The sequence below is a fragment of the Cyprinodon tularosa genome, unplaced genomic scaffold, assembly GCF_016077235.1.
Source record: "Cyprinodon tularosa strain WSP-4 unplaced genomic scaffold, ASM1607723v1 ctg280, whole genome shotgun sequence".
In the NCBI taxonomy this organism is placed as follows: domain Eukaryota; kingdom Metazoa; phylum Chordata; class Actinopteri; order Cyprinodontiformes; family Cyprinodontidae; genus Cyprinodon; species Cyprinodon tularosa.
In genome coordinates, this window is record NW_024038986.1 from 816217 (window position 1) to 1048064 (window position 231848).

Genomic DNA, 231848 nt, shown 5'->3' on the forward strand with positions numbered 1-231848 from the left:
GACTTCTTTTTAGCTGGACTTTCCTGAAATCTTAATTCAGAACAAAATTAGAATGAGTCTGTATTTTTTATGTTCACTCTATAAACATAGTGAGCAAAAAATAAAGTAAATGTAAATTTTATCCGTGCATAAAGATTTTAAAGCATTCTCATGTCTAAGGCAACAACTTTATTTTAGTTTTGTACTTAAGTACACTGAAGATCCTGTGCTCTTTTACTAGTTTTTAACACATGCATCAGTACTATAACTAAAGGATATAAATACTTTTGACACCTCTGTGTGCATTCTTTATAATCTATCTGTCCAACCTGTGTTCACATCCATGTGCCGACTGAACTGCTGGGGTTTAGGTCACATTCTGACAGTATTTGCATTTAGAAAACATCTGACCAGACAGAAATAGTTGGGATATTTGTTTAAAAAATGTAGTAACTTCTGTATTTGAAACAGACGATGAACTAGTTTCCAGTTTTGTTTCAAGAAATGTCTTGGTTGCATGTGTTTAAGGTTTGGGTGTCTGTGATATGTCAATCATTTATTACTTTATCCAGGACCAACATTAATTGTTAAATTCCTCCTAAGAGGTACATAATTCATGCCCTGTGAGTTTTAGAACCCTATTATATTCACCCAGTTTTTCACAAAATTTTGTCAAAATTCCTCTCTTATCCATCAGGGTCATGATGGGGAGGGCAGTCTATGGGAAAAAAGTCGGGGTACACCTGGACGCCAGTCTTTCACAAAGCACAGCAAACAGCAAAGAAAAAAAAGGAGGTTTATTTGATCAGAACCAAATTAGAGTTCTTCTCCAACATGTTAAATGTTAAAAGGTAATTTACCTGAACACACCATCCTATAATGAGACACGGCAGTGGTTGCTTTTTCTCAGGGTACAGAGATGGGCCAGAGTTGATCGGATTGAGTTAAATGCAGAGTTAAATTCTCTCTGAAAGCTGCAAAAAGGCTTGAGACTAAAGGGAGGTCCACCTTCATTAGAGGATTTGTCCTGGTAAAAACCAAGAGCACAAACTTCCAATTTAGGAGCAGGATTTTGATCTATTTGCACTCAAAGCTTGTAATGCTTCATTAAAACTTCTGGTTTTTCAAAAATCTATTCTCTTATCCATCAGATTTTTGTTTCTGCTCTCAGATCTGATGCTTCTTACAAAGATATTTTCCCGTTTTTTCAGTTTCTTCTCTTTGCTCACAAATCTGTCATAATCACAGCACTGATGCCTGGTCTGATCACCATTTCTCACATTTGATTGGGTCCACCCGGTTCTCATTACTCGCCCATCTTATCCCCCTGCATCATATAACCAGCCTTCCAACCAGTCATCAGTGCCACATTTTTTCAAGCATTTGGTGAGACTTATTCTAGCGTTCCCGTGTTTTGGTTGCTTGATCCTGACCTATTCTGCCTCTTGACCTCTGAGCCTGCCTGTTCCCATCTGATCTGTTTGCCTTACCTGTCTTCTGACTCCTGCCTGATCTCTGCCTGCTTGTGCATCAGAACCGTTTCCCCACCACTGAACCTGCCTTCCATTGTCCAGCCTGCCAGCCACACTGTGTACTGTACCTGGAACTGTCATCCGGCTCCGTCCTGGATTCTTTTTTCGGCACCTCACCGGACCTCTGACCTCCTGGCTCTGACAACCGACCACGTCACTAAGATCAGCTTTGGCTTCGCCCTCTGGATTATCCTTCCTACCTTTATCTGCTCGGTACTGATCTCCTGCCTGTGCTCCGACCACCGGTACATCAGCATCTGGGACTCTCCATGCATGCCGTGTTGGCAGTCAGCTGGCTGGGACCATCCTCTATCTCTGGATTCAGACTGGACTATAAGACCAGAAGTTCCTGCCTTAGGTGCCAATGCAGCTTACTTTCATTCTGTTATCAATAAACTTTCTGAGCCTGACGCAAACCGGCCTTGGCTCGAGTCAGAAGTGCAAAGAGATGGAAGTTAACGAGAGAAGAAAATGTCTTTGCAAGAAGCACTAGATCTGAGAGCAGAAACAAAAATTTGATGGAGGAGAATATCAATTTGAGAGAAAGCAACATTTTTGAAAGTGAACATTATAAGTTTTGAGTGCAAGTAGAGGAAATCCTGTTCTCATATTAAAAATGTTTGTTCTTGGTTTTTGGCAGTAAAGATCCTCCATATCCTTCCACCAAAGAAATATTTACATAGGTAAATTAAGTTTATTTATAACTTGCCCTGTTACATTAAGCAAAAATCTATTAATTGTGCGATAAATTTCATTGATCTCAGTAATACATACAAGATAATAAACATTCAGGCCAGTGGCATGAAGGCCACCCCAGGCAGACCCCGAGGTCCAAAGGCTGGCTGATTAGAGCTGGTGGATGTCAGCAGTGAGGACAACAAGGCTGGTGAGGTAGATCTCCCAAAATACTGTAAGGGGCAGAGCAGAATCTATGGTCTAAGGTAGAGACAAGGAGACTTAAGTCCAGAGTTCTGGGTGGTCGACCCGGGCAAAGACCCTTCAACTTATGCGACTGAAGTGTCTCAAGAGGCTAAGGATCTGGAAATTTGAGCTTTGAGATGACTGAGCCATGGGTGTAGATGAAGATGGTGTATTAAAAAAGTGAAGACAATGACAATGGTCTGTAGATTAAGCCAGAGATGAAGGTGATGCTAGAGATGATGATAACGATGATGATGCTGGTGGAGACTAAACCAGGAATGATAATAATTGTGAAGTTTTGGGCCTCAGAGCTGAGAGGTCAGGTGACTCCGATGCAGAGGCTCCAGACTGACCCTCAGAGGAGACGGAGAAGATGCATCTAACAGACCCCAGAGCAAACTAAACCAAAACAGATTACTAACAGTTAAACAAACATCAGATCGTGACACAAAGATACATTTTTGTAATCTAAAGTTTTATTTTTCTTTATGTTTTATTCTTGATCTTCACCCACTTTCCTTTGTCATATTTGGTTAATAAAAAAAAAAAAAAACATCCATCCATTTTCCGAATCCCTTATCCCTGCTGGGGTGGCGAGACACGGGGTACATCCCGGACAGGTCGCCGGTCCATCGCAGGGACACACAGGACAAACAACTATTCACACACACACTCACACCTAAGGAGAATTTAGAGAAGCCAATTAACCTAACAGTCATGTTTTTGGACTGTAGGAGGAAGCCGGGGTACCCAGAGAGAACCCATGCATGCACAGGGAGAAAATGCAAACTCCATCTTTTTGCTGCAAGGTAGCAGTGCTATCCACTGCTCCGCTGAGCAGCCCAAAAAAAACCCCAAAAAACAGATTAAGTTAAATCCAATCTACCTACAATAGGTTTAGGGAAGCTGGACTGCAATGACTTCAATGGTGTCACAGAGAGTGAAACTTGAGAGCCTCCTTGACACTGATGGCAACACATGATACTTTTCCAAACAGGTCCTTTAAGCAAAATCTGAAAACAGAGCCAAATATAATTTACAGAGAACAATACTCATATCCGGGATGAGGGCAGAGATCATAGGTCGAAGGGCAGAGTATAGGTCGTAGTCCAAAAAAATCCATCTAGGGTAAAGCAACAGAGAAAACCCAGGGGCATGAATAGTGGTCAGTAACAAAGATTCAAAGTAAGAAAGCAGGCTTGATTTCCTCCAGCTAACTGCAGTCCATAATCTGAAAATTATATTTTTACAAGCAAGCAGAGACTGAGGTGATCTTTAATAGTGCAGGGAGACAGTCAGGCGTGGCACAGGTGGACTAAATCAAAGTGATTAGCTCTGAGGGAAAGCAGAGGAGACATGGCGTTAATCCAAAACATAAACATTAGACAGAGAAGCATGAATCACCATGATGCACAAAAAACTGACTACAGTGGACTTAATAGTATTTAATCACACGCCATTAAAAAAAACATTAAACTCACAGGAATGTCTACCTCGTTTGACGGCCCAACATAAGAAAAAACACAAATGTTTGCTTTGCATATTTGCACGCCTCTCTATGAATACACGAGTAAATCCTTGTTACGGAACAAGATTCATCTCATGCATGCACTACTCTGCACCTTTATCACACATGTCAAAATATAAGCCCGTCTAAAGCATTTGGATTTTCACAAATGGCATAAATCTTCTCACATTAAATAGATTAGCCACCTCGGTTATGCCCTGAGCAGAACAGCTTGAGCTGCAGTAAATATACTTTGTGAGTGTGTGCACAGTCTGTCCTGTTTATGTGGAGGTTGTAAAGAGTCAGAGGAGTGTCGCAACAGGTTTGGCTGAGGCTCCCCTAAACAAACAGTCCACACCTGTCTTCCGCTCCTTTCTCAGTATAAACAGTGTTTTTTCTTCTTCTTCTTCTCAAACCAACACATGGGTTCTGTTCAACTGCTACTAAAACAGGAGTTGGCTTGAAACACGACGCTGCTCTTCATATGTCCCTGCAGCTTTGTGTGTGTGTTTTTATTTCTCCCCCCCCCCACTCTGCCCTTCATTTATCCATACTGACTCGCCTCTGAAGCTCTGGTGTGTTTCTCACCTGCCATGGCCTGTCCCTTCAAGCCGTTCATGTTTCACGGCAGGGCGGGTTCCCAGTGAGCTCTTAAAGCAGACTTGTGTCACTTTAACCGTTATGAGCTGTGAGCTGTCAGCTCAGGATACACAGGTCAAAGCCCAGGGCAAGAGTCGGTGTCCGTTATTTCCGAGAGCGGATGAATACCTCCTCTTTAGGTTGTGTTGGAAATTTTGCACGATGGTTCATGGCGTGGATGAACCACACGGAAACCTGGCGTGTTATTTTACGAGTTAGTGAAAGGGCAGGTTCTGTAGCATATTTTCTTTCTTTGATCATACTGTTTTTGTCGCTTTTTCCCCCCCAGCTTTTATTGTCATTACACCGTCACAAGTACATAGCAACGAAATGAACTCTCTGCATTTAACCCATCCCCTTGGGAAGCAGTGGGGTGCCTTCGTAGGGGGCCCGGGGAGCAGTGTGAGGGTCTTGCTCAGAGACCCAAAGTGGCAGTCTGTGGGAGTGGGGCTCGTACTCAGAACCTCAGGATTTCAAGCTCTATGCACGAACCACCAGTGGTGTCAAACGTACACACTTTTGTTACTTAAGTAGAAGTATAGATACTGCAGTTTAAAAACACTAGTAAAAGTTGAAATATCAACTTGACCTCTTTACTCAAATAAAAGTGAAAAAGTATGTGCTCCAAAAACTAGGATAAAAGTTTAAAGTAACCTTTAAACCTTTAAAAAAAACCTTTAGAAAAACAGCCAGATGCCACTATATGAACTGAAAGCTTAATTTTTCGACTATTTCGAAAAATGACTCCGCCAGATTGATTTGCTCCGCATATCCATCTGGAAACCTTCCGTTGAAGTAATTTTGGGAAGGGGCGAAAATACTGGTTAGCTGATTGGCCTATGTTGGTGATAGACGGGCCAAATAAACCAATCAGATCAACGAAGCATATGACGTACTAACAGAGCAACGACAAAAACACAACCACAAGCCAGGCTACTCTTGCCGAAAATAGTCGGGATAAGAGCAAAAACATCTTTTCCTCTGAGAAAATCCTCCAGAGCAGTGTTTTGCTCTTCTTTCAGTGAAAAAATACTCTGTAATTCTGATAAAACTTGCTCGATAGCCACGCTAACGCTAGTTTCATCGGCTGAAGCCGCCATGTTCTTTAGACTGAACTGTCGCGCTTCTCGTTGCGTCACACCTCAACCCGCCTCAAAGCCAACAGTGATTGGACGTTCGTTTGGTGAACGGCTCCAAAGTTTCTTTAACGGAGAGTCTCCAGACTGATCTGCGAGTGAAATCTTGAAAGCTCGCGAGATCAGGACGGTCTCACGAGGCTAGGTTTGCGTTATATGACGCATCGATTACATTAGTTTTCCCTAGATGTGGATGGCACCAATGATCTGCATTGGATGGTGCACATGATGTGAAATAAATATTAATAAACATTAAATCGAAGCCAAGAGTAACGAGTAACATTTGTTTTAAAAATTTAAGGAATAGAAAGTACAGATGCTTCTGTGAAAATGTAATGAGTAGAAGTCAGAAGTAGGAAGAAAAATAAGCAATGGAGTAAAGTATAGATACCTAAAAAGAGTACTTAAGTACCGTAACGAAGTATTTCTACTTTGTTATTTGACACCTCTGGTAACCATTAGGCTGCCACTCCACACAACTTACTTTGTTTTTTAATGCGGCTGTTGAATCTTCTCCTCACATGGACAGATACAGATAGATTTGTCTGGAAAACTTAAGCAATTTGCTAAATTTAAAGGTTTTCTGTCTGTGCAGGCCTCTGTAAGGCTTGCAAACCAATACATGTCTTGCAGTCACGGTAGTAGAGTGGATGGAGAGTTGGAGGGTCATTTGGGATCATCCTGCAGCCATGATGGTTGTCTTGTTGTAATTACCTGTGTCATTGTTTAGTGAATACTGAAATGATAGGATCTGTTGTGTTTTTCTGTAAATGTAAATCTGTCAATGAGGACCAGATTAATTCTATTCTATTCTGAATCCTTTTCTGCAAAAAGGTTTGTTTACCTTCCATAAAATTGCAGATTGGTCAAACTAAATGTGTTGTCTACGCAACATGAACATGCAGTCCTAGACGAGTGGTTGGCTTGCAGGAAACTTTTTAAAGGCTTAAGGTGGATAATACCTTCCCTGCCAGCGCAAATGGCAGCAGCCATACCTCTGTTTAGTTTCCCAATTTGGATAAACAACAATTTAACCACCTTTAATGCCTTTTTACTGAAAGATGTAAGAACCTGAGCTCTTTTATACCTTTGGTAGGGATGAAGGGATCCCCCTAATGGTTGAGAATGTTCTTTTAAGGAAGAGTTCAGAAGTGTGTTAACAGGCTGCAGCAGATAACTCTCTGATTGTTAATCATTCACTGTAAATCCAGAGTAGTTGGTCCTGAAGGACTGGAAAGCTACAGGCTAATCAGAGAGATGTTGAAACCAGTTTTCATCCATTTTAAAGCAACGTTGGTTATAAAAACTTCACAGCGGTAGCTAGTATGTTGCTTTAAATCATTATGTTCACAATAGAGGATTGTTTGCAGAGAGGTTGATGATTATTTACACAGGATATGGAGGTAGGAGGCAGTGCGCCACCCATGGTCTTCCTGTGTGAAGTGTGTACTGAGTGCCGAGCATAGAGGGGATTTCCATTCAACCTAGCTGCCTGACACGAAAATAAAGCTTTGGAAAAGCTTAAATATTTTTACCTCTACTTATTGGCTTCTGCTTTATCTGGGACCGGATTAAATGGGCAGCGGTCTCAGAAAAAACTCCTACATTTTGCTGTCCCCAGAAAAGAAGCCTGAAGCCAACAGAGAGACACCTTCTGCAGGATTCTCAAGGGTTCATTGGAGTTTTCCCAACCAGTCAATATGTGTTCTGTGGACCTGTAGAAGGCATTCGATCATTTCCCATGCGGTGTCTGGAGGCGCTCCTAAAGAACAGATGTGGGGCCCTTTACTAGGGGCCATCCAGCCTCTATACAAGTGGAGCAGGAGTTTGGTCCGCATCACCAGCATTAAGGCCCCGTCCACACGAAGTCAAACCCTGGCCTAAACGCACAAATTTTTCACCAAACCAGCCTCTCATCCATACGAAGCCGGCGTTTCGGGGTCTGTAAACGATCTTTTTTTTATTAAGCCTTCAGAGTGGGAAGATTTTGAAACGCCGTTTTCGCGTTTCCATCTTTAAGCTCTAACCGCATTTTTTTTCTTACACACATGCGTCATAGCGTCGCCTCTAAACACGCATGCGCGACACAGTATCACAACAACAATGGCGCCGTACTGTGTTGAATGGTTGCTGCTCATGCTACTCACCCTGCTGTCGGGCTTACAACAGAATCTTCTTCTTCTGGAATATCTCCAGGAAGAACAGAGCAATATCAACGACATAGTTCAGCACCTGAATTTGACTGAACCACGAAAATGGACCCGCAGGGCAACCATGTATAAATATTAGTGCGCATGCCCAACATTTCGTCGCCTATTTTTTCTTTTGTTACCACAGCCCCACTTACAGGCCTGGCATACATTTTGCAGCGTTTTCATGCATTCGTGTGGACGATCACATTTATTTTACGTCTCCGTCTTTACGACAAACGTTCTGGAAAATATTAGCGTTTCGTGTTCGTTTTGACTTCGTGTGGACGGGGCCTCAGTTAGACCTGTTCTTGTTGCATGTCAGACTCCGACTGGGCTGCCCTCTCTAACTGATCCTGTTCTTAGCATTTATTGGAAGGATTTATAGGCACAGCCAATGGCTATAGGGGGTCTGGTTTGGGGACCAGTTGAATCTGCTTTTTGCAGATGATGTGGTTCTGCTGACACCCTCCTGCCAACACCTACAGCATGCACTGGGGAGGTTCCTCGCTGAGTGTGAAGAGGCTACGTGTCAGGATTTGATATAGATTGCTGACCCAAAAGCAGAGGCAGGAAGGCAGAGGTTAATTTCTTGGTGATTTAACAAAGGTTTACTGAAAACAGAGATAGGTAATCCAAAAAGAAAACAAAGTCCAAACTAACAGGAAACCAGGAGTCCAAAAATCCAAAAATCAAAACAAGAAAACAAGTCAAAATGAACCAGAAAGCATGGAGACATCAGGGGGATAACTATCACATGGTGGAAGGCTCAGAGAGACGAAGTTGGAGGAAGTTTGATCGTGGAACCAGCACTGAAGAACTGCACAGAGTATTTATGGGAGACTGAAACAGAGGGAGAGCTAACGAGCAGATTAGGAGCAGGTGTGAGGAGCAGAAACAAGAAAGGGGCAAGGGAAAAAAGGAGAACTCAAGAGGGCAGCAGAGGGCAAAAAAAACAACAACCTGAGAACTGAAAATAACCAGAAAACACAACAAAATAAGAATTAAACCACTGAGACTATAAAACATGGAGTAAAGCAAAACTGAACACTCAAAAGAAAAACATAACAGAGCCAAGACTAAGACAGAAACTGAGAAAAAAACCAAAGAACACAATAAAATAAGAATTAAACCATAAAAAAATAGAAAACAAGGAGCAAAGCAAAACTGAACATCCAAAATAAAAAAAAACATAAAAGAACCAGAACTCTAACACTACGATGAGAATCCGATCCTCAAAGTAAGAGGCCAACCCCTATGGGTTAAAGGAGGGTTTTTGCATCAATTGGAGTAATTCAATATCTCAGGATCCTGTTTAAGAGTGAGGAGAGAATGGAGCGAGATCTGTCTATAATACGGATGCTGCACTGGTCAGCTGTGTGGAAGAGAGAGCTGAACATGTGTTGTGAATTGGCGCTATATAAATAAACTGAATTCAATTGAACGAAAAGGTAAAGCTCTCGATGTGCTGGTCGGTCTAAATTCCTACTTTCAGCCATGAAATCTGGATCATGACTAAAAGATAGAGGCAGTTGAAATTAGCTTTCCAACTCTGGAGGTGTTCCAGGCATATCGCACTAGGAGGAGTCCCAAGGGAAGACCAAGAAACCACCACTACACCCTCTGCAGCTACAATATTATACTGATTTTCAATAAATGAATGATCTCTTGATTGTTACTATGTGTTACCTTTCTATTACCAGGTATAATGACAGTGATTGCCTTACAAATGTAGGAAACAGTGTCTCTCATGGTTCTTCTGCAGTACTTTGCAAGCATTCCAAGAACTGATTTTAAAACTGAGAAAGGAGAGCCCTGTTTAATGTTGAGTGGCAACCAAAAAGGCAGGGCGTTAAGACTAAGCTTTGCCCTCGGAGCTCTGTGGAAAAGCTGATCAGCTAGACAGAGAAAATGGTAGGGTGTATAAGGGTGAATATAAATATCAGGGGGCCTGATATTGTGCCCTGTGGAATGCCACGCAAAAGAATAACAGAGGAAGCTGCATGTTTCCCAAGGCCTTTTAGATCTCCTTACTCCTATATACTTAGTTAGAATCCAGTAATTAAACTACATAGATATAAATAGAGCCCCAGATCCAAAAAACATTTAATAAATGCCTTATTTTCTTTTAATATTCTTTTATTACAGAATGTATTAGGACACAAGGAAACTTCTGTTGGTGTAATGATATAAAAGGTACAAAAAAAAAATCTGAGGCTTTTCTTTTAAGAGAATCAGTTCTGATCAGAAATTATGTATTGTCTGTAATTTATTTCTGACTAAAAACAATAAATATTGACCAGCTATAGTTTCTAAAATGGTGGTTTAAAGGTTAAAAGGATCATGCACCAACATCTAATACAATTTTTTTGAAATGGGTTGTTTTAGGACACTTTGGACTTTTATTATTATCCTGATTTATATTCATTATCTGTTCAATACAGATGCCTAAAGAGTTATCCGGTGTAGCTGAGATATCAACTGTTGCTAACTTTTTGTTAAACATTCCTTTAATGAAACACTCAGAAATATATTTTTTTAGGTAATAATACAGAATATAAATGTGGGTTTTGAGAGCTCTCATATTAGGTGCATCTGATATTGACATTTTGAGAGCCTGTTTTGATGTCAGCAGCATCTTGGTGACATATTTTGGTCCTATATTTTTATAGATATCGGACACCTGCTGTATTTCCAACAGGTTGTGGATTTTCTTCAAATAATTCTGAGCATCGCTTTGATAAAATCATGAATATTTTTCCTTCCTGGGAACACTCTGTCTGCATGTCCTGTTTTTGTTTTCCATGTCTCGTTCGTGTCTAGAAGCATTTTTATAAAATGGACTGAGGGGAAATTCCTTGGTGTTTTTCACCCCCCCCCCCCCCCCCCCACACACCCCCCCCCCCCCCACACACACACACCCATTCAGCATTAATGTCACATGGACTGGCAGCTGAGCATATTTATTTTACTTTTCACAAAGCAGCAGGTAAGTCTTTGAGAAGAGCATCAAAAATATTACCCCCACCCCCAGCCACCCACCCACACATAAATAAACTAACGCCCTAAAGCCCAGCCTGCATTGGAATGTAGTAATTCAGAATTTTTATGAATGACTGCATTCATGGTTGGCCACGCCCATTTAACAGGAACCCCAGCTTTCCGAGCTGAAACCCTTCAAGGCTCCACCTTTTTACCTTTTAAGGACAGGTGATGCGTACTGATTGGACAAAGGGCATAAGGAGGCGCGGCCACCCATCAAAGCACAGGGGTGATATAAAAACAAGGCTCAAACTGTAAACGATCAACATTTACAAGTGATGGAAGACCCCTGAGGATGAATCTGGAATTTGGATATAATCCATGTGGGCAGAAGTTGGATGTGGGATTAAATCTGTGTGATATTAACTGTTTATAAGATCAACTTGTCTCCTATGAGCATCACCTGACTGAGATCATGGGGATACAGTTATTATTTGCCGCTTTGGGAGTGGCAACAGTGGTGGTGGTGAGTACATGCAGCTTTATCTTTATTTCTGCTGCTGTTTTGCTTCATAGAGACTCTAAAGGCAGAGTCTGTCTGCTCTGGCTGAGCTGCTGTCTCCTGTTACCTTCCAGACAGCTCATTATAGTCTGCTTCTTATGTGACAAAAAAAGAAATGAGGATTTTATTAGGTGGTTGTTTTTAAACGTTCTGTTTAAAATAGGTCTTTTCTGCCGGAATGTTAAAAAAAATCTTTTGCAGAAATAGAAATATTGCTCTTTCAATACATTTAGTTTATTAAGCACCATTATCTTTTATAAATCTGCAAAAACATCACAGAAACACCTATACAATTGTGAAATTTTGTATTATTTTAGCTTGTAGGATCTGTCTACTTTTAGCATAAAACAAAAACAATAAAAGTCAGACTCGCACAGCACATGAGTCTCCTTCCCCATGCAAATACATAAGAGTTTGGGGATATTAAAATTAAATTTTTTTGTTTGTTTACTATTGTTTTCTTTCATATTTTATACATTTCAATTATCAAATTATGAAATACCTAATAAAACATTAAAGTATTCATTAGCTTTGGAGTTTGGGAAAATGCTTTATGGATCTGTGCAGGGCCGGCCCAAAATTTCATGGAGCCTTGGGCCCAATATATCCCTCACAGCCCCTTCAGCCTTGTTGATGTGTGTCATGTCATCTGCTTCTGCCAACCTTGTTCCACTTGCACACCATGTGAAAGATTTTCATGGACCCCAGCATTTTGTGAACATGGTGACCGTGCCCTCTGAGTCACATATAAAAAGTGGTGCAAAACACCTCATAAGTAACAAAAAATGGTGAATCAGAACACAAAACGTAAATGCAGCTGATGGGATAATTTCAATTAAGCTCACTAAAATCCTTCACAAAGTGAATTTAATATTATTTGTTTAGAAAAAAAATCCTTTTTTTTTTTTTTTTTACAAAAACTGAAATTTATTCCAGACTATTATTTTAGCCAATATCCATTATGTAAAACTTTAAGAAAGATATGAAAATTTAGTTTACTTGGCTTTTTTCTGACTTATTTGCGTTATTTGCGTTTGTGTTGAATATTTAAATACAATTAGTTTTAATAGAGTCTGAATAAAATTGAAAATAAAATCTTATTTAAAAAAAATCTATTGATATATGGACAAACCAAATGTCTTAGTTGGAATTTTGAGAGCTCTTTGGGGACACCTGTTGGAAGGAGGACCAAGGTATAACTGTTATACCTTGGGTCAACTCTGAGCGAGTGTGAGAGGTTATATTCTTTAATAAGTATTCTATTTACAGGCTGGTTTCCATCCTACTGTGTATCTGTACTAGAGTATACAGTAGTTCCAAGAGAGGTAAAAATAAACTTCAAGTTCATATGAGCTTGTTGCACTGTGCAAATCCTCACCTGCATTAAATGACTGTTCCCTAAGGGAGTTTTAGGTTGTAAACTGTAGGCATTAGGAGGGAAACCCTTTATCTGTTGATCAATGTAAAAGTCTTAACTGTGAGTTAAGAGTGGGAAAGGATCCCACTGGGACTGACAGCGCCCCCCCAAATGGGAGTTGTTTGTGTGGTTTTTCTGCGTGTTTTATTTCTGAGCATAGACACAGATAGGTTTGGAAACAAAAGATGAAGGGTGGAGGAAAGGGGTCGGAGAACATCCCTTTCATCCCCGCAGGCCGGGTGAATGCCAAGCGGAAGGCGACAGAGGGTTACAGATACCCCTGTGGGGCTCACGACAGTGCTGACTATTCAGGCGCTTTTAAAGCCACACACACTCTCAGGAATTTCTGTGATCTCAGTAACACGAGTCAAGCTTTTCTCCTTCCTCCATGCCTAGTGTGGATAGTTATTCTGACACTATGTGTGTAAAATGAAACGTGTCCTCCTCTTGCAGGTGACTGCTGACTGTCCGGTAGTGTGTGAGTGCCCGGCGGTGCCCCCATCCTGCCCCCCTGGCATAAGTTCAGTCCCGGACGGTTGTGGCTGCTGCAAAGTGTGCGCCGCACAGCTGAACCAAGACTGCCACGAGGGACGACCGTGTGACCACCATAAAGGACTAGAGTGCAACTACGGCAATGATGTGGGTCACACCCATGGCATCTGCAGGGGTACGTTGCACCTATAGGCGGCAGGAAGGTGGAAAAATCAGAGCTTTTCGCTCTATAACATAACTAAGGGTTTAGTAAGGCAATATGTAACTTAAGGGAGGAGAGTCTGGCTTTCAAGCCAGGCGGCTGGGGTCCCTCTTTGATAGGGAGTCAAGGTTTGAGGACTGTGCCACGTTTCAAAAAAACAGAGGCCATTCATGAGCTGTGAGTGAAACCCAGCCAACTCTGGGATTTATATAAGTACTTCGGTGTGTACACAAACACTCCTCGTGAAACGGACAAACAGGCACGCACACACTGGTATTTATATGTGTTTGCTGGGGGTTGGGGGGGGGTATTCTATCTGGGGTTTGTACGGGGAGTCCCACAGAGGGGGGTGGGGGTATGTGCCAGGACAAGACATTATAAACGAGCCAAAACAGCATTCTGCTCTAAGAATAGCGCCTGCTTCATGAATCCTCATGTTACGACCACAAAATGAGGAAAAAGTGAAATGTGGTTTCCAGCATTACTTACAAATAAGAATCCAACCAAGGTGGTGTGCCTTCTTATTCAGTTCCCTGTGCTTTTATAACCTTAAGGTACAAATTCAGTACACCCAACTGCCTTCAACACTCACCTAAATATTAGCCTCCACCTTTGGGTAATTTAATCTCTGCCATAATGCAGCAGTTATGTACTTTTCAGAATATTAGAGAAACAAACATCCCCTTGAAGATCAAGGAACACAGCAAACAGGTCATGGAGAAAGTCATGGTTTCTCATTTCAAAGCAGCAAACATATGCGTACGGCCCCAGCAGATTGGAAGATGGATGGGTCACAACTTAAAAGAAAACCACATAGAGGCAGCTAAAGAAACAGCTCTGCACACACACTGCAAAACCTGATCCTAAATTAGTAGAAATACCTTAAAATACGTGTATTTGCCTTTAGTTTGAGCAGGTTGAGATGATATGCCGACTGAATGAGTATTATAGGCCTTAAAATTAGATCATTACATATTATGTGCTTGTAATTAGATAATTGAGTTATTAAAAAGAAAAAATCTAATCAACTTATGTCATTAGAAAAAATCGTTGAATACCTAAAGTTTTGTTGAATAAAATTTGACATAGCCTTCTTTCATTTATTTTGCAGTGTAGCAAGAGCTACAATGCAAATAGTTTTCATGACTTAGAGTTTCTAAGTCAAAAACAAAGAAGCATGTAGCCTTTTATTTCTACTTTACAGTTTATGTGCTGCTCTGCACTGGTCTATCACATAAAATTTTAGTATAATAAATCAAAGCTACCATACTGATAAATAACGCTTCTGCACACATGCATATTTAATAGATTTAATCACATTGGTGTTTTCTATTTTAGTTCCTGCAAAGTACCAAGTTATATGCTAATACACTTGGATTAATACATTCACCTCCAGAACGGAGGTCTCCAACAGGGGGTCCATGACCCCTAGGGGGGCCACATAGGTACTGCATGGGGGGTCACGAAAGTTTTGGTTGATTAGACTTTTTTTTATATTCCTCCCTGCGATTCTTTCCACTAATTGAAATGTCTGTACTAAACAGATAAATGGAGGCAGAAGATGTCTTTCAGTCATTCGCTGAATGTGTGCATTGGAATCAGAAACACTTTAATAACCCCACGGCGAGATTACTTTGTAACATGACTCCATCTGTAATAGAGTGACTATAGGACCAGTTTGATATAACACAATTTCATACAATATATTGGGGTCGTTAAAGACCATTTCTCTTGAAAAAAGGTTTCTGTGCTGAAAACAGTACTTACTCTTTAAGATCAGCGGGGCTATTTTCTCTTAAAACAAAAGTGTCACGCTGTGGTATGATGTAGGAAAGGAAAGAGAGGCAGACAGATATTTCATGCAGGGATAGAAGTTTATTCAAATTAATGTCAAGAAATTGCTGCGACTAAATACTTTCCATGCTTCGGCTCTTTATGTTGCAAAGAATGTACCTTTTTGACATATTGGAAAGTCCAACAAGACGTAACGCTGTAATGCAGGCAGGAGTCTTAATGTTATTTGGTGATGCTAATAGGAAGCTGGCATGGATAGAAAGCATAACAGCCTGTTTGTTAAACCATTTTCTTTATTTCTTTATCCACTGAATGTCTGGTGTCTGATCCGACAAAGCGTCCAGCATGATTCATATGTGTTTTCTCTATTGTCAGAGCTGATCAGCTCCTGCTTTCTACACTTAGGAAATCCCCGTCTGTACTGCTAATTTCCAACGTTGCAGCTTATTCCTGAAGATTCCAAACAGCAAGACTCTGGATTAATGCAATGAAGGCCTAATCCCTTCTGTTCAAGTCTTTACACTCCTAATATGTTTTTAATTTCATGTTGTTATACCAACGAGCATGAATTCTTTAAAAGATCTAGAAACTGGGTGTCTATTAACAACTAGACAGGTCAGACAGCTCTTAAAATTAGCCAATGAAATAATAATAATTAAAAAAAACTTCTGTTTAAGCTCACATGTATTTCACAAATTTAGGCAAAACATAGAGCTTGTTTGATCCATTTAATTAGCAAAAAACACTTTTAGAAATCAAATATGCGTGGACAGATTTTTACATAGTTGTAAAGACAACATTTTTATTCCAACCAATATTTCCTTATACCTTTTATGCTTAATCCCTTTCCAGGTAAGATAGGGATGAATGAGCTTAAATGGGAATGTTTTTTGGGACCGTGAGAGGAAACCAGAGAACCTAGAGGAAATACAAACATGCACAGGTATAACATGCTTCTAAAGGGTCCTAAATATAGGGCAATAAATGTGTGGTTCGCCTAAATTTGAGCATCAGATCTTCTGTCAGTCTTGGAAATTCTTCCGATTCTCAAACTAGAACATCTTCTTGTATCTTTCCAGCAAAGGCAGAGGGCCGCTCCTGCGAATACAACGGACGGATTTATCAAAACGGCGAGAACTTCCGTGCAGGCTGCAAACACCAGTGCACCTGCATTGACGGAGCTGTCGGCTGCATGTCCCTTTGTCCCAGCCACGTGCCTCTAGCTTCTCCCTCCTGTCCTGCCCCAAAGCTGGTGAAGGTGCCAGGCCAGTGCTGCCTCAGCATCGACTGCCATAAGGGAACCACCGTTGTGCCCCCAGCGCATCGGCGACCCAAACCCCCTACCTACCGCCCTTACCCCTTCATTCCCTACCCTGGCTATCAATATGCCAAGCCCTACCAGAAACCTTACCGGAACCTCTACCCTTACAAACCCAAAAAAGAGAAAGGTACCATGGGCAACGAACTGCTGGAGGTGCAGGGCACATGGGACAAACCACGTGGAAATAAAGACCTGACAGGTACGAAATTTCCTCTCCCCGTCACCTGAGAGTGGCGTCTGCTCCCTCTACCCAGTCATGCATCATGTTTATGTTCTAGCCATATTTGCCTCTTGACGCACTACCAGCCTCAATGTGAGCCTTCTCTGCGTCTGTGCTGGTGTGTTAGCGTTTATGTGAGGGCTGTTTTCCACTGGCCCCTTGCACACCAGAGGTGCACTCCCCCTCTCACACAGCACATACCTCTGTCACGCAGCTCTCCCCTCTCTGTAATCACCTTCTGTATGTGTCAGTGCTGCCTGTAGCCTGAATAAGGCCAGTGTGCCTCATAAGCACGTATTTCTGCTTTCCCTCGCCGCTCCTGATTAGAGCTTTTTCCACCACCATCATTTTTGATGATCCTGTGGCTCTTTCTCTGTCAGTACCCATTGTTATGTGCACTCACTTGTCTTTTCTTCCATCTCTTCTAGTCTGGAGCAAGTTGGGAGATCAATGTGTGGTTCAGACAACCTCCTGGTCCCAGTGTTCCCGAACCTGCGGGATGGGTGTTTCCTCTCGTGTTACTAACGACAACGCCCGGTGTAAGCTGGTCAAGGAGACACGGCTGTGTAACATTCGGCCCTGCAGCTCTATGTCTATTCCTGTGAAGGTGAGGAGTGATTTGGAGCCTTCCCTTAAAGGTCTAAGAGCATGCAGTCAAACTTAAGAAATGGTTTCCCTTATGGGGTCACTGGTGCTAGGATTATGCCCACTACCTTAAAAATCGCAATAGTTGAATCACCAACCTTAATATCAAGAGGAAAAACATATTAGCATCTCTTAAGTCCCATTTCCACTACCGTCTGAAAACCAATCCTTGCAGCTCGATTCCTTATGACCGTTTACGCGCCACGCTAGCACAGTTCCTTGCCTCCTAGTGTGGATCTGCGGTACTACTGCTCTCTAGAGAGAAACGAGCAAACCAATATGGCGGCGCCCGTAACAGTCAATGTTTGCGGAGAGTCAGGCAAAGAAGGCAGTCTTTGGTGAATTTACTCGACAGACTCGGCTTTTGGGAAGTGGATACGACAATCAATAGTCTGATCAGGGTTTACAGACACTGAAAACAATGACAGGAGTTTAAATTGATCAAAGTCAGCGGCGGTTCTAGACCAAATGCATCAGGGGACACAGAAAAGCATGGAATAAAAAAACAGGGTAAGGGATATATATATATATATATATATATATATATATATATATATATATATATATATATATATATATATATATATATATATATATATATATATATATATATATATATATATATATATATATATATATATATATATATTAAGATAGATGCATGAATTGAAATTTCTATTCAATTAGCTTCAATTAAAATTCCGTCTTATTAGGTCAATATACATTCATAATTTAGGTATTTTACATATTTTTGACTTAGTTTAAGTTAAAATTACATTTTTTAAATAAAATTTGAATTAGAACTTAAGAAAAAAATAAATAAAAATAAATTCAGTATTTTTTTATTTGTTTTGAAAAAACATTTAGCAGAAAACTGGGATCCTATCTCAATACCACTGAAGCTATCACCTATTTGATTTTAAACAATTAATAAAACAGAATTTGTAGATCCAAAAGGACCTGTCAGTAACCATGTCTGTTCCAGTGCATATCATCATTAGAATTTCTTTTAGTATTATGCCTTCAGTACAGGGGCCCGAACAGGGGCCAGGACATGATCTACAGGGCCGCTGTCGCTGTCTGCTCATGTGCTCTTTATCTGAGAACTGAGCCAGAACTGAACCGCGCCGAGCCCTACTGATAAACTAGTACCATCTTAGTGCTGTTCGGTTGTGTCTGACTCGGTCCGGTTCAGTTGTGCGTCTCATTTACACGCAACAGTTATCTCGGTTAGCGTGCTCGGACCGATCTATGCACGGTTTCCAAAAAAAGGTAGTGTAAATGGGGCTTATGTCTAGGTTCTCCCTTGATTTTCAGCTCGGGTGTATAAATATATGCATCTATTTGTTAGCAAAGGCTGTGGGAAAGTATAGTTTGTCTTTATTTTTAAAATATGGATGTTTTGCTTGTTAATTTTCCTGTTGGAACAGTGTAGATTGACCCAGAGGTGCTGGCGCCTATCCACTTTCTGCCACCCCTCAGTGTACATTGGTTATTACCTGGCCACCCTTATAGAAATGTTCTGGCTACGTCTCTGCCAGTCATCTCACTGGATTTTAGTGTCTAAATAAAAATCAGACAAACTGGTTTTGATCAGGTGTAGACTTGAGAAGGTCTCGGTCCGAAGACAGGTGCACAATTACGGCTTATTTTAACGTTGGGAAATCTCTGTACCTTTGAAACTAATACAATCCAACAGTTGCCCTCGTAACTCTGACCACGCAGTTTGCCCACTTTGTGTCTCTCCTGGGATTTGTACACAGCACTATTCCAACCATTCTGTCTGCAGCAATGAGCCACTTCTCAGCCTGATGGGGTTTCTGAGCACCTGTTCTTACCTAGCTCTCCATTCCTGGTGGAACTGCCGTGGGAGTTAATGTGTTCCAGTGTCTGCACCCAACCACTGTCGGCATGCTAATCTCTCTTGGCAGTCATCCGATGTTCTGACCTTGATTTTATTTTTTGTTCATCTCTGCAGTCAACTGCCTTAACCTTGTTTTCATGTCTGCAGTGATGACTGAAAGGAATGTGAGGGTATGACGGCTATATCTAGTCTTTTTTGGTGTTAAGCCAATGCTAACACAAAAAAACAGATTTCTTTGCAAGGGTACCTAAGATCACCCAATCTGTCAAGTATATGGTATTTTTTTCACAAGCTTTAATAAAAAAAAATGGCATTGGTTCTGTTGAAGGTGCAGTGTCCTGGTGATCAGGAGGTTACAGACATTTTAGTCACTTCATCCCAAATTGTCTACTGATCTGAGCAGCATGGGTGCAGTTAGCTAAATTACTTTTAGCATAAAAGAGTCTTGAATGCTTGGAATAAAAAGTCTAGTGCTACTCGAGTTCAGGCTGTAGATCAGGGGTAACCAATTAAAAATCAGCAGAGTCTGAATAAAGAAAATCATCAACCAGCAAAGGTCCGGAGACATTTTTTAATCATAATCTGTTCCCTATAAACAGCATTTAACACTGAAATAAAAGGCAGGTATTTTGTATGTTATACATTGAATTTTTGAGTAAAAAAACATATATATATATATATATAAAAATCCATTTAAAAAATTGTTTTAAGCAGAGAACAACAACAATCGTTCAGTTTGGTATATACTGGTGAACTGACCTTATTTGACCGTTTATTTTTTTTTATTAGAGCAGTGGGCTTTATGCTGCCCTGCAAGGCTTTAAACCTGGGTTTGAATGGAGACAAAGCCATTCTCAAGCACATATCAAGGAGTCTTTTTTTGAGCCTGGATCCATATTTATTTTTGATTATGTTCATGGTGGAGAATCAGGTTGAGCCAAACAAACTCAGAATGTTCAGGGTCATCTTTGAGCACGCCATTTCACTTTTCTTTCACCAGTTCACCACAGTTCTTCCAGCAGTCCACACTTTCTCTGCTCTCTTTTTCTCATCATCTTCTCCTTCTTTCTCATCGCCCAGCTTGCCAAAGGTTTGCCTGCTGTGTCTAAAAGTGGCAGCAGCAGCAACCCAGACTGACAGCAGCTCATTGGCTAATTTGTACCATGTGCAGCCTTGTGTCGGACACTTAGGAGGGCTTTACCGTATTAACAGGAGAAGCGGCGCATGTGAAGTTAGACATTGCCGTTGGACAACATGCGTTTTTTATTTATAAATGTTTTAGGTCAGGTTGGGACTGGACTGTCCATCAGGGAGGTCCAGATCCGGTCCGCTAATTCGTGACCTCTGGTATATGCTATACATTTTGCTCTTTCATCAAAGGTACGGGGACGATCATTTATTTCCGGGTGGATCATCTAAATAAGAGGTCCTCCTAACTGTCAATCATTCTGGTGAAATGTTTTCGTAAGGCTGTCCTACGTGCTTGTCCTGTTAGCTATCTTTTTCTCCGCATGTGCACTTTTAGGCGTATATCCTTAGTGAGCTACGGTTGCAGACAGTCATTGAAGCACACCTTTCTCACCGCTGTTCTTTGAAAGTGGCCGAGGGTCGTAGGAGAAGTGGATGAGCAGAAAAGAAAGGTCTCAGAAGAGGCAGATATATCCCAGAATACTTTGCGCGGGGAGCTCTCCTCGCAAAGCACTATGGGATTTGCTGTCACAGCGACCAACTGTTGCAATAGGCTGTCGCTACCCGACAGCGGTGACTAATAACAAAGATGGAGCAGGCAACTTGCGGTGGAGGAGGAGTTATGTGACCAGCGGCCCAAAAAGCAGTCTGAACGAGTTTGCTATAAAGTCCACTATACAGTCTACTGTATGTGGACACAGTCAGCCTGTATGAGCTATGAGAACAGCACATTTTAAACAGGACATGCACAAGGAGAAATGAGCTTGTGCATTCTCTTGCACTCACATCTTTTAAAAAATAAAAACAACTCCACAATACCTTAAAGGTCATTGCTAAATGACTCTGAGTATAATTTACATTTTGTCAAGTGCTGCACTGATGCTAACAGTTCCTTGATGCTAGTGTTTTAATTAGTGTTGCATCGATGTCATTTTTTGGCCCCGATCTTTGCAGTATTGGCCGATACCGATACCATCTGTTTGAAATTGATGTGTGTGTATATGAAGAACTGCATACTACTTGGATGTAAAATAATTGCCATCATGGCTTTGTCAAGCTGCTGCATACCTCTGTGAAGCAGGAAAAGACTAATACAAAGTGAATCCAGTTTTTATTGCCCACCTGGAATGGGTGACAATAGTTGAATAAACTTTTGGCTCTCAAAATGGTATCGGTGCGCTATTTGTTGGTACTGGCCGATGCCTATACCACGATTTTAGTGCTGGATCGGGCATCCTCATTTCCTCCTAAATTTTCAAGTTATGATACATGTTTACATTATTTATTGGCTGCATCTAAAAATATCAAAGTTTTTTTAAATTTAAACATAGATATGAAACGATACAATATAACCAGCAATAACCAGTGATCTCATTGTACTTGGTCATCAAATCAATTCAGTTTAGTCTGTAAAATAATGTCCAGCAGGTGTCAGTATTCTGCGAGACAGTATCAATACAGTTTTGCAGTGTGTTGAAACGCTTCAATGATAACTAATGATGCCTCATTAATTTTCATTATTCTACCTCATTTTTAATTAATCACTACTGTTACCGACTGTGCAGAGATGCTAACAGTTAGTTGAGGCCAGTGTTGCAATTAGCTGCGTTTAATTACTAGTATTCTTGTCTATTTCCAGTCATCTTTTTTTTCTCTCACTAGACACAAAATATTACATATTTGACTTTATTAGCACTGGTACAGACAAAAATATCTGTTTTTCATTATATTTCATGGCATTATGCTTATAATGAACCTCAAATATTCATGGCTGGAGAAACATAATTTTGTAAATTTGTTTGCCTTGTGAGTCTTTTAATTTTGTCGTCTTTATCAACAGAGAGGAAGGAAGTGCTCTCGTACACACAAGGCCCCGGAGCCCCATCGTTTGTCCTACGCCGGCTGCAGAAGCACTCGCCTTTACAGGCCCAACTACTGCGGGGTGTGCAGAGACGGCCGTTGCTGCTCCCCTCGTCGCACGCGTACCGCCAACGTGACCTTTGCCTGCCCTGACGGGGACCTGTTCAGTAGATCCGTGATGTTCATCCAGTCCTGCAAATGCAGCGATGAGTGCAACCATCTGAACGAAGCTGTGATGCCCCCACAACTGTGGCTCTTTGGAGACGTTCACAAATTCAAGGACTAGTTGTGTTACCCTCGCCCTGCCTGCATTCCTCTTTAAAAGCATAAATTGCCACCCATTAGTGATACTTTTTATAGAGCAGCTGTTCCTAGTATAGCTATGAGTAGACGTCAGCAGTGTTCTCATATCGGGAAATCTTTCTGAGAAGGATTTTCTACCATGCTCCAAATGTTCCCTGAACTGTGCCACATGAGCCAAGGAAAAAGGAGCAAGACCGGAGACAAACTCTTGAGGATGACCATTTCTTGCATTATGCTAATCTTATTCTCTTGCAGCGGATTAGACGTAATGAGCTGGTAGAAAGACATTTTATATTTAAAATGAAACATAAGTTAATGTAAGGACTTAAGTAGAGAATTTGAAAAGACTTCAATGGCGATTGCAAGAGGTTGCGTCTTATATTTATTCCTTGATATTTATTCTACAGACAGACATGTTGACACAATGGCAAGCCACTGGGATAAGAGATTTTTTCTTGGAACCTCAACAAACGGCTGTCAGTCACAAGCTGGAGAGGGAGATCGGTCCAGGACAGCGTCAAAGAATGCAGGTGAAGAAGTGCGAAAAACAGACAGTTAAACCCGATGCGTTTAGGGTTTGTAAACAGGAGGAAATATGTCAAAGGTTGTTTATACAGCTGGACCCGTCTCCTGCCTCGCCTTCACAAGAAACTGAGACATTTAGCGAGAACCAGAAGAACAAGCCTGGGATTCTGGCGTCGAGCAGTCGACCACCAAATTCTGTGCAAATTACAATCTCCGAGGAGAAAATCAGCTCCTCTCTGGTTTTGCTATAAAAATAAAAATCTGAAAGCTGCGTGTGTGACGAGGTAAACATACAATTTGTGACTTGCGGGTCGACCGCACTACTGCCTAATATGGCCTGTAATTGAGCGGCACTCTATGTCACAAACAAAAAAAGAACTTGTGTCTTTTCCTGTTAAAAAGGTGTCTGTTTCTGAACATTGCTGACTCAACTGTTGAGTCAGAAATAAACTTTCCAATGGGGGCTACACCTTGGAACCTCTTTTAGAGACTGATTCTAGATAGGGGCTGTATAGTCTTTGATTTCTGTAGTGTAGAACTGGAAAACAAAAGCATCCTCTTAAACTCGTTTTGGATTAGTTTGTGCACCTTATGTCAACTTTTATTCAATATCTCTGTCAATGAACGCTAGAAAGACATGTCCAAGTTTTTCTGTTGCAACACTACAGATGTCGTCTTATATCCTCTATTTGCTCGTGTAGATACTGTGGTTTTGTCTTGTTTTCGGGGACGCAGTGGAGCTGCTGTGTCCAGATGAATTTGTAACGTTGTAGATCTGCTGTATGTGGGCCCCTCATCCTGTTCAGTCGCTTCGTGTGCAGTTTGAAATTAATGAGAATAATGCACCAGTTTGGAGGATATGAGAATTTTTTATCTCATGGAAGGACAGTTTCCCTTTTGGTTGTAAAGTAATAACTTTTTTTATTTTATTTTTTTGAATAAATAAAGTTTTACCCTTATTGTGTCAAAGCTTCAAATATATGTGTAGTTAGCTAATAAAGGGTTCAACTGTCAACTTCTGGATGTAAAATGCTAGCTGTGTTGAATATCTATAGTTTTATTATTTTTTGGACATTACACTCAGGCTTTATTACAAAATATACATATTACAAATATAATTGAAAACTGCATTAGATGTTAATAAAATAATGTTTTAGTCAGAAATGTCATGATGGTAAAAGGTATTTTCAGGTGGTCAGCAGGGATCTTCTGCATTACTTATTTTCTATCTAAAGAAATACTACAGGGTTGATATTTTGGGGAGTTTTCAGGCCAATCAAGCATACAAACATCAGTCCATGGAGCAGCTTTGATAACTTTGGCAGGTACCAAGTCCTTCTGGAGAATGAAGTCAGCACCTACACATAGTGTGTCAGCACAGAGTGCTCCAAAAAGTCTTTAATTGGCTTTGCCAACATTTGGACTTTAGGAAATGTGGACAAAAAGCAGACGGAAGGAACTACAAATCACTTGGGATTATGTGCTGCAGCTCTGAATTTTGCTTGAAACTTTTTTACTAAATATTTTTTGCACATTGAAATTTGTGAAAACAAGGCAACCCAGAAAGGAAACTTAACTCAGAAGAAAAGCTACTCTCAAAGCTACATCTAAAAAAAAGCTTGAAAAATGTCTATTGAATTCAGAAAATAACTTCTGCATCTAAAATTTCTGATAATTTGTACCATTAGTTGTGCTTCCAGAATTATTGTTTTAAATGATAGCTAAACCATGTTTTATTACATATCCTTGTATCTTGTTAGTATGAGCACTGATACATTTGCTTTTGCAAAAAAAAAAAAAAAGTTGAAAATATCAGAAAGTGCTTTCATACCACCATAATACACATCACCATTGTGGTGCTAGCTAGCATGTGTTTCTTATGGATAGCCAGTTATAACATTACCAATCCTAACAGAGCTGCACATCCCATACTTGTTGCTCTGCACTGCTGATCAGCTGTCTGAAAGGAAGCGTTTTTAATCAAACTAAAACAGCTTGACCTATATTTGAAAAAAAAAGGTGTTTTTTTTTTCTTAAGTGCAGGATTTGGTAGAGCCAAAGTAATTACCTACTTAGCATTAGCATACTATAATTTAGAACAACAAATGGGTATAAAATGCAAATATACCGTATGCTTTTTGTGCATCTATATATATATATTCAGCAGAAATCTTACATTGTTATAAATATTTAAAAAAAGTTTTAAATCTATAATGAAAAGTTTGGTGCTAGCATTGTTTATAGGTGAATTAAAATTAGTCACTGCGGTCATATCTCATTTGTTTGGTTCCGGTTTATTTTCAGTTTTACACACCAAAACATACATAGTGAGAATCAATTTTTTTGGTACAGTGCCTCAATAGGATACTCTGCTCAAAAGGGGCCATTTCTTCACTAGGACTCAACTTGTTGACTTAATTTATCGAAGGCATTCCATTAGAAACTCAGAACAACAGCTGCCGTGTGAGTCAGTCTGTTTACTCAAATCTTAAGACCAACAGATTACTTTAAACTTTAGAGAAAAATATAAAACCCTACAATACAACTCTAACTAGGGGTAAAGAAAACAAAACGGCTCCAAGTGATTCCTCCAGTCTATTAACGTTTATCTCCACACTCAAAACAACCCAGAGACAGTTTCATGAGACAAGGATAAAAATGGCATTTTATAAAAAAAATTTTAATCAGGAAAAACAAAAACCAAACCATAAAAGACAAATTAAAATCACAACCCCGCCCCTTCCCGATGAATGACGACAAAAAAAAAAAAAGAGCGAACAAACGTGCAGAGCTTCCAAATCAGTGAAGTACAGCTACTTCAAAATAAAAGACTGGATCCAGGAGGAGGAGGAGACTTCGCTTAGGGCCGAGGAACTCATCTGGACTGTTCAACTAGAAGAGAGAAAAAGGGAACACAGTCAGCAGAGAGTAACTGAACAACAGCTGAGGTCTAAAGTGAGATTTAACAGGAGATCCAGTTACACGACCCCTCGGACTGTTCCCGTAATTATTATCCAAATGGAGACCCTTTTAACGCTCTCACATTGGCTACTTTAAACAACTTAAATCTGTGTTTGGCAGGTATTCGTCATGTAAGAACAACTTACTGTAAGACGAGATGTCGATCTCATCCGGCAGCTCAGCCACGTTGACCTCAAAGCGGTCCTGCACGTCGTTCAGGGTCTTGGCGTCGGTCTCGTCAGACACAAAGGTGATCGCCAGGCCTTTGGTTCCGAACCGACCAGCACGGGCAACCTAAACAGTTCAACACGTTAAAAACATTAACAGAAGCTAAAAATAAAACAAAAAAAAAACATCCTGAAATATTCAAGACAAAGATTACTCACCCTGTGCAAATAGGTGTCAGAATCTTCCGGCATGTCATAGTTGAACACGATGTTGACTCTCTCGATATCCATCCCTCTGCCAAAGAGGTTGGTCGCCACCAAGATCCGCCTCTGGAAGTCCTTGAACTGCTGGTAGCGTGAGAGCCTGTGAAGACGGTCAATAAAGAGCACAGATCAACGCGGCTGCTAAAAGGAGCGCTGGCGCCATCCTGCTCTGAAGGCAACAACGTGTCGCGGTAGATTTAGGAGCATAAACGCTCTCAGCAAGCCGCGATTCACAGAGCATGTGTTTATTAGAGCGCTGCAGTGGAATGATGAGCTTCATGATGGTCTCACCTTTCCTCCTGAACCATTCCTCTGTGGATGGCGATGGCCGGGAAATTCTGCTCCACCAGAAGCTGAGACAGAGCGATGCATCGCTGCACAGACTTGACGAAGATCACCACCTAGAGGCAGAGCACAGGAACTTACAGACAAGCCACCAGCTTACATACAGTTAAACATAAGCCATCCATTTTGATCAAAGCTTAAACATTTTAGAATATTAAAACAGATCCAAATGGAAAATTAAATTATCGGGCCTATTCTTTGAGTACATTATTAGTTCTTTTCAGAAGGCTGCATTGCATTGCTGTCGAGTAATGACGTCTAAGGCTGGCCTGATTCAGAAGAGCAGCATGGAGCTCCTTCAGACATCTGTAGACACAATGCAAGGAGGAGGAAAAGGAGCTCGAATCTGCCTGATTCAGAGACAGGATATCTAAATTTAACTGGTCAGTAGATGGAAGCATGACCTCCACTAAAACGTGCTGCTGGCTGTGTTGATTCTTTAGGAAACGGAGTCGACAAGAACCAGCAGATAAAATAGATCCAAAGATCAAACTCTGAAATCTTCACACTGCATTTCAATCAACGAGGAGTTTGTTTAACTGCTCCGTCCCTCATCTCTGGATTCCCGATTTCTAAATAAAAGGCAGAATTTAATTTTATATGTCATCCTTCTTCAAGTTAGAGACTTATGGTATTAAATTCTGTTCACAAGTGACCAAGTAACACAAGGAAAGCAACATCTGGAGGTTAAATGAAGGATCCACCAGAGTTTTTCTTAATAAGCTTTTCAAAGCTGCAGTTGTCAATCCTGAACATTTTCCTAACTTCTATAACTTCTAAGGAACATTCTGGGGACTAACCAGCTTATTCAGCAATGATCTTAGTGGTGCCCAGTTAATTATAAGTCCCTCTATCAGCTTCCAAATTTAAACCTTTGCACTATTCCATTTTGTTAAGTTACATCTTTGAATTTCATTAACTGCAAGTCAAACATCAAAGTAAAATAAAATCACACCATGTGTAATGAATACAACTTAAAATAAATTACCAAAACATTATTTTTCTTAATGTGATTATTTTTATATCTGTACCCATATTTGTTTTAGCATTAAACACCAGGAAAAGAAACATCCAGGAGTGTTTGGTTGGTAGATTTACCTGATTAAACTCCAGGACATCAAGAAGGTCGAAGAGCTTGCGGTTTTTCTCGCTGTCCTTCAGCTTGCAGTAGTACTGCTGCAGGCCATGGAGTGTGAGTTTGGTTTCATCGTCAACAAACACCTCCATCGGCTGCAAGGAAAACACAAAACTTTAATACATTAATGTATTTGGGATGTTATTTGTCAGACAGAGTACAGGCAGCGCAAGACTGCTTGGATGCCCCTCTATAAACTGAACTTTTCAGGTAAAATGGTCCAATAAGATGGAGAGCATTAGTAAATATTAAATCCCAAAACTTGCTATTTGTCAAACAGATTTAGCTCTTTTTTTAAGCATTCTGTTAAACCAGCAACATCTTTTATCCTTTTCATTCTGGTTTCCTTTAGTATTACCATGTATGCAGCTCTAGCTTTCTACAGTCAAACGTTAAAAAAACAAAAAATAATAATAATTTTCCCTTGTTAGAGCTCGCCGTCAGTTAGACCTGCTGTTAGGTTTAGTTTTCTACCATTTTATGCTTTACTGAATTAGCCAATTGAATTAGCTGGCACCATCAGTCTGCTATTCTGGTTTATAACTGCAATGTCTATTGAAATAGAAATGGTCATATAATACCTCTAACTTGGTCACTGCATTGCAATGTTTATTTGTGCTTCTTTGTGCTGGTAACCAAACCCAATATGATGTCACTGACTGTTTCTGAATGCTTGAATGATTGTTGACTTTATTATGTTATACGGCATTCTGGGAGATGCAGGCAGAGGAAAGGCTTTAGTCAACCTCACAGCCAAGCTGAGCAAAGGTGGTCGTGAGGCCGATCATGTTTACATGATACATTCTGAGTCCAATTACTTATGTCCATATAAACAACAGAATCAGATTTGTTTTTTCTACTTTCATTTGAACTAGATGGTTTAATTTAGTGAAACTAAACACAGTTGATTATATTAGATCAGTTAAAATCTGAATCTTTATAAGAACTCCTGGATCCAGAGTCTAAATAAAACCCTGATAGGGCAGGTTTCTGGATATTTTTTGTGTGAAACTCAGCCAAAATTATAGAATGCCAAATGGTTTGAACAATTCTGCTGTGAACTATTACACCCAATTTATTAAAGAGATCAGAAAAAAAAAAAAATGAGTTTTTACTTACATCCTGCATGAATTTGCGGCAGACCGGTCGGATCTCCTTACTCAAGGTTGCGCTGAACATCATGACCTGCTTCTCGTGGGGCGTGATCCTGAAGATGTCCTGCACGTCACGCCTCATGTCTGCGGACATAAAAAAAAAATCATGTAGTCAAACATTAAACACGCACAAACTCCACATCAGTTCTCTGGGCTCTAAAGTCTTGGCTTACCCAGCTGGTCCAACATCTTGTCGCACTCATCCAGGACGAAATGTTTAACATTTTTCAGACTTAGGGTCTTGTTGCGGATGAGAGCGAGGATGCGACCGGGCGTTCCCACGACGATGTGAGGGCAGTTCTTCTTTAGGGTTTCCTCGTCCTTCTTGATGGGCATGCCTCCAAAGAACACGGCACACTTCACAGTGGGCATGTACTTGGAGAAACGCTCGTACTCTTTGCTGATCTGGAAGGCCAGCTCTCTTATGTGGCACATGACTAATACAGATACCTGGGGATAGATTGGGGAAAAAAAAGAAAAAAGACAAAGGTCAAAAACAAGATGCAATCAAAATGCCTCCCCAAAGGGAAAAAGAAAACTTAAGTGGCACAGAAGCCACCTAAGCTGCTTTAAATCGAGCATAAAACAATCATTTAATTCCAGTTCTGGTCAGCTACAACATATACACCCACCTGCCCATCAACAGGTTCAATCTGCTGCAGCGTGGCCAAGACAAACACAGCCGTCTTGCCCATACCAGACTTAGCTTGGCACAGGATGTCCATGCCGAGGATGGCCTGCGGGATGCATTCATGCTGGACTGAAAGCAGAAAGATCAAAAATAATTAACCAGAAACCCCAAAAGCCTATAATAAAAAATAAAAAAAAGACACTAAATAGTTAAAAAGACTGAAGAAAATGTTTGTATCTCCTGAAGAATTACCACTACTAATCATTTGAAAATTTTATATTTATCTCAGGTGTGACAAACAAGCTTGGCGAGAATCACCGCTCCTATGAAATGCGAGGGTGTGTAATTTTAAATATGCTGTAGAGCTCTGCGACATGAGTCACAGCCATTAGATGGCCATCCTTTACCGACTGAAGCAGAGCTAAACAGGCCATCTGTGAACCCTTTCCAATAAACACTGTGGGTGACCCACTGGGTTTGTTAGCAACATGATCTTCCATTACATCCATTTCAATCTTTATGTACGGCTAATTAGACATGACAAAAGTCTAAACAAGTGAAAGCCCATTCATCAGTCCACCTGCCTTGTTTCTGGAAAATAATCATTAGGCCACAAGAGCCTGTTGAAAGTGTTTGCAGGGGGATTGTAGTTCTTTTTGTCTCACTTGTTTTCCCTACTAGTTTTGAAACTGTATATTATTCGCCATCAAGGACACAGCAAGATTAATTTCTCTTCTTATCACAAACTACCCCATAGTCTTCTAACTCAAGGTCAGCACTTTTTAATGCTTCCCTCCCATGTACGTTTGTTGTGTTGTATCTCTTGAATGGTTCGTTCTGGAACAAACTCTGATTAGCTTATTCTGATTCTTCTTAATCGACCAGGGAATAAGTCACCAAGTTCTTATCAAATACAGCATCACACATGGGTTAAAAGTAGAATTGATATGAATATGAACGCTTAGAAAACAGCAGAATTACGTTTCTGGCACCATATTGTCAGTCTATTGCAGGGTTTTAATGCTTTTTAATGATCTTAGAAATAATTTTAATGCCATCAGCAAATTCCCAGAACACTCTCTGAAATATATAACCATGTCCCGAATTCCCTTTTCCAGTCACTTTTGTTGAAATGTGCCATTTCCCATTATCTAGCCTTTTCTCTGCCTCCAGCCTCTTTTCCGAACATACCGGAAGCAGTTCCACGCAAACATATTGCGATATAACATATCTAACAAAATTGTTTTTAGAAACCTTTTTTTAAACTGTAACATTTTAGATGCCACAAGAATCACATTTCATGAATTTTAAGGCAAATTAATGCCTTAATTTAAAACATGTTTTTATTACTTATGACATGCGGAAAGCCTTTATTGAGCACCTACTGTATACTCCTGACTGCCGTAAAGACGCTATTCAACCAGACACCAACACCTAGACTTACTTAGACAGACGTGGTCGTTTTGTATACACAGATTGTACATAGAAACTAATTTCAGGTAGTACCTCATGAGGAGATTAATACAGTGGAGATGTGTGTGTGTATATATATATATATATATATATACTATAGTATTTATCAAGTAATTGTGTGAACATTTTCAAGCAGTTTGGAAACTATACCTTTCTCCCCTGATTGTTCATCAATAAACAGATTTCTGTGACTGTATGAGCCTCACCTTCAGATGGATGCTCAAAACCACAGTCTATGATGGCGCGAAGCAGTTCTGGTTTCAGAAGAAAATCCCTGAAGCCGGAGCTGTGGATGGAAACGTAGGATCCCTTCACCTCCTTCTTCCCTGTGGGAGCTGCACTCTCAGGGGCTCCTTGTGGCTCCTCATCCTCTTCATAATCGAGCAGCTCATTTTCGTCATTCTCAGCCATTATAGATGTGTTTACGAGTTTCTCTATAAAAAAAAGGAAATAAATGTATTAGTGATAGAAAGTTTAACAGCTTTATATGAAATATATAAATGTTATGATCCAATCAAGGTCTATATTCCCCAGTGATTAAGGAGAAACAAACTATACAGTTTTTTTGTTGTACTGTCTAAGATACACTGATAAAAACACACTGGATCAAACTCACCAGCCATATGATATTTAACTAACAGCATGTAGACAAAAAAGGCACAAAAAGCCTACTTCAGACTGTATCAGCACATAAACAGATAGACAAAATAGGTCATGCAGAGCGTCGATTTGGTAAAACCTGCTAGCTTAGGAGAGCTAACCGCTACTGAAAGCCCATTGTGTTGCATAAGCGCTACAAACGTTTAGTTTCTTACCTTTTAGATAAAACTTCGTCTCACTATTAACTGATAACTAAAAAAATAATCAAATTATCCAAATCTAACAGTAAGCACGTACTAGATTAGCAAATAAAGCAACATAAATGACAAAATACCAGGGAAGCTACGCTAAGACGCTAAGCTACAACTATCTAGCTTCAACGTCCGGGTTACGGCAACAACAGTTTCGAATTAAACACGGGCTGCTTTCTGTCGAAATATAAACAAATACTTAAAACTAAACTTTGAAATTAAACTACCACATTTAACAAAACAAAATGTAACATTTTTTGCTCAAAATGAAGCTCGTACCTGCACGACGTTAGCTCTCAAACTGCCGGATCCAAACCGCATGGAGAGGCCTCGCTCGGTTTATACAGGGAACCGGAAGTTCCGCCTACAGTGATGAAAAGCTTAATACCATTGGTTGGTTTATCTAAATGCGAGCAGTGATTGGAGGAAAGGTGCCTCGCTGTCTGAAAAAGCGGGATCGAGCTGCAATATTATCTTCGTTGTAAGGAAGCTTGTAAGGGTGAACCCAAAACGGGTGGGAATTTACACCCAGGAAGGATTGCATGTGGATGGTCGTTTGGTGCATGGCGCGTGTTTTGAAGCTGCTTATGGAGAAATGTCTTGGGCCGTGAGTAGTGAGGAAACAGGAAGCGATTCTTGTGGGATGGAAGAGGGAAATAGTGACAATGAAGGTTGGAAGATAGCAACATCAAAAAATGAGAAAAAGCGGAAAAAACAGAGATCAGTTCAAGGGGAATCTAGTTCAGAACAATCCAGTGATGATCATTCCATACATTCCACAGCACAACAAAATGAATTCAAAGTCATATTCAAAGTCGTTAATCAGGCAGACTCTTTTACAAATTGGAATCCGGTTCACTTAACAAAAACCATCAATAAACTTGTCGGAGAAGTCAGAGGTGCCAGAATTCTGTACAGTGGAGACCTGCTAATTAACTGCAGAGACAGCGCCCAGCAAGGCAAAGCAATACGGATCAACAAAATTGACGGGATAAGAGTTCAGTGCAGCCTAATGGAGAACAAAAAGATCAGCAGGGGAGTCATTGGAGGAGTTCCTCTAAAAATTTCTGAAAAAGAGATTCTGGAAAACATAAGCGGTGCAAAAGTAAAAGAAGTAAAACGGTTAAAAACAACAAGAAACGGAGAAAGATCTGACAGTTTATCAGTGCTAATTAAATTTGAGGAAGAGCAATTACCAAGCAAAGTATTCATCGGTTACATAAGCTATAATGTCAAAATCTACAATCCTCCACCATTGAGATGTTTCAAATGCCAAAAATTCGGTCACATTGCAGCAGTTTGTAAAGGGAAACAGAGGTGTGGAAGGTGTGCAGGAGAACATGAGTACGGAAAATGTGGAAAAGAAGCTATAATAAAATGCTGTAATTGTGGTGGAGAACATACTGCTGCCTATCGCGGCTGTGAAGCAAGCAAAAGGTCTGAGGAAATTAAAAAAATGAAATTTGAGCTCGGAATAACCTACGCTGAAGCTGCAAAAAGGATCCCATCTCAGTCAGAAAAACCCAAACCTACAGTTCAACACACGGCAAATTCCAAACCTCTAGAGAATCAAAAAATTGATGAAGACTCACTTATTGTTAAAAAGACAAATTTTGTTCTTTTCATGGTAGAAGTAATTAATTGTACTGCACAGACAACAAAAAAAACGGAAAAAATCAAAATAATAGTGAAGGCTGCAGAAAAATACCTGGACATTAAAGATTTGAACTGGGAGATGGTTGGAAGTATGATGGGAGGACCGATGGGACCATCAGAAACTGGCAGAGTTAAGATGACCTAGAGTAAATTAAAATTATATGGGCAAATGTGATTTAGTATTATGTTGGTTTAAGTTACACAGGTTTTTTTTTTTTTTTTTTTTTTTTTTTTTTTTTTTTTTTTTTTTTTTTTTTTTTTTTTTTTTTTTGGGTGAATCGTTTTCTGTTTTCTTGCTTTACTCCATATCAGTTGGTGGCGGTAATGCACAATTCACAAGCCTGCCAACCGCCATAAAACCCCATAAGAAGAAGAAGAAGAAGCTTGTAAGGGTCGGATTAGGGACTGGAGCCTGTCGAGAACCAGTGAGGTGGGAAGGGGAGTCGGTCGGATGTGGATGGTCGTTTGGTGCATGGCGCGTGTTTTGAAGCTGCTTATGGAGAAATGTCTTGGGCCGTGAGTAGTGAGGAAACAGGAAGCGATTCTTGTGGGATGGAAGAGGGAAATAGTGACAATGAAGGGTGGAAGATAGCAACATCAAAAAATGAGAAAAAGCGGAAAAAACAGAGATCAGTTCAAGGGGAATCTAGTTCAGAACAATCCAGTGATGATCATTCCATACATTCCACAGCACAACAAAATGAATTCAAAGTCATATTCAAAGTCGTTAATCAGGCAGACTCTTTTACAAATTGGAATCCGGTTCACTTAACAAAAACCATCAATAAACTTGTCGGAGAAGTCAGAGGTGCCAGAATTCTGTACAGTGGAGACCTGCTAATTAACTGCAGAGACAGCGCCCAGCAAGGCAAAGCAATACGGATCAACAAAATTGACGGGATAAGAGTTCAGTGCAGCCTAATGGAGAACAAAAAGATCAGCAGGGGAGTCATTGGAGGAGTTCCTCTAAAAATTTCTGAAAAAGAGATTCTGGAAAACATAAGCGGTGCAAAAGTAAAAGAAGTAAAACGGTTAAAAACAACAAGAAACGGAGAAAGATCTGACAGTTTATCAGTGCTAATTAAATTTGAGGAAGAGCAATTACCAAGCAAAGTATTCATCGGTTACATAAGCTATAATGTCAAAATCTACAATCCTCCACCATTGAGATGTTTCAAATGCCAAAAATTCGGTCACATTGCAGCAGTTTGTAAAGGGAAACAGAGGTGTGGAAGGTGTGCAGGAGAACACGAATATGGTAAATGTGGAAAAGAAGCTATAATAAAATGCTGTAATTGTGGTGGAGAACATACTGCTGCTTATCGCGGCTGTGAAGCAAGCAAAAGGTCTGAGGAAATTAAAAAAATGAAATTTGAGCTCGGAATAACCTACGCTGAAGCTGCAAAAAGGATCCCATCTCAGTCAGAAAAACCCAAACCTACAGTTCAACACACGGCAAATTCCAAACCTCTAGAGAATCAAAAAATTGATGAAGACTCACTTATTGTTAAAAAGACAAATTTTGTTCTTTTCATGGTAGAAGTAATTAATTGTACTGCACAGACAACAAAAAAAACGGAAAAAATCAAAATAATAGTGAAGGCTGCAGAAAAATATCTGGACATTAAAGATTTGAACTGGGAGATGGTTGGAAGTATGATGGGAGGACCGATGGGACCATCAGAAACTGGCAGAGTTAAGATGACCTAGAGTAAATTAAAAATTATATGGGCAAATGTGATTTAGTATTATGTTGGTTTAAGTTACACAGGTTTTTTTTTTTTTTTTTTTTTTTTTTTTTTTTTTTTTTTTTTTTTTTTGGGGGGGGGGGGGGTGAATCGTTTTCTGTTTTCTTGCTTTACTCCATATCAGTTGGTGGCGGTAATGCACAATTCACAAGTCTGCCAACCGCCATAAAACCCCATAAGAAGAAGAAGAAGCTTGTAAGGGTCAAAAAGATTAATTACAGTAATTCGAACTAGAAACGTTAATGCTTCAGATATAAATATTGTGAAGGGAATTATTTATCCTGGAAAACTGAAAAATTCAAGTAAACGGTTTTCACTTATGATTAAAAAGATTTAAATCTACCTCTATTCCCAATTCTTGTGTTGGCTCGGTTTATATTTAAGCATGAAAAAAGATGTAAGCTAAAATCTTCATAGCAACAGCATACTTAGTGGCATGGCTTTTAGTTTCATGCTTGGTACTTTTTTTTACTCTGATGGATGTTGCATCTTTCTGTAAAAATCAGAATCAGCTTTATTTGTACAAATACAACTAATTTGACCTTGGATTGTGCAATGTTCACTTATACAATTGTATGATAATACAGTAATAATGATTAAACTACAGAATTCAGAGCATATACATACTATAAACATATGGGGCGGATTAAAACAATAAAGCAGTAGGTCAACAAGCATAGAGCAAAGTATGCAGAATTAAATGATCAAATAATAAACAAATAACTGAGTTAACAAAAGCTGAATATAGGTAGAGTTACTGGGCAGTTGCACAAGGGTTCTATCTGCCACAGTGAGTCAAAGTCAGCTGGTCTTTAGACTGATGGCTTGTGGGAAATAGAAAAAACTTTTCCTGAATCAAGCGGTGTTTGCGTACCGAGCCCTACAGCGCCTTCAAGAGGGAAGAAGATTGAAAAGGTTTTGACCTTGGGGAGATGCTCTGTATTGATTTTAAGTGTCTTAACAGATGATTTGTTCTGCAGCCCTGTTATCGTTGACAGACAGTGATAAATGGCTGTTTAGAACTGGATCAGCTGCTGAAACGCTTGGAAGGTTTGTCAAATAATACCTAGTTCAGTAATAAATATAGAAATTCACACGATTTCCAATCAACCAATGTTTTAAATGTAATGTTCTGAACACCAAATGTAATAAAACGGCCTCTTTGAGATGCTGTTCATCCAGACCACCTGCAGTCTCACTTAGGTCTCCTTTTGCAGGCATGGGCGTAGGTTTGCATAGGGACCATAGGGGCATACCAAAATTTTGGACCGACCTTCTTGTCCCTACCAACAATTAAATGTGAATAGCATGTTTATAATTTACAATACAGCTTTGTTGCTGCAGTAGAGGAGTTCTGGATGGAGAATATTGACAGACGAAAACATGTTTAATCTAAAATGGAAAATGTTTATCGATTTTTTTTTACAATTTTGGTATAATTCTTGCTCTATGTTGGTCGCTCTATGAGCTAAAGATGTCTTTTAGAGTCTCGATACTCCATAATGATTAATCGATTACTAAATTTGTTGACATTATTTCAACGATTGATTAATCCAATGAATTGTTTCAGCCCTAAATAAAATACATGAAAATGGTTAAACAGAGTATCTACAGCATAGATGTAGAACTTGTAGAGTGAAGTTAATATATTAAATGCTCAGTGTCAGTTCCTCTTCTAGTTCCAGTGCTCATGTAAATACAATACATTTATTTAGCGTCCCTTGAATCTATTATTTCGCTTTGTTTTAATGATACAAAGAGAAAATTTAAAAGATAAAATGCGGTTTTACCTCTGTTTACCTCTGCACAATACTATATCTTCAAAATAAAAACAAGATAAATCCACATATAACAGACATATTTAGACTATATTCTGTTAAATAGGCACAGATTTACCTACTGTCTTAGTCGCTGGTAATTTCAAATGCAAACCTTTTCAAAGTGGAAAAGAAATCCTAATTCCTCATTCATCAGAGCCAGTTAGAATTCAGTCATTGATAAACAGCATCTAATGTGTGTAGTGCTTATAAAATTTGTATAAATGTAGCAAGAAATTCTGCTTTTCACCCTGATTTTCACGTCAAGCATTAAAAAAACAAGCATGCATATTTTTTATATAGGACCAATGACATCAGACCAACCGTGTCCCTACCAAAGTTGAAATCAAATCTACACCCTTGTTTGCAGGTTAGAGGTATCATGTTACCTCTCAGATCCTCTTCCAAGTTGATCTCAAAGAAGCAAATTTTTGTCTAAATTTGCTGAAAATATTCACTGATGTTTAGAAGGAATTGTTTTACCCCCCTTTACCTGTAAGAAGCAAATATATATTGTAAGTACACTGGGCACGTATATATATAAATTTGCATGTTGCCGCTGAAACTGTTCTACTTAAGGGACACATTGTGTTCCTGCTTTTTTACTAGGGCATGGCACTATTACCTACTAATCTGTGCTGATAAAGATTCTCAGTCATCCAGGTCATAGTCATTACGTAAAAGTTTAAAAAACAGTCCACTGGACTTGGTTTCCTAGGTTTGATGACATTTCACTTTCCCTCCAGGAAGCTTTCTCAATTCAAAAGTCTGGATCTGCAGTGAGTTTGAGTCTTTATATAGACAAGGCCTTGTATTGCTAGGAAACATGCAAATGGTAACCGATAAGTGGGTCATTTGGTTCCATTGTTAGCCTGTAATATCTGAAACCTGTCTATGATTCTGAATGTTGTCGTTAAGTAGGTATTGTTCACAGGCTGAAGAGGGTTGTGATGGGGTGGGGGGTGTGGTGATATCTGGAAGGGATCATGTCTATGATTGAATTGTACGTTTTTGGAAGCTGGAATCTGAGTCCACCACCTCTGTTTAAAGTTTTTTTTTCTCTCTTAACACAGATGGCTTCTTTCACGCCCCTCTCAAACCACCTATTTTCTTTATCTAGAATATGGACATTCTGGTCTTCAAAATAATGTCCTTTGTCCACAAGGTGTAGATGTACTGCGGAGTCTTTTCCAGAGGAGGCCGCTCTTCTGTGTTGGGCCATGCATTTGTGGAGAGGTTGTCTGGTTTCTCCAATTTAAAGTTCAGAGCATTCCTTGCTGCACTGAACAGCATATACCACTCCGCTCATATTCGGTCTGGGGGTTTTATCTTTAGGATGCATTAGGCTCTGTTTAAGGGTTTTGTTTGGCTTGAAATGTGGGATTTTGTGTTTGGAGAAAATCCTTGAGTTTTTCAGACACACCAGCAACATAAGGGTCTGTGATGTCTTTTTGTTTAATTTTCTCACCGCTATCTTCTGTTGCGTGTCTTTTGCAAGGAAATCCAAAAAAGTTCTCAAAAACATGAGCTCTACTGATGCTGTTGATTGTAATAAATCATTATTTAAACCACTGTTACCTCTACCGTCACACAACCTCACAGTTTTGGGTCCAGGAACACAAAACTACTTATTAAAAAAAAAATATTTTTCTGTAAAGTCGAGAGCTTTTTGGTATTTTAGAAACCCAAGCAGATTTTGAAATACAGAGACCAATTTATGACACCATTAATTAAGGTCGAAGTCATATAAATCCCTTTTATTTTCTTATCTCACGTCATGTTTAAAGTTAAACAATCTGTCTTTGCTACGTCTAGATGCTTAAATGCACTGCTCCTGCTATAACAATGGCTGAATCACTAACAGGAAATTGAACATACGTACCTAATAAAGCAGTTAATGAGTATAAAAGTAAACAGTTTGAGCTCTTTGCACAATCAAACCTATGTTATTCATTGCTATTCAATCCATACACTCCTACCTTATATCAAAATAGTATATATTCCTTTTTTAATAGCTGACAATAAATATATCTAAACAATACGATTTACTTAAATGATCAAAATATACACAATTTTTGAGGTAAGTTAGAAAATGACCACTTTAAAAAAAAATCCTTTAAATCTGTTTCATTTTCTCACATCATTGACTTATTGTTTTATTGTTAAAGTAGAAACAAAAACAAAAACAAAAAAAGTCAAAGAAAATTAAGAAGCAGCCAAATTGGTAAGGAGAGTTTATAAATTTATTTGACATATTTTCACTTTACTCATATTTCCCCAGTCTCTTCCATATGATCCTTCTTCTAATCTAATATCTTTATGTTGTGAATTTCTTCTATAATTTTTCTCCATCTATCTTGTGTTGGTATATGTATTTAAAGCCAATATCTAGCATTGTTTGTTTAGGCAGCAGCATAGAAGATTAATTCTTGTTCTTCTTTAAATACCTTTCCTTGTAGATGTGTCACTTGGCTGTTAATTGAATCATGTGTTCCAGGACATTACAGAAAAATATGTTTTATATTTATATTCAGAATGGTTGAATTTTTCTGTAATTCCATAATACCGATCAGCTTTAACTGTCCAATATGGCTGTCCATTGTTCATATATTAACTTGTACCTTTGGGTGTTATTGTCAAATTTGAAGAAGGACGCAATATGTAGAGGCTGGTTTTTGCAGATTTATTGAGGTTATGGGAGCAGATGCATAAATCGAGTGGTAAATAAACAAGGAACACAGGAACGAGAGCAGAGGAAGAGAATGGAAATAACTTAAAATACGATGGATAAAGATAATCTTAAGATAAACAAAATTTGAACTAAGATATAATTTAGAACCAGATTAAACTTAACAGCAAACAGAGAAAGACAAAAATCCCAAACTAAGACCATAAATGTAGCAAACATCCAAACAGAGCAACTAGATAATAAGACTCTAAGCAGGATAAATGGAAACACATAACATAAATCTAAGAGTAACTGAAAACCTAAAGTAAAAACTTGAACAGAATCAAAGATCCAAAGCAGCCATGACTCTAAAGAATCATATTTGTTTCTTCTAAGAAATTTCCTCCATCTATACAAGTTGGTTTGATTAAAGGTATAGTGAAGGGTGTTCTTTTTCCAGGTGGATCATCTAAATAATTGATGCTCCTCCTAATTGTCAATCATTCTGGTGATATGTTAAGGCCGTCCTACGTGCTCTTCCCAATTTACACTTACCAGTGGTGAGTCTGACATAGTGGAAACATTGCAAATCTTCTTTTGCAAAGTAAGCTTGTATGAGTGATGCAAAAAGAAAATTTTAAACAGAGCCTGCAAGAGGATAAATGGGCTTGTGCATGCTCTCACACGCATTTAATAGGAGTTCCTATTGCAGGAATGTGCATGTGCTTTTTTTTTTTTTAAGTGGAGAGGGATATTTTAAAACATTCGTTCGTTCATTGTCTCCCGCTTTATCCGGAACCGGGTCGCGGGGGCAGCAGACTAAGCAGAGACTCCCAGACTTCCCTCTCAGCTGACACCTCCTCCAGCTCTGTTGGGGGAAGCCCTAGGCGCTCCCAGGCCAGCCGAGAGACATAGTCTCTCCAGCGTGTCCTGGGTCGTCCCCTGGGCCTCCTCCCGGTGGGACGTGCCTGGAACACCTCCCGAGGGAGGCGTCCAGGGGGCATCCGAAGAATCCAAGAATTGTATCCGGGATCTCGTTCTTTCGGTCATGATCCAGATTTCATGACCATAGGTGAGGGTAGGAACGTAGACCGACCAGTAAATTGAGAGCTTTGCCTTTTCGCTCAGCTCTCTCTTCAGCACGACAGACCGGTGCAGCGTCCGCATTATTGCAGCAGCCGCACCGATCCGTCTATCGATCTCCCGCTCCATTCTTCCCTCACTCGTGAACAGGACCCCAAGATACTCGAACTCCTCCCCTTGAGGCAAGGACTCTCCTCCAACCTGAATGGGACAAGCCACCTTTTTCCGATCGAGAACCATGGCCTCGGACTTGGAGGAGCTGATTCTCATCCCGGCCGCTTCACACTCGGCTGCGAACCGCCCCAGCGCACGCTGTAGGTCTTGGCAGGAGGGAGTCAGCAGAACTACGTCATCCACAAATAGCAGGGACGAGATCCGGTGGTCCCCAAACCGTTCCTGTTCATATTTTAAAACATTTGAAAATATTTTTTTTTTCCCATCTCATATCATAAAAACGACCAATATTTAAAGCATAATCTGCCTTTTCATTTTTTTAATGCAAGTTTCCATGACTCATTTATCAAAGATGCAAAGAAAAGTTAAAGTGTGCCTCTATTTAACAAGGTGTTGCAAAAAAACTAAAGCTGAGAATGCCTTTGTGAAACTGTGGGACAATTGTCAACTATAAACCTTATATTTGTGATTCTAGAGCTGAAGAGAAGCTCCACTGATTGGGAGAGTATGGGAACGTGTCCGATTTGGGCCGGGAGTAATCCTCGAAGTATACCTCACTGGTAGCATAAGAGCTGCTCAGTAAGTCCCTAACTTGAGAAGGTAAGGAAATAAAGAGCCACCTTTCAACAAGGAGCCCACCGCCACAGAGCCCCAAACAGCAGCCAAGCTCAGCAGGCAACTCCTCCAGATTATTGCCTCGCAAATCCAACCTGGACAGGTGGCTTAAAGCTTTAACTCCCCGGGGCAGCGAAAGGAGAGAGTTGCGAGACACATTTAGGATGCGGAGCTCCAAGCAGCTGCTGAAGAGGTCAGAGGGTAGACTCTCTAACCTGTTCCCACTCAGATCTAGTTCTGTGAGGAGCTCCAAAGCCTTAACCTCAGAGGGCAGCTCGCAAAGCAGGTTACCAGCCAACAGGAGCCGACGAAGTCGATGGAGAGCAAAGAGGGCAGGTGGAAGAGTCTTCAGCTGGTTGTTGCACAGATCCAGAAGCTCTAAGCTTCGAAGGACTCCAACACTAGGAGGCAGCACCAACACACGATTGTAGGCGAGTTTGAGGCAAGAAAGGCGTCGCAAGTGAACCAGGCTGAGAAGTTCCTCTAGGGTTCTCAAATTGTTATGCTGCAAGTCGAGCGTCCGAAGGTTAGTGAGAGCAAGCAGGGCAGAGGGCAAGCGGTCCAGCTGGCAGTCCTGCAGCTGGAGTTCTGTCAGGTCAACCAGTCGCTTCAGGCCTGTCAGCACCAGTAGCCTTGTCCCCTCGTTATGTATCTCTAGTTTGACCAAACTTCCTGCCACCTCACAGAGCTCCGCAGGAACCTTCTGTAACATGCCCTGAATTACAAGAATACGCAGGTGGCGGAGCTGACGTAGGCTGCCCAGAGCCCAGCCACGACCAACGCCACCCTCACTGCTTAAACGGCCGGAAAGATGGAGCTGGTGTAAGTTACGGAGGGAGAGGACCCAGCTGGGGATCTGAGAAGCCTGAGAGAAAGTGATATGAAGAATCTCTAGACGTTCCTGGAGGACCGCAAGTGCACTGGGATCTACAGCCGGGGTACAGTGGTAAAGATGGAGCTCCCTGGGGATGAGAAAAAAATTTAAATAAGGGAATATGAAGAACACATGAATATAACTACAATGCTGATCTGTGCATCTCACCTAAGTGAAGTCATGTTTGCCAGCTGGGAAGTAAATCTGGCATCAGTGATGAGCTCCAGTTTGAGGGCCTGGAGCTGGCTCAGGGTGAAAAGAGCCGGGGGAAGGCGGGGCAGGGCGACGAGCTGCAGGCTGGTACAGCCATCCGCATCCGTACTGGTCATAGCATGTAGCCTTTCTTCCCCCCACTGCCTCTCCAGGCTTTGTTCCAGCAGTCTGCTCTCGCTGACCGGGGACAGAAACACGGACAGACGCTGGACCAGCAGCGGGTCATACTGGTCCACCATGTGCATGAGAAAGGCCAGGTCATTCATCACATCGGGGATGTCGTTCAGGGAGAACAGCTCCTTTGACGATTGGAAGGAATATTTCCGAAGACAGCTGATTAGAGGCATATAGAAAAAACAAAAACATTTGAAATTAAAGGCAAATCTAAAATAGACCAAAAAAACGTCATGAATCAAATACGGTGAAATGTCTTGCAAACAAAATAAATGAGCTCAAATTGCTAAGAAGGATTCAACCAGAGTATTATGAATTCTTTATTACTTAGATGCAACTACAAGATCATGAAGCAGACTCCAGGTTTTCACTGATGTTATACAGTTTACTTCACTTCTACAAGTCCAGGCTTTTGATAGCATGGCAGCTGCTCCACTGGGAAAAATTATGCTATTAAATTTCAATGCAAACAGTGAAGGATTCAACTCTACTGCACTACCTGCTCCTGATAAAACCCAGTCGGTCTCTATTCTGTCTGCAAACCAATGGTTCAGAGACCATTTATCCATAAAAGAACCGTGTTTACAGGGAGCTGAAGCCACATGAAGCGTGTCTGACCATCTATTAGAGGTCTTTACTATCTATATATATATTTTTTATGTCTATATTTTTTTACTTATCTATACAAAATTATAGATAAGCTAAAAAAGCTAAAAAAGACAGCTAAAAGTAAAGGAACCATTTAAGCTCCTTTATTTGAGTAAAAGTAAAAAAGTACAAGTTTCATATTGTAAGAACAAAAGTGAAGTCAAGTTTTTGCTTTAAAATATAAAAAATAATTGTATTTATTTTATTAGCAACAATACTTCTGTGCACAGTCATGAGATTATTTTTTCTCGTTTGTTCCCTGTGTTCCTAGAAAGAACATAAAAGCGTACTCTGTCTGGTTTTGTTCTAAATTTCAGACAGGATAATGTAGATCGAACTGTATAGAAGTCCTGCATAAGCAGTTGAATAATTTTTAAGCTTTGGTTCAAATTGGCCTTAAAGTTAATCCAGAACTTGAAACATATAAAGTATAAACAGATTTACAATCGGATATGAGGGCGGAGGTTAGGGTGGATGTCTTTTGTCTTCGAATCTGTTCCATCATATTTATAGTTTCCCAGCCCTGTCTCTTCATCCAGGTCGCTTTCAATGTCTTTTTATTAACTAACAGATACTATTCGTCCTTTTTTTTGTCCCTGTTAGATTATGTCATCAGAAGTAAAGATTAACTAGTCACATTTACTTAGTTGCATTTACCTGAGTAACAATTCGAAAAAAAAGCTTTTACTAAAGTATTATTCTGGTGAGAGTGTTGCTACTCTTGAGTAAAATTTCTGGTTACTACTCCTACCACTAGTAAATTGAGGTTTTTTACACATACGCATATCTTATCATCATAATCATGCTGCCACAATAAGACAACAGCTTTATATGGCAGCTAAATCCTTCCAAAGGGTTAAAGAACAGCAGCTAATTTATGTGATGCATTTACGGGTGTTTTTAGCGTGGCTCGTTAACAGGTTAATAAATGCATGATCAGATTACTACCAAAAAGTTACGTTTTCATGCTGAGCATAGGCAGGTAGCATTGTACTTAAATACAATAACAGATGTTGAAACAAATAAAAATTAGGAATTTATTTCATCATAATCCTGTCACTTGATATTTAATGGGTGTAGATGCAAATTAAGTTTATTTAGTTGCTTCCTGTGATTGGGACTTGTTCTATTTAACTGTTTTATGTTTTCTGATTAATATTAAAATGTTTATTTATATGTTAAACATTGGCAGGTTTTGTTCCATTTAAACACCAAGTGATTTTCAGCCAACTAAAAATAACAATCCATCCATCCATCCTTCCATCCATCCATCCATCCATCCATCCATCCATCCATCCTGGGTCGCGGTAGGGCCGGTGCCTATCTGTGGCAGCCTATGGGCAAGAGACCAATCTGTTGCAGGGCAATACAGAGACAAACAAAGACACATAACCATGCACACCCACTAACATCTAGGTACAATTAAGAAGAGCCAATTAACTGTGATGTTTTTGGACTGTGGGAGGAAGCCAGAGTACCCATGCAAAAAGACAGCCGAGCTGGGAAATGAACCCAGAAAACAACCAAAATAATTAAGTATAAATCAACGGAACAATATTAAGACAAATGTGTATTTCCGGTAACAGTTAATGGTAAAAGACTTCCTGTTATTTCCCAGGATGAATACCATTATGTTTTTATTTCCTCTATTCCACCATGAGTGAGATGAAATTGGACCATTAATGTTAGAATCTTGTCAATTCTGGAGTCATTTTAGATCCTAACTTGCTGCACACCCCCTAAATTTGGCTTGATGATAAAATTGATTAGATAAATCTGTTTAATTTATTTAGTTGATGGAAAGTAATGTAATTACTTAGTCAGGTAATTGGATCTGGATCAACTAAACTAGATCGTTATAACTGCAACCCGAGTAATATAAATCAAAAAACATTATTGCTAATCAATAATATTAATTAAACTGAGCTGATATGTTAATTCTAACATTGCAGCACTAAGTTATACTTACAAGGCTGGATTTAGTGATATTTACTGTCTTTAGTTCTTATTTACAGTAGGCAACCAGTAAATATAACTTGGTTAAGGAAATTCAAGATTCAATTTTTTAGGGTGTAAAGCGATTAATGAAAATCAGAGTTGACCTTTGGCTGTGTGCATCAATAGCAATGTGTCTGTCTGCTTGATGTGAGTCCAAACCTTTGAAAAATCCAGCCGAGGGTGTGAAAATTAAGGAGATCATAAAGCCCCAGAAGGATTAGGTAGGCAACGAGCAGTTTGTGCAGAAGTGATGAGAGCACATGGACACAATCAAAGGTTGCGTAGCCCACTAGTGTTCCCTCCCCAGGGTGACAAACATGGCTGAAGGAGAGGGAGCTGAGGAATGGGACGGTGTAAGTCATGACCACCGCTGCCATCAGCAGCTTGAATATCGTCTGAGCCAAGTAAACCTGAAAATAAAAGGCAAAACCAGAAGTAAGATTCATTGGGAACATTTATGGTGCATTATAAGCATTTCAATTGATGATTTTTCCCAAATAAACCAATGGATAGAATAGAATAGAAAATCTCTTAATTTTACCACAATTGGGAAATTCTGGTGTTTTACAACAGCAAAAATATTATAGAAAAAGAAGACTTTAGATGTTCCAATACCTTGTAAATGACAGCAGAGCTTTCGCAGTGAGACCGAAATTTCCTGACTCTTTCAAATAGGGCCCTGGCCTGTTCTCCATCACTTTTACCTAGACTCATTACCTGCCCCGGGCGTGGAACCTTCACTGAGGGCATGAAAGAACTGAAGTGGACCTCAGAGCCAAGGGATACAGAAGACATTGTTGAGTTAGAGGAACCGGTGGAAGGAGAAGGAGATGGAGGAGAGACAGATCTCTTTAAAAGAGGGCTTTCTGTGCCGGAGTCTATGCTGGAACGTCCTGCACGGATCGCTGGAATGGAAAAGCAAGCAGAAGTCACTGGGGTACAGCGAGGCCGTCTCTGCAAATCTTGGATGGTTTCATGGCGCGCAGCTTGGGACAGAGCCTGGGATGTCCAGGGAGACTCGCTGCATTTTGCCAAGATGGACAGGAATTGTTCAATGCGAGAAGACGTGTGAGGGAAATGGAGCCAGAAGGAGCCGCTGGCTACCAGCACCAGAGTATGCAGCAACGCCATGTAGGGGAAGAAGCGAGAACACACAGGCAAAGCTTCATGGTAGCACACCTAGACAGACATGCACATAAAACACAAAGATTAATGATTACAACTGTAACCATAATGAGCACACTTTTAAAGAAATCCTGATGCCAATTCATTTCAAACATGCATGGATCCATTTCTGGTATCGAGATTTAAAAAACCAATACAAAGTGAGGTACAGTGAGGTAAAGTGTTTGCTTCAAAATCAAGATAAGGATGTCACAGTCTTGTTTCTGTTATGTTTTCTTTTTCAGTATTCAGTTTAACTTTGCTCCATGTTTTCTAGTTTTATTGGTTTATTTAATTCTTATTTTGTTGTATTTTCTGGTTATATCTCAGTTCTCAGGTTTTTATTTGTTGCCCTCTTGTGTTGGTCTCCTTTTTCCTTCACACCTGCTTCCAATCAGCTCGTTAGTCCTCTCTTTGTTCAGTTATCCATAAATACTCTCCTTGTGCACTTCCTCAGTGCTGGTTCCTCGTCTAACTTCCTCCAACTCCGTCTTACTGTGTCTTTCTCGCTGCGATTGTTTTCCCCTGTAGTCTCCATGGTTTCTGGTTTGTTTGACTTTTTTCATGTTCGATTTGTGGATTCCTGCCTCAGCTGTCTGTTAACCTTTCATTAAATCTACAAGAAACTCAACCTCTACCTCCCTGCCTCTGCATTTGGGTCCTCAAACCACAACCAAATCCTGACAAAGGAAAATGTATACATAACCGAAACTTTCTGTTCTCCACGATACGATATCAAAATAAAAACAGAAGAAAATATTTTTGCATAACATTTCTTCACAAAAGACAAAGTCAAGAACTAAACTAGTAATGTCAACCTCAAACTCCAAAATAGCTGCCAACCATTTGGTCCTATTGTAAGGTTTGTTTTTGTTTCTGTTGATTTGTTTTTTAGTTAATGAGTAGTACACATACAACATTAATATTTCTGTGTAGGGATGTAGATGTGAGGTCTTTGGATTTACAAAAGGATGAGAATTTAATTGTTTTGAACTGGTGTTGCTAACTCTAGGTAGCTTGATCACTCAGCAGCAACAAAGAGCAACTAACAAGGATTTTAGTTTCAGTTCTTTATGGCTCCTGTCACTTTTACATGGTTGGGTTTGCAAAGGATCCCATTTTAAACTCCCAAGGTACATTAAAATTAGTGGGAACATGGGGGACACCTGCCGTAGCCAATAGATGCACCCAGGCTGGGACTGGTAATCTGTTATACCCCGTCCTAATTGCGTGCGAGGGCCGGCCCTTGCTAAATTATACCGGCCCCAACACTCCAGTGTGATAGTAAATAACTCAAGGAGCTCAAGAAGTAATCCAATATTAATTACCTAAATGATGGATGCAGTATATATAGCCCTTCCTTGTCATGCAAGTCCCTTTGACGGTTGGCATATGGGGCAATTTTCTATTTCTTCAAACTGTAAAATCCTTGCAACGAACTAAATTATAATAAAACTAAAATGCTGTCTTTAAACCAAACTACGATGTTCCTCTTATATTTGGTGAATTTATGTTTGAATATTTAGCAAAAAATATGTTGCGGTGCATGATGGGGTTTTGCAATAAAGGCTAATGTTTCCCGTCTTACGTGCATGGTTGCCAGGTTGGGATGTTTCCCAATCTAGCAGTTTAGGATGGCCATCTATGGGTAATTTTGTATTTTTTTTTTCTAGATTCATGGCCTATGAGATCAACTTTGGTTTAAATTGGGCGAGGTTTTGTATATCCAGGCGGTTTGTGAACCCTTTTTGGGCTGAAAAACGTGAGTCGGTGACATCTGGCAACCCTGCTGATGTGGTGAGTGTGGACGTTATGCAGCAGCAGTCGCTGTCGCGTCCGTGTTATTAACCAAAACCAATAAAAACCCACTATAGAAGTCTTGGTGATGGTTGTCGTGTGATGCTTGAAGATAGATTGGTTAATCCACAATATGTATTTGTATTCTTTTTCATATATGCAGGCTCCATAAGTGGGCCGGTGTGGATGGAAAAATGCCAGGGCTGGAAATTGTTCCCAGTCCGAGCCTGGGTGCACCCTTGAATATCATGAGACGGCATAGGGTAAGCTTCTTGCCTATTGTCTGTTTTTGCCATTAGACCCGCGGTTCTCAAAGTGTGTGGCGCGACCCACTGGTGGGGAATTGAGACGTGACAGGTGGGGCGCGCCAAGTTCCGGTGTGTGTGTGTGTGACTATAAATGTAGAATGTGTGAGAGCAAACTGTCCTTATAGCTGTATGTTGCCGCTTTTTAGACCAATCAAACCCACAAAGTAATCATTACTAGCCTACATGCAGTCTAATTAAAAGAACATTAGATATGAGAAAAATTTCACCTGGAACTGAAGTGCCAAAATAATGATTGACGTGACGTCGGCATATTATTTGTAACGGAATAAACTTTCGCGCCCCAGTGTTGCCAACTCAGCGACTTTGTTGCTATATTTTAGACCCCTCCAGCGACTCTTTTTTTAAAAAGCGACAAATCTAGCGACTTTTGGAGACTCTTACGTGAAAGCACGTATCGTTCCTTTTCTTGTCCTCCAGCGGCAGGTGCTGCCGTGGGGCGCCTCCCCCGTCCCAACCCCGTTCTCCCCCGCTATCGCAGGAGTCCCTATCAGCGCTGCAGAGACACAGCATGTTTACCCTCAGCGTCCAGACTGCAAATAAAGCGCACATGCGCCGGGATTGGCGGCGCAGGTTGATCATAAATAACTGAATTTGAAATATTTTATCTTAAATAAATAGGACCAGTTTATTGAAATGACGTCTGACTCCACCCTGAGGCTCAGGTTTAATGCTCAGACTAATAGTGAATTCTGGTTTGGAGTGGAGAGGGAGTTTCCACTCATCGGGCAGAGAGCTGTGTGCATTCTTCTTCCCTTTGCCACATCATATCTCTGTGAGATGGGCTTTTCAACTGTTGCTTCACTGAAAACAAAATACAGATCTCAGCTGAACATTGAGCATGACTTGAGAGTGGCAGTATCAAGCCTGCAACCCCGTTTTGAGAAACTGTGCAATGCAAAACAGGCTCATTGCAGCCACTAATGCAGGGATAAATAGACCTGTATTGCCAGATGGATTTCACTTCTTTTCTTTTATTAACAGATTGCAGAGTGGCACTTTAATTTTTTCTATCTTTGAGCTTGATACAAATTTTGACACAGCTGCATTTTTATTTTCTTTATTTTTGAGCTTGCTGTTATTTGATGTAGATAGTTTGTATTTAGATACTACTTGTTACTTCAATAAAATTGGAAAATTTTAAGATTGTTGCATATTTCATTAGCATTGTGTTGGGGCGATGGGGACAGGCGGGGCTTGAAAATTCCCCCTTGTCCAAAGTGGGGAATGACAGAAAAAGTTTGAGAACCACTGCATTAGACCAAGATGGGTTAGATATAAAGCAATGCGAAATATAAAATAAAGTTAAGAAGGATTAAACTATTACTTCTAAACAGATAAGATTTGCTAGATATGAGCTGTTCTAGGCAAGAGCCCGACATATTTTACCCTACTGACACTTTTCTGAGATGAGAACAGTATTGTCTCGAGATGCAGGATTTCCTGAAAAGTAGCCAATCACAGGTAGTCTAGTTTCTCACGATGGTTCCACCCTCAAAGGGACAAAATCTGACCTGACCGCACGTTACAGATGGGTGACACCCTGAAAATACATAAAGTTTATTTCAAAAAATTATATATTTATTTTTGAAATAAATAAATAAATGTATTTTTTATTCTTTTTTTTTTCATTTTTTCAAATGTAATTTTGATTATATTATTGGACATTTAATTATTTATTATATTTATAATTTAATTGTATATATATATATATATATATATATATATATATATATATATATATATATATATATATATATATATATATATATATATATATATATATATACATATAGATATAAATTGAATAATGTATTTGATGTATATAAATAAATGCTACTCCTGCTTATTTCATGGCGCATTCACATTCATTTATTACATGATGTATTTTGGACCTCCATTCACTTCAGAGATCCCATTAAAAGGATTGTGAACATTATTAGGCCCGAGCAGCAAAGCGCTGCGAAGGCCTATTGTAATTTTAATTGGATCCCGACCCACCCATTAGGAACCCTGAATTACATTTTTTGAAGATTTAAGGTAAAAATCTCTACAAACTGCCTAAATGTAGCAAAATTCAATAAATGTAGCATCTGAAAACCATTTTAGACCATATTACACTTGTAGTGATCCAAAGGCAAAGGACAATACCTGGCTAACATAAATATATTGCTGGTAGACGAGATGTGTGCGTCGTCCCTGAGCAGGAGAGTTGATATTTGGGCTGACGATGTTAGAAACCTGTTGAGTGGTGAAGCCTGCATCGCTGCCAGCTGATGGACTCTGGTGAACACTGGTGCTTGCATTGAGAGAGAGCTCAGAAGGAATGCATACAACTCTGTCCCTTGAAAGCTGCACAGTGCAAGCCAGGACGGATACCATCAGCATCAGGACCACCAGATAGTCCATGAAGACCTCCCACCAGGGCTTCAGCAGTTTACATGTGTTCTGGTGTTGATCCAGGGGTGCTAGTTCCGACAGGGAGAACATGGTCCAGCTTACGATATCTGTAAAAAATGTATTTAAAGCACATATTCAACTAGTAAATGTGACTAAAAACTGTTGAAATTGTCTTCAAAGCAGAAGTGTGACATCTTGCATTTAATAATTCTGAAAAAAAACCAATAAATCTAAGAAGCACAACTTCTTTTTTTTTTGCCTACCTGATTGAAAACTTGTTCCACCAACTTTTCTCCCGTTTTTCCACCACTTTAATCAGAGTTCAGGCTGGTGAGTTCTGGTTCTGTGGGGAAAACAAACTCCTCCTCAGCTGGACGAACACATAGCTTTTGAAGCGTTGCCATGGCTACTGAGAATATGCTGCTGAGAATCCCAATTCAATCCTGGGACCTTATGGCCTGCTGAAGCTCTGCCTACAGCCTTTAACTCCTTGGAAACTAAACTACACAGAAGACTCCTATTCACAATATATTAAAGAATGTTTTGTTTTTAAAAAAGTTTGACATTTTCGCTCCACAGAAATGTCTCCGATGTTGCAAAAACGGAACTTCTGTGCTCATTTACAATGAATGTGACATTTTATGTTTGTGTTTATGGAAACAGCACTGCGCCTTTTCTATACAAAACTTACTCAATAAGTGTAAACAAGAGTTACAAGACGCAGTTCTATTGATACAAACCTGATTAAGCCTGGAGTAGTTTGAAAAAGTTGTTTTAAATAGAGTATTGACTTAATTGTTTTAAATCACTTGTAAAATCCATATCTATCAGGGGAAGGTGCTGCAGCCTTTTAAAAATAAAAAATGTCAGGAATAAGGAATCAACTCTGTTCTCGACCAATTTTTATAATTTGAGACCCTAAAGATGCTATGTTTACTCCAGGATGGGACTTTTCATCTTCCAAGAGATTTTACTATTGTTTGAAAAGATAATTTTGGACAATCAGAGACAAATTCACTCTATCGCTAGCTTCAATACTCCTCAACAGCATTTCACTGAGGATAGGTGGCCATGTTTAAGAATATAAAGGCACACTCTTTTGAAAATGATAGACCTCAAAATATGGGACGTACAATGGCATGGTAATATAAATTGAGATGCAATGTGAATTCTAAGAAAAATGCTAAAACAATCTAGAAATAAGTAAAAATGTCTTAAATTAAGAGTATTTGAGTAGATAAATAAGATGAACTGCCAATGGAATGAGCATCTTTACTCTTAAAATAAGATAATTGGATAATATGCACTTGAAATAAGACAATGCAATTGTTTTTTCTTGTTTTAATGTAAATTGTCTTGTTCCATTGGCAAAGTCTAACCTCCTAAATTCAAGAAAAATTGACCTTAGTTTAAGAAAAATCGACTTATCTAGATTTAGATTTTTTTCCAGTGAATATATTATTAATTTGGAAGACACTGCCAAGTCTTATCTGCTCATCTACGTCATCCGGATCTATCTTCTCCTGCAGCCTCCTCAAAGGCCAAGTCTCTCCTGCATAAGCTACTACATCAGGGTCCATTTCCCTTCTACCTCCTGCTCAATTCAGCTCCTTTCCTTTTTTCATTTTCCAGTCTACCACCCGTTTTCAGGCCCCAGGCAGCTGAAACATGATGTCTGGGACTTTTACTAGATTAAATTTTCTTTTTATGGTGGCCAGGAATGTATCTGTGATTAAAGTGGTGGGCGATCAACCCCCCTTCAAATAAATGAATAAATAGACCAAGGCTTTGTCTCAATTGACAATATTATTTGTTCAAGACTGCGACAGACTGACGACCTGTCCATCATAGACTGCCAGAGATAGGCCCCCGGCCCCACCGCGACCCTGACAAGGACTAAACGGTAGAAAATGGATGCATGGATTTGTTCAAGAAAAAGTTTTATATAGTTTAGCAAATTCAGTGCAAATCATACTGACATTAGAGATTATAATATATAAAGACTTTATGGATGATGCTGTAATTGGCATTGATATTTGATCTGTAATCTCACAGTGTGTGTATATCCTGGACTGCTGGTGTAAAACAATTTTTAATAAGGAATAAAGAAAGAGTTTAATAACTGTATAGAAATGTTTTTTTTTTATTTGTTTTTTACCAGCAACATTTGCAAACTAGTATAGAGTTATTACTAAAAGAGCAGTTAAAGCCTTTAGTGAATAATCTGGACTGTATCTAGATCATTCATGTGAACTACAGTCCAGTTTAAAGAAGGATGGCATATTAATCATTTCAAAATGTAAATAAAGTTCCCCAATCCTCCAGCAGAGGGTGCCAAACATCATTTATCAGCTCATTCTATGCTAGATTTCTCCCAGACAGAGATAGTTCTGAAATTGACCTATTTCCCTGTTCATGTAAGTATTAACGTCTGTTCATTCTGAAGGATTACATCCTCTGCTTCTTCATATGGTATTTCCTTCTGTTTTTAGACCACTAAGAATCTTAAGCAGAGATACAAACTGACAATAAACCACAATGAGATCTTCTCCACACAGCAGGTGTTTGTGTGTTCTATGCATCTGCCACACGTGAACAAACATGAAAATGTGAGTCTATGAACAGCTCGGAGTTAGAAAACAAGAGCTGGGGAGGCTGCAGCAGTGGCTGCAAACGACACAACACAATATGCATGTGGTATGAGATTTGCATGTATCAATGACTTGGAGGAAATTGATGTTTATATAAAATAAATGGCCTGCTAAAGTTTATGATTCTTCAGAATTCTGAACTGTTTTCAACTAAATGAAATAATTACATCCGTTTCCCTTATTGCTACAGTTCCTTAAAGCATGAAGATGTGTATGTGTTAATATGATCCTCATGAGGCCCTTTGAATTCCACTAAAATATAAGACATGAGCTTCCCTTTTAAAATTTGATACAGATTAAAATATTTATAGCAAAATGTTACCAATCTATAAAACATCTATGATATATAGTTATAGTTATCTATATATTTTATTCATCTATTTGTAAGATTCTGTTTATAATGGTATTCATCTCTATACTTATCCTGTATTAATGGAACCATTATTTATTCTGCACTTGCTGCTATTGTACTTCTGGTTAGACCTAAACTGCATTTCGTTGCCTTGTACCTGTACCTGTGCAATGACAATAAAGTTGAATCTAATCTAATCTAATCTAATCTAATCTAATCTTATTTGTGTGGACACATGCAGGACAATTACTCCATATGGCACTTTTTGATGTTTAGATCATAATTATAGGCTCAATTCAAAAATGGGTGTAATTTCATGTGCCCCTATAATGTATTCTTCAAATTTGCAATAATTTAGACATCCCGAGGAAGAAAAGGACCATTAACTACGACCAAGCATCTCTGGAGTGATTTACAAAGTCATTAGAAGTGATCAGCTTTTTTGGATTTTTAGCTAAAAAGCTCAATTTCAGACATCACCAGTAGTGGTAAATGGTTTGTGTCATACATTATCTACATAAAATTACATGTTTCTTACAGAATTGAGTCATTCATTTTAAAAGGTTACACACTAATTACTGCCATGTGGCTAATAAGGAGCTAACTACAGTCAAGCTGGTTTTAATGTGCCGGTGTTGTTATAAAGTAAGGATATTTCACTGTTCTCATTAACTTTTTTGGTAACAGGTTTAGGGCTGTGGTTTGAATTGGGTTTATTCCAGGGTTAGGGTGAGGTATGCATTAGTAATAGGGGTTGGATTATTATCAGTTAGGGAATAAAAAAGGGTTGAAAATTAGTGAAAATAAATTGAAGTTAATGGGAGTCGACACATGGTCGTTGTTTGATGAGATGAGTAAATAAATATAAGAACTGCAATACCAATAGCTTTTACTTTACACCGTAGGAAAATCTGTTGCACTGATAGAGCAAATAAAATAAACAAAAAATGAAAATTTCAATGTGAAAGCCGACTGAACACATCTATTTAAACAGTTAAGATGCTTAGAAATACAAAAAGAAAATTTCATCAACAACATATCAGAAATGAACGTTTTATTCGTGGCTTATTTATCCTCCTAAACTTGTGCAAAATATGCTCATTTCATGATGTGCTTCTGTTTTTAGTTTGAACAATTCCAAAATAATGTTTATTATGCAACCCCCTCCCCAAGATTCAATTAGATTATCTTCATGAATAAAAGAAAATGACAAATAAATAAAATGAATCCTATTCAGAGTCAGGTGTTGGTCTTGACATATTACCATCACTAACATTTATAGAAATCATATAGCAGCTTTAAGAGGCCCTTGAATTTACATGTAGGGCCTAGCTAGCATATTAGCATAATGAGCTCAATTCAGTCCAGCAATAAACCACATCCACAATTTTTTTTCACTTTTTTGTTTACTTAAATAAAAAGAACTGACCAAATAATTGTTTTATTATTTAAAAAAAGTGTTATTATTAAAATAAATCGCATTTTGTCTTCTAATTATAATTTATCATCAAATTTGGCATGTTAGCATGCTAACATCTTCTAGCTGTGCTCTTAGATAAGAGCAAAACGAAGCAGCATAACTTAAATGTACAAAGATTAACGTGACTTGCTTTAATACACTCCCTAATTGTTGTACTGCAATAAATAATTAAGTATCTGGTTAAGTTCATGGTGAAGTTAACTTGCTGATGAAATGTATTTTCAATTTTAGCTGCTAAACAAGCTAGGTATTACCAAAATTCTCCATTAGCTGGGATTTCATGCACAAATATCGATTTGTTTCACGGAATATTTTTCAGAAAATAGAAATTATCCACTGGGTGCTATGGGAGGAAAATTAGCCAGGTTGGTTTGAGTTGAAAAAAAGACAATAGTTGCTTAAATAATGGTGAGGGACAGAGCTGGAATCACAGGCAATATTAGAACAATCATTTAAAAAATATTTTAACCCAAAAAGTTAGATTTAAAGTCAAACACTGAGCGCAGATAAACAGAATTTCCCTTAGCAAAAAGTAGTATATTTGAAGTAAATTCTATTAAGAATACTTAAGTAAGTACTTAAGTATAAATATACGTTTAGAAAGTAAACCGAACAATGTACTTTTAGTGTACTTGAAGTATTGCTAAAGTAACACTACTTCAAACTACATTGGGACATTTTTAAGTTTACTAAAGTATACTTAAAGTATACTTTAGTAAACAATAAAGTAAACAATAGTATAGTCAAGTACACTGGACCATACTATCGTTAAGTATATGAAATATAGTTTAGAATAAGTAAACTCTAAGTGCACTGCCTGATTTTAAGTATGAAACTAGAGCACTTTTAGTATACTTAAATAAACTACTTTTTGCTAAGGGTTTGCTCACATAAGGCTAAATAATAACCAAAATACAAAAAAAAACATCCGACTTTAAAAAACAAAATCATGAGTTAAACACAAAAGCGAGATAAAAATGATGAAAACTTAAGAATTCCCCCTCTGGGGCGGGTGGTTCATTCCAATTAGTGCCAATTCAGGTGCTCTGAGTCCTGGCTGCCATCTTGGGGAGGGCAAACTCCCAGAGATCTCAGAAACAAAGACTGGTAAAAACAGAAAAGATATTTAATAATGGTCAAACAAACACAAAAATTGAGTGGGTCAAATACAGAATTTAACTAAGTACATGTGTGCTTACAAACAGAACAAATATATTTATATCAATAAAAAAACTTTTTTGGAAATTAATTTACCGTTACTAGATAAGTAAAGAAATTCAATTTCACAAGAACTACGCACTTTAACATAAAGGGTTGCAAGAAAAGATCATACCAGCTGCCACTTCTACCAGCTAAAAACGGGAAACTGAGGCTACATTTCACACAGGCTCATTGAAATTGCACAACAGCAGATGGTGAAAAGATCATCTGGTCTGATAAGTATGCATTCACATCATGGGGCCATTTGTTCTAATAAAACCTCAGAAAATATGGATCCAACCTTTCATCTATCAACATTCCAGGTGTGTGGATGCAGCATAATGGGCAGGATGGATCATTTATAATGACTAAGCATAATTTAAAGAGTAAATAACGAGTTTTGTTGCCAACTATATCAATCATTTTATGCCCAAATCATACCTTTAAAATTCTGCATTTAAAAATGTATTATGGTAGTTTGAAGCATTGCCCAGCAAACTTCAAATGAGTTCCTGCTTAATAAAAAGATGTATTCAACAAGTTATTCTGAACTCCAACCACTGAACCACTAAAACTGTAATATATGATCAAAAACACACACTTTCCACAAGCCAGACTAGAGTGTTTCCCTTCTTCGTGTTTCAATGGAAATATAGCTCAGGAAAAGCACCGGTAAAACTTTTTTTTCTACATTTTGTTAAGAGAACAGTGTTTTCTTCTTTCTTTTTTCATTTGTTTCAGAGAAACGTTGCTGTAAAATTAGAATACGGAGCTTTGGTGTGACAAGATGAACATTAGAAGCGGACCATATCCTACTAACACCCTCAGTTTTTAAAGTTCTGCTGAGAGGAGCTTGCGGCTTGACACCTTTTTATTTGCAATCTATGCCTATACACAGAGATGCTCTCACACACCCTACCCATGGGCAGAAGTGCTTTGGGTGGGGTTGTGTTATGCGACACGATTCACAGGTCCAAAACATGAGAAAACATTGGCAGCTTGTCGCAGAACTCTCTCATAAACGCCTTAAAAATGTATTCATGAGGAAACAGCAAACAATGTACCTCAGTTGTATTGTTGCCTCTCTAGCTCTGTATTATTAAACATTAAACATTTAAAGATGCTCAGTAGATTCATGCAGCAGCAGATTTTTCCAGCATCCACTTGAGATTCTATCAAACTCTATGGATTGTCTTGAATCATATGTCTCTAGTATGTTAATGTAGCTTTTTAATTCTTATTTTTTGACAGAATATTGAAATGCCTTGAAATGTTTGCCCTATTGTTTGAGTTTTGCCATGATTGAAGGATAAAGTCCCTGATTTAAACCCAACTCAACCCTCTTCCACTTCCGTGCCTTATTGAGGAATATGCCAGTACCTAAACAAAACCTTCAGGGTTAGGTGGTAAAAAACAACAACCTTTTAGTTGTTATAATGTGTTTATGACCCCTGTTTGTAAGTTATAATAAACTGATTCGTGACTGTTCGTAGTGTCATTTTAAGGGAAAAGTTGCCATTGCCATGACTACAGCCACCGTTGCTCTAGATCCGGTCGGAACTGCTACAAAGCTGCAGTCCTGCCGAATATTGTATGTTTTCATATGTAGGCAGCGGCTGTACTGTGTACCATGTCATTGTAGAGTTCCCACACCCCCTTACCTTTCTGTAACCCTGCATTACCAAGGTGAATCAGTTCTCACTTGGTTTAATGTGTCGGAGTGGGGAAGCCCATAAGTCAGCTAAATTTGAGAGCTTTTGGGATGATCATTACTTTGTTTAACCACCGTGACCACAATCAGCATTTCGTTTAAGCTTTTCTCTTTATGTACCTTTGAAAGCTTTCGACTTAAATGTTTGGATTTTTTGAGATGAACAGGATTAACTTGTATTTTACACTTTTTGGCAAATAAAAAAACAAAAAAACTAGACAATGTATATGGTTACGAACTAAATCTGTGATGTTATCAATCTGACAGCAATTGATTGAAAAGAGTGGGAGGATGCGATAAGCTGTAACACAGAAAGAAAAATACCTCAGCAAAATATTTGTTTCCTGTTCAGTGGGTGGCAAAGGCCTACTTGAGAGCGTTGTGGCTTTACTTTAGTGCATGACTCTGTAATACATTACAATATTGTGGGTCGAGTCCAATGTTCCCATGGCTGTAGTAAAAATAGAAATACTATTTAGACGGCACATACAACAAGGCAGGGTTTTTTTGTGCGTTAAAACCCTTGCAACACTTCAACACTCCTCACATGTAACGCATTCAGCCATCAAAATCTCAAGAGGTTTAGAAGATTTGATTTCCATTCTCTGATCTGCAAAGAAGATGAGAGAAACAAGCCGTACACTGACCCTAACCTTTGCACTTTTAACTTACATAGCTAGAGAATGTTGAAGAGTTGCAGGGAAATGAGTGTTAGATGGGTAGGTGGGGGTGAACAAGGGACATAGGAGAAGCTGCTGGCCGTGAGAAAGTGGCACAGCACTTTGTTTCGCAAGCCCCATGACTGAAACCTCTGTAAGCCACCAGCCACAGTAGCTAGAGATAAACACCAAAGAGCAGAGAATGCGGTCTGACCTGTCACCAACCCAAAGAGTGACGTTTGTCCTGCTGTGATCATTTATAATGATTCATTTTCAGTTGTGATGTCATTAAAAAAAGAGAAGCTATACCAGAACATATCAGAAACTAGCAGAATTCGACATGCAGTCTACAGATGTTATCTTTAGTATAAATGGAAATGAATACTGGTTCTTAGTGGAGATAATGAGAAGCTGTTGTATTATCTGCTGTGGAAATCCAATCCTTATCCCCTAATCTTAAACAATTCAAGTTTAAATGTTGCATTTGATGCAAACCTAATGATAGTTTTAGGTGTAAATTATGTTTACATTACAGCTGCATTTCAACATAGAGGGCTGTACAAATTGAAAATACTTTAAAACTAGTTCCTTCAGTCACAGTCTTGGTTCTGTTAAGTTTTCTTTGAGTTTTCAGTTGATTCATGTTTTTCTTTGTTTTCTAATTTTATTGGTTTAATTTTTATTTTGATGTGTTTTTCGGTGGTATTTGAGTTAGGTTTTTCTTTCCTGCCCTCTGTTGCACGCTCGTGTTGGTCTCCTTTTCCCTAGCTCCTTCTAGAAGCCTCTGTTCACACCTGCTCCCAATCAGCTCATTAGTCCTCTCTTTGTTCAGTCAGCCATAAATACTCTCCCTGTGGCGTTCCTCAGTGCTGGTTCCTGGTCTTTTCCCAGCTCCTAGTGCAGGTCTTCCCTGATGTCTCCATGGTTCTGGTTTGTCTTGCATTTTTTTGTTGGATTTTAGATTCCTGCCTCTGTTACCTGTGAACACTCCATTAAAACTACAAGAACTCACATCTGCCTCTGCATTTGGGTCCTCAAAACCTCAACCAAACCCTGACACCTTCCTATTTAAAACGCATAATAGAAAATAAAAAAAGCTGTAAGCAAAGGCCTAAAACTTTCCTTACAGTAAAGATCTTTTATTTATTTCTTTTTTCTTTTAGACTAAGAGTGAATCCCTGAGTGGCATCAACTCTTTTTCATGCAATTAAATGATTAAAAATGCTCTTTTTTTGCATGATTAGCTTGAAGTGATGGCTGCTTTCCCTGGTTACTTTTTAACTATTTGAACAGAGCAGAAGCAAACAGATGATATAAGATGTCAGATGGATTATTTGTTCCTGGTGCTGGTCATATCTGACTGGAGTAATACAATGACTGAGAAGTAAATAAAGCTCCAAACACAGAGGCAGCTACACCATCTACACTATCTTGGAACATTCACTACTATATATCAGCACCTGGACTTCCCAGGAACCAACACCAGGATCCTTTCTGTGAGCCGCACCTCTGCTTTCCATACTATCTACTAAACCCTGCGGCAAAAAGAAGCTCTCCCAGCTGATCTTCCTGACAGGGAGGAAGCAGCACATGAAGAAGCAAAACATCTCTTATTTCATCAGCACCATTTACCCTCTGTTGTTCTCCTTTACTCCAACAGCTGCACCGCAAGTAAAGTGTCCATCAAGCCAGAACAGTATGGAGATGGTTGTGGACTTTAGAGAGAGCACAAACTGCTCCAGAGTCTCCTCTGAAGGGATGCAGCGATCAATCGAGACCGAAACCTTCCACCACAAAAACAGCTCCTTCCCATCTGCTACCAGCCTCATCAACAAGGTCCAGGTCCCCAAATGACACTCGCTGGAGGTGGAAAAAAGAATGTGTATATCCATACTCTGCATTCCTACATCATACATTTTTTTTTATATCTACCATGATGCTCTTCCTTCTTGTTTTTTTTTTTCTTCAAATTTTATATTACCATATTTTTTTATGTCAGCCGTAAGTTTCTTTGTCCATGCTATATAAATGGAGCAGGAAACTGAGAAAAAAAAATAAGAGACAACAAAATTAAAGTGTACACACAAAAAAAATCCATTTAACAATAAGAATATAGCTAAAATGTCAGAATATTAAATAAATAGGTAATTATAAGTGAGTGAAGAAGGTGATCAAAGTATATGTTTTAATGTTTTAATTTATTTATTTGATATTTTTTCTGCTTATATATTGTACTCCTATTTATTTAACATTTTCTAATTTATTTAAATAACAGCCAAGTAAAACATGCCCAATAAATAAATTGACATAAATTTCACTGCATGAATATTTATTTACTGAGCAATTTTTTTGTTTCTGTATTTACATGTAATTATGACAGAGTTGGTCCTCTATATCTACGTATGAACGTGTCACCAACAGGGGCGGAGCTAGATGGAGGGCCAGAGGTGGCCATGTCCACCCTTAGTCAATCATTGGCCTCCCTGACCATTTTTTTCCGGCACTGTAATACAGATGGCAGCACTAATACTCTCAAAGGGAATTTTCAAACTTATTAAACGTTTAAATTTTTTCATATATTAACAATTACTTGACAACTTAAACAACATGCACATCAAAATACTAACCTTAAAGTTTATATATACAGAATTCATTTACAAAAAATTTTGTCTTTTAGTCATCTAGGAGTCTTCAGTGAAATCATAGATTAATAACCACTTTAATAATAACTTAAACATCCACTTAATGTAGATGTTTAAATGTATGCATCTATTTGTTAGCAAAGGCTGTAGGAAAGGTTAGTTTGTTGTTATTTAGAAAATATGGAAGTTGTTCTCATTCCTGTTGGAACTGTGTTGATTGACTGTGAGGTTTTGGCACCTCTCTGCTTTTGGCCACCCCTCAGAGTACATTGGTTTTTAACTGGCCACCCCTATTCAAAAAATTTCTGGCTACGCCTCTGGTCACCAAACCAAATTCCCTGTACATATAAAACAATACTTGCTTGAATAGCTTGAATTGCTATCAACTGAAAGCAATGTATCTGTAAATATTAGCAAATATTTAAAAAAAATCCAATGGATTCTTAAACAAGAGCATGCATATGGTGACATATTACTTGGATGTTATTTATTTCTAGATTCAACTTTTGATTAACATTTACATCAAATTGCTGACTATATAAGCAAACCAAAGTATTTTTTCTGTAAAAACTCAAATAGGCGGACCACATTAATTTTAGATACCACTTAAATATGGGGCACCTCAAAGCTCTTCCTTTGTTTCTATTTTATTTTCATGGTACCGATTTGTGTTTTAGAAAAAACAATATGATGTTTCATTGTATGTTTCATTCTTATCGACAGGATACCACAGTGCTGATAGACCATTGGACTCTGTTAGCTGTAAGTCTATCAGGAATCTTGGACTGGTCCTTGAGCCTAATTAGATTCATCTAACAGGCCACTACCTGTGGTTACCTCATAGTTTTATAACTAAAGTGATAAAATAACCTCCCTATAATTTCCTTAAAGGGTTATTTACGATGTTATTACGCCTAGACTTGATTACTGCAATTTCATCTGGAATAGGACTGACGCATCACTTCTTTGCCATTTTCTGCAGAATAATCAAATTAAGTTAGATCTACTGTGATGTTGCAGATCCAGGTTGAATCCCAAACCGCTCCCTGACCACTAACACTTAACTGTCAAGAGTCACTCCAAATGACGTCTCACGCCAAATTGTGGAAGATGCCTTGATTGAAGGTGGAGGGGTATAAACGAGAATGGGACGGCTTCTTCACTCCTATGGAAAAGGAAAGCAGTTGTTGCTATGGAAACACATTGACACCCATGTGCGTGGCTGTATCTCTGTGGCGTAGATTAACATAACATTTGCCCTTTTCTTAAAACTAAAACTATTTAATAAAAATTTTTTTATAGACTAACTTGTGATTTTCTGTGAGTGTGACGAAGATGCAAACCAGTAGAATTTACATTTGGCAGAACGTGTTTCTCCTGCCAACAGGAGGCCGTTAAACCTGCTGCCGAAAAGTGACCCTGCACTGATGCATCTAAATGGCGCTTACAATGAGGAAGGACCTAGGACCAGGAAGCAAAATGGTTCCCTCTGGCAATGTATTTAGCATAGGTCCATTCTGACATCCCAATCCACTACTAGTAGATATACGTTTGCCCACAATCCTTTGCATTACAAACCATAGAGGCACATTCCACCTCATAGTCAAAAGATAAATACATCATTTTCTGACATGCACTGTATGTGAAAGATGCAAATGTCCTCTCCTTCATACATGTTGGGTTTTATGATGGAGAGCCTCAGCTGTTTACTAAATTTGTGAAAGTTTTGTTTTTTTATTAGTTCTTTCCTGAAAGACTGTAGTCCCAATAATAATTATTTAACAAATGTTTCCACGGAAAGTTTCAGAGAAAGTACAGGTCATATAAATAACATTTGGGTTTAACCGCGTCTCTACCATCTACCACATAGACCAGAGCACGGGGGAAAAAAGCAAAACATATATATGCATGTATGTAGGAATAAATAAATATGTTATTTGAAAATAAAAATAATGATATTCATAAAATAAAAACAAAAGTAATAATAAAAAGAAATTGGCTGGGATTTCTACCTACTTTAGGAAACCACACATCCAGAAGCGTGTGGAGAAGGGATCCTATTTCAGTCTTACACCTTTGACAGGAATCAGAGTGGTTGCCATATATCTTTTGAAGATAGTAGAAAGTCAAGTAAACCCTATGGATAAAATTAAATGGCAATAATTTGTGTCGGCTATTATAGGAGACTGACAGCTCGTGCTAATCTCCTTTTATATGGAGTCCTCAAAGATAGATTCTGTATCTATTTCTCATTAAAATTTTGCATTAAGAGTCATATTTTCTGCAAGGCTCATTGGTCTGTTACATGCATTTGATAAAAAGCCTTTAGAGTTTGACAAGAGTTAGGTTTGTCTAGTACCATACTGTCTAGCAAAATCCTCTGAGGGGATAAGTTTTCCACCTTGCTGCATCCTAATGAAATCTCTGACTTGCAGATATTGCCTAGCATCATCCTTGTTTATGTCCTTCTCCTAATGATGTCTGTAAGGTTGAAGGTTGTCTGGATTCAGCACAACAGTCCAGATGTTCCTTCCTACCTTGGATAGTGTTTTTGTCCCCCCGAAAGGTGAAGGAATAGGAGCTGGCAAAGTGAGGTAGGCCCTACAATTTGAAGGATTTTGATCAAACCAATGTTGTAAAAGTCTGTCAACACCACTGGTTCTTTTCCCCTTCTATTATATTTATCATTTAAATTCATATTCCTCCTTCCTCTTCATCTTTACTCCATTTATGCATTTACTTTTAGTAGAACTGGTTACTGCAATAGTGTCTTCAGTTTGCCTAAAAAGTCCGTCAGACAGCAGAAGGTGATCCACAATTCTGCTGCTCACGTTCTCACTAGAACTAAGAAAGTAGAGCACATCAGCCCTGTTCCGAAGTCTTTCCACTGGTTCCCTGTAGCTCAGAGAATATACTTTAAAATCCTTCTGTTAGTATATAACTCACTGAATGGATCAGCAACTCAATACATAACAGATTTGTTGTCAGTGTATCAACCTCCCAGACCACTCAGGTCTTCTATTTCCATCCTTCTCTGTACACCCAGAACTAGAACCAAACATGGAGAAGCAGCATTTAGTTCCTATAATAAACAACAGACACCCAGGCAAAACAGGCCCCAAAGAAACAGATGTGGTTCTACAGTTAGAGGCCCCCACCATGAAAACAGGAGACAGAATACAAATGGAGGCTTCAATGCAAACCCAAGCGTCTACATAAATGCTGGCCATCATCTGCATACAAGCCACCATGGAGACGCAGGGCTGTTCATGAACCAAGGCCTCCCCAGACATGGAAACCACCTTCCAAACAGAGGCCTGAAGGCAAACAGAAGATTTCCTCCCTACAGTGGCTATTAGACAAACACAGGCCTCCAGCTTGAATGTGTTTTCTGGCCTAAATAAAGGCAACAGCTTTTAATATGCACATTAAAAAAAGACATAAAAAAAATTAATTTTATCCCCTCCTTCAATGCCCCTGGTAGGGTCTCCCTGTTGGGAGCTGGAGAAATTCCACCTTTCTCCAGCAGAGTCCGCCGTGGATCCTCTGAGGGAGCCTCCTGCACAGCTGCAGCTCGTCAAGATCATCAGAGGATCCACTACTTAAGCTGTCTTCAGACCTTGCCTCAAAGCCGCAGTGTTGTTCCAGTTGGTCAGCGCTTAAGCCTAGATCCTCAGAGTAATTCTATGACTCTTGAATCCAGCTTGGATTCTAACCCTTGTATCTGTTTTCCAGGAAACCTGTGCCCCCTCTGTGAAAGCTCAGGAAGAGCTAACCTGCCGAGCCGACCCTCAAAGCCAAACCTGAAGATTCACAGAGAACCTCCAAGTAGCTCTGGACTAGAGCTGGAAAACCCAAAGCCAAGGTCTGTTCAAATTAGACGTGAGACGCTGAAGCAGTAAACGGACTCTGCTGATGAACTCTTCTCCAGAACCAACAGTGACTCTCCCAAAGCTAACCTCAAGAACCCTCAAGGTACAATCAGTAAACTTCTGGAAATCAAACCTCTGTTGGCAACACTAACTGAACTGTCTCTCACGCAGACTACGGTGAACCAGAACCCAGGCCCCGAACCTGAACCAGTATATTCTATTTGCTTGTCCATAAATAAACTGTTGAACTTTCATCCTTGTGTCCGTCAGTGGTGTTCTGCATTCTTGGGTCGCTTTTAGTGAACCAATCATGACAGAACACTGCGGCCAAACTCAAGGCCCAGCAGATCACTACATCCGTCGACTAGAGGAACAGGCTGCCCAAATTCATGGACACGGCCTGGCTCTACGTGAGTTAAACACCCACATTGAAAGACAGAATCAAGCTATTCAAGGCTATGCTAACTACGTGAACAGCGCTAATGCTGCGCCAGTACAGCAACCATTTCCGGGTCCAGTCCCTCCTCCGAGGTCACCAGCTGTGACGTCATCAGAGTTCCGTCCTAGTCTCCCAGAAAGATTTTCTGGTAACATGAAAGATTGCAAAGGATTTTTATTTCAATGTCGGTTGATTTTTCAGAACTCCCCTGGCTGTTTTTCCACGGATCACAAGAAGATAACTTTCATTCTCTCGCAGTTAACAGGAAGAGCCTTAGAATGGGCTCAGGCAAGATTTGCCGCTGACGATATCTTAAACTGCTACTACTCTGATTTCATTTCTGAATTTACCCAGGTATTCAACCAAGAAACTGACCAAACTATTGATTCTAGAGCTCTTTTCAACCTTAAACAGGGAAACTCTTCGGTGGCAGAATTTTCCATTAACTTCCGGGTTAAAGCGGCAGCTTCCGGATGGAACCAATGCGCCTTAAAGGGAGCCTTTTTCATGGCTTTAAACGAGCACATTAAAGATGAGCTCGCAACCCTCGACGAACCTGCTACCCTCGAAGATTTAATTCGCCTCTCCATTAGATTGGATAATAGAATCCGTGCCTGAAACAGTTCTAAGAAGCAGGGTACACTTTTTTCTGCCTCACATAACGTGACTGTTTGTTCTCCCTCTACAGAGCAGCTGCCCATTCAGAGGCCTAAGTCCCAGACTCTACCGTTGCCTGTTCAGGCCTCTCATTCGGGCGAAAAGGGATGTCGAACCCATGCAGGTGGGACACACCAGGCTCACTCCAGAGGAGAGACAAAGGTGTTTTCTAAGCAAACTATGTATCTCCTGTGGTGAGAGTGGACACTTCATTGCTTCCTGCCCGGCTAAATCAAAAGCCTGGGCCCGCCAGAGGATCTGAGGAGTCTGGCGGGCCAAATAAACACTAAGAAATCTCGCTTTTCTCAACGCTTTTCTGTGCTAATCAAAGCCTCACTTTCTCTGCATTCATCGACTCAGGTTGTGAACGTAACCTAATCGATTCAAACCTCGTCCAGCAACTCCAAATTGAAACCATTCTGCTGACTCAACCTCTCAGTGTATCCGCTATTGACGGAAAAAGACTCCATCAAGTTACCCACCAAACTCAGCCCCTCGAGCTACTTCTGTCAGGTAACCACCGAGAGACAATAACATTTTTTGTTTTTCCCTCTGCATGTTCCCCGCTGGTGCTTGGTTTCGAATGGTTGGAGAAGCATAATCCTCACATTAACTGGACTGAACGTCACCTGGAATCATGGTCCATCTCATGCCACGAGACATGCCTTCGTTCTGCTGCCCCCTTGGTGGGGTCTCCTAGAGGTGGGGGGGAGATGGACTCTCCTGACCTTTCTTCAGTTCCTTCTGAGTACCATGACCTAGCCCCTGTCTTCAGTAAGGTCAGTGCGACGTCCCTACCTCCACACAGACCATACGATTGCGCCATCGAACTTTTACCTGGTGCTCCTCTACCTAGCAGCAGACTGTATAATATTTCCAAGCCCGAGAGAGAAACAATGGAAAAATACATCAACGAGTCATTAGCTGCTGGAATAATTCGCCCATCATCCTCTCCGTTGGGCGCCGGGTTCTTCTTCGTATGAAAGAAGGATGGTTCCCTGAGACCATGTATTGACTATCGAGGTTTGAACCAGATTACTATTAAAAACAAATACCCACTGCCTCTTCTTGCCTCTGCTTTTGAACCCGTACAGGGAGCAACTGTGTTTTCTAAACTGGATCTACGAAACGCTTATCATCTCCTTAGGATCTGTGAAGGCGACGAATGGAAAACTGCCTTCAAAACACCCTTGGGCCAATTCGAATATCTAGTCATGCCCTTTGGCTAACTAACGCTCCTGCCTGCTTCCAGGCCCTCGTAAATGATGTTCTCAGAGACTTTCTCAATGTGTTTGTTTTCGTGTACATTGACGACATACTCATCTACTCCAAAAACTTCGATGAACACAAGAAACATGTCCGCCTTGTCTTACAGAGACTGCTGGAAAACAAGCTGTTTGTGAAAGCCGAGAAGTGCGAATTTCATCAACCTTCAGTCACCTTTTTGGGGTTTGTGCTCGAGGGCGGCCAGGTAAAACCTTCTGAGGACAAAATTAAGGCAGTTTTAGACTGGCCAGTTCCAGAGAACCGCAAACAGCTACAAAGGTTTTTGGGTTTTGCTAACTTCTATCGACGGTTTATCAGAAACTACAGCCAGACAGCCCTTCCATTAACTTCTCTGACTTCTGTCAAACGCAGTTTTCAGTGGACTCCCGAGGCTCAAGCAGCGTTTGAAAAACTAAAATCATTGTTTTCCAGAGCACCAGTCCTTATTCAACCTGATCCAGCTAAGCAGTTTATCCTTGAGGTGGATGCTTCAGATTCCGGTGTTGGAGCAGTCCTATCCCAGAGACTCGACTCTGATCAAAAAATACACCCTTGTGCTTTCTTCTCCCGTAGACTTTCTTCTGCAGAGCAAAATTATGATGTGGGTGACCGGGAGCTTCTGGCCATCAAACTGGCGTTGTTGGAATGGAGGCATTGGCTGGAAGGAGCTGAGCACCCGGTTCTTGTATGGACAGACCACAAGAACCTGGCTTACATCCAGTCAACCAAACAAGCTAATCCCCGCCAATCCAGGTGGTCAATCTTCTTTTCTCGGTTCAATCTCATCATCTCCTACAGACCCGGATCCAAGAACGTTAAGCCCGATTCTCTCTCTCGTCTCTACTCCGTCGATCATTCCGAGACACCTGAACCTGTTCTTCCGGCTTCCTGTACAGTGGGAGTGGTCAACTGGGAAATAACTGACCTCATCAACTCAGCTCTGGCCACTGAACCCGATCCAGGTAACGGTCCTTCTAACCGAACCTATGTTCCATCTTCCGTCAGGTCCCGTCTCATCCAGTGGATGCATGCCGCCAAATTCTCTGCTCACCCAGGAGTCAGTAGGACTATAGCTCTCATCTCCAGACGCTTCTGGTGGCCCACTCTCCACAGGGACGTTAAGGAGTATGTGTTGGCTTGCCCCACATGTGCCCGTAACAAAGCCTCACACCAACCTCCTTCTGGCCTGCTTCAACCACTTCCTGTTCCCTTGCGTCCTTGGTCCCATATCGCCATTGATTTCATCACCGGTCTCCCTGTCTCACGAGGTATGTCCACCATATTCACTATTGTTGACCGTTTCTCGAAGTCTTGCCATCTAATTCCCCTCAGAAAACTTCCCACGGCCTTCCAGACAGCCCAGCTTCTCATCAAACATATTTTCCGGTTACACGGCATTCCCCAAGAGATCCTCTCGGACAGAGGTCCACAGTTCATCTCCCAGGTCTGGAAGGCTTTCTGTTCTGCTCTCGGCTGCAAACCCTCTCCCACCTCTGATTATCACCCCCAATCTAATGGTCAGACTGAGCGTATGAATCAGCAATTGGAATCCACCCTTCGCTGCCTCACGTCAAACAACCCCGTGGACTGGAGCCAATTTCTTCCTTGGATAGAATACGCTCATAACTCCCTCAAATCTGCATCTACTGGACAGTCCCCTTTTCAGGTCAGTCTCGGCTATCAACCACCTCTTTTTCCCGCTGACGAGAGAGAGATTTCGGTGCAGTCCGTCAACCAACACATCCGCCGTTGTCAAAAGATCTGGAGGGAAACCATCGCCACTCTCAACCGGTCATCTGAGTCAACAAAACGCTTCGCCGACGCCAGGAGACGTCCCGCCCCCGAGTACTCCGAGGGCCAGGAGGTATGGCTGTCCACTCGAGACATTCCCCTCAAGGGGATGTCTCGAAAATTCTCCCCTAGATTCATCGGACCCTACAGGATCACTCGAGTCATCAACCCCTCAGCCGTCCGTCTTCAACTACCTCAGTCCCTCCGAATCCACCCTACCTTCCACGTGTCTCAGATCAAGCCTGTCTCCTCGAGCCCTCTGTACCCACCGTCCGACTCCCCACCACCCGCCCTGGAGGTCGATGGTCATCCGGCCTTCACGGTTCGCCGCATCGTGGACTCCCGTCGACGAGGTCGCGGTTGGCAGTACCTCGTCGACTGGGAGGGCTACGGACCGGAGGATCGCCAGTGGGTTCCAGGCTCGTACATCCTCGATCCAGCCCTTATCGAGGAGTACGAGCGTTCCTGCCCATCAACCTCTTCCGGACCGCCAAGGGGCGGTCGTTGAGGGGGGGGTACTTTTGGGAGCTGGAGAAATTCCACCTTTCTCCAGCAGAGTCTGCCGTGGATCCTCTGAGGGAGCCTCCTGCACAGCTGCAGCTCGTCAAGATCATCAGAGGATCCACTACTTAAGCTGTCTTCAGACCTTGCCTCAACGCCGCAGTGTTGTTCCAGTTGGTCAGCGCTTAAGCCTAGATCCTCAGAGTAATTCTATGACTCTTGAATCCAGCTTGGATTCTAACCCTTGTATCTGTTTTCCAGGAAACCTGTGCCCCCTCTGTGAAAGCTCAGGAAGAGCTAACCTGCCGAGCCGACCCTCAGAGCCAAACCTGAAGATTCACAGAGAACCTCCAAGTAGCTCTGGACTAGAGCTGGAAAACCCAAAGCCAAGGTCTGTTCAAATTAGACGTGAGACGCTGAAGCAGCAAACGGACTCTGCTGATGAACTCTTCTCCAGAACCAACAGTGACTCTCCCAAAGCTAACCTCAAGAACCCTCAAGGTACAATCAGTAAACTTCTGGAAATCAAACCTCTGTTGGCAACACTAACTGAACTGTCTCTCACGCAGACTCCGGTGAACCAGAACCCAGGCCCCGAACCTGAACCAGTATATTCTATTTGCTTGTCCATAAATAAACTGTTGAACTTTCATCCTTGTGTCCGTCAGTGGTGTTCTGCATTCTTGGGTCGCTTTTAGTGAACCAATCATGGCAAACAGGTTCTGGGTGACGGGCCAGAGAAGAGCGGTTCAAAAGGTTCTCAATTAACTTACCAGAACAAAATCATAATTGGGATAAAACTGTGAAATTCACTTTTTGAATATTTTAAAAGTTGTAACAAAATGTATCAATTCATATATATGTGTAAACACATTTTATTAAGCCAGTATAAATGTTACAAGGTGTATTGTTCATCTGATATGACGGATATGAATTGATATTTTCAGAAAAATATGTTTATTACTTTAATTGAACACAGATGTTTGTTATTTCATTGCTTTGTTTCTACTATAATTAGCTTTGCAAAGGTTATTCAGCTTTTCAACTGGGGCAGACAAAACATGATCTGATTTTCTTTCTGCTCCCCTTTGCTTATGGTAAATGTATGCCAAAGTGTCTGTTTTTTCTAGTGATTTTTACCATGGAGCAATAAATGAAGACATTGCACCCCTGCACCTTCAGATAGGGTGGAGGTCTCTGTTTTCAGAGGTAAAGAGGTGGGAAGAAGTGCCAGACCTACTTTGTATCCCTGTGAGGAGGTTTTGTAAAGCACCCCTTTAGGGATTTTATCATTCTGCTTGGGAATCTTAATTCCCATGTGGAAAATAACAGTAATACCTGGAGCGGTGTGATCAGGAGCTGGGACGTGCAGAGGGGGGGCTGAGGGTGCTTGAGCACCTGCCGCTAAGCTCCTTTATACCCAAAGTGCCCTTTTGCCTTTTTATTTATTTATTCTGTGCTTGTATCTATGTGCATGTGTGTGTTTGTGTGTGTGTGCGTGCCCAAAATAATAATAATTTAGATCTACCATGCCACGGTAACCGTGGCTAGTCACATGATTAACTCAAAGTGCCCTCCCTCACTCTGCCTTCACTGAACTGATGTGCCCTTCTGCAAATAACCAAGCGCTGCTTCAGAAAAACACTATGGGCCGGATTTATCAAGATCCAATTTTGCGTGCAGTAATTTGCGCTCGCAAACTGGAATTTTGCGCGAGGGGCTGAACCATGGTTTGCGGGTGATTTAACAAAAGTGATTGCGTAACTGGTGGCAGGTGCAAAACTGTTGGAGACGCCCTATTTAAATTATGGTTTTGCGTGTTTTGTGGTTTGCGGCATGGTGAGTTTGGACAGCAGAAAGCGCAAAAGGAAATTCGACCCCATGGAAATGGAGGTGTTGGTGGATGAAGCCAACAAACATTTAAGTGAGCTACAGCAAAGAAGTGTGACTGTCACACAGAGGAAAGCTATATGTGAACAAATCTGTAATAAAGTAAACGCTGTCGGTGAAACCTTGCGAACAGTGGATGAAGTAAAAAGAAGATACCAGGATATTAGAAGGCGAACCAAAGAAAAACAGGCATATAACAAAACATCTGCGAACAAAACAGGAGGGGGCACAGTAGATGAGATGCCTCTGACCAGCATTGAGGAACAAGTACAGCTGACGCTCTGTGAGGAGCAAATCACTAGAATTGCAGCTTCAAAATGGCAATGCTGGATAAACGATATGTTTTGATGATCGTTTCCTCCTTCATTCCAAAAATATTTACACGGAGTGAAAAAATGCGTTCTCTGCGTCTCCTTGCTTCATTTCGATGTCTCCTTCTTGCGACAATAACCGCTGCCATGTGTGCGCAATTACGCATACAGACCATTTGCACCTTCTTTTGAAACGTGTTAAATATAGAGTCAGATACCGTTAGCAAAATTGCTTTCAGGTTTAATAAATCACTTTGCGAGTGCTAAATTAATATATTTACATGTTCTCCTCCCACAAAACGCACTTTTGCGTGTAAACGCCCCATATTGCATATTCATAGCAGAAAAAGTACTAAATGGATAAGAGGCGCTATTTAGCACGTTTTAAAGACCAAATCCTTTAAGCACGCTGTTGATAGATCAGTTTGTACATTTTTTAGCGTGCGCAGTGAAATAGCTCACGTTTTAATACACGCAAACCTTTGATAGATCCGGCCCTATGACTCCCAATTCCAGAAAAAGTACACATCTGATCCTGTAACTACGTTCTGCGGCGGTGTTAGTTTGTGCACGGTGTATTGTTGCAAGATGAGTAGAGTAGACTGACCAAGTAAAGTGAGCAATCAGCATCCTCTGTGCTTTCCAAATTTGCACACACCGCCTCTCTCAAGTTATAGCAGCTTGTCAGCGGCGCAAAAGTGGGTATGCACTATAATACGCCGGCCTGGCTGAACTGGAGAGAGAGCAGATCCAATCGCAGTAAAATTATTTATATTACGATTGTCGTAAGCTAGCAGGTTGACATGCAAAGCGTGTTATGGGGAAGAATAACGTCCGGTTTTTACTGTCTGTTTCTCCTGCCATGAGCAAAGTGCATTAGCGCTAGAAATCCTGGAGAATTTCAGTTTTCCTGCAAGCCCCCCTTTCCCTCTACAGGTTTGTGTATTCACTCTACCTTGCTAACTGTCCTTGTTGTAATGCAAATAACCTGTGATATGACCAGCCTTTCTACATGAGACTGGCTGAAACAAAGGCTGAAACAAACTGGCATCAGAGCAAGAGCATGCTCCAAGCACTTTTAATTACCTTCCCCTGCAACATCAGACCTTTTTGCAGGAATATCTTGATAAGTAATTTCTTAATCTTTTATTTAGGCAAACTTATTGAACAACTAGATATCATACGGGTCCTAGTTCCTGAGCTGAGAACAGGTCATAACCATGCTTTTCCAACAAGGCAAGGCAGAGCCTATTTATATTGTCCATTCACCAATAGACTGATTTATATTGCAAAGCTCACTATGTGAAAGAAAGAACAACTTAGAGAATAATTGTATTTTGTCTTGTCTCGCCTTTTCACGTTACTCAACATTTCAGCTTAGAGAATGACAAACAGTAGGACTTCAGTATTTGAGTAACATTTATTTCACCCAAGGAAAAGCACTACATATGAAGCTACAATTGTCCCATTTAGCAGTTTTCACAAACCCAAGGTGAGTCCTTCCTGTTGCAGAGATTGCGCACCTGGCTTACTTATAAAAACAATTAAGAAATCTCAAAAAATAGAGTTTAGCACATATTCCAAAAGCCCCGTCTTTTACTACTCAAATGCACTTTTCTTACATCACATCCTCTCTTCCTGCACTGGATTGGAAACCAAGTCACAATGCAAGGAAAAGGATCCAGATAAATTGACAGAGATAGGCAGATGTAAGGATCCAGTTGTCTGGTTGAGTCTTGGACTGGTTTCACTCCCTCTTGAAACTAGAATCAAACTGAATTCCTTTGGTGTGAAAGCACTAAATGAAAATGCTTCCCTTTGCTGTGATAGAAAACTGAAAAATGGTCCAGTCCTGTTAAAAATGTTTAAACACAGCAAACACTGTTTTGCAGATATATTTGATATCTATCTATCTATCTATCTATCTATCTATCTATCTATCTATCTATCTATCTATCTATCTATCTATCTATCTATCTATCTATCTATCTATCTATCTATCTATCTATATATATATATATATATATATATATATATAGATATATATATATATATATATATATATATATATATATATATATATATATATATATATATATATATATATATATATAGATAGATACACTACTGTTCAAAAGTTTGGGGTCATATTGAAATGTCCTTATTTTTGAAGGAAAAGCACTGTACTTTTCAATGAAGATAACTTTAAACTAGTCTTAACTTTAAAGAAATACACTCTATTCATTGCTAATGTGGTAAATGACTATTCTAGCTGCAAATATCTGGGTTTTGGTACATTATCTACATAGGTGTATAGAGGCCCATTTCCAGCAACTATAATTCCAGTGTTCAAATGGTACAATGTGTTTGCTCATTGGCTCAGAAGGCTAATTGATGATTAGAAAACCCTTGAGCAATCATGTTCAAACATCTGAAAACAGTTTAGCTCGTTACAGAAGCTACAAAACTGACCTTCCTTTGAGCAGATTGAGTTTCTGGAGCATCACATTTGTGGGGTCAATTAAACGCTCAAAATGGCCAGAAAAAGAGAACTTTCATCTAAAACTCGACAGTCTATTCTTGTTCTTAGAGATGAAGGCTATTCCATGCGAGAAATTGCAAAGAAATTGAAGATTTCCTACAACGGTGTGTACTACTCCCTTCAGAGAGCACAAACAGGCTCTAACCAGAATAGAAAAAGAAGTAGGAGGCCGCGTTGCACAACTGAGCAAGAAGATAAGTACATTAGAGTCTCTAGTTTGAGAAACAGATGCCTCACAGGTCCCCAACTGGCATCTTTATTAAATAGAGACGGCTGCGGGATTCTGGGCTTCAGGGCAGAGTAGCAAAGAAAAAGCCATATCTGAGACTGGCCAATAAAAGAAAAAGATTAAGATGGGCAAAAGAACACAGACATCGGACAGAGGAAGACTGGAAAAAAGTGTTGTGGACAGATGAATCCAAGTTTGAGGTGTTTGGATCACAAAGAAGAATGTTTGTGAGGCGCAGAACAAATGAAAAGATGCTGGAAGAATGCCTGACACCATCTGTTAAGCATGGTGGAGGTAATGTGATGGTCTGGGGTTGCTTTGGTACTGGTAAGCTGGGAGATTTGTACAGGGTAAAAGGGATTCTGGATAACGAAGGCTATCACTCCATTTTGCGGTGCCATGCCATACCCAGTGGTCAGCGCTTGATTGGAGCCAATTTCATCCTACAACAGGACAATGACCCTAAACACACCTCCAAATTGTGCAAGAACTATTTAGAGCAGAAGCAGGCAGCTGGTATTCTATCAGTAATGGTGTGGCCAGCGCAGTCACCAGATCTGAACCCCATTGAGCTGTTGTAGGAAGCAGCTTGACCGTATGGTACGCAAGAAGTGCCCATCCAACCAATCCAACTTGTGGGAGCTGCTTCTGGAAGCGTGGGGTGCAATTTCTCCAGATTACCTCAACAAATTAACAGCTAGCATGCCAAAGGTCTGCAATGCTGGAATTGCTGCAAATGGAGGATTCTTTGACTAAAGCAAAGTCTGATGTTAAAAAAAATCTTATTTCAAATACAAATCATTATTTCTAACCTTGTCAATGTCTTGACATTTCACAACATATGGTGGTGAATAAGTGTGACTTCTTAGGAAAACCCAAAATTGTTTGGGTGACCTCAAACTTTTGAACGGTGGTGTGTATATATAGATAAAGATATTCATGATAATATCAATAATAATATCATAAAACATATATTATATATATTTGTTATACTTTTGCTATTATTTACTAAATATATCCCCCTCATGCAGAAAACTGACAAGAAAATCATTTTCTTTGCTGTGATAGAACACTGAAAAATGGTCCAGCAAAGCACTGTTTTCCAGATACATTTTTTACATATATTTATATACATTATATATATATATATTAGTGCTGTCAAAATTATCGCGTTATTATCGCGTTAACGCGAGGCCATTTTAACGGCGATAATTTTTTTAACGTGAGATTAACGCTATGTGGTTTTATGGTACAATTTTCCAAGTACATCCCGCTGCAGCCTGCGGGAAGGCGGGGCTATTTTCCCCCAGTGTATGCAATTCTCATAGGCTTCTAGAGCGGAGCTCCTCAAGGGAAAAAGACGCTCATACACTGGGTGACGCTAGTGCCTTTTCTTTAAGCCCCACCACCAACAAACAAGTTGAGTGTCTGGTAACTAGTAGCAACCTGAAATACGCTGAGAAAACAGATTACTGAGGTGAAATGGAATCTGCTACGGCACTATTGCTGTCTGTGTACGCCACAGGTCGGTATCGTGTGTGTGTGTGTGTGTGGGTGGGTGGGTGTGTGTGTGTTCTCATTTTTGTTAAGAGGCTGAAAAGTAACTTTCTAGAGCATAGACTACCTCCATCTAGTGATGTCGGTCTATTGATTTTGATGTATTGATTGAAAATTGTTCATTATTATCTTGGTTAATTAACATCTAATGTTAACTGTACTACATTTTATAGCAGTAGGGTAAAATGCTTGTCTTTGTTCAAAAGACTGTATTAACTGTAAAGACTGTCTTTTACATCAGCCTGTTTTCAGGGCCTTTTTTTTGGCTACATATTTGTTATTTTTTGCTACATGCCTCCCCATCTTCTTGCCATATGTTTCTATGGCATAAATCATTGTCTGTGACCTGTTTTCATTTTAAAAAAAGAACATTGGCACAAACCTAGCCTGTATGTATTTTTTGTATGTCATCGAGAGTATTTAAATGATTTTCAATCAGAAAAAAAAATTACGATTAAAATGCGATTAATCGCGAGTTAACTCAGGCATTGATGCGATTTATCGATTGACAGCACTAATATATATATATATATATATATATATATATATATATATATATATATATATATATATATATATATATAGATATATAGATATATATATATACATATATATAGATATTCATAATAATATAAATAATAATATCATAATAGACATATTCAGTTATATTTTAAGCAAATCCGTTTTTTTATTTACTAAATATATCACCCTCATGCAGAAAGCTGGCAAGGATGTATTTTTATTAGCATTTTAGCATTTTAATGTAGCCGTATTTAGCTCCACTGCTAGCGGTTTACAACAAAGCTATATAGGGAGTTATGCCAAACCTCAAATGTGCTTTAATATCTACACGATATTTCAATTTTTTGTTTTTTAAAAGTCAACGAAACATTTTATACCGCCTTTATTTATTCTATGCCATGTTATTGTTATATACCTGTCATGTAGTTTGACATTTGGTAGAATTACAAAAATCTCTAAAACGAAGCAAAGGAAAAAAACTGACTAATTTCACACATCTATGTTGTTTCTTTCTTTTCTTCCTCCTCTTCTGGTTTCAGGTTCCTAGAAAGGCAGTTTTATGCCACCATCAGGGGAACAAGAAGCCCCTTAACCCCCTCCTCAACTCAAGTTAGGCAGAAACCCACCGAACCCACCAGCTCGTCTTGGCTCCCAGCACTCCTCTCGTCTGCTCTTTCAGACAACCCCTGGGAGAAGGTTCCAAGCCCCCCACCACATGAACCACACTGCTCTGCCATGCCTGTCTTTGTGCACATCAAGGGGAGCTCAGCTCAACTTTACGCCACTCATATCAGAAGTAAAATGACATGCATGCAAAAATACAGCCCTACTAAAAAAAGTGTGGTTTCAGTTTATATGTGGTCTCTGAAGACAGTATTCAATCTGAGGACAGATTCAGGCTTTGTTACTTGAAACAAACACACATTTTAAAAACTCTATGGGGCAAATAAAAAAGAAAAAAGGTTTATAACTTAATACTCTTTGTCAGGGAGGAAAGCATTTCTGTCCCTAATTTTCAGACTTTCACCAGCTTAAAATGCACATATTGAGTTTCATATGAGTATTTTTAATGTCATTGAGGCAGTTATCTTTTAAGGCTGCTTTTTTAAGGTTGTCAGAAAATTTGAATTCTAGTTTATGAATTTGTGAGATTAGGCGAAATTCAAAAAATGGGGTTATCTAGAGTTTAAGAGTTGTGGAATCATTGGTGTGTTCTCAGAATGAACATGAAAGAGTAGCTTTCTTTTTCATACCAGCTCATTTTAAATGCCAACCGGCAGTGCTAACCTCGATCTTGGGCCAAATTTAGTCAGTGTTGTTCTCAGTCCATGTATCTTCTAAGTCAGATGTTTTTTATCTCCCAGTTTTAGAAGTATAAACAGTCCTTGAGTTGTGGGGAGATAGCATCCACCTTCTTAAATGACCATCCTCTGTGACATTTTATTACTGAATGTGCAAAATGTCTACTATATATTAACCTTAATGGCAATAATATTGCCCTTTCAATTAAAGGTAATTTAATTATCGATTGAACAGTTTACTGCATTTTTTTATGCATGTTAGCTATATTGAATATTGATTTGCACAGCCGACTGTTTATTCGCAGTACCAATTGTTTACATATACATTTGCAATAACGTACTATAACTGTAATATGCAGTTACCTTCTACTGCACTTTAATTTAGATAGCTTCTGTCCAAACTTTATTTATTCATTTTAAAGTAACATCCACCTCTATATTATATTCGGTAATTATCCAGCTCTAAATTTAGTTCATAACACTAGTTATCTATATATTTGTCAGGACTCCTGTCTTTGTGTTTGTGTTTCTGTGTTTGTCTCCCTTCATCCACCAGGAGGCGCCTGGTTCTGGTCCGCCTCCTCACACACCTGCTGATGGTTTCCTCGTTAAACGGAGTATTCTTAAGCTGCTGACTGCCACTACCTCGACGCCAGAGTGTTTGCCAGTTTTGGGTACTCTAGCCAAGCTGAGTTTTGCTGAGTCAAGCTGAGTTCTTGTCAACCCGAGTTTTAACATTGTTTTGTCTTTGCCTCTCGGCAGGAAGTCATCCTGCAAACTGGATTTCTCGGACCTTCTCTCCCTGGAAGGATCAACTGAGCTTCAAACTGAGCTGGGGTTCAAACAGGAGGTTTGGATCCACTTTCCCCAAGAGATCGTTTGAGCTTCTCACTGAGAAAGGGATTATTCTCCACTACGAGCCGTTCAAGTACAGCAGGAAATCTGAGTGGCAGTCAGTTTCTCCGCTCACCAACTAACAACTGCATTCTGGGTAACCCTGTTCCGCCCTCCACCGAATCAGACAAACACGAAACCACGGCACACAGACAGGAGTCAAGGATTCAACAACCTCTATGGAAACGTGAGTCGGCAACCAAATCCTCTTCTCCAAGTTCACGAGTCAAATTCCGCATTGAGCCTGAACTAACCGCTGTGTCTTCCCCTCACTTTACAGTTCCGGTTGAGCAGTGTTCAGAGCAACACTTCTCCCTCTGTTTAACTTCTTCAATAAAACCCGTTAAACCTTTTACATGGTCTCTCTGTTCGGTTTTCTGCATTTGGGTCTGAACTTTGTAACATCATGACAATATTATATTCATCTATTAGTAAGATTCTGCTTACAATGGTATTCATCTCCATACTTATTCAGTAGAAACCCATGTCCTTTATTTAGGGAACCAATATTTATCCTGCACTTGCTGCTATTGCACTTCTGGTTAGACCTAAACTGCATTTTGTTGCCTTGTACCTGTACCTGTGTAATGACAATATAGTTTAATCTAATATAATCTATTCTAATCTAATCTATTGAAATTGCAGCTCTCCGTCAACGCAAAAGCGACCTAACACATTGTGATATAACACATCAGTCGTCGCTTTTAACAAACGCTGGATGCGACAAGCTGGAGTGTAACAAAACTTAAGGCATTTCTGGGTAGTTTATCAGAATCAGTGATGCTTCTAAATATAAAAGGTTTAAACACCATAGCTGCGCAGTCCAAAGGTAGGCCTCCCAACAGACAGTAAAGAAAATGAAATTTGCATATTTTTTTATTCCCTTTAGCAAAGTAGAATTCTGATTTTAGGTGGAGATGTTTTTTTTTATTTCTTATTATCTGACTTTGCTGCATTATATTATCACATTGAAGAGCTGTAGTGAAGTCTGAACATCAGAATATTCTGTTCAAAATGGTGGTGTATGCTGTGCACCCTGCTAACTGGTGAAAAGAAGGAAGATGAGTTGTCAATGAGTCAGCAAATGAATCTGCAATTTCATTATTGCAGTGTCACACGACCATAGTAAAAAAAAAAAAAAGAGAAAAAAAATTTCTATTATCTACATACTTTATTTGCTGCAGTTCAGGAACTTGCTTTGTTTTGTGACTATTTTTATTTGCACTGGCCCTGTCAAATAAATATAAAAGTTAAAATGTAAAATATTCAGTCTTGGTTCTCTGCCAAACAGCTTTTTGGCCCAAAAGGTCATTTTTGCTGCTTCTTGCAGATGCTTGCTTTGTTTCCAACATGGCTTTTAGCAAACAGCAAATTGGACTTTTTATGGTTTTCTTTAAATAACAGCTTTCTTTTTGCCACTCTTAGTTCCTAGGAACCACTCTTAATAGTGGTTCCTAGAAATTCTAAAAGTAGAATGGGAGGCAGATCTTTTAGTTATCAGGCTCCTCTCCTGTGAAACCAACTACCAGTTTGAGTCCATGAGGCAGACACCCTGTCTACTTTTAAGGCTAGGCTTAAAACTTTCCTTTTTGACAAAGCTTATGGTTAGAGTGGCTCAGGTTATTCTGAGCTATCTATATAGTTATGCTGCTATAGGCATAGACTGATGGAAGATATAAGGTAACCTGACTCCACCAGATGGATTTGCTCCACATATCCATCTGGAAACCTTCCGTAGAAGTAATTTTGGGAAGGGGCGAAAATACTGGTTGGCTGATTGGCCTATGTTGGTGATAGACGGGCCAAATAAACCAATCAGATCAACGAAGCATATGACCTAACAGAGCTACGACGAAGAGGAGCCAATTGATAGATCAAACTCTTGCCGAAACCAGTCGGGAGAAGAGCAAAAACATATTTTCCTCTGAGAAAAGCCTCCAGAGCAGTGTTTTGCTCTTCTTTCAGTGAAGAAATACCGTGTAATTCCGATAAAACTTGCTCGATAGCCACGCTAACGGTAGTTTCATCAGCTGAAGCCGCCATGTTCTTTAGACTGAACTGTCGCGCCACACCTCAACCCGCCTCAAAGCCAACGCTGATTGGATGTTCGTTTGGTGAACGGCTCCAAATTTTCTTCAACGGAGAGTCTTCTCGAGTGAAATCTTGAAAGCTCGCGAGATCAGGATGGTCTCACGAGGCTAGATATAAGGACCCCTGTTTCATCCTTCTGCTTCATTCTATCTATATTCTCCACTCTGCAGAATCTGTTAGTTCAATCTCTAACATTATGCTCTTTCTGCTTTTCTCATATTAGTTTTGCCTCATCTTTTCCTGTTTGGCTGTGACCCCATGTTGGAGAGAAATATCAGCTGTGCTGCTGCCATCAACAGATTTTAGAGATCGGCCTGTTTTTCAGTGTAGTCCTGTTTCTCTGACTGTGACTGACTGGATGTGCTCTGTTCATCCTCTGACATGGGAGCTGGTCAGAGCTCGTCTGCCTGGTTGTGTGTTTCCTGTTAAAAGGGAGTTTTTCCTCTCCACTGTCACTACAAGCATTCTTAGTGTGAGGGACTACCTTCGAGTCAATGAGTCAATCAACTGGTTTTCCTTAGATAGAAAACTTTGAAACAATTTGACTGTATGATCTGGTGAACTTGAATATAAACTGAATTGAATTACATGACTAAAAGTTGTCCTGTGAACAGGGCCTCTTGGCTGCTTCTCCACCTGCACACCTTGTCTTGTCTGTACATTCAGAAGGACGGCCTTGCCTTGGTAAGCTTACAGTTGTGCCTCACTCTTTATTTCAGATGATGTGTTGAACAGAGCTCCATGAAATATTTAAGGCTTTGGGATTTTTTATAGCCTAATTTTGCTTTAAATGTCACCATTACTTTACCCCTGACCTGTCTGCTTCATTCCTTGGTCTTCATGATGCTGTATTCTCCTCAGCATTCTGTACACTGACCTCTGAGGCGTCACAGAGCAGCTGTATTAGATAAGATTAAACACAGGTGCTCTTCGTGGTCATTAGCAGCCATCAGGAAAACCTCTGAAAGCAATTGGTTGCACTCAGAGAAAATTGCACTGTGCACTTTTGCACTTTCTTTTCGTTTCTACAGTAATTGTGAAAATATGTTATAATTGGCTCTACATTTCACTGTTATATATAATATATACAACTATGTAAAGTATATGTGGCAACAAACCATAAAGTTTCTCCTTTATTAGGGTGTTATTATTTGATTACCAACACAGCCTTAAATCTCTGTGACAGAGACGTTTCACAGGGGGAAGTAGGAATAACTGCAAAGCCCAGAAAGTTGGATAACTCTTTATTTAAAAAAAAAAGAAATAAGTCCACTCATCTCGTCACCTCTTTACCACACCGTAGGAAGGTCCTACATCATTTCTAAGAAAGTCTTTATCATTTTTATGTAGAAAACAGGAAAAAGGAAGGGCATGGTGATCTGAATTTATATTCATGATTTGATCTTCCTTATTCTAGAAAGCCTGTTTTTTTATGTTCTGTTGTCCAAATGGTTGAAGACCAAAAAACTAAAAGAAATAAAGAGAATCATGACTTTTTGTAACTGCTGTCTATAAAAAAGACGCATAACCTTTAAATTATGGAAGATTAAAATCATATAAATACAACAATCGGCAGAGGAATCGTGGTTTTATGAGCAGTTTTACTCTTCGTTGTTCTCAAAGTGTTATTTTTATTTGGAAATGTATTTTAGAGTGAACCTTGTATTTATATGACTTCGATTTGCGTCTGTGCTTGTCATACTTTCGATTATGCGTGTAGCTGTTTGTATTCTCTCACCCAAAGACACAAAAGGTGTGAAATATGCAAGTAACGATCACAAAGGTTGTTTTACTGCAAAGTGCAGGATCAGGTGATAAAGCGTTGCAGTCCAAGCTCAAGCTTGGTCATTCTGGGAGCCACAAACCTGCAGCATGACCACCAAACGCCCCGCCAATAGCTAGCATAGTCACCGACCTTTGGCGCTTCCATGCCCATTCCCAACAAAGAGGCCCTGTTCACGGGACAACTTTTAGTCACATGTGGTAAGAGTGGCAAAAAGGATTTTTGGTCCTAGACTTTAAAGTTATGCAGCTCATATTTTGGACTTTTAAAAATGACATATTTAAAGGTATAGGGGAGGGTTTTCAGAGAATTTTTGAAAAGACCCGCCCCTCAACTTAAAAAAAAAAAAGCACATGCACAACCCCGTACCCTCTCTGGATAGGGAACAGCTTTTAAATGCGTGTGAGAGTGTGCACAAGCCCATTTCTCCTCGTGCATGCTCTGTTTAAAAGTTGCTGTTTGCATTTTTCATACAAGCTACTTTACACAAGAAGATTTACAATGTTTTCACTTTATCAGACTCACCACTGGCTGTGAAAATGGGGACCAGCATGTAGGACGGCCTAACATAAACATATCACCAGATCGATTGATAATTAGAAGGACCACTTATTTTGATGATCCACCCAGAAACTCACCAAACCACACCTCAACATACAACAATGCTTATAGGTAAAAATTAAATTAATCTGCTGTTTTGCTTTCTGTGGTAACAAGCCACACTTTCCAGTTAAACCAAATGGAAAACTTTATCTTTAAGCTTATCTATTAGCTCCTTCCACTTGAAGAGGGGTAGCCCGACGTTCATCCACCTCTTTAAATGTCTCTGGTTTCATTTTCCTTTAAGTAATGTTTTTACACTTTCTTGGAGATGTGGAAACAATTTCTTGCGGTGCTGGTGCATATGCATGACCCTGCATTGTGCTGCAGTAGTGCAGACTTTCAGTTGTTGGGTTATCGTTTTCAAATGATCTTCACCTCCGCCTCTCAATCCCGCTGAACTGCCAGCAAGGGGAATACATGCATTAGTTCATGTTACCCTCTGCTGGTGTCTGTACTTTCAAGATGGCAGACTGCCATGGTGCTTTGCACCAGGGAACAAGCCTTATGTATGAACTAATATAAAATTCTTATGAAAATTGATCCGATTTTATAATTAATATATAATTAATTTATGTTTGTGCTCCATCTGTTTTGTTTTACTCATGTTTTTATCTCTACTTGCTTTTATGCTTCTATATTTCCCTTCTGTTTTATTGTTTAATTAAGCACTTTGAAATTTCTTTGTACTGAATTGTGCTATAAAAATAATTTGCCTTTCCTATTAGTGGAGGTAATAACACACCAATAATAACACAAATGCAAATGCTGTCATCGATTTCAGGCAGTTATAAAGAGAAACTGTTTCTCAACGTTTCTTTAAGACAAGCTCAGGAAATAAACTATCAGGTCTTAGAGGAAAAAAGTTTTCCTTCTCAGGTCTCTTGATCTGCATTTATTTCTAAGAGTCAGGGTGGGAAAAAAAGCTTTTTTCTAAGACCTGATGATGTGCAAAAATGTGAAATATTAATCGTAGTTGCGTAGAAGATCCTTAAAATAGTTTGTACTTAGTTTCCCAGTTACATCAGAACTACTTTTTAAATCACAACAGCTTTATTTTCAACTAGGGACAACTTTCTGTTTTGAGGATTTCCTTTAAGCTCAGATTTATGTGATTTCAATTGATGTTAAAAACTATTGTAGAAGCATGCTTTCTCTCTATTAAAACCATCTCAATACATCTAATCTGAAGAACCATAACATTAAAACAATAGTGGATCATTCTCAGATCTCACCAGATACCAATATGAATTGATTTTATATAACAAAATATCTTTAACCCACAGTCCTTAGCTCCCTATGAACAGAGCTGCATACATTCCAGAACCAGAAGCCCAGTGTGTCTCATTTTGCAACTTTTCTGTTGTTTGAAATATGTGTGAAAATAAACAAAAGGCGTTAATAACCAGAAGACAAGAGAAATGTAAATGTGAAAAGTTTTTTAGTATAAAACTCCCCTCCAGCCCCTCCCCAAACCTATCTGAGAATGAGCTCAGGGCAAATCCCCAAACTGAGAAACTGAAAACATTATCTTTCAGATCTGACGGGTGCAGAGGGTTGTGCTATGGTGCTTTCTCTTACTTTGCAAATGACATCATATGCTTTAGATAGTATGAACTCTGACAGCATGTTTAACAGTGGAAAATCAGTTAGCATTAGGAACCGAGTTTAACTAAAGCTTTGAATAAGGCTCAGTTTGAAATACTAGTTGAAGAAAAAATTCAAGTGTTTAAGTGACCTTGAATGCAAAAGTGCTACAGCTCTTTATTTTACTAAGTTATTTGTCCAAAGCATAGATCCATACATGTGAGATTTACCCTGTAATCCTTAAAAGAAGAGATCTGTCCAACTGAAACTGTGGATGGAAATTAAATTTTTCTTTTCATGTGTGAGTTTTCTGCGAATAAGTTATTTTAATTAAGATTTTGTTCTTTTTTTTGGACATCTTAGCTTTAATTTTAAATACTGACTCATGGCTTCATCATTCAGACTTTCTCATGTAGAGTTTTGAGCACATTTCTTGTACTTGAGCTTTAATTTTCCCACCAATAATGTGTGTGTTGGGGGAGGGGCTTACTGCATCACTTGGCTTTTATTTTCTTTAATTAAATTCAGCCAGACAACTTTTAAATCTTAAATAAATTGAATAAAATTATAATTATATCTCTTTGATTTGCCTCTCAGTCAGCAAACTTGTACCGAGTGACACCATCACAAATTATTATTTTAGGAACAAGGATAGAGATTTGAAATAGTCATAATGATTATTATAATGATTATAAATTTATTGGATATCTTTGACTGTTTTCAGATTTTTTCATTTTAGAACCAAAAAATATATACTGATGAAGATTTTCAGTCATCCAGGTCATAGTCATTCCGTAAAAGTTCAAAAAAATCCACTGGACTTGGTTTCCAAGATTTGAAGACGTTTCGCCACCTCTCCAGGAAGCTTTCTCAATTCAAATGTCTGGACATTTGAAATGCCCAGTGGATTTTTTTGAACTTTTATGGAACCAAAAATATATATCTAAGAATAATTATTGATGTTAGCTAATTTTAAAAATTCATCCTGAAATTGAACCTTTTGGTTTTTCTCTCTAAACTATTTTAGTACACGTCATTCCATGAAAACATAAATAAATGTTGTGTTTGTTTCATTTTACGACTGTAGTCTTTATTGCAAGTTATTTAGCAACACAAATGTGCTGTCTTTATTCATTTTGATAATGGAGAACATTTTGTTTTTCAGTTTTTTTTTTTTCTCTAACAAGCCTTAACATGACGTGTCATGAGGATTCAAATACATTTTCAAACTTAAAAAGAAAAAAAAAGGTAATAATTAATGTGTTTAAATTTCCTTTTTTTTACTATTACTTTAAGAAAAAAACGCACATTTTTATATCAATGGAATCGCATTTTTAATAAAAATTTTAGGTTTTAGTGTTTGGAATAAAAAATATGACACCTGTGTCCTCAGAAAAAAACTAATTTTTGACCTTTAATAACTAAAAACTGCTCACCAGTACAACAAACTGGACTGTTCAGTAAAAAATAAAAGTAAAATCATTACCTTTATATGGACACCAGGCTTTTGCATCAAGTCCAAACGCTTAAAGAACAATGAAAGAAATAGGCTAAACTTTCTTTTAGGCTTTTGATTTGTTTGGGTGTTCTCTGGTCTATGAGGAAATATTGTCTTTTGTACTTTAGACCAATTGAATGAGTTCTTTGCAACAAATATAAAAAAAAAACAAAAAGCAAACTTTAAAAGTATGTCATTCATCCATAACTAGAATCAGCTGAATTTTCTTGCCACTGAAAGAAGGAGGGCTTGATCTGGAAGTTGACTCACATGTGGCAAAAAAAACCTCCTATACAGGTGAACAAAGGGTATTTCCACTAATTGCACTTGACAACCCTTAAGATATCCCACCTGTGGTTGTAAAGGTTCACGTGTTCACATGAGAATGATGAGATATTTAAACTTTCCAAACATTGCTTGGTGTGTTTGTAAGTCCACCCACGTGAACAGTCATTGCAACACGAATCCATTAGTGACAAACTGGTGCCACATTTAAAAAACAATACAAAAAAAAGCATCTTCTTGGTTTTACTCCCTGCACACTCTAACTTTTGCAATCATTGAAAAAGTTTGCAGAAGACGAAAACAGCTGCTCGGTTTTTCAACAGTCTGGCAAGAAGAAAAAGTGTGAGAAGAGCTAATTAATAGATAAGATTCATTTGCCTCGGAGGAACTATTCCTTTTATATTCTTTTAACTCCTCTGAGCTTCTTCTGTGGTTTCACTTCCTTTACCTTCAGTAAAACAATCCTCAGAACCCTTCTCAAAATCAAATCAAATCTCTTAGCGACATGTCATCGGTGGATGGGTGTGAGAAAAAAAAATTAGGATGTTGCAAGCGATGAGGACTGTTGAAGCAGTCAACATTCAGCTCCGCGGTGCTGAGGTAAGATCGACCACTTCTTGCTTTCTTTCATACTAAAAACGCGAAAACATATTTTCAATTTCCAATCATTTGTCATAATATTTATGCAACAAGCATCTGCTTGATGTAAAATTTGAGTAATGCAATAGCCAGAATTATATATATAGATAGATTACTAATCCATGCTATTTCATGGGATTTTAAGTTATTTTTACAAAAATGCATCAATTTGAAAGATGTAATTTTATGTCAGAGCTGTAATTTTTACAATAATCTCTTTCTTTCTTCCCTCTATTCCATTTCCTTCACTGTTAACAAAACAGACAGCTATGTGAAACACATGCAAGTTATTGTTTAGATATTTTTCTATATATATGTGGAAATCAATTTGCAGAACTCTCATATTAGCTGGTTTTTAACATCCTGAATCTATTTGAATTTGGGGGAATATATCTGTACAGCATGTTTATGTAAAAGCAGCGACAGAATCAGTTTCAAAGCTGCCTTCCAGCATAGCAGGGTTATCCTTAGTAAAAGCCCTCAAAACCTTTGTGCAGGTGGCAGGCTGTATTTGTTAAGAAAACCTCAAACCTTGGCATTGTAACTGAAGATGAACCAACAGGTGTTCGAGATCTGAGCGTGTGCGAGGCTCTAAAAGTGACATGAAAGAGTTGGCTTCTCAGACTCCTGCAGATTTATAGCGCAACACTTTTACTCCCTCAGACGCCTACTTCTGCAATGCCGCGCTCGTTCCTCGTCAAGACCAAACGGACGCATCTCTACAGCCCACCAAGGGATGACTACTTCAGACAGCAGGCTGAGACTGATGCCAAGGAGGCTACGACTGGCCACCTTGAAGATGCTCCGAAACCTTTATCCCCCGGGATCAGAGACCTTCTGGCTGATCCCTGCTCACCCAAAGAAGGGTTGGAAAACTGCTCCTACAGAACAGCAAAACACAAGCTCTGGCCTTCAGGTATAATCAATTACAGTAGAAATACGGTTATGATTTTTTTTGCTTTGACTCACATCAAATGGCATTCTGTTATTGAAAGCGAGAAAGGTAATAGTCCAACTGCTGCTCTTGTTTTCTCTACGCCAATGTCCAAGTGACTTAGTAGTAATGCATCTAATAGTTGGTGTCATCTATCTCTCCAACTGTTATTAACAGTTTTTTTTTTTATTCTTTTTTATTTTTGACCAAAGCCTCTGTGGAGAAAGAAGTCTATCCTCCACCAGCCTCTTCATGGTCATCGGACCAACAACAATCCAACAGAGAAAGAGAACTCGAGAGACTCGTCCTCTTGTTGCTCAACCACACATCGCACACTGACCTCAAATCGCCCGTCAGAGATTGTCCTCTCTGTGAGAAGGTAAGAATAACCAGATCCTGACGAAGTAAAGAATATAATATTATCACGTTAAATATAAATTACCTATTTCGTAATCCAAGTTAAACCGTATGCTGATGATATGCTGATATAACTCCATAAGACCAAATACTGAATATTGAAGGAGAAAAAAATAGCCACGACTCTATAGAGGTTTTAGAAGTATTAATTCATAAAACATGGCTTATTTCATTATTGATCAGATTTAGTTTTGAGGGCGAACTGGCAGCAATAAAATTACATTGTTAGGAATAGATTCTCATAGTCTGCAATCATAATATTACCCCTAATGAAATAATAATGGCAACATTATGTCAGATATTATAAACTATGTTTGCTGACCATATATTATCTCTATCGATAGTTATTGTTATTACAGACTTAACATTAGTTTTGTAATAGTTTTCTTTTTTAATGAGAAACACTCTGAAACAAGACATTGTTTGTTGCTTTTCTTTAAAAAATATGACCATGATGTAAAATATAAATAAATATATATATATTATATATATATATATATATATATATATATATATATATATATATATATATATATATATATATATATATATATATTATATTATATAGAGTGCAGCAAAAGCATTCAAGTTATCTGTTAGTTGCACCACAAAAAAGCTTTTTATTGCTAATTTGGAATTCTAGTTGATGGGAAATGGACCCAAAAGTGAGGAAAATAACCTTCCAACGATGGACTAAAATTCATATCTCAATATATATATCAAAATAGAGTTGCAATTTCACTTTTTTTTATTTAACCTGGAATCTTTCATTTTGCTGGTGAAGATTCTCAGTCATCCAGGTCATTGTCATTCAAAAAAAAGTTAAAAAAAAAAAAAAAAACACTGGACTTTTTTTTCAAGTTTAAAGACATTTCGCTTCCCATCCAGGAAGCTTTTTCAATTCAAAATGTCAGAAATAGCGTTACGTTCGAGGCTTTATATAGTGGAACAAAACAAAGTATATTTTTGGCTTAGAAATAATGCAAATTGAACCGAACAAATGGGTCCGCCCCTTTGGAATGGGGTTCGTTTGGGTTCTTTGTTAAAATGCAATACCCAATACTGGTATATGGCTCTGAAAAGGGGGTCGTTAGAGGGAATTGTTGGCCTGGCTGAAGAGGCGAGGTGTTTTTTTTCTCACCTGTAAGGGAGTGGGTGCTGCCATGATAGCGGGAAGGAATCAACTCAATTGTTGCATTGTAAAGCAAGGTTCCTGGAAGGCAAGCTAAACATCTTCAAACTTGGAAACAAAATCCAGTGGATTGTTTTTTTTTTTTGTTTTTTTTTTTACATTTTTTGGAAAGAATCTTTCATCTAGATTATTTAGTTTGAAATCCAAAATACATGAACTGATCAAACCTGCTCTGGAATATTTTACACTCTTCATAGATTGTTTAATTGATTCATTAAAGGAGATTAAAAGATACATACTAAAATAAAAGCAGCTATATATATAAACATATATCTATATATATTTCCCTTGTTTTTTGTATTTGTGTTTCTGTTGCTTAGGTGTAAAATTTTACTATAATATTAATCTTCCAGTGATTCTTTATGGTTTTATCTCACCTATTTCAGCTCTAACAGAGGGTTACTGAACCCAATATGAATTTATCTTATTTGTTTGTTCCTCTTTCAGCAGTCTGTGTCAGATATCCTAATATCCGGCAGTCATCCTCAGGATCAGGTGTACAACAACCTCTCAATCCCTTTGACAAGGTCACTGACTTCTACAGACATGTCCCACATGCCCTTTGGTTTCCGAGAAGCTGGCAGCTACAGTAGAGCAAAGGTCTTCACTCATTAACCTTTTTTTGTTGTTTAAAAAAAAATCCTGTTCAGGCCCAGACTAATAATAAGCTCTGTCTCTGCATCCAGGACCGCAGTTTTGGTTGCAAAGTGTGCGGGAAGGTCTTTAAGCGCTCGTCCACCCTGTCCACTCACCTCCTCATCCACTCTGACACACGACCTTACCCCTGCCAGTACTGTGGCAAAAGGTTCCACCAGAAGTCTGACATGAAGAAACACACTTTCATACACACAGGTGAGGCACAAGACACAATGTACTATTCATGAGTGAAATGTTTGCATGAAGCATGATGGCCTTTTCTTGTTCCTGCTCCCTGCTCAGGTGAGAAACCACACGTGTGCAAGGTGTGCGGTAAAGGATTCAGCCAGAGCTCCAACCTCATCACCCACAGCCGAAAGCACAGCAGCTACCGGCCTTTCAGCTGCTCTCGCTGTCAGCACACTTTCCAGCGAAGGGTGGACCTGCAGCGCCACCAAGAGACTCAATGTGGCTATGGAGAAGCTTACGCCCAAAGATGAGGCAATAAACAAGAAGTGTTGGAATAGGTGTAACTTTTCTTGTAAATAGGCCTTTGTTTAAAGGTAGGCGCAGTATATGTTTTGTTTACATGAATAAAGATCAATTTGATCATTCCATCACCGTTTATTCTTTTTTTAGTTCTTATAATGAACTATTTTCATTGATTATTGGATTATTTATAAGTAAAAAAGCATTAAAATATCATTTTCAGTTGTTATTCTCAGGAAATTTGACTTTTATAAAATGGGTTAATTGGACTTGTGTCTTTATTACACCTACAAAGATCAGTCATCCAGAAATTTTATTGTAAAAACAGCACATAATAAAAAAAAAAATACCACTAGAAAAAAACCTAAGCTAATAGCACCACATCTCCTCCCATCTCTTTTTCCTGTTTAATTAATTTCGACTTGCTAACATAGTTTGCAGTTGCAAGTAAGACATCAACTTCTGAATTAGAATAAGGGTTAATCTTTGGCTTCTTTGCCCAATTAGGTTTATAAAACCGTGTTCTCATAAACTGCAATAAATATGTTTTTAAGTTGGTATAATTTAATGATTGAACAAGTGCTCTTTGAGCTCCAGTCTTTACTGATTGGATTTTATCTGGATTTAATCTGGATCTATGCTTCATGAAATGGTTAAGCTTTTTCCGATGCAGGTTAGAGATTAGCTTCTTTTTACCTTTAAAGTGAACCTTGCAAGGGCGTAGGTTTAAATTTAAACTTTGGTACGGACACTGCTGGTCTGATGTCATTGGTCCTATGCAAAAATATGCATGCTCGTTATTTTATGCTTACGGTGAAAATCAGGGTGTATTTCATTTGAAGAGAAAAGCAGCATTTCTTGCAACATTTATACAAATTTTATAAGCACTACGACACACTAGATGCTGTTTGTCAATGTTTGAAGCATCAACGGCTCTGATGAATGTGGAATTAGAACTATTTTCCACTCCAAATTACCAGCAACTAAGACAGTAGGTAAATCTGTGCCTATTTAACGAAAAATAGAGTCTAAATATGTCTGTTATATGTGGATTTATCCTGCTTTTTTCTTTTAAAGATATATAAATCTGCAGAGGCAAACAGAGGTAAAACCCACTCTTATCTTTTAAATGTTCTCTTTGTATCATTAAATAAAGCAAAATAATAGATTCAATGGACGCCAAATACATTTATTTTATTTACATGAGCACTGGAACTGACACTGAGCATTTAAAACATTAATTTCACTCTAGAAGTTGTACATCTAGGCTGTAGTTACTCTGTTTAACCCATTTCATGTGTTTTATTTAGGGCTGAAACAATTCATCAGATTAATCGATTATTGAAATAATGTCAACAAATTTAGTAATCGATTAATCGTTAGCTGGAGTATAGAGACTCTAAAACATGTCTTTAGCTCACAGTGTGACCCACTTACAGCAGAAATTATACAAAAAATATATATGAACATTTTGCATTTTAGATAAAAAATGTTTTCGTCTTTCAATATTCTCCATACAAAAGTCCTCTACTGCTGCAACAAAGCTGTATTGTAAATTATAAACATGTTATTCACATCTGATTGTTGGTAGGGATAAGTAGGTCAGTCCATAATTTTGGTAGGGACATGTCCCTATGGTCCCTATGCAAACCTACGCCCATGGAACCTTGTGTCAAAAATCTCCTGCTATACCAATAAAAATTCAACAGAATAAATTCAGAAAGAAAAAAGCCGACTATGCATTTATTTTGAGTTTACATGATGGCTTCAAATTTCTAATTAAACTCTCAAACTTTAGAGCTGCAAAATAGTTTATTTCTGCATCTTGTCTACCATGCAAGCCAGAAGATGACGATGATCTGCTCTCTGTTTGAGTCACCGTAACCATCTTTAGGCCTCGTTGAATCCAGATGAAGGTCTCTTCAGAGGCTTAAAGTTGAGTGGCCCACATCATCAAACAAGTGACTTATCGCTTTGAATCTAAAACGTGTCCGTTTAAAGAACGCTGCGCATGATTAAGATCTACTGTATTCACTGTTTTCAGGCCTCCTCTCAGCAGCACATGACACGACTAGAGGTGCAAAAAACGGCTCTGCACACCAGAGAAGCAGCTGTGTTCTCACACACATACAGAAAAAAACACACAGAAGCTGTTGCAACCCCTGTCCCAGTTCTTCTCTCTCAGATTTGCAGGAGGAAATCCTGAGAAAGAGATAAAAGAATACAACTGTTTAAACTTATCTGCAACATCAAAGCAAAAAAATCTGCAGGTGCTTTGCCTAATGCTGATAAATTTTCTGGAACTGACTGAGCATTTAACCGCTGCAGCTTATTTTAAATACGCAGCTTTGAATTTGGGCTCAGTCCCCTCCCCCCCCCTCCCCCCCCCCCCCCCCCCCCCCCCAGCTGGTCTGCACCTCCAATTTCTTTAATATGAAAAGAGGGCAAAGTGGTAGATTGACTTCCGACTATGTTGATTAGCTATTATTAGAAAATGTTTGGTATCATTTGGTAGGTTTCATGTGTCGGGAAAAAGATTTGCCTAGTGAAACTCTGACAACACAAACAAAGAAAAAACATGAATGACTCCACCCATCCAGTTATTATTTAGCTCATATACTAAAATATCCATCAAAAACTTTCTTTTTTACATTGAAAAAGTGAAGAGAAAAAAAAAAGTTGTAAAAAATTTGCTTACAAAGATTAAAATGAGGTAAAATATGTTTAATTATGGCATAAGTTTAGAACGAACAGACTGATATATGTTATGAGAACCGCAGGGCGGATATGTCTGTTTTCCCCTTCTTTTTCTTTTCTAAAATTAAATACAAAATTATTTATTTTAAAAAAATAGTTCCGAAAGCAGGATGTGGAAAAAGAGAAAAAGAAGAGAGCCAAGGATTGTTCCCTGAGTAACACCAAGAGATCAGACCAACAGCAGAGCTACTGATTCAGGTAGTCAGTGCTTATTTCAAATCCATGACTGCACTAAACTACATTTAGTCAATAGCAGCTTTGGTAAATACATGCACTGCATTAGCAGACATATTTATAGCCAATGTTTTAAAAGTTCAGATCAGGATATCTGTTCTTGTCCTTAAGGTTTACCTCTACTACGAATCCACTAGTGCAAGGTCATTTTAAAACAGCCACATTTTTAACTGAAATGAAATTTAGATTAAACACTTTTAAAATAGAAAGTTATGTTCCCCTGAAGGCGATTAAACCTCTGAGCAAGCTACTTGGTGTAATTATGCTTAACTCAAAACTTGGTAAAACTATATAAAAATTAGTAAAAATTAACAGTTTATTCCAGTTCAGATCGTTACTGGACAGAAATTGGGGAGAGTTGGCACAGCTGTGGGCTCAAGAAGTCAGCATGCGTTGGCATCTGCAAAAGGAGCCTCGAACAAGATGATCTCCTGCCTCTTATACCTCATGAATCTGTGTTGCATCAGGTGGACGCTTAGCTATTTGTGTCAGAAACTGACACGCCATCCATGCCCTGACCTTTGTGCCTTTTGCCTCTACACCTCAGGATTACAGATAGCTCTCCTTTTGGCTCCAGGGCAAGGCAAATTTAATTGTATAGCACAATTCAGTACAAAGACAATGCAAAGTGCTTTACATGATTAAAATATAGGAAAATAAAACAGAATCAAAGCAAGTAGGAAAATAAAATAAAAAAATGCAGAAACAAAAAAGAATATTAAAAACAGTTGGACTAAAGAAAATAAAAAAGTTGAACTAATGATGTTTCAGTTGAACTGTTTAACTAGAACAGTCGAAGGCAATCCTAAACAAATGTGTTTTTAGTCTTGATTTAAAGGAACTCAGGCTTTCCGCACTTTTCCAGTTTTCTGGAAGTTTGTTCCAGATACACTATATTGCCAAAAGTATTTGCTCACCCATCCAAATTATTGGAATCAGGTGTTCCAATCACTTCCATGGCCACAGGTGTATAAATTCAAGCACCTAGGCATGCAGACTGTTTTTACAAACATTTGTGAAAGAATGGGTCGCTCTCAGGAGCTCAGTGAATTCCAGCGTGGAACTGTGATAGGATGCCACCTGTGCAACAAATCCAGTCGTGAAATTTCCTCGCTCCTAAATATTCCACAGTCAACTGTCAGCTGTATTATAAGAAAATGGAAGTGTTTGGGAACGACAGCAACTCAGCCACGAAGTGGTAGGCCACGTAAACTGACGGAGCGGGGTCAGCGGATGCTGACGCGCATAGTGCGAAGAGGTCGCCAACTTTCTGCAGAGTCAATCACTACAGACCTCCAAACTTCATGTGGCCTTCAGATTAGCTCAAGAACAGTGCGCAGAGAGCTTCATGGAATGGGTTTCCATGGTCGAGCAGCTGCATCCAAGCCATACATCACCAAGTGCAATGCAAAGCGTCGGATGCGGTGGTGTAAAGCACGCCGCCACTGGACTCTAGAGCAGTGGAGACGCGTTCTCTGGAGTGACGAATCGCGCTTCTCCATCTGGCAATCTGATGGACGGGTCTGGGTTTGGCGGTTGCCAGGAGAACGGTACTTGTCTGACTGCATTGTGCCAAGTGTAAAGTTTGGTGGAGGGGGGATTATGGTGTGGGGTTGTTTTTCAGGAGCTGGGCTTGGCCCCTTAGTTCCAGTGAAAGGAACTCTGAATGCTTCAGCATCCCAAGACATTTTGGACAATTCCATGCTCCCAACTTTGTGGGAACAGTTTGGAGCTGGCCCCTTCCTCTTCCAACATGACTGTGCACCAGTGCACAAAGCAAGGTCCATAAAGACATGGATGACAGAGTCTGGTGTGGATGAACTTGACTGGCCTGCACAGAGTCCTGACCTCAACCCGATAGAACACCTTTGGGATGAATTAGAGCGGAGACTGAGAGCCAGGCCTTCTCGTCCAACATCAGTGTGCAACCTCACAAATGCGCTTCTGGAAGAATGGTCAAAAATTCCCATAAACACACTCCTAAACCTTGTGGACAGCCTTCCCAGAAGAGTTGAAGCTGTTCTAGCTGCAAAGGGTGGACCGACGTCATATTGAACCCTATGGATTAGGAACGGGATGTCACTTAAGCTCATATGTGAGTCAAGGCAGGTGAGCAAATACTTTTGGCAATATAGTGTAAGTGGAACATAGGAACTAAATGCTGCTTCTCCATGTTTAGTTCTGGTTCTAGGTATGCAGAGCAGGCTGGAGCCAGAAGACCTGAGTGGTCTGGAGGATTGATACACTGATAGCACGTCTGTGATGTATTTAGGTGCTAAGCCATTCAGAGATTTATAGACTAACAGAAGTATTTTAAAGTCTATTCTCTGAGATACAGGGAGCCAGTGGAAGGACTTTAGAACCGGGGTGATGCGCTCTACTTTCTTAGTCTTAGTGAGGACACGGGCAGCAGCGTTCTGGATCAGCTGCAGCTGTCTGATCCACTTTTTAGGCAGACCTGTGAAAACACCGTTGCAGTAATCAATTCGACTAAAAATAAACGCATGGATTAGTTTTTCCAAATCATGCTGAGACATTATTCCTTTTTTCCTGGAAATGATTTTCAAGTCTGAATCCAGCACTACACCTACTGTAGATTTCGGGCCTGATCAGTGGTTACTAGCTGAAGCGACTAATTTTAGATCTCTCCTCTATTGGTCCAAAGATTACTTCGGTTTTGTTGTTATTAAGAAAAACAATTCCAGGCTGTATCCTCATCCTGTGTTTGATGTACAGACAAAAAGTCCTCACTGTCCTCATTAGACGGCTTCTGTCCACATCTCATGACATGGCCCATAAATGTCACTGCATCAACACATTGTGAGAAACTCTTAAAAAAACGGTTTGACGAGTTGATAATCCTCTTAGTGTTCCTCTTGGATGAAACACAGACAGTTTAAAAATGTTGAAAACACCTGTGTTTTATAACTCAATGTATTGTGTAGTGTTGTAGGTTTTCGCGGCACACGCCCACCTAGAGTCGGCCAGATTATTTTGGAAAAAGCTGCACAGAGAATAAAAGCTGCTGTTGTGCCTGTTCATTCATCAAGCACAACTGAGCTCTAACAGAGATTAGCAGGTAGAATTCATACATGTCCAATAAGAAGAATACCAGGTCATCATCCTTGTTGTGTTTGAGGTCTCACTAGTGTGGCCAGATGTCCAGCTTTAGGGCGGACAGTCCGGATTTTCATAGCACTGTCCGGCGTTTGGCACCGCATGCAGCCGGACATATATTTGTCCTCCTTTATGAGGCACTAGGCTCGTAGAGCAGATTTAATTTTTTTTTTTTTTTTTGCTGGGCTGCAGCACAATATCCAATCATCAACAATGCATCACTATCTGATCTAACAGTTGATTGGCTAAGAGTGGCAGCATGTCAGATAAAGATCTGCATGTCATTGGTCACAAAAGTAAACAAGGATCAGAATTACTGATGCTAAGTATTAAAGTTAGCATCCTGTCAAAACCAGGACGTCGTTTAACCCAGAATGGACAAAAGAGCGTGAATTTATGACGAAAGGTACTGAAAATTCTTTCCATGGTTTCTGCCACTTGGTCGATGCGATGTGTAAGCAGTGGAAGAAAAGCTGCAATTGAACGGCGTGCGAGTACGGATTAACGTAAAAGTAATAAACGTGCAGCAAACTCTTTAATGTACATTAAGTTTTGTCGCCCCTGGATGCTAAAATAACTTGTGCCGAGCTGCAAGGTGGATTATACTATAAAACATCACTAGTCCTATGGAAGTGTAGACTGTGACGTGAAAGTGGATTTCAGTGATTGGCCCATAGCTAAAGGGATGACCATAAAGACAGGTCTGCTGCACACACAGACACTTAAGATAAGTTCCCAAAAGACTGAGGCTCTTAAAAATAAAGCTATACTTTTAGAGCAGTTGAATGTGTTTTCTACAATCTCTTTTGTTGTTTAAAAAAATATTAGGCTATTTTATTATGAATGTTTCTTGTTAAAAAGATTTTTTTAACGTTTAAGTCCACACATCTTATGCTTTGTGGTATTCTGCACTTTAAAGATTCATCTCGGTGGTCACTTTTTAAACACCACAATGTATTAAATAAATACAAATGCTGGGAACCAATTCTTTTTTACACTTCTTTAATATTTTGTAATATTCAGCTACACAAGCATCCTCTTTAAACTAAGAAACTAAAACTAAACTAAACTAAGAATTGTACTATAAATGTGACTTTACCCGATTCTTATGTACACCTTAGTAATTTATTGATATGCCGCACAATGTCCTCCTTTTTGGTGCTATAGATATGGCCACCCTTGCTCTTATTCTCATTTCCATTCCTTCCCCCCACTAATAAAGATATTTGTATTGAACCTACAGATAAAAAAAGCTCAGTAATCACCTATGGGTAGCGCTGCACGAGGCGTAGAGCTACACTGTCATAAAGCTGTTTAACTGACTGGTTGAAAGAGAACAGAGCCATGAGACTGCTGCCAGATAAAGTCCCCTAACTAACCAGTGGTTTTTTTCTGAGCAGAGCCAGTAGGGGGGAGATAACAGACATCTCAATCATCTCATAAACACTTAGATTAGCATCTATATTAAGGTAAAAGTATTACTCAATGCTGCTTTAATAAATTCTTTAAATATAAGACAGTTGTTGATTGGATTTCTGGTTAACTGGTCATTGTGTCATACCGCTAAACCGAGCTGGACGACTGATCAGATGGGAAAGATGGAGTCGTCACTTTGCAACCCTCTGGAGTCTGGTTTGTTAAAGGACCATCTCTAAACGGCTCCAAGCGTCGCCCTGAAAAACACAAAAACATACAATACCATATTGAAACAGGAAGTGCCATCAGTTCACTGGAACCCATTTTTTGTCTCATGCTTCCATCATCAAAGCTATGGCTGGAGTTCACACATATTCTCGGCGTCCCAGATTAAATCAGCGTCTGCCCTGCAGTCTGTGTTTTTCTTTTTGTTATGCTTACTGTTAAAACTGTACAGTGTGTCCTGAGATGCAGGGTGACATAGTTTCATTTCTGTGGTTGCAAACTGAAAGTGCAGATCATGCATTTGGCAAACTGTTGCATATCTTTGGATAACCATAGCTTACAGACACACAAACACAAAAACCCAGAAATATGTTTTGAAAACAGAGCACTAAACTGTTTGTCTCTGAGTACAAAACAGTGCAATTTTATGTAAATTGAACAAAAATATAGAAAATAAAAGTTCAATTTTTTTCCTACAGGAAATTGCTTGTACCTTCATTATTTATCAAATATTTCCTTTTTGTTTTTATCAATCACAAGCATGTTGAATGATTTTCATTTTTAAACACTACTTTCAATTTCAACTGCAGGTTCTAATCTAATGGTTATTAAAAAGCATCCAGACCAAATTGTTCCTATGAAAGATTAACTGAACCTAATAACTGGTTGCAACCTGATTGCTGGCAACAGCTGCAGGGAGATCTTCTTTATGAACGTGATGAAATGTTTTTATTGACTAAGCTATATCAGAATTATATGGGAATAACAGGCCTATTTCAGGTTATGCCAGGGCATGTTAATAACATCTCTAATAAGTGCTTAGAAATTTCCCAACTTCCAACTTAGAAAGAACTTCTGCTGAAACACATCTAAAAGTCAAAACTAATCTCAGCAGTCAAGATGGTTGACCCATTCATCAAAGGTAGTGAAACTTACCTACTTTGAGTGTTTGTGTTCATTCTTTATGTGTTAAGTTAATTCAGATGTTCATATACTGTTTATATGTTACAATGTTGGATGTCACAAATTCTTAATATACCTGTAATATACCTAATATACCTATTTATTTTTAGAATAATTAAATTTTGTCAACTACTTGAACTATATATATATATATATATATATATATATATATATATATATATATATATATATATATATATATATATATATATATATATTAACGATGCACGATATAATCGGCCCCCTATCGGTATCGGCCTGTATCGGCCTTAAAACTGAATATCGGACATCGGCCACCCCACCGATATTTAACCCGATATTTGATCAGCTTCTGAGTTTCTAAAGTCAAAAAAAAAAAATTATAATAAAATACTAGTTCTTCTTCTTCCTCAAAAACTTCTTTTTTTACAGACTTAAAAACTTCTAAAGATGAGGAAAAAAATATTGATACATTAAAATATCACAATATCTTCATATGCTGATATATTGCCATTTAAAAACACCATATCAATCTCTTTTACTAATGAAATATTGCTATATGTCATCGTTATGCTACGAAATCCCCCGAAAATTCACTAAATGTTGCCATATTTTTATATGTTGATATATTGACGCGGTATCGACCTATTTTACTAACAAAATCTCACAAGAATTTACAAAATATCACGAGAGTTTGTAACAGAACGATGAAATTTTACAAGATTTTGAAAGTAAAATATATCGATACCACGTTTTTAAAAATCAATTTGATATCAGCATATGAAAATATAGTTGAGTATATTATTTTTCAAAGTGTTCAGATGCATTGCGGGAGTGCTTTTTAATTTTTAATTAAGCTGAATTATCCTCACACAAAACTAATTCCATACAGGTAGAGCTTTAGTTAGAAAATCCAACTTATGTCACTTGGGAATTGTAACATAGAGACCTAACCTAACTGCTAACAACCATTGTGGCGCACTTAAGGTACCTTTGTTTTAATAAAATCATCGTTACATACAGAAAGCCCATATTCTTATCTTCAGCTACCGCAGTATACATGTCAGATTAAATAATACTACTTATAATCAAGGTGTTACTTTATTGTATCCCTTATACTATTTCCATTGCTTGTACTGTTATTTTTACATTTCTTTGCAGGTGATGAAGCAGACCGAAGATGTTTTATCATTATCTCCCTTTTATCTCCCTCATTTCTCCTTTTTCCTTTTTTATCCTGTTCTAGTTTCCCAAAACAGTGTCCATATATTCTGTAATACTCCCAGCATGAATTATAATAAAGCTATTAAAAGCATAAATCAAGCGGAACTCTATAGCGATAGCCGTACTGCTCCATTTGTGAAAGCAAAATCTGTTGGGCACCTTTAAAAATAATAAAAATAATAAAAATAAAATCACCTTTAGAAATTTTTTTTTTTAAATTAACTTAGGTCAAGTGATTTCATGATCTGAAATATGAAATGAAATTAAATGCCACAAAAAGCCAAAACAGAAGAAATCTTCTAATAGGGAGATTCTTTTGATCAGTTACAGGGAAAAACTTAACCAGACTAACAATAGATGTACCTGTATATGTATAGATGCACCACAGTCCCCCCATTAAACTGACTCCAACCAAAAAAGCTGCAAAGACGATTCCCATCAACGGTCCTTCCTGCAACATGAAACCTGCAGACAAATGATGACATAAGCTAAAGTGCAGTAGAGAAAAATCCTCTAGCAGTGGAAACTCACCGGAGCTTTGTGTCCGGTTTGTTCTTGGACCTGCAGAGGGTTTTGTTTTGGTTACCAGTGAACTAATAGGCCGGGTAACCACCATGGGTCTGGAGAGGTTTCTGATAACACACTGACACGGGAAGAAAGGAAAACGTCATTTAGGATTTGATAGAAATCTATTTCTTTGTCTTTCTTTAGGGTTTTTAAATGCTAAATCTGATCTAAAGTATTAGTTTTTACAGCATGTTAACTCTGATCAGCTTTAAATATGTCTAACATATTCCACTTATATGGGGGAACTTTATTCTGCATTTGTTTATAAAGTGTTTTTTTACCTGATGTCTGGATGACCCTGACACTAGTGGAGGGATCTGTGTCCCACTCTGGCAGCTATCGCCTGCTTCTTCCTTCCAGGGTTTCCCATCTGCTGAGTCAGAGAGACAAAGAAGGAGGCTGCAGTGGACAAACTGCATGGGCTCATTATAAACTGGCCGCAGGATAAAACTAAATCTCAACCGTCGTATTTGACCCAAATCTCCTATGTTTAGTGTGCTGTTCAACTCTGGGAATCTTCTCTCCTTGTGATCGTATCCTCCTCCTTCATGTCCATCTGTTTCATCAGGATCTTCCTCATCCTCACTGTCACCGTTTGTCTTTGTGTCGAGGTTAAAAGAGGAGTCTGACGAGCAGCCATTTTGTATTACAGTCCAAAAGGGAGATTTTTTAGGGTCAGACTGAGGAGATACAAAACATGACTTCACTTGCACCACATCTGCGAGGGAGGCTCTGGCAGATATCTGCAGAGAAAGAAATAAAAAATTCAGAAATCCTCATTGCACATGAAATAGGCGTTTATATGGAAGGCGATTAGGGCCACTGGAAAAAATAAAGTTAAATTATAGTTTAGAAATGTTTTATTGTATTTTAGTTTAATATCGGAAAAAAAGTGAGAATTCTGACATTGATCTCAGAAATATGAGATTAATTCAGACTTTTTTCCCATATTAATTAACAGCCACCTCATTTTGGGTAATCCTTGCCTATTTTGCATACCCAAAAGGAAAAGCAAATAACTTAGGAACTGTAAGCCCAAATTACATGTGCATCACATTATTTGAAAGCTAGCACCTTCTAGTTTCTGAATATATAAATGAAAATTGGGTGACTAGAACACAGCCCAAGCTGCATCAATTCACACATGACTCAAAGTTGTTTTTTACATTCTTGAAAACAATAGGTCTTTTTTGAACAGCAGTAATAAAGACATGCTTGAGAATAGGCATGTCTCATTGTATTACATTTATTCTACATCATGTCAACCACAATTGTCATGGTTTTGGTTCTGTTGTGCTTTACTTTGCTCCTTGTTTCCTAGTTTTATTGGTTTAATTCCTGTTTTGTTGTAGTTTCTAGATTTATGTTAGTTCTCAGGTTTTTCTATTGTCCACTGTTGCCCTCTTGTGTATGTTCCTTTCCCCTTGGCTCCCTCGTTGTCTCCTCTCACACCTGCTATTTATCAGCTCGTTTGCCCTGCCTTTGTCTCAGTCAGCTATATATTCTCTCCCTCTGCTGTCACTCCTTGTTGGTTCCTTGTCATTGCTGCTTTCTCAATGCTGTTTTCTTCCTACCTCGTCTCTCCCTGGCTCCTCGTGATTATTTTTCCCTGGTGTCTTCATGGTTCTGGTTTGTGTTATATATTAAGTTGATTTTTAATTAAATCTACAAGAACTCACCTCTGCCTCCCTGCCTCTGCATTTGGGTCCACAAACACCAACCAAAATGTGACAACAATAACATAAAAATCTATACAAAATAGTGGAAATGCTGCTTTTCAAGCTAAAATAAGCCCCAGTTCTTTTTCTGAGCTGTATTTTGTTGTTTTTTTCCCCAGCCGGCATTGTAATAAAACAAAATCAGCGTCCAAACTTAAACAAAATAGGACCGTTGTTATTACTCATCTTGGAGCTGCGCTCATTGATCTAGCCGCAGCTGTGTGTTTCATTCTTACACAAACCAGCAAAACTGCCCCCCTTTATATAAGCCAGTTATGTGTATGCTTGTTTGAAACCGTGTTTCATTGGCTAAAAAGCCAAACAGCCCATGTGGTCTTAACCAATAACAGCAGAACTCTATGAGGCGTAATATTGCGCTTCTCGATGCGTCACTGGCTGACAGGAAATGACTGGAAATGAGATTTTAACGACTGTATCTGGCTTAAATCACATTATAAAAAGATCCGTAAGGAGACGATGTAAAGAACCATACCGAACATTGCGAGCTAACAACAGAGGAAATTAGAATTAGGGAATATAACATTAGCAAGAGGCTAAGCATTAGCTATGACCAGCTAACTTTTCTGATATCAAAAACTGGGAGTTATGTGGCGATTTTCTCATCATAGAATATTTTTATTAGTAATATCCTGGATTACTTTTAATCTGTGGTCCCTTATGGATGAATGGAGTATAAACAGTTGAAGGTTGGATCTATAAAATGGCTTCTGGACGCCTTCAAAGCTTATTGTGGCTGCTTTGTCATGTTTACATTGTGACATGTTGCTATATCTGTGTTAGTTGTGCTTTGATGCTCTGTCCATAAAATGAACCTGGTGGTTGAATAATGGAAAAACTAAGCTTTCCAATGATGTCTAACATGTCTATATGGGTATACATTTTACGGGTGTTATTTTCATGCAGTTATTAGTTGTAAAAGTTTTAAAACGTTTCGCCAGCGATCCAGTGGGTTTAAAGAGCAATGAAAAAATCAGTAAATTTTTTTTTTAAGTGTCCCTAATCCTCTTCCATACATTTTAGATGAGACCTGTTGACTGTCAACATGTTGGAAATATGATTAGAGTTGAAATGTCCAATGAGAACAGAGACCTCTGCAAAGATGCGGTGTTCAGCGGTGATGACACAGGGCCCAGTCCACGTCTGCTCATAGCTGTCAGTTACAAAGAGCCTCAAATGCAGAGCAGGCCCCGATCTGAGTATGGCAGGTGGTAAATGGCGGAGAGGTGGAACTGAATGGAGATGCTGTCGTACCCCCCGGGTAAACCGTCCTATTAGAGGAAGGGTCACATTATCAGCAGCAGCAGTAGATTTTGAGTGGCTTTTGGCAAAGCAGCTGATCTGTAAGAAATAAATAAAAATAAAGTAAAGATACAGTTTCTGGGGAAGATACAGGTGTGCTTTAAAGTTTTTAAACGTTTCTTTTCAAATTTTAACAACCAAATCAAATGTTTTCATAATACTTTCCCTCAAAAGTTGTTTAATCTGTAAACAAGTCAATTTTTTTTTTTGGTAATCTAAATTCAGTTTAAATCTAACAAAATGTACCAACAGCATTACTCATACGGGTTGTCTAATTCAAGCTGCTAGGAACCAAAGACATTTAAATCAGTAATTCATCAAACTTTCCCCTCAGAATGAGCTCTTCATCAGCTGGAAGTTTATTCTGGGTGAGAAAATTAGATAACAATAAAACAAATTGAGTTTCATTAAAGGAATACTACACCCAAAACATGATTAGCCTTCATTTTCTACTCACCCCCATGCTGAACAACACTCTGGAGTACTTTTTTGATATCTCAAATGCATCTGGAGATCTGGGAGGCTTCTTGCTGTCTGCTGACATTGAAATAATGGAGGTCTATGGCGCCCGAGGCAGAAAGGTCCATAAAAGTCCACAAAAAACGTGTCAATATTCCTCCATACTGCTCGTCCAATGTATTCCAAGTGTCCTCAGTGAGTAGCATCCAGAATTTACTCGAAACGAAGTCATTTAGAATGTTTTTAGAGCATAAACAGTAGTGTATAGGATTTCCTGAAAGCGCGCACATGCACGCTCACGACGCTACGGAAGCCGGCAGACCAAACCAGCGCATTCAGCTCGGCAAAGAACTCATGCTCTTCCTCAACACTGAAGTCCTCAGACATTTTTCTTTCGTTGTTTCTTTCTTTGCACAGGTAAACAGCACATTTCTTCTTCTACGCTTGCATTATTGGCAGAGCAGACGCTGAATGCGCACTTTCATCTGGTTTGGTCTGCCGGCTTCCGTAGTGTAGTGAGCGCGCATGTGCGCGCTTTCAGGAAATCCTATACACTACTGTTTATGCTCTAAAAACATTCTAAATGACTTCGTTTTGAGTAAATTCTGGATGCTACCCACTCAGGACACTTGGAATACATTGGACGAGCAGTATGGAGGAATATTGACACGTTTTTTGTGGACTTTTATGGACCTTTCTGTCTCGGTCACCATAGACCTCCATTATTTGAATGTCAGCAGACAGCAAGAAGCCTCCCAGATCTCCAGATGCATTTGAGATATCAAAAAAGTACTCCAGAGTGTTGTTCAGAATGGGGGTGAGTAGAAAATGAAGGCTAATCATGTTTTGGGTGTACTATTCCTTTAACGTCAGTGTGTTTTGATGCTTAAACTGAGCTGAATGAGACTGTTGCCGTCTGTGACCCAAACTTGCCATAGTTATGGTTCTGTTTAGTTTGGATTTGGACTTATAGACTTTTTCTGTTCAGCCTGTCACTATTCAGCCACCAGCAATTATCACAACAGCCAATTCTGCCTCAGGCCACCACCCCACTCTAGATTACCTGTTCCCACTAATTAGTACTCAGCTCACCTGTTCACCAGCGTACTTATACCTGCCTCTGTCTACTCATCTCCGTCAGAACGTCTCACTCTCTCCTGCTAAGGCTGCCTGTGTCTGTATGCTGCACTTATGCCTGTTTCCGTCACTACTGGTTCCTATGTGCCCTGCCAGCTGAACTCTTCTAGCTGAGGTTGCCTTTCTCTCTATGCTCCTGTGCTACCTGTTCCGCGGTGAATCTAAGCTGCCCACTTGTCTAGTCTGGTGGTTCTCCTTTTGGATCCCTGCTCACCCCTGCGCAGTCAACCTCTGCCAAGTCAGTAACTGTTTTGCCTGCTTCATCTGCCATTATTCACTCCTTCAGTAAATTCTTCATACGTAACTCTGTGTCTGGCTGAATATCGGGTTCACCTATGGGAAATTGTGACAAAACTATCTCAATGAGTGGTTCGAACCAGAAGGGTCAGTTCCATTTTTTTCCTCACCTCTCTTCCCATTAACCATTCAAAATGAAGACCATCAGGTGTGTTAAAAGCAAAACTAGGCAATAAATCTAGTTACGTGATGTCTTACTTCTGATGCATAGCCTCTGCAACTGTCAATTCTGTCTCTGTCTTCCTCAAGTGCAGGCAAAAAGCAGCTGTGATTGGTCCTTGGTATGCCTTTCCGACTGTCTGTGTGGTCGTCCTTCTCGATTCTATGCCGGGGCGCGGCATTTTTAAAAATCGAGGAACAACAACAATGGACAACTACGACGAACGGTTAATCGAGGAGGTTCAGAAGAACAATGCGCTGAAGTTCTCGAATAGGCTCCCCCTTGCGCTTTAGCGGGAAACTGCTGTGCGTCTCTAGGAATTCCAGAAAGACGGTGCAGAAGCAAACCAGCAAAATTGGTTCGCGACCAGACCTGAGCGACATTAGATGTGTGCGTTTGCAGAAGTATAATCTGCCCTTTAAACTAATAGCAGCTCAGGTGGTGTGCATCTAAAAATAGATGCACACCACCTTTCAAATTGTCTACTTTAAAAACATTAAAAAACTGTTTACATTAGAATTTGTGTCTGTTCATAAAAAAAATACCAAAGAAAGACACAAAATGCAGAAAAGCTCTAGTGGTGTAAAAACGTTGGCAGGGCAGAACAATGGATGAGATCTCACATGCAAACTGAAGGGAGGTCTGAGCTTCCCATTCTTTCCATGTGCAGAGATGCTCTGAGGCCTGTCCCTCCACAGTAACAGCTAACACACAGAAAACAGGAGAATACACAGCATCACAACACAAAGATTTAAAGTTTAAGTCTATTTATTTTCAGAATTACTATTTTGGTCAATAGTCACACTATGCATATCTATAGCATCACTTCAAAGGGTTCAAACTAGTGTTGCGCAGATGCCATTTTTTGGCCCCAATACCGATACCAATACCTGGCTGTGCAGTATTTGCCGATACCGATACCATCTGTTATATCTGTTAGGTTTATTCAATGATGATTATAAAATTAATGTGTGTTTATATGAAACATTGTAGAAATTTGATACTTCACTCTGTCTCATGATTCAATCAGGAGACCACTCTATCTTGTGATTCAGTCAAGAGGAGAGCTCTGCCTTGTGATTACAGCCAGTAGAGCATCCTGTCTTTATGAACTGATCAATTGTTCTGTCAGAACAATACTCTATTTGTAACCATGTGTTATGTTCTGTTATTAAAACGCTCTGCAGAGGAGGTCTGGGTAGAGACAGAGTGTTTGAGTCTGGGGTGCAACTGTCTCTCCTCCTGCAGGAGCTGTATGAAAATCCCTTACTTTGTATTTCAGTTCTTCTTTTACAAACCTACATTTTTGAACCCAACAATATCTACCAATGTTATTCAGTTTGTGCAGATTTGATGTGATAAACCAAAACAGATGAATGGTATTCATAAAGAGGAAGAAAAAAATTGCTTTTTAAAATAATTTTTACAAATTTAAATCACAAAAGTGAAGTACCCTTTCTGGTTATGTCTTAACCAGCTTTGCCTATATAAAAAATAAAGTCTTACATTTTTTTACCAAATAGAAGCGTCTAGGATAACAAATGTCTATAAATTTATTTCTCTTCATGTTTAGCGCTGTGTTAGAAATTCTCACCATATTTTTGTACAGCACTCCTCTGGGCTCTTTCTGCAGCTCACCCTCGGTTCCACAGAAAATGACGGGTAGTGCCAACAGGAAATGACTCCCGTTGGACACAGCCTGGCATGCCTGATCCCGCAGCGTCATGGCAGCAGCTGGCAAAGACAAGCTCTGAAGAAGAGAACCCATGTTTATCCAAATCATTATAAAATTGTCTGATGATTTCCATACATACAAACATTTTGAACATACATTTTAGCTTTGAATTTTTATTTGATCTTTCTGATTTATCAATAGTTTATGTGATTATGTAATGGCAAATACTAATACTTGGTGCCTCCATGGACCGAATAAAGCCAAGTCAATTAATGGTGATTTTTAGAGAATTGAAGTAAGGAAGAATGGGCCCTACTAAAATACCTGCATCTTAAATATACTATAAACTAGGAATTCTATGCAGTTCAATAAAATAACCAATGGGGAACTAATCAGTTACTACTGGATTACGGAAACGAAAACTGGGACTAAATCAGGTGGCTTAATTAGAGTAAACAAGGGGTTAAGTGTGCTAAAAAAGCAGAAAAAAAATGATAGTTTAGGCTAGCTGCTGTATATTTTCTTCATATTTACTCAAGTACTAGATTGCTTAAAATCTTAATTAATTTACAAGGGGAATTCTCTTAGTCCAGATAAAATAAAGAAAAAAACTGCTCAGAAATACGGGTATTTTTTTAATATCTGATACAGTGAATAGGTGGGCTGGTGCAAAAATATGGACTGGGTGTAAACCTGGCATGTCCTCGGGTGTTAGCACTAAAGCTGTGTTGAAAACCCGGACTGGATTTTTATCACCATCGTATTTTTACACATAGATAAGTGGAATGGAGCTGAGTTTTAATGTTCGTCAGGAAAGTTGGGGATATGGAGTAAGTAAATTTGACCTAATTTCACACTATGCCAAATAAACTTTGGTTCTTCAGCTTTATATCAGTGCTGAAAAGTAATATCATTGCATCATTTTACTGATTATGCTTTTCAACCATTTTCATTTGGCTCTCCGTCTATGTTAACATCAAAGCTGATTAGTTTATTAGTTTTGTCAATAGTCTTAACTTACATTTTTTTTTACCTGAAGTTAAATGATTTTTGGTCATAAATCATTGTTGAACTGGATGTCGTGAATTTATTCTATATGTGTGCAGATTGAACTGTTTGACCATGAAAATCATGAAGTCATAACATCTAAATAGAACAGACGTCCTCTCGTTATTAATATCTAACATTCCTTGGAATAATCAAAAAATCTTTTGGTTTGAAGACCTTTAGTTTTTGTAGATCCACGGTGACACTGAGCAGACCGCCCTCACAGTTCACCACAGGTAATCTCTCTTGGCCTGAAGCAGAGGGAAGACATCAAGTAAATTTCTCCACTGTGAGATCAATAAAGTAAATCAATCAATCAATCAATCAATCAATCAATCAAGAAAAAAGGCCGTTCAAACATCCATCTCTAATAATAAATGTACTGAAACGCCCATACGCCCACATTTTTGCCCATATGCGACCTAGATCTAATCTTTTCATGACAGTCTGAACAACACAGATCCGATTTTTTCCAGTCCGACCCAGGCCACTTGGCTATGTGGTCCTGAATCTGATCCGAATCTGATCTTTTCAAGTACGACCTGTGTGTGAACGGCCAGGTCGGATGAATCCGATCTGAATGTCATTAATACCCGACAAAGGTCACTATTCTGCGTCTTGCTATGCAGAAGCGGCAAGAAAAACAACAACCATGGCAGGTGAGCAGTATTTATGTTTAAACTTATTGAAAAGAATGTTTTTATGGTTGGAAAAGACCGCTAGAAGCGCGCCGGCACTAGCATCCATGTTTACTTCCATAAACATGGAGCATGCTGGCCTGTGACGTTATCGCGTCCTCTACTGTGCATGCGGGACACTTGTGTTGTATGACTACAATTCACACAGGAAAAATATACATATATATACAGACACATAAATGTCGCATATATTTGGAAATTTCAAAGGCAACACAAAAACATCGCATTTCACAAAAAAAATCGGAATTGAGCATCAAGGCCTGCAGTGTGAACGCAGCCTTTGTTTCTCTCTCCCATATATCCGCCTCCTGTTCAGTCACTCTTTGCTGGTTTGTTGTCATTTCTTTTTTTTGTTGTGAGTATTCCTGGTTTTCAGCATTTCGATTTTTGTGGATTTATGGTTTTGGATTTTTGCTTCTGTTTAATTTTTTTGGTTAAATAAATATTCACAAAACCACCTCAGCTTTTTGTGTCTGCATTCGGGTCCTGTCAAACCTCCACCCCTCACTTGACAGAAAATAGTTGGAATAGTTACATATAATTACATTTTAGTTCCCTTTAGTTTCTATAATGTGTGACCTTCTTTTAGATGTAGATTAAGCTTTGTTTGAGAAAGAAGCAAAACTGGTCAAGTCTCCTTAACTGCAAAGCAACTTGAGGGAAATTTCCACGTTGCATGGAAGGATGACAGCAGTCTGGTCCTGACATCCAGGAGTCTCAAAAACGTTCTGAACTAAATGGAGGCCAAAGCAAATTTTAGAGTGATTACTGCGGAGGTGGTCAAAAAGAAAAACTCAACAGTCTCTAATTTGCAGATATACATGCTAGGAATGCATCTGCTTCTCTCAATAACTCACCCTGTTATCTAAGAGGTGGAGAATATCAGGAAAAAAAGAAACCTTAAACAACTCTAAAGTTTGCTTTTAGTTTCTGTTTTATTTTCACCAACTCTGTGGTTCTTTTCCAGTTAACCTTTCTTCTCCGGTGGATTAAACTCCAGACCTAGAGCTTCTCAGTACAGTTTATACAGAGCTGGGTAGTAACCAAATTGGTCACCTAAGCAAAATGTTATTTTTGCCTCCCCCAACCCACAACCTCACACCTCTCCCCGTCCTAACTGTATCATATACACAATACGACTATATAACAACAGGCTATTTATATATATATATATATATATATATATATATATATATATATATATATATATATATATATATCTTGTTTCCAAAGAAATCAGCACAAAACTAGACAGGATACTATTTGATTATAGATAGAAGAAAAAAGGTTAATCTTATCAAAAAACCAAAATTATTCCCTCCTTTAAAATTAATTTGGAACTTTATTGAATAATAAGTCGGGTTAGTCTTTATTTTAAGGATTAATTAGAGTATTGAAATAATTCGAATTATGCTCTCTAATTTTGACTGTGATTATTAATCCGATAAACATAACTTCTCTCCACACATAAACGCCTTATAAGGAATAACAAAGATATCTGGTTTAAACACAAATCCGTCTCTCTTAAAAAATTGTTCTAAAAAGGCATTATTTAAGTACATCAGCTCTTCAACATAGAAGGTAATACTAGTATAACTTTCCAGTATTGCCTAAAGAATATCTAACCCTAACCCTATGTTGGATGCCATTCTTTCAGGTGTAAAAATTTAAATGTCGACCTCTGATCAACAACATATCGACCACTTAACAGAACAGTTACTTTCACAAATTTTTAAGTAAAAAAACGGACAAAAAAACTATTAGGATACTTATAATAAGAGACCACATAAGTAAACAAGTTTCTACTTTCTTCTGGGATACTTAGTGACTTCTGCTGGAAAACATGTTTGGTTATTGCCAAAAAAACTTAAGAACTGATAAATCCAGATAAATACCTCCATGGTTTGTTTTGCCACATCTCTGAGGAAACCATCCATCATGTGTTTCTGGGAGTGTTCATATACTGAAATATTTTTGGTAAGATACATTTTTGTGTTTGAAAAAAAAACTTTAGAAGCATATTATGTGGCTTTTGCTGTTTGAACACCCCTAAAAGGAAAGTCTTTGCCATAAACCTAGTTTTATTCATAGCAAAATTACATATTCGCACCTTTTCTAAGTTAAAACTCAGGTTTAATGTATTTTTTACCAAAATTTTTACATGTCTTCCTTGAACTACTGAACCTATATAAGTGTTTAAGACTGTTTATCTGTAATAAGTTTATAATGTACTCTGCCCAAGAAGTTGTAGGTCTTTCCCTTTCTATTGGTCCTTGTGTGTTCTTGTCTGTCTTAAGCCTGAACGTATTCCTATTTCTTGATCTGTAATTTGATATAGATTTTTTGAATAATTTGTAAGTACTAATAAAAAAAGAAAAATAAATTTCATGTAGCTCTGCAAGAGAGAGTCTGCCTGCACCCTCACCCACCATCTGACTGATTAGATGTCGAGTGCTGACAATTATTGCACGGTGAGATTACAGCTGGTCTCTTTTTTCTCTCACCCTATAGCGCATATGCGCTAAAATTTGTCCCTGGGCACAACAAGAGCTCTGCGCTTAGAGAGGGTCAGCCCTGGAAATAACTAGTTATATTTACTCAGTTAAATTTACTTGAGTAAAGAATACAAAAACAAATGATGGTTATAGAGCAATTCCAGTTCCTGAAGGTCGGTAACCTACAGCTTTGTGTCTTTGGTCCAACACACCTGATTCACTAACTGTACATTGAAGAGGTAAATCAGCTATTTGATTCAGGTGTGTTGGACTAAAGATTAATATAAAAGTTGCAAGATATCGGCCCTCAGGAACCGGAACTGCCTACCCCTGTTTTAGAGCCTCGTACTTTTAACTTTTCCTTGAGTACTAAAATGATAAAGCATTACTACTCAGGAAAAACGTCTGACTACTTTATCTATTGTGGGTCACTTCACTTTATAAAAACAAGTTTGTTTTAAAAAGATGTTAACCAGGCTGAGAGACAGAGACTCTTCTTTTTGAATCTTCGGAGGTGAGTGGAAATGCAACGGTTTTTGGCATCTATTGAATTATATTTAGTTACTTTAACATATTTAACAAAAATAGTTGCATTCCAACATACTGCAGCAATTGATTTTGTACATTTATAACTCAAAACATTTTGAAAAGTTTTCATCCCACCTCAATTTGTTATTGTGTATTTATAAGTGTATAGGTGTGACCAGTAGAGGAGGTAGATCTTTTTAGGCAAGACGCACCAGAGCACGGAGTAGTCTCCAATGATTTATTAACAAATTTCATTAAAACATTTTCCTTTTAAAACATGGCCTCGGGCCCACTACTCAGCCCCTAGAAGGAAAAGGCATCAAAAAAAGAGGACAATTTAAATTATTCCCAAAAAAAGTGAATGAACAAACAAATCATGCAATGCAAAAGAAAACAAATTAGTAAATCAAAACAAAGGAAAGCAAACAAATTAGTAATTTAAATAATAAGCAAACAAACGGCAAAGAAAAGAACACAACCACTGCAAACGATGGGACAAACTGTCGTTGTCCGACTTCTAATGTCTTTTCACGGGGCCAGAGGAGTCGTGCCCCGCTCGTTCCACCAGCCCAAGCGTCAGCAGGCTCCGCCGAGAGCGGCCCAAACAAAACCGGCAAGACAGACAAGACAGCAGGAGCGTCCAAGCGCTGCAACTCCGGAAGAATCCTAAATTAGAAAACTCGTTAACGGTGGATTCAGGTAAGAGTAAATTAAATTCTAAACCGGTAGCTTACCCAGATGTGGTGACACAGCCGACCAGGGAGGGAGCGGATCAGCAGGCGAGGGCCGGACGGAAGCCGCTCGCCGCACCAACCTCCAACTGCAGCCGCCAATGCCAGCCGCGCAACGCTGCAGAAATGCACGGCAGGTATTGCACCAGAACCCGACAACAATCCCCAGCCCAGATGGCAAAATGGCACTTACTATTTTGGATGAGTGGATCGAGCACACCAGCCACTTGGGCAGCCGACACACGGTAAGGAAACAAAGCACACGCACCTCTTCTTCTTCTTCTTCTTATGAGATTTTATGGCGGTTGGCAAACTTGTGAAATGTGCATTACCGCCACCAACTGATATGGAGTAAAGCAAGGAAACAGGAAACGATTCACCCCCCCCAAAAAAAAAAAAAAAAAAAAAAAAAAAAAAAAAAAAAATACAATAAAATAACCTGTGTAACTTAAACCCACATAATACTAAATTATACTAAATTACATTTGCCCGTATAATTTTAATTTACTCTAGGTCATCGTACCTCTGCCAGTTTCTGATGGTCCCATTGGTCTTTCCATCATGCTTCCAACCATCTCCCAGTTCATATCTTTAACATCCAGATATTTTTCTGCAGCCTTCACTATTATTTTGATTTTTTCTGTTTTTTTTGTCGTCTGAGCAGTACAATTAATCACTTCCACCATGAAAAGAACAAAATTTGTCTTTTTAACAATTAGTGAGTCTTCATCAATTTTTGGAGATTTCTCTAGAGGTTTGAAATTTGCCGTGTGTTGAACTGTAGGTTTGGGTTTTTCTGACTGAGATGGGATCCTTTTTGCAGCTTCAGCATAAGTTATTCCAAGCTCAAATTTCATTTTTTTTATTTCTTCAGACCTTTTGCTTGCTTCACAGCCGCGATAAGCAGCAGTATGTTCTCCACCACAATTACAGCATTTTATTTTAGCTTCTTTTCCACATTTACCATATTCATGTTCTCCTGCACACCTTCCACACCTCTGTTTCCCTTTACAAACTGCTGCAATGTGTCCGAATTTTTGACATTTGAAACATCTCAATGGTGGTGGATTGTAGATTTTGACATTGTAACTGATGTAACCGATGAATACTTTGCTTGGTAATTGCTCTTCCTCGAATTTAATTAGTACAGATAAACTGTCAGATCTTTCTCCGTTTCTTGTTGTTTTTAACCGTTTTACTTCTTTTACTTTTGCACCGCTTATGTTTTCCAGAATCTCTTTTTCAGAAATTTTCAGAGGAACTCCTCCAATGACTCCCCTGCTGATCTTTTTGTTCTCCATTAGGCTGCACTGAACTCTTATCCCGTCAATTTTGTTAATACGTATTGCTTTGCCTTGCTGGGCGCTGTCTCTGCAGTTAATTAGCAGGTCTCCACTGTACAGAATTCTGGCACCTCTGACTTCTCCAACAAGTTTATTGATGGTTTTTGTTAAGTGAACCGGATTCCAGTTTGTAAAAGAGTCTGCCTGATTAACGACTTTGAATATGACTTTGAATTCATTTTGTTGTGCTGTGGAATGTATGGATTGATCATCACTGGATTGTTCTGAACTAGATTCCCCTTTAACTGATCTCTGTTTTTTCCGCTTTTTCTCATTTTTTGATGCTGCTATCTTCCAACCTTCATTGTCACTATTTCCCTCTTCCATCCCACAAGAATCGCTTCCTGTTTCCTCACTACTCACGGCCCAGGACATTTCTCCACAAGCAGAGCAGCTTCAAAACACGCGCCATGCACCAAACGACCAACGTTCCTCCCACGACCTCCGCCTGAGCACACGCACCTCGCAGCGGACTGCTCAGCTTTAAAGCTATCTGCCCCGCCCCCCAATCAGTCACTACACCTGGTGTGTGTAGTTGGGAGGGTGGAACACCATCCCACCACATAGGCAAGATCCTTCATGCTAATGCCTGCTTTGGGGAGTGGAGGCCTAGTGTTTAGAGCATTGTGCTTGGAATCCAGAGGTTCTGAGTTTGACCCCGACTCCTACGGACTGCCACTCTGGGTCCCTGAGCAAGACCCTTAACCCTGCACTGCTCCCTGGGTGCCACACAGTCGCAGCCCACTGCTCTCTAAGGGGGTTGGGTTAAATGCAAAGTGTTCATTTCGTCAAACCTGGGTTAAAAATGCATGAAAAAGTCTTAAGTGTTAAATGATAATATAAGATTTTAGTATCTTCAACAGTAACTTGAGAGGTGGAAAAGTTTTACCTGTCCCATCTTTTGCCAGCTGGATCACAAAGCGATTGGCCAGGTCAGCCTCGGTGTAAGACCTAGTGTAGCCGCTCTCAGAGGCCCACATCAGAGGATTAGAGACTGTGGACAGGTCAGACACAAGCCTGCTGGACAGGGTTAGGTTAGGCTCCGGTGGAAATGGTGGAGAGACGCTGTTGGAGGACTGGAAAGAAGGAAAGATTTGGAATTTAAGGGTTACATAATAAACACATTAGACTGGAAAACACTGTATTTTGATTATTTTTAAAGAGAGGTCGATTATTAGTAGTTTATTTAATTTAGTTCAATGTTTTAAATAGTGTCATTGTTACAACTAATGTCATCTTAGATTTTATTTCAAGTAATAATAATAATTGAACTTTATTGATCTCACGCTAAAGAAAGTCACTTTCTGCATTTAACCCGTCCCTAAGGGGTAAATGCCATCGTGGGGTGCCTGGGGAGCTGTATGGGGTTAAGGGCCTTTGCTCACGGACCCAGAGTGGCAGTCTATAGGAGTGGGGTTGAACTCAGAACCTCAGGATTCCAAGGTCTATGCCCTAACCACTAGGCCACCACTCACCTAAGTAGTCCATTTAATTCATGTAGAAAAACTGACTTTTTAGGCAAACCTATGAGACTCTTGCAGTAATCAATTCTACTAAAGATAAATGCATGAACGAGTTTTCCTACTTGGACATTAGTCCTTTAATGCTGGAAATGTTCTTCAGGTGATCAAAGGCTGACTTAGTAACGCCTTTATGAGCATCTGAAGGTTCTGGTCTGAGTCCATCATGACACCATGATTTAGGCCATAATCAATGGTTTCTAGCTGTAATAACTGAAGCTCAGCTAACTCTGTATCTCTCCTCCTTTGGTCCGAAAATTATTACCTCAGTTCTGTTGGTGCCTCCTCATATTGATCTGTTCTAAGGATGTAGAAAATGCTCTGATGGGTTCATAGTCACCTGGTGAAATTATGTAAAGCTGTGTGTCGTCTGCATAGCTATGGTATGTAGATTTTTAACAGGAAGGACCCCAAAATGGAGCCTTGTGGAACCCCACATGTGATTTTTCTGGTCTCTGATTTTAAGTTCCTTACTTACGCATAGAGGTCCCTTATCTTTCAAGAAGGACTTAAACCAGTCCAGTGCAGTACCAGAAAGGCCAAAGTTTTCCAGATTCTCCATTTAAAATCAAGTGATCAACAGTTTAAAACGCTGCACTGAGATCCATGAATAGCAGCACTGCAGGTCTTCCACTCTGCGTTTAAGCAATTAGATGATTGGCAGGATTCTGGAGAAATTCACTACATGCGGAGAAGGTCATTCGGCCATTTAATTAGGTGTGTTGGACCTAGGATACATGGTAACTGATTAGAAATATAATTTTCTGTGTTCAACAATAAACAAGAGGTAATTCAAGCCTAAACTGCAGCCTAAATATAAACATTAGCTAAGCACATGCAAAGCTCCAAACGTAACATTTCTTATTGTACAGCATATTGTTGCTGCTTTCAGAAAATATTCATGACAGTATTAAACTAAGTATTTTAAGGATGACTTCAATTGACCGATTCTTAACTCTTTATGAAACAATGATTAGGCTAAAGATGCTTTGCTAATGTAACTCGCCACAAATGGGAGGAAACCTGTGGTGTCTCAAAAGGAGAATTACCTGAAAAGTAGCCAATCACAGGCAATCTTTGGTTGGTTACACCCTGAAAGTGACTAAATGCATGTGCAGAGCAGTTTGCATGCATGTGTTTTAAATAAAACTGCTCGTATAAGTTCTTGTTGTGCCTAATGCACTTTTGGCAGAGTCCTGATTTCATACTGAAGCTTGGTGTTACAAGATGATGTATTTCGAATCAGCAGCAAGCCTTATTTCTGAACAGGCAAAAGGAACAGCAAAGAAATACAATTTGCCATTAGTTTCACACACCTAAAGAAGATAATTGATCCTTACATGAACAGTGATGTGACCCCAAACAGCAGGAGCTGTAATCTCCCAGTTGACCGGGACCAAGCTGCTAAGAATCAGAACAACCTGGTGCGGTTCTGAAGGGGCCGCCGGAGGCAAAAGAGTGACCTTTACCTCCACCTGCAGAGAGCTGAGGGAGATCATAAAAGAGATGTATAATGTCTCCTTTTCTAAGCGGTACACTGTCTAACCTTAAATCAGGGCCTGCAGAGGAATCACTGTCTCACCCACTTAGCGCTGAGCCTGCTGAATGGAGCTTTATCACATGGACTTCAGGGGTAGCCTCTCTTCCTCTGGGATGGGTGCAGCCCTTCACTTTTTGTGGCTGCAAGTCAGAGGTCATGTAATTAGGAAAGAGGGATAAGGACTGAAGCTGGCACACATCAGGAAGGGACGGATCTGTGAAAAGAAGAGATGATTTTAAATGGAGGATAATTTCACTGTGTTTCTCAACCTCTCTCTGGCCTCCAGCTACAGCAGAGTTTAATCTTTTCTTGAAAAAGAGAGGAAATGACGGCAAAGCCAAAGCTCTCGCATGAACTTTAATGAATTTTCATTCTACATAAGCTTTAATGTTGACCCACTGCTTAAGAGCCTTGTGGCTCTTTGTGTTCACTCTACTGCATCCCATACTTAGCATCATGCTTGGTGATACAGCCATTCAAACCCATTCCATGAAGCTCTGCATGTTTTATAATTAAGCTCGTCTCTCTAAGCCTGAGGTTTGAAGGTCTGCAGCTATTGATTCTGCAGAAAGTAGGTGGAATCTGCACAGTGGGCTTCTCTGTCTCCTATTTCCCACATTTTCGCCTGAGTTGCTGTTGTTTCCAGTCACTTTTACTTCGGCATTAAAAGGTAACAGATTTTGGATTTATTTCATCCCATTGGTGGTTAGGTTTCTGTTGTTTTTTGCATTATGGATCGGTTAAGGGTTTATTCACATTCAGGTTATTATTGTTTTACTTATTTGTTCCTTTTTCATTTAATTTTCATTCTCCTGCCAGTTTTTTGTTAGTTTTTTTTCTCCCCTCTTTCCAAACAACTCAAACGTTTAAGCTCAGCATTCACCAATTTAGGACAATTATAATCCTCTCTTTAACTTAGAAATTAAGATTGATCAGGTGTAGCACTCTTGGTTTAGTTCTACACGCTATAAATCTGGGTCGGCTCTCATAAAATCCATTTGGGGAGAGGAGGGACATTCAGCAGAACTTTCTGTGCTGATTGGTCAAAGTACAAATGGTAGATCCAAAGTCTTTGCTCATTGAGAGGGAAGAGAAAGTAACCAAGAAAAGAAAAAGAAGCAATAACCAGGAGAAGACAAGAGTCTACTTCAGTGTAGTTTTTACTAGGTGGGGTTTCTAAAAGGATGCTGAGATGCAGGATTTCTGCTGGACATGTCATTCAATTCAGAATAAGAGTGAAGTTTTATATTTGCATTATGTTAGACACAGGACTGTGCCATCAGGTAACTACTCTGTCCTCCCGGTAGAGACAACTAGATTGTTTGTTAGCCTAAAAAGCATGAGCAGCTATCATTTGCTGTTGTTCTTCATAGGAGCCATAGCAGGTGATGGTACATTTCTCTCATCTGTCATTTCTGGGAGATTTTCCATGCTTTTCATTTAGTCAAGAACAATAGACCAAAGTAATGCTGTGACTCAAGCATTAGAGCCGTAAACATTTTAGAAAACATATCTCTGATAATGATGTCTAAACACTATATTGCCCACCTCTCTTGATAAGTCAGCTGGAATTAATTAATATTAGAAAGCTGACTTCTCAGATTTTAAGTTTAGCCAACAATTAAAAAAACAGAACTATGCGTCATTTTGTTTCTCATCACCTGATGGACAATTGAACTTATGCAGGAGGTTGACATTGTCACATTTATGACACTACTAGCTTCAGTTTCAGTTATAATAGAAGGGCTCCACGGCCCGATTTTCGCACATTTTTAATCAATTATCCAGTCACTAGACGGAATATGTCTTTATATTTGCTAATGTTTGCCCTTCAGACCTTCCTTGTGGACACTGTATTACCTAAGCAGCCACTCCCATTAGGCCAGGACAGCTGACGTATTCTTTGTTATTCATCCATTTTGTTTTATATGTAACCTTTAGTGTCAGACAATAAATTAGTTTCATTTTTCTGCCATCTTGCCTGTTTTAGGGTTCTACACATCAAGAACAAAAAGCTTACATAGTGATTAAATGAATTTGCTGAACTCTATAAAGTAACTCATTCCTTAAAAAATGCTTATTTAAGTGATCTGCATGGCTATAAAGTATATTAGGATTTAAACACCCATGACTATGGAAGTAAAAACAACACCTAAGTTCAACAATCTTTCTGTAGTGTTGTTTCTCAGAGGCTCACCTTCCCCCAGTTGGATATAGACCCGATTGGCTTGCGTCGTATGGATCAGTGAGGAGAGGTTACCGTGGTGCTTCAGAGCCCAGTGATACAGTTTGCGGAGGCGAAAAGGTAATGAAGGAACCGTTTGAGCACACAAGTGTAGAGTCTGTGACCGGACACTGGATTTTGGAGACACCTAGCAGATCAAAGATGGCACTTTTAAACAAGGACTTTCTGTCCACAATCTCTCTACTACACACTCTGACTGACCTGCACAAATACTGGGAGGTTTTGGGGCAGCAGCTCAGCCTTCAGCGACCATGTGATTGGATGCATGGAGCTGAGCACCAGATGGAGCGCCCTGAGAGGAACGCTGGAGGGGGGTTTAAGGAACACCAGCACCTACGGACAGGAAAAAAAGATGTGGATGATTGACAAAACAATGCTCTAATGTGTTTATAAAGTTTTGGAAGAGTCTTTAATACTGCTTGAACTTAGACTTAGCCACTTTGTCATGAGGAATTCCTCAGGGGTCTGATTTAGGCCCAGTCCTCTTGTTATTGTATCTCTAGATTTACCTAGAATCTTTATATGCTTTAAAAATGTGGCAGGTCTGTCAGTTTATTAAAAGTTAAACTGTGGGTCATCAAAGAGTGTCTGCAGATTAACGACAAGAAGACATGCAAAACATTACCTATTGTCACTTGTGCAATATTCTTCTCTCTCACTGTGGAATAACACATGCCAACTACTGTGTAGCCTGTGTAATTTTTTATTTATTTATAAGGTCAGTACATCTCTGCAGTACAAGTGCAATAATCCAAGTCAACTTCTGTGTAGTCTTTCCTTAACTCTCTACTGGGCAGAATTTTTTTTTATACCAAAGTGAAACATATTCCAGGACATTACAGCTTTTTTCTTTTTTTTTTATATTGTCTGTTGAATTTTAATTTTTATCTTTAATTGCATCTTGCTTTAACTCTTTGTACTCTATATAAGCTACTGGAACCAGAATTTCCCTGAAGGAGTGATCCCAAGGGATAAATAAAATTGAGTCTATGTCGTAAGACAAAGACGATGATGATTTCTCCCATTAAAAACATTTCTAGTTGTTAGGTAGCATGTAACCTTTTTATCTACTTTTGTCAAAACTTTGGATTAGACAACGCTTTATCTCTTGAGGCTCACTGTATGCACATTTTTGGAAACTGTTTTTATCACCTAAGAAACACAAAGAATAATTTTTTTCTTCTTTTACCAAAGTAGTAGCTTCTAAAGGTTCTAAAAACAGAACGGGAGGCAGATCTTTTTGTTATCAGACCTCTTTTCCAGGGATCCAATTATACAGCTTTATACTCCCTGCCTACTTTTAAGACTAGGCTTAAAATGTTCCTTTTTGATAAAACTGATAGAGTGGCTCATGTTACCCTAAGCTATAGCTTCAGTTAGGCTGCTATGAGCTTAATCTGATCGAGGGCATAGGGATCACTTTCCATCATTCCACTTAATTCAAATTCCATTATCCAGTTTTGCAACATTTGTTAGTTCAACCCATACCTTTATGTTCTCTCTGCTTTTCCCCGATATATTGATCTTTGCTAATCTGGCCTGGAACTCAGTTTAGCTGATGCAATTCTGTATTGAGACATTACACTTTTTCGGTGTTTAGTCCTTTTTCTCTCCTACATTGCCAGGAAAACTGCCTTAGAGCTGGTCTGCTTAACTGGTTCTTTCTTAGACAGAATCCTGCAATGTTGATGACATAATGCAATCAGCAGGGTCTCCTCAGAAAACTTGTAACTCATCTGACTGTATGATTTGATTTAATTTATTTTATACATTGCCTTTAGATGACACGTGTTGTAAATTGGTGCTATATACATGAGATAAGGCCCTGTTTTTTCCTGGTTTCTTAGATTGTCCAATCTGAGGCTGCAGATGGTTCCCTGGGCTCGTTTAAAGACGTGTAGCTGAAGCTTCAAGCTTCCTTCCATTTTCTCTTCACTCCATAGCATCTACTGACTCTTAAAAACAGACAACAAACCTCAAAACATACTTATTTAGACAGGCGTTTTCTTAATTAGATGTTAACATAGTTAATTTTATCAATTATTGTGATGGTTGTATCTGTGGAAGGTGCTATGAAGATAATACAAAAACCTTAGAGTTTCACTAATTTACAAATCATGGCTCACATTCATATTAGGTAGCCTTTACTCAGGTGCCCCTAAATATATTTCAGATTCTCCAATTGGCTTCAAATGGCCATAAAATGTAAATGTAGTTCACTTGTGTTAAATTCCCCAGTGTAAATGTTTCTATATAAGTAATAATTTAAGGCTGTTTTTAAGGAAATGCTGACAAAGCATATTCATAGAATGAACATCGGCTAGTTTTTTTTTTACATGTTTCTCCCATTTTTATTATTTATTTCTTCTTTTTTTTCATAAATAGAATTTTTTTTAGTACTGTTACAATTTCTCCTCAACATATCTATAGTTTTTAGGGGCTGGAGTTCGCTGAATTTCTCCCACAATGTGAAATAACGTCATAACACAATAACCTTTGACCACAATAGTTTGTCAAAATATTAATTCGCTCGTTGAGTAAAAACATAATATTATTTCCAATGATTTGGCTATTTCAACCGTGAAATGTAAGTTCCCAGAGTCTGTTTTTTTCATTCCCACTGAACATAACATGCATGTTTTAGCTGAGGAAGGAGAAGATCCAAACTTCATTAAAATGGGGTCCAGCCTAGAAACCAAATAAGGTTTATCCTAGTATGAGAAGAAGTGCTAAATACTCTTTGCAATAAGATTTTATAAAATTATCAAGATATACGTTAGTTAGATCATTAGCTTATTTAGCACCTCCAGTTCAAACACTATCAAGGCCAGTGCAGGATTCTTATGTGTTTAACATAATTGTTAAGCAGTTACCACATTGCCAGGGCTGCTGGATGCTTGCTGCAAAGCGATGACATGAGTTTCCTTGTTCCCCTGCTCTCTTGCAGCGCAGCCTTGGCTCACCTGAAACCTCTCCAGCAGACCCTGAACAGGGTGCTCCGCTGCAACCGGATCAGCAGGAGAACACTGCAGCTCTGCACCTTCAGCCAACATGAAAAACCATGATGGGATTCAGACAAATGTGCAAAATGATCACTCAGAGCGTCAGGAAAAAATAATTCCCTCCTACACATTTATGTTTATTATTTTAATTTTTTTATCATGGCAAAACCAGATAATTACTTATTATGTGATGTACAAACAGTAATCAAAAATCCCAAACTAACATGAAACATGGTTCTTATAGAGTGACATGAATTAGTATTCAGACAGCTTCAAATAGCAGAAAATAAGGCTTTGGGTCATAGAGAAAAAAATTTCAAAGCATCTCACAGATTATTATTTAACCCATCTTGTGGAAATGTCAATGTCCCTCTGACAGTTCAGGCAGGAGCAGTAATCAAAGCATAATGGAGGCATATTGTCACTCTACCGTCTATAAATCTGGTTTTCATTTGGTCATGGAGAAAGCAAAGCTGAATGAAAGCCAAAGGAAGTCAATCCTGCAGTTTGAGACAAAGCGAACGTGAATCAGCTGGTTTCCCTTAGATAGAAAACTTTTTACCAATCTGTGTGTATAACATAGAGGTAGCAGTATGATGCTGTGGGGAAGCTTTTCATTGGCAGGGAAAGTGAAGCTGTTATAGTTAATGAGAGGGTAGGTAAAGCCAAATAGGAAGGAAATCTGACTGCATTAAAACAATAAAATGATTCAGATTATCCTATTGTCATAATGTCTTACTAAAAGTTAAAACCCATATTATTTATTAAAAACAACTGTGCCGTGTAGGTACATATGTTTGTCTTTAGATGTGCAAAGCATCTGAATCATCCTCTGAGATGCCTGCAGGCTGTATTTGCGGAAATTGTTGGTTCTTCTTATAAATGACCCAGAAAGACTGAACTAAATAGAGATTTACGGTTTTAACATGACAAAAAATGTAAAAGACATGGATACCTTTGGAAAATGATGTATGTTCAATCCGCGCTGATGTGACCTAATTATAATGACCTCTGATGAGAGTCATTTTACCCCATCGGGTACATCATTCTTACCTTTTATTGTTTCCCAGAGGAGAAGAAAGCAGAAAAAACACCATCCAGCCTTCAGTAGAGATGCCATACTGGATCCAGCTTCTGGCAACAACCTATAAAATCACATTAAGGAAAATCAGCTTTATTTTAGACAGGCTTCTAATCAAACACAGAAATGCATAAAAATATCACCCTAAGTTGAAAATATCCCCATTATTCTCAATTATTTTCAACCTTTGTTCATCAGTTATTTGTAGATTAAGGAAATATGACTGATTACTCTATAAATGTCACCTTCTCATGTTGATATGAACAGATCTCTGTATGATTTTAGTTGAGTTAAATGAAGTAAAAAAACAACAACCTTTGTTTCAAGAGTTTTTATGTTTTTAGTCGACATTTTCTTTCATAAATAAAGAGTAAACAGCACAAAACAAACCAAACCATGCCTACTGTACCCCAATCAAAGCCTATATATGTTAATAAACTATAATCTAATTTGCAAAATGAAATTGATATTTAGGCAAGTTTCAATGTTTTAATCTTTAATTTTTCCAATCTATTATAGTGAAGCTCTACCCTCATGATAACAGGTAATTTATATGAAAACAAAGACTCACCTGTGGTGCTTCTTAGAGGAAAAAGCTGACTGATGATCTGAGTGCTGAAGCTGTGAGGACACCAATCCCAGATCTACACACGCCCCCTCATTTACTAAACACACAACCACACACACGTTTCACTTCCTAAACCTGGAAGTAAGATATTCTCCATCCTCAGCTGTGCTTTTCTGCTGAATAAAACGTACTGAACTGATTAAAAACACTCTGAAGGAGTATGGAGGATGTAAAGACAAATTTATAGAGGTAATGGGAGGGCTCAGGGCATGGTGTGACTCAGTGGAGAGAGAAATAGTAAGGAGAGGTATGAAAGGCTTTGGAAAAGTCTCCAAACACAGCGAGCAACGGGAGGGAGGAGCGGAGAAGAAGAGAGGAGGAGTTAGACTGAGGGAGTAAACAGACAAACACATAAAACATCCAAATGTCTAAAGCTGTGTTTACAGCAAACCTCCCTTCAATGATGGACTTCTAGCAAATTATTCATTGTTTTTACCAGGAAGACAAAAAAAAAATATACTTTCTGCTTCTTTTTAGAGAAAAATCTAGTCTAGTAGTTTGATAGGAAGTGAACTGTAAAGTTAATTTGAGTTATTTCTCTACCACCAGGCAGGGCAGCGATTTTAATAATGGGTCTTTAAAACAGAAACACTGATAAAATTCAGTTGGCTATAAGATGTTTAAAGACATCATCCTGAATTGATCAATAGGGGTAACATTTTCCATCACGCTTGTCCCAGCTGGTCGCTAGGACTGCTGGTGTCTATCTCCAGCTGTCTACGGGCGAGAGGCGGGGTTCACCCTGGACGGGTCGCCAGTCACCAACACAGAGACAAACAGGACAAACAACCATTCACTCACACCTAAGGAGAATTTAGAGAATCCAATCAACCTAAAAGTCATGTTTTTGGATTGTGATAGGAAGCCAGAGTATCCGGAGAGAACCCACATATGCTCAGGGAGAACATGCAAACTCCATGCAGAAAGACCCCGGGTCAAGGAATCAAACCCAGAACCTTCTTGCTCGAAGGCAGCAGTACCACTCCTCCACTGTCCAGCCCTAAATAGAAATCCCTGAACCACATATAGAGAATGTGGTAAAATGTGCCAGGAATGTTACATTAATAGCACATCAAAGGCTCATCCAGGAGGTGGATTATCTAAAGCCCTGAAGGCCTCACCTTCCTCAGTAGAGGTCAGAGTTCATGGTTCAACATAGAGAAAGAAACTGGGGAGATTGGTATCAAGGCTCAGACTGATTGGCCGGTCCTAATTTCAGCGTGTGAGGGCTGGCTTTCCTTAAATCATACTGGCCCCAACATTTACTCTCCGACTGAAGCTCCTACGTGTGACAGTAAATAACTCAAGGATCTCGAGAAGTAACATCCTTGTGACGGTTGGCATATGGTGTAATTTTTTATTTCTTCAAATTGTAAAACCCTATTTCTTAAAAATGTAAAATCCTTGCACCAAGCTAAATTATAATAAAACTAAAATGCTTTCTTTAAAGCAAACTACAATGTTCCTGTTATATTTGGTGAACTTATGTTCAAATATTTTGCAAAAATATGTTGCAGTGCATGATGGGGGTTTTGCATCTAAAGGTTAACGTTTTCCATCTTATGTGCTTAGGTTACCAAAGCCAGTAAAACCCCATTATAGAAGTCTTGGTGATGTTTTTCATATGATGCTTGAGATTAGATCGGTTAATCCACAATGTGTATTTGTATTGTGTTTCAAATTTAAGTTGCACGCGTTTGACTTTGCTTCTTTTTTTTTTGGCGGGGGTCATACGTTTATGGAGAGGCTGTGACAAAGCCTGTACGTAAATAGGATTGAGAAGCTGTAGCCTCACCTTCTGGCGGCCATTTGAGGTGAGACGTTTTATAATGTTGTTTACATAAAACACAAAAATATTAGGTGATAACTTCTCCTCTGTGATGTGAAAGACTTATTGCCTGTATTTTCTGTCTGTAGGTTTACATTAGGATAAATGTAAATCAGTCGCTGCATTCAATGTCGTTCTCCTTCGGTGTGAACACACCTTTAAGACTTCAGCGCACAGACAGTTTGACCACCTTCACCTTCGTTAGTCTGTTGTACCAGTTGTACCAGTGCAGTCTTCACTTTAACCCATCTGACCACTATGGAGATGAATGAGAGCCTTTTCATCTAATCAGTACCCGACCTGACAAATGCTCCTTGGAAGGATTGTTGGAATGTTCCCATATTCCCACCGAGGAATAATCTGACAAATTGGGAATAGGGATGGGATTTCTCTCAAGTTCAAGAGTGTCTTAAAAGGAGACATCATCCAGAATCAGACTTTTTCCTATTATAACATGGTTGTTGGTATTTGGCTTAAGATGATTAAGATTAAGAGGATTTCTGCAATCAAATAAAAATAAATTCAGCGTGTGTGAGCTGTGATTGACACTCCATCAGACGCTCCTCTGGCTGTGATTGGTTGTTTTGACTCATCCCGAATTATTCTTTCCAGATTGAAATACAGGCAGTATGCGGGACCAATTGAAGCAGTTTTTTTCACAGGTTACATATCACATGTACTGCTGTCTGGGCATAGGGACAGTTTTAGCCAATATGACAAAAAAGTGATTTTTAAAAACTTACAGACTTCAGCTTTAATGCTCTTACCCATGACTACTATATATATATATATATATATATATATATATATATATATATATATATATATATATATATATATATATATATATATATATATATATATATATATATATATATATATATATATACCCAAACAATTTTGTGTTTTCCTGAAAAGTCACACTTATTCACCACCATACGTTGTGAAATGAATGGAAAATAGAGTCAAGACATTGACAAGGTTAGAAATAATGATTTGTATTTGAAATAAGATTTTTTTTTTACATCAAACTTTGCTTTTGTCAAAGAATCCTCAATTTGCAACAATTACAGCATTGCAGACCTTTGGCATTCTAGCTGTTAATTTGTTGAGGTAATCTGGAGAAATTGCACCCCACGCTTCCAGAAGCAGCTCCCACAAGTTGGACTGGTTGGATGGGCACTTCTTGCGTACCATACGATCAAGCTGCTCCCACAACAGTTCAATGGGGTTCAGATTTGATTAACCTTTATTTAACCAGGAAGTCCCATTGAGATTCAGAATCTCTTTTTCAAGAGAGACCTGGCCAAGGTAGCAGCCAAACCACAGGAAGTTCATACATATTTACAACATATTACATTTTTCGTAATAAAAAATAAAAAAATAATTAAAAAAAAAATTTAAAAATAAAAAATAAAATCAGAGCAGTATGTTAAAACACATTGAGCATCTCAAGAAAAACAGGCACATATCTCCATCTCTACATTCTTCATGGTTGCTTTAAATTCATTAATGGACACGAGAGTTTCTAATTTGAGCTCTTTCTGGAGGTTATTCCATCCCCAAGGTGCAGAGTAGGAGAATGCAGTTTTTCCCAACTCAGTTGAAGCTCGGGGTACATTAAAAAGTAACCACTGAGAGGAGCGCAACTGATAACTACCAGAACTCACAGAGAGGAGGTTACAGAGGTACAGTGGGAGTTTACCAAGTATTGCTTTATACTGTAGATAAAGATATACCAGTGCTGTTTTCTACGAATTGTAAGTGATGTCCAACCAACTAGATCATAAAGAATGCAGTGATGAGTAAGGGACTTAGAATTTGTAATGAATTGTAATGATGCATGGTACACTGAGTCAATATGACGCAAGATGGAGGATGCAGCATGCATGTACAATATATCTCCATAATCAATCACAGACAAGTTTCTTCTTAGCACTGAAGGTAAAACAAGATTTATTTCTGAAGTAAAAACCAAGCTTTACTTTAAGCTTCTTCACTAATGTATTGGTACTTTAAAAGAAAGCTTATCATCTATCCATATTCCCAAGTACTTGTATGAAGACACTTTCTCAATGGATTTCCCATCTAAGGACACAATACTACAATTGTCAAGTAGCTGTGATTGAGCTTTTGAGAAAACCATAAACTTTGTTTTCTGTGTATTTAAAACCAATTTAAAACTTAACAATGTCTTTTGTAATTCCTGAAATGCAACCTGAAGTTCCTGTAGAGCCCCTGAAGTGGTGAGGGCGTGAGTGTAAACCACTGTATCATCAGCATATAAATCTGGTGACTGCGCTGGCCACTCCATTACCGATAGAATACCAGCTGTCTGCTTCTGCTCTAAATAGTTCTTGCACAATTTGGAGGTCTGTTTAGGGTCATTGTCCTGTTGTAGGATGAAATTGGCTCCAACCAAGCGCTGTCCACTGGGTATGGCATGGCGTTGCAAAATGGAGTGAAAGCCTTCCTTATTCAGAATCCCTTTTACCCTGTACAAATCTCCTACCTTACCAGCACCAAAGCAACCCCAGACCATCACATTACCTCCACCATGCTTAACAGATGGCGTCAGGCATTCTTCCAGCATCTTTTCATTTGTTCTGCGTCTCACAAACATTCTTCTTTGTGATCCAAACACCTCAAACTTGGATTCATCCGTCCACAACACTTTTTTCCAGTCTTCCTCTGTCCAATGTCTGTATTCTTTTGCCCATCTTAATCTTTTTCTTTTATTGGCCAGTCTCAGATATGGCTTTTTCTTTGCCACTCTGCCCTGAAGCCCAGAATCCCTCAGCCACCTCTTCACTGTAGATGTTGACACTGGTGTTTTGCTGTTACTATTTAATGAAGATGCCAGATGGGGACCTGTGAGGCGGCTGTTTCTCAAACTAGAGACTCTAATGTACTTATCTTCTTGCTCAGTTGTGCAACATTGCCTCCCACTTCTTTTTCTACTCTGGTTAGAGCCTGTTTGTGCTGTCCTCTGAAGGGAGTAGTACACACCGTTGTAGGAAATCTTCAATTTCTTAGCAATTTCTCGCATGGAATAGCCTTCATCTCTAAGAACAAGAATAGACTGTCGAGTTTTAGATGAAAGTTCTCTTTTTCTGACCATTTTGAGCGTTTAATTGACCCCACAAATGTGATGCTCCAGAAACTCAATCTGCTCAAAGGAAGGTCAGTTTTGTAGCTTCTGTAACGAGCTAAACTGTTTTCAGATGTGTGAACGTGATTGCACAAGAGTTTTCTAATCATCAATTAGCCTTCTGAGCCAATGAGCAAACACATTGTACCATTAGAACACTGGAGTGATAGTTGCTGGAAATGGGCCTCTATACACCTATGTAGATATTGCACCAAAAACCAGACATTTGCAGCTAGAATAGTCATTTACCACATTAGCAATGTATAGAGTGTATTTCTTTAAAGTTTAAAGTTATCTTCATTGAAAAGATCAGTGCTTTTCCTTCAAAAATAAGGACATTTCAATGTGACCCCAAACTTTTGAACGGTAGTGTATATATATATAATATATATATGAGCTAGAGCCATGTCCGAATTCCTCGTTTTCCAGCCACTTTTGTTGAAATTTGTTTTATAATTAAGCAGAAGCAGTTCCGCGCAAACACATTGCGGAATAATTGAAATTGTTTTTGTTTTTTTCTTTTTTTTTAATGAAGCATTTAAAATGCAATGATAATCACATTTAATGAATTTTAATGCTAATTAATGCCTTAATTTCAAAAATAATAATTCAATGAGTTTTAATGATTTAATGATGGAACCCTGAGGGGGTCCAAAACAGGGGGGCGTCTGGTCACCGTAGTTTGGCTTCAATTAAAACCTGCTGGAAAACCCAGAGTGAGAAACTGGCTTTGTTTGTTTCATGTTGTGTAAAAACCTGAAACTCCTCAAAGTGTGATTTTGATCTTCCTCCTCTCAGTTTTTAAAGGACTATATAAGTAAAACGCCAGGTTAGCGATCCTTTCATGGGAAGTGATCTGATGTTTTTGGGAATATAAAACCTCAGATTAATTTGATTTCAGTGGAGAGTATTTAATGTCAGAACTCTGATGTCTTATTTTACTCTAATATGTTTAACAAAATAAGTTTATATGTTATATTACAAATATAATGTAGCAGAACAGCAAAATGATAATTCAGCATCGCTAGCTTGCTGAACCATTACCTAATTTATCTTTGGGATTATTTGACCTTGTTTCTTCTGTGCCCATTTTCAATTTCTAATACACTGAGAAATATTCTGGTTCATGTTCTTTTCAGCAAACCCCATTACTAACGACAGCTGGGACCCTCGGCTGCTGCATATTTCTTAGACATTATTGCGTTTTACCCTTTTATTATATCTATGAAATTCATTTTGAGTATTTGGGAGTTCGGAGAAATGGTCGAGATGACAAAACATTTGCAATGTCAGTGGGAGCAGAGGAACATCTATATCATATACAGAGCACCTAACAAAAGCGATTAAATTCCCTGAACTTCGTTTTTTCTTTGTAACGTTTCTCTGGAAGTTAAATGATAAAACCAAATACTATTCTGCAGAACTCTGAGGTGGGAGATTAAAACCCTCTTTTATATATTTATAAATTAAGATATAAAGGGTTTATAAAGAGATGCAGTTGGAGTCTTAATCACATTCACCACTAGGTTTAGATCTGGACTTTAACTAGGCCATTTTTTTTATTAATGATTATAATTTGATCTAAACAAATAAGGTGCAGCTGCACCCCCATGATTGCTGTAAAACCTGCGGGGAAGGGAAAAAAGGATAAACAGTCAAGCTTCTCTAAAGGAAAGATTTAAACATTTAAAATGCGATAAAAAAAACTGTGTATTATTTCCAATGTTTGGAAAATGAATTAAAACTGAAGCCATCCAAAGAAAGTATATGTTAGGATTCCAGTTTGTGTGGGTTGCTTTGTGTTTTCTTTTGTTCTCCCTTTCCACCACTAGATGGTGCCCTCTCCTCGTTTGTGCCTCCTCTCACTCTTGAGGCTTGTTGGGTCATCACCAGAGGAGTATATGAGCAGCGGGCTGCCACTACTTTGACGCCAGAGTGTTTGCCAGTATTGGGTACTCTAGCCAAACTGAGATTAGCTGAGTCTAATTTATGCCTTGTCTCTCTGAGTCTTAGCTTTGCCACTGTCTTTGTTCTCCGGTAGGAAGCCTTCCTGATCCACTGGATATTATTGGAAGTATTTGAGTCAAACCGAGAAAGGGAAAACCTCTACCAGATTCGTTCAAGTCAACTTCAGGAAAACCCGGTGACAGCCTGCTCCATTACTCCTCTGGACCCAACGCCAGTCTGCCTGTCTGCCCTCCAACGAGTTCTTTCATCTCTGGATTAAACCCCACAAACTAGATCCAAGGGATAACCTAGAACCCCCCAAACGTGAGTCCCATTCCCACAAATCTCAAGTATCAGTCATATTTCCTACGGGCCCTGAACTGATCATTGTGATCTCCCCTTCAGAGTTTCCGGTTCCGGTTCACCAGTCCTCTGAGGTCCAACTGAGTTTGCCCAGAAGTATTATCTCACACTCTGTTTTTTGTAAACCTTCAAATAAACCAGTTAACTTTTTCTCTTGCTTCTCTGAGTGTTTCTCTGCATGTGGGTGAGATCCTTAAAGCCCACCATGACAGTATATGATTTCCAGCCTACAATAGGGGAAAAACGATCAGGAAAAACGATTTTGCATCCCTAGAGTTAACCCATTTAGCACCTTTTGATGATACATTGCATGGGAACAGATAAACAAGCCACCCTACTGCAGTTATAATGATAAAAAAATGTGTTTTTTCTGAGAGTTTGGTCCATATTGACATGACAGAATCACACAGAGGCTGCAGATTTGTCGGCTGCACGTCCATGATGCGAATCTGCCATTCCTTTGCAACCCAAAGATGCTCTAATGGATTGAGATCTGGTGACTTATGAGGCCATTTGAGTACAATTAACTCATCGTCACGTTCAAGAATCCAGTCTGAGATGATTCCTGCTTTATGACACGGCGTGTTATCCTGCTGGAAGTAGAAGATGGGTTCACTGTGGCCATAAAGGGATGAATATGGTGTTCACACAATGCTTAGTTGGTACTAAGAGGGGCCAAAGTGTGCCAAGAAAATATTCCCCACACCATTACACCACCAGCAGCCTGAACTGTTGATACAAGGCAGGATGGATCCATGTTTTCATGTTTTTTACTCTAAATTTCAACCCAACCATCTAAATGTCGCCGCAGAAAATCGAGCCCCTAACAGACCAGTAACATATTTCCGATCTACTATTGTCTTATTTTAGTAAGCCTGTAGAGCCGTTTCATGTTCTTAGCTGACCGGAGTGGCACCCAGGGTGGTTTTCTGCTGCTGTAGTTCAGTTCAAGCGCCAATTCACAACACATGTCATCTCAAGGCCCTTTACAGTTCACCAGATTATCCAGTCAAATTGATTCAAAGTTTTCTATCTAAGGAAAACCAGTTGATTGCATCAACTCATTGACTCGAAGGCAATCCCTCACACTAAGCATGCTGGTAGCGACAGTGGAGAGGAAAAACTCCCTTTTAACTGGAAGAAACCTCCAGCAGAACCAGGCTGTAGCCAAGATGCTCTTCTGCATACCTCTGTTTTAACGAGTATTTATTTAACTGTTACCTTTATATCAGCCCAAACCAGTCTGGCTGTTCTCCTCTAAACTCTGGCATTAAGAAGGCATTTGCTCCCTCAGAACAGCTGCTCACTAGATATTTACTGGTATTTCTTTTTCCAACCTTCTCTGTTAATCCGAGAAGATCAGCAGGTTCTGAAATATTACGATTAGCAAATCTGGCACCACCAACTATGTTAACTTCAAAGTCATTTAAATCATCTTTCTTCTGCTTTCTGATGCTCAGTTTGAGCTGCAGCAGATTTTATTTATCGCTTTCTTGTCATCTTTAAAACAAGGGGAATAACTTTATATCATGGTCTGACTGATTACATTATTAACAAAATCTTTACCGTTTACTTTTACTTAAGTCATTTCTTGGACTTCGACTTTTAATTTTTCTTTAAAGGAAATATATGAAAGTAGGGCTACTTCTACTTGAATGCAAACTTTTGGTGCTCTACCCGCCCCTCTGGTCTGGAGCACCTTGGTACATAAAGTAGCCAAACATTTTACTAGAGTAACAGTAGATATATTTTATAAGAAGGTTACTCTAGTAAAAGTATTGAGCAAAACACCACAATATTATATATCCCCAAATTTATGTCACTGGTGTTTTTTTTTTCTTTGTTTAGCTCGTTCTCATCAAAGCCAATTCCTTGTATGGTTAAAACTAGTGTTGCACTGATGCCATTTTTTGGCCCCGATACCCGGTACCTGGCTGTGCAGTATTGCCGGTACCGATACCATATTGATATCACCTGTTTGAAATTAATGTGTGTGTATACAAATGAAAAACTGCATACTTGGATTAAAATCATTTCCACCATGGCTTTGTCAAGCTGCTGCCTTACCTTTGCGAAGCAGGAAAAAGACCAATACCAAGTGAATCCAGTTTTTATTGCCTACCTGGAATGGGTGACAATAGTTGAATAAACTTATGGCTCTCAAAATGGTATTAGTTTCCATGTTAGTGCTGGATCGGGGCCCTGCCCGATACTGGAATCGGTGCAACACTAACTAAACCCCTTTTTTTCGCTGATATTAATATCAGTAGTGGTCATAGTTAGCAGGGTCCAGTGAAAAGGCCTCAGGTTGCAGACCTCTGATCTAAACCTTGTTAAAGGTCCTTGTCCTGCTGGAAGACGAACCTCTGCTACAGATTTGCAAGAACATTGTTGTTTTTTAATCCTGTGGTTTATTAGCGGATAATGTTAGTAATTGAGCTCTGGGTGTCTGCAGTTTTCCCAGATTCACCATGTGCCTCTTGTATAGAGTGATTTTTTCCCCCATTATTGCTAAGAGCAAAAACACAATGAGATTTTAAAAAACGCTATTAAGAAATTAAACTCTGTAAAATGTTTAAATCAAAAACAGGTTGTGAGAGTTCATGTTTTTCTTCCTCTGACTGAGTTATCTCAAGTTAGTTTTCTCAAATGTGTTTTTCCTAATTTTATATTTCAAAAACGTTTTATCATTTTATATTATAGTTAAAACAAATCACTGGACTTGTTTCCAAATTGGAAGACGTTTCACTTCACATCCAGGAAGCTTTTTAAAATCAAAATGGCAGGAATAGCATTGAGTTCGAGATTTTATTCGCCTTCAAACATGGAAACAAGTCCAGTGGTTTGTTTTAACATTTTTTGGAATGACAATGACCTAGATGACTCAGAATCTTCACCAACATTTTTATTATATTTTAAAATTATAAATGCAACATCTCAGCACACCTGAAGGCACAGGTGTGTGGGGACAAGGCGTGGCCCAAAACATGGATACAAAGAGCGATCCAGAGAGTGGAAATATATCTTTGAATTTCTGGACAACATTTTTTATTTCAGATTTCTGTTTTTCAGGTGGAGTTTTATGAATTACCTTCTTTTCAAATCTGGTTTTAAGGATCAGGTTCTCTTTACTTCTGGGGGTGACTTTCCTTCTGATTGAAGAGCAAAGATGCGCTTCTATCTGTCTACATGGACGTTAGCAACAACATTTAAATCAGTGAAGAGTGAACGCTTGCATTAGGCTTAAAGTGAAGAAAATGTGACCTTTGAAAAGAATGCAATTTGTTAAACTCAATCTGAATAGAAGAAAAATCTCAAACATAATAGAAATATGTAAAAAATGTTTTAAAAATTATTTAAAAAATGTTGAAAAAACAGAAAAGTTACTCTCAAAAACTTGTTTATTGATTAAAAGTTTTTCAACGTTTCTGGATTGCATTTTATTTTTCATTTACAAAGTATTTTTTTCACATATCTATTTTATCTATCTTTCATCAATAATGGAACAAAATTCACTTCCATTTCATTGACTTTTTTTTTCCCACTTTGATGTTACACAAACAATAATTGCTTCAATTATTTTATCCAAACAGTTTCCTTTAGAAAACTGGGATAAACAATAAAGGCTGCAACTTAAACGCTGTACTAAGCTTAATTTAATCCTATTAGTTTCTATCCAGAGTTGGAAAATTATTTACTTTTCCAGACTCCCTTAATGGTGGATAGATGTGATCTAAAAAAAATTAGGGAACATTCTAACCTTCTGTTCTCTGCCTAATTTTCCATGTAGGAAAACACCTAAAAAGAAAAAGTGACATTAGGAAAAAAGAGGAATTCCTTCACACTTGGTTTCACATCTTTACTGGATCACGGCTGCTACAATATCAGTGAACGACAGAGGAATAAAAAAAACAAAAAAACAACTGAGATAAAAGGTTTCTCGCCAAAATAAAAAAAAAACATCTGAAGATTTTTAATACTCTACAAAAAAATCTGCAATGTACCGAAAAACAGCAGGAGACAGTGATGGAGAAGGAGGGAGATGAAGCAAACAGCAGCTGTTCCTCCATAAAAGCTTCCACTTGTGGTGCCTTTCTTTGGCAGAAATAAAACACAAACAAAACCTGAAAAAAAAAACAAAAAAACTGCACTTTCTCCTTCTACGTCACCCTCTGGCGCCCACAAGTGGTAGATTCTAGGTGCTGCATGAATTAAGCTGAGGAGTGGTGGGCCACAATTCACATTTAAACACAGTTAGAAGCAACAGACATGAGGAATGCGTCGGGCGAGTTCAGATTAAAGAGAAGGAAAGGACTTCCTGTCGCATCAGGATCCGTTACATCATCGGGAGAGTCTTCTGTTGTCATGGCAGCTTCGCTCCTCTGTGGGAGTCCAGAAATGGTGTGTGACACGCAGTCCGGTTGCTGTTCACACACTTTTAGTTCAGCTGTCCTTTCTGTCTCCCACAAAGAAAGTAGAAGGTGGGAGTAAAAGGTTCTCATTCCACCGTCTTCTGTGCAGCACAGCAGTCGGTTCCCCCATCAGAGCCTGTGGCTGACGGAGGGCAGGTGACCCCCTCCATGACTCCAGGCCCTAGCAGAGGTCGGAGACGTAATCGAAATCCTTAAAGTAGTCCTGCTCCTTCCACGAGAGGGAGCGGCGCTCGCGGGGAGGCGTGAGGGCGGGCGCCTCGGCGGTGAACTCCGTGTCGAAGTTGCTGACGTCTTCTTTGCCGGCGATGGTCGGGATGAAGGGAGGCGTGACTTTCCTCTGGAGAAGTGCGTCCCAGTCCATGCCCTAAGGGGGGGTGTTCATCTGTTAGCGTCTTTTATACAGGCAGGACTTTTTAAGGCCTTTTTAAGAATTGTCCTTTCATTCATCAAACACTTTGTATCTAAATAAAGGGTTTACAGTGTAAAGTCGTATGTTTTAACGTAGTTCATTATTTATTAATGTTTTTTAAATGAGGGGCTTACCCTGAAAAATGGCTGCTTCTTGATGTCTTCGGCGTCCTTCTCTCCGGAGCCCAGACGCCTCTCTGGATTTCTTCTCAGGAGCTGGAGAGGGAACCCAGCAGAACTCTTAGTGACAACATTAAAAAGCCTTGAAAAAGGGATTTGAACTCCTTAAACTTCCATGTCTGCTGTATTCTTTTCAGCTCCACTCATCAGGTCCAGATCCGGACTTTGACTAGGCCACTAAAACATAGATGTGCTTAAACTATTAATCCTACTGGATGTTTAGGGTCTTTTTTTGCTGCAGAGGGAACCTTTTACTCCATTCTTCCTTACTGTTACCAAATAAAAGCCTTCCCGCAGCACTATGCTGCCACTTCCGTGTTTTAAAGTAGAAGTGGTTTGTTTAGGGTTCTATACTGTGTCAGTTTCCTTCCAGATATAGAAGTACTTTCTGATGTGTTCTGACCAGAACCATCTAGTTCTTTACTCTGACTGTACAGTCCAGTAAAAAAGCGTCTTATGACGACGATTTCTTTAGGCCTCTTTTCCATAAAGTCAAGATATTTGAAAAGTAATGTGCATTTTTTCCCAGATTTAGTTTTTGTAAAAAAGATGCTGCCAGAGGTCAGGAAAGTAAAAAAATCCTGTCCAGTTTTTCTTCTGGTCAAATTATTAGCCCCTAGGCTGTATTGTGAAATTGGAAATACAGGATTTTCACTTTCTGGATCTGGATTAACCATGTCTGGATGGAGCCAAACATACATTAAAATGACATTTAAAAAGCACAACATCCACATTTTTCCAACAGAATCCCTACAGACTAGATTTATAACAGCTCACAGTTATAAAAAAAATACTAAAACCGACATATCAAGCATTTTAAAGTCGGGTTATTGGCCTAAAATCTACACATTTTTACACATCAATTATGTCTAATGTGATAATTTATGGTTCTGCATAATAAACACTGAATGTGTTTAATTATATAGAAGACTCCTATATGACTACAGAGATATACAATATTAACTGTCCCTTCTCCCCTATAATGTACAAAACTACCTTAGAAAAGAGCATATATTCATTTTTCAGTATCAGTTTACTGATATTAATATCAATTCCTTAATTTTTCTTGTCAGTTTATAATATACTAACAATTGAAATAATAACATTCCACTAGAGTATGACCTAGGGCCTAATGTATAAACATGTGGCACAACGTTTAGCGTTAGTCAGGATGTCTGAAAATGAGAGTTGTGTTTACAAAGTGTGCGGCAGCCATTTAGAATTGTTAAACCCATATAAACAAGCTGAAAAGCACTGAAAAATACTCAATCAAATGAAATGTGAATCTGTTCTTTTAATTTAACCTGCTGGAATATCAAACTTGATCTTTTTTTTTATGAGTTTCAGCTGTTAAGATATAAAGTCGGATGATGAAATCGATTTCGATTTATCCCGAAACACTGTAACATATCTAAAAATGATGGAAACAGCCTCAGTCGGATAAACTGTAAATATTCTCTGTTTACGTTATGGAATTGTGCATCAATTTGTTTGCTGGGGAGCATCAAATTCATGTTTTTTTTTCCCTCAATGTGACACTTTAATTTTAACAGAAAAAAAGGGTCAATAATAAGCAGAACAATGTGCCTCTGTGCCAGTTTAATATCTAACTACCTTCTGTGCTCCCAAAGTTCACATATCAGTATATAGGTTGGCACTGGATGTTCAAAGTAGTTCCTCCACCTGGGTTTGATCTTAGGGATATGTAAAGCAAAGGTGTGCAGCAGCAACCTTATGCATGGTTTAATACATCTGCTTTTTGTTTTTCTACCAAACGTTTTGAAAGTTCTCCATAATGCTTTCATTCTACATTTAAGTATGGTAGCTACATACTCTTCTGTGCATGAGGCCTCTGATGGTGGTTGCACAGTGGTTCCAGTCCATAAACTAGTTATCATTTGACTTCAGGTTCCCAAATATGTGCTACAATAATTAAAAAAATCATACATGGATAAGGAACATGAGTATACTATTACTATACTAATACTATTGCGAAGCACTGTTTCTAAAATGTACATTTTATTCTAAGACTATAAAGACAGTAAAGTAAAGAAGCAGCAGGAAGTGATGCAGTCTAACCCGTCTCATGATGCCGATGGCGTCAGTGGAGAGGAAACGCGGGTAGCGCACCTCGTCGTTCACTATACTGTCAAACACCTCCTCTTCATCGTCACCTGGAAAGGGAGACTGAAACAGACGTGGAGAAAAAATTACGGCATTTTTATTTAGCTGCTGAGCGAAGGTGCTCTGTTCCAAAAGATATGTTTATTTATTTGTTAAAATGTTAATCAGTTCTCTTCATTCACTCTGGGGCAGATAAAAATCCATATTTGTTCATATTGACCAATTATGCATCTTAGGAAAAAAAAAATTAAATACTAAATTAGTTTGAGGTTGACATAGGGACTCCTATTTCATCATTCTGCTTTATTTTCTTTCAATTCTCCAACTCTGCAGAATGTTTGTTCAATCTCTAACGTTCTGCTCTCTCTGCTTTTTCTCATAGTAGCTTTGCCTCGTCTGTTCCTGTTTGGCTGTGACCCCATCCTGAAAAGAAATATCAGCTTTGCTGCTGCCATCAACACCTTTGTTATAGATGTTTGAGATTGGCCTGTTTTTCAGTGTAGTCCTGTTTCTCTGACTGTGACTGGCTGGATGTGCTCTCTTCATCCTCTGACATGGGAGCTGGCTTGTATCTCGTCTGCCTGGCTGTGTGTTTCCTGGGCGAGGCCTTTTGTAACTCTGCTTCTGTTCCCTTGAACCTCAGTCGGCCTCGGCAGATGGCCGCTCACACTGAGCCTGGTTCTGCTGGAGGTTTCTTCCTGTTCAAAGGGAGTTTTTCCTCTCCACTGTCGCTACAAGCATGCTTAGTGTGAGGGATTGCATTCAAGTCAATGAGTCGATGCAATCAACTGGTTTTCCTTAGATAGAAAACTTTGAAGATGACATGTGTTGTGAATTGGCTGTATATAAATAAATAAATTGAATTGCATTTCATAACATTACATTTTCTAGGTTTATTTATTTGTTGTCGGTTGACTAAGGGTTGTTACAGCCAGACATTGTAATTGCACAATCAGACCAGCAGAGGGCAACATAAACAAACTATTGCAGAAATGCTGACAGCTGTATGCTGATATCTTTATCTCTACCCACAAAATAACTGTCAAAACTCAGAGGAGAGCAAGCAGCATTAGTTAAGTAATTATAAAGGACATTACAAGCTAATTTTGATCGTAAACATACTTTGTATTGACTGCAGGGAAACTTTGTTTCTTGTATCAGTTGTTATTAAATAAACTTCTGTAAAATCCTGTTTACTGCAACATTTTCACTGGATTGAATTATGTTTTCTCATTTATATAGCCAACTATTTATATATATATTTCTGTGTGTGTTCAGCTCCTAAATGCTTAAATTCATCTGAGTTCCTCCAGACAGCATCCCTTTGTTTGGCTTTAATAATTCATCACCTCCTAAGAGAAACATTAAAACCTACCCCCTGTAAAGGCTGGATTTTAAAGGTTTATATAAATATTAAACAATAAGAAAATAAAATGTATTTGTGGGTTTTCAATGTTTTACCAGAACCTTGTTTCAATGGTAGAATCAGAACATAACTTTTGATAACGATTCATAGGTCCACAAGGTTGATTTTAGCATTGTGTGACTTTTCGGAAATAAAGTGAGAACTAAAGACTCTTCAAAATATCTCCACTGATACACGGATTAAAATGCCCGTACAGAGAGAGCATAGGCTTAGTAGCATTCAAGATTCAAGAGTTCCTACAATCAAAGTTTCAACCATCTTATAGATCTATTATTAAAGTCGTAGGGAAGCGGCTGTTCCAACCGTTGCATTTCCGAATTCCCCCGAGTGGTGCCCAACTTTAAACGAGTGAATAAAGTGAATGTGATTGGTCGTTTATCAAGGGGGCGGAATTGTTGTGGAGGAAGGTTCACAAGCAAGTTTAATTCTGGCCAGTTTGTTGGGAGCATCTTGCTAACAAGTTAGCAACTTAGTGCTAGTAGGTTCCCAATGGGAAATTCCATTGGGACCAATGAGCACTAAATTGGTGACTTAGAAACGACACTGTCAATGAACGCTATGGACAGAGGAAACATGCAAGAGGAGGAGAGATTAGTGTCGGAGGTCATGGATGAGGAAAGCGGGGACGAAGATGTTGTGGAAGAGGATGCCAGGGCGGCAGAAACTTGGTTTGGTGTAGAAGGCTTACAGCCGTACATGTTTGAGCCCTTGCCAGTTCTGTTAGCTCTACGCCTGCTGAAGACACAGACGTCCATCCCCATTAACACTGGGACGGAACTCTGTGGTAAAGTAAATTAATCTTTTTTCTTATTTCAACCATTGCGTATGTTAGCTGCGACATATGAATCAAGATGCCATGACCGAAATAATTTGATTGACAGATGACCGTTGATATATTATTGGTCAATTTAGGTGTACAAGCTGATGTATAACTAACTGGCCTGCATAAGATAACCAAAAAAAAGAAACAACACAGATTAAACAACAGGATTTAAAAAAAAATAGAAATATAATATCAATATCGTCTGATATAGAGTACATCTATATACATGTTTAAGCCAAAAGCCTTGCTTCTCCCTATTCAGTTTAATCTAAGCAGTAGTATCCCTGGGAGAGAAACAGGCCCACAGCATAACTTGCAAGTAACTTTTAACACAACTTGTGTCTTTTCAGCAGCAGAAATATGAGAGTACGATGAAGGATAACAGGAATTTAGTCTCATTCATGAGGACTAAGACATCATTCTTGATTTTTAAATTACTCTCATAGAGAGGAGTTTAAACTTACACATTCTTAGTTCTAGTGCCACAAGCGTTTGGGTCAGCTTGTCAGAAGATAGCATATGAAAAGAGAAGCTAAACTTTAGCCTAGCCTAGCATCTAGTCCGAACGTATCCAGTGGAACAGTTAAAGTTTGTCTGGAGAAAAACTCTGATAGAGCTTTGATTTTAGCAGCTGAACCAAAGCAGGTCCAGTTTCCTGTTCTGACTCGGTTCTGGTAGGAAGGTTTCCACATGATGCGCCGTTTCCCCCATATGCTCACCTCGCCCACCAACATCTCATAGACGAGAATGCCGAGGCCCCACCAGTCGACTGCTCTGGTGTACGACGTGTCCGTCAGCACCTCAGGGGCCAGAAACTCAGGAGTGCCACAAAAAGTACTGGTTCTGTCTCCATAACCCATGCCTTGAAAAAAAAATAACAATCATTAAAGAAGAAGATTAAACCAAACAGAACGACAACAGCAGCATCAGATTAGAGGCTTTAAACAAGAACAGCTCACTAGTTAAGATTTTTGTTTTGTTTTAATCTGTTAAGGCACACATTAACTGAGATCATTATAATTTTTTTTTACTCAGATTATTATTATAATTTTTTTGTATGGGGTGGGGGGGTCTTCCACATCACATGGGTGACTCTGGAGTAGAGACTGACATTTTTTCGGGAATCCCATGGGTCACGGGATTCCCGTGGGATTCCCGTGGGATGGGAGTCAGTATTAGTAACAATCACGGGATTGGGACAGTACAGGATTAAACATTAACGGGAGCAGGAGCAAACCAATAGTAACTTCCGCTCTGAGTTTTTCACCAGCGCTCAAAAACAACAAGAATGGGAGTGGTGCAGGAGCGGGAGTCATTCTGAATGGGAGCGGGATGGGAGTGGGAGGAATTTCACCAGGAGTGGGACGGGACAGGATTTAGATTCCTACCCTGGCCCAGGATCGGGATGGGACACCATTTTTTTCTGGGGGAGTGGGACGGGACAGGAGTGAAAATCCACTCCCGTGTCAGTCTCTACTCTGGAGCCACAAGCTACTCAATGGACTTTTAACTGATGACTAAAAATGAAAACTTTTTAATATAAATATAATAATGCATGTTTGAAATTCAATTAGATTTCCACCTTAGAATACTAAAAGTAGCAGTAACACTTTTTAGAAATCTGTTTTTCTTGTCTTTAGCTTGAAAACTGTCCTTCTTCCATTCTTTCTTCCAAAATATAAAAATTTTTCTCTTTAGCCCCTTTCACACCTTGACCATTTAGCCAGCGTATGCCTGATGTCCCAGAATCTAAAATGCTGGCATACGTTGAACTTTCTATGTATTTTTTCAAATTTGGGCGTATACATAGCATATCCATAACGAGTTCAGAACTTATGTCCAATTACAGCCTAACTAATGCATGACTCACGGCAGCGTAATGCCCATGAAATGATGCACAAGCCAGTGTTCTGTGGGGGAGGGGGGGGGGGTATGTCAACGTATGTCAACAATCAAATAACTTACCTCTTGGCCCACGTATGAGCATACGCTGGTCTAAATCGTCAAGGTGTGACTGGAGCTTTTGCAGAGATGTTTTCTATATTGTTTTAAAGCTACAAATAATAACATTATGGTGCTTAGAAATGACAGATACCTTTAGGCCAAAGTGCCTCTTTAGAATGCAGACTTCTGCTCTAGGATTTGTTTGTGGAAAAAGATCCAAGGCAAGTGATAAAATGTGGAAGGGCCTACCCTCTTTACAGAGCCCGAAGTCAGCTATCTTCACAAAACCCTCCGTATCCAGGAGCAGGTTATCCAGTTTCAGATCCCTGATAAAGAAAGCAGGATTATATCTAGTGTAAGGTCATCCCCCATGCATGCAGTGTGTCATCCAAGTACTCACCGGTATACAATCTTATGGTCATGGAGGAACTGCAGACCCAGGACTACGCAGGCTGAGTAGAACCTGTTCATTACACCAAAGGAAGCAGACATTCTCGTAAATCATCTCTACTTTATTCCAATTCTTCCGTTAATCCTGGAAGAAGCACTCACACAGCCCGCGGCTCGGCGAACACGTCAGCATGTATGTGCATCATCAGGTCTCCTCCCGCCGTGTACTCCATGACGAAGCACACGTGTTCCGGCGTCTGGAAACACGCAAACAGGTTGACCAGGAAAGGGTGGTGGGAGCTGTTGACAGTCTCGAAGATCCGCTTCTCACACATCAGACTGGAGGTGGAGGGGAGGGGCCAGAGAGCCAGGTGAATAGGGGGCTTTGATGCAGCAGAAGTGTGGCGTTAATCATCATTAAACATAGTTACCTTTCTACCTCGTCCCTTGCTACAATATCTCCTTTCTTCAGGGCTTTGATGGCGTACTGGCTGCCGGTTTTTTTATACTCTGACAGCAACACCTGAAGAGAGCAGGTCAAGATAAGTAGAATGAAACTCCAATGAGACGATGTGATGCAGACTTTAAAGGAAGATGCGTGAGACTGGGGCCCATACCTTCCCAAAGTGGCCCCTGCCAAGAACAGCAATCAGCTTGAAGTCCTGTAGACACAGACACAGAGGGCCTCTGCTGGTTCTGGGAGAAAGACATGAAACAGATTTCTATTAATATGTCCATCACGTTTTTTGTAAGAGACTGTAAGCAGCGTTCACACATTCATTACATTAAATATCTATACTGGATCACAGCAGTCATTCGCTTTAACTATAGAAGCAGCAGAGGTGAACAATCCAGGTTAAACTTTAAAAAGCCTGTTAATACATTGGTTCCAACTATTCGCATTTCCAGCCTCATAACAGGAAGAAAAATGAACAAGACAAAGGAAAAGAACATCAATGGATGGATGGATGGATGGATGGATGGATGATTAATGGTTGGATGAATGGTTGGTTGGATGAATGGTTGGTTGGATGGATGAATGATGGAAAGCTAGATGGATGGATAGATGATTGATGATGCATAAATGGTTGGATGAATGGTTGGATGGATGGATGGATGGATGGATGATGCTTGGTTGGTTGGATGGATGGATGATGGATGGATGATGCTTGGTTGGTTGGATGCATGGATGGATGGATGATGCTTGGTTGGTTGGATGGATGGATGGATGGATGGATGATGCTTGGTTGGCTGGATGGATGGATGGATGATGGATTATGAAATGATAGTTGGATGGATGGATGATGGATGGATGATTGATGGATGCATGAATGGTTGGATAGATGGATGGATGGATGATGGAAAGCTAGATGGATGGATGGATAGATGGATGGATGGATGGAAGCATAAATGGTTGGATGGATGGATGGATGGATGGAAGCATAAATGGTTGGATGGATGGATGGATGGATGGATGATGGAAAGCTAGATGGATGGATGGATGATGGAAAGCTAGATGGATGGATGGATGATGGATGGATGGATGGATGATGCTTGGTTGGTTAGATGGATGGATGGATGGATGGATGGATGATGGATGGATGATTGATGGATGCATACATGGTTGGATAGATGGATGGATGGATGATGGAAAGCTAGATGGATGGATGGATAGATGGATGGATGATGGAAAGCTAGATGGATGGATGGATAGATGGATGGATGTAAGCATAAATGGTTGGATGGATGGATGGATGGATGGAAGCATAAATGGTTGGATGGATGGATGGATGGATGATGGAAAGCTAGATGGATGGATGGATGATGGATGGATGGATGATGCTTGGTTGGTTGGATGGATTGATGGATGATGCTTGGTTGGTTGGATGGATGGATGGATGGATGGATGGATGATGGATTATGAAATGATAGTTGGATGGATGGATGATGGATGGATGATTGATGGATGCATACATGGTTGGATAGATGGATGGATGGATGATGGAAAGCTAGATGGATGGATGGATAGATGGATGGATGTAAGCATAAATGGTTGGATGGATGGATGGATGGATGGAAGCATAAATGGTTGGATGGATGGATGGATGGATGGAAGCATAAATGGTTGGATGGATGGATGGAAGCATAAATGGTTGGATGGATGGATGGATGGATGGAAGCATAAATGGTTGGATGGATGGATGGAAGCATAAATGGTTGGATAGATGGATGGATGGATGGATGGAAAGCTAGATGGATGGATGGATAGATGGATGGATGGATAGATGGATGGAAGCATAAATGGTTGGATGGATGGATGGATGGATAGATGGATGGATGGAAGCATAAATGGTTGGATGGATGGATGGATGGATAGATGGATGGATGGAAAGCTAGATGGATGGATGGATAGATGGATGGATGGATGGAAGCATAAATGGTTGGATGGATGGATGGATGGATGGAAGCATAAATGGTTGGATGGATGGATGGATGGATGGATGGAAGCATAAATGGTTGGATGGATGGATGGATGGATGGATGGAAGCATAAATGGTTGGATGGATGGATGGAAGCATAAATGGTTGGATGGATGGATGGATGGATGGAAGCATAAATGGTTGGATGGATGGATGGATGGAAGCATAAATGGTTGGATGGATGGATGGATGGATGGATGGAAAGCTAGATGGATGGATGGATAGATGGATGGAAGCATAAATGGTTGGATGGATGGATGGATGGATGGAAGCATAAATGGTTGGATGGATGGATGGATGGATGGATGGAAGCATAAATGGTTGGATGGATGGATGGATGGATGGAAGCATAAATGGTTGGATGGATGGATGGATGGAAGCATAAATGGTTGGATGGATGGATGGATGGAAAGCTAGATGGATGGATGGATGGATAGATGGATGGATGGATGGATGGATGGATGGAAGCATAAATGGTTGGATGGATGGATGGTTGGATGGATGGATGGATGGAAAGCTAGATGGATGGATGGATGGATAGATGGATGGATGGATGGAAGCATAAATGGTTGGATGGATGGATGGATAGCTAGATGGATGGATGGATAGATGGATGGATAGATGGATGGATGGAAGCATAAATGGTTGAATGGATGGATGGATGGATGATGCAAAGCTAGATGGATGGATACATAAATGGTTGGATGAATGTTTGGATGGATGCATGATGGATTGGAAATCTAAACACCAAATACATTTTTTAAATCCATACTTTTTACATTCTGTATTTAAAACTAAAATCCATCACTGAACTGTTTGCTAAAATGACTTGATTACAGATTTAAAACCTCATTGCTTAATTTAAAAGTGTTCCAGGGGGACATTTATTGCAGTCGCACAACCGCCAACAGTGCGCATGCCATAAAGAAAAGGCAGGAGAAATAATTCGAAAATCACCAGACTGTGAAAATTTAAAACAGAAGAGAAGCTCTACAGTAACCTGAGCCTATTTGCAGAGTAGCACACATTACTCTGCTGACTGGCTAAAAACACCTCGGTAATATAGGAATAATAAAGTGTGGCATCCTCTTTACAGTCAACAGACAGAAAATATCTCTACAAAAATAAAATGGTGTGGATGATGTATGAGTTTCACTTTTAAAATGAAATAAATTAGATCATTATTCATTCAGCTTCCTTATTTTTTGGGACAACATGTGCAATTATTCCCATAACAGATGACAGGGGCTTATTGGTGCCGCAGCCCAATGCAGCTTCACACTGCGTGAGTGGGCGTTCTCCTGATCTCACACTGTGGCGGCCATATTGCAAAGTGTCATGTTCAGGAGCGTGTTTTCATCACATGTGGGCGTGAGTAAGAAAGTCAGAGGAGGAGGGGACATGTCTCTGCACCTGCGTAAGGAGTTCTGGGAGTGGGATCTGGTCGGCTGCTCCTGTGTGGGGACATCAGGTGATGGCGGGGGCTCGATGATGGCCGTCTGTTCCTGCTCAGATGAAGAAATGAAACAGGGTGAAAGTGAAAAGCAGGTAAAAAAAGGAACACAAAGGTTGAATAGAGGATACCGCAGCGTTCCCTCCTCAATCCTTCCCCTTGGTTAATTAGTTGTCTAAAAATCATCAGAGTAATTAATCCAACAATGCTTCAGCTCCACTGAACGCACCATCTGCTTCAGACCCTACAGACTCTGCTTGACCCCCTGTTTCAAATTAAAATACAGTTTATTCACTAGCAGAGGTCTGGCTGTGCTGGTTGTCCAGACACGTTGCTAAGACAATGCTAGAAATTAGGAAGAAAAGTTGCCAAGAAAATAAAAAGAAAAGAAATCAATGCAAAAATTTGGACTGTTACTGAAAGGCTGGTAAAAGCTAAAATACAAAGGTTTGATTTTCTCTGATCTTTACAGGATAATGTCATGATCTTGGCGCTGATGGTTTGGTTTTTTCCTTTGCTCGTCGCTCCCCTGTCTAATTGGTTCTGCGGCTGATTATCGCCGATCATTTTCACCTGATTTCTCTACTATTTAGGTTGTGTGTTTGCCTCCCATCAGCGCCAGGTTATTCGAGTGTTTTGGTGAGACGTTTCCTAGCATTCTTTAGTCTGTCTGTTTTCCTGATTTTGACCAGTTTCTGCCCTGAGGATCTCGAGTTTTGCCTTTTCCCTGTCTGCTCTGTTTGTCGCATCTGACGCTGGATTCTACCGGCTTCTGAACCTGGAACTGTCTTCTGACTTCGGCCTTGGATTTCCCTTCTGGACTCTGTTGCTGCTCGGCGTCGTCTGGCGCCCGCTCCGCTCACTCTCTAGGAACTCTGGGGGTGTCGCCCGCAGCAACTGCGGTCAAACCTCCCTACTGGATTCTGCTGTGTTCTCCGCAAACAGACTGAACTTTAAATCAGGTCAGTGACCAGCTCCAAGTCGTATTCAGCTCCACATCCAGTCACTGACCTGTATTCTCCTATCCCTGCAGAGATCCGCTCCGCAGCAGACGAGCAGCCCCGCGCACCTGTTTGTTAAATAAACGCTTTGAACTTTCCCACTGCCTGTCTTGCCCCGAATTCTGGGTCCAACATTCTGAGATCATTACAGATCAAATATATCTGAATATTTGGAACCAACAAGCTACTTGACTTGGTGGATTTCTTCTAAATCCGTTTGCTTCCTGGCAGGCACTTCACTGCTAACCAACTTTCAGCAGGATAAAAGCCGAGGCCGTTCCAGAGGATCATTCTAGACTGACTGATACGTTTGGTTTAGAGCCTGTTTTTTTTCCAACCATCCGCTGCAGACCGGAAGTTGCAGAAATCAGAGATGCGACAGAAGAGCAGGCAACCAAACAGAGCCTCAGCATGATGCAGCCACCACCATGCCTTTAAGCTGACACAGTTCTGAACTCTACTATAAAGAGCTCCTATTAAACCTTTATCTATTCAGCAATAAATTATTTTTACAAATAAAAACAAAAAAAAAGTGTAAAAAGCCGGCAATTCATTGGGATATTGGCACAAATTTAAGCCATACATATATTTAGTGTGCTTGTAAATCCGAATGTGCAGCAGAGAATAAATTTTTCTGACATAAATAACCAAAATATCTAATGAATGTATTATTTGTGCATCTATAGATAAGGATTATTTCTACCATGACTATAAATGTAGGTCATTGAACTTTTGTTCCTTTTTCTAATGGTAAATCAGATGTGTCATCTGTGACAGTACAAGTTTAGAAGTTATAAATACAGATTAGGAAACATGTGAATGCAATTAGGAGCAGTAAGATATTGGGTGCATTGCCTTTTTTTTCCTCCTTTATTTCTTTTTTCCCCAAAAATTTTTTATTATTGTAAAATAATAATTCTTCCTAAAATCATACGTTGTATTACAACAGTATTACAATATGTATTATAACAGTAGCCAACTTTTTATCTGTTGTCAATGTAAATTAGCTTTGGAGGTTGAGCATTATAAGCTTCTAGCTTCTGCCAATACACCCTTTTTTCATACAGTTTTATGTTATATTTATGTTATATGGAAATATACTGTCTTTATTATATACTTGTATGTCTGAAATAAATAAATCTAGAAGTTATAAATACAGATGATAAAGGTACTGCTTCGCAACAATGAAATAATCAAATCCCTATAAGTAAAATTACATATTTAAAAGTATAAATAACAGATTTACAAGTAATAATAACATATTTATGAGTAGGAATAACAAAAGTACGGGTAAAGATCCCCAATGGAAATAATTACATACGAGTACAAATCACAGATTTACAAGTAGGAATTAAAAATGTGTGAATCCCATCTGTAAATCTGTGATTCTTAGAGCAACATTTGCGATTAATACTGATATAGAATAACTTCTAAACTGGTATTCTTTTAACTAAAACATCTGCTGTATGTATGTATAACAACAAGGAGCAATTATAATCCTAAATGTATACATTTAATATACACTTTTATTGACTTACATTTACAAACTCAGACACTTATGGAAACATTGTCAATCAACAGTTATTTTACCCCATATAAAACACTGGCAATGATATTAACCAATCAGCAGAGGTAAGAAACACTGAGGGAAGTTTAGTGCAGATTTTTGCTTTGTATCTCTAAACAGACCTTATGGACAAAAAAAAATTAACTTATGTGAAAATGTTGTTGCTTGTTAAAAGAATTGGTAACTAAAACAACTATTTTCTTTTTTTTTTTAAACACTAAGTATCTATAAAAGAGACTAGAGAATAAAAGTAACGGTGAATCAGACAGTAGCCCTGGTGTTTCCTCTTCATGGCAGCCTTGGTTGGTATTTGCTCAATCTAAATCTAACTAAATCCCTTGAATCTTTTTGAAACCTATTTGGGTTTCACACTAACAAACCAAAGAGATCATTCCCCTAAAGTGGATTAAAAAAATAAAAAAGATAAATGATGCCAAACTTTGCTAACCTAAAATATAAACTTTATGTTACTGAAATTAAATCTTAACTTTGCAGACTAGCAGCCCGCTTTTTTAACTTAAACCTTGAAACGTTTAGACTCTCTCCTGCTTCCTTCACTGAAATAAAAATAATGCAGCCGTTTGTGGCATTTAATTAATCATATTTAGTTACTTTAATGCAATACTTTTATGTCCTATCCTGATAACATAAAACAATTGTGTTAAAGTAAAATATGAAAATGCCAAAAAGGTTGCTTTTTTCCCAGTGTTTCATCTCTTTGCGCTTCTCTTTCTCCCATTGAGGAAAACACCTGGATTTATTTAATAGAATTAAACCTGCATCTAATCAGATTAAGCTCGGCTAATTAAGGCTGTCTAAGATCCCGCCTCAGATATTCATCCTCTCTGGTCTCTTCCCTCTCTGGGAATCAGCTGTGCCTTTCTCAGGTCCCCTGCAGCCTCAATGGCCGCAGCGCTGATCAGCCAAGTAAGACGATACCCTTTAAGATGTTGCAAGGCGGAAAATCCCCAGCCTGCCTCCTTTTTTTTTTTTTTCACACCTGTGGACCATTTGTCTTACTCACCGAGGGTGCGGGGGAGTCCACCACATCTTTCCGGGTCTCAGCTTTCGAAGGAGAATCGCTGTCCAGACTCAACTTCTCCACTGATATTTCTCTGAACATAAACAAACACAGGAAATATATCTAGTGTGGCGTTTCAACAGAGCAACTAAAAGCAGTCAAAACAACGAAACGGTTACTGCTAATAGTTGAAGGTCCTTTGATTTCCTTAAAGGTTCATAACTCTGTTGACTTTAGCCTAAAGATCTTCATTAGATTAACAAATCGACTCTCAGGTCAGTGACCTCATACCCCGAAGTGTGCGACAGCGTGTTGCTGGAGAAGCTAGGTGTGTATGCAGGTGTGTTGCTTCCAGTGGGGATGGCGTTCCTCAGCAGACGGACCCAGGTGGCGATGTCCACGTTCATCTGACGGGCACGCAGGAAAGCTTTGCCTGAAACGCAAAAAAACCACAGCCACAAACAGGCAAACGTCATCAGGGTACGATAAGTTCGGCTTATTTCAGCTCGTATCCTCGAGGCTGTCGTGTTTCCCACATTTTTTGAATTTCAAAACTATTTCTTAAAGAGAAAGACAAAAAAACAAACATTTTATTTATTAGTTTAAGTTTTTGAAAACGTATTTATTTGAGACTAGAAAGCATAGTAAAAATAAAAAAGAGCCAGGTTCAAAGTGCAGGCCTCTGGATTTACAGACATCTCCTTTTTTGAATAACATGTTTTAATGCTAAACTCACAAAATTAAACCTGAAAATACTATTAAGTTTGATATTAATGTGCATTATTCATCATTTGTGTTACAAACAACTTCAATAAAGTAACATTTAAAGAATAACTAGATATGCTATAGTGGTCTAAGCTGAATCAGTTGCATGTTTGGACTAAATTTCCCAGTGGTTTCCATGTCTAAAAGTGGCTTTAGCTGATAATTAGACGTCTACATTTGTAGCCGAGACTGGCAAGGGGAAAATAAAACTTTAAAAAAAAGTGTGAACAAGCTGATTTCTAATTTAGTGATTTACCATCTGAGCTGTACATCAGCAGCTTCCTCTTTGCAAACCAAATATGAGACCAGAACATTTTGCATGTACTGTTCATACAGATATTATAACAGAACTTAATCATTTTTGTAATATTTCTGATGTTATCGAGGTCGGGTCCTGATAACCTGAACTATTTACTATAAATAAAATCACTCTTGCCATCTGGATTAATCTATTTTTTCCTCAAACTAATCCTAATATTGTAATTGCAATACTTGCAATAACAAAAGATGAAATGTTGAAGATTTTCTCCAATGACTTTTGAGTTTGAAGTCATGCTTTTGCAGCATTTCCTACCTCCAGACTTTCTTTGTTGACCTTGTGAGTTTCTAATCCTGTCTCAGCTAAGGCAGCTTACAGACTAGGAAGTTTTTCTTAAGCTAAACTTCAACATGGGTCTAGATGACAATTATAAATAGAGAGAGCAGGAAATCCTGTCCCAATCAGGTGTGTTTTGCAGTTAAAAACAGATCGATTCCCTCTGACTGTTTTAGACTAGTGCCAAAATGCACACCATAAATGGAAAAATCCTGTTAATTTCTCTGTAGTTCCTCTTTTAAACTATCCCTAAATGAGAAAGTTGTGGTTTGGACGTGAGGCCTTGAACCCACCATGCTGTTTAGAGAAGACCTTCTTCTGCCGCTGCAGCCGTCGGCCTCGCTCTATGACCGGGTTGAAGAACGTCACCTGGAGAACAGACGTTTTTACGCATCAGAACTTAAACCCAAAGCTTTTCTGACCGTATTGTGTCGTATGATGCAGAGTCGGGCCAAACCTCAGCCAGGAGCAGCCCCTGCGGTTCCAGTTCCAGCTGAACCTGGTGTCTCTGGTTGTCCAGGAACTCCTCCAGCTTCAGGTACTTCAAGGCGCATAGGGAGCGGTAATCTCTCCAGTACACGGCGATCTCCATCTCCCGGGACTAAAAGCAGGACAGACGGTACTTCTAACCCCGTAGGTGCAGCTTTAAATCATCATATCTACGACAATCGTCTACCAAACTGTACTCAAAGCCCTTCAGGTGTGAGGAACGTCTTACTCTCTCCAGTTCTACGGTGAAGGTGTGGTCCCAGGCCTGCTCTCCCACCGTTCTCCAAGGCGTCTGTCCCACCACCGTGTTCTCCAGCTTCAGCACTGCGCTCACCTCCGCTGTGAATAAAGACACCAAAAAACTGAATAAAAGACGATTTTAAAGCTTATGCAAGCATCAGAGTTTGATTTAATCCATCAAACATGTCCAAATTATTATTTTTAATGTAATACTACCTTTATTGTAAAATTCTAGGAGGTTATCTGACATTTTATTAATAAAATGTTTTAGTTAAGGAACTGAGTACGGCTACCTTCGGGATAAAAAGCTGTTAAAAACTAATTTCATCGCATAAAGTAAGTAATGTTTATTTTTATAGCAGCTTTTACAGAGATCACAAAGTGCTTCACAAAATGAAAATACATTTACAGTCCCAAAAGACATGGTCATAAAACAACCTTTAATCTACTAGAATTAAAATGCTTTCTTAAACAAATAGGTTTTCAGTTCACTGTTAAAAACATAAAGAGAATCAAGTAAGCGCAATGAAAGTGGTGCGACCGCCGGAAAGGAGTGATCTCTCCTGGTCCCGTAACGAGTACGAGGGACCATGACGGGATCTGGCCCTGAGACCTCAGCCTCCGAGAGGGGGAATAAGGACGCAACAGGTCTGTAATGTAGGAGGGAGCCTGACCGTGAAAGGCCCTGAAGGTCAGCATCAGGATTTTAAACTGGAACCGAAAAGAGTTTTTAGAATCTGCGTAATATGAGCCCTTCTGATTGTACGAGTCAGTGACCTCGAAGCAGAGTTCTGAACCTGCTGAAGACGAGACAACCTTTTTGTTTAGACATGAGAAAAGACTGTTACAGTAGTCTAAACGGGAAGACACAAAGGCGTGCTAAAACTTTAGAGAAAAAAGTTTAGAGATTTTCCTCAGTTGGTAAAAACAGTTCCTTGTCAGTAGTTTTGAGTGGTGCTTTAAGGAAAATTTTTTTTTTTCAAAAATACATAGGTTTGCCTAGGTTTCTAAGGCTCGGTTTAGCAGACAAACTTAAGTCGCCCTGTTACGGCTACTCTTGCATCAAAAATAGTTTCCCAAAAAATCAAAAATTGCCAGAGTAGTCTTAGGAGGAGGTTTTTCGACTCACAAAAAAAAAGCACTCGTGGAGAAATTTCTTGTTTCAAAAAGAGTTGACTTACAAAAATTCAAATATAAACGTTAAGTGATGTGAGTGAAAAAACTGTTGCACTCCTTCAAACAAACAATCAGATCCACCTCATCAGCTGCTTTTACTTGTTAATCTCAGCAGGAGGCGGACTGACAAGGAGGAGAGTCAAAGCAAAACCAATACATAAACAAATAAACAATAGCTCTACCATTCACACAACCATAGATCTTCAACATTAACAATTTAGCAAAAAATAAATGAATTAATCTAATTCTTAATAGGCTCCAACACGCCCAGATACTAGATAGAGTGTGATAGGGTTAACATAAGGAAAAAATGGAGGAAGAAAGCTGATATGAAAGAATATTTGGTGCTTCTAGGATGTTCTAATAAAGTCATCATAACCCTGTTTCTCTGGGGACCTAACATTATGTGACAAACAGGTTGTGTTTGTTTTGGCTGTAACCTGTATTTATATCCAGAGCGGTAAGGAAGTGATGTCAGGAAGCATAAACATGTGAAGTTTACTGAACTCTGGGATTTTAGAGGAACTGTGTGCTTTGGTGACATGTGAGTAAATGGAAAAGTTTACATCAAACACTGCAGGAAGGTTTATGGTGAAACCATTCAGAAAAATTAATCATGGTTCCAGTTAAATACGGAGGAAGATCTGTGATGGTCTGGATCCTGAAAACACTTTTCAGGAATTTCTTAAACTGAGTATTTTAATAATTAAAAGTCATTTTTTTTATTTTTCCCCTGTAAATAATTAAATAGAAACATTTATAATGAAAAATCATGGCTTAATCTGCTAAATTTAGTTTTTTTTGTTTCACTCCATGAATTTTATTTTGAAATTAGTAAAAATATTTTAGTTTTTTTGGGGAATATAAATAAAAATATCTTGCTAAATGTGTCTGGTTACACTTACTCTTTTTCACTGTACCGCAAACAGCTTATCATTTAATATTCCTTAAATTATTTTTCTGACAATATTTGGGAAAAAATACGTTTAATTGTAAGGTTTTAATAAATTAACCTTTTATAGGACCCTCAGTGAAATACTTCGAAAAAATCAACATTTCAAGCCAATAGCTGTATTTGAATCCAGAATAAGAACCCTTATATTTGTAACATTGAAAAATATGGATATTTTGATGGCAAATTGAAAATGTCAATGTCATAACAAGAAACACCAACTTGCCCGAATATATTAAGAAAAATAACAAAAGTGCTTCTATGAAAAAACACTCTGAGAGTGAAAGAAACAAATTTTTTTTGGTAAAACATAACCTTAGAGGCATTAATGCTAATACCAGCACTTATCATTTTTAAGTTTATAAACCTAAATATAATTGTTCACTAGGCTTAGAAACTTTTTAACTTTACTTTTTAACTTTTCAATTAGTTTTTTACCTTTTTTTCTTAACTTGGGTGGTTTTTTACCTTTTTTTAAACTAGGGATGTACATAAATAGTCCGGTTTTTCTACAAGGCTATAAGGTGTTTTAATTAATTAGGTTTCAGATACAGTTTCTTCTGCACTTCGTCACCAGGTGTTCATAGGGACACCAGTCTGCCTGATCTGAAGCGGATCTGACAGTAAAGGTTGGGGTTCTTACAGGAGTGCTCGTCGTTCTTGCTGGGCATCTTGAGGCTCATGCTGCTGGTGCTGCGGTTGTAAAGGCTGATCAGTTTAAACGAGGAGCGCCCGTCGGTCTGCGAGAAAGAAGGAAGGACCACCTGGCTCCCCTTGCTCCGTCCCGGAACGACGTCCAGCAGCCCCACGCAGCCCAGGAGGTGAACCTGGAGAGTTCCTGGAAAGAGACGAGCATCTAGTGAACAAATCCGCTTGCAGAGCAGAGAAGGCGACGCGTCTGGCGGCTGCTGCTGCGTCTACCTGTTAGCGGCGACGGTTTGCAAAGCGTGCTGTACTGGTTGTGCACATATGGGGTGCTTTGCTGGGAGCTGAAGGCGGAGGAGGAGGCCAGCACCAGCTCCTCCTTGATTAGGCAGGCCTTGGGATGATCCTCAGGGAGCTCCTGGAGACGCTGCTCTAGGGAGCAACGGAGGAGGTCCAGACGCTGCAACGACTCACTCAGACCACACTGGGCCTGCAGTGAAGAAGAAGAGTAGAGCCAAGAAACACGACTGTGAGCATCAGTGTCTGCTTCCAGTGCATCGTTAGGAGGATGAAGCCCAAACCATCATACCACCCCCACCTAGTTCCTCATTCTATGTTCAGGAACTGAGGGGCCCAGTAAAGAGCTTTAGATTTACTCTTACGTCTTAAGTATTCACACCCCTTTTTCAGCATTTCTTTAGTAGGTTAAAGAGCTCAAACTGAGTCCAATTAGAAGCTGTGTTTTATACTGGTGGGCTTTAACTAGGCCACTTTTAGATATCATGGGGCAACTGCGGGGTCAGACAAGGTGAAAAAGGGGCCGTCTGAGCAATTTTTCCACGTTTGTAGTAATCCATCATTCTTTATGTTCACCATTTTAAACACATGTGCAGCGATACAGTTTCTTTCATGTTTGCAGAAATTTACCAGCTTCTACAAGCTTTGAGGTTTGCAGCAATATTACCATTTCCCACACATTCCTAGTGTCAGGACTGCTGTCTGTCTGTTTGTGTTTCTGTGTTTGTCTCCCTTCCTCCACCAGGAGGCGCCTGGTTCTAGTCCGCCTCCTCACACACCTGCTGATGGTTTCCTCGTTAACGGAGTGTTCTTAAGCTTCTGACTGCCACTACCTCGACGCCAGAGTGTTTGCCAGTTTGGGAAGTCATCCTGCAAACTGGTTTTCTCTGACCTTCTCTCCCTGGAAGGATCAACTGAGCTACAAACTGAGCTGGAGTTCAAACAGGAGGTTTGGATCCACTTTCCCCAAGAGGTCGTTTGAGCTTCTCACTGAGAAAGGGATTGTTCTCCACTACGACTGGTTCAAGTACCACAGGAAATCTGAGTGGCAGTCAGTTTCTCCGTTCACCAACTAACAACCGCATTCTGGGTAAACCCTGTTCCGCCCTCCACCGAATCAGACAAACACTGGAACCACGGCATACAGACAGGAGTCAAGGATTCAACAACTTCTCTGGGAACGTGAGTCGGCAACCAAATCCACTTCTCCAAGTTCACAAATCTATTTTCCCACTGAGCCTGAACTAAACGCTGTGCCTTCCCCTCACTTTTCAGTTCCGGTTGAGCAGTGTTCAGAGCAACACTTCTCTCTGCATTATCTCTTCAATAAAACCTGTTAAACTTTTTCCCCTGGTCTCCCTGTTTGGTCTTCTCCATTTGGGTCTGAACTTTAGTAAAATCATGACCCCTAGCAATACACCTTAAAATGGCAGCATTAATCCTCCATCTACCACACTTTTGCATAACTCTACAAACTTCTAATAGCTTTTGATAGGGTTAAATAATAATAACTCTTTATTGTCCTAGAAATGAAAACCAAACAAAGCAAGTTGCTTTTCTGCAGAAAAGGAGAGAGTGAAGAGAAAGAGGATGAGACGCCTTAAAAAGTCTTTTGTGCTGCTTTTATTATTGGACTTCAAAGGAATAACAGGAGGGGTCAGAGGTTTACACATGATAAAGCATGACAGTTCCTTGTGCAGTTTTATTGCAGGCGATGACCAGTCGGCTGCAACCACACACGGCTGGATAGAGCATTACTTTTTCTATTCTGGGAGAACCATTTATCCTCCCTGTTGAAGTTGGAACAACAGAAAAAACATCAGAACATTCCTAACAGGTCAAATGCCTGTAACTTAAAATAAAATGATACCATGTACACTTTTCTAACAGCTTTATTCTGGCCATTGGACCATTCAGACCTGTGAGTTCAGTTGGACAACACGTCTTTTCCTCCATTTTAAGTCCAGGACTAACTTTAAACTTCAGACAACCTGACCAGTCTGCTGAGTTCCTAGATGTTCTCCAGTGTTCTCTAACTAACCGCTGAGGCCTTCACAGAGCAGATGGTTTCATTCTAAGAGCAAATCACACACAGATGGAGTCTGGCAGCTAATTAGGTGACCTCCTAAGGCAAAAGGTTTACACTGCATTAATTAAATGCTATGAGAGCAATGGAGACTAAAGACAAGCACACTGTTTAGAAAAAATGTGAATCAATCTAAGGGGTATGAATACTGATGATTTTGAGTTTTCTGTGATAGAAAATTAGTTTTTTGTCAATTCTGCAAAAAGCTGCTCATATAATTTAACCCAAACAGTTTGTTATAGGATGATGGGGCTGCTTTCATCAATGCGTCATCCATAAAATCACAGGAGTTAGTTTTTTTTTTACTGCTGCATAAATACACCAAATACACCAAGACTGTGCTCTGACCTCAGCGATGGCCTTCTTATCCTGGACCTTTCCGGCACCCAGCAGCCTCATCATGTTTTTGGCTCCCTCAGCCATGGCGTGCTCCACGCGGTAGTGATGCCAAAGCTCCTCCACGCGCAGCTCCACTCCACACAGGTCCGGCTTACCTGGGACACATTCAGCACATTACACACAGATACAACCAAAGGGGGATTTGCGTCAGCGAAAATTAAAAAATAATCAAATATTGAAAGTTTATAAAGAAAAATCACAAAATGTATTAACTTGGGTACAGTTTGTACTTTTGCAGCTAGATGTCAGTAAATCCATCAGAGATCAAATCATGAGGAGAGGCTTTTTACAAGCAATTCGTCTGAGTTTTTAAGCAATCAGCATAGATCTGCATTGATTGAAATAAAAACACTGATAAATATCCAACTCCAACGTGATTTAAAGCAGGAACAACCCTGATTTGTTAAAACAATAATAAACCAAAGTCAGCCAGTTAGAAGCTGTACAAAAACGATCTGGAACATTTCTTAAATTAACTGTATTTACTCTTAATTTAAGTCGACAAATAAGCGCTTTTGCTAATGGAATGAGTATTTTTACTCTTAGAATAAGATAATTAGATAATACACACTTGATATAAGACAATTCATTTATTATTTCTTATTTGAAATATAAATTGTCTTTTTCCGTTAGCGGTGTCTGACCTACCTCCTCAATTCAAGGAAAAATGTATATATTTTAAGAAACAATGACTCATTTAAATTTAAATACTTTGCAGTGTATGCAGATCAGCTTTACAATTTATCAAGCAAAAACTAAAAGAAGCATGTTAACTGTTGATCAAATATTTTGTGCCTGAATGGACCAGAAATCTATAAAAGAATAGAAACGTCATCAGATCTTTGAAGTTTGTTTAATGTTGAGGGGAAGTTAAGATCAGGCTGTCAGGAAAACCAGCGATTGTCTTCTCGTTTTTAAATTCTAAATGATGGTATCAGTCAATTAAAAGGCTTCTTCCTATCAGAGCTTCTAGATTTTTATCACTTTAATCCAAACTGTAGTTAAAAGCCGCTGGATGATCCAAAATGCTGCAACCAGAGTTCTGATGAAAATTAAAAAGAAAATCTTATTTCTCCGATCTTAGTCTCTCTTCATTTCTCTTCATAACAGAGACAAAGACATGGACAGCAATATTCTTTATATGGATAGTAAAGAAATACAATAGTCCAGCTTTGAAGTAACAAACGCATCACCTCTGGACAACATATTTTTTATTTTTTTGCATTATTCCAGGTACAAAAAGAATAACCACCTCTCCATTACCCACCTCTGGATTAAAGTCACAAAAATCTAGAAGCTCTAATAGGAATATAAAAGAAGCCTTTTTGATAAAGACTCAGGTTATCCTGAACTATCTTTATAGTTATGCTGCTATAGGCTTAGACTGCTGGAGGACATAGTGACCACTTCTTCATTCTGCTGCTGGGCCTGTTTTTCAGTGTTTTGTCCTTTTTCTCGACTAGAAATAGCTATGGGCTCTGCGTCTACTGTGACTAAAAATATGTGCTTATGCTTTTTCATCCCGTGTGATATAAAAACCAGCTCAGAGCTTGTCTGCTTAACTGTTTCTTTACTATAGAGCTAGTTTACCTTTACCTTTTCTAACATAGAAAGTATTTCTGGATCAGTGCCACCATGTTCCTGTGTCTGCTTCTGTCTCGTATTGTCATATAGTCGTGCAAAGTCAATGACTGAATACAATTAGCCTGACTGGATGACTATACTTAGCTCTCTGTAAAGTGTATTAAGACGAGGAATTGTGAATTGCTGCTATAGAAATACACAGAATTGATAGTATTTGGCAAAAATGCCACTAAGGTAATTAGTAAATGATCATAACATCAATTTTATTATTTAGAAATGATCAAGTGGTCAAAAAGATTTAATTATGTGCAAACTCCGGTATTTTTATTACTAAATTAAATAAAAGAAATACATAAATTACAAAAATAGAGACACTACTTCTAATCTATTTTGCCCTATACTTGATTTTTACTCACTTACCAAAAACATGAAAAATGTTTAAGTTAAAACGTTTGAATGCGCACTTTAAAGTTAATCCTTAACTGTCTGCTACATATTTTGATTAAAAAGTGTTTGTTCTCCTTTCGGTAAAGTTAATTAAAAGCAAGAGTCTTGATTTTTTTTTATATTAGTAATAGTCCAGGTAAAGAAAAAATAAAGGAAAATGTTTAGTTTAGAAATACTCAAAAAGTTACTGATGTTTCTATGCATCTCTGCTTTAAATGATCTTGACTACGGTAAACAACTCTATTAATGAGCACATATATTTCAAGGATAAGTCGATTCTTTGTAATTTATGAAACATTAAGTAACCGGGGAGCATAATAGAATGCTTATTTAGTTAGATCAGTTCTTAGCAGGTCAGCTGGAAACTCAAACATCCCATTTCTGTTTCTTCCCATCAATGAACGCACTCTGACTGTTGGGGAAACAAACAAACTAGAAATCTTTTGTATAAAAGCTGAAAGAAGTAATTTAGTTTTGAAAGGAAACTACATCTACATTTCCTGTTCTTTAATGCTTTAGCAGTTTTGGTTCTTTCTTATATGAACTGTTTCAGTGGCAAACACAGTCCTTTATACCGGCCTGGGGGGTAAATATTTAAAGAGGTAAAGTGAACCTCCTTCAACAGACTCTAGACGGACTTAAAGGTTTCTAAAAGTCAGTTTCATCTAATGCTTAAAGCTCTGCATTCTCTTTGGAAAACACACAGAGGTTGTTGTTGATGATTCAGTGCTGCTAACCACACCATTAGCACGCCATAATTATTGCCTCCCTGTTTCAAAACATTGCAGCCATGTTTTACAGCAGCCGCTCCTTTGGTGCTATTATAGATAATGAATGAAGACCCACAGCAGAGAGCCCAGCAAACTGTTCTAACCAACGTTAATTGGAGTTTTTAAAGCAGAACCGCCTTTAACTGGGATCAGAAGGTCGTTGCTTTCAAGAAAATATGACTATTTCTTCTCTTCCTTTGAAGGATTTCCTAATTCCTGTTTGCATGTTGATTCCCCTTCGACCCATCGACAAGCTGTATTTCCTCTTAACTAGGGCTGCAACTAACGATTATTTTAAAAATCGATGAATCGGACGATTATTTTTTCGATTAATCGATGAATCGGACAAAAAATATTTTTTATATTAACCTCTTTATTCCAAAATAAACATTTTAGACAGAACAAACAAGCACACAAGTACAGGTTGCTCATTAACTGTACTGGTGCAATATGAAAAATAAATGTTTCTGTTAAAACTACGCAAACTTACATGAGAAATGTAGCTGTACATCCACAAAATATAGGCTACTTTGTTTCATAAAGCGCAAAAAAAGACATTTTTGTTTTTAAAAGCTCCTAAGGGGTTCAAACAATAGGTCCCCCCATTTCCACAAATGAGTTTTTTTAGACTAGAAGAGTTCTGCCTTTTAAGACAGGAAAGTATAGCAGTTAAAGTTGCTACTTGAGAAAATACTGAACCATAGAGATAAAAATAGCCCTGTGATTCAAATTATAAATTGTATTTGGAATCAAAATGAGAGAACTAGGGGTGCTAAAAAACACATCCTCCAAAGACAGATATTTACATGGGAATGTGGCATATAATTAATTGACATATTACTGATCTTGCTGGATTTTATTCTGCTTTACTTCCATAAATTGCAGGATCTTCTTTACTTTATCTTTGCCAGAAGATTTAAACTTTAAAAGCCTTGCCCTCATAATTTGCAAGTTAATTTATTTATAAAGTAAATGTAAACGCTGCTTAAGCTAATTCAAATGAAATTAAAGGTAAAATAAGTAGCCAACCTTATCACTGTCTGTAACCTACTAACAAGGTAAGGAAAGCATCAGATGAGCTACCTGAGAAACTAACGTAACGTTTCCCCACTTTAAAACCAAACAAACATGGTGGTTCCGTGCCATGTTAATTTCTTTTGAAAAAAGTTGCATGTTATCACTTTTTTCGCTTTACAAAGCGCAGGCTATTTTAATTATTGTGATCAATTTGCGCCGTCAATCCCGGTTAGTGAGGGTAAACTCCTCACTAACATCCTGCGGCTCTGACTGCAGCGCTGAGAGGGACTCCTGCAGGAGCGGGGGGAGGCGCCCCACGGCAGAGTAGGAACGATACATGCTTTCACGTAAGAGTCTCCAAAAGCCGCCAGTGACACCGAAAAAAGTCGCCAGATTTGTCGCTAATCGCTTTTCGCTGAGTTGGCAACACTGCACCTGCGGCGCTGACTCGCTCTGCCGTATTTTTTTTTTCTTCCTCTTTCAGTCAAGAGGCAGTGATGACAGCGCGGCGGATGACGCAATAATCGCGCGACACAACTAATCGATGATGAAATTCGTTGACAACGCTTTTAAAAGTCGATTTTTATCGATTTTATCGATTCGTTGTTGCAGCCCTACTCTTAACCTTCCCGTTTAGTCTAGAGCTGCTTTCATTCGGAAAGCCAGTTCTGCACGCTACACTATCCTCCTTTTTTTCTTGCTTCAGCTCACAGGTTCCTTCAACTGTTGGCTGCATTTCTTGCAAGTCAACCAGCTGCAACGACTCGTAAAAGTCTGCAAACGCTGACTCATCAGCAGCTTTGGAACAATTTTAAGAACTTATTCTGGGAATGCAAAACACAGAGCCTCGTCATTAGAGTGTACTCCACATGACCAGAACCTAATGTGATATCTATTCAAATGCTGGCCACTTTCAGGAGCTAAAAAGATGATAAAGATTCAAATATGTCCGTTCTACTACCATCTGTGAGTCAGTCTGCCTTCCAGGCCTCCTGCTTCTGCCCTGCCTCCTCCCTAACCTCAGCTAAATGAGGAATGGCTTTTAGTCGTTGGGCAGCATCAAGGGGATGGAGGAACGTCAATAAGGCCCAAACAGAAGAGAGCTGTAATGGATGATGTGACTCTATATAAATAAATATATATATCTATGAATGTGTGTGTATGCTGGAAGATCTGAAGCCAGAACTGATCGATTAGCCCTCGGGTTATAAAATATGCAGCGTTTCCGAGTCCAAAGGTTGACAGGTGGGATGAAAGGGGGGCTAAAGCTTAAAAGAGAGTAAAATAAATAAAGGAGTGGGTACTTTGGTTGTCGTCGGACTGCTCTGTGGCCTGCATGGCCTTTCTGATCTGCATGCGGATGATGTCGATCTTTGTCTTGCTGTCCTGCAGCATCTGTTGAGCTGACTGGAGAAGCTTCTTGTCCTGCAAAGGATCAGAAAAACAACAATCAGGTTTTAAGGAGCCGAGGGGATTCTGATTAACAGAACTGCGAAAATAAGTATTGGCACCCATACAGATTTCTTCTTTTCTTGTTAATCATTTTGCACTGGATCGTCAAAAACAAGTTTCCGGATAATGTTATTTAATTTAATTTCAAAAGGGCGTTCAATTCAAGAAGCATGGCTGAGTTTTTTGACATCACATGATTTTTTTCCATGTCACACTGACTGCGTATAGAAAGGCTCTGGCTAGGCAGGGTGAGCAGATCTGTGCAGATTTTTTTTCCACCTCTGACTCTGTGCCACACAACTTTAAAACAATTTGCCATGTTTGACTTATGCAGATTATGAAAAGTTATAAAATTCCTGCTATAAAGCAATGCCCTACTTAACAAGTCTGTGCAGGATCTGGAACAAGAAGAGATAAAGAGTTTTTATAGGCCTTTATTAAAACATAATGGAAATTACCTTTAAAGAAAAAGAAAACGCAGCAATAAATGCTGTGGGACGGTTTCTATGGATACTTGGTGAGGCAGTGGGAGCTGATTCTAAGAGAAAGATCTGAAGTTTTTTTCTTTTTTTCCATAAAGAGTGGAGAATGATGTGCTTCCTTAACCTGCTCTGTCTGCACCTCGTTATTTTGTTTTTTGTGAGGCACAAAGTGGATCTCCACTTAATCCGTTTTCTGTCCTCCTAACTTCCTATCATGGGTAAGTAATCTTTTTTTTTTATGTTTTATTGATTGTTTCTTTAGGAGTATGCTGATGAAGGTTCTCAGTCATCCAGGTCATAGTCATTCCATAAAAATTCAAAAAATATCCACTGGACTTGGTTTTCAAGATTTGAAGACGTTTCGCCACCTTTCTTTAGGAGTCTGTCCCTCTTACCATATATGCTCTATGCGACTCAAAAAGTGACATTTTCCCAGTGCAATCAACTGATTTTACTTCCTATTTTCCCAAAGCAGATGTGTTTTACTTGTAACCACCTCTCTCTTCCTGACAGACGTGGAATTGCAGCTGAATTACTGCGTAGTCCAACTAAAATAGACCTGGGGTCTGTCACAGTCGGACCTACTCAGCCCCCTTGAGTAAAATCGTGTCAGGTGTGATCATCTCCATTGATTTTCAATGTGCGCTAAACGCCACCAGCTCATCCGACACGATTTTCTGTTGGATCGGACCCAAATTCGGATACGGAGTGTTCAGGCCATTAAAGGTTATTGTTGAAGATTTTCATGAAATTTTTAAAGGACCCATCCTCTCCACTTTGAAAAACAATATGCGTACGAGAGCGTGCAGGATAGGCTCTGTTTAAAAGTTCATTAGAAAGTGCTTTGTTTTCTAATAGCTTATACATGCCTACAGTGCCCGAACGTCCGCCCTAACCCTTAAATCCCTAAATCACTATATAGAACGGGGACTATTTAGTGAACTTTATAGCAAACTCAGTTTACTGACACTTCGGAGAGAAGATCATTGATTTTTGCTTTGTAAGATGAACTGGCACTATATGAATAACATTTCATCAATTGAACATCTCCAAATCCTCTTTTTTATCTATTTAGAGTTGGACATAATAATGCACACATGCTTTTGTGTTCCCCAAGGATTACCATTCTCTGGTTTGAATTTTTAAACTCGTAGCACGGCACATTATACCGCTCTCTCCACTTGCCTTCTCCTAGCCCTGTCTCTGTTTGCCTGAAACCCTTTGCCTCTAAAAACTAGTGCTGTATTACATGCGATCAGTTTTCCTCTTGACCTCTAAATGTCTAGGCATGTCTCGGTCTCTGTAATGTCTTGGTGTCGGTAGGTGCAATCATGATTACAGCACCAGTAAAAATATGCCAGGTGGCTCATCCTCCTTAGAAACTCCCCTGTCCACCCCCCTAGGTTTCAGCTCTCAAAAACCTACAACACAGCAATAGTTTATTCCTTTCCGCTCTCATCTCAATCCTCATCCCCATGCAGGGGACCAAGACCTGGTCAGCCAGGCCAACAATGAGCATAAAGGCCTGGTTATCCTCCCACAGCAGTGTGTCACAGTGAGATTGTCGCAGATATTTTTGATTTATGCTCAATATTGAAGCGTGGTCTGCGCTATGTTATTCCACGCCAAAACGCAAGAGGGATAATCAGGAACTAGCTGTGGGTCTAGATTCGGCCGAGGCGGTGAGGAAGTGGGGGCAAGTTTGTGCGACAATGGAGGGAAATGAAGGCGAAAAAGAGCGGGGATCCAGGTGGAAAAAGGGTCCCAGCATTTTCCACAATGGCGGTCATACAAACAAACAAGCCGGTAAGATAAAAAACAGGAAATATCCATAGTGTAGAGCGGAAGTAGATTTGACCAATCAGAGGCCTCCTGTCTGCGGTCACCTACAATCTTGGAGAGGTGCAGTAGAGTGTCTGCAGAAGGGTCAGAGCCATATTTGTGTTAACTGCGACGCACACGCAGACGACCTGGTTTCTGAGAATAAATCAGCCTTAATAACTTCCCTTTTAGAGGCATAGGCCAGTATCGGGTATTGCAGGCTAACACAGACCTCAACGACTCCCCATTACCAAGGCATTGGCCTGTTTCTTCTGTTCAAATTGCATGTTTTCTAAGCCAAAACAAGGATTTCTTTTACTTTTTATATATATTTATATTTTTTCTTTGTAGATCTAATACTTTTATTAAAATATTTTTTTCACATTTGTCTTTTTTGGATTTAGTTTATATGTATTTTATTGTTTTTAAATTGTGTTTTACATAACCCATTTTCTTGGCTTATGGGGTCAGGCTTTCCTCTGGAGTGAGGAGCAAAGGCGTGTTTCTATTGCTATAGCTTGAAGTGAAATTCTGAAAAAAAATTACATTTGTGAAAAATATTTCTGAACACATAAAAATGCAAAATACAAAATAAGTAAAAATATATTAAAAATATAAAAAAAAAATAAATCTAAGAAAAAAGCAAAGGTACTAAATAATCTTTTTTTTTTTTTAAGTTTCATCTCTGGATTGCAATTTCATCAAATTTCCATTTACAAAATGCTTTCCTTATTTGCAAACACAACACAGAAAATATATTATAAATATCAGAATCTGTTAATGTCGTCAAAGTCTCAGTATCATGTTGAAATAAAAAACTTTTTGATATGTAATCTTGGTCTTTCTCACCACGGTTCTGTTTTCTCCAAGGCTTTCTAACTCTTCATCTACTTATCTTTGATCAAGCCTTCCACTGCTGCTTTTATATAAACTTTAACCTACTTCATGCTGTCAGACAGGTACTACATGAGTGACTTTCAATGTGTGGTAAAAGAAATTATCATTGAAATCATTGAAAACAGCTTTTATTTTTTTATTCAGGTCATTTTTGTCTGGTATAAAATCGGAAACATAAGTGTGATGAGAAAAAAACGTAACGACAGAATCTGTGAGGAGCTAAAAACTAGACAGGAGTGAGTCCAGACGTTTACCTTAGTTCCCCCACTGGAGTATATCGGGATCATATTCTCTGCTCCCTGCTTGACCTTTAGCTCGATGTTGAGCTGACGCTCCAAAGCTGCAATCCGGTGCTGATTGGCCGACGTCCGACTGAGGGAGCCCGGAGACTTGATGGTGTCTGGGAAGAAGAACAGACATGGAGGTCAGGTTATCTCTATGTGTTCATCAACACATACAGTGATCCAGTTTCTGTTCTGCTACAGAAACTGGTTTTAAAGAAAAGGACCCATTTGTACTAATTATAACCATAACTAGAGAAAAAATAAAAGCATTTCAATTGGACTTTATACACAGAGCCAAAACCACAGGTAATTGTCCTTTAATGGTAGTACCAGGAATGACCAGCAGAGGCTAGTTTGGGAAAAATCTGAATTTCCTAAGAAAAGTAAAGTAAAGCAGTTTAATCAAGTTACTGTCGGCACATTTAATCAGTGACCAAAAATGGAAACATAGAAATGACAAAATTTCATAAACCGACTAATAGAGACCAACCACCAATCAAATAGAGAGAATAATAATTAAAACCTCTGATTTGGTTTGTGTGTTGTTTTAAATGTCTAATCTAAATGTAATCGTTGTTGGATTTCTACTGGCTTTAGGGTAGGAGTCCCTTAAAATAGCTTTTTAATCTCAATGGGACTTTCCTGATTAAAAAAAAAGATTAAATAAAGAAATAAATAGTTTAGCTTTCGACTTAAACCAAAGAAAAAAAACTTGCATGTTGACTTCAAAGCACTGCTGTTTAACTTTGAGCCACTAGGGGCACTAGGTCTGTAACATTTAGGTTTAGCACCCCTAAAGGCCATTGGCAGCACTGCACTGTCATAAAAATAACCAGCCTCCCCCGGCGACCAGCCTGGACCAACAGATTGAGAAGTCATGGAGTTACTGGTAAAGTCGAGGCCACGTTCACCCCTCTAGATTAAATCCTACATCAGAGAACCAAAACATAACACACACAAGAAATACTTATCATTTCCAAAAACACACTAAGTTGTGAGCACAGAGTACTTTATGTGGCCATTATGGGAGCAATTAGCTGTGGTAAAAACATTACCGGATGTAGCCTTTCCTCCATTTTTTTCTAATTCAAGCTTGAAAATGCCCTTTACAGCAGGGTTTGTTATAATATATATAATATAATATAAATTGTGTTATATCCAACTGGTCCTATAGTCCATCTATTACAGAAGGACTCGAACGAAAGTAATTTCTCCCTGGGATTATTAAAGTACTTCTGACTCTGGTTCTTTGTTGATGGGACAGGTGTTGTGAATGAAACGGTGCCCAGCTTGAAAGAGCTCCTGTGTGTCGCTGAATGTGAGCATTGATGACTGAAAGACATCTTCTGCCTCCATTTATCTGTTTACTACAGTCTGTTGAATTCATGTTAATGTGGATTTAAAGAGATTTCCAGTCTCCCTTTACGTTCACCCTTGGTTCAGCACAGCAACGACCACACTGGAAAAAATTATCTAGAAATAAGTAAAAATGTCTTAAATTAAGTGTATTTACACTTAATTTGAGTAGGTAAATGAGATAGTTTGCCAATGGAATGAGTATTTTTATTCTTAAAATAAGATAATTAGATAATATGCCCTTGGAATAAGACAATGCAATTGTGTTTTCTTATTTTAAGTGTAAATTGTCTCGTACCATTGGCAAAAGGTCTCTTTTACCTCCTCAATCCAAAAACAAACGCACTTCTTTTAAGAAAAAATGAGTTATCTAGATTGAGATTTTTTCCAGTGTATATTTTATTCCACAAACACCTGCCCATCATGGACTCCTGGTACTAGAGGATGTTCATCACCCTTTTTTTTAAAACTAGGAACCAATGAGGACCAGAACTTTGAAAGGATAAGTCCATAGAGCTCAGCCTTAGAGCCTATAGCTGGCAGAGCAGAATGGAGTCTATATACAGCAGCACTCATTTAAAATGGCCCTTCCCAGTCAAATGTCAATTGACCCCCGCCTTGCTTGTTTTTTCACTGAATTACAGGGTCTGACCAGGAGAAGGCGCGTTTCTTTAGATCTTAATGTCCACAAATAATGAGAGAAAGAACATTTTAGTACAAAGATTGATGTTTAAAAGGAATTGGAAAGTGGGGAAATTTTGAATGGCTACTATTGTACTTCCATCTGCATCTGCCCACAGCTTTCAGCATGTGTAAATGTACTCTATGGGGAGAAATTATCTGTAGTTAGTCCAGAGCCAGAGATACTGCTGCTGTGGGTGGTGGAGACAAAGTTATAAAGTGTAACAGTACAGTGGAGTAAGAGAAGAGAAACTAACGGATAAATAGCAGGATCAGCGTAATGACGCGGCACAAGCCATGCGTGTGTAAAGAGCCGCTGCAGATGGAAAAAAACTCTGACCACTTCAGGTTTGATGAAACTCAGCTCCAGTTAATGATGTAGACGTCACTCTGTGGTATCTGAGGCTCCAAGTCATCTTAGGTGACTAGTCATAGTCATTTTATAGTCATTTTAAGAAGAAGTTTCTCTCTCTTCTCTTGCTCCTCCACCTGCTCCACATAATGATCATCTCTGCTGCAGCTGCCTATAAGATCCATATAATACTTTGAGAAAATAGTGAATGCACTAATTTGCTGCTTAATTGGATCGCTGCATTTATCAGATATTTATCCTTTCCTCCTTCCATTGGAACTTGAGCTGAAGCGTGAAATGTTGGAGACAAACATCAGGTGGACAGCAGCAGGTGTTATTTTACAGCACAGTCCAGCACGCATCTGAGCATGTGGTCATCATTCATACCTGGCTGTCAAGATTTTATTTAAATGCCTCAGTAATGACAAATCAGAATCTATTTATAGTTTATCCTACATCTAATATAAAGCTCCATCAGACTATCCCTGTCTATCATGATGGTTTGTTCCTCTACTCTTACAGAAGGTGCGCTGTAGGAGGATAATGTTTTACAATTTTATGCTCACCTTATACTTTATGGAGGACCAACTCTGCCATATAAAAAAAAAAAAACATGTTCAATGTTCAACAAATGTTCAATAAATAAATAAGCATACAATTAATTGCCCCCAAAAATACAATATCTCAAAAAGTTGTCCTCTAAGACACCCCCCCTCTTCATTTACATGAGGCAGCAGAATTGCAGACAGAAATGTAAAAACGACAGGCAGAAATCTGTGATTTTTTTGCAATTGTTTTTCTTTTCCGATTTAAGTTATTTTGTAATTGTTAATGATCGGTGTGTATAATAAAATCTTTTGTACGTTTTTTTTTCTAGTGTAAAATGTCTTAGATGAGAACAATCATTTAAGGTGCACCTTTTTCCTGCCATTGTAGTGAAATCAGCTCAAGCAGACAGTGAAACTGTGCAAATTGGGCAATTATGAGCAAAATAAAAGGTGTTAGTCATTTATATTCAAACATAATAGTTTTTCCACCTATTTTGGTTTTAACTCTGTAATGCCAAAAATATATCATATTTGATGCATACGGTTTCTGAAATGTTTTGCGTCTGACACCTTTTGCATAATCTAATGGTAAAAACTTTGCTCAAAATCCTATTGTACACAATCAGATATACCTGATAACAGCCAGTAGAAGACTACACAAAAAATAATCTTGACTTATCGCATAGTAATAAATTATTAATATCAAAAATGTATTTCTGTTTTTTCTTTTTACATATTTTGTTAAAAGGCCAAATAAGGACTTCAAACCAAACAAAAGTAATTTTCTGTTTTCTTCTATTCTTGGATCGGGCTTTAAAGGGTTAATTGGGTTGGACGTTATGTGTTCAACCAATATTTTGGCTAAACCAACCAATCTAATTTGGCAGTGTTTTTACCCAATCTGTATTTTTCCAAGGGGGAACCAATACAAATTAGTCACATTAGCCAAAATACTTGTTAAAGGTGCTGTAGAAGTTCTTTTCTGACGCATTTTTTTACCATGTGGCTTGAAGATCTCCCCACAGCCCCGTAGCGAGCAGTGAAATAGAAGGTCTGGAAGGGAAACGAAAATAAATGGTGCCCGTATAGTGAGATATCAATGAGTAACGTCCACCAATCACAAAACATGGTCCGTGGTCCACTATTGGTTCCTGACACGTCAATCAGAGTCGTCTGCTTGACCCTCCCCCCTGTGCGGGTACCCTGACACATGAACGAATCAACCCCCCAATGCTCATGCAGACGCGAATACCAGTGACGTTGCATGAACTCCATCACATTACCTAGTTCAAAGCCATGTATGTCGTGCATCTAAACATTTAGATTGGCTCTATACGGTGCAAATTGTGATTCTCGTGTGTTTTTTGTTAGTTATACCAGCAACCACCCAGCTCGACGCCTACAAAGCAAGGACTTTTTAAGCCCCCTCCACCTCCACCCCTGTCCGCTATTCAAGCTTCACTCTCCGGCTCTGATAAGTGAGTACTGTATGTTGAAGTAAACATGGCTTTGACCATCTAAGCACATGCTGTCAATGTAATGCTTTAGCCACTGTTATGTTGCTGTTAGCTCATGTCACGAGTAGGGTTGTCAAAAGTATCGATACTCAAAAAAGTATCAATACTGAAATGTTGTATCCGGATACAATACTCGTTTTTAAAAGTATCGATACAGTGCCACCACCAGTGGCACCTAAGCAGTCATTCATCTAAAGTGCAGAATAGAGGACAATGCACTTTCAGAACACTGTGTGAATGAATAATTCTGTGCACTTTTCAGTTTCAGACTTTTTTTTGTAAGAGGTGCAGCTGCTGAGAATTATTTTTGTTTCTTAACCGGTTTGGCTAGTGTCACTGTTATGTGTGCCCGATTCACACTCCATTCCAGTAGATGGCGGTAATGCCCCTCCGGAAGTTGCTTGCCAACCAACACAAAACAGAAGAAGAAGAACAACAACTATAAACAACAATCGAAATCTTCTCCATGCAACATTTTAAATAATGGCTTCAAACTGGTGCATAACTAAGCATAACTTTCTGACTGTGACGGGCGCCGCCATTTTGATTTGCTTGATTCCCTCCTTCTTCATCTTCTTTTTCTTGTGTTTTATGGCAATTGGCAAACAACTTTTGGTGCATTAACGCCACCAACTGCTTGATTTCTTTCTTCAATACTGGCAGTAATACCGCAGATCGTCACTAGGAGGTGAGGAGTCGAGGAACCGAGATAGCGTGATGTGTAAACGGTCGTCAGAACCGAGCTCGGCCTGGTTAACTGATCCGAGCTCGGACCGGTCTCAGCATGGATCGGTTTTTTCAAGCGTAGTGTAAATGGGGTACATGTTCAAAAATATAGATTCCTGGAACCGTTTTTCCAAGATCTCCTACTGCACCTTTAAGTATCTACGCAACTTTCAAAAGTGGAAGTCAATTATAGCTGACCTCACTAACACTGGTTACTGCTCCCTAGACAACAATACTACTTAAGACTTAAGTTACAACTGTGTCCAGCGGCTTGCTCAGATTTTGATCATTACATTCGATGATCGAACAAAAATAGTTTTAACCAACTAGGTAGGTTGTTTTTCTTTTTTTTTATAATCTGTCCAAACTCTATCTAATTGACCAATACTCTCCTATAAACTCCCACATCTTAACTGAGTAGTGAGGCTGTTTAAATGCCTGCCCAAGTTCTTGCGCTGTTAAACCACTTCTCGAAGGGGTCACGTGGTGTCAGGGTAGCGAGGCTTCGGACGTCATCAATTTTGGCCCCTCCACTAAATGAATCATGCCAATCAATCACACGCTTTGGGGAAACGCCCCTTCCATTACTCGACTTGTCCTTTGTGTGTGTGGATTTTTTTGTGCTTGCATGAATGGTGCTGTGCATTGGTGGATCTTGTCCTGTGCATGTATGAATCACATGTGCGTAATTGTGAAAAATGAGACCGATCTAGCTGCATAGCTGGAAGCATATTGGAGCAGAGGAGCAGGACAAAGTGTAAAATTGGAGTCAAGCTGTCCTAAAACGACACTCTAAGTCTAATCGTTTGTAGCGACAGATCCGACCCAGAGCTTAGAGAGGCAGGTTTTTCTGAGCAGTGGAGCCCACAGAGCATTGATACACACTGAACGCTTTGTCATGACCTGAAAAATAATTTAATATAACCTATATTACATTAATATTTGGGTAACTTATGCAGTGTTAAGGATGTCACTGTAGAGCTGGACTCCCGAACATAGTGGTCAAAGCTTTAACAAAAGCTGCTTCCACAGGCGTGACAGGGACATGTTCCCACCAATACCCTTAGCTTTTTCTTCTTTCCGCTCATTTTCTGTAGCCAAAGGTAACGGAGGTTGGGTGCGGCTAACTGTGTTAAGAGCATTTTGAGTCAGTGTTTTTATTTTCCTCTCTCGATCTGTTCCCACGTCCCACCTCTCTGTAAAACATCATCGGATCTGTCGCTTTGAGACATCTGATCGGTGGTCGCATTTCATTGTGTACAAAGTAGATATGTGGTTGAAGGAGAGACACACGGCGGCATTAATCGGCAGCTACTTCGATGCATGTTTAAGTGAAAGTTAGGAGACATGCTTGTTAAAGAAATTAGAGATGCCACTGAAAAATCTGTTTGATAGAGACACTGAGCTTTTTCAGCTAAAACTGGAAACAGATTGTAAGTTTATACAAGTTAGTATTATAATGCATGAAATGTGAGAAAACAGTTTAAATTTTGTTTTCTTCTTTACTGGATAAAAAAATCTTGGCTTCTCAGAGGACCATGACTCTCAGTTACAGCTTAAAATCAACATGTTTTCTTATTGATCAGACAGAATCAGACTGCAGAGCTTCTACATATCTGGGAATTTAGTTTCTGGCATCATTATATTAGTAAAGAGGTTCATAAATGTTTTTAAACAGCTTAGAGAGAAGTAGGGAGAGCTGCAGATTTAAAGGGGAAACAGATTTACTGGGATATGCAACATGCAATAAAATATATCTCCAAGTTTAGCAAGAAGTTTACAAGAAAAAAAAATGGCTATGTTTATATTGCAGAATATCCATATTTTTCTGGATGGGTGGATGGAATTGAAATTGTACTCGTAGGGATGCATGATATATCGATTTTGGCATCTGAATCGGCTGTTATTCATTATTTTTTTATACTTTAATATTTTTTGGCCCTATTTATATATATATATATATATATATATATATATATATATATATATATATATATATATATATATATATATATATATATATATATATATATATATATATATATATATATATATATATAAAGCATAAGGAATATCTAACTACCTATAAATTTAAATATCAGTGTATTATGGTTCTCTCGTGTTCTCAACAATAAGAAATAATTTAATAAATATATGTTTGAGCTTTTTTTTTGGAAAAAACAAAAACCTAATAAAAGCGTTCAGGTGGAGTAACTGTAGATCCATCAGCCCCCACCCTTAGAGCGCCCCCACCAACTTTCATCTCTAAGCTACACCCTTGGCTGCATCCAATATATGAGGCAGTTTAACCTGTTGGGATTATTAACTGTAGAAAACAGACTTTAAAAGGTACCATTTGTTGAAGTAATTAAAAACAAAACTGTACAAAAATATACGTACATTATGCATCTTAAATGTAAAACCTTCTTTATCTGTAAATATATTTAACTTTCTCTGTAGTCTCTCTGGAATCATGTGTTAATTTAATAAGAGTATTGTTATTTTAGTTTAATAAAAAATAGTAATCATTAATCTATTACTTATATAAATTAATAGCTGCAGCACAAAGTGGAAACAGTGCAAATATCCACAGAAAGTTTCCAGAATGACTCACTAACAGGAGGAAGTAAAAAGAAAAAAGCCTAATTGCTGTTTAAACTTTGGCAAAAAGGAAAAACTAATTAAAATAAAGTAAAATAAAACTTTTGAGCTTATAGTGAGACTAAACCAGAAATGTAGATGGATTTTTTTGTATTTTAGTGACGCTGAAGTGATTCAGTTGTTGTTTTGCTCCACAGTGGATCTCCCTGGTGTTTTACCGCACCTTTGTTATCATCTGGGCCCTTGACAACGATGTGTGCATCCAGCTCCTGCAGCTGAGCCTGGAGGGTCTCCAGCTTGCGCTTGGAGCTGCGGAGCTGCGAGTCCACCTGCTGGGCTTTCTTCTTGTCCGTGATGGCCCTGCGCAGGTTCTCTGCGCCCTCCTTGATCTTCAGCTCCTTGCGGATCTCCCTGCGGATCTTCTCCCGGTGCTCATCCAGGTGCTGCTGCACGCTGCTGTCGGAGAAGTCCGAGGTTTGGTCCAAGCCGAGCTGCTGGAGCACCGACAGGCCATCAGGGTCGGTCTGAGGAAGAATAAAAACAACAGCAATGTTGAATAGGATGCCATTTATTAAGCCTCTATGTTTCAGTTTGAGGGAGAACATGGGATTGAGCTGAAAGGAAAAGGGAACAACCGAAACTCAGAGAGCGCCTCTGCATCCTGTGAACCCTCTGCAGCTGAACCTTTGGGGCAGGATCAAAGCTGAGGTTCGGTTTAAGTGCATAAAGAGCTGAGTGCTCTAATCAACTCTTCTGCTGATCACTTCTAACAAGATTACAGCAGATTAGAACAGCATTAATACAGAGCAGAATCAATTAAGTTCCACGTTTGATTGGTCATATAGGAAGAATGTATGTGAAACAGGCTGAATCAAAAGGAGAGAACCATATCTAGATTTTGTCTTTTTTCTGCTTTCATCCAACTAACTACCTAAATATGTCTCTATGAGGTAAAAAGCATACAGAGGGCAGAATATTTTTGCATTAACATTGGCATCAAACCCAGGAGTAAATCTTTTTTTATATTGTACCTGTCAAAATTAGGGGTGCAAATAATAATCGTTTTGTATCGATGCATCGATCCAACAGCCGACGATCCGATGCATCGATACGTCCGCAAGAGAATCTATTCTTGTTTTTTTTTTCCTCCGGTCTATTTTTATGCATTTGCTCCTGGGCGTAATTCTCCCTCCCGTGCTGCGGTGGCGCTAAACCTATTTGCCCTCCTACCTCGCTTCCTGGTTATACTCTTACAGCAGTGTGTCGCAGTGAGCTTGACACAGACATTTTGATTTATGCTCAATATTGAAGCGTGGTCTGCGCTACACGCTATGGGTCTAGATACAGCCGAGGCGGTAAGGAAGTGGGGGCGAGTTTAGTCCGATGGCGGAGGGACATGAGGGCCAAAAAGAGCGGAGGTCCAGGTGGAAAAAGGGTCCCAGCGTTCTCGCGCACCTCGCTCTTCTAGCGGGTCAAACTTCACGAGTTGTTTTCTGCAATTTAGGTCATAAAAACAAAACAAGCCGTCTGTCTGCGGTCAGCTACAATTTGGGAGAGGAGCAGCGGAGCGTCTGTGGAGGGGGCGGGGACATCTGGAGCCGAGGTGTTGCATTGCACTCATTGCACTGATTATGTGCAGTATTTTTTGATGCAAGGCCTTTCAGAATCCACAATGCAGGGGTATTATTATTTTTCACTGAATGAGGTTTTAATAGGAATAGGTGGAGTAAAACTTTTCTACTTCTGTTATTTGCTGTTGTTTCTCAAAAAAAAAAGCATAACGATATTACAGCTTTCACTGATTGATTTCAAATTTGAAACATTGTCTAGCCTATAAGGTAGAAAAAAAAATGAACCAATTAATCGATTCGAATCGAATCGCATCGTGATGTATTCTTGAGTATCGAAAACGTTGGGTCAGGAAATCGATACTGAATCGAATCGCCATGATGGATGGGATGTACACCCCTAGTCAAAATGTCTAAAAACATTTTTAATGCATTTGTTTCAGTAAAATCAATACTTTTTTTTTCTTCTGAAATTATTGCTTTGGTAAAAATGCTGTAGCTAGGACTTTTATAAAAGTTCAACACATTTGAATAATCAATATAAACCAATTTTCACTGTTTTTATTAGTGTTGCACCGATATGGATACCAGTATGGGGCGGGGCCCCGATCCAGCACTAAAATGGTATCGATATCGGTGAGTACCAACAAATAGAACACCGATACCATTTAAAGAACCAAAAGTTTATTCAACTATTGTCACCCATTCCAGGTAGGCAACAAAAAGTTCTACTGGATTCACTTTGTTTTAGTCTTTTTTCCTGCTTCACAAAGGTAGGCAGCAGCTTGACAAAGCCATGATGGCAATTATTTTACATCCAAGTAGTTTGCAGTTCTTCATATATACACACACATCAACTTTTAACAGATGGTATCGGTATGCGCCAATACTGCACAGCCAGGTATCGGATACGGTATCAGGCCAAAAAAAAAAACCGGCAACAGCGCAACACTTTTTTTTATTAAGTGAAATCAAACTCCAATTTGATGATTTTGACCTTCATGGCAGAGAAGTTGAGACAACGCGGCCTTATGAAGCTCTATTTAAGTCATTTATTTACATGCAGTGGAACATTGGCATTTTTAATGATAAACATATGGTGAAAAAAAAATAAATCTTATAAAAATCAAAAATAAAAACTGAATGTTCTTGTCATCAAATTTCAGAGACCTTTAACAACCCAGGTAGTTCAGCATTCTTCCACCTCTGCATGTTCAGATATTGGCCGCCCCCCTCCCCTCTGCTACAGAATAATGGCAGGGTGCTCACTGCTTTTCGCTGTGCAGCCAGCCGTCCACCTCGTGGGACCTGATTACAACTCTTTGGCTCTCTGTGACCATCCAGCTACATGCAGGCCGTGGCCATGGCTCTCTGCTCATTAAATCTGTAATCCATCTGCTTGCACAATTCACTTCAACCGTCAGGCGCAGGCCATGGCGGTTAGCATCAACCACAAAGTGCTTACAGGATTTTCAACTGCAGCTTTAATGCACGACTCAAAGACACGCAACTAAGTATGTTTCACAAACTTGCAGCCGAGAGAGATTATCAGGGGAGGGTATTGCTGCAGAAATGTGTTGTTTTCTATTATGGTTGGTGAAAAATAAAATTTAAATAGTTATGTTAAGAACCAGTGACTGGAATTGTACAGGTTTTTTTTAGCTCAGCTAATCCGAGCTGCAGACCGCATGCAAAAATCTCTCTCTGATAATAAATGCATCATATCGGATCACTATCAGAGCGTCTCAACATGAACAGGATGACTTAGATGGAGCCATTTTAGTATAAATAACATGTTTGGCATGAAGTTGCATATTTTAAGAAGGAAACAAATTTCTGTCACCATTTTTTTTTTGCAAATTAAAGAGCAAGACTTCTGACCTCTGTCAGGATTTTTTAAACACTGTCTGCCTTTTGTAAATGTCAGAGTAAAGATAAAGATTCACAAGCTGCACTTTCTGCACTCGGTAATAAAATATGATGCTACAGACAGTTTAAAACGTCACTTCTAATTATACTGTCTTTGTGTTTTAATAAAAATATGAAAGGACAAGCCGGTTTAGATGGATGGATGTTTTACAATCAGTGTTCAAACTGTGACTTTGCTTTTAACATTTCAATTTTTAAAAAAAAGGAAACGTTCTTTTTGTTCTTATCTTATTTGTTTCATACATTGAAAAAGAAATGTAAGTTCTGGTTAAAAAAACTAAAATAAACATTGTTTAGGTCTTTAGAAAAAGAGGAATTAAGTTTCTTGTTTACAATAAAGTTAGGACAACCTTTTAATGACAGCTACAGTCTTCCTGTATTTCCTGTGCCGTTTTGTCAGATTCCTGTTTTCCACGCAAACATTGTCCTTATAAATATACCTTAATGATACAGCATGTCGTTTTCTGTCTCTCTGTGGTCACCTCTGCTTTCTATGAAGGTTAGAGCGCCATAATGATGCGCACACCTGTTTACATACACACACAGGTTACCAGCCTAAAGGTTTAACATTATTTTCGAAGTTTATATCAATAAACTTAATAATAATCCCTTTAATAAGATTATAAAAGGCCAGATAACTTTCCTCTATAGCTGATTTTAATATTTAACCGCCAGATGATCTTCAAACGAAAAATTCACCAATCAACTAGCTTAAAGCTGTAACTAAATTTACATAACTAGTTGTAGCCTGACTGCTACTTTTTCTAAATATATCGAACAAAAGAAAAAAAACTGTACATCACAGTCAAGAGCATAGAATTAGCCGATTCTCATTTTAAATAGAGTGTGCTCCCTTAAAGCTTGTTGATACGCAGAAACCAGGTCGTCTGTGTGTGTCGCAGTAAACGCAAATGTGCCCCCGCCCCTTTCAGCAGATACTTTGGTGAACCTCTCCAAAATTTTAGGTGACCACAGACAGTGCAGCAGACAGGAGGCCTCTGATTGGTCAAATCTACATCCACTCTACACTATGGGCCGGATTTATCAAGATCCAATTTTGCGTGCAGTAATTTGCGCTCGCAAACTGGAATTTTGCGCGAGGGGCTGAACCATGGTTTGCGGGTGATTTAACAAGAGCGATTGCGTAACTGGTGGCAGGTGCAAAACTGTTGGAGACACCCTACTTAAATGATGGTTTTGCGCATTTTGTGGTTTGCGGCAAAGTAGTTTGTAGTTTGTGCAAATTAGTGCATTAAGAAATTTTAATCTTACTGTGACACCCCCACCCCCTTTAAAAAAAAAAGAAAATAATATATATATATATAAACTTTGGCAACCTTTATTCCCTAAGGTGATATGTGGCTGAATGTCTACTTCACTGCAGTAAAAAAAAAAAAAAAAAAAAAAAACAGGTGTTTTGTATTGCCTGTAGAAAAATGCACATACCAAATGGCTCACAAGAAGTGACTGTGGATGAGATTACTGCGCGTACGCATCCCCGCAGCTTTGGCATGTTGCTCCACAGGCACAGGGGGGAGGTCGGGGTTCTCCGGTAGGGCGTCAGGGCGACATGGTATTTAGAACGTCGGACAGCACTTCTGAAAAACCAGATTGGGAGATCCCAGCTCTCGCTGCAACCGTACGCTGGAATGACCCAGATGCAAAAAAGTGCAATGTTGCAAGGAGTTTTGTGATATCTGGTATTGCGTGGGTCCTCCTTGTGGCTGGCTCCAAATCCATTCGGAGTTCCCCCAACAGCTCCAAAATGGCAATGCTGGATAAACGATATGTTTTGATGATCGTTTCCTCGTTCATTCCAAAAATATTCACACGGAGGGAAAAAATGCGTTCTCTGCGTCTCCTTGCTTCATTTCGATGTCTCCTTCTTGCGGCAATAACCGCTGCCATGTGTGCGCAATTACGCATACAGACCATTTGCACCTTCTTTTGAAACGTGTTAAATATAGAGTCAGATACCGTTAGCAAAATTGCTTTCAGGTTTAATAAATCACTTCGCGAGTGCTAAATTAATATATTTACATGTTCTCCTCCCACAAGACGCACTTTTGCGTGTAAACGCCCCATATTGCATATTCATTGCAGAAAAAGTACTAAATGGATAAGAGGCGCAATTTAGCATGTTTTAAAGACCAAATCCTTTAAGCACGCTGTTGATAGATCAGTTTGTACATTTTTTAGCGTGCGCAGTGAAATAGCTCACGTTTTTATACACGCAAACCTTTGATAGATCCGGCCCTATGTGTATTTCCTGTTTAGTACCTTACTGGCTTGTTTTGTTTGTTTGACCACCATTGTGAAAAACAATCCGTGAAGATGGACCAGCTAGAAGAGCGAGGTGCGTGAGAACGCTGGGACCCTTTTTCCACCTGGATCCACGCTCTTTTTCGCCCTCATGTCCGTCCATTGTCGCACAAACTTGTCCCCACTTCCTCACCGCCTCGGCCGCATCTATATCCACAGCTAGTTTGTAATTGTCCCTCTTGCATTGTGGCGTGGAATAACAGACCACGCTTCACTATTGGTCATAAAGGGCGGATTATACTTCTGCAACCGCACACATCAAATGTTGCTTGGTTCTGGTCGTGAACCAGTTTTGCTGGTATGCTTCTGCATCGTCGGTCTGGAATTTCTAGGGACGCACAGCAGTTTCCCGCCAAAGCACAAGGGGGAGCCTATTCCAGAACTTGCGAGAACTTTGGTGGATGGTCACGAGAACCTCTTCTACGTCGCCTCCGGGAGTGTTTATTTTCCAAAACAACATGTCTGAGGCATTGTACAAGTGGTTGTACTTCCGAACCTCCTCGATCAACCTTTCATTGTGGTTATTACTCCTCGGTTTTTAAAAAGGGCGCGCCCCGGCACAGAATCGAGGACGACCAGACAGACCGTCGGCAAGGCATACCAAGGACCAATCACAGCTGATTTTTGTCTGCGCACTTCCACTTGAGGTCTGCGCGGGTTTGCGACCGTCTGAGGTGTAGTCAGGATTTTTTTGAGGTGTGCAACGACGGTGCGCGGGAGGCGTGGTCGCGCACAGAGACAGATTTGATGGGTGCAGTGACCATGCGTCAGAAGCATAAATCAGCCTTTAATCAAAAATGTCTGCAACAAGCTCACTGCCACACACTGCTGCAGGGAGTACAGCCAGTCCTTTACTCTACAGCTAATTCAACAGAATTTAATGAACAATGTGGGTTTATTTTTCAGTAAAAGTAACCATTTTATGTTAGTTTTCTGAAAACATTTACTTTCTTTCAGCTAAACCATGACTCCTCCACCTCCATGCTTAACAGATGGTATGAGGTTCTTTTCCTGGAATGCTTAATTTATTTTAAACCAAACACATCCATGTTCTGCTTTCCCTCTAGTTATATTTTCAAACCAGCAGCTTTAAATCCATTACTACAGGGTCACAGCAATGGTGCAGGGGTAAAGGGTGTGAAGAATTGTGCAGAGAACTTAGCCCTCAATATGTCTGTCATAGATTTGAGTCCCAGCCTGTTGACCTTTGCTGATTATCTACTTCCCTTTAAACCACATTTCCTCTCAGTCTACTTTCATGAAAAGGCCACTAGTGCAAAAAAAAAAAGAAGAAAATCTTAAAAATAGAAAATTACTCTGGAAGTCCGCCCAGCTGCCGCCCAGAACTTCCATGGAAAACCTGAACTTGGCTCTCATCTTTTTTTCCAGAGAGCAAAGCTTTTCACCTCAAACACCTCAAGATGCCCTTGTGCATAACATTAACATTTCTGGTTGCACATGAATATTAATATCAACAGAAGCAGGAGCCGGCAGTCTCTGTCTGTGACGACCTTTTCAGGGCTTTTGAAGACTTCTTTTAGCATCTTAGTGTCCCTTTCGAGGAAGCTTTCCTGGACAACCGGGCCTAAATATGTTGGCAGATGCTCTGACTGGAGATATAAACGAGGAATCAACTAACTAGTAATTAATGAGGGTTGGTTTATTAGATTTAAATTTGTTCCTTGTAATTAATAGCTAACATTCGCTTTCAATTAATTCCTTTAAGTGTTGAATTGCTACTGCCGCTCACTAGAGGGCGCTGCTGTTTTTAAGTAATGCCAGAGAAAAGGATCCGGAGTACAGTTTGGGATTATTTACACTGTTTAATGGCAACGAGAATGCCAGATTGACTTTATGGATTTCTGTTTGTCAATACAAACACAGGATGAAATCCATAATTTATCACCTTATTAGTGCCCATTTACCCTGTGCTGCATGACGGAGCAGCGTTACAGGCTTTTGAGAGTTAATGCACTTCAAAGAGCCACTTTTTAATATTCCAAGGAGAGGACCAGCTGTTTAAAAGTGCTGATTGATCTCTCCCAGCACTGCTGGGTACAGTAAAAACAGAGAGCTATATCACAGCTAGCGTGCACTTCATTTAAAACAAAGTGAGAAATACCCGGACATATTCTGTCGGTTGATTATAGTTTTATCTCTCCGTTCATTAGAAACTATAAATGTTTCACAGATTTTAGTCTTTTTATGCATTCATCGTTTTTTTCATGTAATTTTTCATCTCATGTAATTTTTCTTGTTCACTCTGTCACTATTCCAAAACGAGTTAAAAACAATCCACCGGACTTAGTTTCCAAGTTTCAAGATGTTTCGCTTCCCATCCAGGAAGCTTTTTCAATTCAAAATGTCAGGAATAGCGTTGAGTTCCAGGTTTTATACAGTAGCCCAACAAAGTCTTGTTTTTGCTTTGAAAACATGCAAATTGAAAGACGAAGGGGTCCATCTATTTTGGAATTGGGGTCGTTTGGCTTCTTTTCTTAGATATCAATACCCCTTACCCTTCTAAGTGTCTGAAAGGTTGGTCGTTAAAGGGGATTGTTGGCCTGGCTGAATCAACAAGGTCCTCCGCTCTCCTGTACAGGGGGCGGGGCTACTGTATAAAACCTCAAACTTAACGCTATTCCTGACATTTTGAATAAAAAAAAAATCCTGGATGGGAAGAGAAACATCTTCAAACTTGGAAACTAGGTCCAGTGGATTGTTTTTAATTATTTTTGGATTGACTATGACCTGGATGACTGAGAACCTTCACCAACATTCTGTCACCATTCAATACACCTAGCAAAATAAATTGTTAAAATGTTTTTTTTTATTCTACATGGCACAATGTCAACAATATATTTGGCCCTTTATGTTATGGGAAGATCCTCTAAATATAGGAGAAAACTCCTTGTAATTAAATGTCTTGTCAATAGATAAGATCAATCAACTTTATATTAGTTAGACAATCCTCCACACAGTCAAAAAGGGGATTTCAAATTCTTTTGAGACCACTTTAAATCCCTTACCCGACTCTTAAGCTGCCAGAGTCTACCAAAGACCCCAGAAAGCTGCTCTGATCCCATCATGGTGTTCACTCTTACTCCAACAGTCAGGAGCAACAAACTAAACAGCATAGTAGTGTCACATGTAATCTTTCGCCTGTGTGTGTAAGAGGAACAGTTTTAAGCAGGAATAAAAGTTTTTTTTGTCACAGTTTTTGCTACTGATCATAATACTGTTCTTTAAAATTCATTATTAAAAAGTAAATATCCAGGTTAAAGAAAGATTCAGGTAGTAATACTTTTATCTATAACTGTAAATGCAGTTTTCTTATGGTTCTCAGAGAGAAGCTAAAATGGGAAACAGTTGGTATTGAAACGGTGAGATTTTGGCAAAAACCTGAGATCTGTCACAGATATCTCTAATTTCATAATGTGTAATTTTGGCACATTAAAGTCGTGAGGTAGGCATGAAATAGCTCAGCGTGAGCAGGCAGGCGGTTCATGGCAGCAGACTAAGCAAAGCCAGCATTAGAACACTAACAACAGGAAGGGAGAGTATTTGTTGCTCTGACGCAATTCTGCCCTGCACAATGCAACTTAATCCTGGTGTTTTCCAACAAAAAAGTTCTGGAGCGAGCCAGGAGACGGCTCACCCATCAAAGGCATGAAACATCACAATCGATTTGCAGTGGGAGAGCAGATGTTTTGACAGGAAGTGAACGAGGAAGCTGACAGAAAAGACGGCCATAGCTACGGATGGAAAGAAGGCACAGAGCAGGTGGCTGCAGTGAGTCCCCCGCTCTGGCCGCAGTGGCCTACCGAAGACTCTGCTTCATTCTGCTCGCCGGGTACCAAGAAGTCAGTCAGCTGATCCTGTGCGAGGTCCTCTAATAAGGCCTCGCTGGCCATCGTTGGCCTACCACAGGCCTCAATGTGCACGCACTCACACAGTAAGCGCTGACAGCAACGCCAATCAGGCAAACCTAGAGTGCTACACCTGCTTCTTCAAACGCCAGGATGTCCTTCCCGCCATGAATAAAAAAAAAAAGCAAGGCTAAATCTGGAGCGAGGGACTGAGATGGAGAAGAGGAAGAAAGAACGGCAGAGACAGCGCCCCACTTCACTGCTTCCTGTTCTGCTCTTTGCCAGAATGAAAGCGAGGAGTCGTGCACTCTGTGCACACTCACCCGCCTGGGTTTTGTAAGTGAGAGAGATCACAGTCACTCTGCTTCCTGCTACCGAGTCTCTGAAGCTGAGAGACAGCCTGTTGTGACAGAACGTGGCTGTATTGCACTGACCATCAGGGGCCATGTTGACGTTGGATTTGAGAGACAGAGAAGTACAGATAATTTACATCAAGTCAGTACCTGTGTACTTTAGAGTCAAACAGACACAAAACCCCGGCAGGTTTTAACTTTAAAAGGCACAAGATGAAAATAACAACATTGAAATATTTCTACCATTTATGGCCTTGTTTAAACCTTGGGCAAAAATGCAATTGTTTTATTAAAATCGAACCCAAAAATGTCAAAGATGATCTTCTTTCTTTATTCAAAACAACTTTTATTCCGTCTGCTGCATTTTTTACATACCTGCCTGGGCCTACGAACATGGGCCCCTGACCTTGCAGACAAAATCTTTGTCCTTATGCTTTTACAATTCAAAAACTGATCTGAAAGTAAGTCAAATCCTCTTAAACTATGTGTATTTCCCCTAATTTGAGCAGAAAAATAAGATAACTAGCAAAAAGAATGGGTATTTTCCCCCTTTAAATAAGATACTTGGATAAAAATACGTTTTTTTTAATTTTATTGTAAATATTTCTTAATCTATTAGCAAATTGTCGTACTTCCCTGCTCAAAAACAATTATTTAAAGAAAATTAACCAACTTATGCTTTCGTTTTTGTCGTGTAGCGCCGATGAAAACAGTAGGGGTGCTCTAAATGGACTAATAATAATATCTTGATATTTTCAAGCTGAGTAGCGATATACGTTAATCCACTCATGTACAATAAGTGATATACTCAACTCTTATATTTCATCTGACAAAACTATCAATATTTTTTTTTACAAAAGCCTCCTTCTGGGATATAAATAACTGGTATAAAAAAAAAAAACAGAATGAGAAGAATAGTTCAAATCAAAGTAATGAACGAAACGAACGAAAATATATTTTCGTCTTTTTGCTCACGATCTGACCTTTCTTTTTCTTAATGTGCTGTTTTTATGGCGCCACCTTCCGACTGGGAGTGTCAAAAGCAATTCAGATCAACATAAAAAAAAACATACTATTCTCTGTAAACAACTAACATATCCAGAGTCTGGTTGGTGGACGGCCATCCCAGCTATTGAGCATTTTAAAACCTGTCCTGTTCAAAGGCATCTAAACCTCTTAAAGGCTGATGGGCATGGCCATAGACTGGCAGACAGAGGGAATGACTGATTAAAGGCCTGCAGGCCGCCTTTTCTCTCTGATTTCTGTCCACTTCCTGTCAGCGAGAGACGAGCAGATCAAGGGTTCATCTGAATCAGCAGTGCAGGGTCGCAGCCCCTTCAATCCCACGCTGAATATTGTACATTAAATAATGCAAACTAACACAGTGAGACAAAGAGGGAAAAAAAACACATCAAGTTCGTTGCTGTTCTGCTATAAGGGGAAAAGGAAGTGAAGTCATATGAAGTTGAGCCAACATACTCAAAACACAGACAGTGCCTCGGGCATTTTATCTACTGGATCTCTCAGATCAACACTCCTTGCCGCAGATATACACTATATTGCCAAAAGTATTTGCTCACCCATCCAAATTATTGGAATCAGGTGTTCCAATCACTTCCATGGCCACAGGTGTATAAATTCAAGCACCTAGGCATGCAGACTGTTTTTACAAACATTTGTGAAAGAATGGGTCGCTCTCAGGAGCTCAGTGAATTCCAGCGTGGAACTGTGATAGGATGCCACCTGTGCAACAAATCCAGTCGTGAAATTTCCTCGCTCCTAAATATTCCACAGTCAACTGTCAGCTGTATTATAAGAAAATGGAAGTGTTTGGGAACGACAGCAACTCAGCCACGAAGTGGTAGGCCACGTAAACTGACGGAGCGGGGTCAGCGGATGCTGACGCGCATAGTGCGAAGAGGTCGCCAACTTTCTGCAGAGTCAATCACTACAGACCTCCAAACTTCATGTGGCCTTCAGATTAGCTCAAGAACAGTGCGCAGAGAGCTTCATGGAATGGGTTTCCATGGTCGAGCAGCTGCATCCAAGCCATACATCACCAAGTGCAATGCAAAGCGTCGGATGCGGTGGTGTAAAGCACGCCGCCACTGGACTCTAGAGCAGTGGAGACGCGTTCTCTGGAGTGACGAATCGCGCTTCTCCATCTGGCAATCTGATGGACGGGTCTGGGTTTGGCGGTTGCCAGGAGAACGGTACTTGTCTGACTGCATTGTGCCAAGTGTAAAGTTTGGTGGAGGGGGGATTATGGTGTGGGGTTGTTTTTCAGGAGCTGGGCTTGGCCCCTTAGTTCCAGTGAAAGGAACTCTGAATGCTTCAGCATACCAAGACATTTTGGACAATTCCATGCTCCCAACTTTGTGGGAACAGTTTGGAGCTGGCCCCTTCCTCTTCCAACATGACTGTGCACCAGTGCACAAAGCAAGGTCCATAAAGACATGGATGACAGAGTCTGGTGTGGATGAACTTGACTGGCCTGCACAGAGTCCTGACCTCAACCCGATAGAACACCTTTGGGATGAATTAGAGCGGAGACTGAGAGCCAGGCCTTCTCGTCCAACATCAGTGTGCGACCTCACAAATGCGCTTCTGGAAGAATGGTCAAAAATTCCCATAAACACACTCCTAAACCTTGTGGACAGCCTTCCCAGAAGAGTTGAAGCTGTTCTAGCTGCAAAGGGTGGACCGACGTCATATTGAACCCTATGGATTAGGAACGGGATGTCACTTAAGCTCATATGTGAGTCAAGGCAGGTGAGCAAATACTTTTGGCAATATAGTGTATCAGCAGGTATTAAATTAACATCCTTACCGTGCAGCTGGGACTCCTGCAGCCTGCTGTGTACCTTGGACTGGTGGCTGCAGAGATAGCAGCCCCCATGCATCCATACTGCCCCTCACTCCTTACACAAACATCTCAGCTCCCCTTATCACCACCACAACACTCACACTAGATAGTTCAACCTCTCTAACTGTCCTAGAGCTGTCGTGATGCCCGTAGTCACAAAGGGAAATGGAGGCAGAAGCTAAAAAGTGTGCTGACCACAGTACCAGGAACTAAGATCACATCAGTTTAGAGTCTCTGCTCTTAAAGTTACAGTCTAACAGATGTTACCTGTTTATTAGCTAATCAAACCATGCAAATATCTGACAGTTTTCATATCAGATAAAATACTTCTCCTTTAATTAGGCATGCTTAAATGTTCAGATCTAACAATTTAAAGTTTCAAATGCTGTTAAACTCAAACCTGATGCTTAAAAACATTCAAGACTATGGCCCTTAAAGTCAAAATATGATGGTAAATTTTGTTTGGTTTCATTTTTTGTCTGCCGCTTAGACAGCCATGACCCACAGGGAACAAACAGAAAAGACCTTATATCTTTGAGCCCTGAAGTAGGTTGAGATTCAAATGCAAGACCTCTTAGGAGTGGGAGGGGAGTGGCAGCTTAGTGGTTAGGGCATAGGGCTTGGAATCCTGAGGTTGTGAGTTCAAAATCCATTCCCAGAGACTGCTACTCTGGCTCTCTGATGGCAGGCCACTGCTCCCCAAGGAGCATGTTGATCATGGGGGAAATAGAAACTTGATAGACAGACCCAAAAGAATTTCCCTACTCTGGGCCCTAGGTAGTTCCTCAACCCAAATTAAGCCATTAACCATAAGACAGATTCCTTGAAGGGAATGTCTTGTCTCAAACCTCAAACTTGCCCTAAGAGGCAAGGAGGTACCAAAGATAAAAAATTGAAGGATGGAAGAAAATGTAATTTTCTGTCTAAGTTTTATGTAGGCGGTCTTGATGATTTTCATAATTTGTGAAAATCATCAGGACTTTTGTAGAAGCTATGCACAGTATTCTTTAAAACAGACAGATAGGAGTGACTACAAGTGGCTTTAAATGCATATCTTCTTGGGGGTGGCCTAGTGGTTAGGGCATTGCACTTGGGTCCCAGAGGTCAAGCCCCCCTTCCACAGACTGCAACTCTGGGTTCCTGAGCAAGACCCTTAACCCTACACAGCTCCCCGGGAGCCGCACAATGGCAGCCCACTGATCCCCAAGGGGATAGGTTAAATGCAAAGAGTGAATTTCATTGCATTGTATTTGTGACTGTTTAATACAATAAAGTTCAATTATATTATATCTTTCCACGATCATGCATTTTTAATGAGCAGGCATTATTAATTAAGTTTAGATTCCCTTAGTGGGGGGAAAAAAGGTTTAAAACCTATGAAATTAGGTAAGTACAGTGGAGAGAGGAATGTGTCTTTCTTGTTCCCTAAAAAGCAGTTGTGTCCCCTTTACAAAAACCTTTAAATGCCAAAATATGGGGTAACTATGTGGTTTCATACTCAGGCAATTGACTGGTCCATGTTCTAGCTTTTGGATTTCCTATATATTGCCCACCACTTCATCCAGTTCCCTTTTAAGAAAAGTTAGTACCCTTTAAATATACAGAAAACACCAACAATCAAATAAAGGCACAAGTTGTCTCAGTGTATCCGCGACCAGGTTATGGGGGCAACAGTCTCAGCAAAGACTGCCAGAATTCCCTCTCTGCAGACACCTCCCTGAGCTCTTCTGGTGGGAGCCTGAGGATGTTTCAGGGTCAGACGAGATAAATACATTACTCCCTCCAGTGTGACATGGTCTCCTCCTGGTGGGATGTTCATGGGACACCTACCTGAGGTGTCCAATGGGCACCAGGTAGAGATGTCCGAACCTTCTCAAATATCTCATCTCGATGTGAAGGAGAACGGGGACAAAGGTTAAATAGGTGTTAGAATTAAACTTTCTACTGTAACATTTGTTAAACTGAAAAGAGAATATATTGCAGTATGCCCGATCTGTCTCTAAAACATACCCAACAATCTAATCTCTTCAGTCTGTGGCTGGTAACTAAAGGTAGACACAGACTTTGCCACCAATTAATCATTCTAGATTTTGGCCTTTATTTGACTAGGCTCAAGAAATCAAGGGTTCCGGTTTGTACTACACTGTCTTTGACCAAGTCTTCTCCTATATATTGCAGAGGACACCCCTGTCTAATGGTCGATGTTTCTACAAGTCAGGAAAGCAGTTGGTCATTCTTAATCCTACAGATTTTGCTAAGGTTTTGCAGCCTCTCTTTCCGGACTAGCTCTCTTGCTATGATACCAAGTCAATGGCCTTATTCTTAGTTGTTTTCCTGGTAATTTGACCATTGAGGATGAATTCCATTAAGGAATGCTCTGGATTTCATACAGAAGGATAATATCCTATTATAGTTTGGTAGAAAGTGGCTTCATAAACTCAGTAATGTGATAGATCACCACATTTGTCAATTTTCTCTAATTAACATATTCAGACTTAAAATAATGTAGCCCGTCAAACTATTTGTAGTCGGGATACTGTATTTCTCTTGTTAAAAGTCATAAGGCCTTGTAGAGCAGACAATACTGTAAAAGATTCTCTGTCGCTATCAGAAGGGTCAGTTGAGGTGGTTTGGGTTTCTGATCAGGAAGCCTGCTGGGTTGATCCCATTGAGATGAAATCTCATTAGTATCCATAATAGATCCATAACATCCTGGAGGGACCTTATTCTTTTTCTTGTCTGGGAACCTTGGCACTTCCCATAATAATCCAAAGAGTGCTGTGGAATAAACGACTAGGTTTCCCTTCTGGACCTGTTACTACCCCATGACCAAATCTCCAAGTGGAAAACAGTGGATGATTGTTACCCTCTGGACCATTAACAGCCCAAAGAGTGATGTTCTCTGCAAACATGAGATGAGTCACATCATGGTTTGTGTCCTAATATACCAATGTCGCATTCCTCTAACAGACAATGTCTGCAGCACCTTACCAAGTCTATAGAGTAAACAAATGAGATTGTTGCTTCAAAGTCATACACGCGCCGCTTCATTTTTAAAAGATAAAAAAAAATATATATAACCACGGATGTCTGGGGGACAGTGATTCGCCTACTGTACATGTTATGAATGCTGGCATACCATAAATGATAAATTATGAACAGTTTAGTTTGTGCTTTCAAGTCGTTTGCCCATAGGAAGACGTTACTTGGATATAACCTAACCTAATATCTTCAGAACAGCTCCAAATTACGCAAAACTCATATGGGTGAGTAAAACATGATGTAATATGAAAATCAAGGGCCAAATGTAAAACAAACGGCGTTTTCCTTTAACTAACCAGCAACCGGGTCTGACCAGTCGTAGGAGGCAACTTACCTTGCCTTGCCTTTAGAGTCATCTCTGCTCAAACACACTTGAATCAGAGAAATACCAAACTTAATAAAATCCTGAAGAGATAATTCAATCATATGAGCCAATTGTGTCAAAGCAGGGATGTATCTAAAAAGCTTCAGGACAGTAGCTGTCGAGGTTTGGGGGTGGAGACCCCTGCCATAAACGATTGAAGGCTTTTGTCCAGAGGAAGAACAGACATTTGTGCAATACAGATGACCCTGAAGGATGCTGTCAAAGCAACCTGGGCTTCATTATACATCACAAAGACCAAAGCCAAAATGAAATGCTGTACTGTTCTGATGTAGCAATTTATAAATAAGGAGCCTCTGCCTCCTTTATAAGAGTAGGTGGGGCTTCTGGAGGCCTGTCGTTACTTTTTAAACCATCATTTTTTACATTCTTTAAATACCTAACTTCAGGTTTACTACATCTGTAGGCCTTAATTCAAAACAATACAAGGAATGTGTTAAAACCTTTACTTTTGTGTAATAAATTAATATTATTATCAGTTTTAGTTTATGAAAAAAGCAAGAAAATATATTAGAGATTATAATCTTGCGAGATGTACAAACAATATGATAAATGCATGCTGAGCTGGTTGCTGCATAGAGATGTGCGAGTGGAATTAGAGTTTTGTAGACATGTCATAAAACTGCTTTATTACCAGGAGGATATTAAAACTTAAAGGGAATTATGTTTTAAAGGTCTGCAGAGGGCATTTCCCTTGTTCTTACTGGCTGTTGTTACTGAACAAATAAAATGGGACTTTAATTCATCCTCAAATGTGGATGTCTGGACACAACCTTCTTCACGGATTTGGGTTAAGAGGGGTGAGGGGATTTGTTTGGAGGTTGATGATGGCAAGTGGTGGGAGGGGTCAGATAATCTCTGCACCCAAACTCAGATAGGCAGACGTCTCATGAAGAAAAGTGACAGCTACTACAGAGCAAGCATAAATAATACATTAAGGGGAGGAAGAGTTTGAATGTTGATCACTAACACGCTTCTTCATGTGACTCCCACAAACACAGCAGCCTAATGCAGAGAAACAGGCAGGTAATGAATAAAACAGCATTTAGAGGCAGCCTGAGCTTCGGGTGGGGAGCACCAACAGGAAGAAATGCTGCCGTTCATTATGTCAACAGAGCAGCTCAAACTACACTTTGGGAGGATGGGCTTCTATACTGTAGGTGGGTTAGCTCCAATGCTGAACAGCAAACCATCTCCCCATGTTTACTCTATAAAATACTGGGGTAAAATAAAAAATTTACAAATTTTCTTTAAACCTCTGCAAAAGCAGCAGTTTGGACTCAGGGGAAACACCTCAATTGTTTTCTTGTTTAACCTTCAGTCCTGCTCATACAGTCCATTTTATTGCAACTACTGCAGCAACTACTGTTGGGGGTACATCGCCCAAGCCGTTGAATGTATTTCCACTGTAGCTCTGAATGTATTTCTGGTCATTGTCTTGCCTGAAGGTGAACCTCCACCTCTGTCTCCAGTCATTCTCTGCTTCTAACAGCCCTATTTATTTCCAAGATTAGCCAGGATTCAAACTCTGACCACCTTCCCTCTTTTTTGTTGAAGGAAAACATCCACCCAGCATGACGGTGCCATTACCATGACTCATGGTGGAGATACTGTGTTCAGACTGATGTCTGGTATCCATTTGTAGAACTTTATGTACAGGCTGAATTTCCCTCTATATAACTAATAGTAAACTGCGAATAGGACACTTTGTATGCCTTTCATTCAACAGCTCCACTAAAGCTACGTTTGTACAGTACTCAACCAAAAGGGAATCTGTGGACTCATCTTACCTCACCTCATCTTAGCTGTGGATTTTTTCTTGCTCTTCCACAGCTAGACAGTGGCGTTGGATGTAGCTTGCCCCCATCAGTGTGTGAGTGTGTGTGTGAATGGGTGAATGAATGTAGTGTAAAGCGCTTTGGTCAAGTCTCCTAACTTGAATAAAGGCGCTATATAAGTACATGCCATTTACCATTTTACCATTTAACACTGGGCTTCATGGGTTCTTTAATTAAAGCCTCTCTCTTTGGTTTGTCTCTTTAAGCCGGGCATACACTGCACGATTTTTTCCATCGTTGCACGCAGCCACAGCTCACACTGTATGATGAAACCGCAGGGTTTAGGGTTTCTCACACCTTCCGGCACGACGCTCTGATGCAATCTTTCGTCGGACAGTGTGAGTTCACAGCTCATGATGTATGTTCTCACACTGTGTGGCACGACGCTCTGATGCAATCTACCTGCTCACTGTACGTGTAAAAACCATGTTGGAGTCAGCTCCGCAGTGAGATGGCGCTACTCGGGACTCGTTTATCCGGAAGCCAAACGAGTAGAAGAGAAATATGAAACTCATAGAGTGAACCACACTGCATTGGCAATTAGAGAAAAAAAGCCCTAAAAAGAAAAGGCGATGTATTTGTACAAAGACATGGCTGAGCAAACGTGGCTACTACGGTCTGTCAATTATACAGAAAGAACTCTGTTTCACTCACACCCCCTCCATGCTTCTATGTGTTCATCTGAAAGGAAGAAGAAGAAGAATCCTTGTTTGCGTACCGAGCGTTTTGCGCACCACCACCTGACAAGGGCCGACTGAACTTCAAACATGTTTGATTTTCTCCCAACCTCACGATTCCTGATCAGGAGGTGGTCGTGAGAGGCTGATGGCCCCTCACTACCCCCTGTTATCTACACAATGCCCAGTCGAAAAAATCTCGCACGACCAGAAAGTCGGCCCCAAAGGGCAAAAAATATCGCCCTCAGTTAATAGTAATAGTTTTAAGTTGATCGCTTGGTAGATAAAAAGAAAAAGTTTTGGGGCTAACTTAAAGCAGTTTTTAACTTCCTCAGTTTTATTCCTTTACTTGTCTGCACTTTGTTAATGTTCTCTACAAATTATATTACACCCAGTTACAGCTGGGACAATAGCGATTCAATTTAAATTAATATCAATTATTTGACTTTTAAACACTTTTTATTTATATTTCAACAAATATTACAGTCTATAAGTCAAGGTTAGCTGAGATGATCTCTTGCAAAATTTCCGTCCTCAGGAACCACAAACTAGGGAGAAATAACTAAAGGAATGAAGAGAACCCAGAATACAGTAACTGCAGAGGAGTATAAATGTCAAACAGCACAATGAAGGGAGTAATCAACTGATTGGGAGCAGGTGTGGACAGAAGGATCTAGAAGGGAGCTAGCAGCAGGAGACTGACACAAGGGGACAACAGAGAGTACACAAGAAAGGCAAAATTGTGCTAAGATATAACTAGAAAATAAGTTGGATGACATCAAATGGTAATTAAACTAATGACACTGAACTACATAAATTTAAGTGTAACTGAAAGCCAAAACAAAAAAAATTCAACTGAACCAAAAAGTCCAGAAAGGCAGAATTATGACACTGTGGCGGACCACTAGGGGGCTCCACTGTAACTCAGTGGAGAGGTTGTAGTAATGTTTGTTCGGATGAGTATATATATGGGTTTTCTGTACAGTTGCTCTCAGTTGGAGTAAAGAACTGTTTAAACCTGCCTGCTTTTTGTCGTCATCTTCACTCCTCCACGACACTATAATTACTGATGTTCTGGATTTTTAGTTTTCTGTTTTTATTTCAAAATGATATCTTAGAGGAGTTTTATAAAAATGTTAAAATAACTGTCATAACTTTATAAATCGCTTTTTTGTGGGCCTTCTTGGCAAGTTTAGTGTCACCTTTTTTCTTTCTAATACTATAATTAGATTTTACTGTCTGGAATTAGGAAATGTATCTACAACCTGAGCCTCAGCCTGGGGCTGGTCCACACTCTCTGTAAGACCTCCTGTGTGGTACCGGTTCCCAAAATGCTGCATGCCAAGAAACTGGCTCAACAGTCACCCTAACCTCCCCCCTGATGAAGACCTGGCCATCATAGCCCATCTGCGCACTGTTGTAAGCCCCACTCTGGACCCACCTGGAGACCAACGGGAGCGCAGTTAGAGTCATGTTCTTTGACTTTTCCAGCGATTTCAACACCATCAGCCCAGAGCTGCTGAGGGGGAAGCTGGAGGGCGCTGGAGTGGACAAACATCTAGCTGACTGGACAATCAACTCCCTCACTGAACGCCCTCAGTACATACGGTTGCACGGCTGTCAGTCAAGAGTTGGCAGTCTGCAGTACCGGGGCCCCCCAGGGCACCTTTCTGTCTCCCTTCCTCTTCACATTTTACACCTTGGACTTCACCTACAACACTGACAGCTTCCATCTCCAGGACTTCTCTGTTCACTCGGCCATTTTAGGCTGTGTTTCTAAGGGGAAACACATGAGCTGGACTACCAATTGGTCAATATGAACTTTGTGGACTGGTGTGAGAAGAACCACCTGCGTCTTAACACCAGTAAGACCAAAGAGATGGTGATCAACTTCAGAAGAAGACCCCTACCTCACTCCCCCATGAACATCTAGGGGCAGGACATAGAAACTGTGGAGAGTTTCAAATACCTGGGTAACAAACTGGACTGGACTCAAAAACACATACACCCTGTATAAGAATTGCCAGAGGCGCCTCCACCTCCTGAGGAGGCTGAGGTCCTTTGGAGTGAGCAAAACCATCTCTGACTCTGCGGTGGCATTAGCCCTCCTCTACGCTGTCGTTTGCTGGGCCCCTGGGAGTGGGACAGAAAGAGACTGACATACCGGTGAGAAATGCCAGTTCTGTCCTAGGCTGCTCTCTGGACACAGTGGAGGAAGTGGCTGAGAAGAGGATGCTTTCCAAGCTTACATCCATCATGGACAACACCTTCCACCCTCTGTACCAGCTCGTAGAGGAGCTAAGCAGCTCCTTTAGTGAAATACTTTTAAAAAGGAGCATTTCATTTATCCCTGCTGCAACCGGACTCCCCAATGCGACACTACAACGGCCACAACTTGTGCAATGTATAGTGTTCAATTACTCTTTGATACCCTGTGCAATAACCTTTCTCTAAATCTGACAACCACTGCAATAAGTATATATATATATTGATGTAAACACCTTGTGCAATAACCCTGTATAATGATCCTACTATAAAAATAAAGAAAAATGTCCTATGTGGATGCACTGTATATATCCTATGCACTTTTTTCTTCTTTTGGCATTTTCTTCTCCTTTGACTATTTAAGCTGTTGTAACGAGTAAATTTCTCTACTGTGAGATCAATAAAGTCAATCAATCAATCTAAGTTTTGGCCATATTGTCCAGCTTTACACACATTTGACCATTTTGGTTCGTTTCTAAGGCAGCTGGGTGCACTGGATTTTATATTGAATGTGGGCTACCATTTACTTTTTTGGTCTACGGCATCTAATCCAAACATAATAGACTAAATTATAAGGTTGCAATAGAAGAGATGTGAAAAACCCTATGAACAGTGTTACTATATCCTTGAATCTCAATAGAAAATGTAAATGAACATTACGGACTAATAGACCCTGAAGTGAGAGAACTTGGCTAATGCAGTGTTAATAAGTGCATCAATGTTGAGTACTTTCTCAGCAACCTCACTCTAAGACAGGAAAAAGATGGAAAAAAGGACATCTTTTTCATCCATTATTGTGATAAAACCATCCTCTCAGTGAATGAGTTAACAGTTTACACAATCTACCTTGGTATGTGTGCCTGCTGCCTGTTAATCTCCTAAATCCCTCATATTCCAGATAAATTCTGACGCCACATCTCCTTCTGCTGTTTTACAACGTGCCGCTCTGCCCCAAAGAAAGACGTCACACGATCCCAGTCAGAAGGGTGTCAAAGGTTTGGTTTAGAAAGAGGTTTTTGAGACTCAGAGCGAACATCTGTCTGCCGCTTCAGTGCGAACACGTGGCGCCCAGCGTCCTGCTCCACAGCTGGACATGAATGGTCTCTTTTGTGATGGACTCCATCTTCTCAGGCGGCCTCAGTAAGCAGCCGCATGTTTGTGTTCCCAGCTTTGTCCATTGTGATCTCCTGCAACAAACGGGCGCTTTGTTGTGGAGTCCGAGGAGTAAGACAGCATAAAGCCTCAATGAGAAAAGCTCTGTCGTATACAAACTTCATCTGCTTCTTTCAGGCATGTGAAGACGGAAATAGCTTTTAGAGAAAGAAACAAGTGACAGATTAACTCCAAATGATATATTTGATTGGACTTAAATGCAAAATGTTCAAGCAGTACTTCATGACTGTTTCAATGGGAGCTGCTTGCTTGGATTAAAAACAAAATAAGGCTAAAGGAAAAAAATATTAAAAGTCATAGCTACATACTATGAACTAGATACTTTTTTAATCAAAATTATTATTTAAAAAACATAATAGTGCATCTACAGAACGTCAAAGTGACACAAATAAAAGCCACATTTTAACTTTTTTTTCCAGCTTTGTCATTACACAGTCACAAGTACAGAGCAATGAAATAAATTATCTGTATTTAACCCATCTCTTTGGGAGCAGTGGGCTGCCATTGTGCGGCGCCCGGGGAGCGGTGTGGGGTTAAGGGTGTTTGCTCAGGGACCCAGAGTGGCAGTCTGTGGGAGTGGGGCTTGAACTCAGAACCTCAGGATTCTAAGCTCTATGCCCTAACTACTAGGCCGCCACTCCTCCTCCAACAACAGGGGTTGACGTCAAGGATTTTTACCACTTGCCCAAAGGGCAAGTGACTTTCACATTTCATTTGCCCAAAAACAATTTTTACTTGCCCAGTTTAATGTTTGATAAATATAGTTCCTAATATTCATTTTTGTATATATATCAATGAAACATGTTTGTTTTTTAAATGTTTTTTGTAATTCAGTATTTTTTAAGTTTCCATGTTCCTGGTGTGTATATGCATGCGTCAGATAATGAACTCAAGCCTACATTACCGTGTTAACATGCTTTTCAATCCTTCCTGCACATTTAAACCTTAATCCTATTTATACTGATATACTGTATATATATTGTTTATTCTTAATGCACCTTTTTCCTCCTTGTTTGCACCTTCTTTTATTATTATGCCAATATGTGACACGCGAATTTCTCCGCTGTGAGATCAATAAAGCGCATCTAATCTAATCTAATCTAATCTAATTCTTTTCAAACTAAACTTTGCTTTAAACTGTTGTGTGCTTGGAGGTATCTTAAGGTTAAAAACTTAAGATAAATCAGAAGACAGAAGTCAATGTCACAAATGAATAACTTTTATTTTAGAGTCACGGTATGTTTATACAAGATAATACTATTAATATAATGTGACTTTTCTAGAGAATCATTATACATAGTTATTTTATACAGGGTTTCCATAGTCTTACATAATTTCAGAATTCCCTGACTTTTAACTGACTCAGGATTAGTTTTCCCTGACAAAATAAATGCAGCCATTTGTCGTTTTGGTAACTACATCAAAATTACTGCTAGGGGGACAAAAATCACGCCATCTGGCGGAAAATCACGCGAGAATGTGTACAAAACAACAAAAATGGCGCCAGCAACGCTTGTGGGTCGTTTTCATCGAATGTCGGTGATTTTAAAGTTATTTTGAGTGATAAATAATTTTTTTTTGCAATCATTGCACTTGCCCGGCGGGCAAATGCAGTGAAATTCCCAACAATAAAAACTACTTGCCCCGGGCGATAGGGCAATGGTTAACATCAAGCCCTGATACAGTATATAAATAATTATTATACATTTTTACAGGTCCAAAAGACCAGATGCCAAAACCTCCATGATGGAGCTGAGAAATGACTTATTGAATAAAAATGAAAAAAAAAAATCGAAAAAGTTTGAGGATTGTTTAACCTTTAAGCTTTGGTGGCAATGTTAAAAAAACTATTTGCAGGTTACATTTTTAACAAAACACAAACTAAGTCTTAATTTGTCATATTTGAAAAGTTTATTGATGTTTTAAAGTGCTTTGGCCACCATTACAAAGTAAATTTACCAATCAACGTGACATTTCTTGGACGTAACTGTTTTTTAATTTTTTATTTACAAATTAACAGAGCTGCTTTAGCTCTATGTAGAGAGAGGATAGTTATCTCGTAGAGTGAACCTATAATCGAGTTTGCTAGGTTTGATATTGTGTTTATTGATCATAAGCATGATCAAACATTGCGTTTGTAGGAGCTCCATAAACTCTGCTGAATGATGCTGAAATGAATGAAACTTTCTTCAGAGAGACTGGGATACCAGTGGTGTTTCAGTCCTGATGAAAATCGGCTCAGCAAACAGGAGACCCTGCAAGCACCTGCTGGGTGGCTGATTGGAATCAATATGAAGGCTGGAGGAACTTTGAATAAAGGGAAGAAAATGGCATTTATTCTCTCTGGCAGGGCAGTAAAAGCAGCAGTTGGTATTTCTCACTCAATTTTTCCCCTTTGGCAGTTAATTTTCCCCACACTGGAAAACTGATCTTGAAATAAGTAAAAATGTCTTAAATTAAGTGTATTTATCCTTAATTTGAGTTGGTAAATGAGATAGTTTGCCAATGGAATGAGTATTTTTACCCTTAAAATAAGATAATTAGATAATATGCACTTGGAATAAGACAATGCAATTGTGTTTTCTTACTTTAAGTGTAAATTGTCTTGTTCCATTGGCAAAATGTCTCTTTTATCTCCTCAATCCAAAACAAATGCACTTATCTTAAGAAAAAATTTTCCAGTGCAGTCTCTCTCTGCTCTCCTGGGCGAGCAACATCCTAATTATATGGTTTTGGTCCATCATATGTGTAGCTGTAAACATTTAAAGTCTCTTTCCTGTCTGAATTAGCATTAAGCTAAGTAAACTTGCCTTCATTAGGTCACTTCCAGTGTGTGTTTTATATACAGAAGTAAAATGTTTTACACAAAAATAACATCAAAATGCCTAAATAGTTCATTTATAAGTACATTTTGATTCAAAATCTTTTTTTTAAGAAAGCAAAAGTAGGCAGAGATTAGCTTATATTCTTAAACTAGCAAGTCAATGCTTGTGTCACTACTCGATCCGTACAGGCAGCACGATCTGTACCATCAGCTCACGTGAAAGCAGATATTCATCCAGGTCGCCATCCATCCATCCATTTTTTGTCACACTTATCCCAGCTGGGGTCATGAGGGGTGCTGGTGCCTATCTCCAGCTGTCAATGGGCGAGAGGCAGGGTACACCCTGGACAGGTCGCCATAAATAATGTATTTATGGTACTTAAAGTACTTATAGCTAAAGAATGCTAATACACATCTTTGAAAAAGTTTTTTTTTATGACTTTTCTGAGATAATTTGATGCTTTTTACATTTTCTCAGTTAAACTGCTTCTTTGAAATCATCATCAGGCATGCTCAGAGTAGTCTGGCAAAATATGATTAAAGCAGGTTTAGCTTTTTTAAATTGGTTGTTTATTTCCTTAGGTTACACACTATATACCATAAGGTTCACATGAAAGGAAAAAATAAAACCCAAAAAGACTTACAGGTGCTGGTCATAAAATTAGAATATCATGAAAAAGTAGATTGATTTCAGTAATTCCATTTAAAAAGTGAAACTTGTATATTATATTCATACATTACATACAAACTCATATATTTCAGATGTTTATTTTGTTTAATTTTGATGATTACAAATGACAACAAATGAAAATCTCAAATTCATCATATCAGAAAATTAGAATATTACTGAAGACCAATAAAAACAAAGGATTTATAGAAATGTTGGCCAACTGAAAAGTATGAACATGAAAAGTATGAGCATGTACAGCACTCAGTATTTAGTTGGGCCTCCTTTGGCCTGTATTACTGCAGCAATGCGGCGTGGCATGGAGTCGATCAGTCTGTGGCACTGCTCAGGTGTTATGATAGCCCAGGTTGCTCTAATAGTGGCTTTTAGCTCTTCTGAATTGTTGGGTCTGGTGTATTGCATCTTCTTCTTCACAATACCCCATAGATTTTCTATGGGGTTAAGGTCAGGAGAGTTTGCTGGCCAATTAAGAACAGGGATACCATGGTCCTTCAACCAGGTACTGGTAGCTTTGGCACTGTGTGCAGGTGCCAAGTCCTGTTGGAAAATGAAATCTGCATCTCCAAAAAGTTGGTCAGCTGCAGGAAGCATGAAGTGCTCTAAAACTTCCTGGTATGTGGCTGCGTTGACCCTGGACCTCAGAAAACACAATGGACCAACACCAGCAGATGACATGGCACCCCAAACCATCACTGACTGTGGAAACTTTACACTGGACTTCAAGCAACGTGGATGAAGTGCCTCTCTTCTTTTCCTCCAGACTCTGGGACCTTGATTTCCAAAGGAAATGCAAAATTTACTTTCATCAGAGAACATGACTTTGGACCACTCACCAGCAGTCCAGTCCTGTTTCTCTTTAGCCCAGGCAAGACGCTTCTGACGCTGTCTGTGGTTCAAGAGTGGCTTGACACAAGGAATGCGACAGCAGAAACCCATGTCTTTCATACGTCTGTGTGTGGTGGTTCTTGAAGCACTCACTCCAGCTGCAGTCCACTCTTTGTGAATCTCCCCCACATTTTTGAATGGGTTTTGTTTCACAATCCTCTCCAGGGTGCGGTTATCTCTCTTGCTTGTACACTTTTTTCGACCACATCTTTTCCTTCCCTTCGCCTCTCTATTAATGTGCTTGGACACTGAGCTCTGTGAACAGCCAGCCTCTTTAGCGATGACCTTTTGTGTCTTGCCCTCCTTGTGCAAGGTGTCGATGGTCGTCTTTTGGACAACTGTCAAGTCAGCAGTCTTCCCCATGATTGTGTAGCCTATAGAACTAGACTGAAAGACCATTTAAAGGCTTTTGCAGGTGGTTTGAGTTAATTAGCTGATTAGAGTGTGGCACCAGGGGCCATCAATTTTGAACCTTTTCACAATATTCGAATTTTCTGATATGATGAATTTGAGATTTTCATTTGTTGTCATTTGTAATCATCAAAATTAAACAAAATAAACATCTGAAATATATGAGTTTGTATGTAATGTATGAATATAATATACAAGTTTCACTTTTTAAATGGAATTACTGAAATCAATCTACTTTTTCATGATATTCTAATTTTATGACCAGCACCTGTATGTTCAAATACATAGCTGAATGAGTGAGCTGACAGAAGTAGTATAGGATCCCATTTCTGGTACAGATGGAGCACAGACCACTGATAAAACAGAAAGGATTTTAAGGCATTTATTTTCTCAGGAAATAAATTATTTACCTTTAACACATTATAGTGAAAAACCTTATTTAGGTCTATTTAATAAGGTAAAATTGAGTACGGATCAGATAATGACAGCTTGGTTTGGTTAGCATTAACATTAGCCCACCAGATAATAGGCTATGTGCACAATATGGCGCTCGCTAACTTCCGGGTTAGCGTGGTGATGGCATTCACTTCCGGTGGAAATAGCATTGTTGTTGTCAGGAGAGAAGAGAAATGAGTTTGTCTGGAGTCCAGAGGAAGAAACCCTGTTACCAGTTGGTTAGTGGATCGTCACTGCACTGCTGTGTGCCTAGATGTACATGTTCATCACGGTACAACAGTAAAGTAAGTTTTCATCGCTTCCCTGTGGATATTGTAGTGCGCCAGCAGTGGCTAACCAAAATTCGGAGGCAAGATTTCAGTCCCCGTAGAGAGACACGGGTATGCAGTCGACATTTCCTGCCTGATGATCTGTTAGAGACACCAAGGAGAAAGAGGTGCTTAAAAAAGGGTGCTATTCCCATTTTATTTGAATGGAATAACTACTCTTTGCCCGTGCCAAGACCCAGTGTGTGGGAACGTAGACCCAGGGAGGAAGAGGCGACAAGCCCCGCTGCTGCAGCGCCGACTGTGGACTGTTCGGAGATGGTGTTTGTGGCTCCTGAACACGATTACTGTGTTTCACCTGCAAGTGGAGTTAGGATCAACGAGCTAGTGATGCAAAACGAGGCCCTGCAAAAACAAGTTCAGATGTTGCAGCATGAAGTTCAGCGGCTGCAACTGCGGACCCGTTTCTGTCTGGAACGTTTTAAATGCTCAGACGACGACATTCGGCATTATACCAGGTTAGTGTGTGTTATTATTATTGTTCCTCTTTATGCTACATGCACTGTATAAACTATAATTTCTTTATTGCTTTTGCCGGCAAAAAGTGCAAAAGGAGAGCAGGCGAGTTTGAGTGTGCCACCTAGTGGCCAGGAGGGTTATACATCTTCTATATGCCTTTAATAAAGTATGTAAAAGAAATTTCTAATTTTTATACTGAGTGTAGTATTGATCAATTTATACTTTCACACAAGGGTGTAACTTTGTGTTGAAAGTTGGTGGGGACGGCTCATAAGGAAAGGGAGCTACCTGCGCGACGCCTTTTTTTTTTGTTGGAAAGGATAAAGCCAAAAAAATTTGAATAACATTTATCAATTTAATGCTTACAGTTGAAAACATAACTGTTACAATATTCACTTATATATTTTGTGCAAAAAATATCACATAAATCTAAACAGACAGTACAAATCAAAGAAATATATCAATTTTGTAGAACATTTATTGACAGTCAATTTTAGGTCACTTTTTAAAAATAATTTACTTTTAAACCAGGACTCGGACAAGATCTTATGGGGCCTTAAGCAGAATATGATTAAGCAACTCCGTCTTTCTGTCAAGAACATCCACCAGCAGGGTCTCCAGGGGGGGATTTACCATTAGGCAATACTAGGCAGTTGCCTAGGGCCCCAAGTTCCTGGGGGCCCCATAAAACTCTGTTTCCATGTATGGTTAATACAACTAATCCTTATTTGTGCACATTAATTATGTTTTTGATAAAAATCCTTTGGCTAAAATGCCATCAGAACGCTGATAAATAGAGAGGAAAAAGGGACAAGGAGAGAGGGACAAAACCTAGAACAAATAATAGATGTCTATTCTATTAACATTTCTCTATCTGTAGAATGGGTCTGTTTTATGGGTTTTCTTCTCAGGGGGCCCCCTGCCTGTCTTTGCCTAGGGCCCCAAATTTCCTAAATCCGCCCCTGAGGGTATCAATACTGATTTGATAGAATCTGGGAGAGCGGACTATGTTCAACCATCCATTTTCTTTAAACTTATCCCGCAGTGGGATCAGGAGGTGCTGGTGCATATCTCCAGCCAGGTTCTGGGTGAGAGGTGGGATCACCCTGGACAGGTCACCAGTCTGTCGCAGTATGTTCAACCAGCCTAAAAGTAATCAGTAATCAGATTTATTATTTGCACTTTTACTAAGTAAACTTTCTAACTCTCTTAAAGCTGAAGTCTGTAAGTTTTTAAAAACCACTTTTTTGTCATATTGGCTAAAACTGTCCCTATGCACAGACAGCAGTACATGTGAAAAAAACTGCTTCAATTGGTCCCGCCTACTGCCTGTATTTCAATCTGGAAAGAATAATTCGGGACGAGTCAAAACAACCAATCACAGCCAGAGGAGCGTCTGATGGAGTGTCAATCACAGCTCACACACGCTGAATCCCGCCCCCCCCCCTTCTGGTCGCATGCGGTAGCCGCGCAGATGCTGTGAGAGGGGTGGAGCTTGGAGGTGGGGCATGAGTGAAGCAGAGAGGGTGGGGGAGTGGCGTGAAACCTGTTTTTCTTCAAATTTTCAGTCGAAGTCTGCTCTCTCCTCAATGTTACAGACTGCAGCTTTAAATCTGAAATTCCAATGCCAAAATTGTTTAAATCTTTTATCTTTGGACCCCCTGCAGAGTGACGTCACACCTGCAAGATCCTTTTCTTACCTTCCTGCTAGATTGCAAAAAGCAGCTTGCTCATGAGTTGTCAACTTAACACGCTAAATCTTAAATGTACGTGTACATATAAAAGAAAAAGGGGCGCAGTGCTTGCTACTGAATGGCAACACTATCAAAGTCAGGAAAAAGTTTTAAGTAAAGCCGGGATTAAAACAGTAGCTACAAGAAGCTTCAAATAAAAGGTGTTCTTTATGTTCAACCTAAACACCAACTCCGATAGACCATCAGTAGAGCAGGTGTTTAAATTAATCAATCACTGCTGTGAAAGCTTATAGCAGTGAAAGCTAATATACCACAGCCATCACTTAATAAACGCAAAATAAACAACCCTCTAAAAATGGAAAACTGTAATGGACTGAAAGTCCTGTTTTTTATGTGGGAAATTATTTGCGTGTGTTTTAGTATAATTCTGATATATTGGCGCTGTTGTCTGTTTCTATGGCAACGATACTGAATGTAGTGTAGCTTAGAGACCTGCATGGGTCGAGTTTTACCAACCCGCACCCGCCCGAACCCGTTAGGATCACTACCGAACCCGACCCGTCACCCGCGGATATCTTCAATTCAAATCCGAACCCGACCCGACCCGTTGATATTTAACCCGCAACCCGACCCGTTAACACATCATAGGCTATTGTACGCTGCGCTGCACCCAGTGCCTGATTAATATAACATTTCTGATGTCTATAACAACACACACGCATAAAAAAAAAACAAAAAAAATATACGCCCGACCCGTTTAATTTTTTTTATGTATTTTTCGCGGGTACCCGACCCGTTGCAGGACTCTAGTGTAGCTGACATAACAGGGCCGGAAAAGAGTGGTCTGAGGTTTTTTTCCAACGGTTCAGTTATATTTTAAATACGGTATTAACTTATTTTTACACTATTCTCTATTCTTTTACTACTTTAAGTCTCTCCTGAATAAAATTAGGTCTTAATATTTCCACAAGTCCCTCTCACCTGCAAGTCTGAGTCCACTTCTGTCCCTGAATGGTTTAGCATTCTTGGAGGGAAGCGACAGGTGTTATGGGGAGAGGGCGGAGGGGGTGATGGGGAGAAAGCGAGAGGCAACAGATTCTTTTTTCTGAGTTTTTTTGTCGGAGTTTGTGGACGGTGAGCAGCGGGGAGAACTTTTTTTATTTTCTTTCTGAGGAGCGGCATGAATGGGGTTTTAATCAGATATACACAGCACCGAAAGCAAAATACGTGTACAAAATATTGGTGGGTACTGTCCCCCTACCGGTCAAGATTGGTGGGGACATGTCCACACCAGTCCTTAAGGAAGTTACGCCTATGCTTTCACAGATCTTGGACAAAATATAGTGTTCAGTCCAGATCAAAGAAAACTAAAGTAAAATAGCTTTTTAGTTTAGCATTTACTAAGAAAATAAAAAACTAAATGTAAACTGATCATAGTAACAGTTTGGGTTATGTTCAGAATATCATCCTTTTATCTCCAGTTTGAGCCAGTCAAAGTTTTGATCTTCACAAAATAAAAGCAAAGAGTCCTTGTCAGGATCGTGGTGAGGCCACAGTCTACCTCTGACAATCTATGAGCAAGAGGTGGGGTACAAACTGGACTGGTCACCAGTCTGTCGCAGGGCAACACAGAGACTCACAACCATTCATACACACACAGTCAGACCTAAGGACAAATAGAGAAGCCAAATAACCTAACAGTCATGTTTTTGGACTGAGGGAGGAAGCCGGGGTACCTGGAGAGAACCCACACATGCCCGGGTAGAACATGCACACTCCATGCAGAAAGACCCCAGCTGGGAATCGAACCCAGAACCTTCTTGCTGCAAAGAAACATTGCTATGCACTGCACCTCCCTGAAGCCCCACAGCACTTTAATTGTTTTATGTGTATTTCTAGCAATTATGGGTCTGATGCTTTTTATTATGCCTGAAATTATTCCTCACATAGTTTAGGTAACTTGATCAGTGAAATTCCTGGATGCAAAATCCCCTGTTTTATGTTGCATCAACTTTGAGGCCCTGCTGCAATGAGTCTCCATCTTTGATTTGCTCTAGCTGAAGAGGCGCAACCCAAACTGTGATAAAAACCAGGGCCACATGCAAAGCACCCCCAAGGCAGTTTAAAAATATATGCCACATTTTTATAGGCTTATTAGATCAACTGAGACACGGTAAAAATTTGTAATAAGGAGCAAGTGATGATAAGTACTAACTGATAATGGACTTAACATGATGGTATATAGTGCATAACTTAAAGAAAGAAACTACAAAAAATGCAGATAAACATGATTTAATCATATTTTGCTGAACTACTCTGAGAATGTCCGATGATGACATCAGACAAGGAGTTAAACAGAGAAAATGTAAAAAGTGTAAGGTGTGTATTGGTGAGTTAAGAATAGAAGTAAGTAATTTTAGTACCATAATTATATTATTTATGGAAACCTGGATTTATCTGGTTGCGCAAATAAGCTGAGGGTACGGATTGGGTAGTCACAGCCAAGCTAACGCTAGGCTAATGTTTAGCAGGATCTTAGTTAATGCTAAGCTAGCACTGGGCTCATGTTCTCCATACTGTGACTTAAGGGGGCGCTTTAAGTATTTCCTTTAACAAGTATTTCCACAAATTTCTTTATGTTTAGATCTGTAGGTACCAGATCTGCTTGGCTCATACGCATGTCAGTAACATTAAGCTACATGATTGACTGAACGTTGCCACATGTCGTTGATGACCAGACAACGATAATAATATCACACAGCGTCCATTTGCTGAGTCGGGAGCATCTGTAGTGGTAGCGTGTCTAATGACCAATGAAGTTTTACCTGATTGATAACAAAACTGAAAAATAAAATCTGTTTCTGTCTCAAGACCGGGCTATAAAGGGGAGAGCTGGGTAGCGCTGTCACTAGCTGTGCTCAGTAGCTAACAGGTTAGCCTCTTGTAGCTCGGTCAGTTAGCCATATTAAGCTACACTACCTTTCAATTTTGGGCTGTTCAGTGGAACAGTAGGGAGCAATGCTGCCTTGCAGCAAGAAGGTCCTAGGTTCGATTCCTGGCCCGGGGTCTTTCTGCATGGAGTTTGTATGTTCTCCCTGAGCATGTGTGGGTTCTCTCCGGGTACTCCAGCTTCCTCCCACAGTCCAAAAACATGACTGTTAGGTTAATTGACGTGTCTAAATTCTCCTTAGGTGTGAGTGTGAATGGTGGATTGTCTCTGTGTTGCCCTGAAATGGACTGGCGACCTGTCCAGGGTGGACCCCGCCTCTCGCCCCATTGACTGTTGGAGATAGGTACCAGCATCCCTCGTGACCCCACTCGGGACAAGCGTGTCAGATAATAGATGGATACTTTAAAATTTGTGTCAACAACAAACGTTTGTTTTCTACAAGTAGAAGAACTGTTTTATTTGTCTAAAATCTCTATGAAAGTCATTTTTAAGAAGTCCCATTTGTCCTTTCCTGCCCTCAGGTCTTAATAAAAAGAATAAAAAAGAGATTAGACTTTTTTCTTTTTCTTAAATTGAATGTTTTTGAAGCAAATACACCAATGTTTTTTTTTTTTTTTTGTATTTTAAATTGTAAAATACAATATTAAATAAGACAAGAATCTGGCATTAAGGGGTTTTAACGGTGGCGTCTGACACTGAGCCATGATGCTTTATGACTTTCTTACTTGTCTATTTTTAGTAAGTGGCACACACATTGTTCCCGGCAACATGGAGGAACTTCCCTGCAAAGTGGTTAAATGAGTTTCAGAGTAATGTTCCTCCATGAATGTTCCATAAATCGCCATCTCTCAACCCTGAAATCTCAGTGCTGGAAGTGAGAATAAGCTTCCTCTGGGCCTGATCCATTACTACATCCCTAACTCCTTGGGATGAATCCAAACTCAGATGTTGTGTAAATCACTCAGGATGTCCGGTGGAAGATCAAACTGTGGTTATCAAAATGTCGACCCCGTTCTTTCTGCGGTCTCTGATGAGACAGGGACATGCTTTACAATGCTCTTAATACAACGGCATAACTCTGGCAAGTCACAGGAGGTGGTTAGTGCTGGAGACGGGGAGCTGAAAGTGCCCAGATGTGTAATGCAACGGCGTCGCGGACACGATGGTAATGGACATGGAAGATTAAAACTGATTCTGGCAGCTGGGTTGAGGTGGATAAGAGGTCCATTCTGTAATGCAGATCATTTTTAGACTTTACTGATGCTGTTGATTACAAGACAGCAAAAAGACACAGTCTGTAGTAGATTTAACTAAAATAGATACATAATAAAGATGCTTTAGGGGTTTTATTTGTTCCTGTTTTATTTATGTAATTTTTTGAAAGGCTTACTGAAGGAAAAACATACAGGAGGTGTAAAGGATCTTTGTGTGATCTAGTTCAGTGGGTCAGAGTAAACATCAGCTCTCTTTTTAAGATGTTATCAGGTAAGTTCATCTGCTGCCGGAAGCTCTCAGCATTTTCTGTATGATATAAAAAGCAGCAAATCGCAAAGTTTGAGCAAATTATTATCAGCATCAAAATATGTGGTTTGCAGTGAAATACAAAAATACTGAAACACCTTTTTCCGATCACAGCAGGAAACTTCAATGATTTTTACTGGGATTTCATTTAATAGATCAACAAAGAGCTTAATTTAATATATATATTAAATGGCTTTTTGGCAAACATACAGAACTTGTTGAGTAAGTTTGGGATAAAAACGTACCTGGCAAAAAGCGTTTTTCTTTAAAATAAATAAAAAAAAAGCTTTACTTTTAATCATTAGTATCTGAATATCTCGGGATTCTTGTATTGACATCGACAGGAGAGCAATGCAATAAATGTTCTATCCTATATTTGTTTTATGACGGCGGTGTTGCCAGTTGCTTTCAGGGAACTGCAAGGTACAAGTCTAGCGCCCCTAGTGGCTAAATGTGACGCATTGTTGTTTTAAGTCGGGCAAACACTGTACGATTTTTTGCCCTTTTCGGGCCGATTCTCCTGTCGTGCAAGAATTTTCCATCGGACTGAGTTTCATCCTTGTCGTACATCCTGTGTCGTGTACTATGCAGTGGGTAACGAGGGGCGAAATAGCCTCTCACGACAACCTCCCGATCAGAAATCGTAAGGTCGGGAGAAAAACAAACATGTTTGAAATGCAGTCGGCCGACGTAAGATCGCATCAGAGCGTCAGGCCGCACAGTGTGAGAAACCGTAAACCCTGCGGTTTCGTGGTACAGTTTGAGAAGTAGCTGTGTGCAACGATTGAAAATATCGTACAGTTAATGCCCGGCTTTATAGAGATAAATGAGCAAAGGTTTTAGCTTGTAGCTATGAAGGCTTCTAAAGGCTTCTAAAAAATACAGAAATTCACCCTTAAATTTGATATTTTTCAAATTTCTCTGCGTTTGTCAGGCACCTAAAACCTGAGTTTGAGGTGGAAATATAACCACACATGAAACGGTTTGAGGAGTTTGAACGCTTTTTAAGGCTTTTTAAAAATTCTTCACTCTTTAAAGTGCAACAGAAGCCGTTTTTCTTTATCAGCCTGTTGCGCTTTTATGGCCTCAGGACTGTTGGGACAGAAGGGGAACTGGCAGCATCATAGACCAGCACACTTCAGTTCCCATAAAGGCTCAGTTCTGCACTCTGCTTAACCCCAAACTACCTTTGAAGCCACAGTCCAAACAAATAAAATAAAACTCTGGAGGCTGGTGTGCTTTTAGAATCACCTTTTGATGCAACATTTTGGGAATGTGTCAACCAGCTTCACGCATCGAGTACAGATGCAAAGATCCACCAATATGTTCAAACACCAGAGCTATGTTTGCTTTTATGTCATTCAACAGGGGGTCCGTGATGCCAGGGGTCCAAGGAGGTACTGCATGGGGGTCACTATGCATGGGGGTTAATTAAATTTTTTTAAATATTCCCCCCTGCATTTTTTTCCACTAATTAAAATGTCTTTTAATCCACATTAGCATGAATTCAACACACTGTAGTAAACAGATAAATGGAGGCAGAAGATGTCTTTCAGTCATCAATGCTCACATTCAGAGACACACAGGAGCTCTTTCAAGCTGGGCACCGTTTCATTCACAACACCTGTCCCATCAACCAGGAATCAGAACTACTTTAATAATCCCAGGGAGAAATTACTTTCATTACATGACTCCATTTGTAATAGTAACTATAGGATCAGTTTGATATAACACAATTTCATACAATATATATAAAATTAGGGGGTCCCCGCTCCACCTCAACATCAGATTGGGGGTCCTTGTCCTGGAAAACATTGACGACCCCTGATCTAAAGTAATGTACACGTTCTCTCTTAAAGTAAAAAATTCAGCTGTGAAGTTTCAAATTGATTGTATTTATTCAATCAAAGGCTACGTTCAAAGGCGACCTGTATCTGATCTTTTCTTGACAGTCTGAACAACACAGATCCGATGTTTTTCCGATGCGACCCAGGCCACTTAGCTATGTGGTCCTGAATCCAATTAGAATCTGATCTTTTCAAATGCGACTTGCGTCTGAGCGGCCAGGTCGCATTCTGACTTTTACGCCAATGATACCTGACAAATGTCACTATTCTGCCTTCTGCCTCAAGAAAATAACAACCATGGTGGACGATGATGCAGAGAGTAGTATTTATGTTTAACCATATTAAGAAAAGATTGTGTTTTTTAAGGTTGAGACAGGTCGCTAGATGCGCTCCAGCACTACCATCTATGTTTACTTCTTTTAAAGGAATAGTACACCCAAAACATGATTAGCCTTCATTTTCTACTCACCCTCATGCTGAACAACACTCTGGAGTACTTTTTTGATATCTCAAATGCATCTGGAGATCTGGGAGGCTTCTTGCTGACATTCAAATAATGGAGGTCTATGGTGCCCGAGGCAGAAAGGTCCATAAAAGTCCACAAAAAAAGTGTCAATATTCCTCCATACTGCTCGTCCAATGTATTCCAAGTGTCCTGAGTGGGTAGCGTCCATAATTTACTCGAAACTAAGTAATTTAGAATGTTTTTAGAGCATAAACAGTAGTGTATAGGATTTCCTAAAAGCGCGTTCACGGCGCTACGGAAACCGCGGCACACCAAACCAGATGAAAGTGCGCATTCAGCTCGGCAAAGAACTCATGCTCTTCCTCAACACTGAAGTCCTCAGACATTTTTCTTTCGTTGTTTCTTTCTTTGCACAGGTACACAGCACATTTCTTCTTCTACGCTTGCATTATCGGCAGAGCAGACGCTGAATGCGCACTTTCTTCTGGTTTGGTCTGCCGCGGTTTCCGTAGACTCGTGAACGCGCTTTTAGGAATCCTATACACTACTGTTTATGCTCTAAAAACATTCTAAATGACTTCGTTTCGAGTAAATTATGGACGCTACCCACTCAGGACACTTGGAATACATTGGACGAGCAGTATGGAGGAATATTGACACGTTTTTTGTGGACTTTTATGGACCTTTCTGCCTCGGGCGCCATAGACCTCCATTATTTGAATGTCAGCAGACAGCAAGAAGCCTCCCAGATCTCCAGATGCATTTGAGATATCAAAAAAGTACTCCAGAGTGTTGTTCAGCATGGGGGTGAGTAGAAAATGAAGGCTAATCATGTTTTGGGTGTACTATTCCTTTAACACAGAGCACGCTGGCTTGTGACATCATTGCAGGACACTTGCAATGTATGACTGGAGTTTACACAGGAGATCACATACAGATGAAGACAGATAAAGATGGAAATGTATCTGCTTCTAAAGAGATTTCTAAATTCACTGAAATGAATTATAGAAATAGACTGAATAGATCTGCCCATATGAACTGGGCCCATTTTCACCGGTACTCAATCTATAGTTTTCTTGAATATTGGGAGCAATAACTATATTAATACAGGTAAATCTCTAATCAAGGGACTGAGACTGTTGTTCATTCCTCCATGTGAAACTCCAACTCCAGTTATTGCATGATATTCCAATAACAGTCTGGACTTTGACTAGGCCGTTCTGGTTAGATCTACTGCTGTTTGGTACTTTCCTTTTCCTTCTACTGTAAATCCCTTTGAATTATCGTGCTACAGAAATGATCTTTAGAGATAGAGACTGAGGGGTTAGTCCTGCTTCAGCAGCGTCTTTATATGATTTATGTTTTCCTCCTTCTTTCATCTTTGCTTCTGTGAGCTAATCCAGTCTGAAAGGCTGCTTGATGTAACGGCTGCTGTCTGGACGGGTCAGCTGGACACAACTGGACCTGAGCGACCGAGGTGCTGCCTGAACAGACGCTGGACAACTGCAACATTTCAGGTTTCTTCTAAACTTTCCAGTGTTCTCTGTCCTTCGTTAAAAGGTCCAATATTATATTAAACAAATCAACAATGACAACCCCAGAAAAAACTACCGAAAAACTCCATTTCTAAACAAGCTGTTTTGGCTTTTCATGCCCCAACCTCCCATAGGCCACGCCCCCGCAACCATGACAACCAGTCAGAGTCCGCAGAGTTAGCGGAATACATTAGATGGACATCTTAGCTTGAGCAACGGGCTGCTACAGAATGCCCTCCACTACTTATTTCCCCTTATGATGTCATAATGGGATTTTGAGCTAAGAGGTGGTGAAAGGTTTTTTTTTCTTTTGTGAATCTCATACACTGCTTCAGAACTTTGAAAAAGGAAGGAAGGAAGGAAGGAAGGAAGGAAGGAAGGAAGGAAGGAAGGAAGGAAGGAAGGAAGGAAGGAAGGAAGGAAGGAAGGAAGGAAGGAAGGAAGGAAGGAAGGAAGGAAGGAAGGAAGGAAGGATGGGCAGCAGGAAAAAGGCATTTGAAGAAAAGTAAGACAGGACTGAATAGAGGACATAAGAAAGGAAGGAAAGAAGGAGACAACGAGGGAAGGTAAGATACAGAAAGGAAGGAACCTTACTCCAGGCAGGCAGCCGTTTCCCCCCCAGTATAATTAAAATTGTTTTGGGAAAATCTCCACTATAGGAGCTCTGTAGTTTTATTTCGAGCCACTGGTTAACTCTGGATTTGAGTAATAAAAAAAGATATCCAAAAGCTTTAAAAAGAGGGATGCACCCATTTTCTGCAACAGGATGCTGATAGTTAGAATAAATAAATAAGTAAAGTTTCATACTGATGATAAATGATCTAGATCTATAAAAAATGACCTGTATGACCAGTTTAGTTTATTAATTTGTTTATTAATTGTCAGTTTATTAAATTAAGCAGTTAGCTGATAAAACAACAAAAAAAGTATTAAAAGGTCAAAGTATCTCGCAGATTCCGGGGCCAGAGGAATCCACCCATCATTTTCACAGATGAAAACTCTCGGACCTAATCACAGACTTTTCCAGATCATGTATGAACCCTGACATTCCCTTCATCATTCCGCTTTGTTATCATTAGCAACGGGACGTCTGGAGTCCTAGACTGAAGCAGACAAATCAGCTTGTTGCTCAGACGAGCGCCACGGCCGCAGTGCAGCAGCCATAAGCTCGTCTCCGGGGGTCTCTGGGAGACAGACAGATTTGTGCACACGCTTGGTAATCCTGGAGCGGGACAGGAGGCAGAGGCTGGGATGTTTGAGCGCAGGCCCTAATGCTACCCGTCAGGCACGGACTGAGGTCCACAGTCTTCTAATCCTATTAGCCAAAGCAGTGGCAGCTGGAGACAGCAGCGTGTATTTTCTAACACACGTGACCCTGAGACCATCAGGTTGCCTCCGCTGCGAGGATCGATAGAAAAGTAATTTGGAGCCTCCGCTTCTCAAAACACACCAGAGAAGAAGCATCAGCAAGTCGTCTAACTCGCCTCTTCCAGACATTAACTGCAGGAAACCAGCAGGGATAAAGAATTCATGAGAGGATGTGAGGAGGAGAGCATCTTCTCAGAGCCACCCCCCCCCACCCCCAGCCTTGATTTACACCCCCCTCACAGCCGGCCAAAACATAAACAGGCTGCCAATCGATGGACGGCGGAGTGCTGAAGAGATGGCAGAGATACGCGGGCACTCCAGCTGCGTTTCTCACTGATGGTCTGAGGGATAATAGGTTTCTAACAGATGGGGAGGAGGGAGAGGGAGGAGAAGTGGGTCATTTCACTCATTTTGCTTCAAACCAACAATAGTGGTGACCTGCAGGAAGAATTGGGCTGGAGTCAAAGTGGAGGAGAGCACAATTGAGCAGGTGTGATCGTCAGAAGACCAGCTTCAGCCGATGGTCATTACAGAGGCGGCCCCTTGATCCCAATCAGCCCGTCTGCAGGCTGACGGAGGACAAATTGGTCATTTTCAAGCAGAAACTGCTCGATTTCAGCTCAAGCTACCATCAAATGACCTTTATATAGATCCCCCTCCTCAGGAGGAAACCTCATCACTATGAATCAACGGTTTATTTCCCCGTCATCCTGTGTTTTAGTTGTTTCTCTGCGACAGTAAAACAAAAGATCAACCAATTTAGGTTTTTTAAGCTGATTTTTTGACAGCAGTCTAACTAACCCCTGGTCTGGGAACGTCAGTTAGGTGCAACTCTACTGTAGCTTTTGCATGCATTCCTTCTCTCACACACCTGAAACCAATGAATGGTTAATGGCCAGACCTCTGCTAAACTCCCCAGCATGCTCAGGAGGCTCTAAGTCTTTTATTTCAGGTATGTTGGAGCAGGGACGCATGCAAAAGCTGCAGGTATGCGTCACTGGAGGATTGATCGAACCGATCCCCAATATGTGACGCCAATATTTTTGTGGGGCTTTAAGAACTGATATTGCTTTTCTTTCCTGTGTGTAGAGAAGTACTGATTTACAAGATAAAAATGAGACAAGACTTTAAAAAGTTACACTGTCGTGATATTGGCGCTGATGACTGGCTGGATTACTGATTTATTTCACCTGCTTAGCTCTGCCCGTTTTCTCATTACCGTTCAGCGTATCCACCTGCTCCTGCTTTATTTAACCAGCTGGCTAACCATTCATAAGTGCTAGATTTTTCTTGAGCCAGGGGTAAGAGTGTTTCAGCGTTACCTTAGTATTTCTGGTTACCTGATCCTGACCTGTTCTGCCTCTCAACCACTGAGCCAGCATGTTACTGTCTGATCTGTTTGCCTTACCCGTCTATGGACTGCTGCTGGATTCTGCCTGTTACTGACCTGGATTTCCCTTCGGAACCTCTCTGGACTTCTGATCTGGTTCTGAATCCTGAGCACGTCCTCGACACTCCTCGGCTTTGGCTTCACCCTCTGGATTATCCTGCCTTTCTTCGTCTGTCCAAATCTGGTTTCCTGCTTGTTCTCTGTCCTCGGGGCTGCGGCATCTATGACACTCTGGGCGGCGCCCGCAGCATCTTGTCTGTCGACCAGCTGGATCCTACTTTGTTCTCTGGCCACGGATTAAGCTATTAAACCAGAAGTTCCTGCCTTAGACGACCTCGCTGTAGCTGAAGATCTGCAGTTTTTAAATCAACGCTTTTGAATTTTTTGACTATCTGTCTTCCTTGAATACTGAGTCCCTTTTTCTGAGCCTTGACACTCAGAAAAGGAAAGTACCTTGACATAAACAAATAAAAAACAAACATTGAGTGACAAACCAAACTAAACATTCATAGCAAACGTAGAGAGCAGTGATCCTGAATGCAACCAAACGTTTGCTTGCAGCACCCGCCCACGTTGTTTGGAAGAAAGTTTCCACGGCGTCTCAAACACTTTCGTGAAAAACAGTCAATTCAATATTGCAATAAAATAAACAATAACTGACTTTAAATTGCTAAAACTACCACCTTTAAACTAAAAATATTTTAAATGTATTTTTTTTCTACTGTGTAAAAGAATTTAACATTGAATGAATGAATAAATTAATAAAAAACTTAAACTGGGTCAATTATTAATACTAATGAATTAACAATTATTTTGCTGATCAATTAATCCACTGATTATTTTTGCGAATAATCGATAATTAATCGATTAATTGAAAAACGTTCATTTAAAATGGAAATTGAAAAGGTTGCTAAAAGAAATATTTTTTACAGAAATAAACCAGGCGAAACTAAAACTTTTCCACTTGAGGATTTCAGCATATGGACAGACAAAAACATTTTTTTAATCTTAAAGGCAAAATATTTATATATTTTCTGGTAAGTTTGGTATAATCGCTGCTTTAAGTGGGTCTTTCTGTCAGCTAAAGGCATGTTTTACTGTCTCTATATAGTTAACAATGAATCAATTACTTTAATAATCAATCAACCACGATTAATGTAATGAATTGTTTCAGCCCTAAATAAAGCATCTAAAAACCTGGAAGGAAGCGCGTTGCCAGATATGATACTAGCAGGAAAGGGTTACATAATAGAAAGGGGCGACACAGGGACCAAGAAAAGGTTCAAGGAATTTAAAGAAGTGAAATGATGGTTGCTGAATTAAGGCTCTGCCTGCAATTCCTAGAAATGTCAGTCAGTTGATCTATTCACTGAACCTTTTAATGTGTTGTAATCCATCCGCCTTCATCAAAGTCTCCAGATTTACTCATGGCTGTTCTTGTTGTTGTTCCGTTGTTTTCTGTTTGAGTAAAATCACCTGATCAGGCTTTTTCTAGCACCTCACATTACAAAAGAGGCGATAAAGTGTGAATCATTGGTGCTGGGATCGTATCGGGTCAGAATCAGTATTGGTCGACACACAAAGTTGCGATATCGGTATCGCATTGAACTGAAAAAGCAGTATGGGGACCTCCTGAATAAAAACTTTACAAAAAGGAAAGAAATCTTTATTAACAAATCAAACAAAACATTAACAATGAAGGCAACGGCCATTCATGAGCTTCACATCATGTTAAAGTCGCAGGGAAACGGCTGTTCCAACCGTTGCATTTTCGAATTCTCCCTAGTGGTGCACGACTTTACACGAGTGAATGAAGTGAACTTGATTGGTCGTTTATCAAGGGGGCGGGGTTGTTGTGGAGGAAGGTTCACAAGCATGTTTAATGGTGGCCTGTTTGTCGGAAGCATCTTGCTAACCAGTTAGCAACTTAGTGCTAGTAGGTTCCCAATGAGAAACTCCATTGGGACCAAGTAGCACTAAATTGGTGACTTAGAATCGACACTGTCAAGGAAAGCTATGGACAGAGGAAACATGCAACAGGAGGAGAGTTTAGTGTCGGAGGTCGTGGATGAGCCTCCTCCGTCATCCATTTTTTATTTAGAGGAGGAAAGCGGGGACAAAGATGTTGTGGAAGAGGACGCCAGGGCGGCAGAAGCTTGGTTTGGTGTAGAAGGCTTACAGCCGTACATGTTAGAGTCCTTGCCTCGCAACGCTGCCAGTTCTGTTAGCTCTACGCCTGCTGAAGACACAGACGTCCATCCCCGTGAACACTGGGAGGGAACTCAATGGGAGACGAAATTATTCTTATTTCAACCGTTGCGTATAGTAGCTGCGACATATGAATCAAGATGCTATGACCGAAAAAATGTGATTGACAGATGACTGTTGATATATGATTGGCCAAAATTAGGTGTTAAGGCTGATGTATAACTAACTGGCCTGCATAAATAATGAAAACAAACACAGATTTTAAGGCATGAGGTTTTTCAAATTGAAATGTTCTAACTTTTGAGACAATATCGTCTGACAAAGAGTATATTTATATACATGTTCAAGCCAGAATGAATTGACATTTAAAAATGAAATCCCTACGACTTTAAGGCCAGGCTAATCCACTGAATGCTAACAGAGAAAACTCGGATGGAATCGCAGAATTGAACAAATAAAATGGAATCTAGCACAAAACTCGGACGTAGTAGTCTATGAGGTATTTTGTCCACTGCCAACTCCTGTATCCACCATTCCCTGGTCAGCCAAGAAAAAAAGGCAAGTAGAAACACTAAAGTCCTCCAGACATTTTTTAAACCTTTATAACTTGGAGCGGTTTAGGGCAGAAAAACTCCAGCCATATTTAATAATTTGGAGAGCAACGTTTATGTCATCAATCGATGGACCTAATGCGTAAGAAGCGACCGCTAAAAGTCGGAGTGACATCAGTAACAGGCAGAAGAAGCTAGCTAACTAGACTCTATAGCGTTTACTGACATGGATAGCGTAACCCCTTGCTCACACTGGCTCCGGTGCAGTTACCGAGCCGACGGAGACCGCAACTCCCGCACACCCCCTCTCACACCGCCCTTTTGACTACGGTGCGGTGCGGCTCTGCGGCTCCGGCAACAGGTCCGGAGATTTAACAGAAGTTCACTTGAGTTCACGTAACTTCACGCGATAACACGGCCTAAATAAGGATATTTGCGAGAGCTTGTTGCGGAGGGCTCCGGCACGCCGCAAGGATAGCTTTCTTGCGGAATTTTCTGCAGCGCCGGAGTGTCTCTGTAACATTAACGGATAATTATTGTTTAAATATTTCTGATGGTCGGAAAAAGTAACAATAAGCATGTTAGCTAGAAAAAGTGTAAGTTTGTGTTTATTTATGAGACATTTTTATGTTTAAATCACTTTTACAAACATAATAATGTGAGATTATATGTCTAACACATAAAGAAAGTTTTTTTTTCTTAAATGACGGGTAAATAACGCGCAAAAGTATCGAATGTTCTGCTGCACAGCAATTTGTTCCCATTGTCTGTTGGTCACTTTTCAGGTTAAGGAATATGATTACCGTAATTTTTTCGGACTATAAGCCGCGACTTTTTCCCCATTTTTCGACCTAGCGGCTCATATAACAATGCGGCTTCTCTATGGACTTTTACAGCTAACGGCCACTAGGGTAATACCTAAATCTATGGATTTTACCATCCACCATGTTGATGTCACATTTGCTTCAACACACAAATACGGTAGCCGCGAGCACAGGAATGTGGAGGTCCTCCGGAAGCAGACTTCTACCGCGAGTGGTACGAGACAGAACGACAGCGAGAAAGACGGAGATTAAGCATAAAAAACCTGCAGCTTATAGTCCTGCAGCTTGTATATGTACAAATCATGCAATTTAGCTTCTGCGGCTAATATTCAGGTGCAGCTAATAGTCCAGAAATTACGGTAGAATGAAAAATTTAGAATAAAAAATAAAATAAAAAACAGATGTCATAGGGTCGTAGAATCGCTGAATGCATGCATGCTTCATTCACAGATAAAAAATGCTAATATCAGCCTCTTAATATCAGTGGCCAATGTATCCTGAACCTTTCACCCAGAATGAGCCCTGTTGACTGAACCAATATGGCGGCACATTCATTAGTATTACTGTAAGCTGATATTCCTGCTGGACAGAAATGACACTTCAGGTCTTGAAGGCTCACTGCAGCCCACATCAGCTGTTACTGTTAATATTCACCCACACATCTACATCCTCATACAGTAGAGCAGCTTTCAATGAAACTCTGGAAAAAGAAACCACCTCCTCCATTTAGGGGAGAATCTCTCTGCCACTCAAATTCACCCCAGACCAGTCTGAGTGGTGCAAACAATTCGCCAAGCTCACGCTGATTTGCAGAATCACAGGGTGAAGAGAGAGAAAGCAAACACATCCAGAAGGAAATATGAGAGATCTGACGTGTGGTTGTGATATTTTACAGTCTGACAGCAATCACAGGCAGCTCCTGTCAAAGCGGACTAAAGGAACCGCTGTTAATTTTTAAACATTCCTCCCCCTGTGCCTCCTGAGTTGATCTGACACCAGAGTAACAGGACACCACTACCGTGCCTCAAAGGACACCACCTGAGGACGAGCGGCGTGTCTCAGGTAGGTCGGATCAATCGGACAAATCTGATCCGTCTGCAGGCTGGTGGAAACAAAAACAAGGTTTAGTTTCCTGGTGGCACAGGTCTGCTGAGGATTCACTGTCAGTTTCCTCTTTTTAAATAACTAGTTGTTGGTTTATACGCCGATGACACTCGGATACTAAATGCATCACGCCGCATAAACAAAAAAAACATTTCCATGACATCTTACCTTCACTTTCACGTACTTGAACTCCTCCTCATTCCCTCTGGTTAAAACCACAAACTGATGTATTTTACTGGGATTTTATGAAGCAGAAACCAACATAAAGAAGAGAATATTTGTAAAGAAAAGACAGAATAAAATAAATGTCTTTAGGAATCACCTGTTATAGTGATCTCTGAAGGCTTCAGAGGTCTATAGGAGAACATTTGAGCCAAAAAAGCATCATGAAAACCAGAGAACATTAGAAAGACATATAGGGATGAAACAATTAATCCTATTAATCGATTATTTAAATAATAATCAACTAATTTAGTAGTTGGTTAATCATTAAATTGAGTATAGAGACTGCAAAACTTGCCTTTAGCTGAAAGAGTGACCCACTTAGAGCAGTAAATATAACAAAATTAATAAAAAATATGTAAACATTTTGCATTTAAGATTAAAAAAAACATTTTCGTCTGTCAATATGCTCGACCCAGAACTCCTCAAGTGGAAACATTTTACTTTCCCCTGGTTTAATTTTGTAAAAAAAAACTTCTTTAAGGACAATTTTTCTGTTTGATTATTAATGGATTAATGGAAAAAATAACCTACAGATTAATCAATCTGCAAAATAATCGTTAGTTGTGGCTTTAATGACATTTGAAGAAGGGTTCGGGTTGTTGTTTTTTTATAATTCGTAAACACTTCTCCATCCACTTGAAGGTAAGAAAGGGTGAAAAAGAAAAGTATTTTTGGGAGACCAACTCTGATCCACCAAACACACAAAACGTGCCAGACGAACCGCAAGGATGTGGAAGAAACTCAACATTTCAGTGTCTAAAATGCAACCAGTGAAGCACGGTGGTGGTGGCATCATGCTGTTCAGCAGGGACACTGGTATAAGTCCTTTGAAAGCCAAAGAGAGCTGACTACTAAGTAATCCTGGTGAAAACACCATCCCCACAGCAAAACACGGCGGTGGCAGCATTATGGTATGGGACCAACAGGGAAATCAGAACTGATGGTAAAATATCAGAAACCAATTGGAGGTTCAGCCTGATCTTGCAGATGGAAGGATAATAGAAAATTAATTTAACTTCACTTGTGTTGCTAAATGCAGAGATGGTTAAATGATTATTAGACATTTCAAAAGGTATAAATACACCAGTTTGACTCATTGATTCCTCGCATGAGAGCAGAAGCATAAAAAGTTGAAGAACTGACCTGCAGCTCGTTGTTATTGGCCATCATAGATGAATAATAACTGATGAGTCCAGTTCTCTTCAGCCCAGCTTATGGCTGTAGGATCATAGCAGGAATCTCCCGTTTAAATCCCTCAGATCTGCTTTTTAACTCTGATAAAAATCATTAGAATAAAGAGCCGATCCTGATGAAGTGTCTGGATCCAAACCGTCTTGAACGCAGCGGCAGGTTGAGCGGCAGCATCACCTCCGAGCGGCGGGACTGGACGGGCTTAGTGCTGGGGGCCGCCTGCGGGGCTTCCTGCTCACCGCCGGGGAGAACAGGAGCCGGAAACCCGCCGGAACTCACCGGGACGCTCCGGTCTACGGTTCCCTGAAGCCATGTTATTCTGCCCCCCTCCTCCCCAGAGCTGCTTCTGCGGTGAGCTGGGAGCCGGTGATGCTGCAGGGAGCACGCGCGGCGGGGGGAGGAGTCAAAACCGACAGAATAAGCAACAACTTCCGGATCAGACCTCCAGAATAAAAGTATGAGAACGAGTGAGCTGTCTATAATACTGTAGATAGACTCATTAGAGTAATCAGTTTTAGTAAGATGACATCAGTGGCTTTATTTAAAATAAATATATAATTATCCTAAAAATAAAGAACAATCAGAAATATATAATAAGCGTAGAAGAGCTCTTATATTGAAAGGTAAGCGGATTGGGATCCTGGGATTCTTCACGTAGCTTGATGCAGTTGAAAATCCTCACTGCGGCAGCCGAGCGCCCCCTGCTGCCACCTGTTGATCATGTTTAATGTTGGGAAGAAAACACCTTTAAAGGAAGAAGTATGTGTGCCTGATGGGAAAGCAGTGAATGCTCAGATGGGACAAAGAGCTTTGAGGTTTGTATTACTCTTTAAAGGTTTTGATTTATTTCAATGTGCTCAGAAGATTTCAGTTACACGTTTTAAAATGTTTACTGTTGTTAAAAGTTCACAAAGCAGTTAACAAAAAATATTTCAAGTTCAGGTTAAGAAACTCTGGCTGTTTTATGTTTTGTTTTGATAAAATGTTGATTATTTCATACCTTTTAAGCATTTTTCTTCCTTTAAAGACCAATAATTTTGTAATTTCTTGTTAAAAAAACAACATAAAATGTATTAATTGAATGAATATACGTTTCAAAATGAATCTCTAATCCTTCCATGGTGCTGTAAGCAAAATCTGAATTTTGGGCCCTCGCCAACAATAAACACATGACAGCTCTGGTAATGCTTTTTCCTTTGCACCATCTAGTGCTATTAAAGGTGATAATTAAAAGCAGTTTATGTACAGTAAAAACGCAAAATAAACAAACCAACAAATGCAATGACTTTGAAAAATAAGAAATAAATAATCCAAAAACAAATCAAACAATAACATATCAACCCTGTTCTTAACTAATGGAAATAAAATGCTACATGAAACCAGGTGGAAAATTAAATGAAATTTAAAGTTGAATAACTTGATCTTAAAACTTTTTAAATGTGTGTAACCCAATAGAAAACATAATCGACCTGTAACTAAATATGATTATTAGATGTTAAACTGATCTTTTTCTACAAACTGAAAGTATTACTGTAAGAGATCGGATTACCAACTAGGATGTTATTATTAATCAATTCAATTCAGTTTCATTATATAGTGCAAATTCACAACACGTCATCTCAAGGCACTTTATAATTCAACCAGATCATACAGTCAGATTATTTAAAATTTTCTATCTAAGGAAAACCAATTTATTGCATTGACTCGAAGGCAATCCCTCACACCAAGCATGCTTGTAGCAACAGTGGAGAGGAAAAACTCCCTTTTAACAGGAAGAAACCTTCAACAGAACCAGGCTCGGTGTGAGCGGCCATCTGCTGAAGCTGAATCACTGTTTTCTTATTCTTCTGTCATGGGAGTTTTCAGAAAAACTCTGCTCTGCAACATTTGAAGGGAGACATCCTCAGAGCTACACCAAGATTGGGATCTAATTTTTCTTTAGGATGTCAGGAGGTTTTTTTTGTTTGTATTCAGCTCCCTCTCATCAGACTCATCAGATGCCCGAGCCACCTCAACTGGCTCCTATCGATGTTGAGGAGCAGAAGGAGGCCCAAGATATTTAAACTTCTTCTAATATAAATTTGTCTCTAGGTTTACACACTCCTCGTCTGCTTGTCAATATGTCAACCAAGACCTGGAAATATTTTTCTTTCATATATATAAGTAATGATTTTTACGTGATTAGAAATATATTGGTGTAAAAAATGTACAATTTTTGCATGATATTGTGTAGGCGTTTAAAAAAAAGAATAATTTCAAAGAAATTGTAATACATGGAAAAAAGAAAAAAAAAAAAGCTGGGCATTATAGTTGCCCTGGAGTCCTAAGCAGTGCATCAGTTCACTCATAACCAGAGGCGTGAATCATCTTGGTCATAAATATATAAAGAAAAAAATGTAGTTTTAATTTACAGATTTAGTTTTTTTGCAGCAAACGCATCCCATCTAGTAACACCAGTAGGTGAAGTTAGACCAAATACTTACTTCAGATTGTAAAATAATCTGGAAATTTATCTTCCAGATTATTGTTCATTAAAGGAAGTTCTCCAGGCTCTGCTGGATTTCAGCTGCTTTCAGACTATAAGCAGTTTTCTCTTCTTTTCTTATTTTCTCTTCCTCTTAAATAAGCTTAACTTCTCATCATATGGGGAACATCAGGTTATTACCAATAGTTTTAAAGAAGGGCAATATTGTTTTTTCCAAACTTTATACTTTTAAATAGACCTCATCAAATGCATTTTTTGTCCATTGCAGGAAACCCATATAATACTAAAAAAATATTTGCAAAATAAACACTATTTAATCATTTAGTTTCTGAAAATTTCTATAAAAATATAGATGTGTTTGAAATTGTCATTTTCTTTTTTGTTACCTCCAAAAGAAAAGGTGCATTTATTGATATTTAGCTTCAAAATGGCCTCAGGAGCAGGAAACAGAATTCAAAAGTATTAGCACCAGTAACCTGAAGGCTGAGCAAAACATGAATAACTTTATTTCAGACAATCCAGTAAAATAATTTAGCACAAACATCGTTTTTGATTAATGATTATATATATATATATATATATATATATATATATATATATATATATATATATATATATATATATATTATTACCATGTATGTATTATTTAGAGCTTATTTCCGAAAAGGGTGAATGAAAAACTGCAAGCTTGAAAATAAACTACCTATGAGAGACGTTCTGGGGTTTTTTTCTTTGTTGAAATATAAACCTGGAAAACCCTGAAAAGACGTGTTGCATCATGAAACCAGTAAAGTGTAATCTGGAGGCCTGATGGTCACACTTGTTTTACTGACATCAGTATGAAAGCCTTCCCTTTGATCAGGAGAATCCCCTTCCTTAGAGAACGGATGCATCTGCCTGCTGTGTGGCAGAAGCTCATGGATCCAGAGGTTGGCTTTGCCTTCTGAAAAATATAAGAGTTTCTGTTTTTGAACAGTGGACTGGTTCCTCACCTCAATGTATCGCAGATCCTCTCTTTTAAAAAAAGGGGCACACTTGTCTAAAAACCAGCATTTCTCAGCTTCATCTTTTAAAATCTTTGTCAAAATTTAAACCATTTTTTGTGAAATTAAATGTTTTCATTTCCACGAATGAAACAGACTGAATCTTTATGTGCAAAGTCATCTTTAATGACTGAACGCCATCTTTCAAAATCATCATCAAACTTTGACAGATAAACACAAAAACATACATAAAGGTGCTTATTTTCTATTTTTAACACTGACCAACCCAAAACAGCACATAATAGTGAAAATCATGCTTGGTTTTCCCAGCCAAAAAGCACTAAAGTTGATTTTTTTTTATCAGAATAGATGTAAAACTTTACTGTCACTGATCTGGCTTAATGTTTTTCAACTATATCATTAGTCGGAAAGTAGAGGTGGATAAAGCAGCCAAAAAAATGTATTCAAGTTAAGGTAGAGCTACTTCTGCATATTTTTATTCAAGTAAAAGTCAGAGGTAGAAAAGCAAAAAAAAAAAAAAAAAAATAGCCTAAATAAGAGTGTAAAAATCTGCAGTAGGAATGCTACTGAGTAACTAATCATAACATCCGAATGATATTTAAATGCAACATAATCAGAATAAAATATAAAGTTATGCTTAGAAAAATACTTAAAGATACAAACAATAATATAACAAAAAAATAAATTCAAGCAGAAGAAACCTTTCACTAAATAGATCATTTTTCCTTCATAAAGTTTATTAAACTGATGTCCTTACAGTAGTTCCTGAAGAACTTTCAGTTTGGCTGTTTTTGGCTCCATCTAGTGGACAAAAGCTGTATTGTTTTACCTGAAGCTGGTATTTCCCATGAGGAGCAGCTCATTAAACTACATTTCTGTTTCCAGCTGCTGAGTGAAAGATAAATAGGGATGTAATAATCAATCAATGGCAAAATAATGTCAAATTATGTTGAAAATAAGAAATGTTTACCTTTTTAGAGCCTTGAAACAGAGAAATATGTTATTTTTTTGGATAATTTTACAGTAAACACACATACAGATCCCTGCAGGAAGCTGCAGCATTGCCTTAACATCAACCCTGCAATATTTGCACAAATTTAGTCTCTCAGGGAAATTTAGTCGCATCGACTTTCCTCTTTATAATAAATGTACAAAGGGGGAAGAGACGTATGCTGTAAAGCAGTCTGCACATTTTTAGTTTTGTTTATCAGAGTGACTGCCACTCTCCTTTAAAGCTGCTTAGTGAAGGTGAAAGCTCTATAGACACCCTAGGGCCATGACAGAGGGGTCATTTAACTAGTTATTACTAGCTAAGTCGACATATATTCACAAAAGTTATGAAAATATATTGTAAAGGTTGAAAAGTTAGTGCTGGTTTAACATGTCTATGAAATGTAACCACATATTATTCTTCATCTAGGGGGTCAAATTAGTTAATGGATTCCTACTGCCAAAGGTTCATAGTTAGGCGTGAAACCCAGACTTCAATGCTAAACTGTAGTTCTTCCTAAAGTTGTTCTATTAGGTTAAAGTCATGATTCTGTGCAGATCAGTCAGATTTCTCTTCACTAAACTTTATCCACCTGCGGGCATGGAAGTGAATGGAGAATTTGAATTGATTGATTTAGTGGCAGGAACTGATCCTCTGATGACAAAATGATACGTTTACTGTGTTTAGTTGATCTAGAAATGACCCAAATTAGCTCAGCAGAAAATAAAATAACTATAAAACTACTAAGGTTGTGTGCAAAAATGAAATCTTACTATCAAAATGTATGTTATTGTTTCTCTCTGTAATTTTGCTCACCTCCTAAAAAGTGGCCAGAATTTAGTATAACAGTATAATATTGACAGTATAATTCAAGTAAAAGCAAAAAGTACAGTGGAGTAAAAACACTCCTGAAAAGGTTTTTGTTTTAAAGTTTCCTACAGTAAATGTAACTAGTTCCTACCCACCTCTGTCCAGCACCAAAATCCAGTGGATTTATGGTAGTGCATCTTTCCTGTAGCTGAAATTAAACATTTCTAACTAATAAGAATCAGTACAGTTCTCATTATGCTCTGATATTCCTAAATAACATGTAATTAATCGAAGAAGCAGCCAAGACATCAATAATACCTAAGGAGCCGCTGAGATAAAGCTGTAAGCTGATGGACCAAAAATGTTAACAAAGGGATCATAAACATTTTAAATACCGGTAGCAGAAGACCTCTGCTCTATTTTCACTAAGACCTGAAGAATTACATTTCAATGAGGTTGTTATTTTACAGGTTAAGCTGAGGATTGATCCCACAGTTTAAAGCTACATAGAACTAGAGATCATCTACAACTTTTCTTAAAAAAAAAAAAGATTAAATAATAAAAATCAGGGTAGCTAGAACAGAGCCTAGAGGAACCCCAAATGTTAGCAGCATAGCATTTCCCTCACTGAGTTCAACAGAGAATATATAATGCTACAGAAGATGCTGCATTTCTTAAAATTTCCATGTAAATATGAGGTCAGCAGAAACAAAATGAAGTTATTTCACAGAAGGAACAGAGATATTCAGACTGTAAACAGTCACAACTCGTACTGGCTATAAGAATACATAGCAGGGGAAGACAAAAATAGTATTTGCATGCAAGATAACAGTGTTGTGGTAAAATAGGAAAAACTCTTAATATCAAATGTAGTAGCATACAATAGAAGGGAATCCATACTGTTTTACATAAATTATCTATCATACAAACATCTATTTGTAGTATAAATACATGAAAAAAACAGAATATCACCTTTTCTTTGATAATTTAAATATATTAATTTTTTATTTTATCCATTTAAATGTTTAATTTAAAAAAGAAATCTTACCAATAGACCGTGTATACGGTAAATAAAATAGGGTTGAAGTAAATCTTTGAAGGAGTGCAGTTCATACATGCTGCCAGCAGGTGTCAGTGTTTCCCCGTTTCTGATGCTTTTAAAATGAAAGCAGCTAAATAGAGAAACTTATCAAACCGCTTAGACTGATTAAACTTTTAGGTACAAATATGAAATATATACTATTTTTTAACACTAATCACATTAAAAAACATGTAAATCCTTCCACTAAATATAAAGCAGTCCCCACCCTGCTGCCTTCATAACATCCTCTCTCTCTGCCACCCTGACGTCATGTGTTCCCTTAGAGACTCCCTGAATACTGACTGACCCAGGAAATGAGGCGACGATCCTGGAATGTGAGGGCGTCCATCCACCCTCTTCCCTCCTCAGCCTTTTGTCCAGCGCCCTTAAAGCCTTTCCTCAGAACAAGGAGCTCCTTTCTCCTGTCGCTCCCTCCTCCATTGACTGGAGGATCTATTAAAGATCTGGTTGTGGCCACTTGCAGGAAAACTGAAGCCAGGGACAAAATAAACCATCCAACCATCAGGGTTTTAGAAAAAAGAATTACAGACGTTAACGATAATAACTACTAACCAGCAAAAGGACATAGGAAGACATAAATGAGGTATAAGGGCAACTTGTCATAGCTTAGGCCCTCCTACATGAGGGTCACCAACACAGTGCCTTACTAAAGTATTCACACCCTTTGAACTTTACCACTTATATAGTTTTTAATGAAGCTACAGGAAACTGGTCATCCAGTTAAACTTTGACTAGGCCCTTTTGACGTAAACAACTTGGAGGCATAAACTTTATCATTTTTAGAATTCCTTTTATTTAACTTCAAAATCTTTCACTGCATAACTGATGCAGAAATGTACGAAAGAGGATTAGGGCCACTGGAAAAAAAAAAAAAAGTTAACTGATTTTTTTAATTTTATTTCAGTACAGTATGGGAAAAAAGTCAGAATTCTGACTTTTTTTCTCAGAATTCTGACTTTTTTCTCAGAATTCTGACAATAAAAAAAAGTCAGAATTCTGAGAAAAAAGTCAGAATTCTGAGATTAAAGTCAGAATTCTGACTTTTTTCTCAGAATTCTGACTTTTTTCTCAGAATTCTGACAATAAAAAAAAGTCAGAATTCTGAGATTAAAGTCAAAATTCTGACAATAAAAAAAAAGTCAGAATTCTGAGATTAAAGTCAGAATTCTGACTTTTTTCTCAGAATTCTGAGAAAA

General features: G+C 39.4%; 6 protein-coding genes across 8 annotated transcripts; 2 read left to right on the forward strand and 4 right to left on the reverse strand.

The window, feature by feature from the left end:
* Positions 1–11200: 11200 nt before the first annotated feature.
* si:ch211-106h11.3 (CCN family member 1) lies at positions 11201–24247 on the forward strand. Its single transcript, XM_038290401.1, has 5 exons — positions 11201–11411; positions 13318–13531; positions 16432–16872; positions 17322–17500; positions 22431–24247. The coding sequence occupies exons 1-5, from the start codon at positions 11361–11363 to the stop codon at positions 22734–22736; spliced, it is 1191 nt and encodes a 396-aa protein (XP_038146329.1). The 5' UTR covers positions 11201–11360; the 3' UTR covers positions 22737–24247.
* A 1306-nt stretch (positions 24248–25553) lies between these two features.
* Positions 25554–32695, reverse strand: ddx39ab (DEAD (Asp-Glu-Ala-Asp) box polypeptide 39Ab). Its single transcript, XM_038290425.1, has 10 exons — positions 32539–32695; positions 31615–31842; positions 29937–30064; positions 29478–29754; positions 29270–29388; positions 28114–28245; positions 26962–27071; positions 26626–26770; positions 26386–26533; positions 25554–26170 (listed from the first exon to the last, which is right to left on the reverse strand). Exons 2-10 carry the CDS (start codon positions 31817–31819, stop codon positions 26154–26156), a joined length of 1281 nt encoding a protein of 426 aa, XP_038146353.1. The 5' UTR covers positions 31820–31842; positions 32539–32695; the 3' UTR covers positions 25554–26153.
* Positions 32696–41618: 8923 nt separating this feature from the next.
* Positions 41619–52011, reverse strand: si:ch211-106h11.1 (volume-regulated anion channel subunit LRRC8D). The gene is made up of 6 exons (XM_038290392.1): positions 51878–52011; positions 51366–51721; positions 46543–47106; positions 46087–46337; positions 43063–43440; positions 41619–42982 (listed from the first exon to the last, which is right to left on the reverse strand). The coding sequence occupies exons 2-6, from the start codon at positions 51702–51704 to the stop codon at positions 41863–41865; spliced, it is 2652 nt and encodes an 883-aa protein (XP_038146320.1). The 5' UTR covers positions 51705–51721; positions 51878–52011; the 3' UTR covers positions 41619–41862.
* A 37163-nt stretch (positions 52012–89174) lies between these two features.
* Positions 89175–92336, forward strand: LOC119786853 (zinc finger protein Gfi-1b-like). The gene is made up of 5 exons (XM_038290408.1): positions 89175–89480; positions 89711–89877; positions 91555–91707; positions 91794–91959; positions 92047–92336. Exons 1-5 carry the CDS (start codon positions 89243–89245, stop codon positions 92241–92243), a joined length of 921 nt encoding a protein of 306 aa, XP_038146336.1. The 5' UTR covers positions 89175–89242; the 3' UTR covers positions 92244–92336.
* Positions 92337–94057: 1721 nt separating this feature from the next.
* engl (endoglin, like) lies at positions 94058–126428 on the reverse strand. The gene is made up of 17 exons (XM_038290435.1): positions 126282–126428; positions 125683–125774; positions 124501–124688; positions 121829–121960; positions 121580–121754; positions 119425–119596; positions 119183–119327; positions 117212–117398; positions 110705–110778; positions 109400–109555; positions 108429–108509; positions 105543–105791; positions 102996–103457; positions 102679–102790; positions 102511–102612; positions 99902–100013; positions 94058–94434 (listed from the first exon to the last, which is right to left on the reverse strand). Exons 2-16 carry the CDS (start codon positions 125747–125749, stop codon positions 99904–99906), a joined length of 2412 nt encoding a protein of 803 aa, XP_038146363.1. The 5' UTR covers positions 125750–125774; positions 126282–126428; the 3' UTR covers positions 94058–94434; positions 99902–99903.
* An 11044-nt stretch (positions 126429–137472) lies between these two features.
* pkn1b (protein kinase N1b) lies at positions 137473–224646 on the reverse strand. 3 transcript variants are annotated; one of them, XM_038290407.1, is made up of 22 exons: positions 224213–224646; positions 177280–177580; positions 169246–169391; positions 165644–165764; positions 160471–160616; positions 158016–158229; positions 157738–157932; positions 154956–155065; positions 154695–154838; positions 154531–154606; positions 153169–153310; positions 152881–152971; positions 149249–149340; positions 145973–146051; positions 145787–145878; positions 145518–145694; positions 145366–145428; positions 145215–145291; positions 143741–143883; positions 140728–140835; positions 138604–138684; positions 137473–138424 (listed from the first exon to the last, which is right to left on the reverse strand). In XM_038290407.1, exons 1-22 carry the CDS (start codon positions 224237–224239, stop codon positions 138221–138223), a joined length of 2829 nt encoding a protein of 942 aa, XP_038146335.1. In that variant the 5' UTR covers positions 224240–224646; the 3' UTR covers positions 137473–138220. The 3 variants fall into 3 exon arrangements, with proteins under 3 accessions (XP_038146335.1, XP_038146334.1, XP_038146333.1); XM_038290406.1 differs by lacking the exon at positions 224213–224646 and adding an exon at positions 189925–190116; XM_038290405.1 differs by lacking the exon at positions 224213–224646 and adding an exon at positions 186697–186993.
* Positions 224647–231848: the final 7202 nt, after the last annotated feature.

What these genes read in the sequence shown, in the direction of transcription:
- si:ch211-106h11.3 (XM_038290401.1), top strand. Translation starts at nt 11,361, where the DNA reads ATGGGGATACAGTTATTATTTGCCGCTTTGGGAGTGGCAACAGTGGTG. An exon ending in GAGTGGCAACAGTGGTGGTG is followed by an intron (nt 11,412 to 13,317) that starts GTGAGTACATGC and finishes CTCCTCTTGCAG; the next exon opens with GTGACTGCTGACTGTCCGGT. An exon ending in CACCCATGGCATCTGCAGGG is followed by an intron (nt 13,532 to 16,431) that starts GTACGTTGCACC and finishes GTATCTTTCCAG; the next exon opens with CAAAGGCAGAGGGCCGCTCC.
- ddx39ab (XM_038290425.1), bottom strand. Translation starts at nt 31,819, where the DNA reads ATGGCTGAGAATGACGAAAATGAGCTGCTCGATTATGAAGAGGATGAG. An exon ending in TTTTGAGCATCCATCTGAAG is followed by an intron (nt 30,065 to 31,614) that starts GTGAGGCTCATA and finishes TTCTGCTTTCAG; the next exon opens with TCCAGCATGAATGCATCCCG. An exon ending in CTGACACCTATTTGCACAGG is followed by an intron (nt 26,534 to 26,625) that starts GTGAGTAATCTT and finishes TGAACTGTTTAG; the next exon opens with GTTGCCCGTGCTGGTCGGTT.
- si:ch211-106h11.1 (XM_038290392.1), bottom strand. Translation starts at nt 51,704, where the DNA reads ATGTTCTCCCTGTCGGAACTAGCACCCCTGGATCAACACCAGAACACA. An exon ending in GCTCTGCTGTCATTTACAAG is followed by an intron (nt 46,338 to 46,542) that starts GTATTGGAACAT and finishes TTTTATTTTCAG; the next exon opens with GTTTACTTGGCTCAGACGAT. An exon ending in CTCGGCTGGATTTTTCAAAG is followed by an intron (nt 43,441 to 46,086) that starts GTTTGGACTCAC and finishes GCCTCTAATCAG; the next exon opens with CTGTCTTCGGAAATATTCCT.
- LOC119786853 (XM_038290408.1), top strand. Translation starts at nt 89,243, where the DNA reads ATGCCGCGCTCGTTCCTCGTCAAGACCAAACGGACGCATCTCTACAGC. An exon ending in ACACAAGCTCTGGCCTTCAG is followed by an intron (nt 89,481 to 89,710) that starts GTATAATCAATT and finishes TTTTGACCAAAG; the next exon opens with CCTCTGTGGAGAAAGAAGTC. An exon ending in ATTGTCCTCTCTGTGAGAAG is followed by an intron (nt 89,878 to 91,554) that starts GTAAGAATAACC and finishes TTCCTCTTTCAG; the next exon opens with CAGTCTGTGTCAGATATCCT.
- engl (XM_038290435.1), bottom strand. Translation starts at nt 125,749, where the DNA reads ATGGCATCTCTACTGAAGGCTGGATGGTGTTTTTTCTGCTTTCTTCTC. An exon ending in GCAGGCTCAGCGCTAAGTGG is followed by an intron (nt 119,328 to 119,424) that starts GTGAGACAGTGA and finishes GATCTCCCTCAG; the next exon opens with CTCTCTGCAGGTGGAGGTAA. An exon ending in AACACCGCATCTTTGCAGAG is followed by an intron (nt 103,458 to 105,542) that starts GTCTCTGTTCTC and finishes CTTTCTCTGCAG; the next exon opens with ATATCTGCCAGAGCCTCCCT.
- pkn1b (XM_038290405.1), bottom strand. Translation starts at nt 186,786, where the DNA reads ATGGCCAGCGAGGCCTTATTAGAGGACCTCGCACAGGATCAGCTGACT. An exon ending in AGAATGAAGCAGAGTCTTCG is followed by an intron (nt 177,581 to 186,696) that starts GTAGGCCACTGC and finishes ATTCTTCCTCAG; the next exon opens with ACCGACCCTGATGGCCTGTC. An exon ending in GGTCTTCTCTAAACAGCATG is followed by an intron (nt 153,311 to 154,530) that starts GTGGGTTCAAGG and finishes TTTGCGTTTCAG; the next exon opens with GCAAAGCTTTCCTGCGTGCC.